The sequence below is a fragment of the Myotis daubentonii genome, chromosome 19, assembly GCF_963259705.1.
Source record: "Myotis daubentonii chromosome 19, mMyoDau2.1, whole genome shotgun sequence".
Lineage (NCBI taxonomy): Eukaryota > Metazoa > Chordata > Mammalia > Chiroptera > Vespertilionidae > Myotis > Myotis daubentonii.
In genome coordinates, this window is record NC_081858.1 from 26,896,807 (window position 1) to 27,133,288 (window position 236,482).

Sequence of the window (236,482 nt, forward strand, 5' to 3'; positions counted from 1 at the left end):
GAACCGTGATCTCCTGGTTCATAGGTCGACGCTCAGCCGCGCTGATTGGGCTGCCTGGTCTTTTTTTGCTGCCCCACTCCCACCGCCAGGCGTATCCAGGGCCAGGTACCCTGATATTTTTCCTCCTATTCCTTGGAGCGCCTTCTACCAGGAGAGAGGAGGTACCTGTAGGTGCTAGAGCTATAGCATGACTCAGAGGTGGACCCATCCACCACCAGTTGAATTCTTTCCCCGGCTGGACCCAGCTTGTTCAGCCTGCTCTCTCACTTTGGCTCAAGCCATTACTCTCTTCTCTGGAATGGCTTTCTTCTCTTGGCCCACTCAAACCCTCATTGTGAAATCCCACCTTCTCCTGCCCGCTGCAGTCTGCCCCTCTCTGGGGCTCCTGTGCTGTGTGTCTGTGCCACACCCGACGCTTAGCACTTCGTCTTCACTCATTCAACAAACACGATATGGTGGACATTGGGCGGGTGCTAGGGGTACCTTGGTGAGTTACCTGTCCTCCTGGTGCTGACACTCCAGTGGCGGAGCTACACTAAAAATATAAAATAATAAAGTAACTATGAAAATGGCACTTAGGTCCTTTTCCAGGGCCTAGCACACAGTTCACCATAAGAATTTGTTTTTAGGAAAAATTCATGAATGTCCAGTCGTCGTGGTTTAGTGGTTGAATGTCGACCTATGAACCAGGAGGTCACAGTTCGATGCCTGGTCAGGGCACATGCCCGGGTTGCAGGCTTGATCCCGTGTGGGGTGTGCAGGAGGCAACCAATCGATGATTCTCATCATTGGTGTTTCTATTTCTCCCTCTCCCTTCTCTGAAATAAAAAAAATATATACTTTAAAAATTCATGAATGATTGACTTGAGGGCAGAATTTTTAAAACATGCAGTGACCAAAGGGAATCCTTTATATTCTCACCCAAGTCTACTACCAATGAGGCATATAAGAGTCTGAGGTTCATGAGGCCTCAGGGTTGGTTCAAACATCATCTCTAAATTGGTGATGTGACCTTGAGCAACCTCTGGCCTCTCAGCAGCCCCTAAAAAGGAGGCGAGTGCTTTTGGGGGTCTCTGGTGCCTTTGTTTCTGAGATTCTGTTATTTTCAACTGCTCAGGGATGGTCCTCATCCTCTTCCTGGCTTTCCCCCCTGCGCTGCCCCCCTCTTCCTTCCGCCCTTCACATTTGTCCCCTCTGCATCCGCCCTCCACCCTCTTCGCTTTCCTGGCCACCCCCTAGTTCCACTGAGATGGTTGCCATGGCAATCATCTGGCAGTGACATCACTCATCTCCTAGGCAACTGTTTCCAGGGCAGTGACATCATTTGATCACCATGGCAACCACCCAGGAGGACAGTTCTGCAGTGAAATGGGCAACAGAATACTTATGTATTTCTGGGGGCTGGTGCAAGGCATGGAGAATATTTAAAAAAAACAAAAGCATCTCAGGATCAAGAAGAAAAAGCTTTGGGCTTCGAGGGGAGACGCGGGAAACCAGCGTGGGGCTGGAAAGAGCAGGAGCTCTCGGGTGAATCCCCATCCTTCCCTTCCAGTAACTAGGCTGACCTATAATGTGTCACCAAACTGGGACACTGGAGCGTGAACTGGGGCATCATGATGATGATGCTGGGATGACAGGTGAAAACTGGGCCTTCTTAAGTAAACCAGGGCATGGGACCCCGCCCATAATCAGGGAGGTGCCTCCCTCACTCATAAGCATCGATTCAGCTCTTCCTGCATGTGGGCACCAGGACACCACAGGGAGCAAAGCCAGCCGGTCACTGAACTAATGGAGCTCGCAGTCGTGTGTGTTCTGGGGCCGAGGGTAATCCCCCTGGTGCGGACTGAGAGCGGTGCCCAGAAGGGAAGACACAGAATGCCAGGGATGTGTTAACAAAAGGACCAGCCTGGCCGACGTGGTTGAGCATTGAACCTATGAACCAGGAGGTCACGGTTCGATTCCGGTTCAGGGTACATGCCCAGGTTGCGGGCTCTATCCCCAGTGGGTGGCGTGAAGGAGGCAGCCAATCCGTGATTCTCTCTCACATTGATGTTTCTCTCTCTCTCCCTCTCTCTTCCTCTCTGAAATCAATAAAAAAAATATTAAAATAAACCCCAAACAACAAAAAGTACCAGAAGCAGCCAGGGCAGGAGAAGAGCTAACGAAAGGGTGTGGGATGGAGTCAGGGAGAAGTCTGTTTTGGCAAAGAGAACAGCACGCGCTAAGGGAGTGTGCAGAGTACAGGCGCTCAAACGAGGCCAAGGAGAGAGCAGGAGGGAGCCAGGTGTGCATGAGGGTGGGGGGTGGGGGGTGGCAGGGACCAGGCCTCACGGGACTTTGGAGGCCAGAGCACTGGGAGGCCTGGTCCTGTTTGTACTTTTAAAATCTCCCCGTTGCTGAGTCACAGGCAGAGTGGGAGAGCAGATTGTCCAGGAGGGAGAGTGGTGGTGGGGACCTGGGTGGCGGCAGTGAAATGGAGGGCACAGTGGATATATTTGGGAGGTGGAGCCGAGAGGATCTGCGGAAGGACCAGTATGGGGTGAGGGTAAGGAAGGACTCAGGCCCTGGCTGGTGTGGCTCAGTGGATAGAGCGTCGGCCTGCGGACCAAAGGGTCCCAGGTTTGATTCTGGTCAAGGGCACGTACCTCAGTTGTAGGCTGAGTCCCGGCCCGGGCCCTGGTCAGGGCACGTGCAGTAGGCAACCAATGGATGTGTTTCTCTTACATCGATGTTTCTCTCTGTCTTTCCCTCTCTCCTTCACTCTCCCTAAAAATCAATGGAAAAATATTCTCAGGTGAGGATTAACCAAAAAAAAAAAAAAAAAAAAAAAAGAAGGAAGGACTCAGGACGGTACTTGGCATGAGTGACTTGGGGTGGGGGAGTGAGGAAGCAGGGACTGGGACCAAGGGCGGCGTGGCATCTTCACTTTCACCAACCCCCCTAATAAACGTGGAGAGAACAGGTGGCAGACCTGAGGCCTGAGCGCCAATGGGCACCAGCTGCTTTCCTAGACCCACGGGAGCCCCTCCTACAGACGAGGAAACGGAGGCTCAGACTGGTTCCAGAACTTGCCGAAGTCCGCACGGTTTGCAAGTGGCCGCACCGGAACCCAGACAAGGGCTTGCTGACCACGTTTTACCAGCCTCCCCAGTTCCCGTGGAAGGAAGGAAGGAAGGTAAGCCCAGTGCTGTCAGGACGGCCACTTCCTCGATCATCACCACCACCACGTGTGCTGAGGAGCAGACAGAGGGTCTGAGAGGGGAGGAGACCTCAGCCCCATCACGGCTGCTTCCTGTCCACCACTGGTGCTCTCCACTGGCCTTTCAGGTCCTGCCCAGGCCTGTCTCCCCAGGAGGAGGGACAGGTGGGAGGCTGAGAACACACCTCTGTGCCTCAGTGTTCTCCTCTGTGAAATGGGGATGATGACAGCAGCAGCGTCTCCCCCATAGGTTGGTGCTGAGGCGAAAGGAAATGCAACTGATGGATCTTAGGGGCTGTTAGAATCAGGCGGGAGGGCAAGGGGTGTGGGTGTGCACAGGACACGGCCTGGGGGAGGAGGCGGGAGAGGCTGGGTACAGTGACATATGGACCAGCTGGCCGAGGGAGACGCCGCCGCCTCCTCACCAGCTGGCTCCCCAGGAGACAGCATGGTTTGTACCCCTCATTCCCAAGCCTACACCTGCTGCTGGCGGAGGAGGATGGGCACGGCCTCCCTCGGGAAAAGAGACTGTAGGGAAAGCTCGGAAACAAGGAAGTGGCATCCATGAGGCCTAAGCCTGGGGCAGGGGTTGTGGAAGGAACTAAGCGGCCTGTGCTTGGGCCCTCTGCCCCCATCCTAGGCCCACTCTCAGCCCCACCATTAAACAGCCATGGTTTTGCTACGGCCTCCAACTGCAGGATTCGGAAAGGCACAAAGCACCCTGAGCCTAAGAAAGAGTGAAGCCTAGCCGGTTTGGCTCAGTGGGTAGAGCGTTGGCTTGTGGACTGAAGGGTCCTGGGTTCGATTCCGGTCAAGGGCACATGCCTGGGTTGCAGGCTTGATCCCCAGTAGGGAGCGTGCAGGAGGCAGCCGATCAATGATTCTCTCTCATCATTGATGTTTCTATCTCTCTCTCCCTTCCTCTCTGAAATTAATAAAAATATGTATTTTTTAAAAAAGAGTGAATAAGCAGGAGGATCAGGCCCTTATGATTCCAGGGCATGTGCCTCATTTCCTTTATGCATTAGTCAGGGTTCAAGCAGAGAAACAGTACCAATAGGAGATGAATATTAAGAGATTGTGTGTGTGTGTGTGTGTGTGTGTGTGTGCAAGGAGTGAAGTGTCCTTGCAGACCGGCCCTGCTGTAGGGCCGGAGGGAGACCATCCTGGGATCACCTTCTCGGGCCCCTGCTGCCACCTAGGGGCACCCCGATGCCCACACGCTCTCCCTCCGAAGGCAGGTGAGTGCAGGTGAGCCGCCGTGGCCCAGCCGATGGGGGAGTGGGGCAGGCGGTGTGTTTGAAGCAAATGGTGTGTGTGTGTGTGTGTGTGTGTGTGTGTGTGTGTGTGTGTGTGTGTCAGTTCTGGGCCCAGGAACAGAGACAATTGAAATTCCACGGCGCTGGCCTCCCCAGGGCCCGCAGTCATCAGGGACTTCGGGGCCCTCCACCCCCGTGGGGCTCTGCGGCCATCCCGGCCTGGGAGGGTCCCGCCGTCCCCTGCCCAGGGGGCTCCGGGCCGTCAGGGTGCCAGGGTGCCAGGGTGCCAGGGGGAAGCGGGAACTTCTCTCCCGCCCCCAGGTCTGCAGGGCGACTCGGGCTCCGGAGGGGACGGCCCACTCCGACTGGAGAGCAGGAGGGGAGGCCCTGGGGCGGACAGACAGGCAGGGGAGAGGCGAGGTCTGGAAAAGAGGGTGCCGGGGAGCCCCTCCCGCCCCAGCCCGCAGCTCCCGGCTCCGCGTTAGCCCCGCCCCCGAGACAGGGCCCTCCCCTGACCCCGCCCACAGCCCCGCCCCGCCCCTCCCTCCCGAGCGCCGCCTCCAGGGGGCGCCGCGCCCGGGCTCCACCTCGGCCCTTGGAAGGAGCCCTGCGCCCACCCGGCTCCGTGCGCTTTGGCGCAGAAACCGGTTGCTGATGCGACAGGCGGCGCGGTGAGTGGACGCGAAGTGACCGGGAGGCGGAGCGGGGGGCAGCCGGCGGCAGCGCCCTCAGCAGCAGCCCAGTCAGTACAGCCAGTCAGTCAGCCCCTCAGTCAGTCCCCTCAGCCTGTCAGTCCCACCAGCCAGCCTGTCAGCCAGTACAACGGCCTGTCAGTCAACCCTGTCAGCCAGCCTGTCAGTCCCCTCTGTCTGTCAATCCTGTCAGTCAGCCTGTCAGTCCCGTCAGTTAGCCTGTCAGTCAACCCTGTCAGTCAGTCTGTCAGTCCCCTCTGTCTGTCAATCCTATCAGCCTGTCAGTCCCATCAGTCAGCCTGTCTGTCAATCCTGTCAGTCAGCCTGTCAGTCAACCCTGTCATCCAGCCTGTCAGTCCCTTCAGCCAGCCTGTCAGCCAATACAACCAGCCTGTCAATCAGTCCCGTCAGCCAGCCTGTCAGTCCACCGGCAGGTAGTAACATCGCACTGCCGCCGCCCCCACAGGTTCTCCTTCAGTCCCTCAGTCGTAAAGTGTCTGTGGGCCTCTCAGCGGCCATGACGGCGCCCTGTCGCCTCTGCCCTGGTGCGGGGCCCTCGCCCCACAGGGGAGGGAGTAGTCGGTCCCCAGCCTTGGTTTCTCCCTCCCACCCGCCCCTCGGGGTCTTCCAGGTGCTGGGAAGTGCTGGGAGGGGAGCAGTGGAAGCAGTGAGTCCAGGCGAGATGTCGGAGGCCGGTGAACAGATACAACCACGGGTGGAACTGAAAGGCCTTGATGCCTGTCGGGATGCCGGGCAGGAGTGAAGGAAAAGGAGGACTCTCTGGATTTTCAATCCCAGCAAACCGCTGGGTGGCGATGCCGTTGATGTTGTGGAGGAAGATTTTCCGGTGGAAAACGAGAATGCAATTGTGGAATGAGAACTTACAGAGATTTCTGTTAGACGGCAATGGAGGTGACAGGCAGAGCTGGCAAGGCCTGGAGCTCAGGGGAGACGGTATTTGGCTGCTAGTGGCCACTAGCCACGTGTGGCCGTGGGCCCTTGGCTTGTCTAGACTGAGGTGTCCTGCAAGTGAAAAACACACACCAGGTTTTGTATTAAAAATATATTTTTATTGATTTTCATAGAGGAAAGGAGAGGGAGAGAGAGAGAGAGAAACATTACCACCCCACTGGGGATGGAGCCTGCAATCCAGGCCTGTGACCTCTGACTTCCTGGTTCATAGGTCGATGCTCGACCACTGGGGCACGCCAGTCGGGCTACAAACCAGATTTTGAAGATTTAGCATGGAAAAAAAAAGAACACAGACCATCTCATTAATAATGTTTTATAGTGACTACATGTTGAAGTGCTAATATTTTGGGTTAAATAAAATAATTAAAATTAATTTAATCTGTTTCTTTTTACCTTTTAAAATGTGGCTACTGCCCCACCCGGCCTGGCTCATTCCTGGTCAGGGCACAGGCCCGGGTTGTGGGCTCCATCCCCAGTGGGGGGCGTGCAGGAGGCAGCCGATCTATGATTCTCACTCATCGTTGATGTGTCTAACTCTCTCTCCCTCCTCCTTCCTCTCTGAAATCAATAAAAAATATATTTTAAAAAATGTGGCTACTAAGACATTGAAAATTACATTTGTGGTTCACACAGTAGTATTTCTATTGGGAAGTGCTGTCATAGCGAGTGGAGAGTTTTAAGATATGACGGATCGGGACACCAGGGGGCAGCAGTGGCTAGGAATTTGAAGGGCACTTCCAAAGAGGACAAGCCTACATTACACCCGGAGTGGGGGTTGTTGGCCTGGCTCTCACTTGCTCTCTCTCTTTCCTGAGACCTTCTCATGGCACAGCTGTAGCACACCCCTCTAGACTCCCCAACCCGCTGGCCGTCTCAGTTGGAAGTGAGGAAGGGTCAGGAAGGGTCCCGATATGGGGACAGTGTGAAGGACCTTAGGTACTGAATTCTCACCCCCTTCATATCATCCCTGGCAGACATCGTCCTGCCAGGGGAACGTTTCCACCCCTGGGACTAAGCAGGGTGTGCCAACCAACAGCTGGGTAGTCAAGGCGACCAAGGCCATAAAACTCATAATTTACCTGAAATAGATGTGGCTGGAACCCATTTTCACCCATTAACATTCTAAACACCTTGTTCAAACTGCCTGTGGTGTTTCTAGTTGCCAGGAAAACTGCCATTAGTCGAAAAAGAGCAGTGAGGTGACTGGGGGTGAGAGGGAGTCGGCGTCAGTTAGTTTGGTGTGACGTTTGTGAGCACCCACTGTGTGCCAGAAACTGTGCTAGGTGCTTCGAGGTGCTGATTGAACTGTCCTCAAGTAATGTATGTTCAAATATATTTGTCCCTGCCTAACCCAGGGACAAATGCATGGAGGTATAAATAGAGACCTATGAGAGCACAGAGGAAGCAAAATTAATGCCTGTGTGTGTGTGTGTGTGTGTGTGTGTGTGTGTGTGTGTTTAAGTTTGACCTCAGAGAAGGTGGCATCAGAGCAGAGGGGTAGGGTTTGACCATGCAGTGTGGGGTGTGGAGAGAGGGTTCTCCAGGCCCCTGGAACAGCAGGAAAAGACCTGATTCAGGTAAGTGCAGACTTACCTGTTGGGCATGTGGAACAAGTCCCAGGAAAAGAAAGTTGTCGCCAAATCTTGAGAGGCCTGGATTTCCAGGTTAGGGGGATTTTGCTTCAGATTGTAGTCTCTTTAAAAAAATTTTTAAATAGATTTTTTTTTAGAGAGAGAGGAAGGGAGAGGGAGAGAAGATAGACACATTGATCAATTGCCTCCTGCATATGCCCTATCTGGGAATTGAACCAGCAACCTCTTGGTGCATGGGACAACACTCAATCCACTGAGCCATGCCAGCGGGGCCAGATTGTAGTCTCTTAAGAGCTGTTGGAGGAGGAACTGATCTGTGTGGGGTGTGTGGTAGGGGGTCCATTTCATTCATTCTTTTGTATGCGGATACCCAGTTTTGTCAGAACCATTTGCTGTTCTTTAATTCATTGAGTTATGTTGGCACCCTTGTCAGAAGTCAGTTGACCATTCATATATTCTTACCACTTTTAAACTCTGTAATATAAGCCTTGGTGTTATAATTTGTGATATGGTGACAATAATATCCAGAATGACTTATTCATCGAGCACAGGAGGCTTAATGTCTAGGGGCTATGATGTTGTTAGAGGTCCATGAAAATGTTTTAGGTTTTTTTTTTCTTCCAAATTAGAACAGAAGTGAACATTTAGGTCAAGGAAAATGTCTTACTATACAACATTAAGACAACAATAATATCTTTATACAAATGCAGTCATGAAATAGAATGTTTAACACTTTTTTGTTGTTGTTGAGAAAGGGACCCATGAGGCAATAGTACTTTGCATCCACAAAAATCCTACTGTGGTCCTGATAACGTCCACCTTTAAGGGTTATTGTGAGGATTAAAGATGATAATTAAGTAAAATCCCATGTATTGTGATGGTCTATAGTAGATGATCAGTGAATGGTCTTTATCTGGTGGGGGAGCAGAGAGAGTGTCCCTCACCAGCTCAGGCCCCTTTAATAGCACCGGCGCCTTGGCAAGTTGGTAAATTATTGAATGTGCAAACCCGTGAAGGGGCCACCCAGTGAGTTCAAAGGAAGGTCAGCACTAAGGATCTGCCCTTTTCCCTCATTTCTTGCTCTAACACCTTTGTGGGCTCTGGGGGTGGGAGGGGGCACTTGTGGCCTCACTAAGCCGAGGGAGAGTTGCTGAGGTGGAGAGGAGGGGAGCCATGAGGGGCCCTCTGCCTCAATGGTTGGCCTGTTTGGTAAAGGTCCCTAGCTATGACTCCCTGACTTTGTTAGGCAGAGGCCTGGTGTCCACCTTGGTGGAGAAGGCAATGCCTATGCAGAGTTATTTGAGAATCCCTGATAGCCCAGATCTTATTTTTAAAATTTGAGGTGAAATTCACACAACATAAAGTTAACTATTTAAGGTGTATAATTTAGTGGCATTTAGTACATTGACATTGTTGTGCAATCATCCCCTCTATCTAGTTGCAAAATGTTTTTATCACCCTAAAGGGAAACATGTGGTCATTTCCTATTTCTTCCTCCCTCAGTTCCTGACAACCACTAATCTGCTTTCTGTCTCTATGGGTTTACCTATTCTGGACATTTCACATATATATAGGATCATCATATGTGGCCTTTTAAAAATAATATATTTTTATTGAGTTCAGAGAGGAAGGGAGAGGGAGAGAGAGATAGAAACATCAATGATGAGAGAGAATCATTGATCAGCTGCCTCCTGCAAATCCCACGCTGGGTATCGAGCCTTCAACCTGGGCATGTGTCCTGACTGGGAATTGAATCGTGATCTCCTGGTTCCTAGGTCGATGCTCAACCACTGAACCACGTTGGCTGGGCTCATATGTGGCCTTTTGTATCTGTCTTCTTTCACTCAGTATAATGTTTGCAAGGTTGTCCATGTTGCCGCAGGCATCAATACTTTCTTTCTTTCCATAGCGAATTACAGTCTGTTGTGTGGACAGACCATATTTAGTTTATTCTTTTATCAATTGATGGACATTTGGGTTCACCTTTTGGCTGTTGTGAATGGTGCTGCTATGAACATTCATGTACAAGTTTTTGTGTTGACGTGTTTTCAGCGCTTTGGGGTATATACTTGGGAGTGGAATCGCTGGATCACGTGGTAATTCTATGTCTGTCTTTTTGAGGAACCACCCAACACTGGCTGCACCATTTTACATCCCCCCCAGCAATGTAGGAGAGTTCTGATTTTTCAACATCCTCACCAATGCTCCTGATGGATAGACTGAGTATAGTCAACCTAGTGGGTGAAGTGGTATATCACTGTGGTTTTGATTTGCATTTCTCTAATGGCTAGTGATGCTGAGCTTCTTTTCATGTGTTTGTCACGCTTGTCTTTTCTTGGGCCGAATCTAGTCCTGTCTGGATAGAATCAAGCTCTGATAGGAAGAACTGACTCATCCAGGGTAGTTTCTTCGATGTGCCTGTGGCATATTCTGAGATTCTCTTGGTCTGAGCTTGCTGAATTCTCCCCCAGGTCCTGTATGAAGACCTTGCCCTGTGGGAGTTCACGAAAGGGCTCTTGCCCTTGAACTCAAGGCACTGACCCCCAACACAATTGAAAATTCATGTATAACTTTTAACTCCTTCCAAACTTAATTACTAATAGCCTCCTGTTGACCCAAAACCTTACCAATAACAGCCAACAAATACATAGTCTGTATGTTGCGTATATTATATATTGTATTCTTACAATAAAATAAGCTAAAAACACAGAAAACAAAAAAAATAAGCTAAAGAAAAGAAAACGTTATTAAGAATATCATAGGGAAGGGGGTGGGGTGGGGGGGCAGGAAGAGATGAACTAGAAAACGTATATGCATATATGCATTGCCCATGGACACAGACAATAAGGTGATGAAGGCCTGGGGTGGGGCAGAAACCAGCTGGTGGGGGTCAATGGAAAAAATGGGGGACATCTGTAATACTCTCAACAATAAAGATTAAAAAAAGAAAATCATAAGGAAGAGAAAACGCATTTACAGTGTTTATTGAAAAAAGTCCATGTACAACTGAACCCATGCAGTTCAAACCTGTGTTGTTCAAGGGTCAACGCTATATATATAATCTCCCTACTCTTAAGGAATTTAAAGACTTCAAGTGGGAAAGAAAAGTCCTCAAATAAGCTATAAAGTAATACTGTGTTTTCCCCAGGTTATATATTAGCATCTGAGATAGGGACTTGCTGGAGACATTAACCAAAGGGTGGTTATTCCCAGGAAGATTAATTTTTTTTGAGAGGGAAAGTAGGACCAATCAATGGAAGTTGCTGGGAGGTAGACGTTTGTTCTAGTATAACAGACATTTGAGAGCATTTGGAGGTGGTGAGCTCCTCGTGTCCTCAGAGGTGACCAAGCAGAGACTGGCCGACATGTTGACAGAGGAGCTTCCTGAATCCCTTCGAAGGCTCCCTTTTCCATCCCTGTTCCCAGAAGCCCTTGCCCCTCTTTCCTTTGGGTGGCTCCCTCCTTCGGCAGGACCTGGCATCCTGTGGCATTGTGGGTCCGAAGGCGGCTGCCAGGGCAGGTGCCTCCTGCAGGTGACCTGGCACCTTATCTCCCCTGCCCCCATTCTTCCCGGCCTCTTCTGGCTGACCTCCTAGAGCAGGAATAACCCGGGGCCAAACATTAACTGTGAGACCATAAAAACACGTGAAGCTCAGGTGGCTCCCAGCGGCCTGGACTCTCCGTGCCCTGTTATTAGGAAACGCTGGCTCTGCTCCTGATGGGTGGGGAGGGTGGAGCGGCTGGAACACTGAGGGGGACCCACCACTCTAGGCTTCCGCCCTGGCCGAGCGGTGGGCAGAGGATGCCTCTATTGCCTGAGGACTGTTTAGAATCTGATCTCGGGGGCTTGGAGAGAGAACACAGCAGCATCTTTCAGCATCAACCGAAGATGCGCCCTCACGTATGCAATCAGGAGCTCCCCTAGTTTGCCATGGGCCCTGATGGACACGTACATATGTACAGTGATTTCATAGACATCTACATAGTACTGAGAAAACACGCTTACCACTCATGTACCCAGGACTATCAACATCCGTATGCTCTCTCATTCACCCCAGAACTTGCACAGTGCTTGCAAGATCAGGACATCTTCCTTGGACTGATGGGTGAATAGTGAATGAAAAATGTTTGTCCTCCCACATACTTGTCCACATGTGTATACATTTAAAAATAAAGTTTTTATTGGTTTTTAGAGAGAGAGGGAGGGAGAGGGGTAGAGAGATAGAAACACTGATGAGAGAGAAACATCATCGACTGGCTGCCTCCTACAGACCCCCACTGGGGATTGAGATTGCAAACCAGGCATATGCCCTGGCCAGGAATCGAACCCGCGACCTCTTGGTTCCTGGGTTGATGCTCAACCGCTGAACCACACTGGCCAGGCCACATGTGTATACATTTTGAGGAAGGTACCTGTAAAACCCATGGATGTTCACAGTATGCCTATAACACACACACACACACACACACACACACACACACACACACACTCAAACTAAACAAAATAGCACAGATGCACCTATACATACACACCTGCACCTGCTAGTCATATGTATATGAATATCTATAATAGTAAAAGCATAATATGCTAATTAGACTGGACAGCCAGACGACCTTCCGGGCAAAGCTGGGGCTGCGAGGGCCGAGCCCCTTGCACGAATTTCATGCATTGGGCCCCTAGTGTGTATAGATTTACAGGTTCCCCAATGACCTTGCTAAACAGCAAAGGTGATGGCTATGAGGAGAGAATATGGTTCCACGGACTCAGAGCAGGCCAAGGTGATATTTCAGCGGAGAAGCCCATCTCCCAGTTGTGAGCTGGGAAGCTTGCACACACTGCAAAGCTTTCACTCCTCTGCTCTCCGTGATAAGATGGTGCACAGGGGCAGGAGGGCAGGGGCTGAGAGGAGCACACCAGAGTAAGTAGGATCAACTTCAGCATCTCTTGACCCCTTAGATCTCTTAGAGAAAATGTATTGACCTGGGAACTGTTCTAGGCTCTATTCCCTTAGAGCAGAGGTGGGCAACGTCCCGCCTGTGGGCCTTATAAGACCCACAAAAATCATTTGGTCTGGCCCTGGCAAGGCATTAGGGGTGAGCTAATTAAATGTTTGACCAAATACAGCAGGCTAACTTTTAAGTTGATAATTTTATATGGCCCGTGAATGATGTTATAAAATTTCAAATGGCGCTTGGTAGAAAAAAGGTCCCCCCCACCTTAGAGAATGATGATAAAAGAGGGGAGAAAAACAACGTCAGAGTCTAAAGGGGAGAAGCCTCAAACAGGGTAGAGCCAGTGTGAGGTACTTATAAAGTGTGTGTGTGTGTGTGTGTGTGTGTGTGTGTGTGTGTGTATTCACATGTTGTAGGGTTGGCCCCAGGCTGCAGCTTCTTAAAAAGGGGCAAGGCTGTGATTTCACTGCCCAAAGCCCAGGATCTGGAGGCTGGAACTCTGATGCGTGGTTCGGGCTCTACCACAGCTTGCCTGCCACATGGTCTCCAGGAGATGGCTTCACCTCCATGTGAAGTGCCTCACACTCCAGCTAAGTGGTCTGCCGGCCTCACAGTGAGGATCAGGGAGCAAAGAGAACTCACAGGAGCTTTGAAGAGTTAAGAACTTCTCCTAGTGGCCAGGGCTCATTTCTCAGCCTGGTGCAAGGCGTTTTAAGTGTCCCAGCATCCTGCACACTGAATCTGTGCATAGGATGAGAGGTTGAACACAGCACAGTCTCAGCTCCCAAGGCAAGTAGCCGAGTGGGAAGAAGTCCCCAGGGGGAGGTCACTACAAACCCTCTAAGCACCTCACCGTGGGATATAGTAATAGTATAGTGAGGCGGTCAGAAGGCTGTGGGTCACAGGGCCTCGGGGACTCAGACAAGGTTTCATGGAGGAAGTGAGGATTGGCGAAGTTTAGTGGTGGGGAGGAGGAGTTGGGGTGATGGAGGGCTAGGGGTGGAGGGTCAGGATGGCAGCTAGACCATGGAGACAGGAGAGAAGCAATGCCTCCCAGAGTTACAAATGGTAAAGATTAAAAGGGAAAATAGGAGGAACAAGGTTAATTTTTGAGTCCTTTCTGGAACTGGCCCAGGCCAATGGTTAATCGTCTGACCCTTTAGGAATTACTTGGACCCTGTCCCAGGCATACATACACACACAACTGGAGGATGTGGGGGCGGCCCAGAGCAGAGCTGAGAGGGAGCTTGGAAGTCACCCTGTCCAAGCCAGACCCTTTTCCCGAGGCAAAACTGAGCCAGGAGAGGAGACTGGGTTAGCCAGGGAGTTAGTGGCAGAGCTGGAATTTGAACTCAGGTCTCTCCAGTCTAGTGCCTCTTCTGGATCTTAAAAATGGACTGGGGGCTGGTGTGGTTCAGTGATTGAGCGTCGACCTATGAACCAGGAGGTCTCGGTTCTATTCCCGGTCAGGCACATGCCCAGGCTGCAGGCTCCATCCCTAGTGTGGGGCTGGGATTGGGACTTAGTGTTCAGTAATGCTGCAAGTTTGGATCCTGGCTTTGTATGCATTTGTTGATTGTTTCTGGGTACAGACACTAAGAGGGATAGAGACATAGAAACATCAATGAGAAACATCAATTGGCTGCCTCCTGCACACCCCCAACTGGGGTTCGAAATGAAACCAGGATGTCCTGACCAGGAATTGAACCAGTAATCTCTTGGATCACGGGTCCATATTCAACCACTGAACCACACTGGTCAGGCTAGAACAGAATGTTTCTAACCAGTCATCACAATTCTCTTCAATATCTAGAACCTTTGGATAGGATAAGAGACGTCAATCAACACATAATCTTCCCCTTTGACCAATCAATTTTAATTATCTTCTTACTCACTAACATTGGTTGATAAGTAAGAGGAAATGACTTTTGAATAATTTCATTGATAACAAAGTCTTCTAAGGAAACAGTGTTTTATTTTTTAAAATATATTTTTATTGATTTCAGAGGGAGAGAGAGAGAGATAGAAACATCAGTGATGAGAGAGAGAGTCATTGATTGGCTGCCTCCTGCCTATTGGGGATCGAGTCTGCAACCCAGGCATGTGCCCTGACTGGGAATCGAACCGTGACCTCCTGGTTCATAGGTCGCCTCTCAACCACTGAGCCATGCCAGCTGGGCAGGAAACAATGTTTTGTATATACACAGATATACATTCACACACACTGCTCAGCTACCAACACGCAAACACGTGTCTCCCTGGCCACCTCTATCCTGGCCCACGTGCTCCCGGAAACTTGCCACACGTGCAAGAGATCTTATCTACCCAATTGTGCACACACAGCAAAAACCAAGCCAAACCACAATAAAATCACATCTACACCCACACCCTTAGAAGGCTCTTAAGTTTGGAAGGACAGAAACTAAGTGGAAAAAAAAAATAATAATATTAATTTCTATTCATTGAGTGCTCACCAAATGCTGGTGATCAAGTTAAGCACTTTACATATACTGTCTCATCTGATCACCACAGCAATTCTATCAGGTAGATGTTAGCTTCCCCTTGTTTCCCATTGGGAGACGGAGGCTGTGGTGAAGTCCAGAAGCCCCGGGGGTTGCATGCACATCAAAGTTTGGAAGCCTTGTTGTGTACCTCGCCCGGGGTCACACAACTAGGAAACCACAGAAGCAAACTTTGTTGTTGTTGTTTTTAAATCTTTATTGTTGAAAATGTTATATAGGTCCTCCCTTTCCACCCCCCTTCACCTTTTCCAGCCCACTCCCCCCAGACCCTTCCCAACCCATTATCTGTGTCCACGGGTGATGCCTATTTGCATACAAGTTCATTGGCTGACCTCTTCCCACCCACCCTCCCCTGCCTTCCCTCTGAGGTTCAACAGTCTGTTCATGCTTCTGTGTCTCTGGGCCTATTTTTGTTCATCAGTTTATTTGGTTCATTAGATTCCACATATGGGTGAGATCCTGTGGTACTTGTCTTTCTCTGACTGGCTTGTTTCGCTTAGCATAATGCTCTCCAGGTCCATCATGCTGTTGCAAATGGTAAGAGTTCTTTCTTTTTTATTGCTGCATAGTAGTCCATGTGTACGTGTAATTTTTTATCCACTCATCTGCTGATGGACACTTAGGCTGTTTCTAAATCTTAGCTATTGTAAATTGTGCTGCTATGAACATAGGGGTGCATATATTCTTTCTGATTGGTGTCTTGGGTTTCTTAGGATATATTCCTAGAACTGGGATCACTGGGTCAAATGGCAGTTCCATTTCTAATTTTTTGAGGAAACTCCATACTGTTTTCCATAATGGCTGCACCAGTCTGCATTCTCATCAGCAGTGCAGAAGCAAACTTTGAATGCACCTGTGTGCTGACTAGAAAACATTTGTTCTTAACCACGAAGATCTTATCCGTCTGTATTTCCATGGCAGGGACAAGAGAGAAGAAACATGGATTTAATTTTTACTGAACAGCAGCATGAGACATCTTCCATAGCCATTATTGTCCACTTAGAAGGAACAGCTACTTTTTAAAAAAGAAATTATGGTAAAATATACACAACATACACTCTACTTATGAACTCATTTTAAGTGTACATTTCAATGGTATTAAGTACAGTCATGATATTGTGCAACTATCTCCACTATTACCAAAACTTCTTCGTCATCCCAGACAGAAACTCTGTACCCATTAAACAATTAAACTCTCCTCTACTCCCCCTCTTCAATCCCTTGGTAGCCACCATTATACCTTTTGTCTCTATAAACTTACCTATTTGAGGTATTTCATGTAGAGTGGAATGTTTTCAAGATTCACCTACGTTGCAGCATGTACCAGAATTAGAGGTTGCTGCCCGATAGCGTGGCTCAGTGGTTGAGCATCGACTTATGAACCAGGAGATCACAGTTCCACTCCTGGTCAGAACACATGCCGGGGTTGCAGACTTGACCCCCTGTGTAGGGTGTGCAGAAGGCAGCTGATAAATGATTTTCTCTCATCATTGATGTTTCTATCTCTCTCCCCCCTCTCCCTTTCTCTCTGAAATCAAATGAAAAATATATATGAAAATAAGAATTAGAAGGAGCAGCTTTAAGATGAACAAAAGGCCAGAAAGATGTCTCCTTTCACCAGGCAAAGAGTTCACATGGAGAACATAATCTCAAAGTGGTGCTGTAGTCAGAAACTCGAAGGGATTCAGCATGGGTTTAGAAGTCTAGAGGAGCATTCTTTTTTTTTATTTTATTTTTTTAAATATATATATATTATTGATTTCAGAGAGGAAGGGAGAGGAAAGGAGAGAGAGATAGAAACATCAATGATGAGAGAGATTCATTGATTGGCTGCCTCCTGCACGCCCTACACTGGGGATCAAGCCTGCAACCCAGGCATGTGCCCTTGACTGGAATCGAACCTGGGACCCGTCAGTCCACAGGCCAATGCTCTATCCACTGAGCCAAACCTTCTAGGGTGAGCATCCTTTTTTTTAAAGGTAAGATTGGTACATAAAATTATATAGGTTTTAGGTGTACAACATCATAATTCAATATATAGAGGAGCATTCTTGAATCAGTTAAGTTTTCTCTTCTTCCTCTTCCCCTCTTCCTCCTCCTTTTTCTCCTCCAATGCCTTTCCTCTCTGCTGTGATGCCTCCTTTCTTTCCCTCCTCTGTTCCTCCAGGAAAACATCCTCAGAGCAGGACCCAGTGAGAAACTGAGGAGCCGTAGAAAGAGTCCTGGACCAGGAACCAGCAGACCAGGGTTTCACACTGGCTTTGACCCTGGACGGTCTTGGGCCAGTCTTTTCTCTGGGCTCATGTTCCCCATAAGTATGGTAAGAGGGACTGGCTTGGCTAATCTTCAGGTTTTGTTCCAGATTTGATGCTACACTCACACTAAGGTGGAAGTGATACTTCTTTCGAGGGTATTTGCATTTAAACATGGGACAGAGCCTCAGGCCAGAGGAAGGAAGAATGGATAGTGGGGTGCCAGGCTTCCCCATGTGTCTAGGTGAGGTATTTCCCTGTCATCACACCACCTAGGAAAGTACAGAGAAGGTGGGTCCTGAACCCAGCCCCAGAAACTCGCCAGCTCCTAGGTTCAGCCCTGACTCACACTTGACAATGTGGTGGAGGAAGCTGTGGAGCAACCCTGGGCAACAGGGCCTCATGCCTGATTGGTCTGAAGCCCCGTGGGCAGCCGGTGTGAATGAGACTGGATTCCTGCATGTTCCCTGGGATTTTGCTAGGGATTAGTGGGCCTAACGGGTAAGAGGAAAGGGTTGCCTGGAAAGAATTTGTCATCGGAGAGCAGGAGAATTGGGGTTTAGTCCTGAGTCTGTTCTTTGCTTTGCTAGTTGTGTAAGTTGACCAAGTCGCTTCGCTCTCAGTATCCGTTTCTTCATATATAACATATGGGAGTTGAACCCTGTGGAAGACCATGCTTTGGCTACCTGGACCTTCTAATCCCTCAGATGCACCTCTGTCTCTGTCTGTTCTGGGTATTTGCTCACCTGGGACACTTTCTCACCCCGTGTCCCACCCCATTCACCTGGCACTCTTCTTCAAGGCATGTCTTTCAGGGTCCAGACTACATCACTATGAAAGAGTACTGAGCAGAATACAGTAGGGAGTGGTGGGGACTGAGGAAAACTGGAGAGTTCATGTCCCACTGAAGCCATTCAGGTGCTTTGAAAACATGGTGCTGGCCAAGAAAGTTGTCTGTGGCTGAATTTGTCCCTGGCACCAGGAATTGGCAACCCCTGTCCTACAAAGCCCCATTCTCTGGAAGGAGGCTGTCCGGGCATCTCATATTTCTCTCTTCACAACACATCATTTTATGGTACTTATTTATATATTACAGGCTTTCTCACTAGGCTGTAAATCTGTTTGGGCAGGTACTTAACTGTTTTATCTTCAACTCTATTCCTAACCTTATCACAGAACTGGTCCATGGTAGGTGCTCGGTAAATATCTATAAAATCAACAAACGAGTGGATGGTTAATAAGTGATTGTTGAGTGAATTACTCTAAGGGTCCCTCAATGATGCTGTTTGATTTCATTTTATTCCATTCTCTGAAAAAAATTACAGCACCAGCCTCACAGCTAATGATTTAAATTCTTTAGATCTCCGTTTACCCAGTTTGTTTAGCTCAGTGTTATGAGCTGGTCAAGCCCCTAACATTCTTCAAACAATGTCCTTCAGGTCTTTGAGGGGTGTTTAGGTTGGGAAAGGCAACTAACAGCTCTAGAGTCTTCTGCTCTTTGGATCATGTAGGGAAGTCAACAGAAACGCTTGTACCATCTCACACATATATTCTTAGATCTTTTCAAGACCCTTCAGATCCATGGTCTTCCTTTTTGTAAAATAGGGCCAGACGGCATCATGGTCCTCATATTTGAGAAAAACTGACATCAGAGAAGTTAGAGCTACATAGAGATCTTCACCGTCACTAGGATATGTGAATTGTTAGTCCTCCCTCCCATACCAGAGGCACACGTTACTCATTAATGGCCTTCTTTCCACTGAACTCCAACTCTGCCTCAGAATCCTACTCAGCACAATGTTCTATTAGTTACCAACAATTACTAGACACTTGACACTTGAGATGAAGACTATTGGCCTATTAGCTGAGGATCCTTGCTTCTGCTATCAGGGATTAGTTTACTTTTCAAGAAGGTCTGAGGCTCATAGATAATCAATACCAGCTTGCTCCACCACCTAGGAACCTCAAGGGTATTATACTCCTCCTCCTGTCTCCCCCCATTTCATTTACCTTTCAGGCTTTCTGATTTTGGCTGTCCTGATCTTGCCTGAAGTATGTTGGGAAGGATGGAGGCCTCCAGTACTTCAAGGGAGTCACAGAGCGGGGCCTCCTGACTCCTGATCAGGTCTGTTCTTAGCTTCTGCTGACCCTCACCCCCATCCAGTGACTTCAGACCAAGACAAGGCACAGGCAACTGAATGGGGGGGAGGGGGGAGGGTGCGGCTATCTCAGTGCAGCGTTGGGTCTCACCACAAGGTGGCACTGTGACTTCCTTTGCTTCAAGTTTCTATCTTGATGGAAAATGTCTGAAATGTGCACACACTATAACTCAACAAACAAAAAAATGGCTTCACAATTTAAACTGATGATTTATTAGACTGTCTTATTTCAATTTCCATCAGATTTCAGACAGTTACAAATAATTTTGTGTCTCTGCTGTGCCTTTGAAATAATGGCAGTGTGCTACACAAGGAGGATAGGGGCTCTAAATTCTAACTCCAACCTTACACATATGAACTTTCCAGAACTTCCTGCCATATCCTAGGTTCCTTCCTATAAGTTCCCTGAAAAAGCATTTCCCTGCTGACACTTTGATTTCAGCCAGTGAAACTGGCTTCAGATCTCTGACCGTGGAGTCAAAACCATAAGCGAATAGCCAGGCCGGCGTGGCTCAGTGGTTGAGCATCGACCTATGAACCAAGAAGACATGGTTCGATTCCAGTCAGGTTGTGGGCTCGATCCCCAGTGAGGGACGTGCAGGAGGCAGCAGCTGATCAATGAGTCTCTCTCATCATTGACATTTCTATCTCTTTCTCATGATGCAAATGATTGAGATGGATTTTTTAAATCAAATACGAAGACTTAAAAATAAACCAAGCGGCCAGTTTAACACTGAATTGCACTATAGTTAAAAGTACTGTATTATTATATACTTGGAAAGTTGCTGAGAGGGTAGATCTTTAATATTCTCACCATCCACAGAAAACGTGGCTTAAATTGTGAGTGATGGGAGCATTTAACCTTATTGTGGGAATCATTTTGCAATATACACATGTATCAAACCATCGTGCTGTACACCTTAAACTTACATATTGTTTGTTATATCTCAATTATACCTCAACAAAGCAGGAAAATATACTGAGTTGACAAAGTTGTCTAGTTTTATGTCATTTAGCATTCCCCCCCCTTCAAAACGATTGTTTTAAAGTGTCATTGATTTGTTTCTCACCAGATTAACCAAACTTACATTCGCCGAAGTTGCTTATTTTTGCCCCGGGTTCTGCGATTGTCCCTGACCCACCCGAGGTGCTCTGTAGATGGACTCTGAAGCCAAGTCGCTCCCCGGAGTGTCTGCGCTCCCCACCCCAGCTGTGAAGAGGAAAATTTCCCAGGGAGAGGGCGTGACAAGGCACCCAAAGTGATTAGTGTTTCTTGCTTCAGAGACAGGTGTGACCCGGAGGGTGGCACCAGCCTCTTAGACCAAAGTCTTCCTGAATGGAGTGGGTGAAAACATGCGCCTCCTGACTCAGCTGGAGGAGGGGCGGAGTCCCAGCCCAAGGCCCAGCGTTCCTTCCCAAATCTCACCCCACGGAATGGGGTTGACCTCACGCATCACCTGAGGACAGAGAGGGCAGGGCAGGGGTGGGACTTCCCCAACGTCACATACACCCCATGACTGCCCTCCACCCCGGGCTGCCTCTTGTGTGGCAAATATAGTACTTATTAAGTACCAGCTGTGTACAGGATGCTGTGGTGCTGCAACTTGTCTCAGTGCTCCTTGTCTCATGATGTGCTCTCTTTTTTCTACCCCTTTTTTTGGGCTAATCTTCACCTGAGGATATTTTTTCCATTGATTTTTAGGGAGAGTGGAAAGGAGAAGGAGAGACAGAGAGAAACATCGATGTGAGAGAGTCACATCGATTGGTTGCCTCCTGCACGCACCCTGTCCGGGGCCGGGGGAACCTACAACCTAGGTACGTACCCTTGACTGGAATCAAACCCAGGACCCTTCAGTCCACAGGCCAGCGCTCTAGCCACTGAGCCAAACGGCTAGGGCTCTCATGATGTGCTTTCTGTCCAGCTTGTCCAGTTTGCTCCCTTCTCCTGGGTCATTATCACTGTTCTTTCCAGACTCCACTCACATCACTCTTCTGGGGAGCTTTCCCCGAGCCCTGTTTCCCAGGACACAGGCCTGTCAGTGTCTTTCCTGGAAACTCTAAGCACTGTGTGGGGGTCTTGGTCATAGCCCTCATCACCCTGTGGGCTATGGAGGTCCGCTGTCCCCTTGTTGTCTGCTTCCCCGCTAGTCTCTGAGTCTTCATAGCTACAGGCCCAGTTTGCTTGATCTCTGTATCCCCAGCAGGCTTCACAATTCCAGGTGCACAGCAGGAGCTATGTTTATTTTTAATGTAAGTAGTGTCACCTCTATTAATTGCACACTTGCTAGATGCCAGGCAGGGTGCTATGTATATACCCTATGTGAGCTCATCGATCATTACGATAACTTTGTGAACTAGGTATTACCACCCCCATTTTGCAGAGGAGAAAACTGAGGCTCAGAATGGTTAAAGTACACTGCTCAAGGTCATACCACCAGCGAGTGACAGAGCTTGGAGTCAGGTCTCTCAGACTCCAAAACTCTGTGCAGTAAATTAGTAATGAAAAAAAAAATATATCAGTGAGTAAAAGGCGCCATGCTTGGCCTGTGAGAAGCGTTCAGACAAATCAGTATGCATTCTGCTTTTATAAAGGTTTGCATCCTGCTAGGAGAGAAAACAGGTACGTGAATACCTAAGGTCCAAGGTGATCCACCTCCCATAGGGTTGAGAGGAGGAAGCAATTACTTCTGTTGAAAGTAGAACCCTATCCAGGTAGCTCAGTGGATGCAGTGTTGGCCCGCAGACTGAAGAGTCCAGGGTTTGATTCCGGTCAAGGGCATGTACCTTGGTTGCAGGCTTGATCCCTGGCCCTTGTTGGGGCATGTGTGGGAGGCAACCTGGTTGGGGCATGTGTGGGTGGCAACCAATGGATGTGTCTCTCTCACATCGATATTCCTCTCTCTCTGTCTCTCCCTCTCCCTTCCACTCTCTCTAAAAATCAACAGAAATATATCCTCGGGTGAAGATTAACAAAAAAATAAAATCAATAAATTTTAAAAAAGAAAGAAATGGGGAGAATTGGAGGGGCTTCGCAGGGAGAGAGGGAGACTCCGTGGGCTCTAGACACTGGCTGAGGGTGAAATGGGGGCGAGTATCAAGGAGGCACTGTTGGGGCAGAAGGCCTGGGCTTTGGTGCCAGCTGAGCCACACAGCCTCACTGGGCCTCAGTGGCCCCTTTGTGAAAGGTGGAAGAGGCGTTACGTCATCTCCAGTGGCCTTTCCAGGGCTCACATTCAAGCCATGTAATTTCCAGGTCTTTGCAAGAAGCTCAGAGAGCTGGGACCGAGGTGGGCAGATTTGAAAATGCAGCCCAGGTGGCTTCCTGGAGGCGGTGAGCTGGCTTTCCCAAGATGTCAGCACTGGGCTCCTGGGTGGGATGGCTGAAGAGCTGTGATGGTTTTGTTACATGTGTGTAATCAGGGAGCTGTGATAACAGCATTCGATACTCTGCTCCTTTAAGCATTTTTTTTTTGCAGTGGGGGCATGTTGGCATGACCTAGGTTATTGCCTAAATGATGTACCTTCGGAAAGGGGAGTGTGTGGTTTATTGGCCTCTGAAAGTACCAGACTTACGATGCGATAAGGCTCAGTTATGGGCCTTGCTAAAGGTCGCAGAGAAAGGGCCGAGCCAGCGGAGCACCCTGGAATCTCCTTTCCATCCCTCCGCCCACAGGCTGTCAAGACTTGGGCCCCGGTCAGAACCTGGGTCTGGCACAGCTGGAAATGTGGGAAGAGGGGTCACGGCAGGATGAAGGAGGCCGATGGCTGAGAGACCAGGGAGGTGCAGGAGGAGACGTGTTGCTAGAGCTCACGGTTTCACAGAGAAGCAGCAGGTCACAGAGGGGAAAGGATTTGTCAGGGTGACGCTGTGAGGCAGGGGTGGAGCAGGACCTGGAAGCCTGCATTTTGAGTTCCCTCCTAGCATATTTTTTCTCCCAGGACACTCTCTCTGGGCAAATTCCCCACCCCCCTTTTCTTTCCAACTTTATTTAGGTATAATTGACAAATAAAATTGTATATATTTAAAGTGTACAATGTGATGATTTGGTATATGTATAATTTGTGGACACATACTTTTAAAAAAATGTAATGTATTTTTATTGATTTCAGAGAGGAAGGGAGAGGGAGAGAAAAACATCAATGATGAGAGAGAATCATTGATCAGCTGCCTCCTGCACGCTCCCTACTGGGGATCGAGCCCACAATCAGGGCAGGTGCCTCCACTGGGAATCGAACTGTGACCTCCTGGTTCATAGGTCAACACTCAACCACTGAACCACACCAGCCGGACTGAAGATCATTCTTTGAGTTTCCGCCTTATTGCTTCGTCTGAACATTTTTGGTGACTCAGCAGGGACAAGGTCTGTTTGAAATTGTGTAGGAGAAGAAAGCTCTCTCTGGGAAAGCCAGTTCCGTGGTTCATTTCTCTTTACATTTGCAAACATTGGGTGTGTCATCAAGTCCATTTCCTTCACTGTCCTTTAAGCCGTACAGATAATAGAGCCAAACAGGAGCCTGAAGACATGGATTTCGTCCCTAACTCTCCCACCAGCGACCTGGGTGACCTTGACCCAGGTCCGTCCATTCTCTGGGCCTCAGTTTCTCACTGGTAAACTGTAAGGCCTTTCTCCGTTAGACTGTGTTCTCCCACATCTTGCACCTTCCTCCTACCGTACCCAGAGCAGTGCCAGGCATCTGTCGGACACTCAGGTGACATTTGCTGAGTCAGCGAATACATCATGGAGTCCAGTTTGAAGATCTCTGAGGTCCCTGCTTGCTTGGCTATTCAGTGATCCTAGTGTAGTATTTATTTTCTCTCTCTCTCTCTCCATCCCTTCCTCCTCCTATCTGTTGATCTTGTAAATAATACATTCTCATGGTTCATAAAGTACACATGCATATATAGAGAAAGCTCCCCTGTCTTCCAAATTTTCTCCCTGAAGGCAATAAGTTTTGCCAGTTTCTTGTATATCCAAGAGATATATTTTTTTCCCCAAGAGATATTTTTTAATGCACTTGTAGGCAAATCTGTACCTATATTCTTCCCCCACCTCCTGATATTTTACACTAGTTTTAGCATATTATATGTCGTTTTGCACACTTTGGTTTTTTTTAACCTAACAAAATACCTTGGAGACCAACCCATATCACTATGCTAGAGCTCTCATTTCTTTATGGCTGCATGTATTGTTCCTCTAGGTGGATAAACTGTGACATGTGTAACTGGTCCTTTATGGATGGGCATTTAGGCTGCCCCTAATCGTTATCTTTTCCCATTATACATATTGCGGCAATAAATAACTTGGAACAAAGGTCGTTTTTGTCCTTACGTAAGCCTATCTGGAGCGCAAATTCTAACATTGTTGGGTCAAAGGGTGTGTATATGTTTAACTTTTTAGTGGACTTTATTTTAGGTGTCTGTTAGTATGTGTATGTGCCATTGTGTTTCCTTTTACACCAACTATTTATTTTTATTTTTTCTATTGGGGTTGGTTATGGATGGTGAGACTCTGGCGGAGAAAGTCCTGTGGGCTGATTCAGAGCCGAGTTCAGGATCCTCAGAGTCTCCGCTCCGTGCTTCTCACTCACTCATGCTTCTCTGGCGTCTGGAACCATTCACTGCCTGCAGCCGCTATGGCTCCAGGTCCTGAAATGTCAGGGACTCTGTTCCTGCTGTTTTGACAGGTGTCTTGTTTGTTGCGTACTTGACACTGAATGTGGTTTCCCCAACATGATCACTCTCTTCCATCCCAGGGTTTCTATTCCAGGAAAGCCTCATCCTTCTTAGTCAGCGGCAGCTTACGGTATCAGACATCATCCTTTCACGGACGCATGCCAACTGTGATCATGAAATAACACCGAGTTACTCATCCTTGTAAGTATTTTGAAGTTGCCTTTGATTCAATACTACTGTCATTGTGAAGACCAAAGTTGTTCCACTTGTCCAACACACGGTATATGTTTACTCTTTTCTACCCGTCTCCTGCTCTGTGAGGGCAGGGCTCCAGATCGGGGGTCCACATCCCGAGGTCTAGGTAAGGAGATGACGATAAAGATAAAAGTTAACGTGTTATTGAGCACCGCATATGTGCTTGGCAGTGCACCAAAATGTTTTCCGTATGTTCTCTCATTTATGTTAGATATTATTATTTTTTTAAAAAAATATTTTTAAAATTTATTTCAGAAAGGAAGAGAAAGGGAGAGAGAGAGATAGAAACATCAATGAGGAGAGAGAATCATGGATCGGCTGCCTTCTGCATGCCCCCTACTGGGGATTGAGCCCACAACCCGGGCATGTGCCCTGACCAGGAATTGAACCGTGACCTCCTGGTTCATAGTGATGCTCGACCACTGAGCCACACAGGCTGGGCCATAGTTTTATTTTTTAATTTTTCACCTCAGTTGGTCCCTCCCTGTACAATATGGGCAGCCTCCCTCCACCCATACTTGCCCTTTCCCGGTACATCACTCACTCCCATCCTACCTGACTCACTCCTTCTCTTTCAGGGCCCTGCCCAAGCTAGCGCTTTTCCAGGCCTTCCTCCAACCTCACCCATCCCCAGGTCGAAATCCTTGCTAGGAAGGAGCATTAGTGCTTCTCTTTCAAAACACAGATCCTAGTGCTGGTCTTATAGGTGTTTGTCTCTGACGATGGTCTGAAAGCCCTGTGAGGGCAGGAACCCTGTAAGTCTTGTTTACAGCCATAGCCTCAGAAGCGGCCCTTCTGTTGCAAGAGTGAATGAATGAATGAATGAATGATTGCACTTTCTGGTCTCCCCGGGCTACCATCCCTTTCCTTCTCTGGCCACCCATGTTCTGCTCTCCTAGACAGATCAACGGTTGGTCCCGGTCCCTCCTTTGAGGTCCGTTAGCACTTCCAGTTCTCACTCCTGCTCACATTGTGGATTTGTTCATTTCCACAGACTTCCCTCTTGGAACTTGGCAGGGGCCTGCTGCCTGCAGCGCGGAGGGTCGGGGTGTGGGGGGGGGTGGGTGGGAGTACCCGGGGCTGGATTTTCCCTGTGGATGGGCTTACTTCCCGATCAGACCAGAAGCTAGTTCCCTGAGGGCAGGGACTCTGCTTGGCACAGAGTTGGGTACGAAAGCTTTGCTGAATGCGGGAACGAATGGACACGATGAAAGGTGAGGCACTCCAAGCTACGCAAGCATCCACGGTGGAGGAGCTTGAAAGGAGCTTGGAGAAGAGCCCCCGGCGGCCAGGCTCCCTGGAAAGAGAGTTCCTGCTCCCCGTGGTCAGGCATCATGACGGGCCCTGCACATTGCCTCAGAGTTTACAGTCCTGGGGTGGTGGGTGGGGGGAAACGGGGAAGTCACAGCCTCAGTAGGAAGATGGAGCACGGATGAGGGAGGAGGGGATTGGGCCTCAGAGGCAGGAGGGGAGAAGGGACAGGCTGCTGGCGTTTGGGTCCTGGGTGGTTGTCAGCTGGCGGCATCCAGGGAGCCTGAGGCAGAACAGCATCTGGGCAGGGTTTGTGTGGTCCTTCCCCTTCCTGTACCTCATCATCCCAGCAAGGCTCCCCCCACCCCCACCCCAAAGGGGCTGCTCTGTGCCCCCAGCACCAGCCCCACCGAGAGCATCCCCCAACCATCTTCTGAACTGGGCCTGCCCTGGCCTGGGCCGTGGGGCCACATTTATCACCGGCTCAACGTGTGATCGTGGGTGACTCCTGCCTCCTCTCTCTGCTGTCTCTGTTCCGAGCCCTGACTTTTGGCTCAGACGTGTGTTTGCAGATGCATCGAGTCCCCAGGAAGGGTCAGGGTTTGGTGCACTCCTTGGAGAGGATTCTCTAGTGTTTTCCCTCCTGCCTGCTTGCGAAGGACCCCGAATCCTTATTGGGCAAAGTGCGGGGCAAGGAAATAGCTCCTAGTGGGATTCCCTCGCCTGGTCTCCAGCACGAACAGTGCCCCTGGGGGCTGCAGGCTGCGGAAGGGGAGTCAGAAATGTGGGTGGGTGGGCGGCCATTCAGCCGCCAAGAGAATGCAATTGTGCGGAACTTTTACCAGCAACGTTCACCAACTTCCCATCCTCCCCTGCAGGTTCCACACGGAGGCCAGGAACTTGGCTGACTCCTGGTCACAGTGAGTCCTGCACCCATTTGGCACGTGGAGCAGCAGCCAGGTCCACAGAGGACGTGGAACCGGTCCCAGGGCAGGTGCCAGGTGCTCCGAAGCCCCTGGGCTCTTAGCCCCAGGCAGCCCGCTTCCTCCATGGAGCCGCTCCCGCTCAGCTGGGGAGGGGCCGGCCCCACGGCTGTCCAGGCGGCCCGGCCCCGTGCCCGCTGCGGGAGGGAGCACAGCGGGCCTTTGTGCCAGGCGGGCACCACCCCCTGGCCGGCCCCTCCCCGCTGGCAGGTAAGCCCTTACCTGCCGGCCCCGCAGCCGACCCGCCAGCAGTTCAGCAGGCTCCTCGCTCCCAGCTCTGAGCTCAGGACCGCTCCCCGCTCTCTGCTCCCCGACGGCGCAGCACAGCACAGCGCAGGGGTCCCAGACGATTGCACCACCTCCCGGCTGTCCCGACCTCGCCCCGACTTCGCGGGCGTCCTCCTCCCGGGCTGATCATTAACCCGGAGGCCTTATAAGGACCCAGTGGCCTCGGAGGGAGGGACACCTGGTCTCCACCGCAGCCATGGACACTACCACCTGGAGCCCCACGACCGCCGTCACCGAGGCGCCCTTCGCGCCCCACGAGCGCATCCGCAATGCGGCCGACATCTCCGTCATCGTCATCTACTTCGTGGTGGTGATGGCTGTCGGGCTGTGGGTAGGTGGGGGCCCTGGGACACTGATGGGGAGCGAGGGCCAGCGGGAGGGATGAGGCGGGGCACGCGGAGGAGCAAGTGCCAGAGGGCAGGGAGGATGGCCTTAGGGGTGAGCGCTCGGGGTGGAAATGACTGGGAGGCGCTGAGGAGGAGGTCAGGGGGCACAGGGGGAGGTGAGGGGGGCGAGCGAGGATGAGCAGAGGGAGAGGGGTGCTGGCCAGCACGGAAGGTGGGCGCCTGGGGCCTGTGCACATAGAAGGAGGGTGGGAGATGGGGGTCAGTGGTGTGAGGGGCAGGAGAGGGCCAGCCTGTAGCTGCAGGGAGGGTCCCCAGGCTTGGGAGGAGGTGACTGTTGTCCTGCCTCTTAGTCATCCAGTTCCGATGGGAAAGAAACTGTAGCCAGGGAAGGACACAGCCTCTGCCGCTGGAGGTGTGTGTGTGTGCGAGGGGAGGGCTGCCTGGTGTCCCCTCCTGGGATAGGCTGACCTGAAGGCCTGGTGCCCTGGGATCCCCGGGGCTGGAGTGAGTGAGAGTTGGGAAAGCTGGTGAGGAAGAGGAGGAGGAGGAGGAGGAGGAGGAGGAGGAGGAGGAGGAGCAGGAGGAGGATAGAGGGTAGCCGGCACCTGCACCGGGAAGAGAGAAGGAAACGCGGTGGCTCCCCTTCAGGACTGTGGGGACACACCAAACCAGAGGAACTTGTTCTTAGCAGCTGGGAATATGGAAATTTCACTTGTGACGGAGCCTGGCACACCCAGAGGAGGAGGTGTTTTTAAATGTGCAGAAATCACAGCCACTCGAAAAGGTGTTTGTGGTGGGTGGCAGGCCAGGGAGAGAGGAGCGTGGACATTAACCCTGTCATGGCCACAGGGGTTTTTTGTTGTTTGTTTTTTTGGATAAAAGGAAGATTTCTTTTTAAAAGTAACCGTAGAAAGCAGAGGTGACTCAAAGCCTCCCCAGGTGTCATAAGGGGTTGGTGTGGCTGACTCCAAACTCTCAGCCTCTCTGAAGTGTGCAACCAGGCGCGGGATTCTCAGGTTTAGTCACGGCTTTGACATGGTTTCGGACACGTGACCTTGGGTAGCCCGCCTCAGCCCCAGTTTACTTCCCTGTAAAACGGACACAGTGTTACCTGTCCGTCTGCCTCCCCCAGGTGGTTGTGAAGATGGGCAGAGATGAATCGGAAAGCTCATTACGGGTGCTAGACATCTTTAAACATACTGTTATTATTTGCCCTCGAGGGCCTATGACCCAGGCCCTGAATTACTTTTGTTCTCTTAAGTAAAATGGACACAAGTGGTTAGCTGGGTAGGACAACTTGACCAAAAAAAAAAAAAAAAAAAAAAAAAAGTCCAGGAGACAGGGCGGGCAGGCATGTGAGTCCCCATTTCACAGAAGAGGAAACTGAAGCCCCACGTGGTTGTGATTGGTCCGAGGTTGCAGTGCAGGGAACTGTTCCTGGAACCCGGGCCTCTTTTCCACGGCACCAGGTATTTCACTACCTGGCCTGGCTTCCCCTCCCTGCCCCTCCTCAGCTTAGAAGCGCTGGAGCCAGGAGGAGAGCCCATCCTTTGTTAGCTGCGTCGTACTGCCCGTTTCCCAGGCAATCGCTGACAACCGACAATCTCGTTCCCTTGAGCAATCTCATTTAGCCCTGCCAGTCCTGACGATGATGCTGTTTGCACTTCTCACAAATCTGCGATTCAGGATCACTTGTCCTGCTAAACGCTGTTTAACGAGCCCGCCAGGATTTGTCCACGCTCACTCTTCCCCCATCAGTCAGTGCCTCCGGACCTGGATCACTGAACGTGCTAGATTCCTTCCCGTTGACATTCCCCTTGTTTTCTCTTGGAGCATCACGAGTGGCTTGGTCCAGGCACAGGTGTCCTGACTCCTGTACGATCCCTGAGCTGCAGAGACAGAGCGAGCCAGCCCCTCTGTGCTTCCTCACCGTAGAAAAGACACGACTACTGTCCCCCTGTCACCATCCCACCTCTTCCAACATTATTTCGTCCTGTTTTATCCTCTTTCAACGCTGCCTCGTCCAATCATATTGGGGCGTGAGCTTATTCTTCAGTGTCCAGATGACCCTTGAACAACACGTGTGTGAACTCTGTGGGTCCGATTCTACGTGAATGTTTTTTTCAATAAATATTTGGTCGACCCTCTGTATCTTGGGGTTTCACATCCGTGAATTCAACCAACTGCAGATAGGACACTATATTCTTCTTTTCCCCCATTTAAAAATATATTTTTTATTGTTGATAGTATTATAGATATCTCCCATTCCCCCCCTTCTCCCCCTTCCTCCCAGCCTCTTCCCACCCCACAAGTCTTCACTATCCTATTGCCCGTGTCCATGGGCTGTGCATATAAGCATATAAGTTCTTTGGTTTATCTCTTCTCGTCCCCCCAACCCCACATGGAGGCATGTCAGTCTGTTTTCTGCTTCGGGTCTTGTTTTGTTGGTCGATTCATTTTGTTCATTACATTCCACAAATAAGTGAGATCATGTGATATTTGTCTTTCTCAGCTTGGCTTTAGAAAACTGTTTTCAGTCCTCGGTTGGGAATTCACAAATACTAAGGGGCTGACTGTACACATTGTTCTACACCATTTTGTATAAGAAACTTGGACACCTGTGGATTTGGTACCCACGGGGGTCCTGGGACCAATCCGTGGATCCTGAGGGGCCACTGTCGTTAAGTGTTTGAGGAGCCAAAAGTTATATGTGGATTTTCAATTTTGTGGGGGTCAGCACCTCTAACCCCCATGTTGCTCATGAATCAACTATATATTTCCATTTTTTTCTCAATTTGTTTCTTGGGAGATTTTTGTATCCTTTTAGGCCCAATCTATTAACCTATTCTTTCTGGAAGATTTCATTAAGCTGTCCTCAAACCCTTTAAGCCAAGGGTGGTTCCCTATGGCCCATGGGCCACATCTGGCTCACAGCCTGTTTTGTGCGGCTCACAAGTTAAGAATGGTCTTTGCACTTTTAAGCAGTTATAAAATACAAAACACAACAAGAAGGATGTGTGATGGAGATCATATGTTTCCTACAAAACCGATGTACTATCTGACCCTTTTTATGAGCAGAAAACATGTGCTGACCCCTCACTTATGGGATCGTTTGCACGAATGGCATCATTGGATGCCTGAGTAGCAATGGGCCCTGGGGGAGCCCGACATTTTCATTTCACAGATGAGGGTCAGAGAGGGTGACCAGGAGTCGCTCAGATGCACAAGTATCAGAGCAGGGACTAGAACTCAGGTCTTAAGATTCCCGAAGCGCTCCTCTCTGCATGACCTCGCCTTTCCCCCTTCCTAAGATCCTATTTTTTTTTTCCTGGGACAATCCTCTCCAGGATATGACACCGTGTGCATTGCTGTGTCAGTGTCCTGCCTCTTAGTCTTGCTGATTCCCTTCTTTCCTCACATATTTTCACAAAGCGAGGGCCTGCGTTTATCTTTATCCTGCGCTTGAGTCTCCCCTTTAAACAGCTTGACAAAGTCATCTTGACAGGTTGCCAACACCTTACTAGAATACTTGCAGCAAAACTCTCCCCGGTGCCACCAGCTCCATCTCCGGCTTCTCGACAGCAAGGACTTTCTTCCTTGTTCTGAGCTCCCGTTGGGTCTGGTTGTGCCTGGTCGGGCCACTGAGTGAGTCTGTCCCACTTCACCTATCAGAAGGCCACAGGCCCCACCCGAGTCTTCTCTTCTCCGGGCCCAGCATCCCTGGTTTTTTAAGCTTTGGAGGTCTGAAGCGCCTTCCTTTTTGCTCAATGATGTTTTTATTCCATTGAGAAAAATGCATGTGGGTCAGCAATTGTGCTTCTTTGGCTCTCGCGGCTTGCCGTAGTAAGATCTTTCTCTTCTAGGGGCGAGTACACAGGCCAATTGATTGCCATGGTTTAGAGTGGGGTCTGGAACATTCGAGCTTGCTGTTGAACATCCTGTGCTCATGGAGACGGTGTCTTCCTGTTTGTAGGGAGTGACCAGCGGGGAGAAGGGAGGCAGGGGACATGAGCTGCTATGCATGCGCCAGAAAGCACCTACCAAATGCTGCTGCTGAATGCAGAACATCTGTGTGTGTGTGTGTGTGTGTGTGTGTGTGTGTGTGTGTGTGTGTTGGAGAAAGGGGAGGAGTGGAACCTGAGGGAACTGAGAATCCCATTCATTTAACTTTTACTGACCATGCACCATGCACAAGGCATTAAGCACTATGGAGGGTCATCATTCATAAAATGATGACCACAATCAAGCTAATGAACACATCCATCCCCTCACGTGGTTACAGTATTTTTATGTGGCAAGAGCACTTAGAATGTACTCGCTTAGCAAATTTAACGATGCCATACAGTATTATGAACTATAGTCACCATGATGTACATGAGCTCTCAGAACTTAATCATCTTATAACTGAGACTCTGTGCCTTTGACCAACATCTCTCCTTTTCCTCCATGCCCCTGTCTTTTATGTAATATTAAGTTCAAACTGTGCATTCTTATAACTTCTTTTCTTCCCTCCTTCCCTCTTCCCTCTCTCCCCCCTCCCTCCCTTCCTTCCTCCTCCTTCTTCTCTTCTTCCTCTTCCTCCCCCTTTCCCCTTCCCCATCCCTTTCCCTTTCTCCTCTCCCTCCTCCTCCTCCTCTCCTTCCTCCTCCTCCTCTCCCTCCTGCTCCTCCTCCTCCTCCTTCTTTTTCTTTTTCTTTCTCTCTCTCTCTCTCTCTCTCTCTCTCTCTCTCTCTCTCTCTCTCTCCCCCCCCCAGTGTTATTGAGGTAGAATTCACATACCAAATGGTGCTTTTAAAACATGACACTTCATCATGAACCTTCAGTATGTTTGTAAAACGGCCATAAACATGTCCACGTCCCCTTATCTAACGGAAACAAACAGACCCAGGTGGAGTGCGTTGCTCGAAGCCACACCATAAGCTCACTGCAGAGTTAGCACCAGGGCAAGCTGAGCCTCAGTGTCCTTGTCTGTCAAATGTAGGTCCCTCCCTCCTCCGTCTGAGCATACTGGAGCCCAGGGGGCGAGGAATGTGGAAGTATTTCAGAAAGTGAAGTGGGTAGAAGAAAGAGCGAGCTTATGGGGAGGTGTGGCCCTTTGGCTGGCAAGGTCACTCTGTTCTAGTTTTCTATTAAACTTCTGGCCTTTCCCTCCTCAGGCTATGTTTTCTACTAACCGTGGGACCGTTGGAGGCTTCTTCCTGGCAGGACGAAGTATGGTGTGGTGGCCGGTAAGTTTTCTCTGAAATACTGTTCGCCTAACTGCGATATTCCCTGTAGGAGACCGTATTCTCCTTGGGTTGGGGTGGTGGTCATTCCTCCTTCCCGCCTTAGAGCCCTGATAATGGGTCTCTGGCTCACCCTCACTCCCTTGCAGTGCTCCGACCCGGAATCGAACCGTGACCTTCTGGTTCATAGGTCGACACTCAACCACTGAGCCACGCCGGCCTGGATGGCTATTTAAATTAAAATTACAATGAGATAAACTTAAACATTTTTCCCTCAATCACCCTCGCCATATTTCAAGTGCTTATTTCAAGGTGCAGGTGGATAGAGGCTGATTTCCGTGGTGGGTCCCACATGGATGGTCTATCCTGACCACAGCGGACAGTGCAGATCTAGAATGCCTCCAGCGTGGTAGAAAGTTCTATTGACAGAGGCGCTCTCCAGGTGTCAGAGGCAAGGCTGGCATGAAATCCTGGTGGGCTGGAGGTTTGCTGAATTAGACAGCTAAAGAGAACCTTGAAGTTTACTTTAATTATTTTGAAAACAGTGTACCCCCCACTCCATCGAATACTTCAGTGTCCTCCCTGCAGTAAACCTGCCAAGTGCTCATCCAGTCCCCCTTTTCTCCTCCTGACCCCCTCCCCCCATGATGACAGAATTATTGGGGATAAGATCTTAGCTTCCAATCTCTTGGGGGAAGCCAATGAGGGGGAAGCATGGGGCAGAACCCCCTTAGGAGACGGGCATTTTGGGCTAGGCCTGGGACCACCCCACACCTTCACCGGCAATGATGACCCTCTTCCTGATATTGCCCAGGTGTGGGCCTGGGCTGAGAGTTGTTTGGTAAGAGGAATTAGCCCCACCCAAGGCAGGCAGAGTTCAAGGGTTCTTGTGGGGTTTTCTGTGAATGGTGTTTTCCTTACTCATGTTTCAGTATCGAGCGATTCTAACCCACAGAGAAACGTTGCATAATTCTTTTTTTGTGCAGAAGTCACTGCTTCCTTGATGAGGCTGAAATTCAACTTTTCTTCTCCCAACGATAATTTGCATCTACGTAAGGGGTCAGGAGGTGGCATTCCTGGTTTCTAAACCTGCCCGTGTATCGGAATCACTTGGGTGTGTTTTCTAAAGATGAAGATCCCTGGGCTGCATCCCAGACCTACCCAGGAAAAAACACACCTTACAAGACAGTCCTAGGTATCTGCACTTTTTTAAAGCATCCTAGATGCTTTTGATGACCAGGCAGGTTTGACAATCACTTGCTTGGGTAGATTCTTCTCTATCTGGTCAGACTTACTGAAAACATTACCATCTGTTAGGGATGCTGGGAAGGGAGATTCTTAAATAGGGAAGCCGCAACCTCTAAGTCTCTCCCAACTCTAGAATTTTCTAGAATATTCTAGAAAGTAGAGCGACATGGGCTTTGAAGTCAGCAAATCTGACCTGCCACATTTACTAGTGGTGCGACTTGGGCAAGTTGCTGAATTTCCCCGAGATTCCATTTCTACTTCTAGAAAAGAGGAGAATAATGCCCTGGCTGGTATGGCTCAGTTGGTTGAGCATTGTCCTGTGCACTGAGAAGTTGCCGGTTCAATTCCCAGTCCAGGCACATACCTGGGCTGCGGGTTTGATCCCCAGTGGGTGTGCATGGGGGAGACAGCCCTCTCACATTGATGTTTCTCTCTCTCCTTCTCTCTTCCTCTCTGTCTCAAAATTTAAAAAAATATATTAAAAAAGGTTCTTATCAGGATTAAACGAGACATTGCATGTACATCATTCGGCACTGTGCTTGGCAGGTGCTCAGTAAGTGGGATCAGTAGGATATGGAAGAAAGGCCCTCCAGTGGGACACTTTGCCCCCTTCATCTGCTTTGCCTCCTACTATGTGCTACAGGAAGAGTTAGCAACCAGAGGAGCATTGGAAAGAGAATCCTTGGGGAATTTTAGGAAGGATGGACCTGAGTTGACCTTGGGTTGATACATCCCAGGCCTGGAAGGCTTGGGTCGTCAGCCATGAAAAAAGGCAGGAGGAAATCACAGCTCCTAAAGTCTGAAAAGAGATTGGACAGAGGACAGGCCAGTCGGGGAGCTTTGGGGACTTTGAAAGGAGCGGTTGTGACCTGCACCAGGTGAAGATCCGGGAGCTCTGGGTAAAGACCCTGTTCCTAAAACACGGATAAGGCCCAGAGAGAGAAATGGCTGGCGCCTTGGCCTGGGGCTGGACGTGAGAGACAATTGGAGAGGAGGAGCAGGAACTCCAGGGCTGGGTTACTGCAGGAGTCAGCTTACACAGGGAGCCAGCCAGGCAGGCCCACAGTAGCCTGAGTCCCACATGAGGCTAGCCAAGCCAACCGAGTAACATGAAACCACGAAGCTCTACCTGTCATCACTGTGGGCTGGTTTGCGGTCCAGGATTCCCTTGTTGATGGCACCTTTAACAAACAGCTGCCTGTGAGCTGTGTTGTATCGATTATTTGGAGATGTGAGAGAGGTGAAAGCAGAGTGCGAGCTTGGAAGGGGACATTCCCCCGTCCTTGGCTAGTGGTGCCAGAAATTACAGGGCCCCAGGGACACAGGCCAATGGAGGACTCTTGTTTTGGAGGAGATTTGGTTTACATACCAGCGGCAGCTCCTGGAGCGGCGGGTGCAATGGGGTTGAGCCAACCTTGCCACACCCCCCTTCAACACATAAGGAAGAACTCCAAAGGGAGTGGGGACCTCACAGGAACCAAAGGACGTGGCTTGTCCCAGCTTTGTGACGTCAGGCAGGTCATTAGCCACTCTGAACCTCAGGGGGTCTCCTCTCCAAGGGGAGACAGTCAGATTGAGGGTCTCAAAGACTCTCCCAGGAATAAAATTCTAAGACTCCACACCACAGAGGAGGGGACGAGCATGAGGGAAATGGGTGTGGGCAGGCTGGCCAGTCCATCACCAGGGAGGGTCTTGAAAATGGAATGCCCGTGTCTCCCAATAGCCCAGTTTCTTTCCTTCCTTTATTGTTAGACAGTCGTCATAGAGGAGTGTATCCAATGGTCTCGGGTAAGAATGGAAAACTTTCTCTGTAAAGGGCCCGGCTGTAACTATTTTTGGAGGCCGTGTGATTTTTATCACAACGACTCAACTCTGCTGCTAGCGTGAAAGCAGCCATGATAATACATAAATGGATAGCAGGGCCATGTTCAAATAAAACTTTATTTACAAAAACAGGTGGAGGGCTAGGTTTGGCCCATAGACCCTCATTCGTTGACCCCTTGCCCAGTCCTGGGCTCTGGAGTCATGCTCGTTGGGTTCAAATCCAGCCTCTGCTGTTTAACTAGCTGTGTGACCCTGGATGAGCTGCTAAACATCTCTGTGCCTTACATTGGTCATCTCTACAACTGGGATACTAGTGCCTACTTGAAGTTGTGAGGACGCATGCACAGTCTCAGAACAGTGCCTGGCATACAGCACTCTCTGGTTTAGCTCTTGCCTTTGAAGGACTGTCACATCACCTATCTGATTGAATCCAGCAAGAATGATGATTAACCCCAGGGGTTGCCCAAGTTCACACATGGTTAACGCCAGAGCTAGGGCTCTCTCTGTTCTTCTGGTTATTCAAGTCCCTTTCTCCTTATCCTTTGAGATGGAGATCTATGAGACCAATAGGTATGGTCTAAAGGTTTGTCTAAAAACCAAGAAATTCTTTCATTTCCGGCTGACCAGAGACCCCGATGGAAGTTTTCTCTGAGGAAAGAGGACAGCTTCTCATGCTTCTTAAACCCCCTTGGGTAACATGCATCTTATTGTAGCTGCAAGTCTCTAACATCTAATGATCCCATCAAAGTTCAGCCACATAGGATGCTACCAGAGTGGCCACTGGCCGTCCTGGAAGAGCCTAGCAGGCCTGAGACCTCGGTGGGAACTCACAGAGGAGAGAGGAAGAATGGGAATAAGCAAATGGTCATAGAAGAGGCAGAGAGCTCACCATGGAGCCAGGCTCAGGAAGGCATAAGGCAGACAAGTACTTGGCCTTCATGAGCCTGGGTGGAGGTGTGTGCCAAGCCCAGGTGGCCCTCTCTTCTGGCTTTGCTTGCTTTCCATCTGCAGGTAGCTGTGTGTGCTTTCCTGTACCCCAGGGCTGAGCCTGTGTTTCTCTCTCTCTCTCAAAAATATTTTTATTGATCTCAGAGAGGAAGGGAGAGGGAGGGAGAGAGAGAGAGACAGAAACTTCAACGATGAGAGAGAATCATTGATCGGCTGCCTCCCGCACACCCCACACTGGGGATGGAGCCAGCAACCTTGTTAGGAACAGAATGGTCAGAGGCCTGAGGTGAAAAGGAGTTTGGGATATTGAAGGAACTGAAAGGGGTCAGTGTGGGGGAGAGACCATGCGTATGGGTTAGGGGCCTCAAGTTCTTGATGACTGCAAAGGTGAGCTCATCTGAAATGATAAGAAGGATGGTCTCCAGCCTCCTTGACCTGTACTGCCAACAGAAAGCCTTATCTGCCTTTTGTGAAAATAACCTGTGGGAAAATACCACTATGAAAGTGGTTTCCTGATTTCTTGCCTCTTTGGTTCTTGGCGCAAGGAGAGATGTTGGTGAAGGTAATGAGTGAAAGGCACCCATTGTCCATGGGGAGCCAGGGAGGGATGGGAGCTGATGAAGAGTAAACAGAGATTATAATGTGTCTGGAACAGGGCCTGTGTCTAAATATTTACCTGAATCCCCGAAATAAAATAGTCTGAATAGACAAGCCTCACCTTCTCCTCTGTCCCAAGCCAGGAAGTGTGATTCTGTGAGAGAAGGTGGGCATGGCAGACATGCAGGCAGGCATGTGCTGCTCCTGAGTTTACAGGGAGAGCGTTAGAGCGTCTGACTCTACTGTGCCCTTCGTGGAAGTCCGGAGGAGGATGCCTGGGGAAGGATGATCGTCGACATGGTCCTTTGGCCTCCCCTTCTGTCCCTCTGCTGTCGGTCACATTGGGCTGTAAGACCTTGTGGAAATCATGCCATTGCTGTGGTCCCCAACTTCCTCACCTGTACAATTAAGACGAGAATAATACCTACCTCCAGGCTGTTGTGCGATTGAAATAAGATAACGTGAAGGAAGTGCCTGGCCCCACACTCGGCTTACAGGAGGCTCTGTTAGAGTTAGCCACCCTCTTTCCCTTTCTTAAAAGGGAAGGCAGAAGCTGGGAGCAGAAATCATCTCCAGAGCTCTGGCCATTCTGGCTATCACATGGTCCACGAACAAAGAAAGGAGTTCCCTGAAATCAGCGGAGTGCATTTGCCATTAGAACTGTGAAGGTCTTGTTCCCTCCAAGAGAAAATGACCATTCTGACCCCTTCAGGAAATCCAGGGTGCTCCATGAAAACAGGGGCTGTGTCAAAGCATCATGAATAATATTTCTTCACATACATATGCATCACATACATATGTGGGGCAAAAGTTTCTCATTTATCAGTTCATTTCAGCCTGGGAATATCCGTTTGAGGTCGGTTAAGAAGGATTCTCATCCTGGGTTTTCAGTGGAGGAAACAGAGGCACAAGGCAGTAGAGTGATTGGTTCACGGTCACATGATTTGCTCTGGTAGAATCAAGATGAGAACCATGTCAGAAGGGAAGAAGAGGGGGTCCACACCATTACTTGTGCTTTCAAGTGTGATACAGGGCGCTCTATCAAATTGGCAGCCTCTGATGTTAAGAAGACACACACAGATGTTGTTCATTGACGGAGGCAATTATTATTATTTTTTACTGTGAATAATTTTTTATTTTTCAGTTACAGTTGACATAAAATAGTATATTAGTTTCAGGTGTACAATCCAGTGATTAGACATTATACAGCTTACTAAGGGGTCATCCGATAAATCTTGCACCATTTGATATCATACATAGTTATTACAATATTATTGACTATATTCCTTATGCAGTACTTTACATCCCCATGACTATCCTGTAACTACCAATTTGTACTTCTTCTTTTTTTTTTTAATATATTTTATTGATTTTTTACAGAGAGGAAGGGAGAGATAGAGAGTTAGAAACATCGATGAGAGAGAAACATCAATCAACTGCCTCCTGCACATCTCCTGGGGATGTGCCCGCAACCCAGGTACATGCCCTTGACCGGACTCGAACCCGGGACCTCTCAGTCCGCAGGCCGACGCTCTATCCACTGAGCCAAACCGGTTTCGGCCAATTTGTACTTCTTAATCCCGTCACCTTTTCCACCCATTCCCCCAACTTCCTGCCCATCTGGCAATTTTCAAAATGTTCTCTGTATCTATGAGCCTGCTTCTGTTCTGTTTGTTCATTTATTTTGTTTTTTAGATTCAGTTGTTGATAGAAATGTATTTATTGCCATTTTATTATTAATATTTGTAATCTGTTTCTTCTTCAAGAAGACCCTTCAACGTTTCATGTATTACTGGTTTGGCTGAGCTTTTTCTTGTGTGGGAAAAGTCTTTATATGTCTTTCAATTCTAAATGAAGCTTTGCTGGGTAGAGTAGTCATGGTTGTAGGTCCTTGCTTTTTATCACTTTGAATATTTCAGTTAATGTATTCATTTCTGACCGCTTCTTTTTAATGTTTTCTAGTTCTGTCTTTTTAATCTTTACCAGAGGACATGTTTTTATTGATTTTAGAGAGAGAGGGATGGAGAGAGAGAGAAACGTTGATGTGAGAGTGAATATCAATTGGTTGCCTCCCGCACATGCCCCGACTAGGGATTGAACCCACAACCTGGCTATGTGCCCTGACTGGGAATCGAACTTGTGACCTTCTGGTGTACAGGCCATGCTCCAACCAATTGAGTCACACTGGCCAGGGCTTTCTAGCTCTGTGTTTCTGTTTCCTATCTTTTTGTTGAACTTCCCACTAAGTTCATCTACTCTTCTCCTAAATTCATTGAGTATCGTTATAACCAGTGTTTTGAACTCTGCCATCTAGTACATTGCTTGTCTCCATTGTGTTGAGTTCTTTTTCTGGAGTTTTGTTCTGTTCTTTCATTTGGGACACGTTTCTTGGTCTCCTCATTCTGGCAGCCTCCTTGTATTTGTTTCTATGTATTAGGTTGGGCTGCTATGTCTCCTGGCCTTGTGAGAGTGGCCTTATGTAGTAGGTGTCCTGTAGGGTCCAGTGGAACAGTCGCCCTGTTCCCTGAGCTGGGCAATCCAGGTGGTCCCTCTCCCCTTCCCCTCCTTCCCCCCCATGTGAGCTGGGTACGCCCTCCTGTTATAGTTAAGCCTTGATTGCTGTTGGTTCATCAATGGGATTTACTCCTAAGGCTGAGTGACTACAAGGACTGGTTGCGCCCACCATGGAGGATCACCACGGAGCAGGACTTACTACAGCGGGGCTTTGGTGCCTGCTGAGTCTGCCTCTTGAGTGTGTCGCTTGTAGAGGTGGTTGCGTGATGCCTCATTGTGGACTGAAGCTGTCCACACGGTGTGCTGGCCCTGGGGCCTCCTGGGAATTTCAGGCCAAGGTCAGCCAACGTGTGGTCGGCAATTCTTGACTCCTGGGCTCGTGGTTGAGTGTACACATGCTGTTACTTTCCTGAGGGTATGGAAGTAAAAATAAAATTAATGTGTAAACTTGAATTACTTTCTTCCTCTGGGCTATTGCTTTGTTTTCACTTGAAAATGAAAGGTTGACCTTAATCATTTCCAAGATAATTCTAATATAAGATGCCTGGGCTAAGATGTCTATTTTCTGTTTCCTGTCACACAAAACAAAATTTTAGTTAGCATTCAATGACGTTTTCATGTCTTTTTCTATAAACCTCTCCCCCTGCAAAGAAATAGGTAACTTCCCTGCATGACTTATTCCCAGGTCTCAGGCTGTGTGAGTGACTCTGACACAGCTCTGGCATTGTTGCCCTTTCTTGCTGAAGGTTTTAAAAAATTGTGTCCTTGGGTGGCCGGTTAGCTGAGTTGGTTAGAGCGTGGTGCTAAAAAATTGTGTCCTGATAGGAAATGGAGGCAGTAAAATGTGATTGTGAATTCCCTAAAGTCAAAGGCAAACACAGTCTTTTCGCCTTTTGCGATGTGACATCATGTTATCCACCAGTTACCACGCTATCAAACAGCCCTATTGGGTTTGGTGAGACTCGGCTCATCTTGCACAGCGACGGCAAAACCACCTGAATGCTTGCAATGCCTGAGCCACACAGGGGATGAGAAAGGCTGGCAGAGAAGTTAGTCAGAAGCAAGGTCAAGCTGGGCAAATTTTAGATCCAATCTGCAATCCTGTGTTCAGAAGGAATGTGGGAGGAGATTACAGAGAACACGCCCCTGGGTGACTCCCTGGTTGGGGCACGATTCACGGATGGGCACGAACGTGGGCTCGGAGTGGGCTCGGAGAGTGTTTTGGGAAATCAGGGTGATGAAAGCATTGGTAATGAGCTCCCGTCAGAGGGAGGGCAGTGTGCAGACCTGGCGTGGGAGAGAGATGATAAAGCCATGGTGTCCATCTGTATTAGCTTGCATGAGCTGCCATAACAAAACATCACAGACTGGGTGGCCTAAACAACAGAAATGTATTTTTCCCCCCCACAATTTGGAGGTTATTAATCCATGATCAAGGTGTTGTTAGGGTGGGTTTCTGGTGACCTATCTCTTTCTGGCTTGTAGATGCCTGCCTTCTCTCTCAGGACTCACCTGGCCTCTTTTCTGTGTGCGCATCGACCTGTCCAATGAAATTAGAGACCCACCCTTATGACCCACTTTAACCTTAACTGCCCTCCTAAAGACCCTATATCCAACTAGAGTCACATTGAGGATTAGGGCTTCAACATATCCATCTTGGGGGAGCATACTTCAGACCAAAATAGTGTTCATTGCAGTTCTTGTAAATGGCCTTTGAAGGTGAAGTGATTGTCCCCTTGGAGAGGAGGACGGAACTGATGGAGGGCCAGCCGAGTGTCAGTCATGACTGATTCGTGACTTTATTTGGCTCCTGTACAACCCTGTCATGAGAGAAGATTGAAGCTCATAGTTGTTAGGATCACCCAGATAGTAAGAGGTCCAGAAAGCATTCAAACTCTAATTTACAAGCTCATGCTACCACATCAGGGAGGGGACTTCTATTGAAACCTTGCTGAATTCTTAGGGACTGTGTCTTTAAACTTGGAGTTGCCAAGAAGCCTGCTTGGCAGGTCCGTTTGGGGGTCTGGGGAGGGTCTCCGAATAGGGAAGAGACATGATCAGAGTTGTGCTTTGGGGAGGTAACTGGCCGTGTGTGGGAGTGTGGGTGTGGGTGACTGGTGATCATCTAGAACCTGTTGCCATGACACTGTAGAGAGATCATGACAGCCAGCAAGGGCGATATAAAAAGTGCTAGATTCCCATGACATTGTGAGGTCAGAGTCAGGCTTTGGTAAATGATTGAGTGCAGGCCATGGGCAAAGGGAGGGAGTCCAGGAAGAGGCCAAGTAGAGCAACTGGGAGGACAACAGCACCCCTGATGGAAATGAAGTGAGTTTGGGGGTACCCAATTCATTGGGTACCCCCAAAGCTCTCCCGGTCCCCATCCCATCAGGTGGTGAGGCGGTACCTCAAGGAAGCCTGTAACTGCTTAGAGTCCAGTGCACCCCTTTGGGGGATGTTGGAGAGGATTCTTGAATTTAAGGTTATTCTATGCAGTTAATCATTACTGGTAATTATGCACTTAATAGTACATTAGGCTTAATAATTCATCAAGTGATAAATGAAGAGAGAATGGGTCAGGACGGGCAGGCTGCAGGCCTGAGGGAACTTTGATTAAAGTGGACTGTTATCCCCATGAAGCTTTGAGGAGAAAAAGGTGGATCTCTAAATAGCCTGTTTTCCTCCCAGTCTCTCCTTCTTCTCTTCTTCCTCCTCCTCCTTTTTCTCCCTCCCCTCCTCCTCTTCCCCCTCCTCCTCTCCCTGTTTCTTCTTTTTCTCTGAACATTTTTTTAAAAAATATATTTTATTGTTTTTTTACAGAGAGGAAGGGAGAGAGATAGAGAGTCAGAAACATCGATGAGAGAGAAACATCGATCAGCTGCCTCCTGCACATCTCCCACTGGGGATGTGCCCGCAACCCAGGTACATGCCCTTGACCGGAATCGAACCTGGGACCTTTCAGTCCGCAAGCCAACGCTCTATCCACTGAGCCAAACCGGTTTCGGCCATATAAAACATTTTAATGTTTGTGTTACAAGGAGGACAAGATGCAGTCTGGGCCAATAGAACTTTCACACCCTGAGAATTCCACTTACAGGCAGAGGCAATAGTAATTTATTTCTTGTGCAAATTTTAGCCGGCCCTATTCTTTTAGCAAAGGCAAGCGTGCCTATGTTGTACAATACACTGTAAAGTACAGATGACCAAAGATTAAAACTCTTCAGTGGCACTAACCAAAGTACACAGTTTCCCCTTCTTAATGGTGTCTGCCCAGTTACTCAAATCCTGAATCTAGGAGTGACCCTGAATGACTCTTTCCATCACTTCCCACAGTTGACCCATCAACAAGGCCCCTCAACTTTGTTTCTAAAACACACCCTAATCTCTGCGATTGTCTTCATCTCTCCTGCTGCCACTCTCTCACCCAGAGGCAACAATAGCCTCCCGCATGGTTTCTCTTTTCTCCCTTGTCCCCAACACTACACTTTCCACAGGCTTGAGAGCAATCTTTCAAAAGAAAATTAGCCCTACTTGGTTTGGGTCAGTGGATAGAGGGTTGGCCTGCGGACTGAAGGGTCCCAGGTTCGATTCCGGTCAAGGGCACGTGCTGGGGTTGCGGGCTCGATCCCTAGGAGTGGGCGTGCAGGAGGCAGCCAACCAATGATTCTCTCTCATCATTGATGTTTCTATCTCTCTCTCCCTCTCCCTTCCTCTCTGAAATCAATAAAAATATATTAAAAAATAAAATAAAAAGCAAGTTAGATCATGTCCCTGCCCTGCTTGAAACCCATCACACTTGGAATAAAATCTACACTTCCTATCCTGGCTTGAAAAGACCTATGGGATGTATCCCCACCTAGCTTTCCAGCCTCATCTCACACCACCCTGCTCCTTGCTCACCACACTCCAGCCACTCTGACCTTGGTCCTGCTTCTCCACCATGACGACCTTCCCGCTCAGGGGTCTTTGCTTTCCCTCTGATCTCAGAGTGGCTGACTTCCAGGGGAGGCCTGATGGGCTGTGGGCTTCCCAGGTCTTCTTCACTATTGTGCATTGGGCTCACAAAGGACTCACAGACGATCTGATTTGGGGATACAGCCTGCCAGCCCTTCCTCTAATCCTTTCCTTTTCATCTTCACTATTATTACCCAAGTCCCCACAGTCACCTCCAGCACAGTCAACTTCCTGGCCCGTCTCTGCTCTTTCCTGTCCTCCTCTTGCCTGGCATGTCTCTTCTCTCCTTGGCTCGCCCCCGAGTGTCCCGATGGGGCACGGCGTCCTCACCCTCCTTTATCTTTGTGTTTCCAGATTGGAGCTTCTCTCTTCGCCAGTAACATCGGAAGTGGCCACTTTGTGGGGCTGGCCGGGACGGGAGCAGCTGCAGGCATCGCCACCGGGGGCTTTGAATGGAATGTGAGTACCATCAGAGACTCCGTGTCCTGGCGCCCGGAAGGAGCTCTAGCAGTCAGTCAGCCGGTTGAACCTATGCTCAGGGGTAGATGCTGTAGGTGTTAGGGAACCTCTCCCCCCACCCTGCGGTGCAGATGAAGGAGCAGCCCCGCTTCAGGGCCCCGGGTCCTGCTCCCCTTCCACCAGAGTAGCATGAGAAAACCACTGATATGAAGGCTACAGTGGTTCTTTCTTCTCTTAAAAAGCCAAGCACTCCTCTACCCTTTCAGCCATATTGGAGGATTGGAGGTTTGGAAATGCTTATCACCAGATCCCCATTATTATTATTATTATTATTATTATTATTATTAATTTTTTAAAAGGTCTCTAAATGGTATTTTTCTCCCTGTAAACCAGGGAAGAGGAAAAAGGAGTTGCGATGTCACTGGGCAGTCACCAGGGGTCCCCTTCACTGTTGCTCAACTACCATTCCCTTGGGCCAGTCAGGCAGCAAAGACCCCACCAGCCCGGATGGCCACACAGGGAGTTGTCCTCAGCGCCCAAAGAGAAACCGCTGGGGGATTGCTCTGCAGTGGCTGCGGGGCCCCAGGCGGCGTGATCTGACTCCATTTCTTTTTTGGTTTTAGGCCCTGATTTTTGTGGTTGTGCTGGGCTGGATATTTGTCCCTATTTACATCAAGGCTGGGGTAAGTATCTACTGTGTGCGTGTACACACACACACACACACACACACACACAAACACACACACACACATACACACACAAACACACACACATAAACACTCACACATAAACACAGACATAAACACAAACACACACATTTACACACATAAACACACACAAATAAACACACACATACACATCAACACACACACACATGTGCACACACACACACGTGCTCAGTCCTCCTAGAAGACAGAGGAGACTATATAGGATAAACGGCAGAGAAAGCCTGTGCCTCGATAGGGACACTAATTAGATCCACTGAGCCATGCCGCGTCCCTGTAGGAAGCCTTCCTCAGCAGCCTCACTCTAGGCAGAGCCCTCGGCAGCATCCCGTCCTCTCAGGCTGGGTGTGTATTTACAAGGCACTGCCCTGCCTTTGCGCATGATCTGTGGTGTGTGCCTCTGCCCCGGAAGGGAAGCAGCATGAGCAAAGGATCACACTTCCCCTTCATTCACATCTGCCTGCAGTTTCGTTTGCTGAGCGTGCAACTGGCATTCAGTTATCAAGTGCATGCCCCGACTCTCGAAGAAAGAGCTGCCATTTTACCTAAGGCAGCTTTAGTGTCATCTCTTCAGTGAGATATAATGAGCACCTACTACGTGTAAGTCCATTGAAAGCGATATGGAAGAAACACAGGGCAGATGGTGCAACTTCTGCAGGCTGTCCGTGACAGCTGTGTGATCCCAGGAAACAGCAGGCTCAGGGTTGAGGGACCAAGACAGAGTGTGGTTGGCATTTGCAGAAAGGAACTTGGAGAAGAGCTGAGCAGGCCCGCAGCTACAACCTTGGCAAGGCCTGTGTGCAGAGCAGGGCAAGCACACACCCAGCCTGGCCACCTTGTTAGGTGCATTGAAAAGGTCTCTAAATGGTGTCTTGTTCACAGTAGGTGCTTTGTATAGGAATATCTATCTAACAACCCCCACCTCCTCCAGGGCACAGATCTGCCTCCTTGGTTATGTGTTTATCGGGCACCTTCTATGTCCTGGGATAATACAGTTACCTCTGCAGTAAGGCAGGTGGGACTGAAATGAGCAAAGGGCTGGAGGACAGCTACCTGACCACATCACAAACTTCTGTGACCAACAAGGGTTAAGCCTAGATCACACTTCTGACACCATTGTGGCTGCCACTGTTCTGCTTGCTCTGGGCCTTCTGGTCACTCTGGCTGGCCGTGACCTCACTGACATCCCATGCAGGTGGTGACAATGCCAGAGTACCTGAGGAAGCGATTTGGAGGCAAACGAATCCAGATATACCTCTCCGTCCTGTCCCTGTTGCTCTACATTTTTACCAAGATCTCGGTGAGTCCACTGCCTCCCTATCATTTAGCCCGTCTCCTTGCCAACCTGGAGCTATAGGCACCGATTTCCAGAGCTAGACTCCTCAGAGGTTGGCTGGCCATGGGGGTGTATTTAAGAACTGGACAGCGCTCTGGGCCGACCCACTGGAGCAAGACATGTATTCCTTCTTCACTTTACTTTTCCTTCCTCAAAAGTGTGCAAATCAACTTCTTTGGTTGGCAAACAAAACAAAGCAAAAGACTCAGGAAACCGCTGAAATTCAGAGTCTTGGATTTCTTTGAATAGATACCCAGAAGTGGAATCCATGGGTCATTAGACAGTTCTGTTTTTAATTTTGGATGAACTTCCATACTGTGTTTCACAGTGGCTGTACCGATCTGCATTCCCGCCAACACTGCACAAGGGATTCCCTTTTCTTCACAGGTTGTCTTTTTTTAATGCTGTTGAGTTGAAAGTGTGTTTATATATTCTGGATAGTAGAACCCATTCAGATGTATGATTTGCAAATATTTTCTCCTGTTCTGTAGGTTGCCTTTTCACTTTCTTGATAGTGTCCTTTGATGCAGAAAAGTTTTAAATCTTGACGGAGTTCATTTTATCTACTTTTACTTTTGTTGCTCATGCTTAAGTCGTCACCGAATTCACTGATTGTGTGACACCAAAAAAATCGATCGACAGAGCCGAGGTCATGAAGATTGACTCCTATGTGAGCTCCTTAGAGTTTTATAGTCTTAGCTCTTCCATTTAGGTCTTTGATCCATTTTGAGTTAATTTTTGTGTATGATGTGAGGTAGGGGTCCAACTTCTTTCTTTTGCATGTGGCTATCCAGTTCTACCAGCACCATTTTTTTTTTTTTTGACGAGAGTATAATTTCCCCACGGAATGGTCTTGCACATATGTTTTTCACACAACTCATTGAAAACCTTCTCTGGCCCATAGGGTTTTGTCTTGGAGTTGGAACTGATGCCCAAGATTACTGTGCTCTCCCTGCCCAGCTTCCTACTTTAAACTGCTACGCCCCTGACTGGTAGCTCTGTGCTTTCCCTGTGCAAGTGATGATTTCACCTCCTCCACTTTTTCCTTCCCTCTTTCGGGGTCAGTTTTCAGTTACAGTCCTATTCCATTAGAGATCAATGTGTGGACACTGCACTGGAAAGTACTGGGGGCGGGGGGCAGAGAAACCAGCCTTCCTGAGGGGAGAGGGGCAGCAATGTGAGAGGAGGAAAAGAAATGTAAGCGGGGAGGTGGGGAGGTCACCCTGAACTTGGGGGCAGTTGGTAGGGAACAGTTCCTCGGCTCAGCCTGTGAGCTGTCACCTGTTTAATGAACGCGTAGAGCACGGCACTTGGACTCCCCTTCTCAGAAGCAAGACTTCTCCAAGTCCACAGTTCAGGCGGGTGAAAGTCTGTTGACTACAGTTGCTATGGAAAGGGCACTTTTTGCCCTCCCAGCGAGTAGAGGGGTAGTCATATAAAGACACGGAGTAGCCAGCCTCACTCCCTGCCTTCCCGACCAACTCTCCTATTGCTCAGGTTACTGATTAAACCTCCCAGGACATGGGAGCCCCCAGGTAGCTGAGGGGCAGCCTCCCTCGGCTCAGGTCCTGATGGAGCCCATTCCCTAGCAGTCAGCTTTTCCGGAATTCTGCTTTTGAATGGGGCTTTGTGTAGGATGTTCCTGCTCTGGGTGATTTCTGGGGCTCCTTCGTGGAGGCCTTGCCCAGTGTCCTACCTGCTCCACCTACTTCCCATCCCCATCATTCCCTTGAAAAGTGCACAGGACGGACAATAGCTGCTCTTTATTGAGGGCCAATCTACTGAATTATGGATGCCCCCCCCAGATTTCCTTAAATACCGTCGTTACTTTTCTTTTTACAGTTTTAAAAGTTGGGGGAGCAGGAATTTTAAAACACAATGTATTCTTTATGGATCTAGGGATATACATATATGTAGAAAAATATAAAATCATAGACCAGAAGAATACATACCAAGTTCAAGACAGTGTCTACCTTTTAAGAAGAAAGGAAATAGGTCCAGAGGGGAACAGGGGACTAGATGACCTATCCCATCCTGTCATCCTCTGCCTCCATGCCATCCAAGACAGAGCAGGACGGTGCGGAGAACACAGACTCTGGGACCAGGGACACCCAACATTCAATCCTGGCTTTGCCTCACACCAGCTGTGATTTGGGACAAACTTCTCTGAGACTCGGTTTTCTCTTCCAGGAAATGGAAAATGAAATTAAAAAAATTCTCTGGGGAACAAAAAGCTCTCAATAATGGTCACCTCTGGGCCAAGTCATGGAAGTGGGTCCACTTTTACTTTTCAATGTCGAACTTTCTGGGTTGTGTATTTTTAAACCATATACATAAGGTATTTTACTTAAAATTTTTTTTGGATTAAAAAAGACCTTGCCCTCTGTAGAAAATATCCCAGAAAGAAGGACCCTTATCTTTCAAAGTTGTTGGAAGGTTAGTAGACTTGGTGACAGGTAGTCTGGATTTTAGCCCGTGAGCAAGTCACTGACTTTGTTTCTCTCATCTGAAAAGCAGAACCAGTGTACCTGTTCCATCACCTTATTTTGGGGATCCAAACAATGCATGTGTCTAAACCAGCCGTGGGCAAACTACGGCCTGCGGGCTGGATCCGGCCCGTTTGAAATGAATAAAACTAAAAAAAAAAAAAAAGACCGTACCCTTTTATGTAATGATGTTTACTTTGAATTTATATTAGTTCATACAAACACTCCATCCATGCTTTTGTTCCGGCCCTCCGGTCCAGTTTAAGAACCCATTGTGGCCCTCGAGTCAAAAAGTTGGCCCACCCCTGGTCTAAACGCTCTTGGTAAAGTGTAAAATCACCCGGATGTGGAGGAAAAAATACCCTACGAAGCACGATACCCAATGGGCACCAAGGAGATCCAAAGGCTAATGTCGGAGCACCCAGGCTAACGTGGGCGCGGCTGGGGTTCCCCCAGGCGCTCCTGGTGGCGTTCGGGGTCCAAGGGCAGAAGGCATTCCTCCCTGAAGTTAGGGGTGACTCATGGGAGGGAGAATTTATCTTAGGGTTTTTTCCTATTTATGAGGGAGTTTTCCTTAGGATTCTTTATGTGCCCAGTCCGCTGGAAGTAGAGTGCGTATTATAAAAACCGAGGTTTCTGTTAGCCCAGCACTTCTCATAAGTGTTTATAGATTTTGTGTATAGCTTATCTTAGGAGTTGTGTGTTATTTATTTGTGACTAATAACAGCCAGGCAAATATTAATGAGGCTATCACAAATATGAATGAGGCTATGATATGTGGTCATAAAGCATGACAAATTAACTACTCTGGAAAATAAACCAATCAAGGGTGTTTTAAATGGCAGCAGTAATCTTGGAATATATACATTTTTTGCTCACTATGCTCATTAGCTAATCTACTGAATCATACTTAACAGCATTCCACTGAAATCAGTGAACGGAGCCCTTCAGTGGGAGTAACTACGAGAAGATACCGAGCTATGGGAGGGCCGGGCGGGGCCTTGGGATTACTCATCACAGTTTCAAGTGGCCCAGTGTGGAGAGTCGGTGCCCATTTCACCCTTAGCACGGCTAAGGGGCAGCTGGGGACTCTGCTTTCTCAGCCGCTGCAGCGGCTCAAATGTCTCTCCGCTCCAGGGTGGGGCTGGGGTTTCCCTCCCACGGGACTCTCCAGCACGCCAACTTGCTTTTGGGACTAGATCTGGAAAACCTTTGCACACAAAGGTGTAAACAGTGGATAATCGCTTAGAGCAGCAGTCCACAGGTTCGTGGGGAGGAACCCCAAGGTATCGATAGCGGTTCCTTGGCCTGGCCTGCGTGGCTCAGTGGTTGAGCGTTGACCTATGAATCAGGAGGTCATGGTACAATTCCTGGTCAGGGCACAGGCCTGGACTGTGGGCTCCATCCTTCAGTGTGAGGTGTGCAGGAGGCAGCTGATCAATGATTCTTTCTCATCATTGAAGTTTCTCTCTCCCTTCCTCTCCGAAATAAATAAAAAACACACAAAAAAATAATTGTTCCTTGGCAAACAGAGTTCCACAGTTAAATATCTTTGTGGAGGGTCCTTTACTATGCTCCCCTCCCGGGGTTCACAGCACATGCTGTGTATTAAAGGCTCAGAGGAGTTGTGTGGTAAAGAAACTGCCTTAACGTTGTTTAATCCGGCATTTCACAGGCCTCTTTGACCATAGCATCCTTTTCTCCTCCTAGAATATCTATTACGACCTTAAATAAAGCTTGTGGAAAGCTTAGGGAGACAGCAGGACTCTCGCGTGTTCGTATCCTTTTGTTTTTATTTCACTGTGAGAGGAACACTCAGCAGGTGAGCTGTCCCCGTCACAGGTTTTGAGTGCACCATTCACTGTTGTCGGCTTCTAAGTACAATGTTGTGCAGCAGACGCCGAGAGCTTGTTCATCTTACGTAACTGAGACTCTGTGCCGATTGATGAGTAACTCCCCATTCCCCCCCCCCGCCCCCCCAGCACCCGGTACCCACCATCCCAGTCTTTGATTTTATGAATTTGACTATCTTAGATAGACATGGAATTGTGCAGTACTTGTCTTTCATATTCTTAACCGGGGTTAAAAAGATGAACCTTTCATTGTGGTATTTCAGCCAAAGGGCAAATGAGTGTGGGTCAATACTAGACCCTAGAAATCACTGGCGCTGACATTCTCCAGAAGACCGCTTCTGGTGGCTCCTTCAAGTTCACCTCCTGGCCCTGCAGCCAGCTGGTCTCTCTCACCCCTAACGCACCTCTCCTCTCCTTCCAGGCAGACATCTTCTCTGGGGCCATCTTCATCAACTTGGCCTTGGGCCTGGATCTGTACCTGGCCATCTTTCTCTTATTGGCAATCACTGGCATTTACACAATCACAGGTGAGTTATTCAAATGACTCGACTCAAGCCCAGTCCAGGGGTAGGCACTTGGGAAGGAGAGAAGGGAGTGTCTTCTCTCGAGGAAAAGAGATACACCCAGGAAACAGGTCGAGGATGGGGGATTGGCTTGTACAATCATTTGGGAATCACAGACCCTAACAAGTTATACGGGTTGCCCCCAGAAAACTCCAAGGTTGGCTGGAATAGTCAAGATAGCTTCTTCCAGGGCAGGGCTTGCCCTTGCAGGTTGTGAAGAGAGAACTTGGCTAAGTTGGGAGAGTCGGGGAGGGAGTGCCAGGTGCAGGGACAGGTGAGAGCAAGGAATGGAGGCAGGAATGGGCATGACGCAGGGCAGAGGCAGGGTGAGAGCAGATGCATTTAGTTGGAGGAGGGTGGTCAATGGGAGGTAGGTGTGTGTGTGTGGGGGGGCGGGGTATGATAGGGCCTGATAATTCAAATGAGGTCACAGGGCAGGGGCCTTAGAAGCCAAACAGAGGTCTTGGAATTGATGTGACCAGGACTGGGAGGCACTGTGAGGAAGAAAGAAGGGAGTGACACATGCAAAGAGATTTTAGAGGAAGACTCAAGAGGTGACAGGGGAAGCTGATGACATGAGTAACAACTGGGGGCACCTCTGAGGAGGGGTTGCTCTGCCCAGTCCAGGGGCCAGGATCAGTGACGGAACTTGCTGCTCAGCTGGAGCTTCATATGAGCTTTGGGGACAAGAAGTACTTAGAGGGTCTGAGAATAGAGTCAACATACAAGTAGCCCTTTAAATGTGTCCATTTGGTAATGTCCTCAGACATTTTGTAGAGATGTCAGCTCTTTGCTCTTCCTGCCTTCATTTTGTGGCAGATGCTTTTTTTTTCTTCTTTTTTCTTTCTTTCTTTCTTTCTTTCTTTCTTTCTTTCTTTCTTTCTTTCTTTCTTTCTTTCTTTCTTTCTTTCTCTCTCTCTCTCTCTCTCTCTCTCTCTCTCTCTCTCTCTCTCTCTCTCTATCTTCTTTTTTTAAAATATATTTTTATTGATTTCAGAGAGGAAGGGAGAGGGAGAGAGAGAGATAGAAACATCAATGATAAGAGAGAATCATTGACCAGCTGCCTCCTGCATGCCCCACACTGGGGATCGAGCCCGCAACCCGGGCATGTGCCCTGACTGGGAATCGAACCATGACCTCCTGGTTCCTAGGTCGATGCTCAACCGCTGAGCCACACTGGCTGGGCCAGATGCTTTTTCTTACTACAGAGGAGTCGTCTCCTGACTTAAAAGGATCACATTGAGCTCTTCCTCCTCCAATAGGGAGAAACATTTCTCCTTTCCTCAAGGCCTTCCCAGCATTGCTGTGACGAGTGGAGATGTTGGATCATGCTGGGTGGCAGGCTGTTGTCACAGGACAACAGGAGGAAGGAAGGGGAGGCGGGCGATGGAGGGGTGTGTTCACACGGTGTGCAGAGCGAGAGGGGCAGCAGTGGGGTCAGGAGGTAGGCTGCCTGGTTGCTCTCCTGCGTGAGGTCAGATACATTGTCTCCTTGTCCGCATAGGGGGCCTGGCGGCTGTGATTTACACGGACACCTTGCAGACGGCCATCATGCTCATAGGGTCTTTCATCCTGACCGGGTTTGGTAAGTGGGGCTGCGGAGGCGGGGAGGCTGAGGTAGAGGCCCAGGGAGAGAAAATCAAGTCCAGGGTCTCTGCCTGCCTTTCCCAGGGAGTGGTCCAGCCCAGAGCGGCCATCACTGTGGGTGTGCAGCGGGCACCTTCCTCAGCCCTGGAGGTCCCAGGGTGGGCCTGGCCCCAGACAACACCTGTATTCCCTGCTACCCCCTCTAGACACTTGGGGCCAGTGGTCCCCACTGTGAGTCTGTGATGATGTAGTCTCCTCTCCACAGAGAAACTGGGTGGAAAAAAGAAAGGATAAGACTAAATATTAAATATATTCAAATGAGTCTTAAATCTCAGGTTATATCTTATCTACATTTTGGTGTCAAATGTCCTTTCTTTTATGAATCGATGATAGTGAGTGATTATTTGCTTGCTTATGTCCTTATTTGACAACATTTTTAAAGCTCAGCCACTCTCTATTGGCCCCTCTCCCGGCTAGTGTTGTAAACTGCCATCTGTCTGTAGAACCTGAAAGGCAAGGCTAGACACCCTCGCTCTAGAGGCAGTCCATATGGGAGGATAGAAAATGCATTGTATTCTGAAGGGACCCAGGTTCTCGGGGTGTCCTGTGAAGCCTCTGATCTGCCTTCTATCTTCTAAGAGCTTCCATTGGGTTTCCCCAGCGGTGCCCCTGGGGGATTGTGGGGGAGGGGAGCAGAGGAGGCTGTCAGCAGGACAGGGACTGGAAGGGACTGGAATGCCTTCTTCAAGGACACAGTCACCAGGGGGCCGGGCTCCAGGCTCCTTGCCCATTCTTTCCTCATCCCTGCACTTGGCTGGGACCAGGGGTGGCAGGGCCTAGTCTACATCTCTAGGTCTGTGTCTGGGATCCCAGAGGCCACTGCTGACAGTAGAGGGGGAGGGGAAAACAGAGTTTTTGAACCTGGTTCCAAACCAAGGTCTTTCTTCTAATAAGCCAAGTAGCTTTCCTTTGTAACGATGCTTAGGGTTGGAGTCCTTTCATGGGTCATTGCTTTGGAGCCTCAGAGTCGTCCCTGAGGAGGCTGGGCAGGGGTAAGGATGACAAAGCCGAGGCCAGAGAGTGACTTGCCCGAGGCCACACGGAGGGCCCTGGCTGTGGGGCAGGAGCGCTCAGTGTCTCGGGCATCCACAGGGGAAACTGCCGTGAAGATTGGAGAGTTTCAGGATGCTGATTTTTATGACTGATGTTTTTCAGCTTTTAATGAAGTGGGAGGGTATGAGGCCTTCATGGAAAAGTACATGAACGCCATTCCGACCAAAGTTTCTGATGGAAACATCACCATCAATAAGGAATGCTACATGCCCAGGAACGACTCCTTCCACATCTTCCGAGACCCCCTCAAGGGAGACCTGCCGTGGCCCGGGCTCATCTTTGGGCTGTCCATCCTCGCCCTGTGGTACTGGTGCACAGATCAGGTACCCACACTGGATGAGCAGGGGGGACAAGGTCTTCCTCGGGGTGCTGCAGGAACTCCTGTCTGTCTGTCTGTCTGTCTGTGGCTTGTGGGGTTGGGAAAGGTAGGGCAGGGCTCATGTGGTCTGGGGGTCACTGAGCCTTGGTAACATGGGAGTGCCAGGCCAAGCACCCAGGATGTGGGGGAGGGGAGCTGGGGTGGCCAGAAGGCGTCAGGACCGGCACCTCACCCCGCCTTTCCTGCCAGGTCATTGTGCAGCGCTGCCTGTCAGCCAAAAACATGTCTCACGTGAAGGCGGGCTGCGTGATGTGTGGGTACCTAAAGCTGCTGCCCATGTTCCTCATGGTGATGCCAGGAATGATCAGCCGCATCCTGTACACAGGTGACGCCTTCTGCTGGTCTCAGTGGCCACTCTCCCCCATTCCTGGCTCTGAGCCACTTCCAAAGCCCTGTAGCTCCCTGCTCCTTCCGTTCCTCCTCCTCCTCCCCCTCCTCTTCCTTTTCCTCTTCCTCCTCTTTCTTTTCTTGCCATGCATTGCCAAGTATTATTGATCTCCCCCAGCGGTTCTCAACCTGTGGGTCGCAAACAATGAAAATACATCCTGCATATCAGTTATTTACATGACGATTCGTAACAGTAGCAAAATTACAGTTAGGAAGTAGCAACGAAAATGATTTTATGGTTGGGGGTCACCACAACATGAGGAACTGTATTAAAGGGTCCTGGCAATAGGAAGGTTGAGAACCACTGCTCTAGACAGTGAGCAACTTGAGGTCACAGAAGCCACAGAATTGCCTCCCCTGGTTTTTGCAAATTCTCTGAACCAGGAGGTCACGGTTCAATTCCTGGTCAGGGCACATGCCCAGGTTGCAGGCTCGATCCCCAGTGTGGGGTGTGCAGAAGGCAGCTGCTCAGTGATTCTCTCTCATCATTGATGTTTTTATTTCTCTCTCTCCCTCTTTCTACTGTTCTCTGAAATCAGCGAAAACATATTTTTAAGAAAGAAAGTAAATCTTGAACGTATTTCCCTGATGTGTGCTCGCTGACATGGCTCTTCATCTCTCTCCAGATAAAATTGCCTGTGTTCTCCCCTCGGAATGTGAGAAATATTGCGGCACCAAGGTTGGCTGTACCAACATCGCCTACCCGACCATGGTGGTGGAGCTCATGCCCAATGGTGAGATTCGTCCCCACTGGCGGGGTCTTTCTTGGAAGGCTGATTGGGCTCGGGCTTCTCGTGGGTTCTGTGGGCCTTCTGGGCAAGGCCATTTCCATGCCTGGAGGTCAGTTGGGGAAGCCTCATTCCAGGTGTCCTCAGTTTTTGAGTAGGTCTTACCTTGTGGCAAGCAGACAGAGGACTAGGTTTGGCTCTCAGACCTGTCACTGGTCTGTTGTCAGTCAGGCTTGGAAAGGAGATGATCTGAAAATGCGTTAGGGAAAATCATGGCTTTTCCATGCTCATCTGGAAGGTTTTCCAAGTTCTCCCACAGACGTTGACATGGCGGCTTGAACTAAGTGGCGTTTTACCTGGAGAATGAATGAAAAACATGGAGAGAAAGGCAAGGAGTGGTTTTAGCTCTAGAATGAGGACGTGTGAGGCAGTTGATGGATGGGATACAACTTCTCACTATAGAGAATGTGTTCTCCTAGAAGACTGAGAACATAGAGTCCACTTTGGTTAGAGTTTTGGGGTAGATCTGTGGGGTTACTTTTCATATTGCATAAGGAAGAAAAATCTAATTCAGGCTCAAGAGATGCAGATTTAGTTAGGTTAGGGGGTCTCAGGAGATCCAAAATTCAAAGGTATTGGCCAGGAAAATTTAGAAGAAACTTCTACACAATTTTATTACTGAAAGAAAATGTAGAGATCATCTCATCAAACTTCTTCATTCTGCAGTTGGGGCCCACAGAAGGAAAGTGACTTTTCCAAGCCACACAGCAACTCAGCGTCTGGCTTGTATAATTCTGCTCAAGGCTGGAATTGAGGAATTTGAGATGGTCTTAAAAAAAAAAAAAAAAAGACTGGATGCATGACCTTGGGCAAACCATTTGGATTCAAATTCTATAAACATGGGAGTAATAGTTAACTATTCCACTTAGCTGGGCTGCTTATTAATTAAGGTTGCAATTAGTGAGAGTCGCATGGCTCTTTTATTTTACTTTTTAATTGTTTTGTTAATCCTTGTCAGAGGATATTTCTCCATTGATTTTTAGGGAGAGTGGAAGAGAGAGGGAAAGACAGAAACATCGATGTGAGAGAAACACATCGATTGGTTGCCTCTTGCATAAGCCCTGACCAGGGCCCGGGCTAAGAAGGAGCCTGCAACCAAGGCATGTGCCCTTGATCGAAATCGAACCTGGGACCCTTTGGTCTGCGGGTCAACCCTCTATCCACTGAGCCTAACTGGCTAGGGCAAATCCTAGTTTAAATATTTCTGCTATATCATGGATCTTTTGCATCAGAGATCTTATAAAAGTCCGCTCAGATGGACACACACACACACACACACACACACACACACACACACACCATCACCACCATCATCCAACTGCAAAGTGTTAACCTCATATATATTTTATTCCTACCTCCTTGTTGACTGCTGTGGGATGGCAATATGATGTAAAGCCACAGTCCATTCCTTAAAATGTCTAGTTTTTCTGGAGAGACACATCAAAGGCCAACCATGGCATGATTTCAGAAAGCAAACAAACATTGAGTCCTCCCATGTTCCAAGTGCAGAAGTGCTGAGGCGCGGTGGGTACCACTCAGAACCCCCTTCTCTTCCAGGGCTTCGAGGCCTGATGCTGTCAGTCATGTTGGCGTCTCTCATGAGCTCCCTGACCTCCATCTTCAACAGCGCCAGCACCCTCTTCACCATGGACATCTACACCAAGATCCGGAAGACAGCAACGGAGAAAGAGCTCATGCTTGCAGGAAGGTAAATGAAGCTCCCACCTGCCCCCCCCACCAGGAAGCTTGAATAATTACTGTATAGGGTTCCCTCCAGCTAGGGAAGACGGCGGATGCTTGGGTAGCGTGGGAGTAGCCTCTGGCCAGTTATATTTTCCTTCCAGTGGCATCGGCTTTGAAATGCCCTTTTGGAGTGAGAAGTGACATCAGGGACCATCTAATCTAACTCCCAATTTATCAATGAGCAAAATGAGTGCTTACTATTTGCTCATCTATTTGCCCACTATTGGTTTGACTATAGCTAATCCTCATCCCAACCTTGCAAGGTCAGTGATATCATTCCCAGCGTACAGTGAGAGAAATTGAGACTCTCCGAGGTCAGGCAAGGTGTCCTATGTCACAAAGAGAGAAGAACAATTTGAATCCAGAACTGTCTGGATCCAAAGTCCACCCCCCTTTGTTCCTACACTCGGCTGCCTCTCAAAGTGGGATCTCTTGTGGTAGCGGCTGGTTTAGGTGACTATTGAAAGTCAAGTGCGTTTCACTTATAGGTACAGATGACTTTCTCGGGGAGGCAGAATGTGGGAGAACAAAAGCCTCAAGAATGAATTTGTTAATTATGTTTCCTTGCTGTGGTCACATTGTGTGTGTGTGTGTGTGTGTGTGTGTGTGTGTATACATACTTGCTCATTTTATATATATCCTAGAGGCCCAGTGCACAAAATTCGTGCACGGGTAGGGTCGCTAATGGCTGCCCGCTGGGGCCTTCCTTCGTTCCGCGCTGCCCCTTGGTGGTCAGCGCAGGTCATAGCAAGCAGTTGAACTCCTGAGGGGACACTTTGCATATTAGGCTTTTATATATATAGATTTATTCATGTAGAGCCAATTATTGATACTTTTGCGGGGGCTTTGCTTTCAGAGTGTTCATCCTGGTGCTGATTGGCATCAGCATCGCCTGGGTGCCCATCGTACAGTCAGCACAAAGTGGGCAGCTCTTCGATTACATCCAATCCATCACCAGTTACTTGGGACCCCCCATCGCAGCTGTCTTCCTGCTTGCTGTCTTCTGCAAGAGAGTCAATGAACACGTAGGTAGCATTCGTGTGCAGCTGGAAAGGTCCTTTCTGGTGCAGAAATTCCCACCAGGATGTGCCTGCTCTCTGCGGGAGGGATTCTGTTTTCCAGCGCTCTCCAGCGGGAATGGGTGCGCTGCTGAGGGTTTGGATGGCAGTGCTCCCATATTCTGCACTCCTGTGCTCTGGCTTCAGATGGCCTGGAGCTATCTTTTCTCTCACCTTTCTTCTCCTGCCTCTGCCCCTCCGGGGTGCACAGCTGTCTTGTGTGTTCAGCAGTTGGTAACCCAAGGTTTTCTTTCCCAGGGAGCCTTTTGGGGACTGATCATAGGATTTCTGATTGGGGTGTCCCGTATGATCGCCGAGTTTGCTTATGGAACTGGGAGCTGCATGGAACCTAGCAACTGCCCCACGATTATCTGTGGTGTGCACTACCTGTACTTCGCCATCATCCTGTTTGCCGTTTCTGTCGTCATCATCCTCCTCGTCTCCCTCTGCACCAAGCCCATTCCCGATGTGCACGTGAGTACCCACCTGGGAAACCTGTCCTGTCCTTGTTTCCCATTTCAGGCTGCAATGCCCATCTTGCTGGCCCTCGGCTCAATGAGACATCTCACACTCACATGACTACATAGTGCACCCTTGCCACTGGTGTAGTGCAGAAGCATACAGGACAGGAAGCTCAGCGTGCCGGCTGCACAGTCTCAGGCATGTGTCTTCAGCAGGAGTCCTCAAACGCTCTACATTTCCATCCAGGGGATCTTCTCTGACTCATGCTCCCCAAGGGAGAGCTCAGGTGTAAGAGTATGATGTCACTAGGGCAGGTACGGGGCTACACTGGCTTAGATGCCCAGGCCCCAGATAGGAACTTATATTTCTCGTAATAGTTCCATGGTCAGAACGTCCAGGGATCCCAGCAAAGGACATCCCTGGTTACAAAAATCACTACACGCAGAGAAATCTGAAGTATGATTTACCCTTTATCTTTTTCCTAATCAAGTTTCTAAACAGTTGCCCGTAGAATTCAAAAGAAATTTCAAACAATACTAAAGTCCAATTGATTTAAGACTTCAAAAACCGCAAGTACTCTTCTTTCACTCTAGATGTCGCCCTTGGTTTAGGGTGTATTCACAGCCCTCCCAATGCAGATGAAGACGACCAATGATAGGCTATTTTCACCATAAGCAATAGAGTCTGGTAACCCAATCCAGCTGGCATGCCACAGTTTCCAGGTTCCCAAGGAACAGAGCAAGATCATATTCGTCCATAGAGAAAGACCAAGGGTTTTGTTAACTCATGTCAATAGAGATGGTGCCTCCAGCTCTTCCCAATTCTAAGTGGCTCTTGATTCTACCGCTTCTCCCCATACTATGACAAACACACACAGTACAACAATGTGATCTTATGTGGTTGGTCTGGACAGATAGGTGTCTAGTCTTGTTTCTCAGAACCAGTGCTAAAAGGAACGAATTCATTTCTCCTAGGTAGCAAGAGTTCATTCATTCAAACCACTTATTTCTGTATTCAAGGCATCTTCTTAGCCTCCGAATATGCATATGTCACAGGGGCTAATGTGTACACACATCTGTGATTTACAGTTAAGTTCCTGGCATATTTAGATATAATGCTGTGGATGGGAACTGTTATCTATGTTCTTATTGGTACTGAGAGGCCGCATTCCTGTTTCTTTCTTGATGCACAGCTCTTTGTCCTCCCAGCTGCTTGGCCCAAGGCCCTGTGGGGATCTCCCTGTTGACCTGTTCTGCTTCCTCCACAGCTCTACCGCCTGTGCTGGAGCCTACGCAACAGCAAAGAGGAGCGGATCGACCTGGATGCCACCGAGGAGGATGTCAATGAAGCCCCAGAGGAGACCTTTGAAATAGGTGAGTGCCTTCATCAGAGCCCAGATCTCTCTTCTGGAGGGGAGATGGGAGCGGGCTGGGGAGGTGTGAGAGGAGGAAACGGGGTTTGGGACATCCGCTCAAAGGTTGTGGGTACAGAGGAGGAGGTACAGAAGGGGAGGAGGGAGGTACAGAATCATTGCAGTTCCCTCAGCCCTCACAGTGTACAGCCTTCAGTGATGAAGGGTGGGTGCGGAACTTGCCGCCCTGACGATCTGGGGCATGGCCAGGGCCAAGGGAAGAGTCAGAGCTCTTCTGACATAGCCTGTGAACTGAAAGCAGATGGAATCACAACTATGGTTTGTCCGAATGACATCAGCAGGATGGAATAGAAGCTCAGGATCTTACGTCTTACCTGCCTAAGATTTAGAGAACCAAATTTCTCAGTCCATTGAGATAATTCTCGGTCAGCGTTCAGACACTCATCCTGATCATGGAGAAATGCTTTCCTCAACTTCTATGTTCTTCCCCTCCACGGAGAATGGTTGTGTTAATGTGTGGTGTGCACAGGTGTGGGAGCTCAAGGGCATATGTTCGTTCTTCTTCTTCTTTTTTTAATCCTTACCCAAGGACGTTTTTCCATTGACTTCTAGAGAGAGTGGAAGAGAGAGGGAAAGACAGACAGAAATATCAGTGAGAGAAACACATTGATTGGTTGTCTCCTGCATGCGCCCCAACCAGGGCCCGGGCCTGGGCGGAGCCTGCAACGAAGGTACATGCCCTTGACTGGAAAGGAACATGGAACCCTTCGGTCTGCAGGCCTATGCTCTAGCCACAGCGTCAAATGGGCTAGAGCAAGGTCATGTGCTCTTTACCTGGTGTTGGGCAGAAGGTCTCATCCCGCCACCTGAAGGGAGTGCACATACAGCAGAACAAGTCCTGCATCTGGCTGTCAGGAATATCAGAAAACCCTAGCTCTGGAAAGGGCCCGGAGACCAGTTGGTCTTATCACCTCATTTTGAAAGCATATACATGGAGACCCCAGAATAGAGGGGCTTTGCCAATGGCCTCAGCTCTGACACAATCTGCCTTTGATCTCGAAAGACTTTTCCGTTCTGACACCTGTGGCTACACAGGAAGTGCCAAAGGAGCCTCAGCCGTAGGGCAGCTGATCCTGGTGCTGGAAAAGGCAGCCCCTTCCTGCTTCCCGGGAGCTGGCATGGCCCCCACTTCTCCCACCTCCAGAAATGCCCCCACATTGAGGGAGAACACCGTAGACTTTAAAATACTCACCATGCAATGAGGAGTATTTTGAATGTTTTCGTGCAGGCAAAAGATTATTATTAATTTACTAGAGGCCCAGTGCACGAAATTCATGCATGGAAGGGTCCCTCAGCCCGGACTGCACCTTCTCCAATCCAGGACCCCTTGGGAGATGTATAACTGCCGGTTTAGGCTCGATCCCACAACCGGCAGTCAATCATCCCTCTCACAATCCAGTACTGCTGACTCCTAACTGCTCACCTGCCTGCCTGCCTGATTGCCTCTAACCCCTCTGCCTGCCGGCCTGATCTCCCCTAATGGCCTCTCTCTTGGTGCCCGCCACCGTGGCTTTGCACGGAGGGATGTCTGGAAGATGTCTGATCTATCTGGTCTAATTAGCATATTACCCTTTTATTAGTATAGATTTGTTTTTGCACCAGAGGACAGGGTTAAGACCTGGTTGGAAAGAACTCACCCAGTTTTAACCCAAAGAGGCAAGCTCGTGTAGAGACAGCCTGTGGTAGTGGGATTCAGAAAGCACTGAGGTTGAATCCTGACTTCTCTACTCACTCCCCTGGGCGAGTGATTCCATTTTTCCTAAAGCTCAGGCTCCTCACACGCAAGTATTCACAGTGGTAGCCTAGGCTTCACAGCGCTGTTGGAAACCTTGAGTGAAAGCATGCTCCAGAATCGGGCATAATCATACCGTTGTGATGGCCACGGAGGAAAAGGTTTCCAAGTTTATCTGAAAGGCGGGAGCAGCCAGTGCGCATCCATCAGGGAGGCTTGGAGGGGACTCCCACGCCGGCTGGAGAATTTTAGCTTAGTGACTTCTGAGGTTTGTGGCAGTACTTGAATTCTGTCGTTTCTTGGTGAACCTATGGCGAAATCATACTGAATGTCCCGCCCTTAAAGTACAATAAACTAAGATCTCTAGAGGGCTTTTATAAACAAGGGGTGCCCACTCATCATTCTCTAAAAAACAGCAGTATGAGAAGTCACCCCTATATCATTGTTACCACCACCACCAGCATCATGGCAGATAATGGTATGGCCACAATGTATTTTAATTATGAATATCTTACTCTAGTCTAGTGTTTCGTTTTGGCCCCACATCATCCTTTTAAAAAGCAGATAATACAAGTATAATTCTTCCAATTTTCCAGATGAGTAAAATGAGACATAGAGACGTTCTGGAATATTTTCTGCAGCAGGCAAGGTCTTTTACAATCCAAATATTTTTAAAAAATAAAATAACTTATGTATATGGTTTAAAAACAAACAACACAGAAAGTTCTCCATCAAAAAGTAAAAATGGTCCCACTTCCATTACTTGGCCCAGAGGTGACCACCATTGAGTTTTTTTGTCCCCAAGAGAACTTTTGAAAAATATATTTTTATTGATCCTAGAGAGGAAGAGAGAGAGAGGGAGGGAGAGAGAGAGAGAAACATCAGTTATGAGGGAGAATCATTGATCCGCTACGTCCTGCACGCCCCACGCTGGAGAGTGAACCCACAACCCGGGCATGTGCCCTGACCGGGAATCGAACCGTGACCTCCTGCTTCATAGGTCGACGCTCAACCACTGAGCCACACCTTTTAGTTCCTCCAACAATTCTTTCATATATATATATATATATATATATATATATATTTATTTTTTACAGAGAGGAAGGGAGAGGAATAGAGAGTTAGAAACATCGATGAGAGAGAAACATCGATCAGCTGCCTCCTGCAAACCCCCTACTGGGGATGTGCCTGCAACCAAGGTACATGCCCTTGACCGGAATCGAACCTGGGACCATTTGGTCCACAGGCCGACGCTCTAGCCACGGAGCCAAACCGGTCAGGGCTCCAACAATTCTTTTATTCCTTTTCCCCAACACAGACGTGGCCGAGGAGAAGAAAGGGTGCTGCAGGAGGGCCTACGACATGTTTTGTGGCCTGGACCAGCAGAAGGGCCCCAAGATGACAAAGGAAGAGGAGGCCGCCATGAAGCTCAAGCTGACCGACACGTCCGAGAAGCCTCTGTGGAGGACAGTGGTGAACATCAACGGCATCATCTTGCTGGCCGTGGCCGTCTTCTGCCACGCGTTTTTCGCCTGAGTCCTGCCTTGGGCCGCCGACCGACCGCTCTCGTCAAGGCCAGACTGTTTACTCTGCCCCCTCTCCCCCCCCCCCCCCGCTAGTCCCATCCTGGGGTGTTGAGGGGGAACCAGCCGGTTGTAAATTTTGCCCAGTCGATAAATGTGTACATGTGTCATTATAGGAGAGCCGGGCCAAGGTAACGAGTTTGCTGTGAACTTAGGTATTTGAGGCCAGTGTGAGACAGTCAGCTGTGCGTAGCGTGTCAGAGCCGCGGGAGAAAAGTCCGCTCATTGATGGGAATGCAGACTGAGAAACAAAACCCCCGCGATGCCGGGGTCTCAGGTCCATTGGGCGTGTCCACACTGTTTGTGACCCTTGACTATTGGTTTCCAGAGTTGTGGCCTCCCTGGTTCCTGCCACTTTCTCTATCGGATCCCCCTTATCCTTTTTTTTTTTTAAAGAAAGATTTCACTCTTCATCATACCCCTGTCAAGTTGTTTTCTTGGCACAAGAAAAATCAATCCGGTAAACTGATCACTCATGGAAGCTGAGGGTGGGAGCTTGCTGGTTCCTATCCTGGGTGCTTGTTCTTTGAAGGAGAGAACGGAAGGGGTGGGGGTGGGGCTGAGAGTAGTTCTTACCTCAAAGTGGCACAAAGCCAGATGGAAGTATTGCTGTCACAACGGAGGCATTTTTTTTTTTTTTTTTTACCATTTCGGAAGTTCAGAGGAAAGACCACAAACCGGCGACCGCCAGCAAGGCAACCTTTCAAAAGCAGTCAGTCAAGAATAATGATGCTGAGCAAACCATCCACAACTCTCAAGGCCCGTGTGTGTGTGTGGGGGGGGGGGGGGGATAATCTTGAGTCAAGAGGATTTTCTGGTCTCCTTAAAAATGTCCAGTGGGGGTGCCACGTGTTTGGGATTTCCCTCACGCGGGCATTCGCGGTGCCTGGAATGTTCTAGCCCCTCGGCAACGTGTGTGTGGGCTGAATGGCTATTATGGGCATTATTCATGAACACAGGCTTTGTTTTGGGGTTAACCTTTTCCTGTGGCTGCACAAAGTACACTCTGGAGTGACTGTCATGCATTTCCAGGGGCCACTCTTCCTCATGATGTGGGTGTTGACATGTTGACTGAGAAGCTGACTCTGTGTCATATCCCAGAGCAAATGTGCCTCTTGGGGGGCGGGGGATCCGTCATCTCAAAGCCGCCACGCTGTCCTGAACTATTGAGACGATTAGCCTGAGATCCTCCTCCCCGTGAGCTCACGTGACCACAGCCCTTACTCTTTCCAGTTGTCTAGACCGGCCATCACCCATTGACCAAGGTTAGGCCAGGTGGTCTCCGTTCGGGGGTGTGTGCTCCACACATTTCGCTAAGCGGAGTGTATTTCTCGTTGAACGTGTTTGTGTCCCAGGGAGAAGGTTTTAAAATGCAATGACTTTAAATAGAATTCCTTCCATTCCACCTGTGAAATCTCAACGATATGGTAATAGAGTCTCCTGAACGTGCAGAAAAGGTCAGGATGTTAGTTAGCATGGACTGATCTCAGGCGAGCTGAGAGAAGAGCTGGGGTCTGGGGCTGCACGGAGCTGAGAGTGGTCCCTGGGTGCAAAACGGCTCAGCAGGCGAAGGAGTGGCTTGCGTTTGTGGCAGGAACCCCAGAGGTCACTGTTTGCCGAGCCCTTCTGTGCCCCTAAAGCTAGGAAGGGGAGAGGGAAGCGTGGAGAGGTCCACGTGGCTGGCATTGCTCGGCGCCCTCGGCTTTGTGTGGAGTGTGCGGTACTGTTGAGGTTGGAGAGGATACAGGGCCAGGGTCGACGGCTGGCGGACGGCGTGGGCACGAAGCAGCTCCATTGTCTTGGATCCCGAGTCTGGCTTTGCTAATGATTCGTCGTGTCTGTTGTGATAAATTATTTTGTCTCGACTGTGTATTATTTTCTCTTTGGAAAAACAGGAACCTTGGTGCTTATAGTATCTACCTACCTCCGCTGGGTGCGACGCGGTCGCGTGGAAACGGGAATGGGAGATACATCCAGGAGAGATGCCGTACGGGTGTCCTATTAAACCGCATTTGGTCCCCTAATGAAAATGTATTACTTTGATAAAAATAAACACACCCAAAACCATGACTTCCAGGTTTCCTGTTCTCTAGAGGGTCTACTCTAGACAAATACCGACCGTGTCTGTGGGGAGCTGTGGTTGGGGTGAGATATAGATTAGGAAGCAGGCACCGAGGCAGCCGAGAACAGAATAGAGCAACTTGAACAAAAGCTAGGCAAGTTCGGGAAGGACTTCTATTTCACAGTCTCCAGTAAACGCGAGGGGAGTTGCTCTACCTGCGCCGCACCATGTCCTGTGGGAACAGACTGAGCCACTGGGGTGCCCAAGGACCAGCAAGTGATAAACTGGACTAGAATAATCTCAGGGTGCAGGGAAGAGCTATTCCTTTCTTCAGACGGAAAATGGGTTATGGGGCAGAGTGATTGCTTATTTATTTATTTATTTATTTATTATTTTTAAATTTTCACCCAAGGATATTTTTCCATATATATATAATTTCAGAGAAGAAGAGAGAGATAGAAACATCAATGATGAGAGAGAATCATGGATCGGCTGCCTCCTGCACAGCCCTTACTGGGGATGGAGCCCGCAACCCGAGCATGTGCCCTTGACTGGAATTGAACCCAGGACTCTTCAGTCTGAGGGCTGATGCTCTATCCACTGAGCCAAACCGGCTAGGGTGTGATTGCTTATTTTTTTAAAAAACATATTTTATTGATTTTTTTTTTTAACAGAGAGGAAGGGAGAGGGATAGAGAGTTAGAAACATCGATGGGAGAGAAACATCGATCAGCTGCCTCCTGCACACCTCCTACTGGGGATGTGCCCGCAACCAAGGTATATGCCCTTGACAGAATCGAACCTGGGACCTTTCAGTCCGCAGGCTAACGCTCTATCCACTGAGCCAAACCAGTCAGGGCTGTGATTGCTTATTAATGCTCCGTTTATAGAGCTGAAAAAGTCATGCCCTGTCAGGCAACACAAGCTTCTTGAACTATGGATGACTCTCAACATGTTTGACTGGTTCTGGAGGGTGCAGGTGAGTGCTGTTTAGCCTGACCCAGCCCGTTTTTTGTTTTTTGTTTTCTTGTTTAATTGATTTTTGGGGAGAGAGAGGAAGGGAGAGGGATAAAGAGATAGAAACACCAATGAGAGAGAAAGATCATCGATTGGCTGCCTCCTACACACCCCTATGGGGGATCGAGCCTGCAACCCCCCTGACCAGGAATTGAACCATGACCTCTTGGTTCCTGGGTTGATGCTCAACCACTGAGCCACCCCGGCCGGGCCCCAGACAGTTTTGTAGTCTTAAGAGCAACTCCAAGAACAAGTAATTTGATGCAATTCATCCCAGGCTTGGAGAACTGGTGGCAAATGTTCACCTGATAAAGGGACCACTTTACACATGAGGGCTGGCAGCCCGTTCACACGCATTTCGGAATCAAAGAGCTTAGCGCAGTGGTTTTCGAGCCATAGCGCTACTACAACACAGGCTGCTGGGATGCAGCCTTAGAGTTTTCGAATCACTTGGTCTGGAGGAGGGCCTGGGAATTTGCATTTCTATCGAGCTCCCAGACCGTTTTGAAACTGCTGATCTGGGGTGGGCGGGGGGGGGGGGGCAACTGTGACAATTCTAAAATAATACACAGAACTGTACACTCTATTATTTATCTTTTAATGGAATTTATTGGGTGACATCGGTGAATAAAACCTTACAGGTTTCAAGTGCGCAGCTCAAGAAAACATCATCTGCCCCCACTGCACTGTGTGCTCATCACCCCAAAGGAAGTCTCTTTCCGTCCCCATTTATCCCCCCTTTGCCTACCTCTACCTCCCCACCTCCCCCTTACCCCTCCCTCCCTCTGCCCTCCCCCTTTCCCTCTGGCTATCACCACACTGTTGTCTGTGTCTATGTGTTATATGTATGTGTGTGCATATATATATACATATATACATATATATATATTGTTTTTGTGTAACCTTTCACCTTTTTTTCACCCAGTCCCCCTCCCCTGCTGTCAGTCTGTTTTATGTACCTGAGTCTGTTTGAACTGTACACTTGAAACAGATACATTTTATGATATGTGAATTATATTTTAATAAAGTGGTTTAAGACAATCAATGGCTCGATATGCTAAATTTTAGTGGGGGATGAGTTTATTGAAGGCAGAAACGAATAATTTCTAAAAAGCTCATAAAAATAGTCACCACGGGCATGTCCAGCTCTCTTCCCCTCAACTACTTGGAACCATTCCTATTTTTCAAGCCCCTGAGATCAGCGAGGTGAATTCAGGGAGACAATGTCGCTGTTTTCCTAATGAGGGGGTCCTAGGCGAGGCAGAGTAGGGGGAGGTAGTCCTTCTACGTGGAAATCTCTGGAAAGAGCAGGAAGCAAGTTTGACACAGGGCAATCTATCTGATGAGCTCCATACAAAAATAATTTATTCCCAAACTCTCCTAGTTTACACACACACATATGGAGTCAGCTCACCGGCTTTCTAAATGATCAACTCTTTCTCCACTGACACAAAGGAACAGCGAATGCTAAAAGTCATGCCTAGAGTTACTGGATAAAATTAGCAACTGCATATCTCCCTTTTGCATCGCAACAAACTCTACAGGAGAAAGATCAATGCTGTCCTCCGCTTCATACATCCTCTAGGGGCCCCCGGTGGGGTTCAGGCGAAATAGCCGTGAGCAAAGACGGCCACGGCCAGCAGCAGGATGGCGTTGACGTTCACCACGGTCCTCCAGAGGGGCTTCTCGGACGTGTCTGTCAGCTTCTTCTTCAGGGCTGCTTCCTCCTCTTTGCTCAGCTTGGGCCCTTTCCTCTGCAAACCGCAGAACGCCTCGTACGCTCTCCTGAAACACCCCGGCGTTTCCCCGGGCTCATCTGAACCAAAGAAAGATAAACAAATGATCACAAAGCTCGGGAAATCCAGGTCGTGCAGATGATGGCAAAGAATGACGACAACTACTTCTGTGCCTTCGAGGAATATCCCTGCGAAAACACATAACTCCAGTTATAGAAAAATGGAGCCCGGCCAGCGTGACTCAGTGGCTGAGTGTTGACCTGTGAACCTGGCGGTCACGGTTCGATTCTCGGTCAGGGCACATGCCCAGGTTGCAGGCTCGATCCCCAGTAGGGGGCGTGCAGGAGGCAGCTGATCAATGATCCCCTCTCATCATTGATGTTTCTCTCTCTCCCTCTCCCTTCCTCTCTGAAATCAATAAAAACATATTAAAAGAAAAATAGAAAACTTTTGCATAGCATAGAGCCCAATAAACAAAGTCAAACAAGTGCCAAGCTGGGGAAAACATTTGCATCTTATATCACACAGGGTGTGATATCCTTGTAGTAATGAGTTTCTTGAACTAGAGAACATCCTACAAACAACTCCCTGTAAACACACTAGAGCGATGAATCAACAGTTCAAAGCAAGAGAGAGAGAGTTCTCAAACCGAAGGCAAACCAGTCATTACCTTCATCAGCATCATCAGCAGCTTCTTCCTGTCTCTGCTCTTCTGCGTCTAAATCGATTCGCTCCTCTGTCCGATTCCGAAGAGCCCAGCACAGGCGATACAGCTGCCCAGAGACCACAGACAGACCCATGAGTGATGAGCAAGTGTTTACAATAACATAACAGCACATTTACTGTACAGTGCAAAAAATCCCACAGCGTGGGAAGACATACACAACAAAGAAGAGGTCTTCTACCACACTCATTCACCAAAGCACACTATTTTACATTATTTCTGGCCCGGCTGGCGTGGCTCAGTGGTTGAGCATCAAGCTATGAACCAGAAGGTCAGGGTTCAATTCCTGGTCAGGGCACATACCCGGGTTGCGGGCTCCATCCCCAGTGTGGGGTGTGCAGGAGGCAGTGGATCAGTGATTCTCTCTCATCATTGATGTTTCTCTCTCTCTCTCTCCCTCTCTTCCTCTCAGAAATCAATAAAAATATATTTAAAAGAATAAAAGGAGCATATAGCTGTGACTCCTCACTCACATGCACATCAGGAATGGGTTTTGTTAGCAGGGAAACTCCCAGGATGACCACGATGGAAACTGCAAAGAGAATCATGGCGAAGTAGAGGTAGTGCACGCCACAGATGATTTTGGGACAGTTACTGGCAGCCAGGCAGGTCCCTGTTCCGTAGGCAAACTCTGCAATCATACGAAACAGGCCGATCAGCAGTCCGACGATGAGACCCCAGAAGGCTCCCTGCGCGAGAAGCAAGAACAAAGCCAGGGGATTTAGAGGAGAGGAGAAGCTCATTCTAGGAGGTCATAATTACCACCCTTCCTGCTTTTTCCACTAAGCACTACACAGGGCCTGGCTGGTGTGGCTCCGTGGATAGAGCATCGGCCTCTGGACTGAAGGGCCCCGGGTTCGATTCCAGTCAAGGGCATGTACCGGGCTTGATCCCCAGCCCTGGTTGGGTGCCTACGGGAGGTCACCAATTGATGTGTCTCTCTCACATCGATGTTTCTCTCTGTCTCTCTCCCTCCTTTCCACTCTCTCTAAAAATCAATGGAAAGTTATCCTTGGATAAGGATTAACAACAACAACAACAAAGAACCAATCCATGGCTAACCTTGAGGGCAAGGCCGAAGCAGGGAAAGATGCCAATGCGTGTGGTTGCTAGTGGCCTGTTTCCCTCCGTGGCTTGAAACACCGTGATGGCACTGTTCATTCTCCAACTCGGGGCACTACAGGGACGCCCCGCTTTTCAGAAGTTTGCGTTATGCGCTACTTTGCTTTCACGAAAGACCTACGTGTTTTCACTAAAGAAAAGGAATTCCAAGAGGGTTTTTACTTTTTTGAAAAGAAGTCGAAAAGAGGCAAAATGCAGGGGAGCCATGAGAGTGACCCCGCCAAGCTCCTTCCCCAGAACCACACCCAGCAGCTCAGCGTCAGGCCGCCTAGCTTTGCGCTGTGCCTGTGAGCATCTCTGCTTCATCTTGATGTGTTCTGTGAGTCCGTTAGCAAGATGTGTCCTAATGTATCAAAAGCCTAAGAGAGGTAGGGCCCCTAGCTGGTGTGGCTCAGTGGATAGAGCGTCGGCCTGCAGACTGAAGGGTCCTGGGTTGGATTCTGTTCAAGGGCACAGGCCCGGGTTGTGGACTCGATCCCCAGTAGGGAGCAGGAGGCAGCTGATCAATGATTCTCTTTCATCATTGATGTTTTTCTCTCTCCCACTCCCTTTCTCTCTGAAATCAATAACATATATATATATATATATATATATATATATATATATATATATATATATAAAGCTTTTTTAAAAAGCATAAGAGAGGATATTTTTGGGGGGTCTGAAATTCTCAAAAAATTTCCATACAAATCAAGGGTACATGCCTCTTCACTTTATGCCATTTCGGCTTACGGATAGCGGAGGAAACCTGTACGGTCTACTTTGACCCAAGTTTAAGTTTACCGTGACTTTTCTGTTGTACATAGATTCAAACACTTGTGACTGATTTTGTAGCATGAACAGAACTCTGACTTATGTGACACAATTTGCAGAGTCGACGGGCCTTGAGTTGTATGAATTGGGTGGAAAGGATGCATCTTCCTCCCAGCGAGAGAAAGACGTTTCCCCCCACTCCAGCAGGAAAAGAAGTCCCCGCACTTCCACTCACCTGTTCATTGACTCGCTTGCAGAAGACGGCGAGCAGGAAGACAGCGGCGATCGGCGGCCCCAGGTAGCTAGAGATGGATTCTATGTAATGAAACAGCTGTCCGTTTTGAGACACTTGTACCAACGGGACCCACAAAATGCTGATGATAATTAACAGGATGATGAACAGCCTGGGAAGCAAACAAAAGGAAGGGATGATTAAACGGAAGCATCACTGGTACGTCCACTGTGCTTGAGTTCTTGAATGCATTCTTGCGGCCATTCATTGATTTTTTTCCTCCCCAAAGAAATTCAAGCTCCTTGAAACCTCATGCCAGGCCATTGCGTAGGACTATCTGTGAGTAAAATGCCGATAAAGCAATTGCTAGCCTATAATCAGTCATAATAACTTCAACAAGGAGATTAAGCATTTATAAAAACAGTTCCAATGTCAGCATTCCGTTAATAATTCTCTAATGCAGCTCATGCACTATAGCAATTAGAAAAAGAAACACACAGCACTAAGTCTAAGTAATCATTTGTAGGACACAGAAAGCAGACTCCTATTTTGGTCTTTTTTCCTAGCTGAGAGAAACTGAGTCAGGATGCGTTAGAATAAAAATATCCTCTGTCCCAGAATGCTGAGTGAACTGGCCAGAAATGCTAATTTGTGTGTTTTTGCTGCTTGAGTACTTTGGCAGGTATAAGGAATTGGTCAAAATATTGAGATGCAGCAAAAATCTATTCGGTTTTGTTCCTGGGGGTCAAGAGCAAAACCAAATAGGTTCATTTTTTAAAACTTTGCAATATTCTTCTGTGCTTGTGATATGAATAAACAGATAATAATAATTTACGGGACTCTCTGTAAAAGGCCATGGCTTGTCTGTGCTCACCGGAGACAGAAAGGTGGGAGTTGGGGGAACCGGGGACAAGCATTTGGGCGGGAGACTGAGGCACAGGGCCTCATTTAAGCTCTACAAAACTTCTGCAACCTTGCAATGACTAAGTGTGATAAACCACGGGCGGTCCGAGCACAGGGTCCAGAACACAGTAAAGATTCAAGAAATAACACCTCCTATCGTTATTGTCATCATCATCCGAAAGCAAACGGTGTGTGTCCTGGGCTCTCTTATCTTCAGCTGTTTTCAGCTGTTTGCTGTCACACGCAGAATAAAATCCAAAGTCCTCTTATGGCCGGAATAGCCCTGCGTGATCTCCCGACCCCCACCTTTCTGATTTTGTTTCCTATCGCTCTCACGGGCCAGCCTCACCCCTTGCTGTCCTCACACACACCCCACACGTGACTGTGGAGGGCTGCAGGCAGCACTGACTGCTCCTTCACACTGAGCCTCGGGGCTCCCCCCACACTCTCCCCAGGGCTCTGCTCAAAGCCACTTCTTCCGTGAGGACCCCCTGAGCACCGTGTTAAGTTAGTCTCCATCCTTTAATCCTGCTCTAATTTTCTTCCTAGCCGTTTTTAAAATATATTTTTATTGATTTCAGAGAGGAAGGAAGAGGGGGAGAGAGAGAGAGAGAGAGGGAGGGAGGGAAAGAGAGAGAGAGAGAGAGAGAGAGAGATCAATAATGAGAGAGAACCATTGATCAACTACCTCCTGCACGCCCTCCACTGGGGATCGAGCCCACAACCCAGGCATGTGACCTGACTGGGAATCAAACCTGTGACCTCCTGGTTCATAGGTGGATGCTCAACCACTGAGCCATGCCAGCTGGGCATCTTCCTAGCATTTTTTGTCACCATATATAGAATATATTTATGATCTGTCTTCCCCACCAAGGCATAAATCCCAGGAAGCATGAACTTATTTTTCATATATATATGCCATTTTTTCATATTTGTATTCCTGGAGATAGTAGGCATTTAATAAGATAGAGAGGAAAAGAGAAACTCATTAACTGATCATTGAGACTTAGAGGGGACTCATAACCAAGATCGTTGAACCATCCGTGGACTACTGCATCTTGGACCTACTGAATTCTAGCCCAGCATTTTTCTACCACAGAAACCCAGAGCCTATGGTCTTCCTCTCCTGTAGCATTTATCCAGAGTCACGATCTGGACCAACCGAGCCCTCGGAATTTCTCCAAGTGCTTTATTTACCAAAGCGACTGTTACTATCTCCAGCAATGCATCGTCTTTTAATGAGGAGGTTAGTTTCTCTTGACTCCCCATTTTTAAAGAATGCAGTTGGTAAACTCATCTGTGGTAGTGTGTGGAGGTCCCTCATCTGTTACTTCCTGCCTGTGATATGCATGGAAACTTCTAGAGATGATGCCTTAACCTGTGAGAGTAGATGGAAACTTTAGGCCCCATGAAAGACATTGATGGGATTTCACGAAGATGTGGTTGGGAGCGGGTGTGACGGGAGGAATAAAGAGACAATCAGAGGCATTTGGAAATCTGAAAAAGAAACTATTTCCTTGCCCTAACCGGTTTGGCTCAGTGGATAGAGCGTCGGCCTGTGGACTGAAGGGTCCCAGGTTCGATTCCGGTCAAGGACATGTACCTTGGTTGCAGGCACATCCCCAGTAGGTGGTGTGCAGGAGGCAGCTGATCGATGTTTCTCTCTCATCGATGTTTTTAACTCTCTATCCCTCTCCCTTCCTCTCTGTAAAAAATCAATAAAACATATTTTTTTTTAAAAAAGAACAAAAGAAACTATTTCCTTGGTACGTATGGCCCCAAATTTTGTATCTAGAAAAAGATAGAGTTGGGTTAAATGTCCTCTAATGTTCCTTTACCCACTTCAGAGCTCTATGAGTAGTTTCTCTGAACCCCCAAATGAGGAGGCTCTATTTCACTTTGATGTCTCTACCTTTGCAGAGAAATTTAAGACAGAAACCAGGCTTCTCTCACCGCCCAGCGATCAGGAGCTCTCTCTCCGAGGCCTGCTTCCGGATCTTCGTGTAGAGGTCCATGGTGAAGAGGGTGCTGGCGCTGTTGAAGATGGAGGTCAGGGAGCTCATGAGAGATGCCAACATGACTGACAGCATCAGGCCTCGCAGCCCTGCGGCCGGAAGAGGAGGCAACCACGAGTTAGGAACTGGACGCCACGAGCTGTGATCACTTGCCAACCAGACGGCCATTCAAAGGTAAAATGTCATACGGACTGTTTACTAACTGATGTGCCCATGGATACATGCCATCGTGTAGCATTTTCTGCATATTTCCTGGTGATTCTCAGAATTATTGACAAGTAAAAATTGCATGTATTTAAGGTGTGCAACATGATGTTTTGGTAGATACATCATGTGAATGGTTACCAGAGTCAAGCTAATTAACCCAGTCATCACATCACATAGTAACTAATACCTTGTTTTGTTGTGAGAATACTTGAGATCTATTTTCTTAATAAATTTCAAGTACACAAGACATTATTATTAACTGTAGTCTTTATGCTGTGGTCTCCAGAACTTATCCATATTATAACTGAACGTGTGTACCCTTTGACCAATATATTCCTATTTCCCCATTCCCCATCCCCTGGCAACCACCATTCTACTTTTCTGTTTCTTTAGATTCCACATATAAGTGACATCATGCAGTATTTGTCTTTGAGAGAGATATATCGATTGGTTGCCTCCCACACTCACTGGGAGCAGTGACTGGGGGCGGAGATGGAACCTGCAACCCAGGTACAGGCCCTAAACTGGGACTCAAACCTGAGACCCTCTGGTTCATAGGCCGATGCTCTAACCATTGAGAAACACCGGCCAGGGCTCATCACACTTTCTTTACCCATTTACCTGAGCAGGACATTTTCTTACCGTCAGGCATCAGTTCCATCACCAGCATTGGGTAGGCATAGTTAGTGCAGCCGACTTCAGTGCCACAGTGTTTCACACACTCAGAGGGGACAACACAGGCCACCTTCTCTGAAGAGGAATTCAGAGAAGTGGGTTCAGTGAGTGGGGCCCAAACAGGTAAGACCTACAACCATTGGCCGCAGAGACAAGTGGGAAGGTCATGAGTTAGAGGAAAGACGTTTGCCTGGAAATTGAGGCTCAACTTTGAACAGCAGGCAATCGATCTGCTTCCTCTTTGGCTAGAATACACCTTTCCAAGTGTCACAGCTGTAGCTCCCCTGGCACTGGCCTGTGGGGCAGGCTCTGCCTTGGGATGCGGCCCACCTAGAGCATTAGAGGGATCGATTCCCCCTCCAGAAAAGCTGCAAGAGCATACGTCCTCCCAGGAGCACAGAACTCCACAGATCAAACAGCAGCAACACAGCACTCAGGCAGCTGGTCCTGTGTGCAATCATTCAGCCAGCGTCTTTCTCCCACATCTAAGAAGAGGTGCCACGTGTGATGCTGGGGTGACTGCCCCTGGTGAGATGATGCCTCATTCATTGTGGCAGTTGCACAATACCTGGCTGATATTCTAGCTAAAATGACATTATGAAAACAGATAGAAAAATGGGATATAAAAAGCCACCCAGAATTCTAACACCTTTGTACAAGGGCTTCTCTTAGTTTATTATTCCTTTCTAATCCTTTTCCGGAGAGAAATGTGTTTATGGCACAACTACGGTCATTGTTGCGGTGATATTTTATAGTCTGCTGTTTACATCCAACATGATGACGTCAGCATGGCCCCACGTTTTGAGATTGTGAACAATCCTATCTTTGGCTACTCCCTGGATATCTATCCGTTCTTTATTGCTGTAGACAACAACAGAATGTTGCAATAAGCAGGAATATCGCTCACTTGATTCTCCTCTTAACAGGTTTTCAGGAAAATAAACACGCTTTCTCCAGGCCCAGTTGAGAAAACATGAAGTGAGGTTAGTGCTATCTGATGGATTGTCCTAATAAACACCAGCCGTCTCAGATTAGGCAAGAAATATTCTGTGTTTCCTTCACTCCTCATAATACATTTTTTTTAAAAAGAAAAGATGTCAGTTTATTTTTATTTATTTATTTTTGTTAATCCTCACCTGAGGGTATTTTTCCATTGATTTTTTTTAGAGAGCGTGGAAGAGAGAGGGAAAGACAGAGAGAAACATCGATGTGAGAGAAACACATCGATGGGTTGCCTCCTGCACGTGCCCCGACCAGGGCCCGGGCTGGGGAGGAGCCTGCAACCAAAGTACATGCCCTTGACCAGGATCGAACCCGGGACCCTTTGGTCTGCAGGCCAATGCTCTATCCACTGAGCCACACTGGCGAGGGCATCATAAAGATTTTTAAGGGAGATTTTCAACATTAGCAGTTACTCTTAGCTGACTTAAAACATCTTAAAACCACGATTCGTAATTCAAGCATAAACGATGGGAACTTATGGCTCTGGACTTGCCTGTGTACAGGATGCGGCTGATCATTCCTGGCATCACCATGAGGAACATGGGCAGCAGCTTCAGGTACCCACACATGATGCAGGCGGCCTTCACGTGGGACATGTCCTTGCCGGAGAGGCAGCGCTGCACGATGACCTGCCGGGAGAACACGCCTCGTCATGGGACAGCCGGAGGATGCGTCACGGGAGGGGAGCGCCTCTTCAGAGACTAGCGTGCCGATGAGAAGTGGGATGGTGACGAGAGAAGAATGAGCTTCGGAGGAAAATCCGGATTTGGACCCCTGCTCCTCCCACAGGAGCATTTGACTTCTGTGAGTTTCAGGTTTCTCATCTGTAAATAAGGTTCTTTCTTTCTTTTTGTAAAAATAGTATATTGATATTGACGACAGAGGGGAAGGGAGAGGGAGAGAGAGATGGAAACATCAATGATGAGAGAGAATCATGGATCAGCTGCCTCCTGCACGCCCCCTCCTGGGGATCGAGCCTGCAACCCGGGCCTGTGCCCTGATCCGGAACCGAACCCGGGACCCTTCAGTCCGCAGGCTGACGCTCTATCCACTGAGCCAAACTGGCCAGGGCAAAGTGTTTGACTTTTTAAATGATGAAACTAGATGATTTTCTAGGAGAAGAAAAAGAACAACATAAAGGTATTCACACATACACTCACACACACACACAGTCACACACACACACGGCACGCACATACACCCACACACACTCAGTCACACACACACACATGCACACGCACACGCTTTACCTGATCTGTGCACCAGTACCACGCAGCCACGATGGTCATTCCTATGATCATTCCCGGCCACGGAATGTCCCCGGTGACAGCGTCTCGGAAAATGTGGAAGGAGTCTGGCCGAGGAGTGTAGCACGCGGGGCTAATTGTCAGGTTGTCCCCTTCGACTATGGACGGGATGGCGTTCATATACTTCTCCGTGAAACTCTCATAGCCTCCGACTTCGGCAAATGCTGCAACGGCGTCGGGTACAAGACCGTGTTCCCCAGAAACGTGAGACACCCATTTCCCTAACCACCCCTCCGTGGTGGGAGGCACTCCGGCACCTCCCATCGGCCTGGTCGTGTTCTCAGGATCCACAGTCCCCTGACTTCCACCCCCACGGCCCCGGTCACACGGCCATCACTTACCAAACCCCATGAGGATGAACGAGCCGATCAGCATGATGATGGTTTGGAGGGTGTCGGTGTAAATAACCGAGGCCAAGCCGCCTGTGGAGAGAAGAAAAGAGCCAGGGGGTTTGACTCAGGCGCCCTCCCCTACTTGCCTTCGCCTTTAGGTTCCTAAACACCGGAAATGACTCCGCAGAAAACAGATCAGAAGCTCTGGTGGCATCATCATCATCATCTCCTTGGAAGGTGTGTCTCTCATTGGTCCCCCTGTCTTCCTCGCCTTGCCTCCACTCAACGTTGCTATGAATTATGGTAGAGTTCTACCTTTGTGTGCGCTTTTGACTATTAAGTAGGGGGAAAGGCCAGGTTTTAATATCATGAAAATCTCCCATAATAACCCCTCAGTTCGCTCTATTTAGCACAGGATACCTGCTCTGAAGAAGTGGGCGAAGCCATTTCTGTTCCAGCGTTGGAACAGACCATTGTTTCATTAGTGGAATACCGTATACTACTGTTGACCCGCGTTTTGCGGCAATGTCGTATAACCACCGCCACCAATAACAACGTCTCTTTCAACTCTAGACTCCCTGGGCGCTTAGCCACCAAGTCAGAGTCAGAAAGGAGAATCCAACATTTCTTTTATGAGAGGGTCTCGGGGAAACAAGATGGAGCCTGCAAACAGGGGATCCAGGCCCTCACCGCTCACGGACTCTGAAACACGCGCTCGTGGCATAACGTGGTTCCGGAACTGTCTTGCTTGTGCAAGCTTTTATCTTTTCTTTATTTTTTTTCCAGCGGAGCTGGGAGAGTTTACTTTGCATCAGCTGGTGTGCGTGAGACACCCCACCAATGTGTCTGGTTCGTTGAAACCTGTGTGGATTGCCGCCGCATACCTTCTCCCCACGATCAACCCTCCGCTCCAGCCTCCCTTTTCTGATGCTGCCTCTCAGGGCCCCCATCATGCCCAGGTATTCATCTGGGCCCTGCGTGGGTTTGCCAGTCTCATGTTTGAGCTGCTGTGTCATCCTGGCCTCCCGTGGGTGTGACACACTGAATTCCAGATGCCAGTCTGGGCAGGCAACACTTCGTTGAGCCCAAATAGCGTCTCCCTGTCCCACCCATCACATCGTCATCCTGGATCAAGGTGATCATAACTGATACAGGACCCGCTTTCCTACGCTCTGGCTGTGTTTCTAGGCTGCGCCTGACTCTGAGCGGAATAAAGGGAGAGCCTTACCTTGGGAGCGACAAGGCTAACGCTCAGGTGACACGAGCAGAAGGTAGCATGGCCGAGCTAAGCACACAGTGGACTCACCAGTGATGGTGTAGATGGCGGTGATAGCCAAGAGGATGAAGATCGCCAGGTAGAGGTCCAGCCCCAGAGCCAGCTTGATGAATATGGCTCCGGAGAATATGTCTGACTATAATGAGACAGGCAGGGCCATCAGCCCATAGCTTCAATCTCTCTCTCTTTTTTTTTAAAGTTTATTTTTATTCATCTCAGAGAGGAAGGGAGAAGGAGAGAGATAGAAGCATCAACGATAAGAGAGAATCACGGATCAGCTGCCACCCGCACGCCCCACACTGGGGATCAAGCCCGCAACCAGGGCATGTGCCTTGTCCGGGAACGAAACCATGACCTCCTGGTTCATAGGTCTACACTCAACCACTGAGCAACACTGGCCGGGTCCATAGCTTCAATCTCTTTGCCTATCTCTCCTTCCATTGAACTCCCCTAGCCCAACTCCAACCCTGGCTAAATCCAGTTTCCCACTTACTCTGTGCCTGCACCTAGGGATGTTTCTTCTGTGTTTCTAACTAACATGCTTACATGCCATTTCCCATGTTTTTGTTATGTTTTGGTTTCGAGTGAGGTGAGGGGAAGGGATACGGGGGCAGGATTCAGAATCCGAAGCAATAGAGGCAGATTCCTTTGGAGAACCTGGGTTCGGAAGGGGTGTCACAGGAGATGGGAGATGTTTTCCTCCCTAAGATTTGAAATGAAACCTGGGGCAGGAGGACTGGGAAGGCTGTCCTGTCCTCACTCCTCATCGTGATCGGTTTAACCAGTAACCAGGACCCAATCTGTTATCAGAGTGTAATAGCAAGAGTGCACAGAAGGCTGTGCGCAAGATTAATCATTATTAATAGCACTTAAAACATGACCTTGTAGGTAAGGATGGACTCCGGCTACTGTACCTTCTCAGCCGACCACAGACCCTGCACAGTCAGTCACACACATGCCCCTGACCTTCCTGCTCCTCCATTCAGCTCCCATCATTCCATCTCGCCCCCGCCCCCCACAACCGGATCCTTCTGCCACCGGAGGCTGCATCCCGTGGGCCCCTTCGGCCACTCACATTCTGCCCCAGCGCCTGGCTCATGCCCTGGAGGACGGCAAAGCTGTAGAGGTCAGAGCCAGGGGAGGGCTGGGAGGTCACTGAGCCCCGCCCACCTGGGGAACATGGCGAGCCCCTCGCTTCCCTTGGCCCCTCCTCTTTCCTGGCCTGGGGGTTGTGTAATCCCCCAGCACCCCATGCAGATGACTTCCATTCCCACCCGCTCTCCTGGGCATCCACAGCATGCCTTCCGTGCTTGTCCACACACTCCACTCAAGCTCACGCTGACTATATCTGCAGCTATTATCATAAAGTACTAACAATCTTATGGTTAAATTGTTTTTATTTAAGTGTGTTTTTTATGTTAATCCCCACCGAAGGATATTTTTCTATTAATTTTTATTTTATTTTTAAAAATATATTTTTATTTATTTCAGAGAGGGAGAGAGAGAGAAACATCAATGATGAGAGAGAATCATTGATTGGCTGTCTGCTGCGCGCCCCACACTGGGGATCGAGCCCGCAACCCAGGCATGTGCCCTGACTGGGGATCGAACCTGGGACCCTTCAGGCCGCAGGCTGATGTTCTATGCACTGAGCCAAACCGGCTAGGGCTTTCTATTGATTTTTTAGGAGAGAGCAGAAGGGAGGGGGAGAGACACAGAGAGAGACACACACATCGATTGGTTGCCTCCTGTACATTCCCCAACCGGGGCCAGGGAAGGAGCCTGCAACTGAGGTACGTGCCCTTGACTGGATTCGAACCTGGAACCCTGTGGTCCACGGGCTGATGAGCCACACTGGCTCGGGCTCTGGTTAAATTCTTAACTCCTTAACCATGTGGTGAACTCCTAGCGCACAGGGATCCTCTCTCTCCCGGGCTCGGGGCACCACATGCACAGGAAGCGCTGGGAGATGCTCACACTGCACCAGGCGGGCTCAGCCCCTCATCGGAGCAGCTGGCTCACTTCCAGCCACGACTCTGCTCCACAGCAGAGTGACGGGGGTGTGGGGGGGGGGGAGGGGGAGTCAGCTTCTCCCTCAGGAGCGGCCCAGACTCTGCACCCCGGGCCATAACCTCATGAGTCACTGATGTGCCAGCAGCAAGCCGTTACTCTGTCTTTGTTTTCTACACGTGCTGCTGACTCTTCAACCTCCTCTCTGCTTTCCTCCCTGATTATCTCCAAGGAAATTAATTAAACACACACACACACACACACACACACACACACACAACTTTAGAGTTCTTTCAGCATGTATTTGTGAAATATATTGTGTAGGGGCAGCTTTAGATTAAAAAAGAAAAAAGTAAGGGCCCTGGCTGGTGTGGTGCTGTTGGTTGGGTGCCATCCTGTGCACCCCTGCCGGTTAGATTCTTGGTCAAGGGCACAAGCCTGGGTTGCGGGTTCGATCCCCAGTGTGGGGCGTGCAGGAGGCAGCTGATCCATGATTCTCTCTCATCATTGTTGTTTCTCTCTCCCTCCCTCTCCCTTCCTCTCAGAAAGCAATACAAGGATATATTATTTAAAAGCATTCTTGCAAAGCTGAACACGCCAGGAGCACGGACTCACCGAGATCCTCAAAGCCACGCAGATGAAGAGGGAGAGGACGGAGAGGTAGATCTGGAGCCGCTTCCCCCCGAAACGCTTCTTGAGGTACTCGGGCATGGTCATCACCTGCGGAGACAGGCAGGGGCTCACTGGCCCAGCTCATTCGGTCCCTCCACGCTCACCGAGCACGCGGGGCCGGCAGGCCTGTGGCGCCTCGGGAAACCGAGGGGAGGGAGGCATCGTCTCTCGGGAAAGCAGCAAAGCCGGGTGGACACGGGCGCTGGGATCGGACAACCTTGGGACGGGCTCGCAGCGCCCGCACTGACTAGAAATGTAACATTTAGCGAGTGACCCTCCTCCTGGACTCCACGCTTCTCATCTGTCAAGTAGGGTTTTCATGGGACGGTAGATGTAAAATACCCGCGCCACCGCCAAATGCCCGGCAAACGCACGATGGATAATTTTTATGATTTTCACACTGTCATGTGACAGTCTACTTAAAACATTACTTGCAGCCTAGCCGGGTGCAGCTCAGCGGTTGAGCATCGACCCAGGAACCAGGAGGTCACCGGTTTGATTCCCGGTTAGGGCACAGGCCCGGGTTGCGGGCTCGATCCCCAGTGTGGGGCGTGCAGGAGGCAGCCGATCCATGGTTCTCTCTCATCATTGATGTTTCTCTCTCTCTCTCTCCCTCTCCCTTCCTCTCTGAAATCAATAAAAACATGTTAAAAAACAAACAAACAAAAGGCCCAGAGAGACAGAGCAGGCGGAAGGGAAGCCACCACGGCTGCGGTCCATCCCACCCCTCATCACAAATGAAACCGCTTCGCAGGTGTCGGAATAGCACGGATCAGGAGGAAGGAAAATGGCCCGAGTTGGGGAGGACGTGGGCGAGTGGGAGCCCCCACGGCGGGGAAGGCCTGGGAGCAGGTGGCCGAGCTGTTCGCCGGAGGAGCCCGGCAGCAGGCAGTGAGTGGCTCTGGGTCATTGTAAACCCAGAGACCCTGCAACAAACGGTCTCACCCAGGTCTCCCGGCTGAGCAGGGAGAATGAGCGTGTAAGTGGATGCCGACCAGGCGTGCCCACGGCCCCGCGGGTACTCACGCCTGCCTTGATGTATATGGGGACAAAGAACCAGCCGAGCACCAGCAGCAGCACCAGGGCCTGCAGGAAGCCAAGCAGAGAGGGTGGCGTCAGAGGCCTGGCCTGGGGGCCGTGTCGCCTCACGGCCTCGGAGTCTGCGGCAAGTCCCCGCTGACTGTCAGATGTCACTTACATTCCACTCAAAGACTGCGGTGGCGATGCCCGAAGCCGCCCCGGTGCCCGCCAGCCCCACGAAGTGGCCGCTGCCGATGTTGCTGGCGAAGAGGGAGGCGCCCATCTGGAATCCGAGAGCACAGACGCGGGTCAGAGTTAACGGACTCCAATCGGGCTTCCGACCCGCAGGGACACTCGGCGATGTTCCCGTGGCTACCCCTGAGGCCAGGAGCCCGCCCGCTACAGCCCGTGGGCTGAACCCGGTGTCCGTAGGGTTGGTGCGCCAAAAGCATTTCTTCCGTTTCTGAATGGTTAACAAGAAAGCTAGCCCAGTGGGCATGGCTCAGTGGTTGAGCGTCGACCTATGAACCAGGAGGTCACGGTTCGATTTCCGCCCGTCAAGACACAGGCCCGGGTTGTGGGCTTGATCTCCAGTAGGAGGCGTGCAGGAGGCAGCTGATCAATGATTCTCTCTCATCATTGATGTTTCTCTCCCTCTCCCTCCCCCTCCCCCTCCCCCTCCCTCTCTCCCTCTCCCTCTCCCTCCCCCTCTCCCTCTCCCTCCCCCTCCCCCTCCCCCTCCCCCTCTCCCTCTCCCTCTCCCTCCCCCTCTCCCTCTCCCTCCCCCTCCCCCTCCCCCTCCCCTACCCTCCTCCTCCCCCTCCTCCTCCCCCTCCCCCTCCCCCTCTCCCTCTCCCTCTCCCTCTCCTTCTTCTCCCTCCCTCTCTGAAAAAAGAATGAGCACACCCAATGTTTTCTTTATTCTTACACACACACACACACACACACACACACACACACACACACTTCATCTCCCGGAAGCTCTGTCCACTCACCGGCCACCAGACCATGTCCCGGCCTGCCAGGAAGAAGCCCCCAACGGTGCCCCGGTTGGTCTTCAGCATGGCCTGCGTGGAGGGAAGACGTGGGGCGGTCAGACCACAGCCGCCACCCCAAGGTGCCCCCGGCGCCGGGTCACGGTGCCGATGAAACGGACCCTTTCCAGGTCCCCAAAAGAGAGAAACATTCTCCTGGAGACTGCGACGTAGCACCGACGTTTAAAGGATCAAACCAGAAACCCGGGGACTTCAGGGATGATATTCCTCAGCGTTCGTCCTAACTGCTCTGGTTGGTTTCATTTAGGAAGACAGTGGGGGAGATAGCTGTAATGCTGCCCACAGTGCGAAACAGGAAAACGCTGTGCGTGAGGTGTCTCTGAAGCTGTGTGCGGAAGGAAATCCGTAGCCTTCAATCCGTTACCAAAAGAAAGAAGGGGCATCTGTGAATTAAGCATCCAACTCAACTGTGGTAGAAAGTGAGAAAATAACAAAGGGAAATAAGAGAAGTGAGATAAGAAAAACCATGGCGCCCGGCCAGCGTGGCTCAGCGGTTGAGCATCGACCTATGAAGTAGGAGGTCAGGGTTGGATTCCCGGTCAGGGCACATGCCCGGGATGTGGGCTTGATCCCCAGTGGGGGACACGCAGGAGGCAGCCGATCCATGATTCTCTCTCCTCATTGATGTTTCTATCTCTCTCTCCCTCTCCCTTCCTCTCTGAAATCAATAAAAAGATATTAAAAAATAATGCCCTTATTCAATCTGCTGTGTGCTGGAGATGCTGAACAGATGAAGCCTGGAGTCCCCCGGGCTGGCCCCGTGCACAGGATGGGGTGGTTAGGAGAAGAGAGTCAGCCAGTGTCAGCATTACTGATGTCGCCCTGGCCGGTTTGCTCAGCGGATAAAGCCTTGGCCTTCGGACTGAAGGGTCCCAGGTTCAATTCCAGTCAAAGGCACGTGCTTGGGTTGCGGGTTCGATCCCCAGTAGGGGGTGTGCAGGAGGCAGCCGATCCATGATCCTCTCTCCTCATGGATGTTTCTATCTCACTCTCCCTCTCCCTTCCTCTCTGAAATCAATAGAAATATATTTAAAAAGAAGAAGAAGAAAGTGATTCTGAGAGGAGGACAATGACATCGGTGACAGCTGTGAACGTTCTCAGCTTCGTCACTTTTCCCCCCCTTAGATGTTTCACCCCAAGCCACGCGCACCCCCCCAAACCGCCTCTGGGCTCCTACGTACCCACAGCCCGACAGCCATCACCACCACGAAGTAGATGACAATGACGGAGATGTCGGCGGCGTTTCGGATGCGCTCTGACATCTCGGGGGGGCCCGGGGTCCCGGTCACGGTGCTGGGGCTCACGGTGCTGGCCATGGCTGCGGGCGGTGCTGTCCCCATGCCCAGGAGGGGCCCTCTCCTTATATGAGCTCTGGGTTAATCATCAGCCTCGAGCAGGTGGGGCGCGCTATCAGGACCGGCTCCTGGGCACGGGACCTTTAAACCTTCTCTGATGCCCTGAGACCCTGGCCCTCCGGCCGGCAGAGATGGTCTGACGGCGTGTGGGAATGAGGGTGAGATTGGAGGTGCAGAGTGGGGTGCACCCTGCGTGGAAAGACAGGGTCTGTAAGAAGAGGTGGCCAGGTTGGGTGAGGATTAGGGAGCGATGACAGAGGACAAGGAGGAGAAGGACAGCGGCGAAAAGGCCAGAAAAGAATCAGCAGGGACAGCGGGTAAGAGTCCCTTACGGATCAGATAAGACTCCTGACCAAGGAATTCCAACTTCGAAAGTGAAACTGCCTGGCCGGCGTGGCTCAGAGCTTGAGCATCCACCTATGAACCAGGAGGTCACGGTTCCATTCCCGGTCAGGGCACGTGCCCAGATTACGGGCTCGACCCCCAGTAGGGGGCCTGCAGGAGGCAGCCGATCCATGATTCTCTCTCATCATTGATGTTTCTAGCTCTCTCTCTTTCTTTCTCTCCCTTCCTCTCTGAAATCAATTAAAAAATATTTTTTAAAAGAGAAAGTGAAGTGAATTATGCAATCCATGGGTCCCAAGGCCCCATATTCTTCTGGAACAAGTAATCTAAATTGGCTTGATATGACACAGCAGGAAAAGGTGTAAGGAAAGAGATAAACCGAGGGAAGAGCTGGCAGGCCTCTGTGCTCACTGCCGATATGCCTACCAGCAGAAGCACCTCGCCTGTGCCCTCTTGGTTTCGACTGGGCCTGAGCCTGGCAGAGGCATTTCCCCCGCTGTTTTTATTTCTCCCCTGGCGACAACCTGTGAGGACCCTCCTGCCCGCTTCCGAGACTGGGTCCTAAAGCAGCGGTCCCGTGAGGAGCCTTCGACTGCTGCCACGTCCTGGTGACGCAGGCTGGCTGTCCCCTTCAGCTCGTTGGTTTATTACACTGGATTCTGCTCCCCTCCGCTCCCTTCCATTATGAATATCTGGCTGCCTGTGCTAACAGGGTGAGAAGTGGTCATTATGCTGATCTGTTAGGACCCTTTGCCCAGGATGGGCTGACTCATGGCAGGTGTAAGAAGGGTGTCAGGGTGTCAGGGACAACATCCTCTGTATGAGGAGGAGCAGCCACAAAGAAACATGGTGTGGCCCACAACAAAAGCCTCCAAGAAATGTGAAACCCAGAATGTGGAGGGAAAAAGTGACCCTGCAGGGTGATCTGAGCATAAATCCCTCACTCAGCGGCTGGTGGTGGGTAGTCATACCCCAGGCGTATACATCCTTTAGTAAAAGAATTACCTTTGGCCCTAACCGGTTTGGCTCAGTGGATAGACCGTTGGCCTGCAGACTGAAGGGTCCCAGGTTCGATTCCCGTCGGGGGCATGTACCTTGGTTGCGGGCAGATCCCTACGAATCTGCACATGCAACTCAGGACATGAAAGGTCTGGTGGAAAGTCCTCCTTTGAAATTGCCCCTGAGTGTGAGGAGTGCGAGGAGCAGAGGAATCCAGGCCATGGTGCTCGCAGCCCTGAGCCCACAGTGGGGCTGGGCTGCCCAGGCCTCCTTTTCTCCCCCACCCTCTGCACGTCACCCACTAGGGATCGAGCCCACATCCCGGGCATGTGCCCTGACTGGGAATCAAACCGTGACCTCCTACTTCATAGGTCAATGGTCAACCGCTGAACCATGCTGGCTGGGTGCCATGGATTTTCTAATCTCACTTCTCTTATTTCCCTTTGTTATTTTCTCACTTTCTACCACCGTTGAGTTGGATGCTTAATTCACAGATGCCCCTTCTTTCTTTGGTAATGGATTGAAGGCTATGGACTCAGTGTGTTCCCAGGAAATTCCCTGAGTAGCCCTGTGAGTCCCAGTAACCAGAGGAAGGTGTCCCTGGGCTGTGACGTCGGACATGAGGGTCACTGTGCACTGACTTTTGCACCATCTTCACTGGAGGGGAAACCAATCAATCTGTCCTGTGTGTCCATGATGGCTCCTCCCACAGACGGGACTCCTCCTGGGAGTGAGGCGCTGCAGGGAGGCTCCAGGGCATCAGAGTCACAGGACCTGGGACCAGGCCAGGACGTGGGGCCAGAGACAGTCCCCTCTGAGCTGCAGGACCAGCTGGGCTCTCAGCTCAAGGCCAAGGGCAGGTGTGTGCTGCCACCAGCAGGGGGCGCTGTGGGACCATCCTGTGGTCCCAATGTAGCTGCACATAAAGGACCTTAACCATCAGGAACGTGGGCCTGTGGCTGGGCCCTGTGCTCAGTGATGTGCTGTCTCAGCAGGTGCTTCCTCCCAGGCCCCCCCCAAAGGGTGAGCCCACCTCCATGCACCTCAGTCTGGGGTGTGAGCTGAGCTCCAGCCCCAGGGCCCAGGGAAGGGCTGGGCAGTCCCTGGAGAGACGCCCATTTGCATGGCAGCCCCTCCCCTGGCAGAGGGTGGGGGAGAAAAGGAGGCCTGGGCAGCCCAGCCCCACTGTGGGCTCAGGGCTGTGAGCACCATGGCCTGGACTCCTCTGCTCCTCGCGCTCTTCTCTCACTGCACAGGTAGGGACAGGCCTGGGACCCGGCTTCTTCCCTTCCTGCTCAGGCTCCTGGGAAACGTCCCCTGGTCCCTGCCCATCACTGACAAGTGTCTGTGTCTGCAGGGTCCCTCTCCCAGCCGGTGCTGACTCAGCCGCCCTCCCTCTCTGCATCTCCGGGAGCCACAGCCACACTCACCTGCACCTTGAAAGGTGGCTCCAATGTTGGCGTCTATAACATAATCTGGTATCAGCAGAAGCCAGGGAGCCGTCCCCGATATCTCCTGAGATATAAATCAGACTCTGACAAGCACCTGGGCTCCGGGGTCCCCAGCCGCTTCTCTGGATCCAAAGATGCCTCGGCCAAAGCGGGGCTCCTGCTCATCTCGGGGCTGCAGCCTGAGGACGAGGCTGAGTATTTCTGTGCTGCAGAACATGGTGGTGGGATCGACTATGCTTACACACAGTGTCCCATATGACGAGGAAGTGAGACCAAAACCCCTGGGCCAAGAGGTGGTGCCTCTGAGCCTCCATTAGGGAGAAGCTTCTGTGGGGGCCTCTGCCTGGAGATGGTGTTGGACCCACAGTTAAAGGGCCAGTCCCACCAGGTGCCACTCGCAGGTGGGAGGTCCCAGGTTTCACACAACCTCTTGGCCATACAGCAAAGGTTCCCAGGACCCCTCCCTTCGGTTCGATGAATTTGCACCTGAGCCCTCTCCACTTCAAGCGAATGGGGGGCAGGTGTGAGGCTTCCAAGCTTCTGATCCTCCCCGGCCTCTCCAGTGGCCCGTCCTCACCCAGGAGCCCACCCAGCGTCCCCTCATCAGCAAAGGCCGCCTGTCCCCCCAGGGAGTGACAAGGGTTCAGGAGCCTGTGCCGGGGCCAGGGGCCGAGACCAGCGTAAGTTTCCTGTCAGCTCACATCCTGTGTCAGCACCTGCACATGGTCACCCAGACAGCCATGCTCCCCACACATTAATGTCATGTGTGTGAACCCTGTGTCACCACTGACCCATCCTGTCTGATATGTTAGTGTCCACCCTGGTCATGGACACCACCTTCTCCTTCTCTGATCAAACCCACAGAAGGTTGGTCACAACCAGCACAGACTCTCAGTGCCACCCTCCCTCCCCCTCCTCCCTCCTCTGCTGCTGCCTCCCTCACCCCCTCCTCTCCCTCGGGCTCCTCAGCTCTTAACTCCATCCTCACGGGAGGGTTTCAGGGAAAAATGACAAGTTTCTGCTGTGTTTTCCATTCAGTGAGGTTGTGATGGTTTCTGCGGTAACTGCCCAGACGTTCACGACGTCTGCACACACAGCACAATCTCATATTTGTCACAAAATAGGACAATGAGTCAGAAAGTACAGTAGATAAAGTTTTATTTAAATATAAAAATTTTTTAGGACAACTAAGAAAATCCTAACAGGAAACACAGGACACAGAAATGCTGATCAGTGCACACGTGATAAAAAGTCAGTTCCTGAAATGAAGGCGCTGTGACACCTTCCACTGGCCACTGTGAGGCCTGAGGAGCCATGATGTGTCTGAGTCCATCGCATCAGATCTCTGTGAACCTGCACATGCAGCTCATGACCTGAAAGGTCTGGTGGAAAGTCCTCCTTTGAACTTGCCCCTGAGTGTGTTCCTGGGAAATTCCCTGAGCAGCCCTGTGAGTCCCAGTAACCAGAGGAAGGTGTCCCTGGGCTGTGACGTTGGACATGAGGGTCACTGTGCACTGACTTTTGCACCATCTTCACTGGATGGGAAACCAATCAATCTGTCCTGTGTGTCCATGATGGCTCCTCCCACAGACGGGACTCCTCCTGGGAGTGAGGCGCTGCAGGGAGGCTCCAGGGCATCAGAGTCACAGGACCTGGGACCAGGCCAGGATGTGTGGCCAGAGACAGTCCCTCTGAGCTGCAGGTCCAGCTGGGCTCTCAGCTCAAGGCCAAGGGCAGGTGTGTGCTGCCACCAGCAGGGGGCGCTGTGGGACCATCCTGTGGTCCCAATGTAGCTGCACATAAAGGACCTTAACCATCAGGAACGTGGGCCTGTGGCTGGGCCCTGTGCTCAGTGATGTGCTGTCTCAGCAGGTGCTTCCTCCCAGGGCCCCCCCAAAGGGTGAGCCCACCTCCATGCCCCTCAGTCTCGGGTGTGAGCTCCAGCCCCAGGGCCCAGGGAAGGGCTGGGCAGTCCCTGGAGAGACGCCCATTTGCATGGCAGCCCCTCCCCTGGCAGAGGGTGGGGGAGAAAAGGAGGCCTGGGCAGCCCAGCCCCACTGTGGGCTCAGGGCTGTGAGCACCATGGCCTGGACTCCTCTGCTCCTTGCGCTCCTCTCTCACTGCACAGGTAGGGACAGGCCTGGGACCCGGCTTCTTCCCTTCCTGCTCAGGCTCCTGGGAAACGTCCCCTGGTCCCTGCCCATCACTGACAAGTGTCTGTGTCTGCAGGGTCCCTCTCCCAGCCGGTGCTGACTCAGCCGCCCTCCCTCTCTGCATCTCCGGGAGCCACAGCCAGGCTCACCTGCACCCTGAGCAGTGGCTTTAATGTTGGTGGTTACTGGATAGCCTGGTACCAGCAGAAGCCAGGGAGCCGTCCCCGGTATCTCCTGGCCTATAAATCAGACTCAGATAAGAACCAGGGCACCGGGGTCCTCAGCCGCTTCTCTGGATCCAAAGACGCCTCGGCCAATGCGGGGCTCCTCACCATCTCGGGGCTGCAGCCTGAGGACGAGGCCGACTATTACTGCGCTACGTATCATAGTGGTGCTCACAGTGTCTCAGATGACGAGGAAGTGAGACCAAAACCCCTGGCTCCCGCGGTGATGACTGTCTACCCTTGGGTGTCAATCACAGGAGCCCATGCAGAGTCACCTCTTCAGAGCAAAATGTCTGCCCGTCCCCCAGGGAGTGACAAGGGTTCAGGAGCCTGTGCCGGGGCCAGGGGCCGAGACCAGCGAATGTTTCCTATCAGCTCACATCCTGTGTCTGCACCTGCACATGGTCACCCAGACAGCCATGCTCCCCACACATTAATGTCATGTGTGTGAACCCTGTGTCACCACTGACCCATCCTGTCTGATATGTTAGTGTCCACCCTGGTCATGGACACCACCTTCTCCTTCTCTGATCAAACCCACAGAAGGTTGGTCACAACCAGCACAGACTCTCAGTGACACCCTCCCTCCCCCTCCTCCCTCCTCTGCTGCTGCTCCCTCACCCCCTCCTCTCCCTCGGGCTCCTCAGCTCTTAACTCCATCCTGACGGGAGGGTTTCAGGGAAAAGTGACAAGTTCCTGCTGTCATTGAAAAATTAAGAAATATTAAAGGTAAAACAGAAAGAAGAAGAGGGAACTTTCCCTGGAATAATCTGCTTTTTTACCGCCCTGTCCACCCTAAAGGGAGGGTTTCTCAGGCAACAGCTCACTTCTCCAGCATCGTTCCACTTGCTTCTTATTTATTTACTGAATTATTCCCCTTAAGATATCAGTGTCTACAGCACACTGAATATATTAACATTAGTCACATTAGTCCCTAGAGGGTTTCAGGGAAATGTGACAAGTTCCTGCTGTCAGTGAAAAATTAAGAAATATTTAATGTAAAAAAAGAAGAAGAGGTAACATTGCCTGGAAAAATTTGCTCTTTAAACTCCCTGTTCACCCTAAAGGGAGGGTTTCTCAGGTAACAGCTCACTTCTCCAGCATCGTTCCTTTTGCTTCTTATTTATTTACTGAATTATTCCCTTATACGGTGTCTGTGTCTACAGCACACTGACTGTGTTAACATTACTCACATTAGGCCTTGGCCAGATTTGCTCAGTGGGTAGAGCATCAGGCTACTACCAAAGGGCCCCTGGTTCGATCAGGTCAAGGGCATGTACCTCCGTTGCAGGCTCTTTCCTGCCTGGGCCCTGGTCAGGACTCATGCAGGAGGCAACCAATCAATGTGTCTCTCTCACATCGATGTTTCTCTGTCTCTCCCTCTGTCTCCCACTCTCTCTGAACATCAATGGGAACATACCCTCGGGTGAGGATCAACAAACACACACCAATCTGAGTCCCATTGGAAGTGGTCGCAGCTCTGGCCACACAGGCTTCTAAATCCCTGTGACCAGCCAGCGGCCAGGGCAGAGGACAGGAAGTCAGAGCCATGGACAGGCCAGAGCGTGACTGCGGAAGGAGGGGCAGGAGCCGCGGGGCCCTCTAGGGGCTGTGGCAGTCCCCATGCAGGAATATTAGGGCACCACCGAGCCAGAGCCGGGGACTGTGCAGGGAGAGGGGCGGCCAGAGGGAAGTGGGGCCAGACCTCCACGACCAGCCCTTTCCTGGGCAGGGCTGCCAGGGGGGCGCAGGGCTGCCAGGGGGGCACGGGGCTGCCAGGGGGGCGCAGGGCTGCCACAGTCCACTCTGAGCCCAGCTGTGTGCGCCTGGCCTGCACCCTCTCCTCATGCTTCCCTCTCACTCCCCAAGGGCTGACCTGTGCCCTGTGTCCCCCAGGCGGCGCTGTGGTAGAAGCCCCTGCTGGCTGCTCCCCAGTAGCTCAGCTGTGCCCCCTCCCGCCCCGCCCCCAGCCTCAGGCAGGGCTTCTGTGGGAATAAGGCCCCATCTCAGGCTTTTCTCTCTGGTGGAACCAAGGCCAAGTGTGAAGGAGGAGCTGAGCAGCCTGCAGACAGGGGAGATTTGCATGGAGCCCCCCCCTGGGGATCAGGGCTCATAAGAAGGTGAGGGCTCAGCCTGGCTGTGCGGCTCAGGAAGCAGAGTGTGGGGCGTGTGCACCATGGATTGGGCTCCCCTTCTCCTCGCCCTCCTGGCTCACTGCACAGGTGCTGCCTGAGGGGGGTCTGGGGGGGCACCGGTTTGCCACCCGGGAGCATGGCCTCTCCCTCCCTCCCTGGACCAGGGGTCTGTGCTGTCCTCTCTGATGTCTGTGTCGCCCCCTCCTTGCAGGGTCCTGGGCCCAGTTTGTGCTGACTCAGCCCCCCTCTGTGTCGGGGTCTCCGGGACAGAAGGCCGTCATCTCCTGCACCCGCAGCAGCGGCAGCATTGGGGACAGCTATGTGCACTGGTACCAGCAGCGCCCGGGCAGGGCCCCCACCATGGTGATCTACGAAGATGATGACAGACCCTCGGGGGTCCCCGATCGGTTCTCTGGCTCCATCGACAGCTCCTCCAACGCGGCCCACCTGACCATCTCGGGGCTGCAGCCCGAGGACGAGGCCGACTACTACTGTCAGTCCTATGGTGGTGGCTATAAGCACACAGGGCTCCAGGCTTAGGAGGAAGTGAGACAAAATCTCCCCAGAGCCTGGGTCCTGGGGCTGCCTTCACCTGCCCCACCAGGGGGTGCTCTCTGCTGCCCCTGCTGGAACGTCTGTGCTGAGACCACAGGCTCTGAGCCCCTCTCTGTCACTCAGACCTCCGCGTGTCTTGATGGATGAGCCCTGTTTCCTGTGCAGCCACTCCCTGGGGCTGGGCTAGTTCAGAACAGGGTTTCTGAGCCTCCGCACAACTGACAATGGGGTGGGGGCGAGGCCTGGGGAGGGGGCTGCTCTGCGCGTGCGGGGCATCTGGAAGCTTCCTGTGGGCTCCACACAGAAGATGCAGTAGCTCCTCTTCTCTAGGTTCTGACTCATAAAAACACCTCCTGACGTTTCCAAATAGCCCCTGAGGGTGCCAAATCACCCCAGTTTGAGAAACACTTTGTTGAAAGCACATGTTCTCAGCTATTAGGCAGCCTTTGACCTTCAGGCCTGTTCATGCCCATCAGCTGGATGGAGACTGTATGTGGCATCTCCCTGTGCCTGTGTGTTCCCACCTGTCAGACCAAACAGTGACACAAACTCACCTGAGGTCAGAGAACTGTGACCCAGTCACGTGCAATCTCCTCTCGTCCAGAGTGTGCGCGCCATTTCTGGCCAAACTAGGAGCACACTTAACAGTTAAAACTTACCCAATGCACATCCATGGACACGCTCCATCCTCCTTTATTCTCTCAGGGAGGAGGTCACACATGAGATAAAGGACGAATGACCTCATGACCAGGTCTCCCACCTGCGAGTCTCCATATTCGTGGGGGTCCCAGAGAGCAGACAGGAGGGGCAGGCGGGTGAGGAGCCAACAATGAGGGTGGAAGCCAGGACGCTTCCTCGGGCACATGACCTGCCGAGCGCAGGGCTGACAATCGACTGCTCACATTCGACTGAACGTACAGTCTGTCAGGTCACCGGATGTCCCATGACACTCACACACGCTTCAGGCCCACCGTGGGAACAATAAAGGATAATATTCATTTCTTGAACCCCAAGTCCCACAGAGGAGCTGGGGCAGGGGGTGGGGGGGAGTTCATGAAGGAAAAACAAAGGGTTTGATTCTGTGTGAATGAACACAGGATTGCACACTGTGACATGGGGGAAGGAAACTGGGAAATGATTGTCTGAGGGCATATGGGCTGGTCTAGCCTTTATTCTGCTCCAACATGTCACCCATGTCGCTCACAGCTCCATGCATAGGAATCCCTGTCCCTCCTTCACTCTTCCAATTGGCACCACAACCAGCTTCCTATCCATCCTGAGGTGACAACACACAATCAACCGCCCACAATTTCACTGCATCTATACACACATCACAATCTCACATTTGTCACAAAAATAGGACGAGTCAGAAAGTACAGTAGGTAAAGTCTTATTTAAAATATGAACAAATGTTAGGACACCGAAGAAAATCCTAGGAAGAAACATAGGACCCAGAAATGCAGATCACCGCACACATGATAAAAAGTCAGTTCCTGAAATGAAGGCGCCATGACCCCTGCCACTGGCCACTGTGAGGCCTGAGGAGCCACGATGTATCTGAGTCCATCACATCCGATCTCCGTGAACCTGCACATGCAGCTCATGACCTGAAAGGCCTGGTGGAAAGTCCTCCTTTGAACTTGCCTCTGAGTGTGTTCCCGGGAAATTCCCTGAGCAGCCCTGTGAGTCCTAGTCAACAGAGGAAGGTGTCCCTGGGCTGTGACGTCGGACATGAGGGTCACTGTGCACTGACTTTTGCACCATCTTCACTGGAGGGGGAACCTAATCAGTCTGTCCTGTGTGTCCATGATGGCTCCTCCCACAGACGGGACTCCTCCTGGGAGTGAGGCGCTGCAGGGAGGCTCCAGGGCATCAGAGTCACAGGACCTGGGACCAGGCCAGGATGTGGGGCCAGAGACAGTCCCCTCTGAGCTGCAGGTCCAGCTGTGCACTCAGCTCAAGGCCAAGGGCAGGTGCGTGCTGCCACCAGCAGGGGGCGCTGTGGGACCGCCCTGGCTTCCGAATGTAGCTGCACATTAAGGACCTTAACTAATAGGAGCCTGGGTCTGTGGCTGGGCCCTGTGCTCAGTGATGTGCTGTCTCAGCAGATGCTTCCACCTCCCTGCTCCTCAGTCCCGGTAATGAGCTGAGCTCCAGCCCCAGGGCCCAGGGAGGGGCTGGGCAGTCCCTGGAGGGACCCCCATTTGCATGGCAGCCCCTCCTCTGGCAGAGGGTGGGGGAGAAAAGGAGGCCTGGGCAGCCCAGCCCCACTGTGGGCTCAGGGCTGTGAGCACCATGGCCTGGACTCCTCTGCTCCTCGCGCTCCTCTCTCACTGCACAGGTAGGGACAGGCCTGGGACCCGGCTTCTTCCCTTCCTGCTCAGGCTCCTGGGAAACGTCCCCTGGTCCCTTCCCGTCACTGACAGTGTCTGTGTCTGCAGGGTCCCTCTCCCAGCCGGTGCTGACTCAGCCGCCCTCCCTCTCTGCATCTCCGGGAGCCACAGCCAGGCTCACCTGCACCCTGAGTGGTGTTTCCGATATTAGTGATAACTGGATACTCTGGTTCCAGCAGAAGCCAGGGAGCCGTCCCCGGTTTCTCCTGGAATATAAATCAGACTCAAGTAAGAACCAGGGCTCCGGGGTCCCCAGCCGCTTCTCTGGATCCAAAGACGCCTCGGCCAAAGCGGGGCTCCTGACCATCTCGGGGCTGCAGCCTGAGGACGAGGCCGACTATCACTGCGCTACAACTCACGGCAGTGGGAGCACCTTTCGTTACTCACAGTGTCTCAGATGACGAGGAAGTGAGACAAAAACCCTGGGCCAGGAGGTAGTGGCTCTGAGCCTCCATTAGCGAGAAGCTTCTGTGGGGGCCTCTGCCTGGAGACGGTGTCAGACCCACAGTTAAAGGGCCAGGCCCTCAAGGTGCCACTCACAGATGAGAGAGGCTAAGAATCACACAACCTCTTGGCTCAGCGGTTCTCAACCTTGGCTGCACATTAGAATCACCCGGGAATCATTTAAAAATGCTGATTTCTGGACTTCATCCTCCGGACATTCTGTTTCTTTGTTGTGGGTTGGGGCCACAACATTAGTAACAAACAGAATTTCCGGAGGATGAGGCCCAGAAATCAGTATTTCAAAAAGATTCCCTGGTGATTCTAATGTGCAGCCAAGGTTGAGAACCACTGTCTTGGCAATACAGAAAACGTTCCCACGATCCCTCCCTTCGGTTCCGTGAATTTGCTAACTGACCTGAGCCCTCTATCCTTCATGGGAAAGGGGGGCAGGTGTGAGGCCTCCAAGCTTCTAATCCCCCCGGCATCTCCAGTGGCCGGTCCTCACCCAGGAGCCCTCCCAGCGTCCCCTCATCAGCAAAGGCCGCCCGTCCCCCAGGGAGTGACAAGGGTTCAGGAGCCTGTGCCGGGGCCAGGGGCCGAGACCAGCGTATGTTTCCTATCAGCTCACATCCTGTGTCTGCACCTGCACATGGTCACCCAGACAGCCATGCTCCCCACACATTAATGTCATGTGTGTGAACCCTGTGTCACTACTGACCCATCCTGTCTGATATGTTAGTGTCCACCCTGGTCATGGACACCACCTTCTCCTTCTCTGATCAAACCCACAGAAGGTTGGTCACAACCAGCATAGACTCTCAGTGACACCCTCCCTCCCCCTCCTCCCTCCTCTGCTGCTGCCTCCCTCACCCCCTCCTCTCCCTCGGGCTCCTCAGGTCTAACTCCATCCTCAAGGGCGGGTCTCAGGGGAAAGTGACAAGTTCCTGCTCTAGTTTCCATTCAGTGAGGATGTGATGGTTTCTGCGGTCAACGGCCCCGATATTCACAATGTCTGTGAACACAGCACAATCGCACATTTCTCTCAAAATAGGACAATGAGTCAGAAAGTACAGGAGGTAAAGTTTTATTTAAATATATAAAATTTTTAGGACAACTAAGAAAATCCTAACAGGAAACACAGGACACAGAAATGCTGATCAGTGCACACGTGATAAAAAGCCAGTTTCTGAAATGAAGGAGCTGTGACACCTTCCATTGGCCACTGTGAGGCCTGCAGAAGCCATGATGTGTCTGAGTCAATCGCACCAGATCTCTATGAACCAGCACATGCATCTCATGTTTCGATAGGTCTGGTGGAAAGTCCTCCTTTGAACTTGCCCCTGAGTGTGTTCCCGGGAAATTCCCTGAGCAGCCCTGTGAGTCCCAGTAACCAGAGGAAGGTGTCCCTGGGCTGTGACGTCGGACATGAGGGTCTCTGTGCACTGACTTTTGCACCATCTTCACTGGAGGGGAAACCAATCAATCTGTCCTGTGTGTCCATGATGGCTCCTCCCACAGACGGGACTCCTCCTGGGAGTGAGGCGCTGCAGGGAGGCTCCAGGGCATCAGAGTCACAGGACCTGGGACCAGGCCAGGATGTGTGGCCAGAGACAGTCCCCTCTGAGCTGCAGGACCAGCTGGGCTCTCAGGCCTTTGGGCCAAGGCAGGTGTGTGCTGCCACCAGCAGGGGACGCTGTGGGACCGCCCTGTGGTCCCATTGCAGCTGCACATTGAGGACCTTAACTAATAGGAGCCTGGGCCTGTGGCTGGGCCCTGTGCTCAGTGATGTGCTGTCTCAGCAGGTGCTTCCTCCCAGGGCCCCCCAAGGGGTGAGCCCACCTCTGTGCCCATCAGTCTGGGGTGTGAGCTGAGCTCCAGCACCAGGGCCCAGGGAGGGGCTGGGCAGTCCCTGGAGGGACTCTCATTTGCATGGCAGCCCCTCCCCTGGCAGAGGGTGGGGGAGAAAAGGAGGCCTGGGCAGCCCAGCCCCACTGTGGGCTCAGGGCTGTGAGCACCATGGCCTGGACTCCTCTGCTCCTCGCGCTCCTCTCTCACTGCACAGGTAGGGACAGGCCTGGGACCCGGCTCCTTCCCTTCCTGCTCAGGCTCCTGGGAAACGTCCCCTGGTCCCTGCCTGTCACTGACAGTGTCTGTGTCTGCAGGGTCCCTCTCCCAGCCGGTGCTGACTCAGCCACCCTCCCTCTCTGCATCTCCGGGAGCCACAGCCACGCTCACCTGCACCCTGAGCAGTGGCTCCAATGTTAATAGCTACGTTATAGCCTGGTACCAGCAGAAGCCAGGGAGCCCTCTCCGGTACCTCCTGGCCTATAAATCAGACTCAGATAAGAGACAGGGTACCGGGGTGCCCAGCCGCTTTTCTGGATCCAAAGACGCCTCGGCCAATGCGGGGCTCCTGACCATCTCGGGGCTGCAGCCTGAGGACGAGGCTGACTATTACTGTGCCACAGCTCATGGCAGTGGGAGCAGCTACAGTTACCCACAGTGTCTCAGATGACGAGGAATTGAGACCAAAACCCCTGGGCCCAGAGATGCTGGCTCTGAGCCTCTCTTCAGCGAGGAGCGACTGTTGAGGCCTCTGCCTGCAGTCTGTGTCGGACCCACAGTTAAAGGGCCAGTCCCACATGGTGCCAATCACAGGTGGTGGGTCCCAACTATTACACACTTCTTGGCGATACATCAAAGGTTCTCACAATCCCTCCCTTGGGTCCAATGAATTTGCAAACTCCACCTTAGCCCTCTCTCCTACAAGCGAATGGGGGCAGGTGTGAGGCTTCCCAGCTTCTAATCCTCCCTGGTCTCCCCAGTGGCCCGTCCTCACCCAGGACCCACCCAGCGTCCCCTCATCAGCAAAGGCCGCCCGTCCCCCAGGGAGTGACAAGGGTTCAGGAGCCTGTGCCGGGGCCAGGGGCCGAGACCAGCGTATGTTTCCGATCAGCTCACATCCTGTGTCTGCACCTGCACATGGTCACCCAGACAGCCACGCTCCCCCACAGATTAATGTCATGTGTGTGAAGCTGTGTCACTACTGACCCATCCTGTCTGATATGTTAGTGTCCACCCTGGTCATGGACACCACCTTCTCCTCCTCTGATCAAACCCACAGAAGGTTGGTCACAACCAGCACAGACTCTCAGTGACACCCCCCTCCCCCTCCTCCCTCCTCTGCTGCTGCCTCCTCACCTCCTCGTCTCTCCCTCAGGCTCTTCAGGTCTGAACTCCATCCTTACATTATGGCTTTGTGGCTAAGTGACAAGTTTCTGCTGTGGTTTCCATTCAGTGAGGATGTGATGGTTTCTGAGTTCAACTGACCAGACGTTCACCACCTCTGCACACACATCACAATCTCACATTTGTCACTAAAATAGGATAATGAGTCAGAAAGTAGAGTAGGTACAGTTTTATTTAAAACTAGAGGCCTGGAGCACGAAAATAACGTGCTGGAGGGAGTGTCCCCCAGCCCAGCTTGTCCCCTCTCATAATCCAGGATCCTTCAGGGAATGTTCTTTTTTTTTTTTTTTTTTAATTAAATCTTTATTGTTCAGATTATTACATTTGTTCCTCTTTCCCCCCCCCCATAACTCCCCTCCTCCCAGTTCCCGCCCCACCCTCCGCCCTCACTCCCCACCCACTGTCCTCATCCATAGGTGCACGATTTTTGTCCAGTCTCTTCCCACATCTCCCACACCCCTTTCCCCCCCAAGAATAGTCAGTCCTTTCCCTTTCTATGTCCCTGATTCTATTATAATCAACAGTTTATTCTGTTCATCAGATTATTTATTCACTTGATTCTTAGATTCACTTGTTGATAGATGCATATTTGTTGTTCATAATTTGTATCTTTACCTTTTTCTTCCTCTTCCTCTTCTTAAAGGATACCTTTCAGCATTTCATATAATCCTGGTTTGGTGGTGATGAACTCCTTTAGCTTTTCCTTATCTGTGAAGCTCTTTATCTGACCTTCAATTCTGAATGATAGCTTTGCTGGATAAAGTAATCTTGGTTGTAGGTTCTTGGTATTCATCACTTTGAATATTTCTTGCCACTCCCTTCTGGCCTGCAAAGTTTGTGTTGAGAAATCAGCTGACAGTCGTATGGGTATTCCCTTGTAGGTAACTGAGTTTCTTTCTCTTGCTGTTTTTAAGATTCTCTCTTTATCTTTTGCTCTTGGCATTTTAATTATGATGTGTCTTGGTGTGGTCCTCTTTGGATTCCTTTTGTTTGGGGTTCTCCGCGCTTCTTGGACCTGTAAGTCCATTTCTTTCACCAGGTGGGGGAAGTTTTCTGTCATTATTTCTTCAAATAGGTTTTCAATATCTTGGTCTCTCTCATCTTCTGGCACCCCTATAATTCTGATGTTGGTACGCTTGAAGCTGTCCCAGAGGCTCCTTACACTATCCTCGCATTTTTGGATTCTTTTTTCATTTTGCTTTTCCGGTTGGATGTTTTTTGCTTCCTCGCATTTCAAATCATTGACTTGATTCTTGCGCTCCTCTGGTCTGCTGTCGGGCGTCTGTATAATATTTGTTATTTCAGTCCGTGTGTGCTTAATTTCTAGTTGGTTCCCCAATATAAGATTGAGGGTCTTATTAGTTTTCGTGTAGATCTCATTAAGTTTATCGGCAGCTTCTAAACAGTTCTTGAGAGACCTTAAAAGTGTGGTTCTGAACTCTATATCTTCCATTGACAATTTTGTCCTGTTTCTTTGTCTCCGCATTTTGTTATGCTTCCTTGGTGTACCCCCTAGTGGTCTTTGTTCGCAGTCTTATAGTTAAATCTTGATTGTTGTAGCTGATTCCAGGGAGGGTTTGACCTCCAGGCCAAGTGGCTATGAGAATCAGCTGTGTCAGCAGTGAGAGAACTTTTGTCCTCTAGGGAGGTGCTAATCTAGCCTTTGCCTGAGGCTATCCGGCAAATGCCTCTGTGCAGGGCTTGGGCGGGGCGGGTTGCACAGGATCAACAGGGTGGGCCGGAGAGAGCAGTTATGGCGGCTCTCAGTCCTGTCCCCAGGGGCTCTGCCTCTCTGAGTCCCAGCACCCGCTGCAAAGCTCGGAGAGAAAGCTGCACTCACTCTGACCGAAGCCAGACAGTCCCGCTTCTCCCGTTTGAGTCTGGGTCCCTAAAGACTCGCCCGGATCTGGTGCTCAGAGTCTGCGACTCCCTCCCGATTGAGCACAACAACCGCGCCCTCCGCCGCCAGCCTGCTCCGCGCACTCCGCACCTCAGAATTTGACTTCACCACTGCGCCTCCTCTGAGTGTCCGTGTGCGTTTCTCTTTCCTCCTAGTTGTAGGACTTCCACTCAGCCAGCGTTCCTGTGGTTCTGGGTGATGTCCGTTCCGTGTTTTAGTTTCACTTTTGAAGTAGTTGTTCAAAGCAGCAAACTCCAGCGTTAACCTATGCCGCCATCTTGGTTCTCCCTCAACTCGGTTTTCTTTTGCCAGGGAATGTTCTACTGACAGCTTAGGCCTGCTCCCGTGAGCCTGGCTTCAGGCTGAGCCACGCTCACCCTGTGGGAGCTTACTGACCACCAGGGGCCAATTCTGCATTGAGCGTCTCCCCCCTGGGGTCAGTGTGTGTGATAGTGAGTGGTTGAAGGCCTGAGCATATCATAAGGATATTACACTTTGATTGGTTGAATGGCCGCCCGGATGAGTGGACACTTAGCATATTAGGTTTTTATTATATAGGATGTTAATATTCATGCTGGTCACAGACACCATTTTCTACTCTGAACAAACCTACTGAATTGTTCACAACCAGTACAGACTCTCAATGACAGCACCACCTCCCCCCACCCACTTTCCTCTTCTCTCCTCTGCTGCTGCCGGCCTACCTCCTCTCCCATGGCTATTTGGTCTAACTCCATCCTCAAGGGCAGGTTGCAGGGAAAAGTGACAATTCTTGCTGTACTTTCCATTCAGTGAGGATGTGATGATTTTTGCGTTCAACTGCCCAGATGTTCACCACCTCTGCACACACATCACAATCTCACATTGATCACTAAAATAGGACAATGAGTCAGAAAGTACAGTAGGTAAAGTTTTATCTAAAATATAAAGTGTTGTTAGGACACCTGAGAAAATCTTAACAAGAAACACAGGACACAGAAATGCAGATCACCACACACGTGATAAAAAGTCAGTTCCTGGCCGAAACCGGTTTGGCTCAGTGGATGGAGCGTCGGCCTGTGGACTGAAAGGTCCCAGGTTCGATTCCAGTCAAGGGCATGTACCTGGGTTGCGGGCACGTCCCCAGTGGGGAATGTGCGGGAGGTGGCTGATCGATGTTTCTCTCTCATGGATGTTTCTAACTCTCTATCCCTCTCCCTTCCTCTCTGTAAAAAATCAATAAAATATATATTTTAAAAAAAGGTCAGTTCCTGGAATGAAGGCACTGTGACACCTTCCACTGGCCGCTGTGAGGCCTGCAGAAGCCATGATGTGTCTGAGTCAATCCCATCAGATCTCCATGGACCTGCACATGCATCTCCTGACCTGAAAAGTCTGGTGGAAAGTCCTCCTTTGACCTTGCCTGAGTGTGTTCCCGGGAAATTCCCTGAGCAGCCCTGTGAGTCCCAGTCACCAGAGGAAGGTGTCCCTGGGCTGTGACGCCGAACATGAGGGTCATTGTGCACTGACTTTTGCACCATCTTCACTGGAGGGGACACTAATCAGTCTGTCCTGTGTGTCCATGATGGCTCCTCCCACAGACGGGACTCCTCCTGGGAGTGAGGCGCTGCAGGGAGGCTACAGGGCATCAGAGTCACAGGCCCTGTGACCAGGCCAGGATGTGTGGCCAGAGACAGTCCCCTCTGAGCTGCAGGTGCAGCTGGGCTCTCAGGGATTTGGGCCAGGGCAGGTGCGTGCTGCCACCAGCAGGGGGCACTGTGGGACCGCTCTGTGGTCCCAATGCAGCTGCACATTAAGGACCTTAACTAATAGGAGCCTGGGCCTGTGGCTGGCCCCTGTGCTCAGTGATGTGCTGTCTCAGCAGGTGCTTCCTCCCAGGGCCCCCATGGGGTGAGCCAACCTCCATGCCCCTCAGTCTGGGGTGTGAGCTGAGCTCCAGCCCCAGGGCCCAGGGAGGGGCTCGGCCATCTCTGGAGGGACCCCCATTTGCATGGCAGCCCCTCCCCTGGCAGAGGGTGGGGGAGAAAAGGAGGCCTGGACAGCCCAGCCCCACTGTGGGCTCAGGGCTGTGAGCACCATGGCCTGGACTCCTCTGCTCCTCGCGCTCCTCTCTCACTGCACAGGTAGGGACAGGCCTGGGACCCGGCTTCTTCCCTTCCTGCTCAGGCTCCTGGGAAACGTCCCCTGGTCCCTGCCCGTCACTGACAGTGTCTGTGTCTGCAGGGTCCCTCTCCCAGCCGGTGCTGACTCAGCCGCCCTCCCTCTCTGCATCTCCGGGAGCCACAGCCAGGCTCACCTGCACCCTGAGCAGTGGCTTCAATGTTGGCAGCTATGGCATAAGCTGGTACCAGCAGAAGCCAGGGAGCTCTCCCCGGTACCTGCTGTACTACTACACAAGTACAAGCTTGGGAACTGGGGTCCCCAGCCGCTTCTCTGGATCCAAAGACGCCTCGGCCAATGCGGGGCTCCTGACTATATCGGGGCTGCAGCCTGAGGACGAGGCTGACTATTACTGTGCTACATATCATAGTGGTGCTCACAGTGATTCAGACGAGGAGGAAGTGAGACCAAAACCCCTGGGTCAAGAAGTGAGGGCTGCCTGCAATTAGGGTGTCAATCCCAGGAGCCCGCCCAGCGTCCCCTCATCAGCGAAGGCCGCCCGTCCCCCAGGGAATGACAAGGGTTCAGGAGTCTGGGCCGGGGCCAGGGGCCGAGACCAGCGTATGTTTCCTGCCAGCTCACATCCTGTGTCTGCACCTGCACATGGTCACCCAGACAGCCATGCTCCCGACACATTAATGTCATGTGTGTGAACCCTGTGTCACCACTGACCCATCCTGTCTGATATGTTAGTGTCCACCCTGGTCATGGACACCACCTTCTCCTTCTCTGATCAAACCCACAGACGGTTGGTCACAACGAGCACAGACTCTCAGTGACACCCTCCCTCCTCCTCCTCCCTCCTCTGCTGCTGCTCCCTCACCCCCTCCTCTCCCTCGGGCTCCTCAGGTCTTAGGTCAGGGCCCATCCTCACAAGAGGGATTCAGAAGAAAGTTTCAAGTTCCTGTTGCGGTTGCCACTCAGTGAGGATGAGATGGTTTCTGAGGTCAACAGCCCAGACTTTCACTGAATCTGCACACACAGCACAATCTCACATTTGTCACGAAAATAAGACACAGAGTCAGAAAGTACAGTAGGTAAAGATTTATTAAAAATATGAACAAATATTAGGACACCTGAGAAAATCCTCACAAGAAACACAGGACACAGATATGCAGAGCACCCCACACGTGATAAAAAGGCAATTCCTGCCCTGACCCGTTTTGCTCAGTGGATAGAGCATCGCCCTGCGGACTCAAGGGTCCCAGGTTCGATTCCGGTCAAGGGCATGTACCTTGGTTGCGGGCACGTCCCCAGTGGGGAATGTGCGGGAGGCAGCTGATCGATGTTTCTCTCTCATCGATGTTTCTTACTCTCTATCCCTCTCCCTTCCTCTCAGTAAAAAAATCAATAAAATATATATTTTTAAAAAAATCAGTTCCAGAAAGGAATGAGCTGTGACACCTTCCACTGGCCACTGTGAGGCCTGAGGAGCCACGATGTGTCTGAGTCCATCGCATCCGATCTCTGTGAACCTGCACATGCAGCTCATGACCTGAAAGGTCTGGTGGAAAGTCCTCCTTTGAACTTGCCCCTGAGTGTGTTCCCGGGAAATTCCCTGAGCAGCCCTGTGAGTCCCAGTAACCAGAGGAAGGTGTCCCTGGGCTGTGAGGTCGGACATGAGGGTCTCTGTGCACTGACTTTTGCACCATCCTCACTGGAGGGGAAACCTAATCAATCTGTCCTGTGTGTCCATGATGGCGCCTCCCACAGACGGAACTCCTCCTGGGAGTGAGGCGCTGCAGGGAGGCTACAGAGCATCAGAGTCACAGGACCTGGGACCAGGCAGGATGTGTGGCCAGAGGTAGTCCTCCCTGAGTTGCAGGTGCAGCTGGGCTCTCAGGGCTTTGGGCCCCGGCAGGTGTGTGCTGCCACCAGCAGGGGGCGCTGTGGGACCGCCCTTATGTTCCAATGCAGCTGCACATTAAGGACCTTAACTAATAGGAGCCTGGGCCTGTGGCTGGGCCCTGTGCTCAGTGATGTGCTGTCTCAGCAGGTGCTTCCTCCCAGGGCCCCCACCTCCAGGCCCCTCAGTCTGGGGTGTGAGCTGAGCTCCAGCCTCAGGGCCCAGGGAGGGGCTGGACAGTCCCTGGAGGGACTCTCATTTGCATGGCAGCCCCTCCTCTGGCAGAGGGTGGGGGAGAAAAGGAGGCCTGGGCAGCCCAGCCCCACTGTGGGCTCAGGGCTGTGAGCACCATGGCCTGGACTGCTCTGCTCCTCGCGCTCCTCTCTCACTGCACAGGTAGGGACAGGCCTGGCACCCGGCTTCTTCCCTTCCTGCTCAGGCTCCTGGGAAACGTCCCTTGGTCCCTGCCCGTCACTGACAGTGTCTGTGTCTGCAGGGTCCCTCTCCCAGCCTGTGCTGACTCAGCCGCCCTCCCTCTCTGCCTCTCTGGGAGCCACAGCCACACTCACCTGCACCCTGAGTGGTGTTTCTGATATCAGTGGTTACTGGATATCCTGGTACCAGCAGAAGCCAGGGAGCCCTCCCCGGTTTCTCCTGGAATATAAATCAGACTCAGATAAGTACCAGGGTTCTGGGGTCCCCAGCCGCTTCTCTGGATCCAAAGACGCCTCGGCCAATGCGGGGGTCCTGACCATCTCGGGGCTGCAGCCTGAGGACGAGGCTGACTTTTACTGTGCTACAGGTCATGGCAGTGGGAGCAGCTACAGTTACACACAGTGTCTCAGATGACGAGGAAGTGAGACCAAAACCCCTGGGTCCAGAAGTGAGGGCTGCCTGCCCTTAGGGTGTCAATCCCAGGAGCCACCCAGCGTCCCCTCATCAGCAAAGGCCGCCCGTCCCCCAGGGAGTGACAAGAGTTCCAGGATCCTGGGCCGGGGCCAGGGGCTGAGACCAGCATATGTCTCCTATCAGCTCATATCCTGTGTCTGCACCTGCACATGGTCACCCAGACAGCCATGCTCCCCCACACATTAATGTCATGTGTGTGAACCCTGTGTCACCACTGACCCATCCTGTCTGATATGTTAGTGTCCACCCTGGTCATGGACACCACCTTCTCCTTCTCTGATCAAACCCACAGATGGTTGGTCACAACCAGCACAGACTCTCAGTGACACCCCCCACTCCCTCCTCCCTCCTCTGCTGCTGCCTCCCTCACCCCCTCCTCTCCCTCGGGCTCCTCAGCTCTTAACTCCATCCTCACGGGAGGGTTACAGGGAAAAGCGACAAATTCCTGTTGTCATTGAAAAATTAAGAAATATTTAAGGTAAAGCAGAAAAGATGCAGAGGTAACGTTGCCTGGAAAAATCCGCTTTTTTAACTCCCTTTCCATCCTAAATGGAGGGTTTCTCAGGCAGCAGCTCACTTCTCCAGGATCGTTCCACTTTCTTCTTATTTATTTACTGAATTATTCTCCTTAAGATATCAGTGTCTACAGCACACTAAATATATTAACATTAGTCACATTAGCCCCTAGCCAGTGTTGCTCAGTGGATAGAGTGTTGGCCCGTGGACCAATGGTGCCTGGGTTTGATTCTGGTCAAGGGCAGGTACATCCATTGCAGGCTCCTCCTTGGCCCAGATTCTGCTTGGCACCTGCAGGAGGAAACCAATCAATGTATTTCTCTCACCTCGATGTTTCTCTCTGTCTCTCCCTCTCCCATCCACTCTCCCTAAACATCAATGGGAACATACCCTCGGGTGAGGATCGACAAACACACACCAATCTGAGTCCCATTGGAAGTGGTCACAGCTCTGGCCATACAGGCTTTCAAATCCCTGTGACCAGCCAGTGGCCAGGGCAGAGGATAGAAGTCAGAGCCATGGACAGGCCAGAGCGTGACCGTGGCGGGAGGGGCAGGAGCCGCAGGGCCATCAGGGGTTGAGAGAGGCCCCGTGCGGGAAGGTCAGGCACCGCTCAGCTCGGGACTGAGCTCTGTGCTCACAGAGGGACATGCGGGCCCAGAGGCTTCTGAGCAGAAGCTCCTGCCCCCACCTCCCGACAGGGGCTGCCCAGCAGCGGCCTCTCCCAGGCTGCTCCCAGGGGACAGCGGGACCAGCTGTCCGCCTCCTCCAAACAGAGATGGAGCCCAGGGCCTTATGACTGCGCACGGAGAGGGGCGGCCAGAAGGAAGTGGGGCCAGACCTCCACGACCAGCCCTTTCCTGGGCAGGGCGGCCAGGGGGGCGCGAGGCTGCCAGGGGGGCACAGGGATGCCAGGGAGGCACGGGGCTGCCAGGGGGGCACGGGGCTGCCGGAGTCCACTCTGGGCCCAGCTGTGCGCCCCTGGCCTGCACCCTCTCCTCATGCTTCCCTCTCACTCCCCAAGGGCTGACCTGCGCCCTGTGTCCCCCAGGGGGCGCTGTGGTAGAAGCCCCTGCTGGCTGCTCCCCAGTAGTCCAGCTGTGCCCCCTCCCGCCCCCGCCCCCAGCCTCAGGCAGGGCTTCTGTGGGAATAAGGCCCCATCTCAGGCTTTTCTCTCTGGTGGAACCAAGGCCAAGTGTGAAGGAGGAGCTGAGCAGCCTGCAGACAGGGGGAGATTTGCATGGAGCCCCCCCCTGGGGATCAGGGCTCATAAGAAGGTGAGGGCTCAGCCTGGCTGTGCGGCTCAGGAAGCAGAGTGTGGGGCGTGTGCACCATGGATTGGGCTCCCCTTCTCCTCGCCCTCCTGGCTCACTGCACAGGTGCTGCCTGAGGGGGGTCTGGGGGGGCACCTGTTTGTCACCCGGGAGCATGGCCTCTCCCTCCCTCCCTGGGCCAGGGGTCTGCGCTGTCCTCTCTGATGTCTGTGTCTCCCCCTCCTTGCAGGGTCCTGGGCGGAGGTTGTGTTTACTCAGCCCCCCTCTGTGTCGGGATCTCCGGGACAAAAGGCCGTCATCTCCTGCACCCGCAGCAGCGGCAGCATTGGGGACAACTATGTGTCCTGGTTCCAGCAGCGCCCGGGCAGTGCCCCCACCTTGGTGATCTACGAAGATAACCAAAGACCCTCGGGGGTCCCCGATCGGTTCTCTGGCTCCGTGGACAGGTCCTCCAACGCTGCCCACCTGACCATCTCGGGGCTGCAGCCCGAGGACGAGGCCGACTACTACTGTCTGTCTGGTTATGACAGCTATAAGCACAGTGATTCAGGCCCGTGGGGAAGTGAGACCCAAACCCCCAGAGCCTGCTGTCCTGGGCTGCACTCCTCCCACACCCACCAGGATCGGGCACTCTCCTGTCTCTGCTGCCATGCTAGAGTGAATTTTCATGAGTTCCTCTATTTTAGTTCCATAATGTGAACATGTCCTCTCCTGTGTTGACAGATGGTCTCCTGATGGCTTTGCGCTCACTTCAGGGAAGTGAGTTAGTGAGAACGGGGTTTCTGAGCGCTCACTCCTGCGGGGGAAGCTGTCATGTGCATGTGGGGCGTCTAGAAGCATCCTAGGGCTCCCCCCTCAGGAGCCAGTAGTGCCCTCTTCTCTAAGTCATGGCCGACACGTACCCCTGCAGACATTTCCCAGTCCCCCCTCCCACCGCGGCAGGGAACCACCTGGGTTTGAGAACCGCCAAGTGAACAGGAAATGTGCTCAGCGACGAGGAGGCCTCTGGCTTTGACTCCTGTTCACGCCATTGAACTGGACAAAGGGGCAGAGAGGTGGCATCTGTCTGTGCTTCTGCCCTCCCATCTGTCAGACAAACAACCACAGTGAACTCGCGTGAGGTCAGAGAACCCGGGACCCAACTGCACGGACTCTCCTCTGAGCAGAGTGTGGAGCACACTTGTGGCCAGACCAGGTGTGCAGTGAATATGTTTAACCTTTAACAAAGCCCATGAACGTATAAGAGACCTCCCTTCATTGCTTCCCTCCGTGAGGGGTTTTCAAGCGTGGGATGCAAAGAGGAAGAAAAACATGACAAAGTTCTACACTCTCTCCGTTCCCATTGCAGACGGGTGTGAGGCCCAAAGAACAGCAGCTCAGGGGACTGCAGGCCAACGTACCCCTTGAGCCTGGTAACAGTCTGAGAAAAACTAACAGTATTGAACATGGAAAGCTATAGAACGTTGCAAGAGAAAGGAAAGAAAACTCGAATAAATAAACAGGTATTCCTGATTTGTGAATGGAAACTCTCAATTTGGTTACGATATTATTTCTTCCTAAATTTATTGATCAAGAGATGGTGCCACTTCCCATTAAAATACCAACGGCATACTTCAGAGATCTAGAACGAACTCTCCAAAAATTCATCTGGAATAAAAAAAGACCCCGAATAGCTGCAGCAATCCTGAAAAAGAACAAAGTAGGTGGGATCTCAATACCAGATATCAAGTTGTATTACAAAGCCACTGTTCTCAAAACTGCCTGGTACTGGCACAAGAATAGGCATATAGATCAATGGAATAGAATAGAGAGCCCAGAAATCGGCCCGAACCAATATGCTCAATTAATATTTGACAAAGGAGGCAAGAACATACAATGGAGCCAAGATAGTCTCTTCAATAAATGGTGCTGGGAAAATTGGACAGATATATGCAAGAAAATGAAACTAGACCACCAACTTACACCATACACAAAAATAAACTCAAAATGGATAAAGGACTTAAATGTACGACGGGAAACCATAAAAATTCTAGAAGAATCCAAAGGCAAGAAAATCTCAGACATATGCCGAAGCAATTTCTTCACTGATACAGCTCCTAGGGCACTTGAAACTAAAGAAAAAATGAACAAATGGGACTACATCAAAATAAAAAGCTTCTGCACAGCAAAAGAAACCATCAACAAAACAACGAGAAAACCCACTGTGTGGGAAAACATATTTGCCAATGACATATCTGATAAGGGCCTAATCTCCAAAATTTATAGGGAACTCATACAACTTAACAAAAGAAAGATAAACAATCCAATCAAAAAATGGGCAAAGGACCTAAATAGACACCTTTCAAAAGAGGACATCCAGAAAGCCAAGAGACATATGAAAACATGCTCAAAGTCACTAATCATCCGAGAGATGCAAATCAAAACAGCAATGAGGTACCATCTCACACCTGTCAGACTGGCTATCATCAACAAATCAACAAACGACAAATGCTGGAGAGGATGTGGAGAAAAAGGAACACTTGTGCACTGCTGGTGGGAATGCAGACTGGTGCAGCCACTATGGAAGACAGTATGGAGTTTCCTTAAAAAACTGAAAATGGAACTCCCATTTGACCCTGTGATCCCACTTCTAGGAATATATCCCAAGAAACCAGAAACACCAATCAGAAAGGATATATGCACCCCTATGTTCATAGCAGCACAATTCACCATAGCTAAGATCTGGAAACAGCCTAAGTGCCCATCAGTAGATGAATGGATTAGAAAACTGGTACATCTACACGATGGAATACTATGCTGCTGTAAAAAGGAAGGAACTCTTACCATTTGCAACGTCATGGATGGAACTGGAGAGCATTATGCTAAGTGAAATAAGCCAGTCAATAAAGGAAAAATACCACATGATCTCACTCATTCATGGACAATAGAGACCATTATAAACTTTTGAACAATAATAGATACAGAGGCAGAGCTGCCTCAAACAGATTGTCAAACTGCAGCAGGAAGGCCGGGGAGGGTTGGGGGGCAGGAGGTAGGGGGATAAGAGATCAACTAAAGGACTTGTATGCATGCATATAAGCATAACCAATGGACATAAGACACTGGGGGATAGGGGAGGCTAGGGGACTGTCTAGGGCGGGGGGATAAAATGGATACATATGTAATACCCTTTGTAATACTCTAAGCAATAAAAAAATAAATAAAAATAAATAAAAAATTAAAAAAAAAAAAAAAAAGAGATGGTGCCAACCACTTCCTGATACAAAAACATGAAAATAACACAAGATATTATTCACAAATAAAGACATAAAAACTCTGCAGACACGATTACAAAATAGAGTTCAGTAATACATAAGAGGAAGTATACACCGACAATGTATTAAAATCAAAGTCCCTGGAAATCAAACCATGGCTGTGTGAATAGAGACAATGACCTGGGGAGCTGAAGGCCCCAGCTGGGCTCTCTGGGCTTTGGTCCATGAGGAGGTGTGTGTCCTGTGACCAGCAGGAGGCCCTGTGGGCCTTCCACCAGCTGCTCAGTGAGGACCATTCACTAGCCTGGGCCTGACAGTTGGGCCCTGAGCTCACAGATGGGGAATCAGCAGCTGTGTCTTCTGTGGCTAAAAAAGTCAGCTGAGTGGGGACCTGTGTGAGGTCTCAGCAGGTTCTTCCTCCCAGGGCCCCCAAAGGGGTGAGCCCACCTCCATGCCCCTCAGTCTGGGGTGTGAGCTGAGCTCCAGCCCCAGGGCCCAGGGAGGGGCTGGGCAGTCCCTGGAGGGACTCTCATTTGCATGGCAGCCCCTCCCCTGGCAGAGGGTGGGGGAGAAAAGGAGGCCTGGGCTGCCCAGCCCCACTGTGGGCTCAGGGCTGTGAGCACCATGGCCTGGACTCCTCTGCTCCTCGCGCTCCTCTCTCACTGCACAGGTAGGGACAGGCCTGGCACCCGGCTTCTTCCCTTCCTGCTCAGGCTCCTGGGAAACGTCCCCTGGTCCCTGCCCATCACTGACAGTGTCTGTGTCTGCAGGGTCCCTCTCCCAGCCGGTGCTGACTCAGCCGCCCTCCCTCTCTGCATCTCCAGGAGCCACAGCCACACTCACCTGCACCCTGAGCAGTGGCTCCAATGTTGGCAGCTACTATATATCCTGGTACCAGCAGAAGCCAGGGAGCCCTCCCCGGTACCTGCTGTACTACTACACAGACTCCATTAAGGGCCAGGGCTCCGGGGTCCCTAGTCGCTTCTCTGGATCCAAAGATGCCTCGGCCAATGCGGGGGTCCTGACCATCTCGGGGCTGCAGCCTGAGGACGAGGCTGACTATTACTGCGCTACACCTCACAGCACTGCTCACAGTGGCTCAGATGTCGAGGAACTGAGACAGAAACCTCTGGGGTCAGAGGTGAGGGCTGCCTGTACTTAGGGTGTCAATCCCAGGAGCCCACCCAGCGTCCCCTCATCAGCAAAGGCCCGCCTGTCCCCCAGGGAGTTACAAGGGTTCAGGAGTCTGGGCCGGGGCCAGAGGCCGAGACCAGCGTATGTTTTCTATCAGCTCACATCCTGTGTCTGCAACTGCACATGGTCACCCAGACAGCCATGCTCCCCACACATTAATGTCATGTGTGTTAAGCTGTGTCACTACTGACCCATCCTGTCTGATATGTTAGTGTCCACCCTGGTCATGGACACCACCTTCTCCTTCTCTGATCAAACCACAGAAGGTTGGTCACAAGCAGCACAGACTCTCAGTGACACCCTCCCTCCCCCTCCTCCCTCCTCTGCTGCTGCCTCCCTCACGCCCTCCTCTCCCTCGGGCTTCTCAGCTCTTAACTCCATCCTCACATGAGGGTTTCAGGGAAAAGTGACAAGTTCCTGTTGTGGTTTCCAATCACTGAGGATGAGATGGTTTATGCGTTCAACTGCCCAGACGTCCACCACATCTGCACACACAGCACAATCTCACATTTGTCACTAAAATAGGACAATGAGTCAGAAAGTACAGTAGGTAAAGTTTCATTTAAAATTAGAGGCCTGGTGCACGAAATTTGTGCACTGGAGGTGGGGTCCCTCAGCCCAGATTGTCCCCTCTCACAGTCCTGGAGCCGTCAGGGAATGTCCTACTGACGGCTTGAGCTGCAGCCTGGCCTTCCTCTGCCAATGGTGACCGGCTGATCACGTGATGGCGCCACCCCATCACCCTGCTGCCACTGCCACTGCCACTGCCGGCCACTGCACCACCAAGGTGTTTTCATCAACACGGACTCCAGTCCCTTCACCACAGAACAATGACAACTTTCTTTAGGCATTTGCAAGATGTCTCTTTCATAGGATATGACATCTCTTTCTTTCTTTTTTTTTTATCCTCACCTGAGGATATTTTTCCATTGATTTTTAGACAGCATGGAAGAGAGAGGGAAAGACTGAGAAAAACTTCGATGTGAGAGGGACACTTTGACTGGTTGCCTCCTGCATGAGCCCTGACCTGGGCCCCGGCCAAGGAGAAGCCTGCAACCTAGGGACATACCCTTTATCAGAATGGAACGCAGACCCTGTGGTCCACAGGCCGAGGCTCTATCCACTGAACCAAACTGGCTAGGTCAGGGTATGACATTTCTTAGCCCCTCCAGCAGTGGAACTTCGTTTATTCCTTCAGGAATGAGGTGGAAAAACCCTAGATCACCTTCTGGGATTCTTATTACCCAAGTTACCAAGAACACTGAGAGTGGTGTACAGGGAGCTTAGCCAATGAGCGGTCAAAAAAGGTGTTTCCTCTGTAGCTCACACGCAGAGGAGGGGCTGCGGGTGCCCCGCGGCTGGAGCAGCCCAGGCCCATGTCAGTGTCCACTCCAGGCCTCACCTGAACAAGCAGCCTTCTCCTGACCTGTCCTGACTGTTATGGCGTCCGGGCTGATTAGCATATTACCTTATATATATATAGCTATAGAGAAATTTTATGACAAACAAGAAAATTCTAACTAGAAACACACAACACAGATATGGAGATCACCACACACATGATAGAAAGTCAGTTCCTGAAATGAAGGCGCTGTGACACCTTCCACTGGCCCATGTGAGGCCTGCAGAAGCCACGATGTGTCTGAGTCCATCGCATCAGATCTCCATGGACCTGCACATGCAGCTCATGACGTGAAAGGTCTGGTGGAAAGTCCTCCTTTGAACGTGCCCCTGAGTGTGTTCCCGGGAAATTCCCTGAGCAGCCCTGTGAGTCCTAGTCACCAGAAGAAGGTGTCCCTGGGCTGTGACGACAGACATGAGGGTCACTGTGCACGGACTTTTGCACCATCTTCACTGGAGGGGAAACCAATCAATCTGTCCTGTGTGTCCATGATGGCTCCTCCCACAGACGGGACTCCTCCTGGGAGTGAGGCGCTGTAGGGAGGCTACAGGGCATCAGAGTCACAGGCCCTGGGACCAGGCCAGGATGTGTGGCCAGAGACAGTCCCCTCTGAGCTGCAGGTGCAGCTGGGCTCTCAGGGCTTTGGGCCAAGGGCAGGTGTGTGTTGCCACCAGCAGGGGGCGCTGTGGGACCGCCCTGATGTTCCAATGTAGCTGCACATTCAGGACCTTAACTAATAGGAGCCTGGGCCTGTGGCTGGGCCCTATGCTCAGTGATATGCTGTCTCAGCAGGTGCTTCCTCCCACGGCCCCCAAGGGGTGAGCCCACCTCCCTGCCCCTCAGTCTGGGGTGTGAGCTGAGCTCCAGCCCCAGGGCCCAGGGAGGAGCTGGGCAGTCCCTGGAGGGACTCTCATTTGCATGGCAGCCCCTCCCCTGGCAGAGAGTGGGGGAGAAAAGGAGGCCTGGGCAGCCCAGCCCCACTGTGGGCTCAGGGCTGTGAGCACCATGGCCTGGACTCCTCTGCTCCTCGCGCTCCTCTCTCACTGCACAGGTAGGGACAGGCCTGGGACCCGGCTTCTTCCCTTCCTGCTCAGGCTCCTGGGAAACGTCCCCTGGTCCCTGCCCGTCACTGACAAGTGTCTGTGTCTGCAGGGTCCCTCTCCCAGCCGGTGCTGACTCAGCTGCCCTCCCTCTCTGCATCTCTGGGAGCCACAGCCAGACTCACCTGCACCCTGAGCAGTGGCTTCAGTGTTGGTGGTTACTGGATAGCCTGGTACCAGCATAAGCCAGGGAGCCGTCCCCGGTATCTCCTGGAATATTATTCAGACTCAAATAAGAACCAGGGCTCCGGGGTCCCCAGCCGCTTCTCTGGATCCAAAGACGCCTCGGCCAATGCGGGGCTCCTGCTCATCTCGGGGCTGCAGCCTGAGGACGAGGCTGACTATTACTGTGCTACATACCATGGCAGTGGGAGTGGCCTTCATTACTCACAGTGTCTCAGATGACGAGGAAGGGAGACCAAAACGTCTGGGCCCCGAGGTGAGGGCTGCCTGCACTTCGGGTGTCAATCCCAGGACCCACCCAGCGTCCCCTCATCAGCAAAGGCCGCCCGTCCCCCAGGGAGTGACAAGGGTTCAGGAGCCTGAGCCGGACCCAGGTACCGAGACCAGAGTATGTTTCCTATCAGCTCACATCCTGTGTCAGCACCTGCACATGGTCACCCAGACAGCCATGCTCCCCACACATTAATGTCATGTGTGTGAACCCTGTGTCACTACTGACCCATCCTGTCTGATATGTTAGTGTCTACCCTGGTCATGGACACCACCTTCTCCTTCTCTGATCAAACCCACAGACGGTTGGTCACAACCAGCACAGACTCTCAGAGACACCCTCCCTCCCCCTCCTCCCTCCTCTGCTGCTGCCTCCCTCACCCCCTCCTCTCCCTCGGGCTCCTCAGCTCTTCACTCCATCCTCACGGGAGGGTTTCAGGGAAAAGTGCCAAGTTCCTGCTGTCATTGAAAAATTAAGGAATATTAAAGGTAAAACAGAAAGAAGAAGAGGGAACTTTCCCTGGAATAATCTGCTTTTTGACCGCCCTGTCCACCCTAAAGGGAGGGTTTCTCAGGCAACAGCTCACTTCTCCAGCATCGTTCCACTTGCTTCTTATTTATTTACTGAATTATTCCCCTTAAGATATCAGTGTCTACAGCACACTGAATATATTAACATTAGTCACATTAGTCCCTAGTTGGTTTGGCTCAGTGGATAGAGTTTCGGCCCGTGAACCAAAGGTTCCTGGGTTTGATTCTGGTCAAGGTCAGGTACATCCATTGCAGGCTCCTCCTTGGCCCAGATTCTGCGTGGCACCTGCAGGAGGCAACCAATAGAAGTGTCTCTCTCACATCGATGTTTCTCTCTGTCTCTCCCTCTCCCATCCACTCTCCCTAAACATCAATGGGAACATACCCACCGGTGAGGATCGACAAACACACACCAATCTGAGTCCCATTGGAAGTGGTCGCAGCTCTGGCCACACAGGCTTTCCAATCCCTGTGACCAGCCAGTGGCCAGGGCAGAGGACAGGAAGGCAGAGCCATGGACAGGCCAGAGCGTGACTGCGGCAGGAGGGGCAGGAGCCCCGGGGCCATCAGGGGCTGAGGGATGCCCCGTGCGGGAAGGTCAGGGCACCGCCCAGCCTGGGACTGAGCTCTGTGCTCACAGAGGGACATGGGGGCCCAGAGGCTTCTGAGCAGAAGCTCCTGCCCCCACCTCCCGACAGGGGCTGCCCAGCAGCGGCCTCTCCCAGGCTGCTCCCAGGGGACAGCGGGACCAGCTGTCCGCCTCCTCCAAACAGAGATGGAGCCCAGGGCCCTATTACTGCGCAGGCAGAGGAGCGGCCAGAAGGAAGTGGGGCCAGACCTCCACGACCAGCCCTTTCCTGGGCAAGGCGGCCAGGGGGGCGCGGGACTGCCAGGGGGGCACGGGGCTGCCAGGGGGCACGGGGCTGCCAGATTACACTCTGGGCCCAGCTGTGAGCCCCTGGCCTGCACCCTCTCCTCCTCCTGCTTCCCTCTCACTCCCCAAGGAATGACCTGCGCCCTGTGTCCCCCAGGGGGCGCTGTGGTAGAAGCCCCTGCTGGCTGCTCCCCAGTAGCCCAGCTGTGCCCCCTCCCTGCCCCGCCCCCAGCCTCAGGCAGGGCTTCTGTGGGAATAAGGCCCCATCTCAGGCTTTTCTCTCTGGTGGAACCAAGGCCAAGTGCGAAGGAGGAGCTGAGCAGCCTGCAGACAGGGGGAGATTTGCATGGAGCCCCCCCCTGGGATCAGGGCTCATAAGAAGGTGAGGGCTCAGCCTGGCTGTGCGGCTCAGGAAGCAGAGTGTGGGGCGTGTGCACCATGGATTGGGCTCCCCTTCTCCTCGCCCTCCTGGCTCACTGCGCAGGTGCTGCCTGAGGGGGGTCTGGGGGGGCACCTGTTTGTCACCCGGGAGCATGGCCTCTCCCTCCCTCCCTGGACCAGGGGTCTGTGCTGTCCCCCTGATGTCTGTGTTGCCCCCTCCTTGCAGGGTCCTGGGCGGAGGTTGTGTTTACTCAGCCCCCCTCTGTGTCGGGGTCTCCGGGACAGAAGGCCGTCATCTCCTGCACCCGCAGCAGCGGCAGCATCGGGGCCGACTATGTGTACTGGTACCAGCAGCGCCCGGGCAGTACGCCCACCATGGTGATCTACCAAGATAACCAAAGACCCTCGGGGGTCCCCGATCGGTTCTCTGGCTCCGTGGACAGCTCCTCCAACGCCGCCCACCTGACCATCTCTGGGCTGCAGCCCTAGGACGAGGCCGACTACTACTGTCTGTCTGGTTATGACAGCTATAAGCACAGTGATTCAGGCCCGTGGGGAAGTGAGACCCAAACCCCCAGAGCCCGCTGTCCTGGGCTGCACTCCTCCCACACCCACCAGGATCGGGGTCTCTCCTGTCTCTGCTGCCATGCTAGAGTGAATTTTCATGAGTTCCTCTATTTTAGTTCCATAATGTGAACATGTCCTCCCATGTGTTGACAGATGGTCTCCTGATGGCTTTGCGCTCACTTCAGGGAAGTGAGTTAGTGAGAATGGGGTTTCTGAGCCCTCACTCCTGCGGGGGAAGCTGTCATGTGCATGTGGGGCGTCTAGAAGCATCCCAGGGCTCCCCCCTCAGGAGCCAGCAGCGCCCTCTTCTCTAAGTCATGGCCGACACGTACCCCTGTAGACATTTCCCAGTCCCCCCTCCCACCGGAGCAGGGAACCACCTGGGTCTGAGAACCGCCAAGTGAACAGGAAATGTGCTCAGCGACTAGGAGGCCTCTGGCTTTGACTCCTGTTCACGGCATTGAGCTGGACAAAGGGGACGAGAGGTGGCATCTGTCTGTGCTTCTGCCCTCCCATCTGTCAGACAAACAACCACAGTGAACTCGCGTGAGGTCAAGAACCTGGGACCCAACTACACGGACTCTCCTCTGAGAAGAGTGTGGAGCACACTTGTGGCCAGACCAGGTGTGCAGTGAATATGTTTAACCTTTAACAAAGCCCATGAACGTATAAGAGACCTCCCTTCATTGCTTCCCTCCGTGAGGGGTTTTCAAGCGTGGGATGCAAAGAGGAAGAAAAACATGACAAAGTTCTACACTCTCTCCGTTCCCATTGCAGACAGGTGTGAGGCCCAAAGAACAGCAGCTCAGGGGACTGCAGGCCAACGTACCCCTTGAGCCTGGTAACAGTCTGAGAAAAACTAACAGTATTGAACATGGAAAGCTATAGAACGTTGCAAAAGAAAGGAAAGAAAACTCGAATAAATAAACAGGTATTCCTGATTTGTGAATGGAAACTCTCAATTTGGTTACGATATTATTTCTTCCTAAATTTATTGATCAAGAGATGGTGCCAACCACTTCCTGACACAAAAACATGAAAATAACACAAGATATTATTCACAAATAAAGACATAAAAACTCTGCAGACACGATTACAAAATAGAGTTCAGTAATACATAAGAGGAAGTATACACCGACAATGTATTAAAATCAAAGTCCCTGGAAATCAAACCATGGCAGTGTGAATAGAGATAATGACCTGGGGAGCTGAAGGCCCCAGCTGGGCTCTCTGGGCTTTGGTCCATGAGGAGGTGTGTGTCCTGTGACCAGCAGGAGGCGCTGTGGGCCTCCACCAGCTGCTCAGTGAGGACCATTCACTAACAAGAGCCTGGGCCTGGCATTTGGGCCCTGAGCTCACTGATGGGGAATCAGCAGCTGTGTCTTCTGTGGCTTAAAACAGTCAGCTGAGTGGGGACCTGTGTGTGGTCCCAGCAGGTGCTTCCTCCCAGGGCCCCCAAGGGGCGAGCCCACCTCCATGCCCCTCAGTGTGGGGTGTGAGCTGAGCTCCAGCCCCAGGGCCCAGGGAGGGGCTGGGCAGTCCCTGGAGGGACTCTCATTTGCATGGCAGCCCCTCCCCTGGCAGAGAGTGGGGGAGAAAAGGAGGCCTGGGCAGCCCAGCCCCACTGTGGGCTCAGGGCTGTGAGCACCATGGCCTGGACTCCTCTGCTCCTCGCGCTCCTCTCTCACTGCACAGGTAGGGACCGGCCTGGGACCCGGCTTCTTCCCTTCCTGCTCAGGCTCCTGGGAAACGTCCCCTGGTCCCTGCCCATCACTGACAAGTGTCTGTGTCTGCAGGGTCCCTCTCCCAGCCGGTGCTGACTCAGCCGCCCTCCCTCTCTGCATCTCTGGGAGCCACAGCCAGACTCACCTGCACCCTGAGCAGTGGCTTCAATGTTGGCATATACAGGATAACCTGGCACCAGCAGAAGCCAGGGAGCCCTCCCCGGTACCTCCTGAATTACTACTCAGATTCAGATAAGGGCCAAGGATCCGGGGTCCCCAGCCGCTTCTCTGGATCCAAAGACGCCTCGGCCAATGCAGGGCTCCTGCTCATCTCGGGGCTGCAGCCTGAGGACGAGGCTGACTATTACTGTGCTGCATATCATAGCAATGGTCACAGTGATTCAGATGACGAGGAAGTGAGACCAAAACCCCTGGGACCAGAGGTGATGACTGTCTGTTCTTAGATTTTAATCACAGGAGCCCACCCAGCGTCCCCTCATCAGAAAAGGCCCGCCCTTCCCCCAGGGAGTGAGAAGGGTTCAGGAGCCTGTGCCGGGGCCCGGGTTCGAGACCAGCGTATGTTTCCTATCATCTCACATCCTGTGTCTGCACCTGCACATGGTCACGCAGACAGACATGCTCCCCCACAATTAATGTCATGTGTGTGAACCTTGTGTCACTACTGACCCATCCTGTCTGATATGTTAGTGTCCACCCTGGTCATGCACACAATCTGTGCTACATACCATGGCAGTGGGAGCAGCTACCGTTACTCACAGTGTCTCAGATGACGAGGAAGTGAGACCAAAACCCCTGGGCCCAGGGATGCTAGCCTTAGCCTCCCTTCAGCGAGGAGAGTCTATGGGGGCCTCTGCCTGGAGATTGTGTTGGACCCACAGTTAAAGGGCCAGTTCCACAAGGTGAGAATCCCAGGTCGGGGGTGGGGGCGGTCCCAACTATCACACAACTTCTTGGTGATACAGCAAAGTTTCCCACAATTCCTCCCTTCGGTTCAGTGAATTTGCTAACTGACCTGAGCCCTCTCCCCTTCAAGCGAATGGGGGGCAGGTGAGGGGCTTCCAAGCTTCTAACCCTCCCCGGTCTCCCAAGTGACCCGTCCTCACCCAGGACCCACCCAGCGTCCCCTCATCAGCAAAGGCCGCCCGCCCCCCAGGGAGTGACAAGGGTTCCAGGAGCCTGTGCCGGGGCCAGGGGCCGAGACCAGCGTATGTTTCCTATCAGCTCACATCCTGTGTCTGCACCTGCACATGGTCACCCAGACAGCCATGTTCCCCACACATTAATGTCATGTGTGTGGACCCTGTGTTACTAATGATTCATCATATATGATTTGTTAGTGTTCACCCTGGTCATGGACACAACCTTCTTCTACTCTGAACAAACCCACAGAAGGTTGGTCACAACCAGCACAGACTCTCAGTGACACCCTCCCCCCCCTCCTCCCTCCTCTGCTGCTGCCTCCCTCACCTCCTCATCTCTCCCTTGGGCTCTTCTGGTCTTAACTCCATGTTCACCTTACACGGTTTCATGGCAAAGAGACAAGTTCCTGCTGTGGTTTCCATTCAGTGAGGATGTGATGGTTTCTGCATTCAACTGCCCAGACGTCCACCACATCTGCACACACATCACAATCTCACATTTGTCAGTAAAACAGGACAATGAGTCAGAAAGTACAGTAGGTAAAGTTTTATTTAAAACTATAGGCCCGGTGCACGAAATTTGTGCACTGGAGGGTTGTCCCTCATCCCAGCTTGTCCCCTCTCATAGTCCGGGAGCCCTCAGGGAATGTCCTACTGATGGCTTAAGCCTGAGTGTGGCCTCCCTCTGTGGGAGGTGACCGGCTGATCAGGGGACGGTGTCACCCTCATCACCCCGCTGCTGCCTCCACTTCCGGCTGCCAAAGCCGCGGAGGTGTTTTCATCAACACAGACTCCAGTCCCTTCACCACGAAAAAATGACAACTTTCTTCAGACATTTTTCAAGATGTCTCTTTCATAGGATATGACATTTCTTTCCTTCTTTTTTTTTTTTATCCTCATCTGAAGATATTTTCCCATTGATTTTTAGAGATCATGGAAGAGAGAGGGAAAGACAGAGAAAAACATCGATGTGAGAGGGACACTTCGATTGGTTGCCTCCTGCATGAGCCCTGACCTGGGCACCAGCCAGGGAGGATCCTGCAACCTAGGTACATGCCCTTTATCAGAATCGAATCTGGACCCTGTGGTCCGCAGGCCGAGGCTCTATTCACTGAGCCAAACTGGCTAGGGCAGGATATGACATTTCTTAGCCCCTCCAGCAGCGGACCTTCATTTTTTCCTCCAGGAGTGGGGTGGGAAAACCTTCGACCACCTTCTTGGATTCTTATTACACAAGTTAGGAAGACACTGAGAGTGGTGTACAGGGAGCTTAGCCAATGAGCGTTCAAAAAAGGTGTTTCCTTTACAGCGCATGTGCAGAACGGGACTCCTGGTGCGCCCCGGCTGGAGCACCCCAGGCCCATGTCAATGTCCACTCTGGGCCTCTCCTGCACATGCAGCCTTCTCCTGAACTGTGGTGACTGTTAAGGCGTACGGGCTAATTAGCATATTACATACATATATATATAAAGAAATGTTAGAACAAGTAAGAAAATCCTAACAGGAAACACAGGACACAGAAATGGAGATCAGCGCACACGTGATAAACAGTCAGCTCCTGATGAAGGAGCCGTGACCCCTGCCACTGGCCACTGTGAGGCCTGAGGGACCACGATGTATCTGAGTCCATCGCATCAGATCTCCGTGAACCTGCACATGCAGCTCAGGACCTGAAAGGTCTGGTGGAAAGTCCTCCTTTGAACTTGCCCCTGAGTGTGTTCCCGGGAAATTCCCTGAGCAGCCCTGTGAGTCCCAGTAACCCGAGGAAGGTGTCCCTGGGCTGTGACGTCGGGCATGAGGGTCACTGTGCACTGACTTTTGCACCATCTTCACTGGAGGGGAAACCAATCAATCTGTCCTGTGTGTCCATGATGGCTCCTCCCACAGACGGGACTCCTCCTGGGAGTGAGGCGCTGCAGGGAGGCTCCAAGGCATCAGAGCCACAGCCCCTGGGACCAGGCCAGGATGTGTGGCCAGAGACAGTCCTCCCTGAGCTGCAGGACCAGCTGGGCTCTCAGGCCTTTGGGCCAAGGCAGGTATGTGCTGCCACCAGCAGGGGGGGGGGGGGGTTGTGGGACCGCCCTGTGGTCCCAATGCAGCTGCACATTGAGGACCTTAACTAATAGGAGCCTGGGCCTGTGGCTGGGCCCTGTGCTCAGTGATGTGCTGTCTCAGCAGGTGCTCCCTCACAGGGCCCCCCAAGAGGTGAGCCCATCCCCATGCCCCTCAGTCTGGGGTGTGAGCTGAGCTCCAGCCCCAGGGCCCAGGGAGGGGCTGGGCAGTCCCTGGAGGGACCCCCATTTGCATGGCAGCCCCTCCCCTGGCAGAGGGTGGGGGAGAAAAGGAGGCCTGGGCAGCCCAGCCCCACTGTGGGCTCAGGGCTGTGAGCACCATGGTCTGGACTCCTCTGCTCCTCGCGCTCCTCTCTCACTGCACAGGTAGGGACAGGCCTGGGACCCGGCTTCTTCCCTTGCTGCTTAGGCTCCTGGGAAACGTCCCCTGGTCCCTGCCCATCACTGACAGTGTCTGTGTCTGCAGGGTCCCTCTCCCAGCCGGTGCTGACTCAGCCGCCCTCCCTCTCTGCATCTCCGGGAGCCACAGCCAGGCTCACCTGCACCCTGAGTGGTGTTTCCGATATTAGTGATAAGTGGATACTCTGGTTCCAGCAGAAGCCAGGGAGCCGTCCCCGGTTTCTCCTGGAATATAAATCAGACTCAAGTAAGAACCAGGGTTTCGGGGTCCCCAGCCGCTTCTCTGGATCCAAAGACGTCTCGGCCAAAGCGGGGGTCCTTCTCATCTCGGGGCTGCAGCCTGAGGACGAGGCTGAGTATTTCTGTGCTGCAGAACATGGCAGTGGGAGCAGCTTTAGTCACGCACAGCGTCTCAGATGACGAGGAAGTGAGACCAAAACCCCTGCGCTCAAAGGTGGTGCCTCTGAGCCTCCCTTCAGAGAAAAGCTTCTGTGGGGGCCTCTGCCTGGAGATGGTGTTGGGCCCGCAGTTAAAGGGCCAGTCCCACCAGGTGCCGATCACAAGTGGGAGGTCCCAGGTTTCACACAACCTCTTGGCCATACAGCAAAGGTTCCCAGGACCCCTCCCTTCGGTTCGATGAATTTGCACCTGAGCCCTCAGCCTTCAAGCGAATGGGGGGCAGGTGTGAGGTTTCCAAGCTTCTAATCCCCCCGGCCTCTCCAGTGGCCCGTCCTCACCCAGGACCCACCCAGCGTCCCCTCATCAGCAAAGGCCGCCCGCCCCCCAGGGAGTGACAAGGGTTCAGGAGCCTGTGCCGGGGCCAGGGGCCGAGACCAGCGAATGTTTCCTATCAGCTCACATCCTGTGTCTGCACCTGCACATGGTCACCCAGACAGCCATGCTCCCCACACATTAATGTCATGTGTGTGAACCCTGTGTCACCACTGACCCCTCCTGTCTGATATGTTAGTGTCCACCCTGGTCATGGACACCACCTTCTCCTTCTCTGATCAAACCCACAGACGGTTGGTCACAACCAGCACAGACTCTCAGTGACACCCTCCCTCCCCCTCCTCCCTCCTCTGCTGCTCCCTCACCCCCTCCTCTCCCTCGGGCTCCTCAGCTCTTAACTCCATCCTCAAGGGCGGGTTTCAGGGAAAAATGACAAGTTTCTGCTGTGTTTTCCATTCAGTGAGGTTGTGATGGTTTCTGCGGTAACTGCCCAGACGTTCACCACGTCTGCACACACAGCACAATCTCATATTTGTCACAAAATAGGACAATGAGTCAGAAAGTACAGTAGATAAAGTTTTATTTAAATATAAAAAATTTTTAGGACAACTAAGAAAATCCTAACAGGAAACACAGGACACAGAAATGCTGATCAGTGCACACGTGATAAAAAGGAAGTTCCTGAAATGAAGGTGCTGTGACACCTTCCACTGGCCGCTGTGAGGCCTGCAGAAGCCATGATGTGTCTGAGTCCATCGCATCCCATCTCCATGGACCTGCACATGCATCTCATGACGTGAAAGGTCTGGTGGAAAGTCCTCCTTTGAACGTGCCCCTGAGTGTGTTCCCAGGAAATTCCCTGAGCAGCCCTGTGAGTCCCAGTAACCCGAGGAAGGTGTCCCTGGGCTGTGACGTCGGGCATGAGGGTCACTGTGCACTGACTTTTGCACCATCTTCACTGGAGGGGAAACCAATCAATCTGTCCTGTGTGTCCATGATGGCTCCTCCCACAGATGGGACTCCTCCTGGGAGTGAGGCGCTGCAGGGAAGCTACAGGGCATCAGAGCCACAGCCCCTGGGACCAGGCCAGGATGTGGGGCCAGAGACAGTCCCCGCTGAGCTGCAGGACCAGCTGGGCTCTCAGGGCTTTGTGCCAAGGGCAGGTGTGTGCTGCCACCAGCAGGGGGCGCTGTGGGACTGCCCTGTCGTCTCAATGCAGCTGCACATTAAGGACCTTAACTACGGGAAACCATAAAAATACTAGAGGAATCCACAGGCAGCGAAATCGCAAACATATGCTGAAGAAATTTCTTCTCTGATAATGCTCCTAGGGCAATGGAAACTAAAGAGAAAATAAACAAATGGGACTACATCAAAATAAAAAGCTTTTGCACAGCAAAGGAAACCATAAAAAAAACAACAAGAAGACCCACTACATGGGAGAACATATTTACCAATGATACCACCGATAAGGGTTTAATTTCCAACATTTACAGGGATCTCATGAAACTTAACAAAAGGAAGATAAACAATCCAATAAAAAAATGGGCAACGGACCTAGATAGACACTTTTCAAAAGAGGACATACAGAAGGCCGAAAGACATATGAAAACCTGCTCAAAGTCACTAATTATACGAGAGATGCAAATCAAAACGACAATGCGTTATCATCTCACACCTGTCAGAATGGCTATCATCAACAAATCAACAAACAACAAGTGTTGGAGAGGATGTGGAGAAAAAGGAACCCTTTTGCACTGCTGGTGGGAATGCAGACTGGTGCAGCCACTGTTGAGAACAGTATGGAGCTACCTCAGAAGACTAAAAATGGAACTCCCATTTGACCCAGTGATCCCACTACTAGGAATATATCCCAAGAAACCAGAAACACCAATTAGAAAGGATATATGCACCCCTATGTTCATAGCAGCACAATTCACCATAGCTAAGATTTGGAAACAGCCTAGGTGCCCATCAGCAGATGAGTGGATTAGAAAACTGTGGTACATCTACACAATGGAATACTATGCTGCGGTAAAAAAAAAAGAACTCTTGCCTTTTGCAACAGCATGGATGGAACTGGAGAGCATTATGCTAAGTGAAATAAGCCAGTCAGAGAAAGATAAATACCACATGATCTCACTCATTTGTGGATTATAGAGAACAACATAGACTGATGAAAAGGGACAGACCCAAAGACTGAGAAACAGCGATCAGGCTATCAATCCCCAGAAGGAAAGTAGGGGAGAGCGGGGGTAAGGGGAAGAGATCAACAGAAGGACTTGTATACATGTATATAAGCCAAACCAATAGACATGGACAACGGGGGGATGGGAGCATGAGTTTGTGTGTGTGGGGGGAGGTTGGGGGTTAATGGGGGGGATGAGGACACACTTGTAATACCTTAACTAATAAAAAAAAAAATTAAAAAAAAAACAAAAAAAAACCCACAAAAAAAAAAAAAAAAGGACCTTAACTAATAGGAGCCTGGGCCTGTGGCTGGGCCCTGTGCTCAGTGATGTGCTGTCTCAGCAGGTGCTTCCTCCCAGGTTCCCCCAAGGGGTGAGCCCACCTCCAGGCCCCCCAGTCTGGGGTGTGAGCTGAGCTCCAGCCCCAGGGCCCAGGGAGGGGCTGGGCAGTCCCTGGAGGGACCCCCATTTGCATGGCAGCCCCTCCCCTGGCAGAGGGTGGGGAGAAAAGGAGGCCTGGGCAGCCCAGCCCCACTGTGGGCTCAGGGCTGTGAGCACCATGGCCTGGACTCCTCTGCTCCTCGCGCTCCTCTCTCACTGCACAGGTAGGGACAGGCCTGGGACCCGGCTTCTTCCCTTCCTGCTTAGGCTCCTGGGAAACGTCCCCTGGTCCCTGCCCGTCACTGACAGTGTCTGTGTCTGCAGGGTCCCTCTCCCAGTTTGCGGTGACTCAGCCGCCCTCCCTCTCTGCATCTCCGGGAGCCACAGCCACACTCACCTGCACCCTGAGTGGTGTTTCCGATATTAGTGGTTACTGGATATCCTGGTACCAGCAGAAGCCAGGGAGCCCTCCCCGGTTTCTCCTGAATTTTAAATCAGACTCAGATAAGCACCAGGGCTCCGGGGTCCCCAGCCGCTTCTCTGGATCCAAAGACGCCTCGGCCAAAGCGGGGCTCCTGATCATCTCGGGGCTGCAGCCCGAGGACGAGGCTGACTATTACTGCGCTACATTCCATGGCAGTGGGAGCAGCTTTCATTACACACAGTGTCTCAGATGACGAGGAAGTGAGACCAAAACCCCTGGGTCCAGAAGTGAGGGCTGCCTGCACTTTGGGTGTCAATCCCAGGAGCCCACCCGGCGTCCCCTCATCAGCAAAGGCCGCCCGTCCCCCAGGGAGTGACAAGGGTTCCAGGTGCCTGTGCCGGGGCCAGGGGCCGAGACCAGCGAATGTTTCCTATCAGCTCACACCCTGTGTCTGCACCTGCACATGGTCACCCAGACAGCCATGCTCCCCCACACATTAATGTCATGTGTGTGAACCCTGTGTCACTACTGACCCATCCTGTCTGATATGTTAGTGTCCACCCTGGTCATGGACACCACCTTCTCCTTCTCTGATCAAACCCACAGACGGTTGGTCACAACCAGCACAGACTCTCAGTGACACCCCCCTCCCGCTCCTCCCTCCTCTGCTGCTGCCTCCCTCACCCCCTCCTCTCCCTCGGGCTCCTCAGCTCTTAACTCCATCCTCACGGGAGGGTTTCAGGGAAAAGTGACAAATTCCTGTTGTCATTGAAAAATTAAGAAATATTTAAGGTAAAGCAGAAAAGATGGAGAGGTAACGTTGCCTGGAAAAATCCGCTTTTTTAACTCCCTTTCCATCCTAAATGGAGGGTTTGTCAGGCAGCAGCTCACTTCTCCAGGATCGTTCCACTTGCTTCTTATTTATTTACTGAATTTTTCTCCTTAAGATATCAGTGTCTACAGCACACTAAATATATTGATATTAGTCACATTAGCCCCTAGCCAGTGTTGCTCAGTGGATAGAGTGTTGGCCCGTGGACCAAAGGTTCCTGGGTTTGATTCTGGTCAAGGGCAGGTACATCCGGTGCAGGCTCCTCCTTGGCCCAGATTCTGCTTGGCACCTGCAGGAGGCAACCAATCAATGTATTTCTCTCACCTCGATGTTTCTCTCTGTCTCTCCCTCTCCCATCCACTCTCCCTAAACATCAATGGGAACATACCCACCGGTGAGGATCAACAAACACACACCAATCTGAGTCCCATTGGAAGTGGTCTCAGCTCTGGCCACACAGGCTTCTAAATCCCTGTGACCAGCCAGCGGCCAGGGCAGAGGACAGGAAGGCAGAGCCATGGACAGGCCAGAGCGTGACTGCGGCAGGAGGGGCAGGACCCGCAGGGCCATCAGGGGCTGAGGGAGGCCCCGTGCGGGAAGGTCAGGCACCGCCCAGCCTGGGACTGAGCTCTGTGCTCACAGAGGGACATGGGGGCCCAGAGGCTTCTGAGCAGAAGCTCCTGCCCCCACCTCCCGACAGGGGCTGCCCAGCAGCGGCCTCTCCCAGGCTGCTCCCAGGGGACAGCGGGACCAGCTGTCCGCCTCCTCCAAACAGAGATGGAGCCCAGGGCCTTATGACTGCGCACGGAGAGGGGCGGCCAGAAGGAAGTGGGGCCAGACCTCCACGACCAGCCCTTTCCTGGGCAAGGCGGCCAGGAGGGCACAGGGCTGCCAGGGGGGCACGGGGCTGCCAGGGGGGCACGGGGCTGCCTGAGTCCACTCTGGGCCCAGCTGTGCACCCCTGGCCTGCACCCTCTCCTCCTCATCCTTCCCTCTCACTCCCCAAGGAATGACCTGCGCCCTGTGTCCCCCAGGGGGCGCTGTGGTAGAAGCCCCTGCTGGCTGTTCCCCAGTAGCTCAGCTGTGCCCCCTCCCGCCCCGCCCCCAGCCTCAGGCAGGGCTTCTGTGGGAATAAGGCCCCATCGCAGGCTTTTCTCTCTGGTGGAACCAAGGCCAAGTGCGAAGGAGGAGCTGAGCAGCCTGCAGACAGGGGGAGATTTGCATGGAGCCTCCCCCTGGGGATCAGGGCTCATAAGAAGGTGAGGGCTCAGCCTGGCTGTGCGGCTCAGGAAGCAGAGTGTGGGGCGTGTGCACCATGGATTGGGCTCCCCTTCTCCTCGCCCTCCTGGCTCACTGCGCAGGTGCTGCCTGAGGAGGGTCTGGGGGGGCACCTGTTTGTCACCCGGGAGCATGACCTCTCCCTCCCTCCCTGGGTCAGGCTGCGCTGTCCCCTCTGATGTCTGTGTTGCCCCTCCTTGCAGGATCCTGGGCGGAGGTTGTGTTTACTCAGCCCCCCTCTGTGTCGGGGTCTCTGGGACAGAAGGCCGTCATCTCCTGCACCCGCAGCAGCGGCAGCATTGATGGCAGCTATGTGCACTGGTACCAGCAGCGCCCGGGCAGGGCCCCCACCATGGTGATCTACGAAGATAACCAAAGACCCTCGGGGGTCCCCGATCGGTTCTCTGGCTCCATCGACAGCTCCTCCAACGCCGCCCACCTGACCATCTCCGGGCTACAGCCCGAGGACGAGGCCGACTACTACTGTCTGTCTGGTTATGACAGCTATAAGCACAGTGATTCAGGCCCATGGGGAAGTGAGACCCAAACCCCCAGAGCCCGCTGTCCGGGCTGCACTCCTCCCACACCCACCAGGATCGGGCACTCTCCTGTCTCTGCCTCCATGCTAGAGTGAAATGTCATGATTTCCTCTATTTTAGTTCCATAATGTGAACATGTCCTCCCATGTGTTGACGGATGGTCTCCTGATGGCTTTGCGCTCACTTCAGGGAAGTGAGTTAGTGAGAACGGGGTTTCTGAGCCCTCACTCCTGCAGGGGAAGCTGTCATGTGCATGCAGGGTGTCTAGAAGCATCCTTTGTGCTCCACCCATCAGGAGCCAGTAGCACCCTCTTCTCTAAGTCATGGCCGACAGGTACCCCTGCAGACATCTTCCAGTCCCCCCTCCCACCGCGGCAGGGGAACCACCTGGGTCTGAGAACCGCCAAGTGAACAGGAAATGTGCTCAGCGACGAGGAGGCCTCTGGCTTTGACTCCTGTTCACGCCATTGAACTGGACAAAGGGGACGAGAGGTGGCATCTGTCTGTGCTTCTGCCCTCCCATCTGTCAGACAAACAACCACAGTGAACTCGCGTGAGGTCAGAGAACCCGGGACCCAACTGCACGGACTCTCCTCTGAGCAGAGTGTGGAGCACACTTGTGGCCAGACCAGGTGTGCAGTGAATATGTTTAACCTTTAACAAAGCCCATGAACGTATAAGAGACCTCCCTTCATTGCTTCCCTCCGTGAGGGGTTGTTCAAACCTGGGATGCAAAGGGAAAGAAAAACATGACAAAGTTCTACACTCTCTCCGTTCCCATTGCAGACGGGTGTGAGGCCCAAAGAACAGCAGCTCTGGTGAGTGCAGGCCAACGTACCCCTTGAGCCTGAAACAGCCTGACTCCATCCAGTCTCCTTCTTCTATGCAGGAGGGGGGCAAATTCCCGCTCTGGGCAGGTTCTGAGGGCTCATCCCACAGTCTGTAAAATCACAGAGTTGCTGCCTGGAAGCCTGCTCAGGGAATAGCACTTTGAAGGATGGGCTGAGGCATGGCAATGAGGAGGCAGCATAGAGATGAGGCCTTGATTGGTTCCCCTTGCTGGGGTGGGGGTGGGGGTGGGAGTGGGGTCTCTGTGGACAAGGTGTGAGGAAGGCTGGTTCCTCTCTGGGCTCCTGGCCTCTCCTCTCTCACCTGGAGGAATCCCCGCCTGGGGCAGCAGGGGGCGCTGCAGGGCAGCTCTGGAGAGGGTCTGCTGGGTACTCTCTCAGCTGCAAACCCAGCCACCTGTTCCTAGTCTGGGTTCCTCTGCCAGGCGCCCCCTGTGACCTTAGGGAGTCCCAGACCAGGTCGGTCTCAGCCGCCTCCCTTCACAGGACCCCAAAGAGCCGATGCCATCCGGGAAAAAAAGAACAAATCAGAGCTGTCATTCACAAATTACACTGACTTCAAATTACACTACACGGCAAGGATCATCAAAACAACATGGTATTGACCAAAAAAGAAAAGAAAAGAATCAGACACACAGACCAATGGAACAGAGCGGAGAGCCCAGAATAATAAACGCATATGTTTACGGGCAAATGCTTCTTGACAAAGGAGCAAAACACATACAACGCAGAGAAGAAAGCCTCTCCCGTCAATGGTGCTGGGAAAACGGGGAAGCCACAGGCCAGAGGATGAAGCCAGATTACCGCTGTCCTCGCGTTCAAAAATTACCTCACACAGACCTAAAATAACAATAAATTACATAGAACAAAACACAGATGCTAAGCTTATGGATCTCAGTCTTAGAGAAGATTTTATGAATTCAACCCAAAGGCAGGGGAAGTAAAGGCAAAAATATAAGACTGGGACTACATCAAACTAAAAAGCTTCTGCACAGGAAGACACACCCCCAAAAGAGCCGATTGCAGCATTTAAAAAACAAAGCAACACCATTCATAGTTATATAACTGAGAAATGCTAAAGGGTGCGTCTGAGAAAAATAAAGCATTGAACATCGAAAGCTATAAAACATTGCAAGAGACAGGAAAGAAAACTTGAATAAATAAACAGGTATTCCTAATTTGTGGATAGAAACACTGAATTTCATTATGATATTGATTCTTCTTAAATTTATTGATCAAGAGCTGGTGCCAACCACTTCCATTTTCATGATACAAAAATTGAAAATAACACAAGATATTATTCACAAATAAACAAATAAAAACTCTGAAGACACGATAGGAAAATAGAGTTCAGTAATACATAAGAGGAAGTATACACCGACAATGTATTAAAATCAAAGTCCCTGGAAATCAAACCATGGCTGTGTGAATAGAGATAATGACCTGGGGAGCTGAAGGCCCCAGCTGGGCTCTCTGGGCTTTGGTCCATGAGGAGGTGTGCGTCCTGTGACCAGCAGGAGGCGCTGTGGGCCGCCACCAGCTGCTCAGGGAGGACCATTCACTAGCCTGGGCCTGGCAGTTGGGCCCTGAGCTCACTGATGGGGAATCAGCAGCTGTGTCTTCTGTGGCTTAAAACAGTCAGCTGAGTGGGGACCTGTGTGTGGTTCCAGCAGGTGCTTCCTCCCAGGCCCCCCAAGGGGTGAGCCCACCTCCAGGCCCCCCAGTCTGGGGTGTGAGCTGAGCTCCAGCCCCAGGGCCCAGGGAGGGGCTGGGCAGTCCCTAGAAGGGCTCCCATTTGCATGGCAGCCCCTCCCCTGGCAGAGGGTCGGGGAGAAAAGGAGGCCTGGGCAGCCCAGCCCCACTGTGGGCTCAGGGCTGTGAGCACCATGGCCTGGACTCCTCTGCTCCTCGCGCTCCTCTCTCACTGCACAGGTGGGGACAGGCCTGGGACCCGGCTTCTTCCCTTCCTGCTCAGGCTCCTGGGAAACGGCCCCTGGTCCCTGCCCATCACTGACAGTGTCTGTGTCTGCAGGGTCCCTCTCCCAGCCGGTGCTGACTCAGCCAGCCTCCCTCTCTGCATCTCCGGGAGCCACAGCCAGGCTCACCTGCACCCTGAGTGGTGTTTCTGATATCAGTGGTTACTGGATATCCTGGTACCAGCAGAAGCCAGGGAGCCCTCCCCGGTACCTCCTGGAATATAAATCAGACTCAAGTAAGAACCAGGGCTCCGGGGTCCCCAGCCGCTTCTCTGGATCCAAAGACGCCTCGGCCAAAGCGGGGCTCCTGACCATCTCGGGGCTGCAGCCTGAGGACGAGGCCGACTATCACTGCGTTTCAGAACATAGCAGTGGGAGCAGCTACCGTTACCCACAGTGTCTCAGATGATGAGGAAGTGAGACCAAAACCCCTGGGCCCTGAGGTGGTGCCTCTGAGCCTCCCTTCAGCGAGGAGCGTCTGTGGGAGCCTCTGCCTGGAGACGGTGTGTACCCACAGCTAAAGGGCCAGGCCCACAAGGTGCCAATCACAGGTGGAAGGTCCCGAGTATCACACAACTTCTGCCCTATAAATCAAAGGTTCCCAGGATCCGTTTCTTGGTTTTGATGAATTTGCTAACTGCACCTGAGCCCTCTCCCCTTCAAGAGAATGGGAGCAGGTGTGAGGCTTCCAAGCTTTAAATCCTTCCCAGTCTCTCCAGTGGCCCGTCCTCACCCAGGAGCCCGCCCAGCGTCCCCTCATCAGCAAAGGCCGCCCGCCCCCCAGGGAGTGACAAGGGTTCAGGAGCCTGTGCCGGGGCCAGGGGCCGAGACCAGCGAATGTTTCCTATCAGCTCACATCCTGTGTCTGCACCTGCACATGGTCACCCAGACAGCCATGTTCCCCACACATTAATGTCATGTGTGTGAACCCTGTGTCACCACTGATCCATCCTGTCTGATATGGTAGTGTCCACCCTGGTCATGGACACCGCCTTCTCCTTCTCTGATCAAACCCACAGAAGGTTGGTCACAAGCAGCACAGACTCTCAGTGACACCCCCCTCCCCCTCTTCCCTCCTCTGCTGCTGCCTCCCTCACCCCCTCCTCTCCCTCGGGCTCCTCAGGTCTTAGGTCAGGGCCCATGCTCACAAGAGGGATTCAGAAGAAAGTTTCAAGTTCCTGTTGCGGTTGCCACTCGGTGAGGATGAGATGGTTTCTGAGGTCAACGGCCCAGACTTTCACTGAATCTGCACACCCAGCACAATCTCACATTTGTTACGAAAATAAGACACCGAGTCAGAAAGTACAGTAGGTAAAGATTTATTTAAAATATGAACAAATATTAGGACACCTGAGAAAATCCTCACAAGAAACACAGGACACAGATATGCAGAGCACCCCACACGTGATAAAAAGGCAATTCCTGCCTGACCCGTTTTGCTCAGTGGATATAGCATTGCCCTGCGGACTCAAGGGTCCCAGGTTCGATTCCGGTCAAGGGCATGTACCTTGGTTGCGGGCACGTCCCCAGTGGGGAATGTGCGGGAGGCAGCTGATTGATGTTTCTCTCTCGGCGAAGTTTCTAACTCTCTATCCCTCTCCCTTCCTCTCAGTAAAAAAATCAATAAAATATATATTTTTAAAAAAATCAGTTCCTGAAAGGAATGAGCTGTGACACCTTCCACTGGCCACTGTGAGGCCTGAGGAGCCACAATGTGTCTGAGTCCATCGCATCCGATCTCCGTGAACCTGCACATGCAGCTCATGACCTGAAAGGTCTGGTGGAAAGTCCTCCTTTGAACTTGCCCCTGAGTGTGTTTCCGGGAAATTCCCTGAGCAGCCCTGTGAGTCCCAGTAACCAGAGGTCACTGTGCACTGACTTTTGCACCATCTTCACTGGAGGGGAAACCTAATCAATCTGTCCTGTGTGTCCATGATGGCTCCTCCCACAGACGGGACTCCTCCTGGGAGTGAGGCGCTGCAGGGAGGCTCCAGGGCATCAGAGTCACAGGACCTGGGACCAGGCCAGGATGTGTGGCCAGAGACAGTCCCTCTGAGCTGCAGGTGCAGCTGGGCTCTCAGGGCTTTGGGCCAAGGGCAGGTGTGTGCTGCCACCAGCAGGGGGCGCTGTGGGACCGCCCTGATGTTCCAATGCAGCTGCACATTAAGGACCTTAACTAATAGGAGCCTGGGCCTGTGGCTGGGCCCTGTGCTCAGTGATGTGCTGTCTCAGCAGGTGCTTCCTCCCACGGCCCCCAAGGGGTGAGCCCACCGCCAGGCCCCTCAGTCTGGGGTGTGAGCTGAGCTCCAGCCCCAGTGCCCAGGGAGGGGCTGGGCAGTCCCTGGAGGGACTCTCATTTGCATGGCAGCCCCTCCTTTGGCAGAGGGTGGGGGAGAAAAGGAGGCCTGGGCAGCCCAGCCCCACTGTGGGCTCAGGGCTGAGAGCACCATGGCCTGGACTCCTCTGCTCCTCGCGCTCCTCTCTCACTGCACAGGTAGGGACAGGCCTGGGACCCGGCTTCTTCCCTTCCTGCTCAGGCTCCTGGGAAACGTCCCCTGGTCCCTGCCCATCACTGACAGTGTCTGTGTCTGCAGGGTCCCTCTCCCAGCCGGTGCTGACTCAGCCGCCCTCCCTCTCTGCGTCTCCTGAAGCCTCAGCCACACTCACCTGCACCCTGAGTGGTGGCTTCAGTGTTGGTGATTACTGGATAAACTGGTTCCAGCAGAAGCCTGGGAGCCCACCACGGTATCTCCTGAATTTTAAATCAGACTCAGAGAAGAAGCAGGGCTCAGGGGTCCCCAGCCGCTTTTCTGGATCCAAAGACGCCTTGGCCAACGTGGGGTTTCTGCTCATTTCTGGGCTGGAGCCTGAGGACGAGGCTGACTATTATTGTGGTACAGATCATGGCAGCGGGAGCGACTATCATTACCCACAGTGTCTCAGATGACAAGGAAGTGAGACCAAAACCCCTGGGTCCAGAAGTGAGGGCTGCCTGCACTTAGGGTGTCAGTCACAGGAGCCACCCAGCGTCCCCTCATCAGCAAAGGCCGCCCGCCCCCCAGGGAGTGACAAGGGTTCAGGAGCCTGTGCCGGGGCCAGGGGCCGAGACCAGCGAATGTTTCCTATCAGCTCACACCCTGTGTCTGCACCTGCACATGGTCACCCAGACAGCCATGCTCCCCACACATTAATGTCATGTGTGTGAACCCTGTGTCACCACTGACCCCTCCTGTTTGATATGTTAGTGTCCACCCTGGTCATGGACACCACCTTCTCCTTCTCTGATCAAACCCACAGAAAGTTGGTCACAACCAGCACAGACGCTCAGTGACACCCTCCCTCCCCCTCTTCCCTCCTCTGCTGCTGCCTCCCTCACCCCCTCCTCTCCCTTGGGCTCTTCAGGTCTTAACTCCATCATCATGTGAGCGTTTCAGAGAAAAGGGACAAGTTCCTGCTGTGGTTTCCATTCAGTGAGGATGTGATGGTTTCTGCGTTCAACTGCCTGGATGTCCAGCACGTCAGCACACACATCACAATCTCACATTTGTCACTAAAATAGGATAATGAGTCAGAAAGTAGAGTTGGTAAAGTTTTATTTAAAACTATAGGCCCGGTGCATGAAAATTGTGCACTCGAGGGGGTGTCCCTCAGCCCAGCGTGTCCCCTCTCACAGTCCTGGAGCCGTCAGGGAATGTCCTACTGACGGCTTGAGCTGCAGTCTGGCCTTCCTCTACCGAAGGTGACCGGCTGACCAGGGGAAGGCAGCACCCCATCACCCTGCTGCCACTGCCACTGCCACTGCCAGCCGCTGCAGCCACCAAGGTGTTTTCATCAACATGGACTCCAGTCCCTTCACCACGAAACAATGACAACTTTTTAGGCATTTGCAAGATGTCTCTTTCATAGAATATGACATCTCTTTCTTTTTTTATTATCCTCACCTGAGGATATTTCCCATTGATTTTTAGACAGCATGGAAGAGAGAGGGAAAGACAGAGAAAAACCTCGATGTGAGAGGGACACTTCGATTGGTTGCCTCCTGCATGAGCCCTGACCTGGGCACCAGCCAGGGAGGATCCTGCAACCTAGGTACATGCCCTTTATCAGAATCGAATCTGGACCCTGCAGTCCACAGGCCGAGGCTCTATTCACTGAGCCAAACTGGCTAGGTCAGGATATGACATTTCTTAGCCCCTCCAGCAGCGGACCTTCGTTTTTTCCTCCAGGATTGGGGTGGGAAAACCCTAGATCACCTTCTTGGATTCTTATTACCCAGGTTACAAAGACACTGTGAGGGGTGTACAGGGAGCTTAGCCAATGAGCGTTCAAAAAAGGTGTTTCCTCTGCAGCTCGTGTGCAGTGGCAGGACTGCTGGTGCCCCGCGGCTGGAGCAGCCCCAGGCCCAATGTCAGTGTCCACTCTGGGCCTCTCCTGCACATGCAGCCTTTTCATGACCTGTTGTGACTGTTAAGAAGTCCGGGCTAATTAGCATATTACATATATATATCCTATATAATGAAAGAGAAACATGCAAATTAACAGTCCACTACACTCAAGCCACGCCCACCAGCCAATCAGGAGTGAGTATGCAAATTAACCCAACTAAGATGGCGGCGGCCACTGAGCTGGAGCAGCAGGAGTCTTGGGTTGCTCCCAGCGATAGAGGAAGCCAAGCTTCCCGCCTGCCCTGGCCAGCCCCGGGCTACGTTCAAGGCTACAAAGTTTCAATTATATAAGATAAATAAATCCCAGATAAAAAGGAGAGGCTGGGAGCTTGGGTTGCTGGGGGGCGTGGCCAGCCTGAAAACAGCCATCAGCCCCTCACCCAGGATGGCCAGGCACCCAAGCGGGACCCCCACCCTGATCCGGGACACCCTTCGGGGCAAACCAGCCGGCCCCACCCGTGCACCAGTCCTCTTATCCTATATAGTAAAAGGGTAATATGCAAACTGACCCTAACAGCAGAAAGACTGGGAATGACTGGTCACTATGACACACACTGACCACCAGGAGGCAGACGCTCAATGCAGGAGCTGCCCTCTGGTGGTCAGTGAGCTCCCACATGGGGGAGCTCTGCTCAGCCACAAGCCAGGCTGACGGCTGCCAGTACAGCGGTGGTGGTGGGAGCCTCTCCTGCCTCCTCAGGAGTGCTAAGGATGTCCGACTGCAGCTTAGGCCTGCTCCCCGCTGGCAAGTGGATATCCCCCGAGGGCTGCCGGGCTGCCAGAGAGATGTCTGATTGCCAGCTTAGGCCCAATCCCCAGGGAGCAAGCCTAAGCCAGCAGGTGGTCATCCTCCAAGGGGTCCCAGACTGCGAGAGGACACTGGCCGTGCTGAGGGACCACCCCCCCCCCCGGGTGCACAAATTTTTGTGCACGGGGCCTCTAGTATATATATAAAGAAATGTTAGGACAAGTAAGAAAATCGTAACTAGGAACACACTACACAGAAATGCAGATGAGCGCACATGTGATAAACAGTCAGTTCCTGAAATGAAGGAGCCATGACACCGTCCACTGGCCACTGTGAGGCCTGAGGAGCCATGATGTGTCTGAGTCCATCGCATCAGATCTCCGTGAACCTGCACATACAGCTCATGACCTGAAAGGTCAGGTGGAAAGTCCTCCTTTGAACTTGCCCCTGAGTGTGTTCCCGGGAAATTCCCTGAACAGCCCTGTGAGTCTTAGTCACCAGAGGAAGGTGTCCCTGGTCTGTGATGTCAGACATGAGGGCCACTGTGCACTGACTTTTGCACCATCTTCACTGGAGGGGAAACCCATCAATCTGTCCTGTGTGTCCATGATGGCTCCTCCCACAGACGGGACTCCTCCTGGGAGTGAGGCGCTGCAGGGAGGCTACAGGGCATCAGAGTCACAGGACCTGGGACCAGGCCAGGATGTGTGGCCAGAGACAGTCCCCTCTGAGCTGCAGGTGCAGCTGGGCTCTCAGGGGTTTGGGCCAAGGGCAGGTGTGTGCTGCCACCAGCAGGGGGCGCCGTGGGACCGCCCTAATGTTCCAATGTAGCTGCACATTAAGGACCTTAACTAATAGGAGCCTGGGCCTGTGGCTGGGCCCTGTGCTCAGTGATGTGCTGTCTCAGCAGGTGCTTCCTCCCACGGCCCCCAAGAGGTGAGCCCACCTCCATGCTCCTCAGTCTGGGGTGTGAGCTGAGCTCCAGTCCCAGGGCCCAGGGAGGGGCTGGGCAGTCCCTGGAGGGACTCTCATTTGCATGGCAGCCCCTCCCCTGGCAGAGGGTGGGGGAGAAAAGGAGGCCTGGGCAGCCCAGCCCCACTGTGGGCTCAGGGCTGTGAGCACCATGGCCTGGATTCCTCTGTTCCTCGTGCTCCTCTCTCACTGCCCAGGTAGGGACAGGCCTGGGACCCGGCTTCTTCCCTTCCTGCTCAGGCTCCTGGGAAACGTCCCTGGTCCCTGCCCATCACTGACAGTGTCTGTGTCTGCAGGGTCCCTCTCTTTGCCTGTGCTGATTCAGCCGCCCTCCCTGTCTGCATCTCCGGGAGCCACAGCCAGTCTCACCTGCACCCTCAGCAGTGGGTTCAGTGTTGGCGATTACTGGATAGCCTGGTTCCAGCAGAAGCCTGGGAGCCCTCCCCGGTTTCTCCTGACTTTCAATTCAGACTTAGAAAAGCAGCATCGCTCAGGGCTTCCCAGCCGCTTCTCTGGATCCAAAAACGCCTCGGCCAATGCGGGGCTGCTGACCATCTCGGGGCTGCAGCCTGAGGACGAGGCCGACTATTACTGCGCTACTGATGAGGGCGGTTGGAGCAGCTACCAAGCCGCACAGCGTCTCAGATGACGAGGAAGTGAGACCAAAACCCCGGGCCCCGGGGTGGTGGCTCTGAGCCTCCCTTCAGCGAGGAGCGTCTGTGGGGGCCTCTGTCACTGGGCTCCTCTGCAGGGACCTGTGTCCCCGGGAGGAGGGAGGTCGCACTCGATGTAGCAGCAGCACAGGCGTCCCAGGAGCACATGCGGTGGTCATAGAGCCCCGCCCACCACGCTGTGTCTGGGGAAATTCTAACAAGAATGACCATTTCTGAGTCAGAATCTCAGCTCCTCCCTCCTGTTGTGTCTTGTTGCTCCTCACCCAGAGCACCTCACCCCTGACCCCTCTGGTCCCCAGTGTGTGGGGAGTTTCTTCCCGACAGCAATTCTCTGACACCAGCTGATGTCCTGCAGCAGCACTCAGTCCTCACACTCTCTGCCCAGAGACGGTGTCAGACCCACAGTGAAAGGGCCATCCCACTGACTGCCCGCAGGTCAGGTGCCACTCACAGGCGGGAGGTCCCAGATTTCATACAACTTCTTGGCTATACAGCGAAGGTTCCCATAATTCCCTTGGGTTTGACGAATTTGCAAACTGCACCTGAGCCCTCTCTTTTTCAAGCGAATGGGGACATGTGAGTGGTTTCCAAGCTTCTAATCCTCCCCGGCCTCTCCAGTGGCCCGTCCTCACCCAGGACCCACCCAGCGTCCCCTCATCAGCAAAGGCCGCCCGTCCCCCAGGGAGTGACAAGGGTTCAGGAGCCTGTGCCGGGGCCAGGGGCCGAGACCAGCGAATGTTTCCTATCAGCTCACATCCTGTGTCTGCACCTGCACATGGTCACCCAGACAGCCATGCTCCCCACACATTAATGTCATGTGTGTGAACCCTGTGTCACCACTGACCCATCCTGTCTGATATGTTAGTGTCCACCCTGGTCATGGACACCACCTTCTCCTTCTCTGATCAAACCCACAGAAGGTTGGTCACAACCAGCACAGACTCTCAGTGACACCCTCCCTCCCCCTCCTCCCTCCTCTGCTGCTGCCTCCCTCACCCCCTCCTCTCCCTCGGGCTCCTCAGCTCTTAACTCCATCCTCAATGAGGGTTTCAGGGAAAAGTGACAAGTTCCTGCTGAGGTTTCCATTCAGTGAGGATGTGATGGTTTCTGCGGTCAACAGCTCAGACAGTCACGGAGTCTGCAAAGACGCCACAATCTCACATTTGTCACTGAAATAGGACAATGAGTCAGAAAGTACAGTAGGTAAAGATTTATTTAAATTTAAAAAATTTTTTAGGACAACTAAGAAAATCCTAAGAAGAAACACAGGACACAGAAATGCAGATCAGCGCACACGTGATAAAAAGTCAGTTCCTGAAATGAAGGCACTGTGACACCTTCCACTGGCCACTGTGAGGCCTGCAGAAGCCATGATGTGTCTGAGTCAATCCCATCAGATCTCTGTGAACCTGCACATGCAGCTCATGACCTGAAAGGTCTGGTGGAAAGTCCTCCTTTGAACTTGCCCCTGAGTGTGTTCCCGGGAAATTCCCTGAACAGCCCTGTGAGTCCCAGTAACCAGAGGAAGGTGTCCCTGGGCTGTGACGTCGGACATGAGGGTCACTGTGCACTGACTTTTGCACCATCTTCACTGGAGGGGAAACCTAATCAGTCTGTCCTGTGTGTCCATGATGGCACCTCCCACAGACAGGACTCCTCCTGGGAGTGAGGCGCTGCAGGGAGGCTCCAAGGCATCAGAGTCACAGGACCTGGGACCAGGCCAGGATGTGTGGCCAGAGACAGTCCCTCTGAGCTGCAGGTGCAGCTGGGCTCTCAGGGGTTTGGGCCAAGGGCAGGTGTGTGCTGCCACCAGCAGGGGGCGCTGTGAGACCGCCCTGTGGTCTCAATGCAGCTGCACATTAAGGACCTTAACTAATAGGAGCCTGGGCCTGTGGCTGGGCCCTGTGCTCAGTGATGTGCTGTCTCAGCAGGTGCTTCCTCCCAGGGCCCCCCAAGGGGTGAGCCCACCTCCATGCCCCTCAGTCTGGGGTGTGAGCTGAGCTCCAGTCCCAGGGCCCAGGGAGGGGCTTAGCAGGCCCTGGAGGGACCCCCATTTGCATGGCAGCCCCTCCTCTGGCAGAGGGTGGGGGAGAAAAGGAGGCCTGGGCAGCCCAGCCCCACTGTGGGCTCAGGGCTGTGAGCACCATGGCCTGGACTCCTCTGCTCCTCGCGCTCCTCTCTCACTGCACAGGTAGGGACAGGCCTGGGACCCGGCTTCTTCCCTTCCTGCTCAGGCTCCTGGGAAACGTCCCCTGGTCCCTGCCCGTCACTGACAAGTGTCTGTGTCTGCAGGGTCCCTCTCCCAGTTTGTGCTGACTCAGCCGCCCTCCCTCTCGGCATCTCTGGGAGCCACAGCCACACTCACCTGCACCCTGAGCAGTGGCTTCAGTCTTGGTGGTTCCTGGATATCCTGGTACCAGCAGAAGCCAGGGAGCCCTCCCCGGTACCTCCTTGTATATAAATCAGACTCAGAGAAGTATTATGGCTACGCGGACCCCAACCGTTTCTCTGGCTCCAAAGACACGTCGGCCAATGCGATGCTCCTGCTAATCTCAGGGCTGCAGCCTGAGGATGAGGCTGACTATTACTGCACTACAGGTCATGGCAGTGGGAGCAGCTACCGTTAGACACAGTGACTCAGATGTCGAGGAAGTGAGACCAAAAGCCCTGGGCCCCGTGGTGAGGGTTTCAGAGGAAAGTGACCAGTTCCTGCTGAGGTTTCCATTCAGTGAGGATGTGATGGTTTCTGTGGTTAACAGCCCAGATGTCCACCACGTCTGCATACACATCACAATCTCACATTTGTCACTGAAATAGGACAATGAATCAGGAAGTACAGTAGGTAAAGATTTATTTAAATTTAAAAATATTTTAGGACAACTAGGAAAATCCTAACAAGGAACACAGGACACAGAAATGCAGATCAGCGCACACGTGATAAAAAGTCAGTGCCTGAAATGAAGGAGCCGTGACACCTTCCGCTGGCCACTATGAGGCATGAGGAGCCGTGATGTGTCTGCGTCCATCGCATCCCATCTCCATGGACCTGCACATGCATCTCATGACGTGAAAGGCCTGGTGGAAAGTCCTCCTTTGAACTTGCCCCTGAGTGTGTTCCCGGGAAATTCCCTGAACAGCCCTGTGAGTCCCAGTAGTCAGAGGAAGGTTTCTCTGGTCTGTGACGTCAGACATGAGGGTCACTGTGCACTGACTTTTGCACCATCTTCACTGGAGGGGAAACCCATCAATCTGTCCTGTGTGTCCATGATGGCTCCTCCCACAGACGGGACTCCTCCTGGGAGTGAGGCGCTGCAGGGAGGCTACAGGGCATCAGAGTCACAGGACCTGGGACCAGGCCAGGATGTGTGGCCAGAGACAGTCCCCTCTGAGCTGCAGGTGCAGCTGGGCTCTCAGGGGTTTGGGCCAAGGGCAGGTGTGTGCTGCCACCAGCAGGGGGCGCTGTGAGATCGCCCTGTGGTCCCAATTCAGCTGCATATTGAGGACCTTAACTAATAGGAGCCTGGGCCTGGGGCTGGGCCCTGTGCCCAGTGATGTGCTGTCTCAGCAGGTGCTTCCTCCCAGGGCCCCCCAAGGTGTGAACCGACCTCCAGGCCCCTGAGTCTGGAGTGTGAGCTGAGCCCCAGCCCCAGGGCCCAGGGAGGGCTGGGCCGTCCCTGGAGGGACTCCCATTTGCATGGCAGCCCCTCCTTTGGCAGAGGGTGGGGAGAAAAGGAGGCCTGGGCAGCCCAGCCCCACTGTGGGCTCAAGGCTGTGAGCACCATGGCCTGGACTCCTCTGCTCCTCGTGCTCCTCTCTCACTGCACAGGTAGGGACAGGCCTGGGCCCCAAACCCACTCAACCTTTGTCAATAATTCTGAGAATATTTACTTGGGTCTCTGTCCCTTCATCCATGAGTGTCTGTGTTTGCAGGGTCCCTCTCCCAGCCTGTGCTGACTCAGCCGCCCTCCCTCTCTGCATCTCCGGGAGCCACAGCCATACTCACCTGCACCCTGAGCAGTGGCTACAATATTGGCAGCTACCATATACGCTGGTTCCAGCAGAATCCAGGGAGCCCGCCCAGATTTCTCCTGAGATATAAGTCGGACTCAGATAAGTACCACGTTTCTGGGGTCCCCAAGCGCTTCTCTGGATCCAAAGACACGTCGGCCAACGTGGGGTTTCTGCTCATCTCGGGGCTGCAGCCTGAGGACGAGGCTGACTATTACTGCAATGCAGATCATGGCAGTGGGAGCAGCTTTAGTCACGCACAGCGTCTCAGATGACGAGGAAGTGAGACCAAAACCCCCGGGCCCGGAGGTGGTGCCTCTAAGCCTCCCTTCAGCGAGGAGCGTCCGTGGGGGCCTCTGTCACGGGGCTCCTCTGCAGGGACCTGTGTCCCCGGGAGGAGGGAGGTCGCACTCGATGTGGCAGCAGCACAGGCATCCCAGGGGCACACACAGTGGTCATAGAGTCCAGCCCACCCCCCGCGTCTGGGGAAATTCTAACAAGAAGGACCATTTCTGAGTCAGAATCTCAGCTCCTCCCTCCTGTTGTGTCTTGTTTGCTCCTCACCCAGAGCACCTCACCCCTGACCCCTCTGGTCCCCAGTGTGTGGGGAGTTTCTTCCCGACAGCAATTCTCTGACACCAGCTGATGTCCTGCAGCAGCACTCAGTCCTCACACTCTCTGCCCAGAGATGGCGTCAGACCCACAGTTAAAGGGCCATCCCACTGACTGCCCGCAGGTCAGGTGCCACTCACACAATGGAGGTCCCAGGTTTCTTGCTCCTTTTGTTGTAAATTAAAGGTTCTCGGTGGTCCCTCCCTTGATTCCATTCATTTGCTGGAGTCCTTTGCTAACTGCACCTGAGCCCGGCTCCCCCTTTTCGCCTTGCGGGCAGGCTGCCTGGGGAGCCCCGCCCTGCAGAGCTAGGCAACCGGATGGGAGATGCTGAGTGAGGACTCAGCCCCGGATGGATGACCTCCCGGACCAGAGCTCACCTGGAACCTCGCCGGGCACCTGAGTGTCCAGTCGTGTGGTCAGGGAGAGGGGGTTTCTCTAAGGGGAAAAGAGGGGCCTGATCCCAGGAACTCCCTTCTGGGGCCACAGGATGGTGGCGGATGCTCCCCAGTTGCTGGGGAAATGCTGAGCCTGCTCTTAGAGGAAGTGTGTCAAGTGCAGCGGTTCTCAACCTTCCTAACGCCACGACCCTTTCATACAGTTCCTCATGTTGTGGTGACCCCCACCCATAACATTATTTTCATGGCTACCTTGTAACTGTTAATGTTGCTACTGTTATGAATCCTAATGTAAATATCTGATATGCAGGGTGTATTTTCATTGTTACAAATTGAACATAATTAAAGCGCAGTGATTAATCACAAAAACAATATGTAATGATATATGTGTTTTCCGGTGGTCTTAGGCGACCCCTGTGAAAGGGTCGTTCGACCCCCAAAGGGGTCGCGAACCACAGGTTGAGAACCGCTGGCCAAGTGGTTCCTGGGATGAGATGCCGGGCCTTACACGCGGGCTTTCTGCATAAGAACCGCATGTCTCTGCAGTCGCAGGCACCGCACATACACAACAAACCCCCAGGAAGAGAGGCTCTTTCCTGACCCATTGACCAGGAGCCCCTGCTGTCAAGGTGACTGGACCCCATAACTCACACCGCCTCCCTGCCACCATCATGGCCTAAGGAAGGGGATTGTCAGCTGGTTTAGGCAACAGGGCCTGCCCAGTAGGAACTGGGCTTAGTCACAATGTCACCCCATGGCTGGGAGATGTGGGGTCCAGGTAAGACCAGAAAAGGATGGGCATGTGACCCACTATCTCTCATGTTCTTCACTCTGCCCTCTACCCTCCTTGTACGTTCAGGTTGGGAGATACGCTGTGGGCACTAGGGTCTCGGCAGGAAGACACAGGCCAGGCTGTTCCTGTGTCATAAATGGCAGTGCACCTGGAAGAGGGGCGGGGCCTGGGGCACATTTGCATGAGAAGTCCCTCCTCTCACAGAGAGGCGGGGCCTGGGGCACATTTGCATGAGCAGCTCCTCCTCTGGGAGACCAGCTGGGAGGGGATAAGAGAGATCTGGGAAGACCGGCCCCAGCTCTGTGTCCTGGGAACGGGCTGCGCTCACCATGGCCTGGACCCCTGTGCTCCTCGTGCTCCTCACTCACTGCACAGGTAGGGACAGGCCTCGGGGACCCAGAGCACCTGCCCCCTGACCTTTCTTCTCACCCCCATGTGTCTCTTTCCACAGGGTCGCTCTCCCAGCCTGTGCTGACTCAGCCGCCCTCCCTCTCTGCATCTCTGGGAGCCACGGCCAGACTCCCCTGCCCCTTGAAAAGTGACGTCAGTGCTGTTAATAAAACCATATTCTGGTTCCAGCAGGAGCCAGGGAGCCCTCCCCGGTTTCTCCTGTCTTACGCCTCAAGTCCAAGTTTGGGCTCCGGGGTCCCCAGCCGCTTCTCTGGGTCCAAGGACGCCTCGGCCAATGCGGGGCTCCTGCTCGTCTCGGGGCTGCAGCCCGAGGACGAGGCCGACTATTACTGCCTGATCTCCCACGGTGGCGCTTCCCACGGTGACCCACCCAGATGGGGAAGTGGGGCAAAAACCGCAGCCGGCTTGTCTCGTGACCATGTAAACATTTAACAGTAGCTCGCACGTGTGCACACTCTATCAACCCACGCATGGTTTACGCATGACGGGCCCACTCCCATTTCTCCATGGCCATTTCTGAACCCTAAGGACAAATGAAACAGAAATACAACAACAACAACAACAAAAATCGTGATGACGCTGAAATGTTGCCTGTTCATCCATCTGTGATCACGCCAGACCCCGCGGAGCTGCCCATTTCCTCTTGAAATGACAGTGAGCCTGATGACCCCCAGGGAAACGCCCGGACCAGGCGCCATTCCGGATCGTGGCTGTGGTGTGAGCTGCAGGAAGAGGGGGGCTGTGTGCCCGCTGCGTGCCCTGTGCTTCCAGAACCTGAGGACCCCACCGCTGTGGCACGTGTGCCCGTGGGATGAAAGTGGACAGAGCTCTCTCCCTCCACGAGGCAGCAGCCAGGGAGCCCTCCCCGGTACCTGCTGTCCTACTACTCAGACTCAATGAAGCACCAGGGGTGCCCCATGGACTCCAACCGGCTCCGCGGTTATGCAGGCGCCGTGTCCCGGGTCTAGAGGTGGGATGAGGGATGTGGCATCTCCAGGCTTCTGGAGGTGGTTCCTGAAGCCCTCTCCTCCCCACAAATATAGACAGGGAGCACCGGGGAGTCTCCCACATTGGCCAAGATGGCTCCGGGGGAGGTTCTTACACTGAGCATGCCAAGAGCTAGAAACATGAATGGACATCCCCCAGTGCACTGGAAGCAAGCAAGATAATTGGATAGCAAAAAAACCCACAACTTCCCCTCCTGATCACTATACTAGAGGCTCAGTGCACGAATTCAGGTCTCTCGGCCTGGCCTGTGGGGATCGGGCCGAAACTGGCTCTCTGACATCCCCCGGGGGGTCCCATATTATGAGGGGGCAGTTCTCAGGTGACACACCCCGTAATCGGGCTCCCTCCTCTCTGGTTCCGGCTGCATAACCCCAGAACCGCAGCTGCCAAGTCACTGTAGCTTGGCAGCTCCTGCATTGAGTGTCTGCCCCCTGGTGGTCTGTGCGTGTCACAGCTACCAGTAGGCCGATTGCTTGGGCTTTTATATATATAGATGACCGGCAGGCTTGAGCAGGAAGTGGAGGTGATTTTTGAGACAGGAGCCTGCCATCCTCCCAGGTTGCACATCACCTGAATAAGCCACTTTCCTTTTGCACCATCACCTGTCTCCTGAGTTTGGCTTTTGTTGTGACCAGAAGGAGAACCTGCTTGTTTTGTTACAGTGTGATTTGTAACAACATAAAATCTGGGATGGGGGGAGGGAGTCTTATATAATGAAAAGTGTAAAACATGACAAGGAAATTAAACTATTTTTTGTTTGTTAACTCTTATCCAAGAATATTTTTTCCATTGGTATCCAGAGAGAGTGTAATTGTAATGGTGGGAGGGAGGGGGAGAGAGAAAGAGGGAGAGAGAGAGAAAAAAGGAGAGAGAGACACACATCTATTGGTTGCCTTCCACATGCACCCCAACCAGGCCAGGGTTTGAGCCTACAACACTGGTACATGCCCTTGACCAGGAATCGAACCTGTGACCCCTGAGTGCTTGGGCTAATGCTCTAACCATTGAGAAACACTGGCCGGGGCAAGAACATTAAACTTAAGTAGACATCCCACTTTGTGGTTCAAAATACTCAGTATAGTTATGATAACAGTTTCCCCCAAACTGAATAAAGACTAACTGCAAGGTCTTCAGGTAAAACACACTTTCAATGAAGAATGAGGTAGAACATTTCAGCGGGGATGTGGAAGCTGTAAGAAAAGCTATAAAAGAAACAATGGTCCTGGGAGTAACCCTCCGGCTCCATGTGACCTGCCGGCACCTGGGGAAGGGGCCAGGGGGGAGCAGATGCGAAGTTACAGGAACCACATCGAGGTGAGACAAGGGCTGCAGCTTTAGTGTCAGGAGAGACACAGACCAGGTGGGGAGAGGCTGCCCCGAGGGCCGAGGGACAGTGTGTGGGTGCAGGAGACACAAGACTGGTGCCCCTGGGTGCGGCACCTGCAGTGTGCACCTGCGGTGACATGTGTGTGATTTCGCCTCACTCCAGTGTAGGACTCTGTGACCCGCATCTTGCTGAGTAAGGATTGTGACCTATTGGCTCAGAAATGGTCTCAGGGTTCCTGCCTGCATTCCCAAGGCTGGTCAAGGGAACCGCGTCTGTGAATCCAAGATAGAAAGTCGAAGGCCTTTCTCGGAAAACCACTATTCACTTCCAGATATCCCTGGACTTTTCCTGGGTAGAGTGGGAGTCTCCCCGGGGACAGACGGGTGCAGGGGGCCTGGCCTATGGGGCCTTGAGAAGGGACAGGGATGCATGGTGGGGATGTGGCATTCCTGCTCCTTCGCTTCCTGTGACTGGGACCCCTCAGGGACTTTGTAGGACACAGAGCTCAGGCTTCCCTTTGCTTCCCCTTTTCAGAGACTGTTCCGCAGAACAGGCCAGTGCAAAGGCCAGTGGGAAAGGCTGTGTATGCGTTAGGGTTCTCCCAGGGACAGAACCAGAGGGCCGCTGGGAGCTGAGGGAACGCGTTCTGTCCTGCGGATGCTGGACGCCAGGGGCAGCGACCGTGGCTGTGCCGCCCAGAGACAGGCCTGGCGCCGACACCGCTGTGTCCTGGGAGCTCTGCCTGCGGCAGGAGCTTCTGTTCCTGGGACGGATGGAAGCTCCTAGAAACTCCTTGTGGGGGTCACTGGGCAGCGACTGGGGATTTCCAACCGGCAGGACCAGACCACAGCGCACAGCTCCCAACTCATGACTGAAATGTAAAGTGATGTTAGAAAACGTCTATTCACACCTTTCAACCCGGAGCAGAAGGCATTCCCGTTACCAATGCTTTTCCATCAATTCCTCCGCCCACAATTTCCAATTTGCATAATCCAAGAATTTGAAAATCAGCCTTATTGTGACTTTCACATATAATACCATACATGCATTTTAAGTTGGGTGAGTGGTGACTAATATATAAAGGTTTAAGATAAACCTTTAGCACAGAAATTTAAAAATTCTGCCTAGAATTTTCTGCATTTCCTGTTTTCCTCTCTCATGTAAAAACCCACATCTGACTGTGAGTTGAGAACAGATCCTAGGAGTGAACCACAGCCCACGGTTCGTGGAGAACTATAGTTTCATGCAGGTGGACATATTGACAGGTGATCAAGTTTTACCCAGCATCGCCACTACAAAGGCACATGAGGGCTTTCTCTCCACCACCTCCCACACCTAGGGAAGGACCCCTAGCTCCTCAGTTCGGCTGGGAGGGCATAGGAAGGAGACCTCCAGCCACCAGAGAGGAAAGAACCCGCATCCCGCACAGAAGGGGACAAGCTCTGGGGTTGGTCACTGCTCTGGACCCGACACTGGTGTAGAGTTTATGTCAGAGACCCCACCTCAGTCCTGACCATGGACCAGCCCACGAGCTGTGGTCAGACTCCCCCTGAGGACGCCGAGTAGAGACTGAAGGTGCCCGAGGTGAGGGGAGGCCACGAGAGGGGACCCCTGGCCTGGCCCTAGGGCAGGGGCAGTGGGCAGAGAAGTGGGAAGGCAGAGGTGGCCTCTCATGGGTTCTGGTCCCCACGTCACTCAATGGTGTGTCTGGGCCTGGACACTAGAGGGCGCTCTGGGCTCCCTCCTGAGGGGACTGTGGTGTGACCTGGGGCCAACCTCCTGGCACCACCCAGTGCCCCTTCTCAGGGCTCACAGCTGTGGTTCCCTTAGCAACAGGCCCCACACAGCCCCGCCCTGCACACACCCAGGGCCATCCTCAGCCAGAGGCACCTGCCCCAGGGACCCAGGAGGAATCAGATAGATGTGGGTCTCATTTGCATGAGTGGGCCCTCCCTCCCACAGACTATGAAGAGGGGAAGGGAGAGGTGTGGGGAGCTCTGCTTCAGCTGTGGGGCCTCAGGAGGCAGGACTCAGGGATGACCTCCACCATGGCCTGGGCCCCTCTCCTCCTCACCCTCCTGGCTCACTGCACAGGTGACTGGATCAGGGGATAGGGAAGGGGCCCTGGGGAGACACATGGGCCCTGCTTCCTCCTCTTGTCTCTAGACCCAGACTCACCATCTCTGTGTCTCCCCCTCTTGCAGGATCCTGGGCCCAGTCTGTGCTGACTCAGCCGTCCTCAGTGTCGGGGTCCCCCGGCGAGAGGGTCACCATCTCCTGCACTGGAAGCAGCACCAACGTTGGGTATGGTGACTATGTGTCCTGGTACCAACAGCTTCCAGGAACGGCCCCCAAACTCCTCATCTATGATAGTAACACAAGACCCTCAGGGATTCCGGACCGATTCTCTGGCTCCAGGTCTGGCAGCTCAGCCTCCCTGACCATCACGGGGCTGCAGGCTGAGGACGAGGGCGTCTATTACTGCGCGTCCTATGAAAGCAGTCCTGCTGGTACTCACAGTGCTGCAGGCCTGTGGGGAAGTGAGACAAAAACCCCTCTGGTCTGCGAGGGGGTGAGCTCTCCAGCAGCTGCCTGCTCAGCTCAGCCTGTGACCTGTGGCTTCTGCTTATTCCCTCGCTGACGCCCTGGGCCCAGGTTCATCGGGGACCCTGCCTGGGGGTGAAGGTCCTCCCTCCCCTCCGGCCTCCATGTCACTCAGAGCAGCGCTTTCCCAGCTCAGGGTCCTGGAGGAAGGGAAGGCCTCTCCCCACCCACGGGGCCAGTTCCCTCCCCCTGGGCGGCACTCCCTGGGCCTGTGAGGCTGAGATGAGTGACAGCTGGTTGGTCCCGCCCCTGCCTGGGGCTCAGCACTGTGTGCTGTGCTGGAAGGACCCCTGGCCCTGTTCCATCCCATCAGGATCTACTCCCTTTAAGCCATGGGACTGGTTTCCATTTGCTCTGTGATTTTAAGTACAAAAATCGGCAATTCACAGCTGTCACTATAGCAGATTGGGGGGTGCCATGTGGGCGCTGAAGGGGGTGGTCCCAGTGGGTGAAGGGTCCAGGAGGAGACACTTCCGGCTGTGACCACCTGGCTCTGGGGGTGTGGACAGCATGGGGACCCGGCAGGGAGCGCTGTCACACTGTGTCTGTGAAAGCAGCTGAGAGACTGGATCTTAAGTGTCCTCAGCACAAGAAATAGCAGAATTTGCAGCCACTTCTGATGGCTGAGTTCAAGGAGACGTATTCTGGGATGGTTTTGCAGTAGACACCTCACAGCGTCATTATGTCGTACACCTGACACTAATTAATGCTAATTACATCTCAGTTAAAAATAAGTTAAAATAGGCCTAAAAGGTTTGGCTCAGTGGATAGAGCATCAGCCTGCGGACTCAAGGGTCCCGGGTTCGGTTCTGGTCAAGGGCATGCACCTGGGTTGCGAGCACATCCCCAGTAGGGGGTGTGCAGGAGGCAGCTGATCGATGTTTCTCTCTCATCGACGTTTCTCTCTATCCCTCTCCCTTCCTCTCTGTAAAAAATCAATAAAATATATTCATAAAAAATAAGTTAAAATAAATCTGAATCTACTGTTTCCAAAAAAACAGCCCGTGGAAGTCTATAGCAGCTTTATAACTCCCCTAGGGCAGTGGTCAGCAAACTGCGGCTCGCGAGCTACATACGGCTCTTTGGCCCCTTTAGTGTGGCTCTTCCACAAAATATCGACTTCTGCGCACGGGCCATGAAGTTCAATCGCACTGTACACGCGCGCTTGCACGTGGTACTTTGTGGATGAGCCACACGTTGCCGACCACTGCCCTAGACCTGTGGTTCTCACCTTTGGCTGCACATTAGAATCACCTGGGAATCCTGTTAAAATCCTGATTTCTGGGCCTCATCATTAGTAATAAAGAAGCAGAATTTCTGGCAGCAGGGGGTGGGGGGGGGGGCCTGGCTGTGGGGGGCCTGCGAGGAGCCCAGGCTGCCAGCTTCATCCCAGGGCAGGAGCGGAGGCTCTGGCCCAGCTGGTTCTGCGAACACCCCGAGGGCGGGCACCTGTGGGCTCCCAGAGCCTCCTCAGCGTAATTACAGCCTCACCCACGCTCGCCAAGCCTCGCTCCCTGGCTCCCCAAGCTCCCCGGGCTGGGCTTGGTTAAATGTGGGGGGGCGGTTGAGTCCTGGTGTGTGATTAAGTAATTACGCTCAGGAGGCTCTGGGAGCCGCCAGTGCCTGCCCTCGGGTCTTCACAGAACCAGCTGGGCCGGAGCCTCCACCCCTGCCCAGGGATGAAGCTGGCAGCCTGGGCTCCTCGCAGGCCCCCCACGGCCAGGTTTCCCCTCCCCGCTGCCGCCAGGCTGCTGTAGCTGCCATGACATGGGCACGGCCCCTGCCCTGCCTCACCTGAGCTCAATCCCGGGTGGCCGTGACGCCGTTGCCCAATTTTGCTTCCGTTAAAAATGTCTGTGTATTTCCAACCCTCAGCACCCGGCTTCCGCCATCGGAGGCAGCCTGCGCCCTGGGCGAGGTCACCCCTGAGGAGCCCAGGGGCCTGTGGCTGCGACAAAGGTGGTTGTGAGCACAGGGGCTGAGGCTGGGGCCACAGGAAGACTCCGAGGGTCTTCACGGCCCTCCCCCACGGGACCCGCTCAGAGGAGAGGGACGCCGGCCTGGGCGGGGAGGGGCCCGGGTGCTGAGAAGGCGCCCCTAGGATCGCTCTGGCTCAGCCTGCCTGGCTCCCGCTGGCATCGGCCAAGCCCCCTGGGCCGGGCATCAGCCACCAAACAGGAGCAGGAAGCCGGCCTCAGCGGGTCCCCCGTGCTGTGCGCTCCCTCCTCCTCCAGAGGGAGCCACCGAGGCGGAGGGAGGGAGGGCGGTGCGGGGTGCGGTCTCACCTGGCGCCTCCCAAAGCGGTGCTGGGTGTTCGGGTGGATGTTGGACGAGAGGTCCGGCTCGTTCTTCCAAGAACCCACAGTCCAGTGGCTCTTCGTCGTTCCCAACAACAGGAAGGCCACTGAAACGAACACTCCATTTCTCACCCCGCAGATGGGCACACCCACCAGAGGCCAGGGGCACTGGGCCGGGCTGGGAGCAGGCGCTGCACCCGAGGTGGGTGTGGAAGCGGCATCGGGGAGGGACCTGTGTTGTCCCCACAGGTCGGGAGACACAGGGACCCGCAGCCCCAGCTCGGCAACTCGGTCACACCGGCCACCTGCACAGCGACCTACATGTACCATGGCTCCCGGGGCACAGCCCGCAGGGCAGAGGGCGGGAGGGCCTGGGTTATGGCGCCCGGGCTGCTGGGACACCAGGCAGCTCTGAGCGAGAGCGAGAGCGAGAGGGAGAGTGAGAACAAGAGCTAGCTTGAGAGCGAGCTGCCTGCGGCTGTCAAGGTCTTCAGAGCATGAGGCCAAGTGAGAAGCAAAATACAGACCTGCAGGGGTGGGGGGAGGAATGGGTCAGCATGTGCTTTTATTTACATACACAAACAACAAATGATACAGCTGATGAGGGAACTGGGTGTGGCAGACATCTTGAAGATCATGCTGAGCTTTGAACTTCAAGCTATCAGCCAGCTGGCTGGTGTGGCTCAATGGATTGAGCATCGATCAGTGAACCAAGAGGTCCCGGGTTTGATTCCCAGCCCCCTGACAAAGTCCAGGACCATCTGCTCAGGGCTGTCAGCTGTGACTTCCCCAAACCTGGGCCCCACACAGCCCCACCCCCGCCCACACCAATGGCCATCCTCAGACAGAGGGGGTCTCATTTGCATAACAGGACCCTCCCTCCCCCAGACTATGAAGAGGGGAAGGGAGAGGTGTGGGGAGCTCTGCTTCAGCTGTGGGGCCTCAGGAGGCAGGACTCAGGGATGACCTCCACCATGGCCTGGGCCCCTCTCCTCCTCACCCTCCTGGCTCACTGCACAGGTGACTGGATAAGGGGACAGGAAAGGGGCCTTGGGAAGACACATGGGCCCTGCTTCCTCCTCTTGTCTCTAGACCCAGACTCACCATCTCTGTGTCTCCCCCTCTTGCAGGATCCTGGGCCGAGCCTGTGCTGACTCAGCCATCCTCAGTGTTGGGGTCCCCGGGCCAGACGGTCACCATCTCCTGCACTGACAGCAGCTCTAAAATCGGGAGTAACTATGTGTATTGGTACCAACAGCTCCCAGGAAAGGCCCCCAAATGCATCATTTATGATAATAGCAACCGATGCTCAGGGGTCCCAGACCGGTTCTCTGGCACCAGGTCTGGCAGCTCAGCCTCCATGACCATCACGGGGCTGCAGGCAGAGGATGAGGCCGACTATTACTGCTCAGGATGGGACAGCAGTATCAGCGGACCCACAGTGCTGCAGGCCTGTGAGGAACTGAGACAAAAACCTGCTGTCCCTCTTGAAATGGGGCTCCCCTAGCAGACCCCACTCCCCGACAAGCCAGCTGCTTCCTGTGCTTGCCCGACACCGGGGCCTGAGACCCACTTCAGTGAACTTGGTTCAGAAAACCTGTCCCCATTCTTTCCATCCGCCCCCTTCCCTCCAGCCTGGATTTCCTCAAATGGAGCAGAAACTCCCGGATGCTGGGGTAGCCGCCCTGGGTCCGAGTCCACGATGGGTTAGGGCAGGACCAGGGCCCAGGACCCAGCTGTCTGAGTCGAGCACATCCATTGTGTCCACTAGGTCCCAGGCTGTACTGACAGGGACCGAAATGGAATGTAGGGGACCAGCTGGAATTCTAAGAAATATGAATCCTGCTTGGTTACCCGTGACTGCTTTGTTCTGATTAAAGGAGGTGCATTCTCACCTGGCTGGGAGCTGACCTGGGACCTGGGAGCTCCGCTGGGATTGCGGCCCATCCTCCCCATTAGGGAGCTGCCTGTGATCATGGGAAGATGACCAGCCTCATTGCAGAACCCAGAGCTGCCAGCCCTTTGCCTACCCACAGGCCTTTGCAAATCTCCAGCCCCCATTACCTGTGAACTGCCCATTTGGCACACCCATTGCCTATGTCCCCCGTAATCCTTGTCCTTCTCCCCAATACAAGCAGCGGGCTTATGGGGGGCAGAGAAGATTTCTGTGGGTGATCTGCTGCTCTCCCAGGCTGCGGCAGGAAGGGAATCAACGCTCACATGAGTCCTCCCTGTCTCCGCTGAATTGGCTCCAGGGGGACAGGCAGCGCGGCCCATGGCTTGTCCTGATACTGTATCAGACCCTTGTGGCTGTGGGAATGAGTCCTGTCCATTCCCATCCACGCTGAGGTCTAACCACTGATCCCTTCCTGTTTCCTTCATTGTCTAAAGGTGCTGAGTCACGCTGACTCAGAATGGAGTGAGACCCCCAGTGGCCAGTACCTGATGGTTGTGATGTCCTCCTCCCACCCATTAGCTAAGAGCTGCTGTAGGACTAAGTCTCATGTCTGTGGAGCGAGTGAAGTTTCCATATTGTAAACGTCTCTGCTTCTATCTGATGAGTTTTGACTAGAAATATGCTTTAGATTCGGTGAAAGGCTCTGTCAGAATATCGATTGAGATAATCTGAGTTTATCTGTTGAGCTAATAATATGATATAGGATATTAAGGGCTGATCAATATGGAGGCCACCTTGGAAGACTGTAATATATCACACCTGCCCGCCCAATTGATGTCTCCCTCTCTCTCTCTCTCTCTCTCTCTCTCTCTCTCTCTCTCTTTCTCTCGCCGGTCCTCTCTCTCTAAAATCAATAAAAACATATTTAAATTTAAAAAGGGGATCTTCCCTCCTCTTGTCTAAGTTGGCGATGCCACCCACACGGCGGCCCCTGAAGTGGGTCTTACCTTTTCCTTCCACAGAAGCTGAGGCGGGAATGTGGCTGCAGCTGGAGGGGAGGGTCTGATGGGTTCTCTCTGGGGCAGGGCCTCTGGGCAGAGTGTGAGGAAGGTGGTTCCTCTGGGCAGGAGCCTGGCAGCCCCTCTCCCGAGTGAGGAAGCCCAGCCTGGACAGCAGGGGGCGCTGCCACAAGCACTGGACGGGGTCTGCTGGGCGCCCTCAGCCTGAAATCCACAGGTCTGTCTGTAGTCGGTGCCCTCTGCCAGGTGGCCCTGGAGTCCCTAGGGAGCCACTACCAGGCCTGTCCCAGCCTCACCAGGGGCAGCCCCGACGGACCCTCAGGGTCTCCCTGGCTCTGCCCCGGAGGCCTCTGCCTGTGGGGGACTCTGACTCTGAGCAGGAGCCCCTCCATGTGATGCGGCCTGAGTGCTGGGCAGGTTGTTGCATCAGGACCTGGGGGGGCGCCTCAGGGCTTTCCCGCTGCCCTTCCCCCCTGGCCAGCTGCCAAGACCTCCCCCTGCGCCTCTTGCTCCTCCTCCCATCAGGCTCTGTCCCCGATGGTCCCTGACACTAGTCCCGGCATCATTGGCTCAAACTTGTAGGATGGAGTGAATCTAATGGAGAGAAAGGCCCCTTTGCCTGGGTCTCTGACCATGGCTCACCATGGCGTGTCTGGGCCCGGACACTAGAGGGCGCCCTGGGATTGCTCTTGAAGGACCTGCAGGGTTTGACTGGGGCCAACCTCGTGGCACCACCTGGTGCCCCTTTTCAGGGCTCACAGCTGTGGTTCCCTTAGCAACAGGCCCCTCACAGCCCTGCCTTGCCATCCTCAGGCAGAGGCACCTGCCCCAGGGCCCCAAGAGGAATCAGATAGATGGATTCTCATTTGCATAACAGGACCCTCCCTCCCCCAGACTATGAAGAGGGGAAGGGAGAGGTGTGGGGAGCTCTGCTTCAGCTGTGGGGCCTCAGGAGGCAGGACTCAGGGATGACCTCCACCATGGCCTGGGCCCCTCTCCTCCTCACCCTCCTGGCTCACTGCACAGGTGACTGGATAAGGGGACAGGGAAGGGGCCTTGGGAAGACACATGGGCCCTGCGTCCTCCTCTTGTCTCTAGACCCAGACTCACCATCTCTGTGTCTCCCCCTCTTGCAGGATCCTGGGCCCAGTCTGTGCTGACTCAGCCGTCCTCAGTGTCGGGGTCCCTGGGCCAGAGGGTCACCATCTCCTGCACTGGAAGCAGCTCCGATGTTGGGAGTGGTTACGGTGTACAGTGGTACCAGCAGCTCCCAGGAAAGGCCCCCAAACTTGTCATCTATGGTAGCAGCAGTAGACCTACAGGGATTCCGGACCGATTCTCTGGCTCCAGGTCTGGCACCTCTGCCTCCCTGACCATCACGGGGCTGCAGGCTGAGGACGAGGCCGACTATTACTGCTCAGCATGGGACAGTAGTCTTAAAGCTCCCACAGTGCTCCAGGCCTGTGGGGAAGTGAGACAAAAACCTGCTGTCCCTCTTGAAACGGGGCTCCCCTAGCAGACCCCACTCCTCCGATAAGCCAGCTGCTTCCTGTGCTTGCCCGACACCAGGCCTGAGACCCACTTCAGTGAACTTGGTTCAGAAAACCTGTCCCCATTCTTTCCATTGTGCCCCCTCCCCTCCAGCCTGGATTTCTGCCGGGAGCCAGTCCATCCTTGCTGTTTCAAGGGACCTGGCGTATATGGTATACTGTTCTTAGTATGTTTGCTCACCTTCTTGGCACTATGTGTTTTAACCAAGGTCTCCTCTCTGAGAAAGGTTGTTTCCCAGGTAGGGATTTTCCCCTGAAGTTAGGGAGGGAATAAAACTTCTTAACTAAGTGCCAGGCAGGTAATTAATCACTTTAACTACCAACAATCATGCTTAAGCTACATAATCTTTACTCCCTGGAATGGAGATAAGAAACGCCCTAACCTATGGAATAGAGATTGATAGGATTGAATCAACTGGTATAAATACAGATGTAACAAGACAACAGGAGACAGAACTTAGAAGACAGAACCGAGAGACAGAACCAAGAGACAGAACCTAGCGAGAGAACATGGCAAAAGATCCTGGACTGAACCTGACTACAGAAATTGGCAAGAGAACCTGACTAGAACCTGGTGACTGAACCTGGCTGGAGAACCTAGTGAGAGTACATGGCTACAGAACCTGGCTGGAGAACCTGGAGAACCTAGCAAGAAAACATGGACACAGAACTTGGCTGGAGATCCTGGCTAGAGATCCTGGCTAGGCTGCTGATCAACTGAACGCTGTTTACTTGTCATTCCTTCTTCGCCGACTCTGTCCACACATTTGGGGACCCCTGGACCTGCTGGGGTTGGACCCGAGCAGATTTCCTCAAATGGAGCAGAGACTCCTGGATGGGGGGGCAGCTGCTCTGGGTCAGAGTCCATGATGGGTCAGGGCAGGACCAGGGCCCCAGGGTCCAGCTGTGTCTGAGTGAGCACATCCATTGTGTCCACTAGGGAGCCCATCAGTTCCCAGGAACAGCCCCCCAATCCTCAGCTCCTCTATGGCGGTGGACCCTGGGGTCTCTGACGGACCCTGGGGCTCAATTCTGGGGAGAGAGCTCCTGTCCATCGCTGGGCTGAGGCCTGAGAGCGAGGCTGCTTCTCAATGTGCAGGGAGCCCACCCCAGTGCCTCCTGCCCCTCTGCTGGGATGGGGCCCTGGCAGCCGCCCGCTCGGGCTGAGTCGTGACTTCTGCTGCTGCTGGGGCTGCAGCCACCTCAGGTCCAGGCTCATGCGGGGGCGTCACCCGGGAGAGAAGCCCCTCCTCTCCCTTTGTCCTCACAGTCACCCCGACAGCTCATCCCGTGACCAAGGGACCCAGAGGAACAGCAGGCGCGTGGCCCTGTCAGCTGCGGACACAGGTCTCTGCACAGCAGGCGGGGCCTGAGGCGGGGTTTCCCTGTGGTCATCTCAGCCCTGGGCTGTGACCGACGAATCCAGCGTCTCCATCCTTGGCCAGTTCCCTATCCCCAGAGCCACCTGAGCTGCCTCATCCTCCCATTGGTCTCCATGGAGCCGTTCTCTGTGCTCACCCGGAGGCTCCTCCATCGCCGCTGGGCCGGGACCCGTGGCCTGGGCTGGGTCAGAGCCTCAGGGCTGTGGGAATGACTCCTGTCCGTTCCCATCCATGCTGAGGTCTCACCACTGATCCCTTCCTGTTTCCTTCATTGTCTAAAGGTGCTGTTCTGGGAGAGTCCGTGGGAGGGGCAGGTTTGCATGAAGGGACCTCCGTACCCTGGGGCCTGGGGAGGGTAAGAGAGATGGGGTGCTCCCTCCCGGCTCAGGGCCTTAGAAGGGGGAGCCCTGGAGCACGCCCACCATGGCCTGCACCCCTCTCACCTCCGCCCTTCTCCCTCACTGCACAGGCTCCTGAGTCCTCACATCTGAGAACAGGTCGCAGGAAGACACAGGCTCTGCCCTGCCCCCTGGGCCCAGCCTGTTGTTACACCCAGAGACTCACAATCCTGGTGTCTTTCTCCCCTTCATTCCAGGGGCCTGGGCCCACGCAGCCGGGGCTGCACAGGAAACCTCCGTTTAGGGGTCCTGGTCAGAGGGTCTCCATCACCTGCCCTGGAAGCAGCAACATCATCAAGACGTTTCACACCAGCCCGGCCGCGTGGCTCAGGGGTTGAGGGTTGACCTATGAACCAGGAGGTCACGGTTCTATTCCCAGTCAAGGCACAGGCCCGAGAGGCAGGCCCGATTCCTAGTGGGGGGCATGCAAGATGCCCCCAATGAATGATTCTCTCTCATTGATGCTACTACCTTCTCTCCGACTCCCTTCCTCTCTGAATTCAATACAAATATATTAAAAGAATAAAATGGCTTAGAGGCATGTAATGACATACTTATAAGAAAGAAGAGGGTTCATGCCAACGGGCACCCACACTCCCTCAGGCTGCCCCCACCCCTCACCAGGGGCAGCCCCGACCCACCCTCAGGGTCTCCCTGGCTCTGCCCCGGAGGCCTCTGCCTGTGGGGGACTCTGACTCTGAGCTGGAGCCCCTCCATGTGATGGGGCCTGAGTGCTGGGCAGGTTGTTGCATGAGGACCTGGGGGGACCCCTCAGGTCTTTCCAGCTGCCCTTCCCTCCTGGCCAGCGGGCTAAGACCTCCCTCCTCGCCTCTTGCTCCTCCCATCAGGCTCTGTTCCCGATGGTCCCTGACACTAGTCCTGGCATCATTGGCTCAAACTTGTAGGATGGAGTGAATCTAATGGAGGGAAAGGCCCCTTTGCCTGGGTCTGTGACCATGGCTCACCATGGCGTGTCTGGGCCTGGACACTAGAGGGCGCCCTGGGATTGCTCTTGAAGGACCTGCAGGGTTTGACTGGGGCCAACCTCCAGGCACCATCTGGTGCCCCTTCTCAGGGCTCACAGCTGTGGTTCCCTTAGCAACAGGCCCCACACAGCCCCGCCCTGCACACACCCAGGGCATCCTCAGCCAGAGGCACCTGCCCCAGGGCCCTGGGAGGAATCAGAGAGATGGGGTCTCATTTGCATGAGTGGGCCCTCCCTCCCGCAGACTATGAAGAGGGGAAGGGAGAGGTGTGGGGAGCTCTGCTTCAGCTGTGGGGCCTCAGGAGGCAGGACTCAGGGATGACCTCCACCATGGCCTGGGACCCTCTCCTCCTCACCCTCCTGGCTCACTGCACAGGTGACTGGATAAGGGGACAGGAAAGGGGCCTTGGGAAGAGGCATGGGCCCTGCTTCCTCCTCTTGTCTCTAGACCCAGACTCACCATCTCTGTGTCTCCCCCTCTTGCAGGATCCTGGGCCCAGTCTGTGCTGACTCAGCCATCCTCAGTGTCGGGGTCCCCAGGCCAGAGGGTCACCATCTCCTGCACTGGAAGCAGCACCAACATTGGGGGTGGTTATGCTGTATCCTGGCACCAGCAGCTCCCAGGAAAGGCCCCCAAATGCATCATCTATGGTAATAGCAACCGACCCTCAGGGGTCCCTGATCGATTCTCTGGCTCCAGGTCTGGCAGCACAGCCACCTTGACCATCACGGGGCTGCAGGCTGAGGACGAGGCCGACTATTACTGCTCAGTATGGGACAATACTCTTAAAGCTCCCACAGTGCTCCAGGCCTGTGGGGAAGTGAGACAAAAACCTGCTGTCCCTCTTGAAACGGGGCTCCCCTAGCAGACCCCACTCCTCAGACAAGCCAGCTGCTTCCTGTGCTTGCCCAACACCGGGGCCTGAGACCCACTTCAGTGAACTTGGTTCAGAATATTGGTCCCCATTCCTTCCATTCTGCCCCCTCCCCTCCAGCCTGGATTTCCTCAAATGGAGCAGAAACTCCCGGATACGGGGGCAGCCGCCCTGGGTCAGAGTCCACGATGGGTCAGGACAGGACCAGGGCCACAGGGTCCAGCTGTGTCTGAGTGAGCACATCCATAGTGTCCACTAGGGAGCCCACGAGTTCCCAGGAACAGCCCCCCAATCCTCAGCTCCTTTATGGCGGTGGACCCTGGGGTCTCTGACGGACCCTGGGGCTCAATTCTGGGGAGGGAGCTTCCTGTCCATCGCTGGGCTGAGGCCTGAGAACGAGGCTGCTTCTCAATGTGCCCGCCGAGTGGCCGGCCTGCGGGGAGCCCACCCCAGTGTCTCCTGCCCCTCTGCTGGGATGGGGCCCTGGCAGCCGCCTGCTCGGGCTCAGCCGTGACTTCTGCTGCTGCTGCTGGGGCTGCAGCCACCTCAGGTTCAGGCTCATGCTGGGACGTCACCTGGGAGAGAAGTCCCTCCTCTCCCTTTGTCCTCACAGTCACCCCCACAGCTCATCACGAGACCAAGGGACCCAGAGGAACAGCAGGCGCGTGGCCCTGTCAGCTGCGGACACAGGTCTCTGCACAGCAGGCGGGGCCTGAGGCGGGGCTCCCTGTGGTCATCTCAGCTCTGGGCTGTGACCGACGAATCCAGCGTCTCCATCCTCGGCCAGTTCCCTATCCCCAGAGCCTCCTGAGCTGCCTCATCCTCCCATTGGTCTCCATGGAGCCGTTCTCTGTGCTCACCCGGAGGCTCCTCCATCGCCGCTGGGCCGGGACCCGTGGCCTGGGCTGGGTCAGAGCCACGGGGCTGTGGGAATGACTCCTGTCCGTTCCCATCCATGCTGAGGTCTCACCACTGATCCCTTCCTGTTTCCTTCATTGTCTAAAGGTGCTGAGTCACGCTGACTCAGAATGGAGTGAGGGTCACATGGCCCGTTCCTGATGGTTGTGATGTCCTCCCCGCCATTAGCCAAGAGCTGCTGTAGGATTATGTCTTATGTCTGTGGAACCAGTGAAGTTTCCATATTGTAAACGTCTCTGCTTCTATCTGATGAGTTTTTATTAGAAATATGTTTTAGATTCGGTGAAAGGCTCTGTCAGAATATCGATTGAGATAACATGAGTTTATCTGTTGAGCTAATAATATGATATAGGATATTAAGGGCTGATCAATATGGAGGCCACCTTGGAAGACTGTAATATATCACACCTGCCCGCCCAATTGATGTCTCTCTCTCTCTCTCCCTCTCCTATCCTCTCTCTCTAAAATCAATAAAAACATATTTAAATTTAAAAAAGAGATCTTCGCTCCTCTTGTCTATGTTGGCGATGCCACCCACACAGCGGCCCCTGAAGTGGGTCTTACCTTTTCCTTCCACAGAAGCCGAGGCTGGAATGTGGCTGCAGCTGGAGGGGAGGGTCTGATGGGTTCCCTCTGGGGCAGGGCCTCTGGGCAGAGTGTGAGGAAGGTGGTTCCTCTGGGCAGGGCCTGGCAGCCCCTCTCCCGCGTGGAGGAAGCCTAGCCTGGACAGCAGGAGGTGCTGCCACAAGCACTGGACGGGGTCTGCTGGGCGCCCTCAGCCTGAAATCCACAGGTCTGTCTGTAGTCGGTGCCCTCTGCTGGGTGGCCCTGGAGACCCTAGGGAGCCGCACACCAGGCCTGTCCCGGCCCCACCCATCCCAGGACCAGGACACAGCAGAGAAGACGTTTCTGGAATAGTCAGTGGGAGCGACAGGTTTGCATGTAGTGACCTCCGTACCCTGGGGCCTGGGGAGGGTAAGAGAGATGGGGTGCTCCCTCCCGGCTCAGGGCCTTAGAAGGGGGAGCCCTGGAGCACGCCCACCATGGCCTGCACCCCTCTCACCTCGGCCCTCCTCCCTCACTGCACAGGCTCCTGAGTCCTCACATCTGAGAACAGGTCGCAGGAAGACACAGGCTCTGCCCTGCCCCCTGGGCCCAGCCTGTTGTTACACCCAGAGACTCACAATCCTGGTGTCTTTCTCCCCTTCATTCCAGGGGCCTGGGCCCACGCAGCCGGGGCTGCACAGGAAACCTCCGTTTAGGGGTCCTGGTCAGAGGGTCACCATCACCTGCCCTGGAAGCAGCAACATCATCAAGACGTTTCACACCAGCCCGGCCGCGTGGCTCAGGGGTTGAGGGTTGACCTATGAACCAGGAGGTCACGGTTCTATTCCCAGTCAAGGCACAGGCCCGAGAGGCAGGCCCGATTCCTAGTGGGGGGCATGCAAGATGCCCCCAATGAATGATTCTCTCTCATTGATGCTACTACCTTCTCTCCGACTCCCTTCCTCTCTGAATTCAATACAAATATATTAAAAGAATAAAATGGCTTAGAGGCATGTAATGACATACTTATAAGAAAGAAGAGGGTTCATGCCAACGGGCACCCACACTCCCTCAGGCTGCCCCCACCCCTCACCAGGGGCAGCCCCGACCCACCCTCAGGGTCTCCCTGGCTCTGCCCCGGAAGCCTCTGCCTGTGGGGGACTCTGACTCTGAGCCGGAGCCCCTCCATGTGATGGGGCCTGAGTGCCGGGCAGGTTGTTGCATCAGGACCTGGGGGGACCCCTCAGGTCTTTCCAGCTGCCCTTCCCCCCTGGCCAGCGGGCTAAGACCTCCCTCCTCGCCTCTTGCTCCTCCTCCCATCAGGCTCTGTCCCCGATGGTCCCTGACACTAGTCCCGGCATCATTGGCTCAAACTTGTAGGATGGAGTGAATCTAATGGAGGGAAAGGCCCCTTTGCCTGGGTCTGTGACCATGGCTCACCATGGCGTGTCTGGGCCTGGACATTAGAGGGCGCCCTGGGCTCGCTCCTGAGGGACCTGCAGGGTTTGACTGGGGCCAACCTCCTGGCACCACCTGGTGCCTCTTCTCAGGGCTCACAGCTGTGGTTCCCTTAGCAACGGGCCCCACACAGCCCCACCCTGCACACACCCAGGGCTATCCTTAGGCAGAGGCACCTGCCCCAGGGCCCTGGGTGGAATCAGAGAGATGGGGTCTCATTTGCATAACAGGACCCTCCCTCCCGCAGACTATGAAGAGGGGAAGGGACAGGTGTGGGGAGCTCTGCTTCAGCTGTGGGGCCTCAGGAGGCAGGACTCAGGGATGACCTCCACCATGGCCTGGGCCCCTCTCCTCCTCACCCTCCTGGCTCACTGCACAGGTGACTGGATAAGGGGACAGGGAAGGGGCCTTGGGAAGACACATGGGCCCTGCGTCCTCCTCTTGTCTTTAGACCCAGACTCACCATCTCTGTGTCTCCCCCTCTTGCAGGATCCTGGGCCCAGTCTGTGCTGACTCAGCCATCCTCAGTGTCGGGGGCCCCGGGACAGAGGGTCACCATCTCCTGCACTGGAAGCAGCTCCGATGTTGGGAGTGGTAATGGTGTACAGTGGTACCAGCAGCTCCCAGGAAAGGCCCCCAAACTTGTCATCTATGGTAGCAGCAATAGACCTACAGGGATTCCGGACCGATTCTCTGGCTCCAGGTCTGGCACCTCTGCCTCCCTGACCATCACGGGGCTGCAGGCTGAGGACGAGGCCGACTATTACTGCTCAGTATGGGACAGTAGTCTTAAAGCTCCCACAGTGCTCCAGGCCTGTGGGGAAGTGAGACAAAAACCTGCTGTCCCTCTTGAAACGGGGCTCCCCTAGCAGACCCCACTCCTCCGATAAGCCAGCTGCTTCCTGTGCTTGCCCGACACCAGGCCTGAGACCCACTTCAGTGAACTTGGTTCAGAAAACCTGTCCCCATTCTTTCCATTGTGCCCCCTCCCCTCCAGCCTGGATTTCTGCCGGGAGCCAGTCCATCCTTGCTGTTTCAAGGGACCTGGCGTATATGGTATACTGTTCTTAGTATGTTTGCTCACCTTCTTGGCACTATGTGTTTTAACCAAGGTCTCCTCTCTGAGAAAGGTTGTTTCCCAGGTAGGGATTTTCCCCTGAAGTTAGGGAGGGAATAAAACTTCTTAACTAAGTGCCAGGCAGGTAATTAATCACTTTAACTACCAACAATCATGCTTAAGCTACATAATCTTTACTCCCTGGAATGGAGATAAGAAACGCCCTAACCTATGGAATAGAGATTGATAGGATTGAATCAACTGGTATAAATACAGATGTAACAAGACAACAGGAGACAGAACTTAGAAGACAGAACCAAGAGACAGAACCTAGCGAGAGAACATGGCAAAAGATCCTGGACTGAACCTGACTACAGAAATTGGCAAGAGAACCTGACTAGAACCTGGTGACTGAACCTGGCTGGAGAACCTAGTGAGAGTACATGGCTACAGAACCTGGCTGGAGAACCTGGAGAACCTAGCAAGAAAACATGGACACAGAACTTGGCTGGAGATCCTGGCTAGAGATCCTGGCTAGGCTGCTGATCAACTGAACGCTGTTTACTTGTCATTCCTTCTTCGCCGACTCTGTCCACACATTTGGGGACCCCTGGACCTGCTGGGGTTGGACCCGAGCAGATTTCCTCAAATGGAGCAGAGACTCCTGGATGGGGGGGCAGCTGCTCTGGGTCAGAGTCCATGATGGGTCAGGGCAGGACCAGGGCCCCAGGGTCCAGCTGTGTCTGAGTGAGCACATCCATTGTGTCCACTAGGGAGCCCATCAGTTCCCAGGAACAGCCCCCCAATCCTCAGCTCCTCTATGGCGGTGGACCCTGGGGTCTCTGACGGACCCTGGGGCTCAATTCTGGGGAGAGAGCTCCTGTCCATCGCTGGGCTGAGGCCTGAGAGCGAGGCTGCTTCTCAATGTGCAGGGAGCCCACCCCAGTGCCTCCTGCCCCTCTGCTGGGATGGGGCCCTGGCAGCCGCCCGCTCGGGCTGAGTCGTGACTTCTGCTGCTGCTGGGGCTGCAGCCACCTCAGGTCCAGGCTCATGCGGGGGCGTCACCCGGGAGAGAAGCCCCTCCTCTCCCTTTGTCCTCACAGTCACCCCGACAGCTCATCCCGTGACCAAGGGACCCAGAGGAACAGCAGGCGCGTGGCCCTGTCAGCTGCGGACACAGGTCTCTGCACAGCAGGCGGGGCCTGAGGCGGGGTTTCCCTGTGGTCATCTCAGCCCTGGGCTGTGACCGACGAATCCAGCGTCTCCATCCTTGGCCAGTTCCCTATCCCCAGAGCCACCTGAGCTGCCTCATCCTCCCATTGGTCTCCATGGAGCCGTTCTCTGTGCTCACCCGGAGGCTCCTCCATCGCCGCTGGGCCGGGACCCGTGGCCTGGGCTGGGTCAGAGCCTCAGGGCTGTGGGAATGACTCCTGTCCGTTCCCATCCATGCTGAGGTCTCACCACTGATCCCTTCCTGTTTCCTTCATTGTCTAAAGGTGCTGTTCTGGGAGAGTCCGTGGGAGGGGCAGGTTTGCATGAAGGGACCTCCGTACCCTGGGGCCTGGGGAGGGTAAGAGAGATGGGGTGCTCCCTCCCGGCTCAGGGCCTTAGAAGGGGGAGCCCTGGAGCACGCCCACCATGGCCTGCACCCCTCTCACCTCCGCCCTTCTCCCTCACTGCACAGGCTCCTGAGTCCTCACATCTGAGAACAGGTCGCAGGAAGACACAGGCTCTGCCCTGCCCCCTGGGCCCAGCCTGTTGTTACACCCAGAGACTCACAATCCTGGTGTCTTTCTCCCCTTCATTCCAGGGGCCTGGGCCCACGCAGCCGGGGCTGCACAGGAAACCTCCGTTTAGGGGTCCTGGTCAGAGGGTCACCATCACCTGCCCTGGAAGCAGCAACATCATCAAGACGTTTCACACCAGCCCGGCCGCGTGGCTCAGGGGTTGAGGGTTGACCTATGAACCAGGAGGTCACGGTTCTATTCCCAGTCAAGGCACAGGCCCGAGAGGCAGGCCCGATTCCTAGTGGGGGGCATGCAAGATGCCCCCAATGAATGATTCTCTCTCATTGATGCTACTACCTTCTCTCCGTCTCCCTTCCTCTCTGAATTCAATACAAATATATTAAAAGAATAAAATGGCTTAGAGGCATGCCATGGCATCCTTATAAGAAAGAAGAGGGTTCATGCCAACGGGCACCCACACTCCCTCAGGGTGCCCCCACCCCTCACCAGGGGCAGCCCCGACCCACCCTCAGGGTCTCCCTGGCTCTGCCCCGGAGGCCTCTGCCTGTGGGGGACTCTGACTCTGAGCTGGAGCCCCTCCATGTGATGGGGCCTGAGTGCTGGGCAGGTTGTTGCATGAGGACCTGGGGGGACCCCTCAGGTCTTTCCAGCTGCCCTTCCCTCCTGGCCAGCGGGCTAAGACCTCCCTCCTCGCCTCTTGCTCCTCCCATCAGGCTCTGTTCCCGATGGTCCCTGACACTAGTCCTGGCATCATTGGCTCAAACTTGTAGGATGGAGTGAATCTAATGGAGGGAAAGGCCCCTTTGCCTGGGTCTGTGACCATGGCTCACCATGGCGTGTCTGGGCCTGGACACTAGAGGGCGCCCTGGGATTGCTCTTGAAGGACCTGCAGGGTTTGACTGGGGCCAACCTCCAGGCACCATCTGGTGCCCCTTCTCAGGGCTCACAGCTGTGGTTCCCTTAGCAACAGGCCCCACACAGCCCCGCCCTGCACACACCCAGGGCATCCTCAGCCAGAGGCACCTGCCCCAGGGCCCTGGGAGGAATCAGAGAGATGGGGTCTCATTTGCATGAGTGGGCCCTCCCTCCCGCAGACTATGAAGAGGGGAAGGGAGAGGTGTGGGGAGCTCTGCTTCAGCTGTGGGGCCTCAGGAGGCAGGACTCAGGGATGACCTCCACCATGGCCTGGGACCCTCTCCTCCTCACCCTCCTGGCTCACTGCACAGGTGACTGGATAAGGGGACAGGAAAGGGGCCTTGGGAAGAGGCATGGGCCCTGCTTCCTCCTCTTGTCTCTAGACCCAGACTCACCATCTCTGTGTCTCCCCCTCTTGCAGGATCCTGGGCCCAGTCTGTGCTGACTCAGCCATCCTCAGTGTCGGGGTCCCCAGGCCAGAGGGTCACCATCTCCTGCACTGGAAGCAGCACCAACATTGGGGGTGGTTATGCTGTATCCTGGCACCAGCAGCTCCCAGGAAAGGCCCCCAAATGCATCATCTATGGTAATAGCAACCGACCCTCAGGGGTCCCTGATCGATTCTCTGGCTCCAGGTCTGGCAGCACAGCCACCTTGACCATCACGGGGCTGCAGGCTGAGGACGAGGCCGACTATTACTGCTTAGCATGGGACAATACTCTTAATGCTCCCACAGTGCTCCAGGCCTGTGAGGAACTGAGACAAAAACCTGTTGTCCCTCTTAAAACGGGGCTCCCCTAGCAGACCCCACTCCCTGACAAGCCAGCTGCTTCCTGTGCTTGCCCGACACCGGGGCCTGAGACCCACTTCAGTGAACTTGGTTCAGAAAACCTGTCCCCATTCTTCCCATTGCACCCCCCCCCTCCAGCCTTCATTTCCTCAAATGGAGCAGAAACTCCCGGATGCTGGGGCAGCTGCCCTGGGTCAGAGTCCATGATGGGTCAGGGCAGTACCAGGGCCCAGGACCCAGCTGTGTTTGAGTCGAGCACCTCCAGAGTGTCCACTAGGTCTCAGGCTGTACTGACGGGGGCCGAAATGGAATGTAGGGGACCAGCTGGAATTCTAAGAAATAGGAATCCTGCCCTGCTCACCGTGACTGCTTTCTTCTGTTAAAGGAGGCCCCTTCTCACCGGGCTGGGAGCTGCACCTGGGCTGGGACCTGGGAGCTGCACCTGGGAATGTGATCCGTCCCACCTATCAGGGAGCTGCCTGTGATCATGGGAAGATGACCAGCCTCATTGCAGAACCCAGAGCCGCCAGCCCTTTGCACACCCACAGGCCTTTGCAAATCTCCAGCCCCATTACCTGTGAACCGCCCATTTGGCACACCCATTGCCTATGTCCCCTGTAATCCTTGTCCTTCTCCCCAATACAAGCAGCGGGCTTATGGGGGGCAGAGCAGGTTTCTGTGGGTGACCCGCTGCTCCCCCAGGCTGCCGGCAGGAAGGGAATCAACGCTCACTAGATTCCTCCCCGTCTCTGCTGAATTGGCTCCAAGGGCGACAGGCAGCGCAGCCCATGGACTGTCTGGTTACTATTTCAGACCCTTGGGGCTGTGGGAATGACTCCTGTCCGTTCCAATCCATGCTGAGGTCTAACCACTGATCCCTTCCTGTTTCCTTCATTGTCTAATCGTGCAGAGTCACGCTGACTCAGAATGGAGTAAGGCCCCCAGTGGCCAGTACCTGATGGTTGTAACGTCCTCCTCCCACCCATTAGCTAAGAGCTGCTGTAGGACTAAGTCTCATGTCTGTGGAGCGAGTGAAGTTTCCATATTGTAAACGTCTCTGCTTCTATCTGATGAGTTTTTATTGGAAATATGTTTTTGATTCGGTGAAAGGCTCTGTCAGAATATTGATTGAGATAATATGAGTTGACCTGTTGATATAATAATATGATATAGGATATTAAGGGCAGATCAATACGGAGCCCACCTTGGAAGACTGTAATATATCACACCTGCCAGCCCAATTGATGTTTCTCTCTTTCACTCTCTGTCTCTCTCTGTCTCTCTCTGTCTCTCTCTGTCTCTCTCTCTCTCCCTCTCCTGTTCTCTGTCTCTAAAATCAATAAAAACATACTTAAATTTAAAAAGGAGATCTTCCCTCCTCTTGTCTAAGTTGGTGATGCCACCCGCACAGAGGACCCTGAAGTGGGTGTCATCATCTCCTTGTACAGGAAGCTGAGGCTGGAATGTGGCTGCAGCTGGAGGGGAGGCTCTGATGGGTTCCCTCTGGGGCGGGGCCTCTGGGCAGAGTGTGGGGAAGGTGGTTCCTCTGTGCAGGGCCTGGCAGCCCCTCTCCGGGCGTGAGGAAGCCCTGCCTGGACAGCAGGGGGTGCTGCCACAAGCACTGGACAGGGTCTGCGGGGCGCCCTCAGCCTGAAACCCACAGGTCTGTCCATGGTCGCTGCCTTCTGCCAGGTGGGGTCCCTGGGAGCCGCACACCAGGCCTGTCCCAGCCCCACCCATCCCAAGAGCAGGACACAGCAGAGAGGACATTTCTGGGACAGTTGGTGGGAGGGACAGGTTTGCATGAAGGGACCTCCGTACCCTGGGGCCTGGGGAGCATAAGAGAGATGGGGTGCTCCCTCCCGGCTCAGGGCCTTAGAAGGGGGAGCCCTGGACCACGCCCACCATGGCCTGCACCCCTCTCACCTCGGCCCTCCTCCCTCACTGCACAGGCTCCTGAGTCCTCACATCTGGGAACAGGTCGCAGGAAGACACAGGCTCTGCCCTGCCCCCTGGGCCCAGCCTGTTGTTACACCCAGAGACTCGCAATCCTGGTGTCTTTCTCCCCTTCATTCCAGGGGCCTGGGCCCACGCAGCCGGGGCTGCACAGGAAACCTCCATGTTAGGTGTGGGGTCCCTGGGTCAGAGGGTCACCATCTCCTGCCCTGGAAGCACAACATCATCAAGACGTTTCACACCAGCCCGGCCGCGTGGCTCAGGGGTTGAGGGTTGACCTATGAACCAGGAGGTCACGGTTCTATTCCCAGTCAGGGCCCATGCCCAGGTTGCGGTCTTTTTTTTTTTTTTAATATATTTTATTGATTTTTTACAGAGAGGAAGAGAGAGGGACAGAGAGTCAGAAACATCAATGAGAGAGATCGATCAGCTGCCTCCTGCACACCCCCCACTTGGGATGTGCCCGCAACCAAGGTACATGCCCTTGCCCGGAATCGAACCCGGGACCCTTGAGTCCGCAGGCCGACGCTCTATCCACTGAGCCAAAACGGTTTCGGCCCAGGTTGTGGTCTTGATCACCAGTGTGGGGTGCAAAGAGGCCCCTGATGAATGATTCTCTCTCATTGATGTTACTATCTTTCTCTCCGTTTCCCTTACTCTCTGAATTCAATACAAATATATTAAAAGAATAAAAAGGCTTAGAGGCATGCCATGGCATCCTTATAAGAAAGAAGAAGGTTCATGCCAACGGGCACCCACATTCCCTCAGGCTGCCCCCACCCCTCACTGGGGCAGCCCCGACGGACCCTCAGGGTCTCCCTGGCTCTGCCCCGGAAGCCTCTGCCTGTGGGGGACTCTGACTCTGAGCCGGAGCCCCTCCATGTGATGCGGCCTGAGTGCCGGGCAGGTTGTTGCATCAGGACCTGGGGGGGCCCCTCAGGTCTTTCCAGCTGCCCTTCCCCCCTGGCCAGCTGCCAAGACCTCCCCCCCCCCACCCCCCCCGCGCCTCTTGCTCCTCCCATCAGGCTCTGTCCCCGATGGTCCCTGACACTAGTCCCGGCATCATTGGCCCAAACTTGTAGGATGGAGTGAATCTAATGGAGGGAAAGGCCCCTTTGCCTGGGCCTGTGACCATGGCTCTCCATGGCGTGTCTGGGCCTGGACACTAGAGGGCGCCCTGGGCTCGCTCCTGAGGGACCTGCAGGGTTTGACTGGGGCCAACCTCCAGGCCCCACCTGGTGCCCCTTCTCAGGGCTCACAGCTGTGGTTCCCTTAGCAACAGGCCCCACACAGCCCCGCCTTGCACACACCCATGGCCATCCTCAGCCAGAGGCACCGGCCAAAGGGCCCCAGGAGGAATCAGAGAGATGGGGTCTCATTTGCATAACAGGACCCTCCCTCCCGCAGACTATGAAGAGGGGAAGGGAGAGGTGTGGGGAGCTCTGCTTCAGCTGTGGGGCCTCAGGAAGCAGGACTCAGGGATGACCTCCACCATGGCCTGGGCCCCTCTCCTCCTCACCCTCCTGGCTCACTGCACAGGTGACTGGATGAGGGGACGAGGGAAGGGGCCTTGGGAAGACACATGTGCCCTGCTTCCTCCTCTTGTCTCTAGACCCAGACTCACCATCTCCGTGTCTCCCCCTCTTGCAGGATCCTGGGCCCAGTCTGTGCTGACTCAGCCATCCTCAGTGTCGGGGTCCCTGGGCCAGACGGTCACCATCTCCTGCACTGGAAGCAGCTCCAACATTGGGAGTCACGTTGTGTCCTGGTACCAACAGCTCCCAGGAAAGACCCCAAAATACATCATCTGTAAGGATAGCAGTCGATTCTCAGGGGTCCCTGATCGATTCTCTGGCTCCAAGTCTGGCACCTCTGCCTCCCTGACCATCACGGGGCTGCAGGCGGAGGACGAGGCCGACTATTACTGCTTAGCATGGGACAAGACTCTTGATGGTTACACAGTGCTCCAGGCCTGTGAGGAACTGAGACAAAAACCTGCTGTCCCTCTTGAAACGGGGCTCCCCTAGCAGACCCCACTCCCTGACAAGCCAGCTGCTTCCTGTGCTTGCCCAACACCAGTCCTGAGACCCACTTCAGTGAACTAGGTTCAGAAAACCTGTCCCCATTCTTTCCAGTGTGCCCCCTCCCCTCCAGCCTGGATTTCCTCAAATGGAGCAGAAACTCCCGGATGCTGGGGCAGCTGCCCTGGGTCAGAGTCCACGATGGGTCAGGGCAGGACCAGGGCCCCAGGACCCAGCTGTGTCTGAGTCGAGCACCTCCATAGTGTCCACTAGGTCCCAGGCTGTACTGACAGGGGCCGAACTGGAATGTAGGGGACCAGCTGGAATTCTAAGAAATACGAATCCTTCCCTGTTAACCGCGATTGCTTTGTTCTGATTAAAGGAGGCACCTTCTCACCTGGCTGGGAGCTGCACCGGGGACCTGGGAGCTCACCTGGGAATGTGACCCGTCCTCCCCATCAGGGAGCTGCCTGTGATCATGGGAAGATGACCAGCCTGGTTGCACAACCCAGAGCTGTCAGCCCTTTGCACACCCACAGGCCTTTGCAAATCTCCAGGCCCCATTACCTGTGAACTGCCATTTGGCACACCCATTGCCTACGTCCCCTGTAATCCTTGTCCTTCTCCCCAATACAAGCAGCGGGCTTATGGGGGGCAGAGCAGGTTTCTGTGGGTGACCCGCTGCTCCCCCAGGCTGCAGCAGGATGGGAATCAACGCTCATATGACTCCTCCCCGTCTCTGCTGAATTGGCTCCAGGGGGACCGGCAGCGCGGCCCATGGACGGTCCATTTACTGTATCAGACCCTTGAGGCTGTGGGAATGACTCCTGTCCATTCCCATCCACACTGAGGTCTAACCACTGATCCCTTCCTGTTTCCTTCATTGTCTAAAGGGGCAGAGTCACGCTGACTCAGAATGGAGTGAGAGTCACACAGCCTGTTCCTGATGCTTGTGGCGATGCCCTCCTCCCACCCATTAGCTAAGAGCTGCTGTAGGACTAAGTCTCATGTCTGTGGAGCGAGTGAAGTTTCCATGTTGTAAACGTCTCTGTTTCCATCTGTATGTGTTTTTATTAGAAATATGTTTTAGATTTGTGAAAGGCTCTGTCTCAATTTTGATTGAAATAATATGAGTTTGTCTGTTGATCTAATAATATGATCTATCTATCCTATATAATTAAAGCTAATATGCAATTGACCAAATGGTGGAATGACTCTTCGCTATGATGCCCAATGACCACCAGGGGGCAGACACTCAATGCAGGAGCTGCCCCCTGGTGGTCATTGCACTCCCAGAGGGGGCGCTGCTCAGCCAGAAGTCAGTTTAGCCTGGTGAGTGCAGCGCAGGTGGTGGGAGCCTCGCCCACTTCCATAGTAGTGCTAAGGATGTCCAACGTCCCCAAGGGCTCCTTTTCTGTGAGAGGGTGCAGGCTGGACTGAGGGACCCCCCGAGTGCACGAATTTTTTGCTTCGGTCCTCTAGTCTATACTTATAAAAGAGTAATATGCTAATTAGACCAGGAGACCTTCCGGATGTCCTTCTGGACAAAGCCATGGTGGCAGGGTCGAGGCAGAGGTGGTTAGTGGTGATCTGGCCAGATGGGAGGGCAATTGGGTGTCAGCAGCATGGCGGGGGCACAGTTGGGGGTGAGCAGGATGGCAAGGGGGCAGTTGGGGGCGAGCAGTCTGGCAGGCAGAGTGGTTAGAGGTGATCAGGCAGGCGGGCAGATGAGCGGTTAGGAGCCAGTGGTCCCAGATTGCGAGAGGCATGTCTGACTGCCGGTTATCCCCCAATAGGTCCCAGATTGGAGAGGGTGCAGGCCGGGCTGAGAGACCCCCCATGCATGAATTTTGTGCACCGGGCCACCAGTATTTATATAAAAGGCTAAGTGACTGTCTGTCCAGCCAGTACTTATGATGTGAACTGACCACCTTGGGGTAGGCGCTCAAGGCAGGAGCTGTCCCAGTCAGCTGGTGCCTGTTAGTCAGTGTGCTCCCATGGGTGGAACACTGCTCAGCCAGAAGCTGGGCTCACAGCTGGCGAGCTCAGTGGCAGTGACATGAGCCTCCCCGCCTCTGCAGAAGTGCTAAGGAGCAGCGAGCAGGCGGGTGGTGAGGAGCAATGGGTCCCAGACTGCAAGTGGGATCCCGGACTATAAGAGGGATGTCTGACTGCTGGCTTAGGCCAATCCCCTGATGATTGGGTCTAAGCCGGCAGTTGGACATCCCCCGAGGGGTCCCAGACTGGGAGAGAGTGCAGGCAGGGCTAAGGGACCCTCACCTCCCCCTGGTGCAGGAATTTCGTGCACGGGGCCTCTAGTATGATCATATTTACTGATGGGTTAATATGTTGTGTCATATTGAAAATTTTATTAATATGAAGAAAAACTTATATCATTGGGATAAATCACACTTCATAATAGCACTGAGCCATCTGTTAATATTTCATTTTAAACATGTGTAGGAATATTTAATGCTATTGGTCTGTAATTTCCCATTTTGTATAATTTATGTGTAAACTGTGTTTATCAATATTAAAACAAATGAACTATGACATCCTGATCTCTGAGGGTTTGGTAGAGTTCCCTTTGAAATGTCTGGATCTTATGCTCTTCAGTGGAGTGGTTACATTACATTTTTAATTTTTCTACTAAAATTTGTCCATTTAATTACTTTACTTCTTTCAGAGCCAACTTTGTATCTTCCAAGGAAAGTGTATATTTTATCTATTTTTACTAGACTTTATAACTCAGTTTTTACAAGTTTCCATTTCTACATGACCAGCAGGGGGCACTGTTGGGTTGCCCAGTGATCCCTGCAGAGCTGCTCAGTGAAGACTGTTCACTCAAAGCACCTGGGCCTCAAGGCTGAGCCCTGTGCTCACAGCTGGAGACTCAGCAGCTGAGTCCGCTCTGGATGGCAGCGCCCCCTGCGTGGGGGCAGTTGTGCTGTCTCAGCAGGTGCTTCCTCCCAGGGCCCCCAAGGGGTGAGCCCACCTCCATGCCCATCAGTCTGGGGTGTGAGCTGAGCTCCAGCCCCAGGGCTCAGGGAGGGGCTGGGCAGTCCCTGGAGGGACTCCCATTTGCATGGCAGCCCCTCCCCTGGCAGAGGGTGGGGGAGAAAAGGAGGCCTGGACAGCCCAGCCCCACTGTGGGCTCAGGGCTGTGAGCACCATGGCCTGGACTCCTCTGCTCCTTGTGCTCCTCTCTCACTGCACAGGTAGGGACAGGCCTGGGACCCGGCTTCTTCCCTTCCTGCTCAGGCTCCTGGGAAACGTCCCCTGGTCCCTGCCCGTCACTGACAGTGTCTGTGTCTGCAGGGTCCCTCTCCCAGCCGGTGCTGACTCAGCCGCCCTCACTCTCTGCATCTCCGGGAGCCACAGCCACACTCACCTGCACCCTGAGCAGTGATGTCAGTGTTGGTGGTAAAACCATACACTGGTTCCAGCAGAAGCCAGGGAGCCCTCCCCGGTTTCTCCTGTACTACCACACAGGTATAAATTTGGGACCTGGGGTCCCCAGCCGCTTCTCTGGATCCAAAGATGCCTCGGCCAATGCGGGGCTCCTGACCATCTCGGGGCTGCAGCCTGAGGACGAGGCCGACTATTACTGTGCTATTTGGCATAATAGTGCTTCCCACAGTGACACACACAGATGGGGAAGTGGGACAAAAACCTTCGGACAAGTACTCTACAAGCTTCTGACAGATATAGAGGCCGTTAATAATCGTACTGATAATCACGAGAGATCGTAGGCCCTGGGCATTCTGGATGAAAATAGTGCCAAACTAGAATTCTGTTCAGACTCTTCTGTGGTGCCGTACAGAAACCACACTCACAGGTATTCACCCAAATCACTTCACTGTGTCCACACAAAAACATCCACGTAACGTTTATAGCTTCTTATTTATGTTTGTTAAAACTTCAACGCAACAGACATGTCCTCTAACCGGTGAAGGAATAAACCAACAGTGCGCATCTCTACCATCGAAAGTGACTCGGCGACTAATGGGGGACATGACACTCCTGTTTCTGAGTGAAAGGAGCCCGTCTGCAAAGGCTGGAGCTGAGCGAGGAGGGAGGGGGGCAGCGCCCTGAGCCCCCGTTCCCAACACGGGCTGCCTGTCCCCTGATCCCCTGGAGGTGCTCTGCTCCCCCTTCCTCTTTCCTGCGTCCTCCCCCTCCCTCTTGCGGGCTCCATGAGGGGCCCTGGCTGAAACCCCTCACCCTAAGCTCTCATTTTCTCAGCCGGAGCGCTGGGTGGGTCCAAGGAGGGGCTTACACGCCTCCCTAAGGGAGAGCTGTGCATAGATGCGGGGGGGGGGGGGCGTATAAGAAGGTGAGGGCTCCGGCCTGGCTGGGGGGCTCAGGAAGCAGGGTTGGAGGCCTGTCCACCATGGATGGGGCTCCCCTCCCCCTTGCCCCTTGGCTCTCGGCTCAGGTGGTGCCTGAGGGGGGTCCAGGGTGGCACCTGCTTGTCACCCAGGAGCAGGACCTCTTCCCGATGCCTGGGTCAGGGGTCAGTGCGGATCTCCGCGTTGCTCCTTTCTGCCGGGTCCTGGGCAGAGGCTGTGTTGACACAGCCCCGTGCTGGGCAGGCCTCGGGGCAGAAGGCCACCGTCTCCTGAAGCCAGGCAGCCGCAGCCTTGGGGGGACTGTGTGCTGGCACCAGCAGCCGAGGGCCCTGTGCCCCCCCCCCCCACCCGGCCATGAAATAAGCAAAGGCCCTCTGTGTGCCCATCAGTTCTCTGGCTCCATCCAGGGTCCCTCTAATTCAATGCCACCTCCCCGGCCGCCTCTGGGCGCAGCCGGTACCCAGCCAATGGCTCCTGTCGGTCTGATGGGGGCTGGGAAATGGGGCTCCATCCTGGGGTGGCAGGAAAGCAGCCCGGGACCCCCCTATGAGAGGACAAGGGTGAGGGGTGAGGTTGACTGTAGAAGCAAAACCGCAGGGCCGTCCTGGCACCGCTTGGGCGTGTCGGCACCATCTGTCCCCGGAGGAGGCCAGCCTGGCCGCCCCTCAGCCCAGGACACAGGCCGCGTCCAGAGATCCCGGGCCCCTGGTCGCGCCCACGTCACAGCTGCATCCACTTCCGCCCCTGTGCCCACCAGGCAGCTCAGTCATGTTCCTGGAGGCTCTCCACTGGCGCCTGTGCCCAGGCCCGGGTGGGGAACCCCGCCTGTGGTCTGCGAAGCCGCCCGCGACCCCCTGAACACGGGAGGGGCACATGTTCCCGGGTGAGAGAGCTCCTTTGTTAGGGTCTGGTTACATTACCTCGGGCTGGAGAAGGGCTGGGCATTTTTTTAAAAATTATTTTTATTGTTGGAAGTATTACGGATGCCCCTTACCATTGCCCCACTGTGAGCACTTTTTCAAACCAACCATTCACCACCCAGTCCTCCCCAAGTTGGAGCTGGGCCCTCCCCCTCAACACCCCATTTGCTAGTTCTTCTGGAGCTCTGTCTCCCATGGCCAATCGGATCCTTTCCCCAGGAGAGACTGACAGGCCTCTGTGGTCACCACCTTGGCTCTTACAGCACAAACCTCCCCCAGGGCCCTCCTGGCTTCCCTTGGTCATGTGCCCACAGCAGAGAATGTCCCCTCTCTCCTCTTATCCCTCCCCACTGGGCTGCAGACACCAGCTGGGCTCTCAGGGCATGGACCGGGGGCAGTGGGACGCTCCACCAGCGGGGGGCGCTGTGAGAAGGCCATGGGGTGGCTGCTCAGCAGGACATTTCACTCAGAGGCAATGGGGCCTGAGGACTGGGCCCTGTACTTCCCCCTGGAGACTCAGCAGCTGTGTCCTCTCAGGCCTGGCAGTGCCCCCTGAGCAGGGACCCTTGTGTGGTCTCAGCTGGTGCTTCCTCCCAGACCCCCCAAGGGCGAGCCCACCTCCATGCTCCTCAGTCTGGGGTGTGAGCTGGGCTCCAGCCCCGGACCCAGGGAGGGGCTAGGCAGTCCCTGGAGGGACCCCCATTTGCATGGCAGCCCCTCCCCTGGCAGAGGGTGGGGGAGAAAAGGAGGCCTGGGCAGCCCAGCCCCACTGTGGGCTCAGGGCTGTGAGCACCATGGCCTGGACTCCTCTGCTCCTCGCGCTCCTCTCTCACTGCACAGGTAGGGACAGGCCTGGGACCCGGCTTCTTCCCTTCCTGCTCAGGATCCTGGGAAACGTCCCCTGGTCCCTGCCCATCACTGACAGTGTCTGTGTCTGCAGGGTCCCTCTCCCAGCCGGTGCTGACTCAGCCGCCCTCCCTCTCTGCATCTCCGGGAGCCACAGCCAGGCTCACCTGCACCCTGAGCAGTGGCTTCAGTGTTGGCGGCTATAACATACGCTGGTACCAGCAGAAACCAGATCACCCTCCCTGGTACCTCCTGAGATATACATCAGAGTCAGATAAGAACCAGGGCTCCGGGGTGCCCAGCCGCTTCTCTGGATCCAAAAACGCCTCGGCCAATGCGGGGCTCCTGACCATCTCAGGGCTGCAGCCGGAGGACGAGGCCGACTATTACTGCGCTGTGTGGCATGAGGACCCCAACACTCACACGGCGCTGCAGAGTCAGAGGAAGTGAGACTAAAACGTCTCTGTGCCCTCCCAGCCTGGGCCGTCAAGCCTGTGACCCAGCCTAACCCAGGGTGACATGTGCTGTCCCACTCCAGCCAGCACCTCTTTGCCTTGAACCCGTGGGTGTGACAACGTCTTCCCATTTTCCTCCAAAATGCCCATTGGTTGGTTGCTAAGACCTTGTCCCCCTCATCGTGTCCCCGCAGGGACAGGTCCGGTCTCGGGGCTCTGCACCCGCCCTTGGGGGTGATGGATGAGGGAGGGGGGTGTGCGGCCTCACCCAGCCCATGATATTGGTGTCAACCCATTTGTAGCGTGAACATGGGCCTCCCCCAGGGTCCAAGCCTGACTCAGAGATGTGGGTGGTCTTGCTACCATGGCAATTCGGTGGCGATTAATCAAAGGAAAGGAGCAAAGGGAAGGCCAGACATTGCAGACACCGTCACTCAGGCCCTTCACCAGGAGGCTGCCATCTGCCCTCCGCAGGGCACCTCCCACATTCCCTGTGGACCAAGGCGAGTGGGGGGGACGGGGGGGGGGAGGAGCAGGTTGGGAGGGTGTCTGGACAAAGAGGAGATAAACCCATACATAGGGATAGGGATGTTGGGGAGACATTGCAAAGGTGCCTGTCCGTCAAACCTGGGAACAGAAATCATTGGCCAGAGGGGGCAGGGCCAATGCAAGCCCGAGAAAACTGGGGAGCACACAATCCCCTGGACCAAGGAGCTCTCTCTCTCTCTCTCTCTCTCTCTCTCTCTCTCTCTCTGGGCTCTTGGCTCTCTTGTTCCTTTGGCGTCGCCCCTGCCCGTGTTTCCTCCCCAGCCACGTGGCCCTGCAGACCCACAGGCAGGGAACGGACGGACCACGGCGGGAGCAGCCTAAGCCGGCCTGATGCTGGGCCGGGCCTGTGGCCAACGGGGATGGGCATCCGGGCCCTGGCGGAGAGCCGGCCCCGCTGAGACGGACCTGGGACTTGATTCTGGTGGGACAAAGGGGAATGGGGCCTTGGGGACTCAGGGGTTTGATTCCACGGGAATAAAACCTTCTGTCACACCGCATTCTCCCACGGGAGCCCCCCAGTCCCCAATCCAGTGGCACCCAAGACACTCCCAGCCTCTAGGAACTGGTGGGGGCGAGGAGCTCTCTCCGCCATGGCTGTCTGAGTGCCTGGTGGGTCAGTGGGCCCCGCTGACTCCTCACTCATCTGCCGGGACCAGCACCCAGTGCAGTGCCCTCCCTCTCCCTCTGCTCCCTGCGCCTGGCTGCGGGCCGGCTCCTTCCCTCCGAGGCTCAGAGGAAGCAAAGAGTCCTTCCCAGAGGGAGAGGTGACTGTGTGGCCTCCTTGTGCACCAGGGTCGCCGGGGCGGCTTCCCCACCCGAGGCAGGTCCTGGAAGAGCCACCTCTCTTCTTCATCTTGTTTTAATTCTTTATCCTCACTCAAAAATACTTATCCCATTGATTGTTAGAGAGAGGGGGAGGGGGAGGGAGAGGGAGAGAGAAACACTGATGGGAGAGAGACACATCGACTGGTTCCCCCATATGACCCGACCAGGGCCGGGAGCCTGCAGCCAAGGTACGTACGTGCCCTTGACCGGAATCGAACCCGGAGCCCTTCAGTCTGCAGGGCGACGCTCCATCCACGGAGCCAAGCCGGCCAGGCCTTCTTCACCTTAGGGTGGCCTAAGGGTCGGGCCGGTGCCCATGAAGCCGGGGACGTCCGAAGTTCAGGAACATTCCGACGATGAAGGTTCATCCCACAAAGTTGTGACAGGACCGTGAAGGGGCAGGAAGTGGTAGGAACCCAACTCCGAGGACACTCGAGGCCGGGCCGGGGTCCCCTCCTCCTCCCCTTGTCTTTGCACAGGTGCGGGCTGAGGATCCCCGCAGATGGTCACCGAGCACCTCCACTGTCCCCTGCTCCTCTCCCTGGCACAGGCCAGCCTCGCGCTGTCTTCTCTTCCCGCTTAGGGAGACTCAGCGCCTGCAGGTGGCTGCATGGTCCCTCTCGGTGCTCTGGCCTGAGCTGGGCTGGGAAGCCGTCGGCGCACCCCCACCCCTGTGACCCCCAGCGACCGGACTCCCCGGAGTTTCCAGGTCCCTTGCACTTGGGTCCTGTGTGAATGGTTCCCTTAATATAATGCAGCGGTTCTCAACCTGTGGGTCGCGACCCCCTTGGGCATGGGTTCTCCAGTAAACAGGTGAAGGGGAGGAGCTGGAGTGGCTGAAAGGAAGGGGTGGTTCCCGCTGGGACCAGCAGGGGGAGCTGTGAGCCCGTCTCTGGGGTTTGCCTGGACCTGGTCTCTGCCAGGAGGCCCCAGGGCTGGCTCTGGGGTTCCTGTGAGGCCTGAGTCCTCTCTGGGAGTGTGGGCTCCGCCCCCCGTGGCTGTGGGCGCCTCCAGCAGCTGCTTCCTCCCAGCCCCTCCCACGGGAAACCAGTGCACCCGGCTGGCCTCCCTGCACCAGGCCCAGACCCTGTCAGCGCCCCTGGGGGAGAGGGTGGGGCGGGGACACATTTGCATGAGCAGCCCCTTCTCTGTGGCCAGGGCGGGATAAGAGGCCTGGGCAGTGCAGCCCCAGCTCCGCGTCCTGGGAACGGGCTGCGCTCACCATGGCCTGGACCCCTGTGCTCCTCGTGCTCCTCGCTCACTGCACAGGTAGCCACAGGTCTTGGGGACCCGGAGCGCCTGACCCCCGACCCTTCTTCTCACTCCCATGTGTCTGTGTCCGCAGGGTCCCTCTCCCAGCCGGTGCTGACTCAGCCGCCCTCCCTTTCTGCATCTCTGGGAGCCACAGCCACACTCACCTGCACCCTGAGCAGTGGCTTCAATGTTGGCAGCTACACTATATACTGGTACCAGCAGAAGCCAGGGAGCCGTCCCCGGTACCTGCTGTACTACTACACAAGTACAAGCTTGGGAACCGGGGTCCCCAGCCGCTTCTCTGGATCCAAAGATGCCTCAGCCAATGCAGGGCTCCTGACCATCTCGGGGCTGCAGCCTGAGGACGAGGCCGACTATTACTGTGCTGTGTTCTATAAGAGTGGGAGCAGCTACAGTTACCCACAGTGTCTCAGATGACGAGGAAGTGAGACAAAAACCCCTGGGCCAGGAGGTGGTGGCTCTGAGCCTCCCTTCAGCGAGGAGCGTCCGTGGGGGCCTCTGTCACGGGGCTCCTCTGCAGGGACCTGTGTCCCCGGGAGGAGGGAGGTCGCACACGATGTGGCAGCAGCACAGGCGTCCCAGGGGCACACGCGGCTGGTCATGGAGCCCAGCCCACCCCCCGTGTCTGGGGAAATTCTAACAAGAAGGAATGTAATTATGTTCCTGCAGCTCATCTTCATTGGAGTCTGGACAGATCAAAGCCACATCCCAGAATCCTCTTCGTCCGTATGGCGACCTAAGATGCCACTGAGAGAAGCAATAACTTCATCATTATCCTGAGAGCTAACACCTACTGAGAGCTTCCTAGGTGCTTACTGTACGTCAGAGCTTCCTTCTCAGCACAGCCCTATTTCACAGGCATTGTCATGAGCGCGTTTATTGCTGGGGAAACCGAGTGAATATTTTCATTAAAACATTTTTAAAATATATTGTCACTGCTTTCAGAGAGGAACGGCAAAGAAGAGAGAGATAGAAACACCAATGAAGAGAGGCAACCATTGCCGAAACCGGTTTGGCTCAGTGGATAGAGCGTCGGCCTGCGGACTGAAGGGTCCCAGGTTCGATTCCGGTCAAGGGCATGTACCTGGGTTGCGGGCACATCCCCAGTGGGAGATGTGCAGGAGGCAGCTGATCGGTGTTTCTCTCTCATCGATGTTTCTGACTCTCTGTCTCTCTCCCTTCCTCTCTGTAAAAAATGAATAAAATATATTTTAAAAAAAAAAAAAAAAAGAGAGAGGCAACCACTGATTAGCTGCCGTCTGCACGCCACACACTGAGGATTCAGTCCGCAACCCGGGCCTGTGCCCTGACCTGGAATCGAACCCTGACCTCCTGGTTCACAGGTCGACGCTCAACCAAAGCCACACTGGCTGGGCTTAGTGAATACTTTTAAATATTCACTCATGATCTTTTCTAATGGTTATCTTGTTTTCTCCTCAAGAAAACTTCACTCCTGACCCCTCTGGTCCCCAGTGTGTGGGGAGTTTCTTCCCGACAGCAATTCTCTGACACCAGCTGATGTCCTGCAGCTCTCAGTCCTCACATTATCCGCCCAGAGACGGTGTCAGACCCACAGTTAAAGGGCCAGTCCCTCTGACTGCCCGCAGGTCAGGTGCCACTCACAGGAGGGAGGTTCCAGGTTTCACACAACCACTTGGCGATACAGCGAAGGTTCCCAGGATCCCTCCCTTGGGTTCAATGAATTTGCTAACAGCACCTGAGCCCTCTCCCCTTCAAGCAAATGGGGGGCAGGTGTGAGGCTTCCAAGCTTCTAATCACCCCGGGCCTCTCCAGTGGCCCGTCCTCCCCAGGAGCCCACCCAGCGTCCCCTCATCAGCAAAGGCCGCCCGTCCCCCAGGGAGTGACAAGGGTTCAGGAGCCTGTGCCTGGGCCAGGGGCCGAGACCAGCGAATGTTTCCTATCAGCTCACATCCTGTGTCTGCACCTGCACATGGTCACCCAGACAGCCATGCTCCCCACACATTAATGTCATGTGTGTGAACCCTGTGTCACCACTGACCCATCCTGTCTGATATGTTAGTGTCCACCCTGGTCATGGACACCACCTTCTCCTTCTCTGATCAAACCCACAGAAGGTTGGTCACAACCAGCACAGACTCTCAGTGCCACCCTCCCTCCCTCTCCTCCCTCCTCTGCTGCTGCTCCCTCACCGCCTCCTCTCCCTCGGGCTCCTCAGCTCTTAACTCCATCCTCACTGAGGGTTTCAGGGAAAAGTGACAAGTTCCTGCAGCAGTTCTGTCCCCCAGGCCTCCGTCTCTGGGGAGGGTGAGTCACAGGAGATAATCAGCATCGACTCCCTTCAGAGTCCTGTTCCCTCTCTCACCTCCCACCTGAGGCTGTCCGCTCCTCACAGCCTCAGCCAGTCTCTTCAAGGTGACAGGACAATTACTGATTTTTCCAAAGAGGATGAGTCCGATCTCCTTTGCCTGGTTGCACACGGGAGCTATTAATGTAATTGTTCCTCCTCCCGCGTCCCGAGAACCTACCTGCCCCCTTTGGGGTGCAACCAGCTATTTTCTTGTTCCTGAGAACACTCTTTTCTAAGAACGTCAGGACCAAGTCCCCCCACACACATTTCGCTCAGATGAGCAGAGTCCACGCAGTCGCCCTTTTCCTGTAAATGTACCCACTCTCCTGCCCACCCCACCCCCAGGGAGGAGCCGGGGCCGCAGGGAGCTGGGGGGCAGGCTGTGCTGTCAGCGCAGAAGCAGGGGGGCTGGTGCTCACCCTGCCCTGTGCTTCCTGAGGCCGAAGGCCCCGCAGCTGAGGGTCCTGTCCCCGCAGGGAGGAAAGGGGAGAGACGCCTCTCCTGCCACCGGACCCGGCTCCTACCGTAGTGAGCAGCCCCTGTGAGCTCTTCACACCGGCCCCCCTGCCCCCTCCCTGTGCTGCTGGGTGAGACGCTCGCTGTGCATGAACTTTGCAACAGCCTCATTGAGAGTGAGACCCGATTATTATGTTATTGACCTGCACTTTGACCTTTCCCAAAAGAGGACCCTGGAACTAAAGCACCACAGTCATCACTGCAGTGTGTCAGGGTGACAGCAGCTGGGAAGGAGCCCTCACACCTGTGCACAGAGAGACCTGAAGCTGTGACTGTGACCAGCAGGGGGCGCTGGGGGACCGCTCTGTGGGCCTCACCCTGCAGCTTGGGGAGGACCATTCACTCAGAGGCTGAGCCCTGTGGCACCTGCAGGGGACTCAGCAGCTGTGTCCTCTCAGGCCTGGCAGCGCCCCCGGATCAGGGACCCTTGTGTGGTCTCAGCAGGTGCTTCCTCCCAGGGCCCCCCAGGGTGAGCCCACCTCCATGCCCCTCAGTCTGGGGTGTGAGCTGAGCTCCAGCCCCAGGGCTCAGGGAGGGGCTGGGCAGTCCCTGGAGGGACCCCCATTTGTATGGCAGCCCCTCCTCTGGCAGAGGGTGGGGAGAAAAGGAGGCCTGGGCAGCCCAGCCCCACTGTGGGCTCAGGGCTGTGAGCACCATGGCCTGGACTCCTCTGCTCCTCGCGCTCCTCTCTCACTGCACAGGTAGGGACAGGCCTGGGACCTGGCTTCTTCCCTTCCTGCTCAGGCTCCTGGGAAACGTCCCCTGGTCCCTGCCCATCACTGACAGTGTCTGTGTCCGCAGGGTCCCTCTCCCAGCAGCCTGAAGTGACTCAGCCGCCCTCCCTGTCTGCATCTCCGGGAGCCACAGCCAGACTCACCTGCACCCTGAGCAGTGGCTTCAGTGTTGGCAACCATGCTATATCCTGGTACCAGCAGAAGCCAGGGAGCCGTCTCCGGTACCTCCTATACTACCACACAGACTCACAAAAGCACCAGGGCTCCGGGGTCCCCAGCCGCTTCTCTGGATCCAAAGACGCCTCAGCCAATGCAGGGCTCCTGACCATCTCGGGGCTGCAGCCTGAGGACGATGCTGACTATTACTGTGCTGCATACTATAGCAGTGGGAGCAGTGTTTATTACCCACAGTGTCTCAGATGACGAGGAAGTGAGACCAAAACCCCTGGGCCAGGAGGTGGTGGCTCTGAGCCTCCCTTCAGCGAGGAGCGTCCGTGGGGGCCTCTGTCACGGGGCTCCTCTGCAGGGACCTGTGTCCCCGGGAGGAGGGAGGTCGCACAGGATGTGGCAGCAGCACAGGCGTCCCAGGGGCACACGCGGGTGGTCATAGAGCCCAGCCCACCCCCGTGTCTGGGGAAATTCTAACAAGAAGGAATGTAATTATGTTGCTGCAGCTCATCTCCACTGGAGTCTGGACAGATCGAAGTCACACCCCAGAATCCTCTTCGTCCGTTATGGCGACCTAAGGTGCCACGGAAATAAGCAATAACTTCATCATTATCCTGAGAGCTAACACCTACTGAGAGCTTCCTAGGTGCTTACTGTACGTCAGAGCTTCCTTCTCAGCACAGCCCTATTTCACAGGCATTGTCATGAGCACATTTATTGCTGGGGAAACCGAGTGAATATTTTCATTAAATCATTTTAAAATATATTTTTACTGTTTTCAGAGAGGAAGGGAAAGAATAGAGAGATAGAAACACCAATAAACAGAGGCCATCATTGATGAGCTGCCCCCTGCACGCCCCCTTACTGAGGAACCAGCCCACAACCTGAGCCTGTGCTCTGACCTGGTATCCAACCATGACCTCCTGGTTCAGAGGTCGACGCTCAACCACTGAGCCATACTGCTAGGCTGAGTGAATATTTTAAAATATATTTATATATTCATTCACATTCTTTTCTAATGTTTATCTTGTTTTCTCCTCAAAAAAACTTCACTCCTGACCCTTCTGGTCCCCAATGTGTGGGGACATGGTTCCCGACAGCAATTTTCTGACACCAGCTGATGTCCCACAGGAGCTCTCAGTCCTCACACTATCAGCCCAGAGACGGTGTCAGACCCACAGTTAAAGGGCCAGTCCCTCTGACTGCCCGCAGGTCAGGTGCCACTCACAGGTGGGAGGTCCCAGGTTTCACACAACCTCTTGGCGATACAGCGAAGGTTCCCAGGATCCCTCCATTGTGTTCCTTGAATTTGCTAACAGCACCTGAGCCCTCTCCCCTTCAAGCGAATGGGGGGCAGGTGTGAGGCTTCCAAGCTTCTGATCCCCCCCGGCCTCATCAGTGGCCCGTCCTCCCCAGGAGCCCACCCAGCGTCCCCTCATCAGCAAAGGCCGCCCGCCCCCCAGGGAGTGACAAGGGTTCAGGAGCCTGGGCCGGGGCCAGGGGCAGAGACCAGCGAATGTTTCCTATCAGCTCACATCCTGTGTCTGCACCTGCACATGGTCACCCAGACAGCCATGCTCCCCACACATTAATGTCATGTGTGTGAACCCTGTGTCACTACTGACCCGTCATGTGTGATATGGTAGTGTTCACCCTGGTCATGGACACCACCTTCTCCTTCTCTGATCAAACCCACAGAAGGTTGGTCACAAGCAGCACAGACTCTCAGTGACACCCTCCCTCCCTCTCCTCCCTCCTCTGCTGCTGCTCCCTCACCCCCTCCTCTCCCTCGGGCTCCTCAGCTCTTAACTCCATCCTCACTGAGGGTTTCAGGGAAAAGTGACAAGTTCCTGCTGCAGTTCCGTCCCCCAGGCCTCCGTCTCTGGGGAGGGTGAGTCACAGGAGATAATCAGCATCGAATCCCTTCAGAGTCCTGTTCCCTCTCTCACCTCCCACCTGAGGCTGTCCGCTCCTCACAGCCTCAGCCAGTCTCTTCAATGGGACAGGACAATTACTGATTTTTCCAAAGAGGATGAGTCCGATCTCCTTTGCCTGTTTGCACACGGGAGCTATTAATGTAATTGTTCCTCCTCCTGCGTCCCGAGGCCCTACCTGCCCCCTTTGGGGTGCAACCAGCTATTTTCTTGTTCCTGAGAACACTCTTTTCTAAGAACGTCAGGACCAAGCCCCCCCACACATTTCGCTCAGATGAGCAGAGTCCACGCAGTCGCCCTTTTCCTGTAAATGTGCCCACTCTCCTGCCCCCCCCCAGGGAGGAGCCGGGGCCGCAGGGAGCTGGGGGGCAGGCTGTGCTGTCAGCGCAGAAGCAGGGAGGCTGGTGCTCACCCTGCCCTGTGCTTCCTGAGGCCGAAGGCCCCGCAGCCGAGGGTCGTGTCCCCGCAGGAAGAAAGGGGACAGACGCCTCTCCCGCCACCGGACCCGCCTCCTAATGTAGTGAGCAGCCCCTGTGAGCCCTTCACACCGGCCCCCCTGCCCCCTCCCTGTGCTGCTGGGTGAGACGCTCACTGTGCCTTAGCTTTGCAACAGCCTCATTGAGAGTGAGACCCGATTATTATGTTATTGACGTGCACTTTGACCTTTCCCAAAAGAGGACCCTGGGACTGAAGCACCACAGTCATCACTGCAGTGTGTCAGGGTGACAGCAGCTGGGAAGGAGCCCTCACACCTGTGCACAGAGTGACCTGAAGCTGTGACTGTGACCAGCAGGGGCGCTGGGGGACCGCTCTGTGGGCCTCACCCTGCAGCTTGGGGAGGACCATTCACTCAGAGGCTGAGCCCTGTGACACCTGCAGGGGACTCAGCAGCTGTGTCCTCTCTGGCTGGTAGCGCCCCCGGATCAGGGACCCTTGTGTGGTCTCAGCAGGTGCTTCCTCCCAGGGCCCCCAAGGGGTGAGCCCACCTCCATGCTCCTCAGTCTGGGGTGTGAGCTGAGCTCCAGGCCTAGGGCCCAGGGAGAGGCTGGGCAGTCCCTGGAGGGACCCCCATTTGCATGGCAGCCCCTCCTCTGGCAGAGGGTGGGGGAGAAAAGGAGGCCTGGGCAGCCCAGCCCCACTGTGGGCTCAGGGCTGTGAGCACCATGGCCTGGACTCCTCTGCTCCTCGCGCTCCTCTCTCACTGCACAGGTAGGGACCGGCCTGGGACCCGGCTTCTTCCCTTCCTGCTCAGGCTCCTGGGAAACATCCCCTTGTCCCTGCCCATCGCTGACAAGTGTCTGTGTCTGCAGGGTCCCTCTCCCAGTTTGTGGTGACTCAGCCGCCCTCCCTGTCTGCATCTCCGGGAGCCACAGCCAGACTCACCTGCACGCTGAGTGGCGCTTCCTATTCTTTTAGTGCTTACGGGATAGCCTGGTACCAGCAGAAGCCAGGGAGCCCTCCCCGGTACCTCCTGGCCTATCAATCAGACTCAAATAAGCACCAGGGCTCCGGGGTCCCCAGCCGCTTCTCTGGATCCAAAGACGCCTCGGCCAAAGCGGGGCTCCTGACCATCTCGGGGCTGCAGCCTGAGGACGAGGCCGACTATTACTGTCTGTCTGGAGAAAATAATATTTCCCACAGTGACACACACAGATGGGGAAGTGGGACAAAAACCTCGGTCTCCCCACGGGCCTCATGACTAATGCCCATTGTGAGATGAGTTGTTCATGTGCAAGCCGTACTTCAACAATCTCACGGGGAATGGACAGGAGCAGCAAAAGGAATGTACACTCACACTCACTCACACACAGTTAAGTCTGAATTTAGCTGGGCCTGTCGTTCATAACTGAGACAAAACAATATCATAAAAAAACAATGGAAACAAAGACACTTTGAAATGCACGTGGGGCCTCCCTCCCAGAAGATGTCTTCCCTTCACATTCGTGTGAGGTTGGGGGGCAGGACCCTGTAGGGGGGTCACAGCACCGTGTCTTCCAAAACCCGGTCCCTCTGCCCCAGAGCAGGTTCCCACAGACTCTCTGAGGCCTGGGCGCGTGACCCGCGGGCTCAGCTGTGAGGACAGAGTCAAGGACCGAGCCTCAAGCTGAGACCATGTCAGGGTTGGACGGAGCCTCCAGACGCTGGAAAGAGATGAGAGCACCTATCGGGGCCCCCCTGGGAGCACGGGCCTCGCAGCACCTTGACCTCAGAATTGAGCCCCACCCCTGAGAGGGACCCTCTCCCTGGCTCTGAGGGGCTCAGACTGTGGGCCTTTTTGGCAGCGTCTCCAGGTCACAGCCCGTCAGGACAGTCCATCCTGCTCAGCCTGGGGGTGAGCTGAGCTGCAGCCCCAGGGCTCAGGGGGCAGTCAGTCCCTGGAGGGACCACATCTGCAGGGACGGCCCCTCCTCTGGCCGAGGGCGGGAGGGAAGGAGGCCTGGCAGCCCCCAGTGCCTGGCTCGGGCCTAGGACCCTCCTTGAGCTCGGCCACCTGCTCAGAGCAGGGATTTGCTCTTTCTCCTGAGACATCGCCAAGGACCTCTGAGCTCCCAGGAGCGGGAACTGGGCTCCATCCCCTGCTGACCCCATGGCTGGGAGGTGTGGGTCCAGATCAGAGCGAACACAGACAGGAAGTTCCCCTCATGGGCCCCTGGGCCTCCCTCTGCCCCACCCTCCTCACTAGTGCATTTGGGTCTGGAAACCCAGCAGGGAAACCTGCAAGATAGTTCCTGCCTCACCATGACCAGCTCTGACCCCTGACCTCCCCATTGTCCTGACACATTCAGGTCCCATAAAAGCCGCAGCCACTGCCATCAGGGGGCAGTGACCTGAGGTCCAGTTCCCCCAGGAAAGTGAGAAACAGCTCCAACCCCACAGCCTGGCCTCCCTTTCCCAGAGGGAGGACCTGGGAGGCAGGCTCATGGCTGCCATGGAGACGCTGACCCCCTCTCCTTGGAGCCTCTGCCTCCCCCACCTCCCTCAGGGGGGACAGGCCCCGGGGCGAGTACATGACCTCAGATAGAACAACCCACCGTGCTACTCCTTCTCCTTCCATCCCCAAAAGTGCTCCCCCAGGTCACCGTGAGGTCATCAATCAGTATCTCCCCCTCACAGGCCCTGGTCCCGGTGGTGCTGTCACTGTCCCTTCCCCTCCTGTGTCCAGGGAGCTGGGGTCACAGTGAGTCTCAGTCAGACAATCAGACACAGACTCTCCTACGGACAGAAAACAGACGAGTGGGAGATATTATATTCAATGTCCCTATCAGTGAGGAGGAGAGTTACTAGGTAAAGCTGGACCGAAAAGCATGTGCAGAAACGCAATATGTATAATCCACTGGACAAAGGGAAGGACACTGAGAGAATAGTATTTATGTGCTGGGAAGAGAGTGATTAATTTCTAACCGGGGAGGAATCACATAAAAAAATAAAACTGTGCCCTGACAATTAGGGACCTCGCCTCCTGGGGACGGTCGCTGCTCTGGCCCTGATCCTGGGAGGAAAGTTCCCTAAGTGACACCAGCTCAGCTCTGACCATGAACAGCCAGGGAGACGGGCCCAGACTCCCAGGAGGAGGCGGAGGGGACATAGAGAGAGTCCTGAGGGGATGAGGAGGCCACCTCAGGGGGCACCTGGACGCCCTGAGCCAGGGGGTCAGAGCACAGAGCTGGGGGAGGCAGGACCTGTCCCTCATGGGCTCAGTCAGCAGGGGACACAGTGGTGCATCCAGGCCTGGGCACCAGGGGGCACTCAGGGGCTGCTGCTGAAGGGCTGGGCTCATCAGAGCTGCAACCTGTACCCTGGCCCTGCCTGGTGCCCTGTGCTCAGGGCTCACAGCTGTGACCTTGCCACCCTCTGGGCCCCACACAGCCCCACCTCTGCCCTCACCCTGCCTTCCTCAGGCACAGGGACCAGACCCAGGGCCCAGGGAGGGATCAAAACCAGGGGGTCCTCATTTGCATGAGTGGGCCCTCCCTCCCCCAGACTATGAAGAGGGGAAGGGAGAGGTGTGGGGAGCTCTGCTTCAGCTGTGGGGCCTCAGGGGGCAGGACTCAGGGATGACCTCCACCATGGCCTGGGCCCCTCTCCTCCTCACCCTCCGGGCTCACTGCACAGGTGACTGGATAAGGGGACAGGGGAAGGAGCCTTGGGAAGAGGCATGGGCCCTGCTTCCTCCTCTTGTCTCTAGACCCAGACTCACCCTCTCTGTGTCTCCCCCTCTTGCAGGATCCTGGGCCCAGTCTGTGCTGACTCAGCCAAACTCAGTGTCGGGGTCCCCGGGCGAGAGGGTCACCATCTCCTGCACTGGAAGCAGCTCCAATATTGGGGGTTACTATGTGCACTGGTACCAGCAGCTCCCAGAAAAGGCCCCCAAACTCCTCATCTATGAGAGTAGCAACCGACCCTCAGGGGTCCCAGACCGATTCTCTGGCTCCAAGTCTGGCAGCTCAGGCTCCCTGACCATCACGGGGCTGCAGGCCGAGGACGAGGCCGCCTATTTCTGCCAGTCCTATGACAGCAGTCTTGGTACTCGCACGGTGCTGCAGGCCTGTGGGGAAGAGAGACAAAAACCCGCTGTCCCGCTGCAGTGGGGCCCGGGGCAGCCCCATCCTCTGAGAAGATGGCTGTGCCTTTGGTGGGTGACCCGAAACTGGGCACTGTGGCCCCCCCAGGGGACTTTGACTGCAAAACCTGTCCCCACCCTTTTAACCTGCCCGTCAAGCCGCCCGAGGCAGCAGCACTCGGTGTGCGTGTCTCAGCTTAAGCAGACCTTCCTGTGCATCTGGGGGGCGCCTGCCTGGGCGGCCAGGACGGGGCAGGGCAGACCCAGGGCCCCGAGTCCAGCTGTGCCTGCGTCAGAGCCCCTCAGGAAGGCCCCTGTGTGTGCTGTGACCTGGGGCTCCCCACACAGCCTGGGACCCCCATCCAGCCAGAGAGCAGGCACCCTGGTGGTCCCTGATCCGCTCCCTGGGACAAGTCTGGCAACTCGGGCTCCGGGAGCCCTGCTGGGCGGGCACTGAGGCCACTACTTCCTGCCAGGCCCCTCCTTTGTCCGCAGCCCCAGTGCCCACCCAGAGCCCTGCCTGTGGGACTGAGGCCACAGGGAGCCCTTCTCACCTGCCAGGAGGGGCGCCCCAGCACCTGCCACTCAGGCTCAGCCAGTGCCTCTGCTTCTATTTCTGTCCACAACAGGATCCAGGTCCCAGGGCAGCCCCTGGAGCATGAATGGGCCTCCTTCCCTCTCCCCTCACAGGCCCTCACAGCAGCCTCCCCCTGGACACAAGGCCTGACACCAAACAGGAGGCCCATCCCCATCAGCGGGGACACTGAGCCCCTTGGCCCTGAGTCCAGGTCTGAGCTGGGGGACCATCTGTGGTCACTTCAGACCTGAACCCCGACGAGGGCCCCTGCGTCACTCTCAGGGTCAGTGACTGTGTCCAGGACCTTCCCCGGCCGGGCCCCCTCCTCCCTGATGCTCAGTGGGAATGGCTAAGGCCTTTGTGCACAGAGAGGCCCCCCTGTTCCTGTGCCCGGCCCCGGGGTCTCAGGCCGCAGCGCCCACCGGGGTCCTTGGGCACAACCGCTGTCCCCCCCTCAGTGCTGAGCTCTGACGCTCACTCCTCCTGTGAGTCACTGGCGGCTCCTCTCGGGGCCCCTGAGCCCTGAGGAGTGACGGCCACAGTGTGGCTCCTGGTCTTTGGGGCAATGCCCTCCCCCCAGGAGCTCACATGCTGCTGTGGGACGCGTCGTACGTGTGGGGAGCGTGTCAGTCACCACGTCTGCCAGCTCCTCACCATCCCCTTTAGCTTCTGCCTCAAATGAGGAAACATGCACGAAAGGACAGGCAGGGAATTTAAAAAATATATATAAGCACATTGTAGGACACCAAAGACAACGTTGGTCACAGAGAGCAGCACATACAACTGTTGGAACATAAAGGCTTTTCCTGAAATATAAAAAAACCCATGAGCTACAGGCTCCACCAGTAAATGTGAAGCCCACCAAACCATTGTTGGTTTTTATTTATTTTTAATAAATCACTAACTCCAATCAGATGAGTATGATTTGATCCCTTACTTGGTTTAAAATGTTTGCTGAATGCTTCTCTTTTGAATATAATCCTGAGGGTATTTCTGGAAAGTTCCTCTCTGTCATTGACATGAACAGCCCCCAGGAGCTCATCACACCTGAGCGGCTCCCTCACCTGTGAGGTTGGACACGAGGCTCACTGTGTGTTTATTTGTGCAGCATCTTCACTGGGAGAGAAACCACATTCATTTGTCATTTGTGACTGTTTGAGCTCATCACACAGGCGCAGACCTGGGAGTGAAACGCTGCGGGATCAGCACAGAGATCCCATCGCAGTGTCTGGGCTCCGACCATGGGTGTGGGAACAGGACAGGGACCTGGGAGCCCACAGCCAGCTGGGCTCTCAGGGCTTTGGGCAGAGGAGGGTGTGTCCTCCCACCAGCAGGGGGCGCTGTGGGACTGCCAGGTGATCAGCACACAGCTGTTCAGTGAGACCTTCACACACAGGCCCCTGCACTGTGGGCTCCCTGCTGTCCTTGGGGGCCTGGCAGCGCCCCCTGAGCAGGCACCTGTGTGTGGTCTCAGCAGGTGCTTCCTCCCAGGGCCCCCCAAGGGTGAGCCCACCTCCATGCCCCTCAGTCTGGGGTGTGAGCTGAGCTCCAGCCCCAGGACCCAGGGAGGGGCTGGGCAGTCCCTGGAGGGACCCCCATTTGCATGGCAGCCCCTCCTCTGGCAGAGGATGGGGGAGAAAAGGAGGCCTGGGCAGCCCAGCCCCACTGTGGGCTCAGGGCTGTGAGCACCATGGCCTGGACTCCTCTGCTCCTCGCGCTCCTCTCTCACTGCACAGGTAGGGACAGGCCTGGGACCCGGCTTCTTCCCTTCCTGCTCAGGCTCCTGGGAAACGGCCCCTGGTCCCTGCCCATCACTGACAGTGTCTGTGTCTGCAGGGTCCCTCTCCCAGCCGGTGCTGACTCAGCCGCCCTCCCTCTCTGCATCTCCGGGAGCCACAGCCAGGCTCACCTGCACCCTGAGCAGTAGCATCAATGTTGGCAGCTACAGGATATACTGGTACCAGCAGAAGCCGGGGAGTCCACCCCGTTTTATCTTGAGATATAAATCAGACTCAGATAAGGACCAGGGCTCCGGGGTCCCCAGCCGCTTCTCTGGATCCAAAGACGCCTCGGCCAATGCGGGGCTCCTGACCATCTCGGGGCTGCAGCCTGAGGACGAGGCCGACTATTACTGTGCGATCTGGCACAATAGTGCTTCCCACAGTGACACACACAGATGGGGAAGTGGGACAAAAACCTTCACCTCCCAGAGTCTTGGGTCCCAACATGTGACCCTGTTAACATAGCTCCAATGTGCAAAACACATGGGAAGTACCTTCTGGTTTAAAATGAGTCACTTTCCATGTTTTCTCCCATGTCTCTGAATCTCAGAAAAACAGACCCAACACCAAAACCCAATGGTCATTATGTCCCTGAAAGGAGGCCTGTCCTCCGTGGGTCAGAAGCCCAGGTCCCGGGCGATGGCTGTTTCTGACATGAAATAAGGGAACAGCTTTGGAAACAGCTCCCAGAGCCCAGGACCCTCCCAGCAGGCGGCTGGTCCCGGAGCACGGACTCGGCGCCCAGAGGTCAGAGCAGTGACCCCTCAGTCCCCGGCTCCTCGCCCAAGGCCCCTGCCCAGCCCTGTGCCCACGGACCGGCTCTCAGCTGCGAGGGGCGGGGGAGCCTCGGGCCCAGGAGGAAGCCCCGGCACAGGGCTGGCCGTCACCTCTGCTGGACCCTGACCTTCAGGGCCACTGGGGAGAGGGGCGGTCAGAGGGTAACGGGTGGCCGGGGCCCAGGAACCCTCTTTGGGTCTCGACGGGGTGAGCGAGCTGGATGTGGCTGGTGCTGAGCTGCTCCAGGAAGGAGGCGGGCGCCGGGGTCTGTGGGGTGACGCTCTCACAGCTGACGCCGCTCGGGCCCATGGGGGTCCCGGGAGTGGGGTTCCCTGAGCCTCAGGCTCTGACTGTGTCCTCTCCTCTCACCCCCCGGGCTTTCCTACCCCCAGGGTGTGGGTGGCTGTGGGCCATGGGGAGCAGGCCTTCCCAACAGGTACCTGTCCCTCCCGCTGGGAAGCTGTTGATGAGCCCAGGTCCCAGGTCACCTTCTCCTGAACCTGGGTCAGCAGACACACTGACCGTTCCCATAGCAACGGTCCCCACAGCTCCCAGGCTGAGCGCCTACCGGAACTTGTGACCTAGGACAGAGGTGATTGACAGTCCACAGGTCAGCCCTCTTCACTTGCTCTTCATTTGTGCACATGCCTTCTTTTTTTAATACATATTTTTCATGTATTTTTAAAAAAATATATTTTCTATTTCAGAGATGAAGGGAGAGGGAGAGAGAAATAGAAACATCAATGATGAGTCAATGATCGCCTTCCTCCTGCATGCCCCACAATGGGAATGGGGCCTGCAACCGGGACTTGTGCCCTGACCAGAACTTGAACTGTGACCCCTGGTTTCTGGGTTGATGCTCAACCACTGAGCCCTACCAGCCAGGCTTACACAGCCTCTGTGACCATCCCTGGTCTCTGGCCTGAGGAGGAGGTGGCCAATCGCTGTCACGTGACTTATTAAACCCGCTCCCAGGAGGAGCTCCAGTTCTGGGGCGGGTGAGTAGGCACCTGCCCTCCTCTCCTGCAGGACCAGCTCACCCTGTACCCGATTTCAAAAATATTACTGAGAGCCCTGGCCGGTTTGGCACAGTGGATAGAGCCTCGACCTCCTGACTGAAGGGTCCTGGGTTTGATTCTGGTCAAGGCACAGGCCCGGGTGAAGGCTCCATCCTCCGTAAGGGGCATGCAGGAGGCAGCCGATCAACCATTCGCTGTAATCACTGATGTTTCTATCTTCATCCGACTCTCTCAAATCAACAAAAATGTATTTATATTAAAAAAAGGGAGAATGAAAGGCACCCAGAGGCTCCTCATAGCATCTTCTAAATGTACAGATTTTGTGTAAATTACCCCTCATTATGTCAAAAACCAGGAAGTTAAACACGTGAAGGAGGAAAGAGAATCTACTGACACCAACACTGAGGCGACCCAGAGGAGGGGGTTCTGGGGCGGATATAATGAGGAGCAGCACACACTTCTTAGTCCAAAGGAAGAAGAGACACCCAGGATTTAATAGACTCTGTGAACACAGCCAAAGGGCAATTATAGAACCAAAAACAAAATAGAGGAAAACAGAGGGGAACCTCTCTGGACGGAGTCAGAAGGAGGAAATACCTGGTTTTATTGTTTGTTTGTTTGTTTGAAGTGGCCATCATTCATTCATTCTGTAGTTCCCACCACCATGACTATTCCCTAGGGCGTCAGCAGGGGGCGCTGTGGCTCTTCGCAGAGCTGCAAGGCCTGAAGCCAACTCACATGGTTCTGAGTGGGCCCTGCGCCCATGCCCATGGCCTGGGGGAGAGGTGACAGCAGGTGCTTCCCCTCCAGGGACAGACTCAGAGCCCACAGCCTCCCCCGCCTCCTTCTCACAGTGAAGCTTCAAACGGGGCCCAGGACCCAGCACAGGAGGGTCCTGTGGGCTCACATTTGCATAATGACCAGCAAACACCCCCTGTGCCCAGGAGGCCGGGAGGAGATAAAGGGACACCCGTGACCAGCACCTGCCAGAGACCAAGGCACCTTGGAAAGCCTCCACCATGAGCTGGACTGCCCTCCTCCTCCTCCTCGCTCTCTGCCCAGGTTCAAGGCCACTTCAGAGACCAGTCTTTGGAGGGGCCCCTCTGCTTCTGTTCGTTATCCCTGACATGTGTCTGCTTCTATTTCAGGGTCCAGGTCTCAGGCTGTGGTCACTCAGAAGCCCTCAGAGAGCGTGGTCCCTGGCGTGACAGTCACTCTCACCTGCAGCACTAACACTGGAGAGGTCACCAGCGGTCACTACCCGTACTGGATCCAGCAGAAGCCGGGCCAGGTCCCCAGGACACTCATTTATGACACAAGCAATAAACTCTCCTGGACGCCGGCCCGGTTCTCAGGCTCCATCCAAGGGGGCAAAGCTGCCCTGACCCTCTCAGGGGCGCAGCCTGAGGACGAGGCCGAGTACTACTGTGCCCTGTGGTACAGCAGCCGTCCCCACAGTGACAGGCGCGGGTGGGGAAGTTGGACAAATACACAGGGCTCAGTGCTGCCTCTGCTTCTGGGGCCCCGTCTGCTGTTCACGGGGCTGCATCCCGCTGGGGTGGCTCTGAGGGCTGTTCTCTGAGGCCCCAGACCAGGCAGTCTCATTAATTTTTCTCAGCTGTGATCATTTTATAAAAACAAGAGCCAATATGACCAACAGTTTCACAGGAAATGGACAGGGGCAGCAGAAGGAAAAGTCACACTCACACTCACACGCACAGTCAAGGGTGAGTTTCACTGGCCGGCATTTAATAATCAAGATAAAACTTAACAATATAGCAGAACAACAGGAGAGATGGAGCCACTTTGAAATAGATTTGGGGCCTCCCTCCTAGAAGAATTTCCTTCCCGTCTTCCCTTCACACCCGTGTAAGATTGGGGGGCAGGACCCTGTAGGGGGGTCACAGCACTGTGTCTTCCAAAACCCGGTCCCTCTGCCCCAGAGCAGGTCCCCACAGACTCTCTGAGGCCTGGGCGCGTGACCCGCGGGCTCAGCTGTGAGGACAGAGTCAGGGACCGAGGCCCAAGCTGAGACCATGTCAGGGTTGGACGGAGCCTCCAGACGCTGGAAAGAGATGAGAGCACCTATCCTGGGTCCCCTGGGGTGCGCGGGCCTGCCAGGACCTTGACCTCAGACTTGAACCCCAGCCCTGAGAGGGACCCTCTCCCTGGTTCTGAGTGGCTCAGTCTGTGGGCCTTGGTGGCAGCGTCTCCAGGACACAGCCCGTCAGGACAGTCCATCCTGCTCAGCCTGGGGGTGAGCTGAGCTGCAGCCCCAGGGCTCAGGGGGCTGGGCAGTCCCTGGAGGGACCACATCTGCAGGGACGGCCCCTACCCTGGCCGAGGGCAGGAGGGAAGGAGGCTGGCAGCCACAGCACCTGGCCCGGGCCTGGGGACCCTCCTTGAGCTCGGCCACCTGCTCAGAGCAGGGATTTGCTCTTTCTCCTGAGAGCACATCGCCAGGGACCTCTGAGCTCCCAGGAGCGGGAACTGGGGTCCATCCCCTGCTGACCCCGTGGCTGGGAGGTGTGGGTCCAGATCAGAGCAATCACAGACAGGAAGTTCCCCTAATGGGCTCCTGGGCCTCCCTCTGCCCCACCCTCCTCACTAGTGCATTTGGGTCTGGAAACCCAGGAGGGAAACATGCAAGGTAGTTCCTGCCTCACCATGACCAGCTCTGACCCCTGACCTCCCCATTGTCCTGACACCTTCAGGTCATAAAAGCCACAGCCACTGCCATCAGGGGGCAGTGACCTGAGGTCCAGTTCCCCCAGGAAAGTGAGAAATAGCCCCAACCCCACAGCCTGGCCTCCCTTTCCCAGAGGGAGGACCTGGGAGGCAGGCTCATGGCTGCCATGGAGACGCTGACCCCCTCTCCTTGGAGCCTCTGCCTTGCCCGCCCCTCCCTCAGGGGGGACAGGCCCTGAGGCCCCGCCCTCACCCTCTGACCCCACACCCCACGGTGCACCTCCTTTGCTTCCATCCCCACAAAGTGCTCCCCCAGATCACCGTGAGGTCATCAATCAGTATCTCCCCTCACAGGCCCTGGTCCCGGTGGTGCTGTCACTGTCCCTTCCCCTCCTGTGTCCAGGGAGCTGGGGTCACAGTGAGTCTCAGTCAGACAATCAGACACCAGACTGTCCTATGGACAGAAAACAGACGAGTGGGAGATATTATATTCAATTTCCCTGTTAATGAGGATGCCAGTTACTAGGTAAAGGTTGACTGAAAAGCATGTGCAGAAACACAGTATGTATAATCTAGCGAAAAAAGTGGAGGACATTGAGAGAATATTTTTGTGTGCAGGGAAAAGAGTGATTAATTTCTAACTGAGAGGAGGATATTTAATAAAACTGTGCCCTGAAAATAAGGGAACTCACCTACTCAGCACAGTCGCTGCTCTGGCCCTGATCCCGGGAGGAAAGTTCCCTAAGTGACACCAGCTCAGCTCTGACCATGAACAGCCAGGGAGACGAGCCCAGACTCCCAGGAGGAGGCGGAGGGGACATAGAGAGAGTCCTGAGGGGATGAGGAGGCCACCTCAGGGGGCACCTGGACGCCCTGAGCCAGGGGGTCAGAGCACAGAGCTGGGGGAGGCAGGACCTGTCCCTCATGGGCTCAGTCAGCAGGGGACACAGTGGTGCATCCAGGCCTGGGCACCAGGGGGCGCTCAGGGGCTGCTGCTGAAGGGCTGGGCTCATTATAGCTGCAACCTGTTCCCTGGCTCTGCCTGGTGCCCTGTGCTCAGGGCTCACAGCTGTGACCTTGCCACCCTCTGGGCCCCACACAGCCCCACCCCTGCCCTCACCCTGCCTTCCTCAGGCACAGGGACCCGACCCAGGGCTCAGGGAGGGATCAAAACCAGGGGGTCCTCATTTGCATGAGTGGGCCCTCCCTCCCGCAGACTATGAAGAGGGGAAGGGAGAGGTGTGGGGAGCTCTGCTTCAGCTGTGGGGCCTCAGGAGGCAGGACTCAGGGATGACCTCCACCATGGCCTGGGCCCCTCTCCTCCTCACCCTCCTGGCTCACTGCACAGGTGACTGGATCAGGGGACGGGGAAAGGGCCTTGGGGAGACACATGGGCCCTGCTTCCTCCTCTTGTCTCTAGACCCAGACTCACCCTCTCTGTGTCTCCCCCTCTTGCAGGATCCTGGGCCCAGTCTGTGCTGACTCAGCCATCCTCAGTGTCGGGGTCCCCGGGACAGAAGGTCACCATCTCCTGCACTGGAAGCAGCTCCAACATTGGGGGTGGTTCCTATGTGCACTGGTACCAGCAGCTCCCAGAAAAGGCCCCCAAACTCCTCGTTTATGACAATAGCAAACGGCCCTCAGGGATTCCGGACCGATTCTCTGGCTCCAAGTCTGGCAGCTCAGGCTCCCTGACCATCACGGGGCTGCAGGCCGAGGACGAGGCCGCCTATTTCTGCCAGTCCTATGACAGCAGTCTTGGTACTCGCACGGTGCTGCAGGCCTGTGGGGAAGTGAGACAAAAACCCGCTGTCCCGCTGCATTGGAGCCCGGGGCAGCCCCATCCTCTGATAAGATGGCTGTGCCTTTGGTGGGTGACCCGAAACTGGGCACTGTGGCCCCCCCAGGGGACTTTGACTGCAAAACCTGTCCCCACCCTTTGAACCTGCCCATCAAGCCGCCCGAGGCAGCAGCACTCGGTGTGCGTGTCTCAGCTTAAGCAGACCTTCCTGTGCATCTGGGGGGCGCCTGCCTGGGCGGCCAGGATGGGGCAGGGCAGACCCAGGGCCCCGAGTCCAGCTGTGCCTGCGTCAGAGCCCCTCAGGGAGGCCAGTGTCTGTGCTGTGACCTGGGGCTCCCCACACAGCCTGGGACCCCCATCCAGCCGAGAGCAGGCACCCGTGTGGTCCTTAATCTGCTCCCTGGGACAAGTCTGGCAACACGGGCTCCGGGAGCCCTGCTGGGCGGGCACTGAGGCCACTACTTCCTGCCGGGCCCCTCCTGTGCCCGCAGCCCCAGTGCCCACCCAGAGCCTGTCCTGTGGGACTGAGGCCACACGGAGCCCTTCTCACCTGCCAGGAGGGGCGCCCCAGCACCTGCCACTCAGGCTCAGCCAGTGCCTCTGCTTCTACTGCTGCCCCTCCCTCCAGGATCCAGGTCCCAGGGCAGCCCCTGGAGCATGAATGGGCCTCCTTCCCTCTCCCCTCAGAGGCCCTCACAGCAGCCTCCTCCTGGACACAAGGCCTGACACCAAACAGGAGGCCCATCCCCATCAGTGGGGACACTGAGCCCCTTGGCCCTGAGCCCCGGGTCTGAGCTGGGGACCATCTGTGGTCACTTCAGACCTGAACCCCGACGAGGGCCCCTGCGTCACTCTCAGGGTCAGTGACTGTGTCCAGGACCTTCCCGGCCGGGCCCCCTCCTCCCTGATGCTCAGGGGGAATGGCTAAGGCCTTTGTGCACAGAGAGGCCCTCTGTCCCTGTGCCCGGCCCCGGGGTCTCAGGCCGCAGCGCCCACCGGGGTCCTTGGGCACAACCGCTGTCCCCCCCTCAGTGCTGAGCTCTGACGCTCACTCCTCCTGTGAGTCACTGGTGGCTCCTCTCGGGGACCCTGAGCCCTGAGCAGTGACGGCCACAGTGTGGCTCCTGGTCTTTGGGGCAATGCCCTCCCCCCCAGGAGCTCACATGCTGCTGTGGGACGCGTCGTACGTGTGGGGAGCGTGTCAGTCACCACGTCTGCCAGCTCCTCACCATCCCCTTTAGCTTCTGCCTAAAATGAGGAAACGTGCACGAAAGGACAGGCAGGGAATTTAAAATATAAGCACATTGTAGGACACCGAAGACAACATTGGTCACAGAGAGCAGCACATCCAAATGTTGGAACATAAAGGCTTTTCCTGAAATATAAAAAAACCCATGAGCTACAGGCTCCACCAGTAAATGTGAAGCCCACCAAACCATTGTTGGTTTTTATTTATTTTTAATAAATCACTAACTCAAATCAGATGACTATGATTTGATCCCTTACTTGGTTTAAAATGTTTGCTGAATGCTTCTCTTTTGAATATAATCCTGAGGGTATTTCTGGAAAGTTCCTCTCTGTCATTGACATGAACAGCCCCCGGGAGCTCATCACACCTGAGCAGCTCCCTCACCTGTGAGGTTGGACACCAGGCTCACTGTGTGTTTATTTGTGCAGCATCTTCACTGGGAGAGAAACCACATTCATTTGTCATTTGTGACTGTTTGAGCTCATCACACAGACGCAGACCTGGGAGTGAAACGCTGCGGGATCAGCACAGAGATCCCATCGCAGTGTCTGGGCTCAGATCTTGGGTGTGGGAACAGGACAGGGACCTGGGAGCCCACAGCCAGCTGGGCTCTCAGGGCTTTGGGCAGAGGAGGGTGTGTCCTCCCACCAGCAGGGGGCGCTGTGGGACCGCCAGGCGATCAGCACACAGCTGTTCAGTGAGACCTTCACACACAGGCCCCTGCACTGTGGGCTCCCTGCTGTCCTTGGGGGCCTGGCAGCGCCCCCTGAGCAGGCACCTGTGTGTGGTCTCAGCAGGTGCTTCCTCCCAGGGCCCCCCAAGGGTGAGCCCACCTCTGTGCCCCTCAGTCTGGGGTGTGAGCTGAGCTCCAGCCCCAGGACCCAGGGAGGGGCTGGGCAGTCCCTGGAGGGACCCCCATTTGCATGGCAGCCCCTCCCCTGGCAGAGGGTGGGGGAGAAAAGGAGGCCTGGGCAGCCCAGCCCCACTGTGGGCTCAGGGCTGTGAGCACCATGGCCTGGACTCCTCTGCTCCTCGCGCTCCTCTCTCACTGCACAGGTAGGGACAGGCCTGGGACCCGGCTTCTTCCCTTCCTGCTCAGGCTCCTGGGAAACGGCCCCTGGTCCCTGCCCATCACTGACAGTGTCTGTGTCTGCAGGGTCCCTCTCCCAGCCGGTGCTGACTCAGCCGCCCTCCCTCTCTGCATCTCCGGGAGCCACAGCCAGGCTCACCTGCACCCTGAGCAGTAGCATCAATGTTGGCAGCTACAGGATATACTGGTACCAGCAGAAGCCGGGGAGTCCACCCCGTTTTATCTTGAGATATAAATCAGACTCAGATAAGGACCAGGGCTCCGGGGTCCCCAGCCGCTTCTCTGGATCCAAAGACGCCTCGGCCAATGCGGGGCTCCTGACCATCTCGGGGCTGCAGCCTGAGGACGAGGCCGACTATTACTGTGCTATTTGGCATAATAGTGCTTCCCACAGTGACACACACAGATGGGGAAGTGGGACAAAAACCTTCACCTCCCAGAGTCTTGGGTCCCAACATGTGACCCTGTTAACATAGCTCCAATGTGCAAAACACATGGGAAGTACCTTCTGGTTTAAAATGAGTCACTTTCCATGTTTTATCCCATGTCTCTGAATCTCAGAAAAACAGACCCAACACCAAAACCCAATGGTCATTATGTCCCTGAAAGGAGGCCTGTCCTCCGTGGGTCAGAAGCCCAGGTCCCGGGCGATGGCTGTTTCTGACATGAAATAAGGGAACAGCTTTGGAAACAGCTCCCAGAGCCCAGGACCCTCCCAGCAGGCGGCCGGTCCCGGAGCACGGACTCGGCGCCCAGAGGTCAGAGCAGTGACCCCTCAGTCCCCGGCTCCTCGCCCAAGGCCCCTGCCCAGCCCTGTGCCCACGGACCGGCTCTCAGCTGCGAGGGGCGGGGGAGCCTCGGGCCCAGGAGGAAGCCCCGGCACAGGGCTGGCCGTCACCTCTGCTGGACCCTGACCTTCAGGGCCACTGGGGAGAGGGGCGGTCAGAGGGTAACGGGTGGCCGGGGCCCAGGAACCCTCTTTGGGTCTCGACGGGGTGAGCGAGCTGGATGTGGCTGGTGCTGAGCTGCTCCAGGAAGGAGGCGGGCGCCGGGGTCTGTGGGGTGACGCTCTCACAGCTGACGCCACTCGGGCCCATGGGGCTCCCGGGAGTGGGGTTCCCTGAGCCTCAGGCTCTGACTGTGTCCTCTCCTCTCACCCCCCGGGCTTTCCTACCCCCAGGGTGTGGGTGGCTGTGGGCCATGGGGAGCAGGCCTTCCCAACGGGTGCCTGTCCCTCCCGCTGGGAAGCTGTTGATGAGCCCAGGTCCCAGGTCACCTTCTCCTGAACCTGGGTCAGCAGACACACTGACCGTTCCCATAGCAACGGTCCCCACAGCTCCCAGGCTGAGCGCCTACCGGAACTTGTGACCTAGGACAGAGGTGATTGACAGTCCACAGGTCAGCCCTCTTCACTTGCTCTTCATTTGTGCACATGCCTTCTTTTTTTAATACATATTTTTCATGTATTTTTAAAAAAATATATTTTCTATTTCAGAGATGAAGGGAGAGGGAGAGAGAAATAGAAACATCAATGATGAGTCAATGATCGCCTTCCTCCTGCATGCCCCACAATGGGAATGGGGCCTGCAACCGGGACTTGTGCCCTGACCAGAACTTGAACTGTGACCCCTGGTTTCTGGGTTGATGCTCAACCACTGAGCCCTACCAGCCAGGCTTACACAGCCTCTGTGACCATCCCTGGTCTCTGGCCTGAGGAGGAGGTGGCCAATCGCTGTCACGTGACTTATTAAACCCGCTCCCAGGAGGAGCTCCAGTTCTGGGGCGGGTGAGTAGGCACCTGCCCTCCTCTCCTGCAGGACCAGCTCACCCTGTACCCGATTTCAAAAATATTACTGAGAGCCCTGGCCGGTTTGGCACAGTGGATAGAGCCTCGACCTCCTGACTGAAGGGTCCCGGGTTTGATTCTGGTCAAGGCACAGGCCCGGGTGAAGGCTCCATCCTCTGTAAGGGGCATGCAGGAGGCAGCCGATCAACCATTCGCTGTAATCACTGATGTTTCTATCTTCATCCGACTCTCTCAAATCAACAAAAATGTATTTATATTAAAAAAAGGGAGAATGAGAGAACCAAGATGGCGGCATAGGTTAACGCCGGAGTTTGCTGCTTTGAACAACTACTTCAAAAGTGAAACCAAAAAACGGAAGGGACATCACCCAGAACCACAGGAACGCTGGCTGAGTGGAAGTCCTACAACTAGGAGGAAAGAGAAACGCATACGGACACTCAGAGGAGGCGCAGTGCTGAAGTCAAATTCTGAGGTGCGGAGTGCGCGGAGCGGGCTGGCGGCGGAGGGCGCGGTTGTTGTTTTCAATCGGGAGGGAGTCGCAGACTCTGAGCACCAGATACAGGCGAGTCTTTAGGGACCCAGACTCAAACTGGAGAAGCGGGACTGTCTGGCTTCGGTCAGAGCGAGTGCAGCTTTCTCTCCCAGCTTTGCAGCGGGTGCTGGGACTCAGAGAGGCAGAGCCCCTGGGGACAGGACTGAGAGCCGCCATAACTGCTCTCTCCGGCCCACCCTGTTGATCCTGTGCGACCCGCCCCGCCCAAGCCCTGCACACAGGCATTTGCCGGATAGCCTCAGGCAAAGGCTAGATTAGCACCTCCCTAGAGGACAGAAGTTCTCTCACTGCTGACACAGCTGATTCTCATAGCCACTTGGCCTGGAGGTCAAACCCTCCCTGGAATTAGCTACAACAATCAAGATTTATCTATAAGACTGCGAACAAAGACCACTAGGGGGTGCACCAAGAAAGCATAACAAAATGCGGAGACAAAGAAACAGGACAAAATTGTCAATGGAAGAAATAGAGTTCAGAACCACACTTTTAAGGTCTCTCAAGAACTGTTTAGAAGCTGCCGATAAACTTAATGAGATCTACACGAAAACTAATAAGACCCTCGATCTTATATTGGGGAACCAACGAGAAATTAAGCACACACAGACTGAAATAACGAATATTATACAGACGCCCGACAGCAGACCAGAGGAGCGCAAGAATCAAGTCAATGATTTGAAATGCGAGGAAGCAAAAAACATCCAACCGGAAAAGCAAAATGAAAAAAGAATCCAAAAATGCGAGGATAGTGTAAGGAGCCTCTGGGACAGCTTCAAGCGTACCAACATCAGAATTATAGGGGTGCCAGAAGATGAGAGAGAGCAAGATATTGAAAACCTATTTGAAGAAATAATGACAGAAAACTTCCCCCACCTGGTGAAAGAAATGGACTTACAGGTCCAAGAAGCGAGGAGAACCCCAAACAAAAGGAATCCAAAGAGGACCACACCAAGACACATCATAATTAAAATGCCAAGAGCAAAAGATAAAGAGAGAATCTTAAAAACAGCAAGAGAAAGAAACTCAGTTACCTACAAGGGAATACCCATACGACTGTCAGCTGATTTCTCAACAGAAACTTTGCAGGCCAGAAGGGAGTGGCAAGAAATATTCAAAGTGATGAATACCAAGAACCTACAACCAAGATTACTTTATCCAGCAAAGCTATCATTCAGAATTGAAGGTCAGATAAAGAGCTTCACAGATAAGGAAAAGCTAAAGGAGTTCATCACCACCAAACCAGGATTATATGAAATGCTGAAAGGTATCCTTTAAGAAGAGGAAGAGGAAGAAAAAGGTAAAGATACAAATTATGAACAACAAATATGCATCTATCAACAAGTGAATCTAAGAATCAAGTGAATAAATAATCAGATGAACAGAATGAACTGTTGATTATAATAGAATCAGGGACATAGAAAGGGAATGGACTGACTATTCTTGGGGGGGAAAGGGGTGTGGGAGATGTGGGAAGAGACTGGACAAAAATCGTGCACCTATGGATGAGGACAGTGGGTGGGGAGTGAGGGCGGAGGGTGGGGCGGGAACTGGGAGGAGGGGAGTTATGGGGGAAAAAAAAAAAGGAACAAATGTAAAAAAAAAAAAATAAATAAATAAATAAATAAATAAAAAAAAAATAAAAAAAGGGAGAATGAAAGGCACCCAGAGGCTCCTCATAGCATCTTCTAAATGTCGAGATTTTGTGTAAATTACCCCTCATTATGTCAAAAACCAGGAAGTTAAACACGTGAAGGAGGAAAGAGAATCTACTGACACCAACACTGAGGCGACCCAGAGGAGGGGGTTCTGGGGCGGATATAATGAGGAGCAGCACACACTTCTTAGTCCAAAGGAAGAAGAGACACCCAGGATTTAATAGACTCTGTGAACACAGCCAAAGGGCAGTTATAGAACCAAAAACAAAATAGAGGAAAACAGAGGGGAACCTCTCTGGATGGAGTCAGAAGGAGGAAATACCTGGTTTTATTGTTTGTTTGTTTGTTTGAAGTGGCCATCATTCATTCATTCTGTAGTTCCCACCACCATGACTATTCCCTAGGGCGTCAGCAGGGGGCGCTGTGGCTCTTCGCAGAGCTGCAAGGCCTGAAGCCCACTCACATGGTTGTAATTGAGTGGGCCCTGCACCCATGCCCATGGCCTGGGTGTGAGGTGACAGCAGGTGCTTCCCCTCAAGGGACAGACTCAGAGCCCACAGCCTCCCCAGCCTCCTCCTCACAGTGAAGCTTCAAACGGGGCCCAGGACCCAGCACAGGAGGGTCCTGTGGGCTCACATTTGCATAATGACCAGCAAACACCCCCTGTGCCCAGGAGGCCGGGAGGAGATAAAGGGACACCCGTGACCAGCACCTGCCAGAGACCAAGGCACCTTGGAAAGCCTCCACTATGAGCTGGACTGCCCTCCTCCTCCTCCTCCTCCTCGCTCTCTGCCCAGGTTCAAGGCCATTTCAGAGACCAGTCTTTGGAGGGGCCCCTCTGCTTCTGTTCATTATCCCTGACATGTGTCTGCTTCTATTTCAGGGTCCAGGTCTCAGGCTGTTGTCACTCAGAAGCCCTCAGAGAGCGTGGTCCCTGGCGTGACGGTCACTCTCACCTGCAGCACTAACACTGGAGAGGTCACCAGCGGTCACTACCCGTACTGGATCCAGCAGAAGCCGGGCCAGGTCCCCAGGACACTCATTTATGACACAAGCAATAAACTCTCCTGGACGCCGGCCCGGTTCTCAGGCTCCATCCAAGGGGGCAAAGCTGCCCTGACCCTCTCAGGGGCGCAGCCTGAGGACGAGGCCGAGTACTACTGCGCTCTGGCCTACAGCAGGCATCCCCACAGTGACAGGAGCGGGTGGGGAAGTGGGACAAATACACAAGGCTCAGTGCTGCCGCTGCTTCTGGGGCCCCGTCTGCTGTTCACGGGGCTGCGTCCCTCTGGGGTGGCTCTGAGGGCTGTTCTCTGAGGCCCCAGACCAGGCAGTCTCATTAATTTTTCTCAGCTGTGATCATTTTATAAAAACAAGAGCCAATATGACCAACAGTTTCACAGGAAATGGACAGGGGCAGCAGAAGGAAAAGTCACACTCACACTCACACGCACAGTCAAGGGTGAGTTTCACTGGCCGGCATTTAATAATCAAGATAAAACTTAACAATATAGCAGAACAACAGGAGAGATGGAGCCACTTTGAAATAGAGTTGGGGCCTCCATCGCAGCATAATTTTTTGCCCGTCTTCCCTTCACACCCGTGTGAGGTTGGGGGGCAGGACCCTGTAGGGGGGTCACAGCACTGTGTCTTCCAAAACCCGGTCCCTCTGCCCCAGAGCAGGTTCCCACAGACTCTCTGAGGCCTGGGCGCGTGACCTGCGGGCAAAGCTGTGAGGACAGAATCAGGGACCGAGCCCCAAGCTGAGACCATGTCAGGGTTGGACGGAGCCTCCAGACACTGGAAAGTGACAAGAGAGCACCTATTGGAGCCCCCCTGGGAGCGCGGGCCTGCCAGGACCTTGACATCAGACTTGAACCCCTCCCCCTGAGAGGGACCCTCTCCCTGGCTCTGAGGAGCTCAGTCTGTGGGCCTTTGTGGCAGCGTCTCCAGGTCACAGCCCGTCAGGACAGTCCATCCTGCTCAGCCTGGGGGTGAGCTGAGCTGCAGCCCCAGGGCTCAGGGGGCAGTCAGTCCCTGGAGGGACCACATCTGCAGGGACGACCCCTCCTCTGGCCGAGGGCGGGAGGGAAGGAGGCCTGGCAGCCCCCAGCGCCTGGCCCGGGCCTGGGGACCCTCCTTGAGCTCGGCCACCTGCTCAAAGCAGGGATTTGCTCTTTCTCCTGAGAGCACATCGCCAGGGACCTCTGAGCTCCCAGGAGCGGGAACTGGGGTCCATCCCCTGCTGACCCCGTGGCTGGGAGGTGTGGGTCCAGATCAGAGCGATCACAGACAGGAAGTTCCCCTAATGTGCTCCTGAGCCTCCCTCTGCCCCACCCTCCCCACTAGTGCATTTGGGTCTGGAAACCCAGCAGGGAAACCTGCAAGGTAGGTCCTGCCTCAGCATGACCAGCTCTGACGCCTGACCTCCCCATTGTTCTGACACATTCAGGTCCCATAAAAGCCACAGCCACTGCCATCAGGGGGCAGTGACCTGAGGTCCAGTTCCCCCAGGAAAGTGAGAAACATCCCCAACCCCACAGCCTGGCCTCCCTTTCCCAGAGGGAGGACCTGGGAGGCAGGCTCATGGCTGCCATGGAGACGCTGACCCCCTCTCCTTGGAGCCTCTGCCTCCGCATTTCTACCTCAAGGAGGACAGGCCCAGAGGCCCCATCTGTGACCTCTGACCCCACAGCCCATGGTGAATCTCCTTCTGCTTCCATCCCCAAAAGTGCTCCCTCAGGTCTCTTTGATTCATCCCTTAGGATCCCCCCTCACAGGCCCTGGTCCCGGTGGTGCTGTCACTGTCCCTTCCCTTCTGTATCCAGGGAGCTGGGGTCACAGTGACTCAGTCAGACAGTCAGACACCAGACTCTCCTATGGACAGAAAACAGGCGAGTGGGAAATATTATATTCAATGTCCCTGTTAATGAAGTTGCCGGTTAATAGGTGACCCTTGATTGAAAAGCATGTGTAAAAACACAATATGTATAATCTAGTGAACAAAAGGGTAGGATATTGAAAAAATAATATTCTCGTACTAGAAAGAGAGTGATTAATTTCTAACAAGGGAGGGAGATATTAAGGAAAACTGTGCCCTGAAAATTAGGGACCTTGCCTCCTGGGGACGGTCGCTGCTCTGGCCCTGATCCTGGGAGGAAAGTTCCCTAAGTGACACCAGCTCAGCTCTGACCATGAACAGCCAGGGAGACGGGCCCAGACTCCCAGGAGGAGGCGGAGGGGACATAGAGAGAGTCCTGAGGGGATGAGGAGGCCACCTCAGGGGGCACCTGGACGCCCTGAGCCAGGGGGTCAGAGCACAGAGCTGGGGGAGGCAGGACCTGTCCCTCATGGGCTCAGTCAGCAGGGGACACAGTGGTGCATCCAGGCCTGGGCACCAGGGGGCGCTCAGGGGCTGCTGCTGAAGGGCTGGGCTCATCAGAGCTGTAACCTGTTCCCTGGCCCTGCCTGGTGCCCTGTGCTCAGGGCTCACAGCTGTGACCTGCCACCCCCTGGGCCCCACACAGCCCCACCCCTGCCCTCACCCTGTCATCCTCAGGCCCAGGGACCCAAACAAGGGCCCAGGGAGGGATCAAAACCAGGGGGTCCTCATTTGCATGAGTGGGCCCTCCCTCCCGCAGACTATGAAGAGGGGAAGGGAGAGGTGTGGGGAGCTCTGCTTCAGCTGTGGGGCCTCAGGAGGCAGGACTCAGGGATGACCTCCACCATGGCCTGGGCTCCTCTCCTCCTCACCCTCCTGGCTCACTGCACAGGTGACTGGATCAGGGGACGGGGAAGGGGCCTTGGGAAGAGGCATGGGCCCTGCTTCCTCCTCTCGTCTCTAGACCCAGACTCACCCTCTCTGTGTCTCCCCCTCTTGCAGGATCCTGGGCCCAGTCTGTGCTGACTCAGCCATCCTCAGTGTCGGGGTCCCCGGGCGAGAGGGTCACCATCTCCTGCACTGGAAGCAGCTCCAATATTGGGGGTTACTATGTGCACTGGTACCAGCAGCTCCCAGAAAAGGCCCCCAAACTCCTCATCTATGAGAGTAGCAACCGACCCTCAGGGGTCCCAGACCGGTTCTCTGGCTCCAAGTCTGGCAGCTCAGGCTCCCTGACCATCACGGGGCTGCAGGCCGAGGACGAGGCCGCCTATTTCTGCCAGTCCTATGACAGCAGTCTTGGTACTCGCACGGTGCTGCAGGCCTGTGGGGAAGAGAGACAAAAACCCGCTGTCCCGCTGCAGTGGGGCCCGGGGCAGCCCCATCCTCTGATAAGATGGCTGTGCCTTTGGTGGGTGACCGGAAACTGGGCACTGAGGCCCCCCCAGGGGACTTTGACTGCAAAACCTGACCCCACCCTTTGAACCTGCCCGTCAAGCCGCCTGAGGCAGCAGCACTCGGTGTGCGTGTCTCAGCTTAAGCAGACCTTCCTGTGCATCTGGGGGGCGCCTGCCTGGGCGGCCAGGACGGGGCAGGGCAGACCCAGGGCCCCGAGTCCAGCTGTGCCTGCGTCAGAGCCCCTCAGGAAGGCCCCTGTGTGTGCTGTCACCTGGGGCTCCCCACACAGCCTGGGACCCCCATCCAGCCAGAGAGCAGGCACCCTGGTGGTCCCTGATCCGCTCCCTGGGACAAGTCTGGCAACTCGGGCTCCGGGAGCCCTGCTGGGCGGGCACTGAGGCCACTACTTCCTGCCAGGCCCCTCCTTTGTCCGCAGCCCCAGTGCCCACCCAGAGCCCTGCCTGTGGGACTGAGGACACAGGGAGCCCTTCTCACCTGCCAGGAGGGGCGCCCCAGCACCTGCCACTCAGGCTCAGCCAGTGCCTCTGCTTCTATTTCTGTTCCCCCAACAGGGTCAGGTCCAGGGCAGCCCCCAGAACATGAATGGGCCTCCTTCCCTCTCCCCTCAGAGGCCCTCACAGCAGCCTCCCCCTGGACACAAGGCCTGACACCAAACAGGAGGCCCATCCCCATCAGCGGGGACACTGAGCCCCTTGGCCCTGCAGCCCCGGGTCTGAGCTGGGGACCATCTGTGGTCACTTCAGACCTGAACCCCGACGAGGGCCCCTGCGTCACTCTCAGGGTCAGTGACTGTGTCCAGGGCCTTCCCGGCCGGGCCCCCTCCTCCCTGATGCTCAGTGGGAGCGGCTGAGGCCTTTGTGCACAGAGAGGCCCCCCTGTTCCTGTGCCCGGCCCCGGGTCTCAGGCCGCAGCGCCCACCGGGGTCCTTGGGCACAACCGCTGTCCCCCCCTCAGTGCTGAGCTCTGACGCTCACTCCTCCTGTGAGTCACTGGCGGCTCCTCTCGGGGCCCCTGAGCCCTGAGCAGTGACGGCCACAGTGTGGCTCCTGGTCTTTGGGGCAATGCCCCCCCCCTCAGGGGCTCCCATGCTGCTGTGGGACGCGTCGTACGTGTGGGAAGCGTGTCAGTCACCACGTCTGCCAGCTCCTCACCATCCCCTTTAGCTTCTGCCTCAAATGAGGAAACATGCACGAAAGGACAGGCAGGGAATTTAAAAAATATATATAAGCACATTGTAGGACACCAAAGACAACGTTGGTCACAGAGAGCAGCACATACAACTGTTGGAACATAAAGGCTTTTCCTGAAATATAAAAAAACCCATGAGCTACAGGCTCCACCAGTAAATGTGAAGCCCACCAAACCATTGTTGGTTTTTATTTATTTTTAATAAATCACTAACTCCAATCAGATGAGTATGATTTGATCCCTTACTTGGTTTAAAATGTTTGCTGAATGCTTCTCTTTTGAATATAATCCTGAGGGTATTTCTGGAAAGTTCCTCTCTGTCATTGACATGAACAGCCCCCGGGAGCTCATCACACCTGAGCAGCTCCCTCACCTGTGAGGTTGGACACCAGGCTCACTGTGTGTTTATTTGTGCAGCATCTTCACTGGGAGAGAAACCACATTCATTTGTCATTTGTGACTGTTTGAGCTCATCACACAGACGCAGACCTGGGAGTGAAACGCTGCGGGATCAGCACAGAGATCCCATCGCAGTGTCTGGGCTCAGATCTTGGGTGTGGGAACAGGACAGGGACCTGGGAGCCCACAGCCAGCTGGGCTCTCAGGGCTTTGGGCAGAGGAGGGTGTGTCCTCCCACCAGCAGGGGGCGCTGTGGGACCGCCAGGCGATCAGCACACAGCTGTTCAGTGAGACCTTCACACACAGGCCCCTGCACTGTGGGCTCCCTGCTGTCCTTGGGGGCCTGGCAGCGCCCCCTGAGCAGGCACCTGTGTGTGGTCTCAGCAGGTGCTTCCTCCCAGGGCCCCCCAAGGGTGAGCCCACCTCTGTGCCCCTCAGTCTGGGGTGTGAGCTGAGCTCCAGCCCCAGGACCCAGGGAGGGGCTGGGCAGTCCCTGGAGGGACCCCCATTTGCATGGCAGCCCCTCCCCTGGCAGAGGGTGGGGGAGAAAAGGAGGCCTGGGCAGCCCAGCCCCACTGTGGGCTCAGGGCTGTGAGCACCATGGCCTGGACTCCTCTGTTCCTCGCGCTCCTCTCTCACTGCACAGGTAGGGACAGGCCTGGCACCCGGCTTCTTCCCTTCCTGCTCAGGCTCCTGGGAAACATCCCCTGGTCCCTGCCCATCACTGACAAGTGTCTGTGTCTGCAGGGTCCCTCTCCCAGCCGGTGCTGACTCAGCCGCCCTCCCTCTCTGCATCTCCGGGAGCCACAGCCACACTCACCTGCACCCTGAGCAGTAGCATCAATGTTGGCAGCTACAGGATATACTGGTACCAGCAGAAGCCGGGGAGTCCACCCCGTTTTATCTTGAGATATAAATCAGACTCAGATAAGGGCCAGGGCTCCGGGGTCCCCAGCCGCTTCTCTGGATCCAAAGACGCCTCGGCCAATGCGGGGCTCCTGACCATCTCGGGGCTGCAGCCTGAGGACGAGGCCGACTATTACTGTGCGATCTGGCACAATAGTGCTTCCCACAGTGACACACACAGATGGGGAAGTGAGACAAAAACCTCCACCTCCCAGAGTCTTGGGTCCCAACATGTGACCCTGTTAACATAGCTCCAATGTGCAAAACACACGGGAAGAACCTTCTGGTTTAAAATGAGTCACTTTCCATGTTTTATCCCATGTCTCTGAATCTCAGAAAAACAGACCCAACACCAAAACCCAATGGTCATTATGTCCCTGAAAGGAGGCCTGTCCTCCGTGGGTCAGAAGCCCAGGTCCCGGGCGATGGCTGTTTCTGACATGAAATAAGGGAACAGCTTTGGAAACAGCTCCCAGAGCCCAGGACCCTCCCAGCAGGCGGCCGGTCCCGGAGCACGGACTCGGCGCCCAGAGGTCAGAGCAGTGACCCTTCAGTCCCCGGCTCCTCGCCCAAGGCCCCTGCCCAGCCCTGTGCCCACGGACCGGCTCTCAGCTGCGAGGGGCGGGGGAGCCTCGGGCCCAGGAGGAAGCCCCGGCACAGGGCTGGCCGTCACCTCTGCTGGACCCTGACCTTCAGGGCCACTGGGGAGAGGGGCGGTCAGAGGGTAACGGGTGGCCGGGGCCCAGGAACCCTCTTTGGGTCTCGACGGGGTGAGCGAGCTGGATGTGGCTGGTGCTGAGCTGCTCCAGGAAGGAGGCGGGCGCCGGGGTCTGTGGGGGAGACGCTCTCACAGCTGACGCCGCTCGGGCCCATGGGGCTCCCGGGAGTGGGGTTCCCTGAGCCTCAGGCTCTGACTGTGTCCTCTCCTCTCACCCCCCGGGCTTTCCTACCCCCAGGGTGTGGGTGGCTGTGGGCCATGGGGAGCAGGCCTTCCCAACGGGTGCCTGTCCCTCCCGCTGGGAAGCTGTTGATGAGCCCAGGTCCCAGGTCACCTTCTCCTGAACCTGGGTCAGCAGACACACTGACCGTTCCCATAGCAACGGTCCCCACAGCTCCCAGGCTGAGCGCCTACCGGAACTTGTGACCTAGGACAGAGGTGATTGACAGTCCACAGGTCAGCCCTCTTCACTTGCTCTTCATTTGTGCACATGGCTTCTTTTTTTAATACATATTTTTCATGTATTTTTAAAAAAATATATTTTCTATTTCAGAGATGAAGGGAGAGGGAGAGAGAAATAGAAACATCAATGATGAGTCAATGATCGCCTTCCTCCTGCATGCCCCACAATGGGAATGGGGCCTGCAACCGGGACTTGTGCCCTGACCAGAACTTGAACTGTGACCCCTGGTTTCTGGGTTGATGCTCAACCACTGAGCCCTACCAGCCAGGCTTACACAGCCTCTGTGACCATCCCTGGTCTCTGGCCTGAGGAGGAGGTGGCCAATCGCTGTCACGTGACTTATTAAACCCGCTCCCAGGAGGAGCTCCAGTTCTGGGGCGGGTGAGTAGGCACCTGCCCTCCTCTCCTGCAGGACCAGCTCACCCTGTACCCGATTTCAAAAATATTACTGAGAGCCCTGGCCGGTTTGGCACAGTGGATAGAGCCTCGACCTCCTGACTGAAGGGTCCGGGGTTTGATTCTGGTCAAGGCACAGGCCCGGGTGAAGGCTCCATCCTCCGTAAGGGGCATGCAGGAGGCAGCCGATCAACCATTCGCTGTAATCACTGATGTTTCTATCTTCATCCGACTCTCTCAAATCAACAAAAATGTATTTATATTAAAAAAAGGGAGAATGAAAGGCACCCAGAGGCTCCTCATAGCATCTTCTAAATGTCCAGATTTTGTGTAAATTACCCCTCATTATGTCAAAAACCAGGAAGTTAAACACGTGAAGGAGGAAAGAGAATCTACTGACACCAACACTGAGGCGACCCAGAGGAGGGGGTTCTGGGGCGGATATAATGAGCAGCAGCACATGCTTCTTAGTCCAAAGGAAGAAGAGACACCCAGGATTTAATAGACTCTGTGAACACAGCCAAAGGGCAATTATAGAACCAAAAACAAAATAGAGGAAAACAGAGGGGAACCTCTCTGGACGGAGTCAGAAGGAGGAAATACCTGGTTTTATTGTTTGTTTGTTTGTTTGAAGTGGCCATCATTCATTCCTTCTGTAGTTCCCACCACCATGACTATTCCCTAGGGCGTCAGCAGGGGGCGCTGTGGCTCTTCGCAGAGCTGCAAGGCCTGAAGCCAACTCACATGGTTCTGAGTGGGCCCTGCGCCCATGCCCATGGCCTGGGGGAGAGGTGACAGCAGGTGCTTCCCCTCAAGGGACAGACTCAGAGCCCACAGCCTCCCCCGCCTCCTTCTCACAGTGAAGCTTCAGACGGGGCCCAGGACCCAGCACAGGAGGGTCCTGTGGGCTCACATTTGCATAATGACCAGCAAACACCCCCTGTGCCCAGGAGGCCGGGAGGAGATAAAGGGACACCCGTGACCAGCACCTGCCAGAGACCAAGGCACCTTGGAAAGCCTCCACCATGAGCTGGACTGCCCTCCTCCTCCTCCTCGCTCTCTGCCCAGGTTCAGGGCAATTTCAGAGACCAGCCTTTGGAGGGGCCCTCGATTTCTGTTCCTTATCCCTGACATGTGTCTGCTTCTATTTCAGGGTCCAGGTCTCAGGCTGTGGTCACTCAGAAGCCCTCAGAGAGCGTGGTCCCAGGCGTGACAGTCACTCTCACCTGCAGCACTAACACTGGAGAGGTCACCAGCGGTCACTACCCGTACTGGATCCAGCAGAAGCCGGGCCAGGTCCCCAGGACACTCATTTATGACACAAGCAATAAACTCTCCTGGACGCCGGCCCGGTTCTCAGGCGCCATCCAAGGGGGCAAAGCTGCCCTGACCCTCTCAGGGGCGCAGCCTGAGGACGAGGCCGAGTACCACTGCGCTCTGGCCTACAGCAGGCATCCCCACAGTGACAGGAGCGGGTGGGGAAGTGGGACAAATACACAGGGCTCAGTGCTGCCGCTGCTTCTGGGGCCCCGTCTGCTGTTCACGGGGCTGCGTCCCTCTGGGGTGGCTCCGAGGGCTGTTCTCTGAGGCCCCAGACCAGGCAGTCTCATTAATTTTTCTCAGCTGTGATCATTTTATAAAAACAAGAGCCAATATGACCAACAGTTTCACAGGAAATGGACAGGGGCAGCAGAAGGAAAAGTCACACTCACACTCACACGCACAGTCAAGGGTGAGTTTCACTGGCCGGCATTTAATAATCAAGATAAAACTTAACAATATAGCAGAACAACAGGAGAGATGGAGCCACTTTGAAATAGAGTTGGGGCCTCCATCGCAGCATAATTTTTTGCCCGTCTTCCCTTCACACCCGTGTGAGGTTGGGGGGCAGGACCCTGTAGGGGGGTCTCAGCACTGTGTCTTCCAAAACCCGGTCCCTCTGCCCCAGAGCAGGTTCCCACAGACTCTCTGAGGCCTGGGCGCGTGACCCGCGGGCAAAGCTGTGAGGACAGAATCAGGGACCGAGCCCCAAGCTGAGACCATGTCAGGGTTGGACGGAGCCTCCAGACACTGGAAAGTGACAAGAGAGCACCTATTGGAGCCCCCCTGGGAGCGCGGGCCTGCCAGGACCTTGACATCAGACTTGAACCCCTCCCCCTGAGAGGGACCCTCTCCCTGGCTCTGAGGAGCTCAGTCTGTGGGCCTTTGTGGCAGCGTCTCCAGGTCACAGCCCGTCAGGACAGTCCATCCTGCTCAGCCTGGGGGTGAGCTGAGCTGCAGCCCCAGGGCTCAGGGGGCAGTCAGTCCCTGGAGGGACCACATCTGCAGGGAGGGTCCCTCCTCTGGCCGAGGGCGGGAGGGAAGGAGGCCTGGCAGCCACAGTGCCTGGCCCTGGCCTGGGGACCCTCCTTGAGCTCGGCCACCTGCTCAAAGCAGGGATTTGCTCTTTCTCCTGAGACATCGCCAGGGACCTCTGAGCTCCCAGGAGCGGGAACTGGGGTCCATCCCCTGCTGACCCCGTGGCTGGGAGGTGTGGGTCCAGATCAGAACGATCACAGACAGGAAGTTCCCCTAATGTGCTCCTGAGCCTCCCTCTGCCCCACCCTCCCCACTAGTGCATTTGGGTCTGGAAACCCAGAAGGGAAACCTGCAAGGTAGGTCCTGCCTCAGCATGACCAGCTCTGACCCCTGACCTCCCCATTGTTCTGACACATTCAGGTCCCATAAAAGCCACAGCCACTGCCATCAGGGGGCAGTGACCTGAGGTCCAGTTCCCCCAGAAAAGTGAGAAACAGCCCCAACCCCACAGCCTGGCCTCCCTTTCCCAGAGGGAGGACCTGGGAGGCAGGCTCATGGCTGCCATGGAGACGCTGACCCCCTCTCCTTGGAGCCTCTGCCTCCGCATTTCTACCTCAAGGAGGACAGGCCCAGAGGCCCCATCTGTGACCCTGACCCCACAGCCCATGGTGAATCTCCTTCTGCTTCCATCCCCAAAAGTGCTCCCTCAGGTCTCTTTGATTCATCCCTTAGGATCCCCCCTCACAGGCCCTGGTCCCGGTGGTGCTGTCACTGTCCCTTCCCTTCTGTATCCAGGGAGCTGGGGTCACAGTGACTCAGTCAGACAGTCAGACACCAGACTCTCCTATGGACAGAAAACAGGCGAGTGGGAAATATTATATTCAATGTCCCTGTTAATGAAGTTGCCGGTTAATAGGTGACCCTTGATTGAAAAGCATGTGTAAAAACACAATATGTATAATCTAGTGAACAAAAGGGTAGGATATTGAAAAAATAATATTCTCGTACTAGAAAGAGAGTGATTAATTTCTAACAAGGGAGGGAGATATTAAGGAAAACTGTGCCCTGAAAATTAGGGACCTTGCCTCCTGGGGACAGTCACTGCTCTGGACCTGATCCTGGGAGGAAAGTTCTGTAAGTGACACCAGCTCAGTTCTGACCCCAAACGACCAGGAGACCCGCCTAGACTCCCAGGAGGAGGCCGAGGGAACATAGAGAGAGTCCTGAGGGGATGAGGAGGCCACCTCAGGGGGCACCTGGACGCCCTGAGCCAGGGGGTCAGTGCACAGAGCTGGGGGAGGCAGGACCTGTCCCTCATGGGCTCAGTCAGCAGGGGACACAGTGGTGCATCCAGGCCTGGGCACCAGGGGGCGCTCAGGGGCTGCTGCTGAAGGGCTGGGCTCATCAGAGCTGCAACCTGTCCCCTGGCCCTGCCTGGTGCCCTGTGCTCAGGGCTCACAGCTGTGACCTGCTTCCCCCTGGACCCCACACAGCCCCACCTCTGCCCTCACCCTGCCTTCCTCAGGCACAGGGACCAGACCCAGGGCCCAGGGAGGGATCAAAACCAGGGGGGTCTCATTTGCATGAGTGGACCCTCCCTCCCGCAGACTATGAAGAGGGGAAGGGAGAGGTGTGGGGAGCTCTGCTTCAGCTGTGGGGCCTCAGGAGGCAGGACTCAGGGATGACCTCCACCATGGCCTGGGCCCCTCTCCTCTTCACCCTCCTGGCTCACTGCACAGGTGACTGGATAAGGGGACAGGGAAGGGGCCTTGGGAAGACACATGGGCCCTGCTTCCTCCTCTTGTCTCTAGACCCAGACTCACCATCTCTGTGTCTCCCCCTCTTGCAGGATCCTGGGCCCAGTCTGTGCTGACTCAGCCATCCTCAGTGTCGGGGGCCCCGGGCGAGAGGGTCACCATCTCCTGCACTGGAAGCAGCACCAACATTGGGGGTGGTTACTATGTGCACTGGTACCAACAGCTCCCAGGAAAGGCCCCCAAACTCTTCATCTATGAGAGTAGCAAACGGCCCTCAGGGATTCCGGACCGATTCTCTGGCTCCAGGTCTGGCAGCTCAGCCTCCCTGACCATCACAGGGCTGCAGGCTGAGGACGAGGCCGACTATTTCTGCCAGTCCTATGACAAGAATCTGGATGCTTGCACAGTGCTGCAGGCCTGTGGGGAAGTGAGACAAAAACCCGCTGTCCCGCTACAGTTGGGCCCGGGGCAGCCCCATCCTCTGATGAGATGGCTGTGCCTTTGCTCGTGGCCCGAATCCGTGCTTTGAGGACCCCCCAGGGGACTGTGTCTGCACAACCTGTCCTTATCTTTTGACCAGCCCGTCAAGCCGCCCGTGGCAGCAGCACACGGTGTGCGTGTCTCAGCCTGAGCAGACCTGCCTGGGCGTCAGGGTGCACCTTCCTTTGGAGGCCAGGATGGGGCAGATCAGACCCAGGGCCCCTGAGTCCAGCGGTGCCTGCGTCAGAGCCCCTCAGGGAGGTCCCGTGTGTGTCTGTGACCTGAGGCTCCCCACACAGCCTGGGACCCCCATCCAGCCGGAGAGCAGGCGCCTGTGTGGCCTCTGCTTCTAGTGCTGCTGGCCCTTCCATTTCCTCTGCCAGGGGCCAGGTCCCAGGGCAGCCCGTGGAGCATGAATGGGCCTCCTTCCCTCTCCCCTCAGAGGCCCTCACAGCAGCCTCCTCCTGGACACAAAACCTTTCACGGAACGGGAGGCCCATCCCATCAGCGGGGACACTGAGCCCCTTGGCCCTGAGCCCCAGGTCTGAGCTGGGGACCATCTGTGGTCACTTCAGGCCTGAACTCCGACGAGGGCACCTGCACCTCTCTCAGGGTCAGTGACTGTGTCCAGGGCCTTCCCCAGCCGGGCCCCCTCCTCCCTGATGCTCAGGGGGAGCGGCTGAGGCCTTTGTGCACAGAGAGGCCCCCTGTCCCTGTGCCCGGCCCCGGGGTCTCAGGCCGCAGCGCCCACCGGGGTCCTTGGGCACAACCGCTGTCCCCCCCTCAGTGCTGAGCTCTGACGCTCACTCCTCCTGTGAGTCACTGGCGGCTCCTCTCGGGGACCCTGAGCCCTGAGGAGTGACGGCCACAGTGTGGCTCCTGGTCTTTGGGGCAATGACCCCCCCCTCAGGGGCTCCCATGCTGCTGTGGGACGCGTCGTACGTGTGGGGAGCGTGTCAGTCACCACGTCTGCCAGCTCCTCACCATCCCCTTTAGCTTCTGCCTCAAATGAGGAAACATGCACGAAAGGACAGGCAGGGAATTTAAAAAAAATATATAAGCACATTGTAGGACACCGAAGACAACGTTGGTCACAGAGAGCAGCACATACAACTGTTGGAACATAAAGGCTTTTCCAGAAATTTAAAAAAAACCCTTGAGCTACAGGCTCCACCAGTAAATGTGAAGCCAACCAAACTGTTGTTGGTTTTTATTTATTTTTAATGAATCACTAACTCAAATCAGATGACTATGATTTGATCCCTTACTTGGTTTAAAATGTTTGCTGAATGCTTCTCTTTTGAATATAATCCTGAGGGTATTTCTGGAAATTCCTCTCTGTCATTGACATGAACAGCCCCCAGGAACTCATCACACCTGAGTGGCTCCCTCACCTGAGACGTTGAATAGAGGCTCACTGTGTGCCGGGAGCCGGTCCATGCTTGCTGTTTCAAGGGACCTGGCATATATGGCATACTGTTCTTAATATGTTTGCTCACCTTCTTGGCACTACGTGTTTTAACCAAGGTCACCTCTCTGAGAAAGGTTGTTTCCCCAGGTAGGGATTTTCCCCTGAAGTTAGGGAGGGAATAAAACCCCTCAACTAAGTGCCAGGCGGGTAATTAATCACTTTAACTACTAACAATCATGCTTAAGCTACATAATCTTTACTCCCTGGAATGGAGATAAGAAACGCCCTAACCTTTGGAATAGAGATTGATAGGATTGAATCAACTGGTATAAATACAGATGTAACAAGACAGCAAGAGACAGAACTCAGAATCTAGAGACAGAAGACAGAGCTTAGAACACAGAACTTACAAGACAGAACTTCAGACAGAACTTAGAAGAGAGCCAGGAGGACAGAACCTACACAGAACCTGCAGACAGAGGAACTTCGCTGGAGAGAACATGGCGGGGGATCCTGGACTGAACCTGACTGCAGAGGTTGGCAAGAGAGCCTGACTGGAGCCTGGTGACAGAACCTGGCTGGAGAACCTGGACAGAGCCTGGCTGGGGAACCTAGCGAGGGAACATGGCTGCAGAGCTTCGCTGGAGATCCGAAGCAGAACCTCTCTGGAGATCCAGACCAGAACTTGGCTGGAGATCCGGGCTAGAGATCCTGGCTAGGCTGCTGATCAACTGAACACTGTCTCCGTGTCATTCCTTCTTCGCCGACTCCGTCCACACCTTTGGGGACCCCTGGACCCTCTGGGGTTGGACCCCGGCAACTGTGCATTTAATTTTGCAACGTTATTTACTGAAAAGAGAAATAATATTCATTTGTCATTTGTGAATGTTTAAGCTCATCACACAGACGCAGACCTGGGAGTGAGATGCTGCGGGATCAGCACAGAGATCCCATCGCAGTGTCTGGGCTCAGACCCTGGGTGTGGGAACAGGGACATGGACCTGGGAGCCCACAGCCAGCTGGGCTGTCAGGGCTTTGGGGCAGAGGAGGGTGTGTCCTCCCACCAGCAGGGGGCGCGGTGGGACTGCCCAGTGATCAGCACACAGCTGTTCAGTGAGACCTTCACACACAGGCACCTGCACTGTGGGCTCCCTGCTGTCCCTGGTGGCTTGGCAGCGCCCCCTGAGCAACAGCCTCTGTGCTGTCTCAGCAGGTGCTTCCCCCCAGGGCCCCCCAAGGGGTGAGCCCACCTCCATGCCCCTCAGTCTGGGGTGTGAGCTGAGCTCCAGCCCCAGGGCCCAGGGAGGGGCTGGGCAGTCCCTGGAGGGACCCCCATTTGCATGGCAGGCCCTCCTCTGGCAGAGGGTGGGGGAGAAAAGGAGGCCTGGGCAGCCCAGCCCCACTGTGGGCTCAGGGCTGTGAGCACCATGGCCTGGACTCCTCTGCTCCTCGCGCTCCTCTCTCACTGCACAGGTAGGGACAGGCCTGGCACCCGGCTTCTTCCCTTCCTGCTCAGGCTCCTGGGAAACGTCCCCTGGTCCCTGCCCATCACTGACAGTGTCTGTGTCTGCAGGGTCCCTCTCCCAGCCGGTGCTGACTCAGCCGCCCTCCCTCTCTGCATCTCCGGGAGCCACAGCCAGACTCACCTGCACCCTGAGCAGTGGCATCAATGTTGGCAGCTACAGGATATACTGGTACCAGCAGAAGCCAGGGAGCCCTCCCCGGTACCTCCTGAACTACCACTCAGACTCAGATAAGGGCCAGGGCTCCGGGGTCCCCAGCCGCTTCTCTGGATCCAAAGACGCCTCGGCCAATGCGGGGCTCATGACCATCTCGGGGCTGCAGCCTGAGGACGAGGCCGACTATTACTGTATGATCTGGACCAGTAGTGCTTCTCACAGTGGCACACACAGATGGGGAAGTGGGACAAAAACCTCCACCTCCCAGAGTCTTGGGTCCCAACATGTGACCCTGTTAACATAGCTCCAATGTGCAAAACACACGGGAAGAACCTTCTGGTTTAAAATGAGTCACTTTCCATGTTTTCTCCCATGTCTCTGAGTCTCAGAAAAACAGAACCAACACCAAAACTGAATGGTCACTATGTCCCTGAAAGGTGGCCTGTCCTCCGTGGGTCAGAAGCCCAGGTCCCGGGCGATGGCTGTTTCTGACGTGAAATAAGGGAACAGCTTTGGAAACGGCTCCCAGAGCCCAGGACCCTCCCACCATGCGGCCTGTCCCCGGAGCACGGACTCCGCGCCCAGAGGTCAGAGCAGGGACCCCTCAGTCCCCGGCTCCTCGCCCAAGGCCCCTGCCCAGCCCTGTGCCCACGGACCGGCTCTCAGCTGCGAGGGGCGGGGGAGCCTCGGGCCCAGGAGGAAGCCCCGGCACAGGGCTGGCCGTCACCTCTGCTGGACCCTGACCTTCAGGGCCACTGGGGAGAGGGGCGGTCAGAGGGAAACGGGTGGCCGGGGCCCCGGGACCCTCTTTGGGTCTCGACAGGTGAGCGAGCTGGACGGTGGCCGGATGCTGAGCTGCTCCAGGAAGGAGGCGGGCACCGGGGTCTGTGGGGGAGACGCTCTCACAGCTGACGCCACTCGGGCCCATGGGGCTCCCGGGAGTGGGGTTCCCTGAGCCTCAGGCTCTGACTGTGTCCTCTCCTCTCACCCCCCGGGCTTTCCTACCCCCAGGGTGTGGGTGGCTGTGGGCCATGGGGAGCAGGCCTTCCCAACGGGTGCCTGTCCCTCCCGCTGGGAAGCTGTTGATGAGCCCAGGTCCCAGGTCACCTTCTCCTGAACCTGGGTCAGCAGACACACTGACCGTTCCCATAGCAACGGTCCCCACAGCTCCCAGGCTGAGCGCCTACCGGAACTTGTGACCTAGGACAGAGGTGATTGACAGTCCACAGGTCAGCCCTCTTCACTTGCTCTTCATTTGTGCACATGGCTTCTTTTTTTAATACATATTTTTCATGTATTTTTAAAAAAATATATTTTCTATTTCAGAGATGAAGGGAGAGGGAGAGAGAAATAGAAACATCAATGATGAGTCAATGATCGCCTTCCTCCTGCATGCCCCACAATGGGAATGGGGCCTGCAACCGGGACTTGTGCCCTGACCAGAACTTGAACTGTGACCCCTGGTTTCTGGGTTGATGCTCAACCACTGAGCCCTACCAGCCAGGCTTACACAGCCTCTGTGACCATCCCTGGTCTCTGGCCTGAGGAGGAGGTGGCCAATCGCTGTCACGTGACTTATTAAACCCGCTCCCAGGAGGAGCTCCAGTTCTGGGGCGGGTGAGTAGGCACCTGCCCTCCTCTCCTGCAGGACCAGCTCACCCTGTACCCGATTTCAAAAATATTACTGAGAGCCCTGGCCGGTTTGGCACAGTGGATAGAGCCTCGACCTCCTGACTGAAGGGTCCCGGGTTTGATTCTGGTCAAGGCACAGGCCCGGGTGAAGGCTCCATCCTCCGTAAGGGGCATGCAGGAGGCAGCCGATCAACCATTCGCTGTAATCACTGATGTTTCTATCTTCATCCGACTCTCTCAAATCAACAAAAATGTATTTATATTAAAAAAAGGGAGAATGAAAGGCACCCAGAGGCTCCTCATAGCATCTTCTAAATGTCCAGATTTTGTGTAAATTACCCCTCATTATGTCAAAAACCAGGAAGTTAAACACGTGAAGGAGGAAAGAGAATCTACTGACACCAACACTGAGGCGACCCAGAGGAGGGGGTTCTGGGGCGGATATAATGAGCAGCAGCACACGCTTCTTAGTCCAAAGGAAGAAGAGACACCCAGGATTTAATAGACTCTGTGAACACAGCCAAAGGGCAATTATAGAACCAAAAACAAAATAGAGGAAAACAGAGGGGAACCTCTCTGGACGGAGTCAGAAGGAGGAAATACCTGGTTTTATTGTTTGTTTGTTTGTTTGAAGTGGCCATCATTCATTCCTTCTGTAGTTCCCACCACCATGACTATTCCCTAGGGCGTCACCAGGGGGCGCTGTGGCTCTTCTCAGAGCTGCAAGGCCTGAAGCCAACTCACATGGTTCTGAGTGGGCCCTGCGCCCATGCCCATGGCCTGGGTGTGAGGTGACAGCAGGTGCTTCCCCTCCAGGGACAGACTCAGAGCCACAGCCTCCCCAGCCTCCTCCTCACAGTGAAGCTTCAGACGGGGCCCAGGACCCAGCACAGGAGGGTCCTGTGGGCTCACATTTGCATAATGACCAGCAAACACCCCCTGTGCCCAGGAGGCCGGGAGGAGATAAAGGGACACCCGTGACCAGCACCTGCCAGAGACCAAGGCACCTTGGAAAGCCTCCACCATGAGCTGGACTGCCCTCCTCCTACTCCTCGCCCTCTGCCCAGGTTCAAGGCCACTTCAGAGACCAGTCTTTGGAGGGGCCCTCGATTTCTGTTCCTTATCCCTGACATGTGTCTGCTTCTATTTCAGGGTCCAGGTCTCAGGCTGTGGTCACTCAGAAGCCCTCAGAGAGCGTGGTCCCAGGCGTGACAGTCACTCTCACCTGCAGCACTAACACTGGAGAGGTCACCAGCGGTCACTACCCGTACTGGATCCAGCAGAAGCCGGGCCAGGTCCCCAGGACACTCATTTATGACACAAGCAATAAACTCTCCTGGACGCCGGCCCGGTTCTCAGGCTCCATCCAAGGGGGCAAAGCTGCCCTGACCCTCTCAGGGGCGCAGCCTGAGGATGAGGCCGAGTACTACTGCGCTCTGGCCTACAGCAGGCATCCCCACAGTGACAGGCGCGGGTGGGGAAGTGGGACAAATACACAAGGCTCAGTGCACCCTCTGCTTCTGGGGCCCCGTCTGCTGTTCACGGGGCTGCGTCCCTCTGGGGTGGCTCTGAGGGCTGTTCTCTGAGGCCCCAGACCAGGCAGTCTCATTAATTTTTCTCAGCTGTGATCATTTTATAAAAACAAGAGCCAATATGACCAACAGTTTCACAGGAAATGGACAGGGGCAGCAGAAGGAAAAGTCACACTCACACTCACACGCACAGTCAAGGGTGAGTTTCACTGGCCGGCATTTAATAATCAAGATAAAACTTAACAATATAGCAGAACAACAGGAGAGATGGAGCCACTTTGAAATAGAGTTGGGGCCTCCATCGCAGCATAATTTTTTGCCCGTCTTCCCTTCACACCCGTGTGAGGTTGGGGGGCAGGACCCTGTAGGGGGGTCACAGCACTGTGTCTTCCAAAACCCGGTCCCTCTGCCCCAGAGCAGGTTCCCACAGACTCTCTGAGGCCTGGGCGCGTGACCCGCGGGCAAAGCTGTGAGGACAGAATCAGGGACCGAGCCCCAAGCTGAGACCATGTCAGGGTTGGACGGAGCCTCCAGACACTGGAAAGTGACAAGAGAGCACCTATTGGAGCCCCCCTGGGAGCGCGGGCCTGCCAGGACCTTGACATCAGACTTGAACCCCTCCCCCTGAGAGGGACCCTCTCCCTGGCTCTGAGGAGCTCAGTCTGTGGGCCTTTGTGGCAGCGTCTCCAGGTCACAGCCCGTCAGGACAGTCCATCCTGCTCAGCCTGGGGGTGAGCTGAGCTGCAGCCCCAGGGCTCAGGGGGCAGTCAGTCCCTGGAGGGACCACATCTGCAGGGAGGGTCCCTCCTCTGGCCGAGGGCGGGAGGGAAGGAGGCCTGGCAGCCACAGTGCCTGGCCCTGGCCTGGGGACCCTCCTTGAGCTCGGCCACCTGCTCAAAGCAGGGATTTGCTCTTTCTCCTGAGACATCGCCAGGGACCTCTGAGCTCCCAGGAGCGGGAACTGGGGTCCATCCCCTGCTGACCCCGTGGCTGGGAGGTGTGGGTCCAGATCAGAGCAAACACAGACAGGAAGTTCCCCTAATGTGCTCCTGAGCCTCCCTCTGCCCCACCCTCCCCACTAGTGCATTTGGGTCTGGAAACCCAGAAGGGCAACCTGCAAGGTAGGTCCTGCCTCACCATGACCAGCTCTGACCCCTGACATCCCCATTGTCCTGACACATTCAGGTCCCATAAAAGCCACAGCCACTGCCATCAGGGGGCAGTGACCTGAAGTCCAGTTCCCCCAGGAAAGTGAGAAACAGCCCCAACCCCACAGCCTGGCCTCCCTTTCCCAGAGGGAGGACCTGGGAGGCAGGCTCATGGCTGCCATGGAGACGCTGACCCCCTCTCCTTGGAGCCTCTGCCTCCGCATTTCTACCTCAAGGAGGACAGGCCCAGAGGCCCCATCTGTGACCTCTGACCCCACACCCCATGGTGAATCTCCTTCTGCTTCCATCCCCAAAAGTGCTCCCTCAGGTCTCTTTGATTCATCCCTTAGGATCCCCCCTCACAGGCCCTGGTCCCGGTGGTGCTGTCACTGTCCCTTCCCTTCTGTATCCAGGGAGCTGGGGTCACAGTGACTCAGTCAGACAGTCAGACACCAGACTCTCCTATGGACAGAAAACAGGCGAGTGGGAAATATTATATTCAATGTCCCTGTTAATGAAGTTGCCGGTTAATAGGTGACCCTTGATTGAAAAGCATGTGTAAAAACACAATATGTATAATCTAGTGAACAAAAGGGTAGGATATTGAAAAAATAATATTCTCGTACTAGAAAGAGAGTGATTAATTTCTAACAAGGGAGGGAGATATTAAGGAAAACTGTGCCCTGAAAATTAGGGACCTTGCCTCCTGGGGACAGTCACTGCTCTGGCCCTGATCCTGGGAGGAAAGTTCTGTAAGTGACACCAGCTCAGTTCTGACCCCAAACGACCAGGAGACCCGCCTAGACTCCCAGGAGGAGGCGGAGGGGACATAGAGAGAGTCCTGAGGGGATGAGGAGGCCACCTCAGGGGGCACCTGGACGCCCTGAGCCAGGGGGTCAGAGCACAGAGCTGGGGGGAGGCAGGACCTGTCCCTCATGGGCTCAGTCAGCAGGGGACACAGTGGTGCATCCAGGCCTGGGCACCAGGGGGCGCTCAGGGGCTGCTGCTGAAGGGCTGGGCTCATCAGAGCTGCAACCTGTCCCCTGGCCCTGCCTGGTGCCCTGTGCTCAGGGCTCACAGCTGTGACCTGCCTCCCCCTGGACCCCACACAGCCCCACCTCTGCCCTCACCCTGCCTTCCTCAGGCACAGGGACCAGACCCAGGGCCCAGGGAGGGATCAAAACCAGGGGGGTCTCATTTGCATGAGTGGACCCTCCCTCCCGCAGACTATGAAGAGGGGAAGGGAGAGGTGTGGGGAGCTCTGCTTCAGCTGTGGGGCCTCAGGAGGCAGGACTCAGGGATGACCTCCACCATGGCCTGGGCCCCTCTCCTCCTCACCCTCCTGGCTCACTGCACAGGTGACTGGATCAGGGGACAGGGAAAGGGGCCTTGGGAAGACACATGGGCCCTGCGTCCTCCTCTTGTCTCTAGACCCAGACTCACCATCTCTGTGTCTCCCCCTCTTGCAGGATCCTGGGCCCAGTCTGTGCTGACTCAGCCATCCTCAGTGTCGGGGGCCCCGGGCGAGAGGGTCACCATCTCCTGCACTGGAAGCAGCACCAACATTGGGGGTGGTTACTATGTGTCCTGGTACCAGCAGCTCCCAGGAAAGGCCCCCAAACTCCTCATCTATCAGAGTAGCAAACGACCCTCAGGGATTCCGGACCGATTCTCTGGCTCCAGGTCTGGCAGCTCAGGCTCCCTGACCATCTCGGGGCTGCAGGCTGAGGACGAGGCCGATTATTTCTGCCAGTCCTATGACAAGAATCTGGATGCTCGCACAGTGCTGCAGGCCTGTGGGGAAGTGAGACAAAAACCCGCTGTCCCGCTACAGTTGGGCCCGGGGCAGCCCCATCCTCTGATGAGATGGCTGTGCCTTTGCTCGTGGCCCGAATCCGTGCTTTGAGGACCCCCCAGGGGACTGTGTCTGCACAACCTGTCCTTATCTTTTGACCAGCCCGTCAAGCCGCCCGTGGCAGCAGCACACGGTGTGCGTGTCTCAGCCTGAGCAGACCTGCCTGGGCGTCAGGGTGCACCTTCCTTTGGAGGCCAGGATGGGGCAGATCAGACCCAGGGCCCCTGAGTCCAGCTGTGCCTGCGTCAGAGCCCCTCAGGGAGGTCCCGTGTGTGTCTGTGACCTGAGGCTCCCCACACAGCCTGGGACCCCCATCCAGCCGGAGAGCAGGCGCCTGTGTGGCCTCTGCTTCTAGTGCTGCTGGCCCTTCCATTTCCTCTGCCAGGGGCCAGGTCCCAGGGCAGCCCCTGGAGCATGAATGGGCCTCCTTCCCTCTCCCCTCAGAGGCCCTCACAGCAGCCTCCTCCTGGACACAAAACCTTTCACGGAACGGGAGGCCCATCCCATCAGCGGGGACACTGAGCCCCTTGGCCCTGAGCCCCGGGTCTGAGCTGGGGGACCATCTGTGGTCACTTCAGGCCTGAACTCCGACGAGGGCACCTGCACCTCTATCAGGGTCAGTGACTGTGTCCAGGGCCTTCCCCAGCCGGGCCCTCTCCTCCCTGATGCTCAGGGGGAGCGGCTGAGGCCTTTGTGCACAGAGAGGCCCCCTGTCCCTGCTGCCCCGGCCCCGGGGTCTCAGGCCGCAGCGCCCACCGGGGTCCTGGGAACAACCGCTGTCCCCCCCTCAGTGCTGAGCTCTGACGCTCACTCCTCCTATGAGTCACTGGCGGCTCCTCTCGGGGCCCCTGAGCCCTGAGGAGTGACGGCCACAGTGTGGCTCCTGGTCTTTGGGGCAATGCCCCCCCCCTCAGGAGCTCACATGCTGCTGTGGGACGCGTCAAATGTGTGGGGAGCGTGTCAGTCACCACGTCTGCCAGCTCCTCACCATCGCCTTCAGCTTGTGCCTCAAACGAGGAAACATGCACGAAAGGACAGGCAGGGAATTTAAAAAAAATATATAAGCACACTGTAGGACACCGAAGACAACGTTGGTCACAGAGAGCAGCACATACAACTGTTGGAACATAAAGGCTTTTCCAGAAATTTAAAAAAAACCCTTGAGCTACAGGCTCCACCAGTAAATGTGAAGCCAACCAAACTGTTGTTGGTTTTTATTTATTTTTAATGAATCACTAACTCAAATCAGATGACTATGATTTGATCCCTTACTTGGTTTAAAATGTTTGCTGAATGCTTCTCTTTTGAATATAATCCTGAGGGTATTTCTGGAAATTCCTCTCTGTCATTGACATGAACAGCCCCCAGGAACTCATCACACCTGAGTGGCTCCCTCACCTGAGACGTTGAATAGAGGCTCACTGTGTGCCGGGAGCCGGTCCATGCTTGCTGTTTCAAGGGACCTGGCATATATGGCATACTGTTCTTAATATGTTTGCTCACCTTCTTGGCACTACGTGTTTTAACCAAGGTCACCTCTCTGAGAAAGGTTGTTTCCCCAGGTAGGGATTTTCCCCTGAAGTTAGGGAGGGAATAAAACCCCTCAACTAAGTGCCAGGCGGGTAATTAATCACTTTAACTACTAACAATCATGCTTAAGCTACATAATCTTTACTCCCTGGAATGGAGATAAGAAACGCCCTAACCTTTGGAATAGAGATTGATAGGATTGAATCAACTGGTATAAATACAGATGTAACAAGACAGCAAGAGACAGAACTCAGAATCTAGAGACAGAAGACAGAGCTTAGAACACAGAACTTACAAGACAGAACTTCAGACAGAACTTAGAAGAGAGCCAGGAGGACAGAACCTACACAGAACCTGCAGACAGAGGAACTTCGCTGGAGAGAACATGGCGGGGGATCCTGGACTGAACCTGACTGCAGAGGTTGGCAAGAGAGCCTGACTGGAGCCTGGTGACAGAACCTGGCTGGAGAACCTGGACAGAGCCTGGCTGGGGAACCTAGCGAGGGAACATGGCTGCAGAGCTTCGCTGGAGATCCGAAGCAGAACCTCTCTGGAGATCCAGACCAGAACTTGGCTGGAGATCCGGGCTAGAGATCCTGGCTAGGCTGCTGATCAACTGAACACTGTCTCCGTGTCATTCCTTCTTCGCCGACTCCGTCCACACCTTTGGGGACCCCTGGACCCTCTGGGGTTGGACCCCGGCAACTGTGCATTTAATTTTGCAACGTTATTTACTGAAAAGAGAAATAATATTCATTTGTCATTTGTGAATGTTTAAGCTCATCACACAGACGCAGACCTGGGAGTGAGATGCTGCGGGATCAGCACAGAGATCCCATCGCAGTGTCTGGGCTCAGACCCTGGGTGTGGGAACAGGGACATGGACCTGGGAGCCCACAGCCAGCTGGGCTGTCAGGGCTTTGGGGCAGAGGAGGGTGTGTCCTCCCACCAGCAGGGGGCGCGGTGGGACTGCCCAGTGATCAGCACACAGCTGTTCAGTGAGACCTTCACACACAGGCACCTGCACTGTGGGCTCCCTGCTGTCCCTGGTGGCCTGGCAGCGCCCCCTGAGCAGGCACCTGTGTGTTGTCTCAGCAGGTGCTTCCTCCCAGGGCCCCCCAAGGGGTGAGCCCACCTCCATGCCCCTCAGTCTGGGGTGTGAGCTGAGCTGCAGCCCCAGGGCCCAGGGAGGGGCTGGGCAGTCCCTGGAGGGACTCTCATTTGCATGGCAGCCCCTCCTCTGGCAGAGGGTGGGGGAGAAAAGGAGGCCTGGACAGCCCAGCCCCACTGTGGGCTCAGGGCTGTGAGCACCATGGCCTGGACTCCTCTGCTCCTCGCGCTCCTCTCTCACTGCACAGGTAGGGACAGGCCTGGCACCCGGCTTCTTCCCTTCCTGCTCAGTATCCTGGGAAACGTCCCCTGGTCCCTGCCCATCACTGACAGTGTCTGTGTCTGCAGGGTCCCTCTCCCAGCCGGTGCTGACTCAGCCGCCCTCCCTCTCTGCATCTCCCGGAGCCACAGCCAGACTCACCTGCACCCTGAGCAGTGGCATCAATGTTGGCAGCTACAGGATATACTGGTACCAGCAGAAGCCAGGGAGCCCTCCCCGGTACCTCCTGAACTACCACTCAGACTCAGATAAGGGCCAGGGCTCCGGGGTCCCCAGCCGCTTCTCTGGATCCAAAGACGCCTCGGCCAATGCGGGGCTCATGACCATCTCGGGGCTGCAGCCTGAGGACGAGGCTGACTATTACTGTGCGATCTGGCACAATAGTGCTTCTCACAGTGACACACACAGATGGGGAAGTGGGACAAAAACCTCCACCTCCCAGAGTCTTGGGTCCCAACATGTGACCCTGTTAACATAGCTCCAATGTGCAAAACACACGGGAAGAACCTTCTGGTTTAAAATGAGTCACTTTCCATGTTTTCTCCCATGTCTCTGAGTCTCAGAAAAACAGAACCAACACCAAAACTGAATGGTCACTATGTCCCTGAAAGGTGGCCTGTCCTCCGTGGGTCAGAAGCCCAGGTCCCGGGCGATGGCTGTTTCTGACGTGAAATAAGGGAACAGCTTTGGAAACGGCTCCCAGAGCCCAGGACCCTCCCACCATGCGGCCTGTCCCCGGAGCACGGACTCCGCGCCCAGAGGTCAGAGCAGGGACCCCTCAGTCCCCGGCTCCTCGCCCAAGGCCCCTGCCCAGCCCTGTGCCCACGGACCGGCTCTCAGCTGCGAGGGGCGGGGGAGCCTCGGGCCCAGGAGGAAGCCCCGGCACAGGGCTGGCCGTCACCTCTGCTGGACCCTGACCTTCAGGGCCACTGGGGAGAGGGGCGGTCAGAGGGAAACGGGTGGCCGGGGCCCAGGAACCCTCTTTGGGTCTCGACGGGGTGAGCGAGCTGGATGTGGCTGGTGCTGAGCTGCTCCAGGAAGGAGGCGGGCGCCGGGGTCTGTGGGGAGACGCTCTCACAGCTGACGCCACTCGGGCCCATGGGGCTCCCGGGAGTGGGGTTCCCTGAGCCTCAGGCTCTGACTGTGTCCTCTCCTCTCACCCCCCGGGCTTTCCTACCCCCAGGGTGTGGGTGGCTGTGGGCCATGGGGAGCAGGCCTTCCCAACGGGTGCCTGTCCCTCCCGCTGGGAAGCTGTTGATGAGCCCAGGTCCCAGGTCACCTTCTCCTGAACCTGGGTCAGCAGACACACTGCCCGTTCCCATAGCAACGCTCCCCACAGCTCCCAGGCAGAGCGCCTACCGGACCTTGGGACCTAGGACAGAGGTGATTGACAGGCTGGGGTCCGCCCTCTTCCCGCTCTCCTGGCTTCTCACTGGGCCCTGTGACCAGCCCTGCTCTGTGGCCTGAGGAGGAGGCTGCCTGTCCCTGTCACGTGACTTCATCAACCCGCTGCCACACGGAGCTGCCAGCCCGGGGCCAGCTGAGGGGCATCTGCCCTCCTCTCCTGCAGGACCAGCTCACCCTGCACCCGATTTCAAAGATACGACTGAGAGCCCTGGCCGGTTGGGCTCAGTGGGTAGCGCCTCAGCCTCCAGACTGAAGGGTCCGGGTTTGATTCTGATCAAGGCTCATGCCCGGGTTCAATGCTCCATCCCCAGTAGGGGGCGCGCAGGAGCCAGTCGCTCAATATTCTGTCTCATCATTAATGTTTCAATCTCTCTCTCCCTCTCCCTTCCTCTCTGAAATCAGTAAAAACATTTTTTAAAAAAGGGAGAGTTGGAGAGAACCAAGATGGCGGCATAGGTTAACGCCGGAGTTTGCTGCTTTGAACAACTACTTCAAAAGTGAAACCAAAAAACGGAAGGGACATCACCCAGAACCACAGGAACGCTGGCTGAGTGGAAGTCCTACAACTAGGAGGAAAGAGAAACGCACACGGACACTCAGAGGAGGCGCAGTGCTGAAGTCAAATTCTGAGGTGCGGACTGCGCGGAGCGGGCTGGCGGCGGAGGGCGCGGCTGTTGTTTTCAATCGGGAGGGAGTCGCAGACTCTGAGCTCCAGATACAGGCGAGTCTTTAGGGACCCAGACTCAGGCGGGAGAAGCGGGACTGTCTGGCTTCGGTCAGAGCGAGTGCAGCTTTCTCTCCGAGCTTTGCAGCGGGTGCTGGGACTCAGAGAGGCAGAGCCCCTGGGGACAGGACTGAGAGCCGCCATAACTGCTCTCTCCGGCCCACGCTGTTGATCCTGTTCGACCTGCCCTGCCCAAGCCCTACACAGAGGCATTTGCCGGATAGCCTCAGGCAAAGGCTAGATTAGCACCTCCCTAGAGGACAGAAGTTCTCTCACCGCTGACACAGCTGAATCTCATAGCCACTTGGCCTGGAGGTCAAACCCTCCATGGAATTAGCTACAGCAATCAAGATTTATCTATAAGACTGCGAACAAAGACCACTAGGGGGTGCACCAAGGAAGCATAACAAAATGCGGAGACAAAGAAACAGGACAAAATTGTCAATGGAAGAAATAGAGTTCAGAACCACACTTTTAAGGTCTCTCAAGAACTGTTTAGAAGCTGTTGATAAACTTAATGAGATCTACACGAAAACTAATAAGACCCTCGATCTTATATTGGGGAACCAACTAGAAATTAAGCACACACGGACTGAAATAACGAATATTATACAGACGCCCGACAGCAGACCAGAGGAGCGCAAGAATCAAGTCAATGATTTGAAATGCGAGGAAGCAAAAAGCATCCAACCGGAAAAGCAAAATGAAAAAAGAATCCAAAAATGCGAGGATAGTGTAAGGAGCCTCTGGGACAGCTTCAAGCGTACCAACATCAGAATTATAGGGGTGCCAGAAGATGAGAGAGAGCAAGATATTGAAAACCTATTTGAAGAAATAATGACAGAAAACTTCCCCCACCTGGTGAAAGAAATGGACTTACAGGTCCAAGAAGCGCGGAGAACCCCAAACAAAAGGAATCCAAAGAGGACCACACCAAGACACATCATAATTAAAATGCCAAGAGCAAAAGATAAAGAGAGAATCTTAAAAACAGCAAGAGAAAGAAACTCAGTTACCTACAAGGGAATACCCATACGACTGTCAGCTGATTTCTCAACAGAAACTTTGCAGGCCAGAAGGGAGTGGCAAGAAATATTCAAAGTGATGAATACCAAGAACCTACAACCAAGATTACTTTATCCAGCAAAGCTATCATTCAGAATTGAAGGTCAGATAAAGAGCTTCACAGATAAGGAAAAGCTAAAGGAGTTCATCACCACCAAACCAGGATTATATGAAATGCTGAATGGTATCCTTTAAGAAGAGGAAGAGGAAGAAAAAGGTAAAGATACAAATTATGAACAACAAATATGCATCTATCAACAAGTGAATCTAAGAATCAAGTGAATAAATAATCTGATGAACAGAATAAACTGTTGATTATAATAGAATCAGGGACATAGAAAGGGAATGGACTGACTATTCTTGGGGGGGAAAGGGGTGTGGGAGATGTGGGAAGAGACTGGACAAAAATCGTGCACCTATGGGTGAGGACAGTGGGTGGGGAGTGAGGGCGGAGGGTAGGGCGGGAACTGGGAGGAGGGGAGTTATGGGGGGGAAAAAAAGGAACAAATGTAATAATCTGAACAATAAAGATTTAATTAAAAAAAAAAAAAGGGAGAGGGCAAAGGACCCAGAGGCTTCTCACATCATCTCCAAAATGTGTGGATTCTGTATAAATTACTCCTCGTTATGTCCGGAACCAGGAGGTTAAAAGCCTGAAGGTGAAAAGAGAATCTACTGACACCAGCCCTGGGGTGGCCCAGAGGAGCGGGTTCTGGGCGGATACATGAGGACAGGGCCCCACAGTCCACGGAGGAGCAGCACACGCTTCTTAGTCCAAAGGGAAGAAGAGACACCCAGGATTCAATAGGCTCTGTGAACACAGCCAAAGGGCAGTTATAGAACCAAAGACAAAACGGGGGGAAGCTCTCTGCAGGGAGTCAGAAGGAGGAAATACCTGGTTGGTTGGTTTGTTTGAAGGGGCATCAGTCCTTGTGTAGTCCCACCACCATGACTATTCCCAGGCCCTCTCCTTGGAGCCTCTGCCTTGCCCGCCCTCCCTCAGGGGGGACAGGCCCTGAGGCCCCCCACTCACCCTCTGACCCCACACCCCACGGTGCATCTCCTTCTGCTTCCATCCCCAAAAGTGCTCCCCCAGGTCACCTTGTGGTCATCGCTTAGTATCCCCTCCTCACAGGCCCTGGTCCCGGTGGTGCTGTCACTGTCCCTTCCCCTCCTGTGTCCAGGGAGCTGGGGTCACAGTGA

General features: G+C 54.1%; 5 protein-coding genes, 1 long non-coding RNA gene and 23 gene segments (V, D, J or C); 28 read left to right on the top strand and 1 right to left on the bottom strand.

Annotated features, from left to right (window-relative positions):
- The first annotated feature begins 28,124 nt into the window (after positions 1-28,124).
- Positions 28,125-66,464, top strand: SLC5A1 (solute carrier family 5 member 1). Of its 2 annotated transcripts, XM_059676517.1 has the most exons (15): positions 28,126-28,382; positions 33,555-33,626; positions 45,063-45,167; positions 45,791-45,850; positions 47,088-47,192; positions 51,989-52,094; positions 53,635-53,715; positions 54,933-55,153; positions 55,399-55,534; positions 56,223-56,330; positions 57,942-58,092; positions 58,984-59,152; positions 59,444-59,659; positions 60,915-61,020; positions 64,130-66,464. In XM_059676517.1, the coding sequence occupies exons 1-15, from the start codon at positions 28,248-28,250 to the stop codon at positions 64,345-64,347; spliced, it is 1,989 nt and encodes a 662-aa protein (XP_059532500.1). In that variant the 5' UTR covers positions 28,126-28,247; the 3' UTR covers positions 64,348-66,464. The 2 variants fall into 2 exon arrangements, with proteins under 2 accessions (XP_059532501.1, XP_059532500.1); XM_059676518.1 differs by lacking the exon at positions 56,223-56,330 and having other exon boundaries at positions 28,125-28,382.
- A 2,351-nt stretch (positions 66,465-68,815) lies between these two features.
- On the bottom strand, positions 68,816-85,850 carry LOC132222273 (solute carrier family 5 member 4). The gene is made up of 15 exons (XM_059677154.1): positions 85,695-85,850; positions 84,454-84,525; positions 83,637-83,741; positions 83,465-83,524; positions 82,382-82,486; positions 79,787-79,892; positions 78,490-78,570; positions 78,092-78,312; positions 77,335-77,470; positions 75,807-75,914; positions 74,896-75,046; positions 72,043-72,211; positions 70,406-70,621; positions 69,879-69,981; positions 68,816-69,288 (listed from the first exon to the last, which is right to left on the bottom strand). The coding sequence occupies exons 1-15, from the start codon at positions 85,827-85,829 to the stop codon at positions 69,074-69,076; spliced, it is 1,983 nt and encodes a 660-aa protein (XP_059533137.1). The 5' UTR covers positions 85,830-85,850; the 3' UTR covers positions 68,816-69,073.
- Positions 71,690-78,313, top strand: LOC132222275 (uncharacterized). The gene is made up of 2 exons (XR_009450168.1): positions 71,690-72,258; positions 74,863-78,313. It is a non-coding gene; the product is annotated as an uncharacterized LOC132222275 (long non-coding RNA).
- Positions 85,851-86,118: 268 nt separating the features above from the next.
- Positions 86,119-92,951, top strand: LOC132222220 (immunoglobulin lambda-1 light chain-like). Its single transcript, XM_059677125.1, has 4 exons — positions 86,119-86,185; positions 88,570-88,884; positions 90,893-91,236; positions 92,937-92,951. Exons 1-4 carry the CDS (start codon positions 86,119-86,121, stop codon positions 92,949-92,951), a joined length of 741 nt encoding a protein of 246 aa, XP_059533108.1.
- Positions 92,952-93,184: 233 nt separating this feature from the next.
- On the top strand, positions 93,185-93,715 carry LOC132222221 (immunoglobulin lambda variable 6-57-like). The segment is given in 2 exon segments: positions 93,185-93,262; positions 93,387-93,715. Coding segments are annotated over 2 exon segments (375 nt in total).
- Positions 93,716-96,025: 2,310 nt separating this feature from the next.
- LOC132222222 (immunoglobulin lambda variable 5-39-like) lies at positions 96,026-99,082 on the top strand. The segment is given in 3 exon segments: positions 96,026-96,071; positions 96,172-96,486; positions 98,730-99,082. Coding segments are annotated over 3 exon segments (714 nt in total).
- A 4,699-nt stretch (positions 99,083-103,781) lies between these two features.
- On the top strand, positions 103,782-106,571 carry LOC132222227 (probable non-functional immunoglobulin lambda variable 5-48). The segment is given in 2 exon segments: positions 103,782-103,839; positions 106,219-106,571. Coding segments are annotated over 2 exon segments (399 nt in total).
- Positions 106,572-108,442: 1,871 nt separating this feature from the next.
- LOC132222228 (immunoglobulin lambda variable 6-57-like) lies at positions 108,443-109,184 on the top strand. The segment is given in 3 exon segments: positions 108,443-108,526; positions 108,651-108,975; positions 109,145-109,184. Coding segments are annotated over 3 exon segments (411 nt in total).
- Positions 109,185-112,299: 3,115 nt separating this feature from the next.
- Positions 112,300-112,837, top strand: LOC132222229 (probable non-functional immunoglobulin lambda variable 5-48). The segment is given in 2 exon segments: positions 112,300-112,345; positions 112,446-112,837. Coding segments are annotated over 2 exon segments (438 nt in total).
- A 2,427-nt stretch (positions 112,838-115,264) lies between these two features.
- On the top strand, positions 115,265-115,776 carry LOC132222230 (probable non-functional immunoglobulin lambda variable 5-48). The segment is given in 2 exon segments: positions 115,265-115,322; positions 115,424-115,776. Coding segments are annotated over 2 exon segments (399 nt in total).
- A 1,863-nt stretch (positions 115,777-117,639) lies between these two features.
- Positions 117,640-118,140, top strand: LOC132222105 (immunoglobulin lambda variable 6-57-like). The segment is given in 2 exon segments: positions 117,640-117,713; positions 117,837-118,140. Coding segments are annotated over 2 exon segments (309 nt in total).
- Positions 118,141-119,813: 1,673 nt separating this feature from the next.
- LOC132222231 (immunoglobulin lambda variable 5-39-like) lies at positions 119,814-123,952 on the top strand. The segment is given in 4 exon segments: positions 119,814-119,872; positions 119,974-120,317; positions 120,801-120,821; positions 123,728-123,952. Coding segments are annotated over 4 exon segments (636 nt in total).
- A 3,052-nt stretch (positions 123,953-127,004) lies between these two features.
- On the top strand, positions 127,005-127,511 carry LOC132222232 (probable non-functional immunoglobulin lambda variable 5-48). The segment is given in 2 exon segments: positions 127,005-127,058; positions 127,159-127,511. Coding segments are annotated over 2 exon segments (399 nt in total).
- A 1,871-nt stretch (positions 127,512-129,382) lies between these two features.
- Positions 129,383-133,140, top strand: LOC132222233 (immunoglobulin lambda-1 light chain-like). The gene is made up of 3 exons (XM_059677133.1): positions 129,383-129,451; positions 129,572-129,904; positions 132,788-133,140. The coding sequence occupies exons 1-3, from the start codon at positions 129,406-129,408 to the stop codon at positions 133,138-133,140; spliced, it is 732 nt and encodes a 243-aa protein (XP_059533116.1). The 5' UTR covers positions 129,383-129,405.
- A 2,039-nt stretch (positions 133,141-135,179) lies between these two features.
- Positions 135,180-135,678, top strand: LOC132222235 (probable non-functional immunoglobulin lambda variable 5-48). The segment is given in 2 exon segments: positions 135,180-135,225; positions 135,326-135,678. Coding segments are annotated over 2 exon segments (399 nt in total).
- A 3,369-nt stretch (positions 135,679-139,047) lies between these two features.
- LOC132222236 (probable non-functional immunoglobulin lambda variable 5-48) lies at positions 139,048-139,545 on the top strand. The segment is given in 2 exon segments: positions 139,048-139,093; positions 139,193-139,545. Coding segments are annotated over 2 exon segments (399 nt in total).
- Positions 139,546-141,715: 2,170 nt separating this feature from the next.
- Positions 141,716-142,197, top strand: LOC132222237 (immunoglobulin lambda variable 5-45-like). The segment is given in 2 exon segments: positions 141,716-141,761; positions 141,863-142,197. Coding segments are annotated over 2 exon segments (381 nt in total).
- Positions 142,198-143,330: 1,133 nt separating this feature from the next.
- On the top strand, positions 143,331-143,853 carry LOC132222238 (immunoglobulin lambda variable 5-45-like). The segment is given in 2 exon segments: positions 143,331-143,396; positions 143,501-143,853. Coding segments are annotated over 2 exon segments (399 nt in total).
- Positions 143,854-145,702: 1,849 nt separating this feature from the next.
- LOC132222239 (immunoglobulin lambda variable 5-37-like) lies at positions 145,703-179,111 on the top strand. The segment is given in 3 exon segments: positions 145,703-145,756; positions 175,862-176,035; positions 178,930-179,111. Coding segments are annotated over 3 exon segments (402 nt in total).
- On the top strand, positions 153,938-154,535 carry LOC132222164 (immunoglobulin lambda variable 1-40-like). The segment is given in 2 exon segments: positions 153,938-154,048; positions 154,159-154,535. Coding segments are annotated over 2 exon segments (435 nt in total).
- On the top strand, positions 156,857-157,460 carry LOC132222165 (immunoglobulin lambda variable 1-40-like). The segment is given in 2 exon segments: positions 156,857-156,970; positions 157,081-157,460. Coding segments are annotated over 2 exon segments (438 nt in total).
- On the top strand, positions 160,528-161,140 carry LOC132222097 (probable non-functional immunoglobulin lambda variable 1-50). The segment is given in 2 exon segments: positions 160,528-160,635; positions 160,746-161,140. Coding segments are annotated over 2 exon segments (438 nt in total).
- A 2,584-nt stretch (positions 179,112-181,695) lies between the features above and the next one.
- LOC132222240 (immunoglobulin lambda variable 5-39-like) lies at positions 181,696-195,028 on the top strand. The segment is given in 4 exon segments: positions 181,696-181,759; positions 181,836-182,009; positions 194,595-194,747; positions 194,916-195,028. Coding segments are annotated over 4 exon segments (486 nt in total).
- Positions 195,029-197,127: 2,099 nt separating this feature from the next.
- Positions 197,128-197,758, top strand: LOC132221909 (immunoglobulin lambda variable 7-46-like). The segment is given in 2 exon segments: positions 197,128-197,223; positions 197,310-197,758. Coding segments are annotated over 2 exon segments (477 nt in total).
- Positions 197,759-200,095: 2,337 nt separating this feature from the next.
- Positions 200,096-214,856, top strand: LOC132222241 (immunoglobulin lambda-1 light chain-like). The gene is made up of 4 exons (XM_059677138.1): positions 200,096-200,197; positions 210,885-211,208; positions 213,636-213,942; positions 214,751-214,856. The coding sequence occupies exons 1-4, from the start codon at positions 200,140-200,142 to the stop codon at positions 214,854-214,856; spliced, it is 795 nt and encodes a 264-aa protein (XP_059533121.1). The 5' UTR covers positions 200,096-200,139.
- A 1,490-nt stretch (positions 214,857-216,346) lies between these two features.
- On the top strand, positions 216,347-216,958 carry LOC132222242 (immunoglobulin lambda variable 7-46-like). The segment is given in 2 exon segments: positions 216,347-216,439; positions 216,525-216,958. Coding segments are annotated over 2 exon segments (477 nt in total).
- Positions 216,959-219,307: 2,349 nt separating this feature from the next.
- Positions 219,308-220,454, top strand: LOC132222243 (immunoglobulin lambda variable 1-40-like). The segment is given in 3 exon segments: positions 219,308-219,408; positions 219,519-219,882; positions 220,349-220,454. Coding segments are annotated over 3 exon segments (528 nt in total).
- An 8,097-nt stretch (positions 220,455-228,551) lies between these two features.
- LOC132222244 (immunoglobulin lambda variable 1-40-like) lies at positions 228,552-229,316 on the top strand. The segment is given in 3 exon segments: positions 228,552-228,666; positions 228,778-229,112; positions 229,266-229,316. Coding segments are annotated over 3 exon segments (444 nt in total).
- Positions 229,317-231,997: 2,681 nt separating this feature from the next.
- Positions 231,998-232,561, top strand: LOC132222245 (probable non-functional immunoglobulin lambda variable 5-48). The segment is given in 2 exon segments: positions 231,998-232,051; positions 232,152-232,561. Coding segments are annotated over 2 exon segments (456 nt in total).
- The last annotated feature ends 3,921 nt before the right edge of the window (positions 232,562-236,482 follow it).

Excerpts from the sequence above, each read along its gene's own strand:
- SLC5A1 (XM_059676517.1), top strand. The coding sequence starts at position 28,248 with ATGGACACTACCACCTGGAGCCCCACGACCGCCGTCACCGAGGCGCCC. Across the intron at positions 55,535-56,222 it reads CAGCCGCATCCTGTACACAG|ATAAAATTGCCTGTGTTCTC; the intron begins GTGACGCCTTCT and ends ATCTCTCTCCAG. Across the intron at positions 59,660-60,914 it reads AGCCCATTCCCGATGTGCAC|CTCTACCGCCTGTGCTGGAG; the intron begins GTGAGTACCCAC and ends CTTCCTCCACAG.
- LOC132222273 (XM_059677154.1), bottom strand. The coding sequence starts at position 85,829 with ATGGCCAGCACCGTGAGCCCCAGCACCGTGACCGGGACCCCGGGCCCC. Across the intron at positions 70,622-72,042 it reads GCAAGCGAGTCAATGAACAG|GGAGCCTTCTGGGGTCTCAT; the intron begins GTGAGTGGAAGT and ends CTTCTCGCGCAG. Across the intron at positions 69,289-69,878 it reads TGCTGATGATGCTGATGAAG|ATGAGCCCGGGGAAACGCCG; the intron begins GTAATGACTGGT and ends TCTTTGGTTCAG.
- LOC132222220 (XM_059677125.1), top strand. The coding sequence starts at position 86,119 with ATGACAGAGGACAAGGAGGAGAAGGACAGCGGCGAAAAGGCCAGAAAA. Across the intron at positions 86,186-88,569 it reads AGAATCAGCAGGGACAGCGG|GGTCCCTCTCCCAGCCGGTG; the intron begins GTAAGAGTCCCT and ends CTGTGTCTGCAG. Across the intron at positions 88,885-90,892 it reads CTGTGCTGCAGAACATGGTG|GGTCCCTCTCCCAGCCGGTG; the intron begins GTGGGATCGACT and ends CTGTGTCTGCAG.
- LOC132222233 (XM_059677133.1), top strand. The coding sequence starts at position 129,406 with ATGGATTGGGCTCCCCTTCTCCTCGCCCTCCTGGCTCACTGCGCAG. Across the intron at positions 129,452-129,571 it reads CCTCCTGGCTCACTGCGCAG|GATCCTGGGCGGAGGTTGTG; the intron begins GTGCTGCCTGAG and ends CCCTCCTTGCAG. Across the intron at positions 129,905-132,787 it reads TGATTCAGGCCCATGGGGAA|GGTCCCTCTCCCAGCCGGTG; the intron begins GTGAGACCCAAA and ends CTGTGTCTGCAG.
- LOC132222241 (XM_059677138.1), top strand. The coding sequence starts at position 200,140 with ATGACCTCCACCATGGCCTGGGCCCCTCTCCTCCTCACCCTCCTGGCT. Across the intron at positions 200,198-210,884 it reads CCTCCTGGCTCACTGCACAG|GATCCTGGGCCCAGTCTGTG; the intron begins GTGACTGGATCA and ends CCCCTCTTGCAG. Across the intron at positions 213,943-214,750 it reads GACTATTACTGTGCGATCTG|GGTGTGGGTGGCTGTGGGCC; the intron begins GCACAATAGTGC and ends TCCTACCCCCAG.